This window comes from Plectropomus leopardus, chromosome 13, assembly GCF_008729295.1.
Source record: "Plectropomus leopardus isolate mb chromosome 13, YSFRI_Pleo_2.0, whole genome shotgun sequence".
Taxonomy (NCBI): domain Eukaryota; kingdom Metazoa; phylum Chordata; class Actinopteri; order Perciformes; family Serranidae; genus Plectropomus; species Plectropomus leopardus.
In genome coordinates, this window is record NC_056475.1 from 17,454,443 (window position 1) to 17,695,677 (window position 241,235).

General features: G+C 39.7%; 17 protein-coding genes and 4 long non-coding RNA genes across 26 annotated transcripts; 9 read left to right on the plus strand and 12 right to left on the minus strand.

Annotated features, from left to right (window-relative positions):
• The first annotated feature begins 3,233 nt into the window (after positions 1-3,233).
• On the plus strand, positions 3,234-7,923 carry LOC121952853 (beta-crystallin A1-like). The gene is made up of 6 exons (XM_042499704.1): positions 3,234-3,246; positions 6,176-6,237; positions 6,379-6,497; positions 6,613-6,754; positions 6,850-6,992; positions 7,776-7,923. The coding sequence occupies exons 2-6, from the start codon at positions 6,199-6,201 to the stop codon at positions 7,921-7,923; spliced, it is 591 nt and encodes a 196-aa protein (XP_042355638.1). The 5' UTR covers positions 3,234-3,246; positions 6,176-6,198.
• Positions 7,924-10,586: 2,663 nt separating this feature from the next.
• LOC121952264 (Golgi SNAP receptor complex member 1-like) lies at positions 10,587-33,361 on the plus strand. The gene is made up of 9 exons (XM_042498830.1): positions 10,587-10,629; positions 11,802-11,922; positions 12,616-12,691; positions 13,075-13,182; positions 13,332-13,423; positions 16,390-16,464; positions 31,454-31,483; positions 32,815-32,897; positions 33,146-33,361. Exons 1-9 carry the CDS (start codon positions 10,602-10,604, stop codon positions 33,268-33,270), a joined length of 738 nt encoding a protein of 245 aa, XP_042354764.1. The 5' UTR covers positions 10,587-10,601; the 3' UTR covers positions 33,271-33,361.
• On the minus strand, positions 19,055-22,771 carry LOC121952265 (uncharacterized transmembrane protein DDB_G0289901-like). Of its 4 annotated transcripts, none has more exons than XM_042498832.1 (9): positions 22,499-22,640; positions 22,257-22,361; positions 21,950-22,039; positions 20,650-20,742; positions 20,398-20,496; positions 20,161-20,259; positions 19,580-19,678; positions 19,362-19,463; positions 19,055-19,214 (listed from the first exon to the last, which is right to left on the minus strand). In XM_042498832.1, the coding sequence occupies exons 2-8, from the start codon at positions 22,342-22,344 to the stop codon at positions 19,363-19,365; spliced, it is 669 nt and encodes a 222-aa protein (XP_042354766.1). In that variant the 5' UTR covers positions 22,345-22,361; positions 22,499-22,640; the 3' UTR covers positions 19,055-19,214; position 19,362. The 4 variants fall into 4 exon arrangements, with proteins under 4 accessions (XP_042354766.1, XP_042354765.1, XP_042354769.1 ...); XM_042498831.1 differs by having other exon boundaries at positions 22,257-22,376; positions 22,499-22,638; XM_042498835.1 differs by lacking the exon at positions 20,161-20,259 and having other exon boundaries at positions 22,257-22,376; positions 22,499-22,771.
• LOC121952267 lies at positions 27,258-28,829 on the minus strand. Of its 2 annotated transcripts, XR_006106443.1 has the most exons (4): positions 28,543-28,829; positions 28,357-28,458; positions 28,128-28,229; positions 27,258-27,982 (listed from the first exon to the last, which is right to left on the minus strand). It is a non-coding gene; the product is annotated as an uncharacterized LOC121952267 (long non-coding RNA). The 2 variants fall into 2 exon arrangements; XR_006106442.1 differs by having other exon boundaries at positions 28,128-28,458.
• Positions 33,362-34,719: 1,358 nt separating the features above from the next.
• On the minus strand, positions 34,720-35,667 carry LOC121952266 (trafficking regulator of GLUT4 1-like). Its single transcript, XM_042498836.1, has one exon. The coding sequence runs from the start codon at positions 35,245-35,247 to the stop codon at positions 34,801-34,803; it is 447 nt and encodes a 148-aa protein (XP_042354770.1). The 5' UTR covers positions 35,248-35,667; the 3' UTR covers positions 34,720-34,800.
• A 4,921-nt stretch (positions 35,668-40,588) lies between these two features.
• LOC121952146 lies at positions 40,589-50,706 on the minus strand. Its single transcript, XR_006106431.1, has 2 exons — positions 50,457-50,706; positions 40,589-41,145 (listed from the first exon to the last, which is right to left on the minus strand). It is a non-coding gene; the product is annotated as an uncharacterized LOC121952146 (long non-coding RNA).
• An 8,032-nt stretch (positions 50,707-58,738) lies between these two features.
• Positions 58,739-61,860, plus strand: c13h17orf97 (chromosome 13 C17orf97 homolog). 2 transcript variants are annotated; one of them, XM_042499709.1, is made up of 3 exons: positions 58,739-59,156; positions 60,500-60,969; positions 61,130-61,860. In XM_042499709.1, the coding sequence occupies exons 1-2, from the start codon at positions 59,033-59,035 to the stop codon at positions 60,958-60,960; spliced, it is 585 nt and encodes a 194-aa protein (XP_042355643.1). In that variant the 5' UTR covers positions 58,739-59,032; the 3' UTR covers positions 60,961-60,969; positions 61,130-61,860. The 2 variants fall into 2 exon arrangements, with proteins under 2 accessions (XP_042355643.1, XP_042355642.1); XM_042499708.1 differs by having other exon boundaries at positions 60,500-61,860.
• Positions 61,861-64,931: 3,071 nt separating this feature from the next.
• On the minus strand, positions 64,932-79,145 carry LOC121952855 (apoptosis-inducing factor 3). Its single transcript, XM_042499706.1, is given in 21 exon segments — positions 64,932-65,010; positions 66,361-66,465; positions 66,601-66,676; positions 67,437-67,535; positions 67,648-67,765; positions 67,995-68,071; positions 68,497-68,560; positions 68,701-68,772; positions 68,864-68,979; positions 70,072-70,096; positions 70,098-70,203; positions 71,955-72,046; positions 72,133-72,174; positions 72,176-72,220; positions 72,317-72,429; positions 74,660-74,741; positions 75,388-75,432; positions 75,514-75,623; positions 75,815-75,924; positions 78,835-78,925; positions 79,127-79,145. Coding segments are annotated over 21 exon segments (1,686 nt in total).
• On the plus strand, positions 78,874-85,359 carry LOC121952856 (TLC domain-containing protein 2-like). Its single transcript, XM_042499707.1, has 6 exons — positions 78,874-78,947; positions 80,910-81,090; positions 81,173-81,255; positions 81,690-81,772; positions 83,862-84,067; positions 85,161-85,359. The coding sequence occupies exons 1-6, from the start codon at positions 78,887-78,889 to the stop codon at positions 85,357-85,359; spliced, it is 813 nt and encodes a 270-aa protein (XP_042355641.1). The 5' UTR covers positions 78,874-78,886.
• A 1,156-nt stretch (positions 85,360-86,515) lies between these two features.
• Positions 86,516-91,219, minus strand: LOC121952859 (F-box only protein 40-like). Its single transcript, XM_042499710.1, has 7 exons — positions 91,152-91,219; positions 90,976-91,027; positions 89,415-90,572; positions 88,641-88,927; positions 87,554-87,685; positions 87,046-87,382; positions 86,516-86,800 (listed from the first exon to the last, which is right to left on the minus strand). Exons 2-7 carry the CDS (start codon positions 90,976-90,978, stop codon positions 86,582-86,584), a joined length of 2,136 nt encoding a protein of 711 aa, XP_042355644.1. The 5' UTR covers positions 90,979-91,027; positions 91,152-91,219; the 3' UTR covers positions 86,516-86,581.
• A 432-nt stretch (positions 91,220-91,651) lies between these two features.
• On the plus strand, positions 91,652-98,285 carry LOC121952870 (F-box only protein 40-like). Its single transcript, XM_042499727.1, has 9 exons — positions 91,652-91,725; positions 92,955-92,991; positions 93,112-93,676; positions 93,767-94,230; positions 95,471-95,650; positions 96,091-96,332; positions 96,560-96,691; positions 97,543-97,876; positions 97,972-98,285. The coding sequence occupies exons 2-9, from the start codon at positions 92,989-92,991 to the stop codon at positions 98,197-98,199; spliced, it is 2,148 nt and encodes a 715-aa protein (XP_042355661.1). The 5' UTR covers positions 91,652-91,725; positions 92,955-92,988; the 3' UTR covers positions 98,200-98,285.
• A 664-nt stretch (positions 98,286-98,949) lies between these two features.
• LOC121952963 (coiled-coil domain-containing protein 92-like) lies at positions 98,950-104,336 on the plus strand. Its single transcript, XM_042499853.1, has 4 exons — positions 98,950-99,558; positions 99,952-100,100; positions 100,918-100,965; positions 103,147-104,336. Exons 1-4 carry the CDS (start codon positions 99,305-99,307, stop codon positions 103,854-103,856), a joined length of 1,161 nt encoding a protein of 386 aa, XP_042355787.1. The 5' UTR covers positions 98,950-99,304; the 3' UTR covers positions 103,857-104,336.
• A 5,866-nt stretch (positions 104,337-110,202) lies between these two features.
• Positions 110,203-126,250, plus strand: LOC121952565 (clustered mitochondria protein homolog). Its single transcript, XM_042499330.1, has 28 exons — positions 110,203-111,604; positions 112,498-112,652; positions 112,744-112,915; positions 114,022-114,162; positions 114,268-114,398; positions 114,859-115,013; positions 115,510-115,635; positions 115,807-115,954; positions 116,082-116,174; positions 116,495-116,713; positions 116,943-117,118; positions 118,032-118,340; positions 118,481-118,599; positions 119,714-119,815; positions 119,986-120,086; positions 120,218-120,370; positions 121,124-121,186; positions 121,279-121,526; positions 121,659-121,743; positions 122,085-122,238; positions 122,764-122,903; positions 123,096-123,176; positions 123,284-123,409; positions 124,356-124,477; positions 124,691-124,784; positions 125,104-125,238; positions 125,326-125,399; positions 125,525-126,250. The coding sequence occupies exons 1-28, from the start codon at positions 110,236-110,238 to the stop codon at positions 125,619-125,621; spliced, it is 5,088 nt and encodes a 1,695-aa protein (XP_042355264.1). The 5' UTR covers positions 110,203-110,235; the 3' UTR covers positions 125,622-126,250.
• A 910-nt stretch (positions 126,251-127,160) lies between these two features.
• LOC121952978 (lissencephaly-1 homolog B) lies at positions 127,161-145,510 on the plus strand. The gene is made up of 11 exons (XM_042499870.1): positions 127,161-127,299; positions 136,258-136,544; positions 137,867-137,951; positions 138,071-138,145; positions 138,442-138,648; positions 140,472-140,640; positions 141,062-141,164; positions 141,413-141,641; positions 143,673-143,774; positions 143,866-144,022; positions 144,173-145,510. The coding sequence occupies exons 2-11, from the start codon at positions 136,513-136,515 to the stop codon at positions 144,244-144,246; spliced, it is 1,233 nt and encodes a 410-aa protein (XP_042355804.1). The 5' UTR covers positions 127,161-127,299; positions 136,258-136,512; the 3' UTR covers positions 144,247-145,510.
• Positions 145,511-153,706: 8,196 nt separating this feature from the next.
• On the plus strand, positions 153,707-173,159 carry mntb (MAX network transcriptional repressor b). Its single transcript, XM_042499868.1, is given in 8 exon segments — positions 153,707-154,018; positions 158,521-158,860; positions 158,862-159,185; positions 159,297-159,338; positions 160,349-160,428; positions 160,431-160,459; positions 167,255-167,447; positions 169,097-173,159. Coding segments are annotated over 8 exon segments (1,884 nt in total). The 5' UTR covers positions 153,707-153,945; the 3' UTR covers positions 169,900-173,159.
• A 2,843-nt stretch (positions 173,160-176,002) lies between these two features.
• Positions 176,003-184,750, minus strand: LOC121952930 (septin-5-like). The gene is made up of 12 exons (XM_042499814.1): positions 184,684-184,750; positions 182,469-182,843; positions 181,654-181,750; positions 180,615-180,701; positions 180,252-180,375; positions 179,513-179,647; positions 179,262-179,379; positions 179,078-179,179; positions 178,226-178,322; positions 177,852-178,014; positions 176,622-176,724; positions 176,003-176,538 (listed from the first exon to the last, which is right to left on the minus strand). Exons 2-12 carry the CDS (start codon positions 182,790-182,792, stop codon positions 176,467-176,469), a joined length of 1,422 nt encoding a protein of 473 aa, XP_042355748.1. The 5' UTR covers positions 182,793-182,843; positions 184,684-184,750; the 3' UTR covers positions 176,003-176,466.
• Positions 184,751-187,013: 2,263 nt separating this feature from the next.
• On the minus strand, positions 187,014-200,285 carry LOC121952929 (LIM domain kinase 1-like). Its single transcript, XM_042499813.1, has 15 exons — positions 200,133-200,285; positions 195,232-195,370; positions 194,319-194,428; positions 193,978-194,151; positions 193,770-193,875; positions 192,845-193,113; positions 191,954-192,143; positions 191,725-191,811; positions 191,036-191,167; positions 190,888-190,947; positions 190,737-190,802; positions 189,945-190,131; positions 189,284-189,339; positions 188,942-189,099; positions 187,014-188,127 (listed from the first exon to the last, which is right to left on the minus strand). The coding sequence occupies exons 1-15, from the start codon at positions 200,174-200,176 to the stop codon at positions 187,545-187,547; spliced, it is 2,361 nt and encodes a 786-aa protein (XP_042355747.1). The 5' UTR covers positions 200,177-200,285; the 3' UTR covers positions 187,014-187,544.
• Positions 200,286-204,298: 4,013 nt separating this feature from the next.
• LOC121952754 (uncharacterized PE-PGRS family protein PE_PGRS54-like) lies at positions 204,299-214,305 on the minus strand. Its single transcript, XM_042499581.1, has 24 exons — positions 214,242-214,305; positions 213,919-213,972; positions 213,538-213,630; positions 212,466-212,486; positions 212,028-212,054; positions 211,926-211,940; positions 211,775-211,798; positions 211,577-211,636; positions 210,654-211,031; positions 210,508-210,546; positions 210,361-210,417; positions 209,939-210,253; positions 209,735-209,791; positions 209,408-209,650; positions 209,280-209,318; positions 207,976-208,413; positions 207,802-207,828; positions 207,351-207,680; positions 206,933-206,989; positions 206,463-206,546; positions 206,228-206,275; positions 205,949-205,972; positions 205,132-205,197; positions 204,299-204,582 (listed from the first exon to the last, which is right to left on the minus strand). The coding sequence occupies exons 1-24, from the start codon at positions 214,303-214,305 to the stop codon at positions 204,539-204,541; spliced, it is 2,604 nt and encodes an 867-aa protein (XP_042355515.1). The 3' UTR covers positions 204,299-204,538.
• A 206-nt stretch (positions 214,306-214,511) lies between these two features.
• LOC121952206 lies at positions 214,512-216,624 on the minus strand. The gene is made up of 6 exons (XR_006106436.1): positions 216,528-216,624; positions 216,394-216,423; positions 216,108-216,233; positions 215,860-215,913; positions 214,890-214,925; positions 214,512-214,583 (listed from the first exon to the last, which is right to left on the minus strand). It is a non-coding gene; the product is annotated as an uncharacterized LOC121952206 (long non-coding RNA).
• A 69-nt stretch (positions 216,625-216,693) lies between these two features.
• LOC121952756 (glycine-rich cell wall structural protein 1.8-like) lies at positions 216,694-222,318 on the minus strand (the record flags this gene model as incomplete). Its single annotated transcript, XM_042499582.1, has 15 exons — positions 222,309-222,318; positions 221,439-221,534; positions 220,817-220,906; positions 220,266-220,724; positions 219,825-219,905; positions 219,648-219,695; positions 219,473-219,535; positions 219,336-219,383; positions 219,104-219,166; positions 218,946-218,990; positions 218,404-218,799; positions 218,184-218,219; positions 217,761-218,063; positions 217,591-217,623; positions 216,694-217,040 (listed from the first exon to the last, which is right to left on the minus strand). Coding segments are annotated over exons 1-15 (2,118 nt in total), but the record flags the coding sequence as incomplete, so codon positions are not given.
• Positions 222,319-223,843: 1,525 nt separating this feature from the next.
• On the minus strand, positions 223,844-224,398 carry LOC121953013. The gene is made up of 3 exons (XR_006106474.1): positions 224,292-224,398; positions 224,164-224,184; positions 223,844-223,916 (listed from the first exon to the last, which is right to left on the minus strand). It is a non-coding gene; the product is annotated as an uncharacterized LOC121953013 (long non-coding RNA).
• Between the last annotated feature and the right edge of the window lie 16,837 nt (positions 224,399-241,235).

Here is a 241,235-nt window from a genome sequence, read left to right on the forward strand (position 1 = left end):
AGGTCTGCTTTTGCTTAAAGGATCAGTGTGTAACTATCAGGGGGATTTAGTGGCATCTAGCAATGAGGATTGTAGATTACAACCATCTAATACTTCTGGTGAGAATTCCTTTTGGTGTTAATTGTTTGGGAGGTTTTTACTGGGATCTGAATTAACCACAGACGTCTTTTCTTTTCCAAAACAAAGGGATCCAGTGATTAACACAGGAAAAGCACTGTATGAGCCAGTTTCATTTTAATCAGTGTTTCACTGATGCTGTTTGGCTTGTTGCAAACAGGCTGTGAGCTCTGCCAACATGTACTCACCACCATTCTCTGATGACTTAAGATCTAGATGTTAAGGGGCTAAATTATCACAATATTTTTCCTCCTCTCCCAAACAAACAGACTCAGCTATTTAAACCAGTAAAAACACTGAATAAAGCGGTTTCACATTAAAATTCACTTCAAAAATGTTTTTTCTGAAGTTGCTCATTATGGAGGGCTGCTCAGTACGGTGGCCAAGGTGAAAATGCAAATGGCTCTATATGGAGCCAGTGTTTTCTTCAGTCTTGAACTGTAGAAACATGGCGGTGCAACACGGCAAACCCTATGAATGAAGGCCTGCACCAGATGTAGATATAAATTAATCATTATAATTATAAATAACTATGTAACAAAACACAGATATTCTTAATTTCAGGTTGTTATATAATTAAAAAAAAATAGTTAGTATATTGTATTCCATGTCTGCAAATATATTCTAAATCCTACATACTTGATCTTTAAGTGAATCTTAGTATGTTACTTCTTTCACCCCTGACAGTGTTAAGGAATCTGCTTGCATTTCATGCAAGTATAATAATGATCCAGAAACACTAAAAAGAGCCATTCTGCATAATATGATATTTTAAATTCACTCAACTGAAGAAAATAATTTTATGCTGGAATTTTACTTGCAGCAAAGTGTTTTCATAGTTTGATATTGCAACTTTTGCTTAATAACTAAGTAAAGCAAGTAATTTAAAATATTTCATCCACAACTGCTTGTGTTGCAATTAGTCGTCTGAAATTCAAACAAAGTTGTGTTACGTCTAAGATCTGCATCCTCAAATAATTCTTCTCTAGCTGGCAGCTGTTGTTCCGCTGTTGTTACAGCTGTTGTCATAATTTTTTATTTTATTTATTTATTTAACCCATATTTAACAAGATAAGTCCTACTGACATCAACAATCTCCTTTTTAAGGGAGACCTGGCCAAGACAGCAGCATTAGAAAAAATTATAGGTAACAACCACAATAAAAACATAAAAGATACACAGTAAACGTGGACATATTAGGACAAGCATTTGGACAAGTACCAACCAATTCATTAACCCTTACACATGAGAGCTTTAAAATCAGGCAGAGACCAGTGCTCTTAGTTTCAAATCCTTCTGGAGGCTACTCCAAGTGCGAGGAGCAGAGCGCTTAAGAGATTTCCAACTGCTGCAATGTAGAAAAAATCATTTAGGCATGTTGGCCCCACAAACAGGCAACACCAGATCATTGTTACCTAGATGTTAAAGCCGAGGAAGGAGCCTGTGTGAGGTTTTAATCCTATTTCTGTCTCTCTTTCACTCTCTACTGATGCATGTAAAGTCTCTGCATGACTCACTGGAGATCTCAGTCACACATGAGTCTCCATCACAGCTCTGCAGCAGCTCTGTATGTGATGATAACTGTGCCAAACCAACTGTAAGTGCAGTTAAAAGCATCCACAACAACAAAGCCCCTAAAGGCACTAAAAATTCAGTGTTTCACGTCCATGAGCCGCTCTAGAATTACTACATAAATGATTCACATGTGGCCCTGCACCGCTTGACCTCAGCAAGCTTTAGAGGTCATTAGGAGTGAGATGATTTCCTAAATTAATTATTGTCACAGACCTGGAAACTCAAAGTTTATGTGTGGATGTTGCACCCTAGAGGCACTTTGCATTTACTGCAAAACCTGTATCCATGTCTGCGCAGCTGAGGAAAAAGTAAGAATGATTATTGTCACTATAATATCTATTTTGGTTGGTGATCCTGATCTAAAGTATGCAGGGTATTAAATTAAGAGAATATTTTGGTTGTTAAAGCACATGTGCTTCAATTATCAGCGTCGCAAAAGCCCTGCTTGGAAAAAGCTAATTTAAGGATTTTTCCAAACAGACATCAAGACAGATTTGTATGTTTTAGCTTGTTTCTTTGAAATTAGTATTAAATATGCAGACTATTTGTGTGGCTGCTGTGTGTGTAAGAGTGTGTGTGTGTGCTGCAGGGTTGTCTGTTGAACAAGTATAGAAGAAACTGAGGTTTTGTTATGTCGATGTGTATATGCACACCGAGAGTCGGCTATATGGTCACTGTGGGCTCTTCACATCGCCCTGCTGAGTTTGCTCGTCCCTTTGTCACGTCTGAGCTGCTGCTGCTATCATCAGCAGAAACACACACACGCTCACACGCACACAAACACACAAACACATATGCATATCCCGTCTTGTATTGTGACGAGATAAATGCACTTTGATCAGGAATGTGACCACAAAAACCTTGTTGTTGTGATTTTATTTGTAATGTATCCACATCTCTCTCTCTCTCTCTCTCTCTGTTTTAGACACAATCAGGGAATTTCACTAACACACACACACACACACACACACACACACACACACACACACACACACACACACACAAACACAGACAGAGAGTCTGGGCAATGTGCTGACCTCAGTAAGCCATTCCTAAATGTTTATTGTTCAGTGCAGCTAGAGGAGAGAGGTGGGTGGACCTACCAGCTGCTCTCTCTGTTTTGTCCAATTTGTGCTTTCGTACTTTAATGACATGATGAAGAACGCTGTAAAATACTGTACAGCAACTTTTATTTGGTTGATTTTTGGAATAAATTAAACAAGTAGTTAAATATGCTTTAAAATGGCTTCAATGCTTTAATGGTAAGAATATGACAGCATGGTACAGATCAATCAAAAACACAGAAAGTAATGCCCAGCTCAAGTTTGGTCCTCTCTTCTTTCATACAGCAACTGCAGTATTTTCACTCTATAATAATAATCTATTCACGCTGCTACTCGAAAGTGAAACTTTCATATACAGCTCATCAGTCGATGCCAACGTGCTGCCACTCCTGCCAATGAGGCCTTTTAGTTGGTGCCATTGCCCTCTGCTAACCTCTTGCTAACCTATTGTTTTATTCACTTGGACAGGTTTTCCCAAAAATAGCAACAGGTACTTTCATTCACAACTTCCATTTAAAAACCACAAACTTAGCACCGTGTTCTCCGCTGAATCAGTTTGGACTGGCTGGTTCTTTGATGCAAGATTTTATTTATAAATCAGACTCTCAAAAAACTTGTTCCTCTTCTGCCGCACCATGGATTTTTTTTTTTTTTAAATGATCAATAAATAAGACCACCATTTTCCTATTTCAAATCCAGTGTTAATGCCATTAATCCAGTTTTTCCAGCCGTCATGAAACTTGGTGTTCAAGTTTCAGGAAATTAGATTACATTGAACGTTGAAATGCATTTTCATATGAGACATCACAGGGTGGAGACAAACAATTGATCCGAGTCTTGATAGAGAAAAATTATGTCTGGTGCACGTGCTGCACACGTATTAATGAGCAGGAAGTTTGGGGATGCTGAGACAAACTCACTGCACACAATGACATCATACAAAAACAGATAAAAAATAAAATATCCCACCACACCTGAATACTAGACAATAAACACTGAGGAGAAGACTTATGATTTTTATCATTTCTGATAGCATCATGTATCCCTATTATTGAGTATCAAGCATGTGATTGGTTGAATACATACTTAACTAATAATTTATCTAACAAATTATTCATTAGCGTATCAAAGGTGGGACCAAGGCATTGTTATGAAAGTCACAAGTAAGTCTTTACACCCAAGTCCTGAGTCAAGTTCCAAAGTCCTAAACTTTGAGTTTCTAGTCTAAAACAAGTCATATGCGCTTCCATCAAACGTAATGCCATTACAACAACAGATTAATAAGATATTAAAAACTACAAAAATCTAGAATACTTTTTGTTCTGTTTACTTATTTGTTTAAACAAATTTGTTCGAAGTTTTAATTTTTGAACCCCAGATTTTGTGTAATGAAATTTGATTTTTGATGACCACCGCCTCCTTTTTTATGTGAACAAAATTATCTCTTATATATATTTTTCCAGCTGGTGCTCAGTGACCTAATGTTAGTTTTTTGCAGTTTTTGCATGCAACTTGACTGATTGCTGCTGGATTGGTTCACACAAAGTTGATCATCTGGGAAATTAAGCGTTGAATGATGTAGTTAAATTGGTAAATAAAAGGAAACTCACTGCTTCATGGCACATTTTTTAGAAACATACTTTTTAATCTTTGGGCTTGAGGGAAGTATTTCCAAGTTAAAAGCTTTAAGTCCAAGTGAAATCACAAGTCATTTGTGAGTCCAAGTTGAGTTTCAAGTCTTTTAAGTTTGTCAAGTCATGTGACTTGACTCCACACCCCTACTGTTCGCCTTAGTAGAGTAATCCAGGCATGACGCTTTTCTATAGGCTGATGCAGAAGTTAGCATTGCCCTGGTTTGTTGGTCAAAAAGTCTGAGGGATTTCTGCATAGGATTTTGGATCACTGCAGAAAATAAGCTCTGTGGAAAATAAAATATTAATGATGCTTACAAGTTTTGTTCAGCAGGATAATCTTTTCAAATGGACACCACTTTCAGGATTTTTAAGGCCTAAATGCAAATGCCATTAGTAAAAAGCTAATGTTAGGCTCCAAACTACACTATGGTCACATGATTTCACATCCTCATTACAACAAGACTGTAAAGCCATATTCAGCGCGTCTCGGCTTGATGATGTTCTGTAGTCTCATTTAGCTACTTGTTCGAAACTGCTGTTTTTAATACACAAAAAGTTTTAAAAGGCATGAGTGGGGTAATTACTGACATATTTCATGTCATAGAACAAAACGTGAAGTCAGTTAAGCTTGTGTTAACCACAGACCTTATTTCAGGCTTCTAAACAAAAATACATTAAAAAAAAAACCAATTGCCTTGTATACAAGGGAACCCGAGGTGCTGAAATGAAAATTCATTTCTGGGTTTTAGGACTCATTGCTGGGAAACTCTATTTGGAGTTTTGCAACAAATGTCACATAAATGTGTCCAAGGGTGAAAAGAAAAGCAGATTTTGAAGAATTTACATCTTTATATTCAGATTAATATGACGACAAAAGACTAGTGACTAGTTTACAAGTGTCTTTTTTTCATTTAATTAATTACACCATCACTTTAAAACATGCTGTGAGTGTAAATGTTAAAAAATAAAACATAAAACCTTGAGAGTGAATTATTTAAAGTCAAAATACATCAAAACAGCAACATAAAGTGTTTTAAAACTTAACTGCAATTCCACTATTTGATAACCAATTGACAAACAGGTGGAAAGGGTTTTCACCCCCAACATATAGATTTGACACAGAGGTAACGCAGTATAGACGTATGCCCTCTTTGTGTTTGCATGAATTACTCTGTGTGTGTGTGTGTGTGTGTGTGTGTGTGTGTGTGTGTGTGTGTGTGTGTGTTAACCCCTCTGTGGCTCACACAACAAAACAATGGAGTCCAAAGCAAAGTGCTGACATGAGTCCAGGCGTGCCTCCCCCCCGGCCCCTGTCACCCGTGTGTGTATATATACCCCCATACACACCGTCTCTGCAGACCGGTCAGTGGAACCCTGCGACACACAGTTCACCAGTTTGGGTAGGTCAAACCAGTTAACAATACAGTACAGTTTCCCAATCTATGGACATGGTTTAGTAAGGGTCTCTGATGCAGTATATCAACTAACAACAGGGAGTCTTAACTGGTACCAGTGAAGACAAAGCAGTGAGTTTATTGCCTTTGCAGGAAATAAGGGACTCATTTTAAAACAAATCAAGGAAAGGATATGAGAGGCTTTAGGCTTAAACTGTAAAGTCAAGGCAAAAACCTGGGAGTTAAATGCACAACACAGTGAACAGTGAAGAAAGAGTTTAAGAAAGCTAAAATGCCACCTAGAGTAGCCGACAGGATGGGTGAAATTGGTGCTTTTTAGAAATTATAAATGTTTGTTCACAGGCCTGACTAACTGTCTGTTTCCCCACAGGTAGTACAGAAAAACAAGACAAAATGGCTCTGACAACTCCAATGCCCATGGGCCCTTGGAAGGTAAGCGTCATGTACACGCTTAAGACTACATTACCCATCAGCACAGGGAGCAGCAAGAAGTTCCAATGCATGATTAGGCGCAATTATAAAGTATCCTTTTTGGGCTACCTTAATTTACTTTTGCATTTCTGTGTTTTACAGATCACCGTGTACGATCAAGAGTACTTCCAGGGCAGGCGTATGGAGTTCACCGCCAGCTGCCAGAACATCATGGAGTGTGGGATGGAGAACATCCGTTCCCTGAAGGTCGAGTGTGGCGCGTACGTACCCAGAGAGCTTCTCCTCGTTGACAATTTACAAACTAAAAATTGAGTACCTTTTTTTTAAGATTCTGTTATTGTGCTGATTTCATTTGCTTTTGCTCTCTGCTCACAGTTGGGTTGGCTATGAGCACTCCAGCTTCTGCGGCCAGCAGTTTGTCCTGGAGAAGGGTGACTACCCTCGCTTCGAGGCCTACAGCGGCAGCAACTCCTACCGCATTGAGAGGATGATCTCCTTCAGACCCATCTGCTGTGCTGTAGGTCTAATGCACAACGCTGTAAAAGCCAGGCCATTTTGAGCTTAGCTTCATCTTAAGTTGTGCAAAACCTCCTTTTCTCCTCCCTTGTGCAGAACCACAAGGAGTCCCGCATGACCATCTTCGAGATGGAGAACATGACCGGTCGTCAGTTTGAGCTGTCTGATGACTACCCCTCTCTGCAGGCCATGGGCTGGATGAACAACGAGGTTGGATCCATGCAGGTTCAGAGTGGAGCGTAAGTCCATCGTCGTGATGTTTGATGTGAAGCTTTAGTGGAGGCAAAAGTAGGACTGATTACCCAGGGCCCCAATTTGAGGGGGGATTTGAAAAGGCTGGATGAAAAGTTTGATTTTATTTGCGTTATTATGATGTAATTAATGCAAAAACTAAATTAAAATTGTTTGAATAAATGGGTTGAAAAACAGTAAAAACTCCTCTCACCCCTTAAAGTTGCAAAATGGTTTAGTCCACCCCTGCACTAGTCTCTAAATAAAGCTTGAGTAAAGTGACTATACGCTGCTGGAGCTCCAACATACACTGCCATGTCTTTCACCCAAATAAGGGAAATCAGGAATGCCCGGATGCTCGCCTGGTGGAGTGGGCGCCAACGGGGCTGTGTCCTTGCTGCAGCAGCAATGGATTTGATTTTGGCTTGTGGCCCTTTGCTGCGCGTCTTCCCCTTTCTCTCCCCCTTTCACGCTTAACACTGTCCTGTAGAATAATGGTGAAAACTTAAAATACAAAATAAACACATTTTTTTTAAAAAAAGGAAATCAGAGTTCCAAAAAAGAAATTAAAGAAAGAAAGGAAGGGGAACTGAACTGACTTTGTAAAAACAAAAAGTCATTCAAAAGGTGTGTGGGAGAGTCATTTATCAAGAGAAGAAGAGCATGGGGCCCCTGGATTTACACACCTTCAGCTAGTCCTGGGCAACAGCTGCAAACACACACTGGCTGGGAATATCGTGCAAGAATTAAGAATTTGCATTTGATAAGCATGTTCTTGTTTTCTCCTGCAGCTTTGTGTGCTACCAGTACCCTGGTTACCGTGGCCACCAGTACATCTTGGAGTGTGACTGTCACGGAGGAGAGTTCAAGTGTTACCGTGAGTTTGGCTCCCACTCCCAGACTCCCCAGATTCAGTCTATCAGGAGGATCCAGCACTGAGAGGGAGGCGCCTTCATTACACTCCCTTATCTCCTCCTCTCCCTCCTCCTGCACTTCCATCCCTCCCTCTCCTCCTCCTCTCCCCCAGCCTCCTTCTCCCCGGCTCTGTCGGCCCAGCTAGTCAAAGCAGGATCCCGAGCTGGACTTCAGGTGCTTACTGGTGTCAGTTGTTCACAGCACTTTTGCATTTTTTAAAGAAACATCACAAAAGAAAGGAAAGATGTAAGAAAGACAGAAAATAGGAATGACAGAATTGAGAGAAAAAGCTGAATCAGTGTGAAAGAGAGGCCTCGTCTGCTGAGGTTGGTTGCAGAACGGTGAAAACACCTCAAAGTTTTTGCTCTTTTTCATCTCCGCCAATGATGGCATCATCATCCTCATCATCGTCATTGTCTTCTACATCAACACGATCACCGGTCTTGCTGTTACTGTGATTTCCATGACTGCCTGTGTTCAAGACGATGAATAAAGAGAATGAGCAAAGAAACAGAGAGATTCACAATACGAGTGACGTACCTTAATCACATCTGTGTTTTGTCTTTCTACACTGACACTTTGACACCACTTGAGAGCAGCGAACAGCTAAAAATTATGATAATCAGCCTACAAAACATGGATTCATCAGGTGAATCTCAAAAAATCAAGGTTCAGATTCAAATTAACCCTTTTCAACTTCACTGACCTCTCATAAAGGTGTCCAAATCCACAAAACTTAAACTTAATTTGTCTTGGTCTGAAAAGTTCCAAAGATAGCAAATATGTTAAACTGAATTTGGGGGAAATTTATTTAAAGTGGTGTACAAAAACTGCAGTATTTCCATTTGCAGCCATAAAAAAGACATTGTGTCCTTCTGAATATTTCAGTAAAAATCAAAGAATTCAGTGAAGGGCTGGAATTAGATGATTCACAATATATGAGCTACCAAACAATTTGGAATTAGATGATTTTATCCACGTTAAAGCTGGTTAACAAGAAATCCAAGGCAAAACATGACACTGAGGGGTTGAATACACACACAAACTATCAAAATTGACTGAAAATTTAATTAAGCTCCATGACAAACAGGCTGTGTCAGAGTAATGTTACCCTTTTTGGGAAAATTTAAGTTTTTTTCAATTAGATTTCGATTGGTGAGAACCAGAGGTGCATAAGAGATATTTGACCAACTTAACAAGACAGCCAAAACAAAAAAATGACCATGATTTGTTTTAATTTGTTATATGATTTTTTACCTTAATATCAAAACTTAATAAACATGTGGATGACAATATTCTTAATGAACAATATTTTGACAGTTATTTGAGAAATAATAATTTAAGGTGCATCAGTACACTTATGCCCCATTTGGCCCCAAACAGTTCAGTGTGTTCAGGGTTAAGTCTTTTGGTTTTTGATCAATAACTCTGGACATCTACCCATTTTGGCAGTAGAAAGAGCTCTTCAGGAACTTTCAATTGATATTCATAACTAATTTTCAACCAAAACATCAGTTACACCCCACTAGGCCACTTCCCCCTGATATATTTACACACGCCAGATTTCCATTTGTGCCATCTGCATTTAAGATAAAATGCCTTTTAATTGTGCTGCTACTTTGGAAACTAATTCAGGTTGACTTAAGATGAAAAAAGATGGATGAAAGCTGTAATAACATTCCAATAATAGGCCTACCAGTAGTGGAAAGTAAGCAAGTACATGTACTCCAGCACATTTTTGAGGCATTTGTGCCCTACTTGAGTATTTCCACATCCTGCAACTGAATACTCCAGTGGGAAATTTTGTTCTTAACTTACTTTTATAGCTATGGTTTCTTCACAGACGAAGATTTCACATACAAATAAAGATGAATATATATAAGGCATTTTTATAGATTCAATTACAAGAGCATAATGTGGACTAATGTAGGCCAATTTAAGCATCTTAAACATTAAAACGATGCTTACACACTAATGCACCATAACCCAATAATACCCTATAATGATAGCTATAATATGGTCATCAGCCATTCTGCCAAATGAGTGCTTTTACTTTTGATACTTCAAGTACATTTTGCTGATACAACTTCTCTGTTTGTTCACATTTGAATGCAGAGCTTTCAGCCCTAATTGGGTATTTTGCTATGGTATTTTTACTGCTTAAGCAGAAGTAGAGGAACAGTCACTACAATGAAACTAAGTTTTAAGAAATTAAGAATTTTGTTGTCAATAAGCAATGAGCCTATTATGTTTCACATTTTGACCCTTGGGATAATAAGCATAAAGGCTTGTGGTAGTGTAGTTATAACTTTTTTTATATTTCCTCAAAATCTATTGACACATATAGGCCTGCATTCAATATTTTCAACATAGAGGTTGTATAACATTATTTCATAATAAAACAAAATTCAATTTTATAATAAAAAAATGTGGAGGAAATAAATAATCAAAACAACAATAAACCTTGAGGGTCTGCAATAAAGATATAATAAAACTGCAATATCTTAATAATCCAATCCTTTTTTGTCAGTTAAAATTTATATATTTACAATTTTAAATTGTTACCGAGTATATTTTGATAATAATTGGTTCAGTGAGTGGCGCGCTTGTGGCCGGAAACCACCAGAGGACGCTGTGGCTCATGTGAAAAATTGCGACAGTTGTTGCTCCTTGGCGGCTCATGATGACATGTAACAACAAACATGGCAACCGGCAGTAACTACTGGGAAGGTAAATAATGTTTCAGCATCTGATTTAAAACAACTCTCTACGTGTAAATCTTTTTGTTTCTTCGCCGTTTCAAGAAAACATGATTTGACATGCTCCGTAAGATGTTACGTTAATAAACGTTTTATTCTTTAGCTGGTTATGAGCTAACCTGTTAGCTTGTCTGACGTTAACGTCCATAAACGTCGAACTTGTGAAGTTATCGTTATTAGCGGATGTGAGTATTAAAAGCTAACGTGACGTCTTTCAGTGAGTCGACTGAAAGTGATTTTAAGTTTGTTTAAGAAAAAAATGTTTTTTTAAAGCTCTGCTACCTGTTGGCAGGAGCAATGGAAACAAGTAAATCAAAGCATTTACAGCTTTATACAAACGAAAGTCTCCACATTAAAAACTACGAGAATGTGAACCTCCCAATGCATTGTTTTGTTTTTACGTATTAATCCATAACCTATTATAGGCATTTGCACCTATTGTCATCAATTTCATGACTATATAACTCGATATAGTTATATATATCGATTAACTCACTAACTAAACAATGTTGAGCACACATAGCTTTCATGTTGCATTTTTTTGATGAGTTTTTAGAAGGAGTAGAAGGCAGATTTATTTGTCTTTTTTTAAACAAAGTTTAAAACCCGAAATTATATTTTTTTAAATGTTATTTGTTATACTGTATTTACAGTATATCTGTGTGTATATCTGTGTGTATTACAATTTCCTTATGTTCATTTTGTGTTCTTTGTAATATTGTGAAAGTTAAACTTAAAATATGCTCACTTTTTCTGCCTCTCCCTGCACTGTATTTTATTTTTGTCATTTGGTGCATTTCAATCTGTGCAAAAATAAATACATCAAAAGCACCTTCTAAACAAGGTACTTTGGTAATGGGTGCTGATCATCGACTTAACATTAAAAAGTGACAGTTTCCATTAGACAAAAACAATGTGGCCCTTATGGTTTAATGTCATGTCTTGTTGAAATACTCAAGCCAGGCTTAAAACCAAGCCATGTATGGCTTGTATGTCTTATGCCATTACAAACTAAATGCCAACCGTGACAACTTATTGGTCCACACATTTTTTGTGTGTGTGTGTGTGTGTTTTCTATATGATGTCTTCTGCCACTGCTTTTTTTGCCTGACTTTTTGAGTGTTTCTCTGTTTCTTCACTCAGATTTGCGTAAACAGGCCAGACAGCTGGAGAATGAGCTGGACCTCAAGCTCGTCTCCTTCAGTAAGCTCTGCACCAGCTACAGCAGCAGCAGCAGCCGGGACCAGCGGACAAGAGACAGCAGGTCAGCTGCAAACCACTCACTTTATTTGAACAATGTGGATTTACTCTGACTTTTGCTGACTTTGGATATAGAATTTGACACAGTCATCAATGCTGACTTCCAGAAACACGTGGTTTTAACAAAGCATTGTTTTTTCATTTCTACTGAATAACTAATGACACAATATTTCAATAATATGATATCTAGTGTAATTGGCAATTTCTTTTTTTGGTCAATAACTGGGCATTAGGGCTGGATAATATATTGATATTATATTGATAATGTGAAATAGGACCCAATATTGTCTCTGATTTTTGAATGTTGTAATATTGTAAATATTTTACTTGTATTAAAGGCTGAATTACAGTAAAGCGAAGTATTTTTCTAAACTTACCAGACGGTTCTATCGCTTTTGTTATTTGTCTTTACGCATTTAGTCATATCCACATTAGTGATGTTTTTTTTTGTATGTGTGCTTTTGTTAAAAAAACTCACATTGTGTCAATATTTTTGGAAGCACCAATTATCAAGCCTACAATATTAATGTAATATCAATATTTAGGTGTTGGGTCAAAAAAAAAAATTTAAATTAAATTTTTTCTTTTTAATTATCATGCTTTAGTCTGTCAAATGTAAATGTTTTTTGTTTTTTTTGTTCGAATGACAAAAATGACTGAACATTTTAGTATTCTCTCCAATTGATTCTTAAATCAGGTCGGATTCTGTCGGCTCGTCTCAAGACAATATGCTCGTGGCCATGACTACTGAACTGGAGCAGCTATTGGCCAGTGTAAGTCAAGTAGCACACTTATGTTCACTAACAGCCCAGCTGAAGGAGATTTAGTGTCCTCTTCAGAAGCAGCTGTTGAAGCCTTAGGCACAGGTGATGGAATAGATGTGATGCCAAAAATACCAAAGGGAATGTGATTTATCGTAGTTTATTTTATATATTGCGAAAAACCAATGTTTATTTTATGGGGGGGGCTAGGTTAGAATTGGTTTAAAGCTTATTACAGTTCATACATCCACTGAAAGTAATTTTTGTCATAGTCATAGTCTTGTTAAGTCATTCAGTTCTGTTAAGTTATTTTAAGATCACTTATCCCCCCCAAAGTCATTTTCTAACGACTTCTTATTTTCAATTTCATCTTCTTTTTTTTTTTTAATTTTCAGCTCACAGGAGTCAATGACAAGTTGGCAGAATACACAAACACACCGGGAATTTCGTCACATAATGCGGCATTGATGCACACCTTACAGAGACACAGAGACATCTTGCAGGTACATTATGTACAATAACTTTTCTGTGTTTCTTTCTCCTGCTGAAATGGATTTTATGTGTTTAAAGTGTTTTCCGTACTTTGCCGCAGAAACATCCATAGAATTAAAATTCAATTTGGTTTTATTTTGGCTTTTGTTTTATCCCACAGGATTACACTCATGAGTTTCACAAAACCAAAAACAACTTCTTCAGCCTGCGAGAGCGAGAGGACCTACTAGGCTCTGTCCACAGAGACATTGAGTGAGCACCTTCATACATCTTTTAATGATAAAAGAAATTGTATATTGTAAGCAAATGTGATCCTCTAATATTTCTCTTTATTCACCACGACTTTACTGTTGCCAGTGTTTGTTACAGATTTGAACTTTTGATTAAGAACGGACTCTGCAAGAAGTAGTTATCCAGATTTTGTTCTATTGAAATATGAAGTTTATTTTAAATTTGTTGTTATATTAAGAGTATTACCTGCAAGTTTGGGACTCACAGTGATTAAAATGGGACGCAACATCCGGCAAGAGAAGTTCAGCGATCACTGACATTCAGTTCTGTTCAGATTTATCTTCCTCTAATGCAGCTGTGTGGTTGTTAAGTTAGAATAAGATGCAATTATATCTGTAACTAGCAAATATTTTAATGATTAATATGTTGATTATTTTCTTGGTTAATTATTTACGCTATAAAATGCAAAAAAGTAGTGAGTGCCTGTTGCGTGTTCCCACAGTAATTAAAATAGCTAGTTTTATAAATCTTAAGATATATAACTCACAGTGGTGGAAGATGAAGAAAACTTGCAAATATTCCCATGAGACGTTGGAGACAGTGAATATTTGTGGTGTTTTTGCGTCCAACATGCCTTAAACTATTTATTGAATATCAGAATTATTGCAGATTAATTTTCTGTCAACTAAATCAACCAGCTGATCACTTCAGCTCTAAATGCTGCATTGTTGGTTAAAATGATATATTATAATGAATCCTGAGACAATACCTGGCAAATATGGTCCAGACTTTTCTGGAACATTAATGTGAACAGAAAAAAGATAAATAATAGAGACTGTCTTTTTTTAATCTTTAAATTGATACTCTAAGTCCCTGCATTGATTTTTGACCATTTTTTTTCTTTCTTCAAATCTGTCTCCCAACTTTATGCAAGTGCAAAAGGACTATCTTAAAAAAAACAATTGCTTTTTTTCCCCAATATAAACACAGAATACAGAACAGCTCAGACACAACATGACAAAATTACAACATGACAGTAAAAAGACAAAGAATAAGATAAAATAAAAAAAAACATGCTGCTATGTTGTCCTTAACCAGGAGGAGGCAGAAATGTCCAGTTTGTTGCTGAATTCCCCCACCCTTCATAGCCTCCATTGCTTCTATTATATTTCATCCTCCAGTAAGAGGCACCTCCTCTTATTAGCCGATCTCCCTCTCTCCCTCTCTCCCTCTCTCTCTCTCTCTCTCTGTTTCAGTCTCTGTGTCTCACTCCCTCTCTGTCTCTCTCTCTGTCTGTATCTATCTCTCTCTTTCTCTGGGGATATCTCTCCTAAGTGCCTTCTACAGTAAATCAAACCGCAAGGCTTTCATTCAGCCCAAGCTGAGGGAGAGTGGTTACATCTGGCCTGACTGATACAGAGAAATGTTTTATCGGTGGAGGAGAGACAGAGAAAGACAGTCAGACAGAGAGGAGGAGAGAGATACATTGTCCTAATCTGATATTGATGGATTACAGAAATGATGAGAGTGAATGTTAATTATTCTCATGGAGGTGAGAGAAATGGAGGGACAGTGAAAGGGAGGGGGGGGCAGAAGAGATAATGGACGATGAATTGATGATCAGATAGGGAGGGGATGGTGTAAATAAGAGATGGAGGACAGAATTGTGGGTTAAGCAGAGCTGATCACTTAAAAGCCTGAACGCAGGAAGTACATGATCAGCATCCAGGCATCAGTTAATAGGAGGGAGTGAAACACCTCTTTCAGGCTGAAGCATTATGGGGAAAACTTGTTTTTGGTGCCGACTTCTTTGGATAGTCAGTTGCTGAGCAGCTTAAAGGGTAATGTGTTTCTGTATGTTTTCATAACGCACCTCCAAACAGAGCCCGCCTGGGTCCAGACCTTTAAATCTGCCCACTCCGCTGAGGTGACTGAGTCGTCTGGCATCGTCACATTAAACATCAATTTCTTGGTTGAAAAGAAAAAATCGATCCAATGAGTGCTGCAGGGGGACTTATGATTAGCCAATGAGCACCATGAGTGGGAGTAACGCACTTTTAATCAGGCTGTGTGCAGAAACTAATGAGAAGTAAAAAAAAAAGAACAGAGACGGTTACAGACAAGATAGACGCTGTTATCTAGGCTGTTTTAAATCAACATGTTTTCTCGATATCCCCATCGAAATCATCATCGTTTGTTGTCACTTCGCTAAGCTACAACCTTTTTTGTGTTAAGTTATAACTTAGTTTCATTTTGCAGACAGTGTTAGTCATGGAAAGATTTCACATACATGCTGTAAATAGGGAGGCAAGATAAAATCGGCATGTCATCACTATCGGCAGATATTGGCTTAACATATCTGCACACATGTTCACTTTGTCAAAAGTTTAACTGACAAAGTGAAAATGTACAAAACATCAACCCTAAGTTCAAGTGTTTTTCTTATTTTGCACAATGAATGAATGTTACATACACTGAAAAGCATTGTGGGCCATCACGATACAAGTATGCATAATATGATGTTAATTACTCAACAGAGGAGACTTGATGATCACTATAATGAGGTTGGGAATCGATATCTATTATATTATCAAGTGAGTTGTTCAATATCGCGCATCCCTGACTATAAACAGACACACGCATATATGAACTAATATTCTGACATTATTTAAATCTGATATCATTTCTGGATTCTTCCATCTCCTGACAGGGAGGCCGTACTGATTATCAATACTTTGATGCTGGCTGCACTTCCTCTTTGTTAGTGTTCACTAAGTCACCCTGCTGCACTCTGCTACTAACCAAAAAAAGGGAAGTCGTTGTCATATAATCTTGTTTAATTCATCTTTTTACAAAAATTCTATTTTATGCTCTCAATGTCAATTTTCCTCTGTGATATCAAAAATGGAATCAAATATTGAATTTATTTTTCAATTTGTCAATCCAGTTCCCCATAATGTCTCTCTGTCTTCTGTTTTCTTACCCAGGTCCTATAAGAGCAGCACAGGAGTGAATAACAGAAGAACTGAACTTTTCCTGAAGGAACATGAACATCTCAGAAAGTAAGCGGTTTCTTTAAAAACAGTATTTATGTTTTCAAGAAGGCCAAGAGCTACACACAAAGTTCCTCCCTATTTACTTCATAATGCACCCTATTAACCCTCTGCCATTTTATTTTTTGAGTGTTACAGTGTGTGAAATGTGTGCTCATAGTGCACCCCAAAATTCTCACAAGGATATCAAAAAAGGAGTGCCTAGGACATATTTCCATGATAATACGATTAGCTCAGTAAAGCCAACTGAAAATTAAAGGCATGGCATGTATGACACAAATGTAGCCACCTCTAAACATCTCGTACTTTAAAATGCAGCGCTAAAGGTGATTTAGTTAAACTAAAGGCCTCTTGTATTTTGCATTTTTAATGTATTTATTCTTTTCTTTTATAAATTATCCGGTTAGTTAGCGGCAGTTAATGGGTGTCGGCTATCAACAGCAAAATGAACTGAAACGGACATCCCTAATTTTATTCTATCATTTATCTGTGTCCGTTATGACAAAGGCTCCATCGGGAGAACCAGCAGTGATTTATGCTTTTATTTATATAACATTTTACTTACAAGACCTAGAAAGCCTGTAATCTATGAAGCTCATGATGAAATGAGACAGCGTAGCCTTTGTTCTAAAACTAGCATCATGAAAGTTGTTGAGGAAGTTGTGGGGTTACCTGGGATGCACGTATGCATATCCGTGGTTTACCAAACACATTTTAAGTCACGTTATCTTGTGCCTGATGATGTATTTCTCAAGCAGTTTGTCATGAGTGCAGTCAAATAGAGGAAGATTAACACGAGGAAAAAAAAAGAACAGAAGTACAGCAGCAGATGTGGTGGGAAAAAGGTTTCAAAGCAGAAGCTGTTAAATGAATTACAGCTGAATTACAGCAACGAGTTCCCAATGTGTCAGCAATTTGGTCATGAAAGCAGGAAGAGGAAAAAAGAATAGAATAAAATTAGTATAGGGATGTCCTAATCAAACTTTTTCGGCCCTTATCTTAGTCCATTAATAATGTGTATCTGCCATTAATAATAATAATGATAATAATAATAATTAAAAAATAAACTTTATTGCTACTGCGTTTTTCTAAAGTGGAGTTACAAAGTGCTTCACAAATTAAAATATAGTACTCTACCATACATAAGTAAAACAAAAAAAATAAAATAAGCATCATACACATATAATAAAGGAGATATAAAACAACAAGTGTTAATCAAATGTGTATCTGACATGCTGAAATAACAGCCTACGTAATAAAAAATTCTTTATTGTTTTTTTTACAAGCTGTTTGATCAACATACTGGAGGTCCTTATTCATAAATATTAATGTTCTTGAATTACTGAAATGATAAAATTTAGTTTAATTGGAGAATATGACTTCAAAAGAGCGTGACACAGTCAGTCAGAGACGTATCACTCCTCTGGAGTTGTTGAAACAGTCGTACAGTGGTGTAACAAAGTGGAGCTTCTTCCCCTCAAACACGGTCTTTGGCTGAAAACAGACAACAGTCATGTGTAATTTGTCATCAAGTTACTGAACAATTTAATATTAATTAGGTATAATAGCATTTTTAAAACGTAATGATAGTGTCAGAGTTTAGTGAATCTGTTCTGCTGTGGACAGACACTTTTTTTCGCATTCAGACACAAATTTTTACTGATATGTGAAAACTGAAGAGCCAGACTGTTGTAAAGGATACCTGCTCTGCAACGCTGGCAGGCCGAGGTGGACAAAACACTCTGAAGTACAGTAAAGAAAGGATGACATTTTGATCAGCTTTATTTTAACCAGTGTTGACCCAGCAAAATACGCAGCGTTTGACCTGATACCGACCCTTAAGAGCAGCTCAGGAGGTCTCTAGTTATTAGGTTACTTAGTGCGGTTTTGGGCCACAACGAGTCTGCAGAACAACGTGTCAAACATTCTTCAGGTCTGTAAACACCACTGAAAAATGGACATATTTTGTTGTTTTTTTCCTTCCTTTGTATTTTGATGGTAGTTCAAATAAGATTATACAGATGTTTACATCCATATAGAGGATTAATCCTAATGGCTTTAGTGATCCCCAAACCTTTTCATCTACTGCAATCATTAGGTCAGAATTTTAATTTGCTCAATTTGTTGTGTTTATTATTCTTTTGTTTATTATTAAATACTGTAGATTCATCCTGTTTATCCACTGAGGTACTGAACAGCTTTAACCTTTTATAAACAAAATCAGAGGAAGCTCAGTTTGAGCAGCGTGGCAGTTAATTCACTGGACTTCACCGCTTCAAGGAAAACTGTCAGTGTAATCCAGGAAACTGATTTCTTCTGCATACATGCACACAGGTTACTGTTCACCTGAACTCAGTTTTTAAAGTAATGAAGTGTGATGTAAATACAGTGGCATTTTAAGCAATGCCCGAGATGTTCTTAATAAGTACAACTTCATATAGAAAACCTGCAGTGAATGTTTACAGCTGCATTCACTATATTTTTTTATTATAATGCTTGAAGACTTTTTCTATCCATTTTACCTACTAATTATTAAATACTTTATTTGTAGTTGTCAGAGGTTAAACTGTCCAAAATAGCTCAGTAAAGACAATAAAAGTATTATCTCCAACACAGTTTATTGTGAAACAAAAGAAAGCAAATAACAGAAAAATTTACAAAGAATGCTGCACAGACACGTCAGGATTTAGTTTTCAATTTCAGTGTTTTGTTTATTTGTTTGTTGGTTGGCTGTCCATGTTCATTTGGACTGGATTTTCCTAAGAGAGAGAGAGAGAGAGATGGAGAAACACAGTTTGAAAATAATGCATGCGCGATTTTAACAATACAATCACATCTACAAACATAAATCATGTTTATGAGCAGATGTAAACTGTGTCCATGTGACTACTAAAACTCCTACTTACATTAGTTAACGTTAATATTGTTCCCTACACCAAAACCTCCTGCATTGAACCCAATGTCTGCATTTATTGCGTTGCCAATACTTATTTCAATTCCTTTTCCTCCTGTTAATTTAAAGAGAAAAGTAAATAGAATGAAATCAAATTAACTGATAATCTCTCGTACTTCTGTGCGAAATAATCAAAGTGCCTTTTTCTACAAGCAGCTTCCCAAGACTCACCGTTCACGTTACAGTTGTTCCCTACACCAATGCCTCCTACGTGGTCTCCAACTGTCATGTTACCTATGTTGCCAATGCCTATTTTGACTCCTTCTCCTCCTGTTGAAAAACAAAGAATAATAAATAAGGAATATCAGATCATTTTCAGCAGACATGCAGGCTTCCTATGGTCATTGAAAAACTGGAGAAGTCCTGGAATTTCACAGTCTCACTTTATAGGCTTGGGAAAGTAGTAGAATTAGTAAAGTCCTTAAAAGTTTTGGGAAAGTCATGAAATTTTGTTGTGTGTAATGAAGCTAATGGTTACAGTAATTTTTCCAAGGATAACCTTCCACGTAATGTAACATAATGGCAAATTTATTATTTTTTAATTTTGTTTACCAACAGGAAAGTTTCTTTAAAACAATATCACAATATCTTTTAGGCTATATGGCGATGCACAAATATATATCATATATTCTGAAATTTCCTCTAATCTGCTGTAAACTACTAAAATACAAAATTATTAAATAAACTACAGTTAAAAATACATAAAATACCAATACACCATAAAATAAAGTTACATAAACTAAAAAACTCACCCATTACATTGCAGTTGTTTCCTGCACCAATGTCTCCTTTGTTTGATCCAGCTTCCATCTTACTTATGTTTCCAATATCGACTTCAACTCCTTTTCCTCCTGTTGAAATACAAAGAATAATAAATACAGCAGCATCCCTGCTAATTTTACTGAGATCTGTATAAGGTATAATCCTTTGTATTTAAAGAATCTGCCCATTTCTGCCAAACTTCCCATCAGTGTAAGACAAAAACTCACCCATTACATTGCAGTTGTTCCCTGCACCAATGTCTCCATCATTGGATCCAACATCTAGCTTACTTATGTTGCCAATATCCACTTTGACCTCTTTTCCTCCTGTTGGAATACAAAGAATGATACATTAAACAAAATCCCATAAACTCTTAATCTTACTCACAGTTTTAGCGTGCAGATTCAGATTTATTGCACGAATATTGAATCAAAAATCATGATGATTTTATTAACTTCCCAACAATAGGAGACACTCACCGCTCACATTGCAGGTGTTCTTTGCACCAATGTCCCCTGCGTTGTCTCCAGCTGTCATGTTACTTACGTTGCCAACATTGACTGCTTTTCTTCCTGTTAAACACAAAAATAATAGATGCAATCACTTTAGTCGCACAGTTTGTAGTCTCAGGCACTCAGCTTGTGGGGCTCAGAGCGCCAAAAATACATTTGAAAAACTCACCAGCAATGTCTCTTTTCAGAAATCATGACCTGGTTATATAAGATAATTCACATACCTTGTTGTGAGCGGTTTTACATAGGATCTATCTTCTTTTTACCGTACTACACCCACCAAACACATTAATGCACAGAAGGAAGTGTGCGTCTATGGATGAGGGACTGGTGCTTGTGACGGCACCGGACACAAGCATTAATGGCGTCCTTCTCGGCTGAGCTGTGACGGTAGCTGTCTCAGTAGTGCTAGGTTAGGTAGGTAGCAGCTGATGCACGATCGTATATATATTGAGAAGGCAGACTTTTGTTTTGTCGATATCTTCAATACTCAGAAACTCACAACAAAAATGGTGTCGATTTTTAAATAGCACTTTGGTTAAGAGGAAAGAAAGTCTATTTTTTGATTTTAGGCTGAACTGTGCCTTTAAAGAGAAAATACAAAAGTTTTACACATGAAAGTGTGTTTACAGGTTCTTGGGACTCCAAAGGGAGGTGCAAAGTTTGATAAGTTGCCTCAAATGATGTCACTTGAGTCAACATTGCTTAGGGCTGAAGACTACAAATCTGAAAGTTACCACCTCTGTAGTCCACTCCTTACTCTGCTTTAGGCTACGGACTCAAGGCTACATTAGCTGCTACTGGCATAACCCACAACAGTCTCTGACCACACTGTCAGCTGTCGAGGAGCATTGTGGGTAATGTAGGCACCAGGTTTTACTGAGTAAGAAGAACGTGCGGATAAAAAAAAAGATAATATCTGTGGTTGTGCTGCATCAGTTTCCATACTAAAAACTGATAACAGAACAGAAGTGCAAGGTTAAATTCAGTCAATCAATCAAACTTTATTTATATAGCACCTTTTAAACAAATTAAATACAATTCAAAATGCTTTACAGTTTGATTGAAGAAACAACAAACATGACAAAGAACAACATACAAAATAAGCAAAATGGATCTTAAATAAGATTAAGAAATTAAAAAAGAATAAGTATAAACCATAAAATAGTGATAAATTGGTGGAGTACTCCTTAACCAATATTTAGGACTGTTTATTTACTTTATTTAAATTCTGTAGAAATAGTCCCATATGAATCACAGAACTCACCACTGGTGTTCCCAGAGGCAGTGGATCCAGATCCAGTCCCACCTCCTGTCTTACATGAGTTCCCAGGATTTGACTGGGATCTTATTCCTCCTTTAGAATAACAAAGTAAAATAAATAAAACATAGATAGACAGACAGACAGATAGATGATCATACACTTCCTTCAGCAATATGAAATAACTGAACAGTGAACTGAACTGAACTACTCTCTGCTCAACTCATCGCTGATTCATACACTAACTACAGACTGTTATGAGAGACGTGAGAGAGATCATCAATCACAGCCAGTGTGCAGACGTTGAACTCACCACTAATGTTGATCACATTATCAGCGCCAATCTTCCCTTTGTTGGTCCCAACGACAATGTCTGTGCTGTTACTTATGTTGCGCGCCATTGTTCCTGCTGAAAATTCTTTGACATAAAAACCTTTGTAAAGACAACATCAGTGACAGGATCAGCTGAATACAAATATAAAGTAGAAAATAACAAATATAATTGTACTTTAAGAACAGAGCAATGGACGTTGACACATGCGGTTATTGTCTTACCTCTGGTTTCACACGTCGGTCCTGTGCTTATTGATTTGACGAGAGAGGATTCAGCTGTTCAGAGTGTCCGGCACAATTGTGTTGATGTCTTTGATGAGAACTTCCTTATAGTTAGAAGATGTTTTGTTTGTTCTGCAAAACTCAAATCATCCCACAGAGTCTAAAGGGGGGTTTTAACACTGCTTCATCAGCTGATGTTAATTATAGAGAAACCAGAACATTTATTATGGATTAATCTTAGAACTGCTTCAACTTCTATCATGACATTTTAAAAAATAAGCATTTATATCAGCCAATTTTTGCAGATGACTTCACTACCAAAGAGGCATTTGTAGCTTTTTTCACTTGAACTTAAAACGGTGTGATTTTATACAAATATGCATTTATGTAACAAGCTATAACTCAAATTTTAAGCTTGTTAGATGCTGAGATATAGTGTCTAATATTTAAAAGATACAAATATACTACAAACTTGTGATATTGATTTTAATCATATCATTCAGCCCTTGTTTGACATTAACATTTTCATATCTATCTATATATTTGTGTGTGTGCGTGTGTGTGTATGTATATACTGTATGTATGTATGTGTGTGTCTATACATACATACAACCAATTAGCTGTCCTGAGTTGTTTAAAGTTTTAATACATTTGATATCCTAACATTAATCTCTTTTTCATATCAAAATGTTGGATGTTATCTTGAGCACAGATATTAAGATTCAGCTGAAAAATCTCTTTTAGAAAGACAAGGTGTATTTTCCAGAGATAACCCTCTTTAATGTTTTTTTCTTTTATTCCAATTTTAATTTAACCATATTTAAAATCAACATTCACTCACACTTAGTGTACTGTATTCCTGTAAGTGTCCTCATAGGATGCCCAGTGATGTTTTTATTTTATTAATTTTCTCTGCATGAACCTAAAGTAAAAATCGATGTGTTTATTGATTCAAACATAGTAAGCTCTGAATTCTTCGTAGTCTCCTCTACCTCTGTAGTAATAGTATATGCAGCCTCTTTATGCAGCAACTAAATCATAACTGGTGCAGCCACCTTTTACAGAAGTTGCTTAATATATTGAAAGGAGGTTATTAGTGTGTAATCACATTATAGTAAATCATCATAGGTTAAAAGTAAATATATGTTCCACATTTTTTGATAACCCAACTATTGCTTTGTCATTTGCAATGAATTCATGACAAAGTTTGAATGTAAAAATGAAGAATATAAGAACATTACCAAGGTCCTGGGCAATGTCAGTAAAAAAAAAAGTAAATATTGAGACAAAGACAGCATCATACAGCAGGTACCTTATTCATTCTTATTCCTTTATTCTTTCTTTTCACTTGTATTTTTTTTTTTACATTCTTCTCATTAATTATTTTTTTCTGCCAATTTTAAATCATGACTTAAACATTTAACAAATGGTGCAGATTTTTTTGGAAGTGTTTTCAGTTGGTGGGCTGTTTCCTGGAAGGGAGAAAGACAAAGAAAGTGTCCATGAGAAAATGATTATTCAGTTATACAATTCACAGGAAAAATTAACATGTAAGCACTTCATATGCAGACATCTGAAACTAACGAGGCAAGTGAATCTGTCGTCTTACCTCAGCTGATGTTGACTCTGTTTCCAGCACCAATAGATCCTGAGTTACTACCGACTAAAACATTAGCAGTGTTGCCAACACTGTCGCCAGATTTCAGTCCTCCTGTTGGAATATGAGGATTGAGAGAAAGAATAAAAGATTAACCACAAAAACTCTGTTTGCCGTAAATAAACTGTTCATAAAGTTTTTGCAGTATGAGGGATAACCCACCTTCTATTTTATAGCTGTTTTCTGCTCCAATGCACGCTTTCTCCGTATTCTTCCCTACGACGGTGATGTCAGAGGTGTTTCCCAGAGCGGCATTTTGTTCAACACCTCCTGTAGAAGAGGTCAGGAGAGAAAAAGATTCAACTAAACTGTCAAGACAACCTGGCAGGAAAGTACAGTCACACTCAAATTTACCTGTAACGTCAATGGCATTGTCAGCGCCAACCTTCCCTGCGTTGTCGCCAATGAAAATTTTTTCAGTGTCAGCAACTTTCGCCATTGTTCCTGTTGAAATCTATACAGTCAGAGAGAGAAGTAAAACTGATTATAATTTAAACTAGTTCAGTCAAACCGTTGAGTGTGAAAGATGAAGAGACTCCATCATAGCCTCAATATACAATGCAAACTAAAAATTAAGATCGTAACTTTGAAAGACAGCACTTGTCTGAGAAACGGACAGTGTTCACCTTACCACTGGTTTGAGATGTTCGTCTTGTGCCGTGAGGCGAGCTTGTTGAAGTGAAGTGAGAAGACTCAGCATTTATAAGTGTCCTGCTCATGCACGCTCACGTCTTTGAGAATTTCCGAGGAGAAACTTCCTTTATGTGGTTAACAGGTGTTTTGTTTTTTCAGCAAAACTCCTCTGTTCCCACGGAGCCTAAAAGGGGATATGTGAGATTTGTCATGAGCTGAGGTTCAATTTCAAGAATTTTTTTCTTGTGTTAATTGTACTGTGAAGGGCCCCTGCAGTTACAAAGTCATTGTCTTGCAGATTAAATTACACTTTATATTGCCTTCGATCTTTTCTGTTGAAGGAACAGCACTTCATATATCCTCACTAAGATATTTGGTTATTCATCCAAATTTTTTTATTAGCCAAATTTGTGCTCAGTAAATTGGTCAATATTGTAATTTTATGAAATCAAACCAGTTTTAAATGTCTGTGAATACATTACAGCTTTGGTCACTGCTGTCCTCGTAGTGGGTTGTTTTTTTAACAATTACTGTAAAATCAACAGGATTCATGAGTGTCCTCTCAGTTTACTTCTTTTGACAAAAGCTGTTCAACTGTCTTTGTTCTAGCTAAAAAAAAAGAAAAAAAAGACCACAAATTGGACGTTATTATTGTATTCAGAATTCATGGATTATTTAAAACAATAAACTTACAATTCTAAATTACAGGCTCATTTAATTCACAAAACAAGCATTTTTATAATATCATAATTTATCCACATACTAATCGACCAGCATGAAATTTATGCATTATTTATTATTATATATTTATTTTTTTAATACATTATTTATAGAAAGGATTACATGAATTGATCACAGTTTTGAAGACAAATAGTGGCATCTCTGAACTTTTAACATGTACTTTCAGCCAGTGCTGTGACATGTGATATGTTGATTTGTTTTTTCTGTATCATTTATTGTGTAAGTTGACCCTCTATAGTATTTCATAGAAGACCCTGATATTCATTTGGCATGTAACATAACAAAGTCAGTGGGGTTCATCAATCAAATGTTTAATCAGAATCAGAATCTGGGTTTATTGCCAAGTACATTTACATAAACAAGGAATTTGAAATGGTATTTTAGTGCAAAACAATTAACATCAAGGAAGGATAAAAATATTGAATTTAAATAGTATAAGACACAAGATAAAAATATAGAAGCAATTGAATGAATTACTTCAAATTTCAGACTTTCTACTTTTAAAAAAAGTCCCATACTGAAATCACAAAACCACTACGACTCACGAGTTTTAGTTCTGACTTCAACCTGAACTTTGAGTTCTGGTTTAGCGACTGTATGACCCCAAGCTTCACTTTCATTTTGAGTTTGTTGCAGCGCTGGACTAAAACTTGTGAATCAGCAGTGTGGTTGCTGGGAACAGCAAAGACATTTAAAGGGAAACTTTGCCGATTGTCAACCAGTTGTGTGCGAATAATTCGTTTTTAACTGTTAAAAGAACTTTAAATAAACCAACCAACATGTTGGCTGATTCTAAATCATCCAGCATGTTGGTTGCTATTGTCAAAACGGCCCTAAGAGTAAATACATTGTAAGTGTGTGTTTTTTTCAGAAATACATTATGCAACAGAGGGAAGACATCAGGCAGAGCGGGTTATTTAAATGATCTCATTGAAACCATCAGTAGGGTTTTATTTATTTCTTACACCTTTCAAGCTTCTTTTTGAAAGTTAAAAATTTGTCCACTAAGTCAGAAGCATCAGTGGATCAATCACATATCTGTCCATATGTTTGCATATAGCCCCACCTTGCTGCCTTTGTGTCATAATACACTGGCCTGATAATAAGACCGATTTGCCATTTCCTCACATTTTATTATTAATTTCAGTCTATACAGATCAAACATTTTGAGACACTAAAAACTACAGATGTCACTCAGGCAGGAAAAGTCAGGAAAAGAAAATTCAGGGCTGTGAAAAGTCACATGTCCTTTTCATCCTCTGGGGACCATAAATGTTTGTACAAAATTTCATGGAAATTCATCACAGAGGACCAAAGTGTTGAACCGGCCAACACTGAACCCCTCAGCCGGCATGTCTAGTTATCGTTCAGCTGCTGCTAAGTTCAGTGATGTGTGTTTTTGAGACATTTCAGTCTGTCTGTTCTCAAAGACAAGGCACAGAGTTGTATCCATGTTCAAGCAGAAATTGTGGAAATCTCACTTTTGTTTTTGTTGGATTGTATTTCAGATCCTCGTTGATACACTAGATGGTGGGCTGGTCAGTCTGAGTCCTACTGTGGTTCCTTTATATCCTCACTAACTGAGGTTTTTCAGTTGTCAATCAGATGTCCAAAATTTTTTTAATCAGACTTATCTTTCCTATTTTAAGAATCATATTACATTAAGAAAACACCTCATGTGTTTCCTTTGACAAAAAACAATGAAAAGAAAGAATGCCAAGGCAGCATATTAAGTTTATTTTCATTTGTTTTGTTTTTTATATTAAAGCTTATGAATAGTGATAATCTCTGCTGAATTCAAAGCATGAATCTCTCCTTTGTTGTTTATAGGTTCTAAGGTATTTTCATTATAAAACATCATTTTTGGCAGAGTAGTTTATGATCTGTCTGGTGGCATGTCCAGACTGTTTTTTACTGGGGTGGGCCTTGTGGGGCACTGACATACGCAGGGGGGGCATAAAGTACGAGCACTGCTGCAGGCACATACACATCATAGCTTCAATTTACCATTCTTGTCTCCACTCCCCATACCTCCTTTAATCACTAACATTGCAGTGTCTTCAATTCCTGTTTATAGTTTAGTGTAAAAGATAAACAGATTCACAACACAACAGAGTGACACCACACAAATGTAAAATAAAGCTTCCGTACTTAATGTAAAGATTGTTCCTCCAAAAGTAAATCATGCAAAAGCAAATGTAAATCAATAAGCCTTTGTGAACAAACATTTTAACAGTTGTGTCAGTTTATTTGTATGTAAAATTAGTCAGGCGAGATACTACTCTGGCAAATTACTGCCTCTCAGGTTTCAGACTAAATTACACCTATAAACTAGAATTTAGTTTACTGGTCAAACAGTTCAAACTGACAGGACAGATGGCCAATCAGATTTCAGGGATGGTCCAAGCGTACTCCTGGATCTGTCTGAGAGCAATTCCTAAGAATCCAATTTCCTAAGAGAGAAAAAGTCATGGAGAAAGAAGTTAGACAAAAAAACAACACTGAAAACAACCAATTATTAACAAAACAGATAAGCGCGCAAACATGTTATATGCACACAAAAACTGTGTCTAGTAAATCTGTGCGCCCCTTTCTCACCTCAGCTAATGTGAATGCGGTTCCCAGAACCAATCGATCCTGAGTTGTTCCCAACTTTAACATTCCTGATGTTGCCAATATTAGACTTGGCTGGGATTCGTCCTGTTTAAACACGAGATTGGAAACAGTTAAAGGTGCTCAGATATGTGCTGTAAACATCTCTGAATATGAGTAATGAATCAAAAATAAACCACCGCCCACTTTGTCCACCCAGAGAAGGATAACCCACCTGCCACAGTCAAGTCGTTCATTCCCCCGATGCATCCTCGGTTTGCTCCAGAAACATGAATGTTGCTGATGTCACCCAGAGAGACTATTTCTTTAATATCACCTGAAAAGGAGACGATATCAGAGCCGACAGTGTTATGAAAGTTGCGTGTGAGACACTCAGATAAAGATGCTGAGCTGAACTTACTTCTAACATTATTCTCTGCACCTATCTTCCCTTCACTGCAGCCGATGGGCATGTTGTTGTTGCTGGTGTTGTAAGACGGCGGACGTGCTGAAATGTAGACAGACGAGCCTAAAAAGATGAAGAGATATGCTGAAATAGAAAAAGCTGTGCTGTTAAATCCCATGACTGTGACACACTTATCTCTGCTGTCTGACTGAAATGTTGTTGGCGCTCTGCATTAACACATCTGGGACGCAGCAGCAGCTTAATGTGTAACATGTGAGTGTAAATAAAAAGACTCCATGAAGATTGAGCAGTGGACCCAGACACGAAGCCGAGTTAGACGCTGACACATGTAGAGGTGTTTGAAGCAGTGCGTCAGTTATTCTGCACAGGTGTGATTCTGGTCTGTATCTTGTGACAGGTTTTAATGATTCAGCTTTTGCCCTCATTTCCACAGAATCTAAAGCGAGGAGAGTGTTTGCTTAACAGAGTTACACCAGGAGACTTTTGATAGCAAAACAAACTCCTTCATAGCTCTGCCAGAAGATGCATTTTTAGCATTTCTTGGAAAAATGGTGATTGTTTCCAACATTCTGAGATTCAGTTCTGTGTTTGTTTTTGTTTTTTGTCATATATATTACTTGATCTGCTTCGTACACACGACGTCTTTTGTACGTCTGTCCGTCCTGGAAAAGGGATCAGTCCTCAGTTACTGTTCTTGGGGTTTCTACCATTTTTCCCCTGTTTTAGGGCTTCTTATCCAAAGTGCTCTGAGGCGAACAGTGATTTTTTATTTTGGACTTTAATAGAGCAAGTGATTAAGCTACAATAAACTTTGACTTCAGTAATTTGTAAAGCACTTTGGGTTGCCTTTGGGCATGAAATGTGCTATATAAATAAATTTGCCTTGCCTTTAATGTTATGGATATTTGATATTTTTGTCAGTGGCTTTGTGGAAGAAATAGCCAATTATTGTAATCATGCTTTCTGCTGTCACTATTTCTGTTTCAAATGAAGGAATTCCTGAGTATGATTATTTGTGTGTCCTTCGTTTATTAATTACCTGTTCTGCTGTGTGGTATTTGCATAGTTGCAGACAGTCTCGGTGTGTTTCACAGTGAATCATAAGTCCTCTGACTCATTGTTAACAACCATAACTGCTGTTCAGCCTCGCAGACACAACAAACCAGAGGTGTTTTCCTGAAATGGATCCTTCTGAGACACGATGTCTTGCCTCCACTAAATGTAATTGTTGACTGAGCAAACAGGTTTAAAACTTTCAGTATCACTCTGCTTTTAACCATACACGTCACATAAAACTGGTAATTGTTTTTGACTCAATTACTGTATCTTAAAGGTTTTAAATTTCAGGTGTGCACAAAAAATCTAATTGTGTAATCAAGTGCCATTACTTTAAGTACAATGTGTAATGTTGCAGTTTTTGCTGTTAGGAGAGAATGAGCAGTGGATGTATGGTGTGATTTAGAGCCAGTCATTTTCTGTGGTTTGTTTTGGTTTTGCCGATTTATCATAAATTTTCATTTAGTACAATTTTACTTGTGAAGCTCTACAGTTAGCTTTGCAGATTTGAAGAAGAGAAAAAAAACTAAGCAACAAAGACAAACGTTTTAATGTCTCAATCCAGCCTCATGTCGCTCTCAGACAGGACATGACAGGTTTTTTTGTTTTTGATCGACTTTTGCAACTTTAAAATTCACATTAATGTCATGCTGATTAGGATAAATCAACCAAAAACACTTTTTTTTTGCCCATCCGGGATGCTCAGAGCAGATGATCTGCTGTCTGCCACACATCTGTCACTGCACTCTGGAAGACACAAGGAAGTGCAAATTCAGTGAAAATTGACTAATTAACTAAGACATGGCTGAAACTGACAAGGCAGTGCATATGAGGCTCTGTGTTTCTTATGCAAAAAGTTTTTCAAAACTCATAATAATGAGAATTAAGGCAGTGAAATCCCACAAGAATCACAAAATCACCCCAGCCCAAAAACCCACCTATAAACCCAGGTGTTTGCCCAGCTCTGTTGACGTTTTTTCCCTTCACTTTTTGTTATTTCAAAATTGGCCTTAAATTCCAAGTGGCATTATAAAAGTCTTATAAAAAGTCTGAAATCCAACTTGCCTTAAGCTGTTGGAACCCTGACCTATAAGTAAAGAAAATAAAAAAAGTAACATAAACCAAAGCAAGAAGCTGCCTCGCCTGTAAAGAACAGAGAGAAAAAGCAGAGCACAGCAGTAGATAGATAGTGGGAGAGGTAGACGAGTAGATGAGGAGGAAGTATAAAGCACAGTATTGATTTTTGGTCTCCAGTGGAGTCGGGCAGGATGCATGCCGCTGACCTTATATGCTCTGCTCAGCTCTGGACTGAACACTTCATTTTTTTGTCCGTCACTTATCCCAGCAGCTAATGGCGGCTGATGTAAATCTTCTGTGTGTGTGTTCAGTGTCGGTCGTCTGTGTGTCTGTCCTGCTTATATGCATCCAAAGCAAATAACACAGGGGTCATCCTGAAAACGTCAGTTATAGAGATTAATTGGCTATGATGGAGGTTTGATTTGACCAATCTGGCTCTGACTTTACTAAAAATTCTCCATTAACCAGCACTTTTCTCCTGTCTCGCAGGAATCACAGGAAGTGCTCCTTTTATGAGAATAGACCTAAAGAGCCGTTTGGTTTTATGGCACGGGCTTTCCCTGTGTCCTGTTGTATCATTTCATGACTCTTAAACCAGGATATGTATATATATATCATCTCATAAAAGTGGTGAAGCAGCAAAAAAAGGAATTTCAGTATATTTTAAATGTTTTTAAGCTGTGTTGAAATGTGTGTATAAGACTATAAATGAAGGTTTTTCAGCTGACTTGATCTGACGTTTTTGTTTTTTCTCTTTTTTTTGTGTTCACAGCTCAGATAGTCTCATTGACAATGCGATAAGGTAAGCTTTATTGCCCTGTTCACTCTCCTCCTCTCTCCTTTTACTCCCACTCACCCTACTCAGTCTCTCTCTCACACACACACACAAACACAAACACAAACACACACACACACACATCATAAGCAAACTGCACATTCAGGTCTATTAAAGCAGACCATCATGCCTTAATTACTGGCTCTTCAGCTGAAACATTAAACTTAAAGGGATAGTTCCATTCTTTTGAAGTGGGGCTGTATGACGTACGTATCCAGAGTGAGTGTCTTACATACAGAAGATGTAAGTCACCACAACCCCAGTTTGGAGAAGCAGGCTGGAGTTCGACACAGAAGCTGAACTATGTACCGTTACGTACTGCTGTGGACGTAGGCAGCAACAAAACATATTTAAGCCACCTAAAACTAATGTGCATCAAAATAGTGTGTCAATCCGTGTGCTTGCGATTTGTCAGACGGGTGTGTGTGGGCGATAACTCCGCCCACGTGGAGATTGCTATTGCACAGAATCTGGCTCAGAATGACGTCACTAGCGCAAGATGGCAGCAGCCGTATCTGGGATATTTAAGCCTCAATTTAGCATGGCGGGGATAAGTGGGGACGCATCGTCTGTCTTTACAAACAGTCTGTGGTTTGGGCTCATTACTCGGAATATGTACGGCTGCATGTAAATATTAGTGGAATATTGATTTTTATTATACATGTGAACAGCAACAATATGTTCTTTTTGGGAATAAGAAAATAAAAAACCACAATGTTTTGTGCACATAAACATTGTCACTGCCGACCAAAGGAGCTGCTGGTCTGTCACTGCCTCCATCACATATTATGTGTTTGTGTTATTGCACGACTTTTGCATTTTAAAAAGTTGGTTTACAATCACCAAAGTCACACATTAACACAAACAAACTGATAGGCAGCAGTAGACCAGCAGCTCTCATGCTCAGGAAGCCAAATTGACTGTTTTTGTCGATGGTGTCTGGTGGCTTTGACGAGAGGGATGGAGCGTGCTGTCTGACAGAAAGATAAAGTGGTGAAAATACTCTCAATATAGCATAAAATTAAATTGTTTCTGACTTTTATGTGGCTAAAATATGTTTTGTTTGCTGCCTCCGTCCTATTTTGCTTATCTTCTGTATCGACACCGCACTGCTTCTCCAAACTGGAGGGGTGCTGACTGACATCTGCTGTATCTAACACACTGTCTTATCCATGATAAGAACCTCATACAGCCCCACTTCAGAAAATCAGAACTGTCCCTTTAATGTGATGCTGTGAAGACAGATATGTGCCTCTTTTCCTACCAACTAATCCCTCGTGGTTTCTTCTTTCCTCCAGTATCGCCATGGCTACCAAAGAGAACATCACATTTCAGCGTGGGATGTTGAAGTCCATTCAAACCAGGGTCACAACTTTGGCTAGTATCCTTTAATCATTTGTTCTTCTTTGTCTTTATCTCCTTTACTGTGTCTCTCCTCTGAGGCTGATATAACAGACTACAGCAGATTTACACCATTAAGCTCCTCTTATTCTTCCTCCTGGATGTGTTTGGAGCCCCGCTGATGTATTTTCTCTGCTTTTTTCTGCTTTCTGTGTCTAACTGCAAGGGAAGGGAGGGCCAACTGGGATCTTAATTATTTTCCTTCACCACACTTCCTCCTCCCCTCAGATCGTTTCCCAGCCATCAACAGCCTCATCCAGAAAATCAATTTGCGCAAGAGGCGGGACTCTTTAATTCTAGGCGGGGTGATTGGCGTCTGCACCATACTCCTGTTGCTCTACACTTTCCACTGATTCAACTGACGGAACCTTAACTTTCTTATAAAAACAAAAAATTAATGTATCTCAAGACTTTTTTTTTAAAAAAAAGTTCTTATATCGTAATTTTCTCTCCTCAAAACATCAGAAAAGATTTTATATTAACAAGAAAAAAGTCTTGATTGAATTCGTTTCAATTGGAGAGTTAATTTATTTTCTGAATTATTGCAATTCCATCCTGGAATTTATATATTGCTGCTTATATCCTGTCATAATTTTAGCTCTTTATAAATGTATAAAGTCATATTTTGCTGGGATTGTTGATGTTATACTTCTTTATATAGTATTGGCGGTGCCTTGTAAAACAAAGGTGATGAGCTCACTCTCAGGTTTGTCATGCTCATTCAAGTTTATTTCCAACATGCAGAACTATGGCACAGTAAACCAGTCATACAGTATAAATGTATAAACATCAACATCGGAGTGCCAAGAGCAGTGCATACAGGGAGAACAGTCCCATTCATATCTTGCAGTATATTGTAAACGTAATGAGGTGTAGACATCCAGGCAGCTCAGTCCGGCCAGGAATCAGTTTATCATAGTAGCACGCAAAGCAAGATATCACACTATGACTGCAGCAGGGCGTTGCTGTGATAAACATGAGTTTTAAACTTGATGTAAACAGTGTATGAAATCAGTATATACATCTTCCCACAGTTAGTCATTACTTTGTTGCAAATGTTTAAACAAACAGGGCAGGCAGTGCAGCATTACAGGCTGGAGGTGCACTGAGTCCAATAGGATGTATGTATTTATTTTCAGCATCACATACAAATCGTACTATGTGTTCTTTAGTCTTTAGGACATCCTTGTATCTAATGATGGCATTTTTTAAATAAGCAGTGCCATCTAAATGTGTGTCAGGCAGGCGTGTACCTCAGTGCAACACTAGTTTGGACTATGAGTAGTTATACTTTCTGATGCTCCAACACTCCAGCTCTGCCTTCATTCTCCTTTCTTTTGTTCCTGAGTTTGTGGGGTTATTGGCCATGAGTGTTGCCAGAAAAAGAGAAACAACTTCTTAGAGTCCCATCAGCTTGTTTCCAACTCAGATTTTGTGCTTTTTCGTCTTCCAAACACTCCTCCTCTCCTCTGTGCAAATTTGAGATGAAGTTAAAGGAAACTCCATCCATCCCACAGTTCAATTCTGCATCTCTGAGAGGAAGAGAAAAGAGAAATGAACATACACAGCTTTACACTTTAGTGTGTGTGTTTGTTCTGTCTTTCTTCCATACCTAATGTCAACACTACAAAGACGATGACAGCCACACCCAGCAGCATCGCCAGAAAGCTGAGCAGCATAGACAGACGCCCATACTTCCTTGCTCCTTCTAGATCTCCTGTATGGAGAACAGACCTCGACTAATTGGAGAGGAAAGGGAGGGAGGAGATCAACAATTCATTATTTAGAACAAGCAGAAGCAAGACACTTGTTTGAAAAAAAACTTACAACTGTATTCAGAGTAACTCCAAGCATCTGAAGCACAGATATATAGTGATAAGTATCTATAATAAAAGAAATCGAAAGCTGTAAATATATTTAACACTCACCACATGCGCGTACCACAGGGCGCATATGTTGAGCGGCACGGCGGGGCAGAAACAGGACAGCACGGCGAGCCAGAGGTAACACGAGGGTGCGGACCCGGGCGGCACCGGGGAGGGCAGCGGGCCCAGACTGAGACGGGACAAGGATTTGGGTGGGGCTGCCAACTGCCCGATGGAGCCCGACTTTAGCGGCGATCTGTGTCCATTCTGGTCCGCGTCCAGGGACCGGACGCTCCCTCTGATGTTGAGGGAGAAGGAGTCGGACGGTTTGATGTTGCTCTGCCCGGTGGGCTCGGTGGTCGCGGTGTTCAGGAGCTTCTCCGTGTCCTGGAAGTCGGTGGGATTGGAAACTTCCCTCTCGCCGAGGGCGCCTTTCCCAAAGGTAGCATCAGTGTTGATAGCCATCACTGAACGATAAGAAATCTCCAAGTCGTATTAGGTGTGAGCGAGCCGCTTTCCAGTGGATGGAGATGCTGAAGAAAGACGTCCTTCAGATGTGCTCCATGGGGGGTCATTAGATTAAATATTATAAATTCAGAGAGCCCAATACCTCCAAGGCAACCTATTTAATTAAGCAGGCTACCTCCATCAAAATGCCTTATTGATGAGCGAGATGTTATTGACGTCTGAGTCCCTCTCGCGTTTAGTTGGCGGTGAGCGTCCGGACGCACGCCTTGCCTTTTACCCCCCCCCCCCCCCCTCTCTATTATGTAGTGAGGTATTACCGCATCCCTTACATCTCCACAGCACATCCCCAGTGTCTGAGGCCTACTTATGCACCAGGCGAGGCGTGTGACAATGCAAAAACAACAATTAAACCTCTCGAAGTGAGAGGGAGAGTGAGGTGCGTAAAAGCTTTCCATTTACGCGCGGGGAGCATCAGCAGGATCAGCATGTAGGACACCGCACAGGGTGTGTGTTAGGGAGAGAGAACTGGGAAAGGAGCAAGGTGGACACTATAAACCATAAGCCTCTTATAACACAAGCACGCCCTGCTGACTCAGGTCCATCTGTAAAGTTTCATTCTGCCATTTTTAAAAGAAGCCTCACTGTCAAGTATTTAAAGTTTACATTTGCGCAACAAAACTTTCTCGCCCCCTAACTCTTTCTTTAACAGCCTGTTTAAAATGGCCTCCATCTATGACCACATGGTTAACTGCAGTACAATTTATTTGTTGGCAACTTTAGGCATATAATCCTATTTTACTTAATACATACCTACTTTTTTTACTCCACTACATGCAATTGTCATCAAAGGTTTTCACTGTTTAAATTCACCATAAAAGTTAGCCCAATTTGTATGTAGGGCTGGGTGGTATGGAGAAAATCAAATATCAAAATACTTTTGACTACATACCTCAGTAACAATATTGCGACATTTTTTAGGGTTGACTTGTTACTTTCACCAAATATATAATTTTTTGATAAATAATCATCAGTAATGTGGATATAATGACTCTGTGGGTAAAAGGAAATAACAGAAAAAAAACAGAACACTGGCGTTAGTTAAAAAACAAACATAAATTTACTGTAGCACAGCCTTTAAAACTAGGAAAAGACAACACTTTCAATATTGCAGTGTCCAAAATTTAAGACGATATCTTGTCTTATATCATGATATTGAAACAATATTGATATAATGCTCAGCCCTGTGAGAGTAAGAGTCATAAAAGTGACCTTTCCAAGTAAAAGTTTTACTCCAAAATCTCCCAAAATAAACCAAAATCTTTTTAGATAGAGGTCCCTGAAGGATTTCTTTTTATCAAATGAGGGTCCATGACCTCATGTGTGTTAGTTTAGTGGTCCTTCACATGAAATAGGTTGAGAACCACTGTTTTTTATCTAAAACAGCACCTGATATCTTATAAACGTTTTATAATATCATTCTGTAAAACAATTCAAAACTAAACGTAGTGGATTGAAAATAATAATATTTCCTCAAATTTATTGAAATAGGAATATAAAAATAAAAACTACCTCAAATTTGTACTAAAATTATTGAGTAAATATAGTTACATTCCACCACTGGAAAATCAGATTCATCACTGATCAACTACTCAAAAGTAGCTCCAGTAAATGAAAGTGAGCAGTATGATCACTTAACAAATGGTGCTGCACTGGAACTACGTTAATTAAGATAACACTTTTTTTCTACTTTAATAACATAACATCCTGTATTCTGGATATAGTTTTAACATAGTTTTGTTCAGGAAAATTTTATTTATGATGAGTAAGTTCCAGTCGACTGAGAATTCACCATATTCGTCCACCTCAGGTGACAATAATCCAGTCTGACTTCATTCCCCTCCACTCTTCTGCGAGGCAGGACTATGTGGTGCCCTCAGCCATGTTTTAACCTTAAATTTTGCACAGATTATTACACCATCTAGTGGTGATTTCAGGAAACTGCATCAAGACCCTGCAGTTGAAGATTCAAAGTGCAGCAAATCAAGTTTCAGATTATTTTCCCGAATATATATTTATCTGCAGAAGCAAGAAAATCTGAATTTTAACAGCCGCTGAATATCTAGTATTGAAATTTAAATGCCACAGATTTCGCAGGATTTAAATATTTAACTTTAAAATCCATGTGTCTGAATTTAATTGTTCTGAAGTCACCTGCTTGAAATAAAAATATTACATTTCTTGATTGGTAATTTATAAAAGCTGAATTTGAATCTTTTAAAGGTTCGATTGCCTACCCTGACCAGGGTAGCCCAGATGTTCTTGTTTTGGACTTGAGTTTTCTGATCTAAATTTGACAAATAAAGTGAGAAAACTTATTGATTTATTTTAACTGTGAAACTTGGATCTGAATTTGTGAACATTAAAAAATATATATTTAATTAGTGTCTATTTTAATTCCATTCCTTAAAAGTGAAACAAAATGTTTCCTTTACAGCATTTCCCAAATCTCTCCTTGAGTACCACTTGTCCTGCATATTTTAGATCCCTCTTTGCTGCACCACAGCTGAATGAAATGATCAGCTCGTTACAAAGCAGCTTCAGGAGTCTAATGAGTTAATTTCAATCAGCTGTGTTGGAGCACGTGCAGAACAAGAAGGAAAGGTTTGGGAAACACCACTTTTTCAGCAATTCAGGTTTTTTTCTGATTGCTTCGGCACTATCTTTGAAATTACAGGCTAAGTTTGCAAAACATTGTGTTTTTATGTCAACACAGTACACAAAAACCATCATTTGAATATGAAGTTGAAGCACCAACTATTCACTGATAAGTAGAAATAATTAACACTTGTGGATTTTGCTTTTTCTGCACACAGGGCAAAGCAGTTCACTGTACAGTTTTGTCATACATGTAATATACACACAGGTATAGGTAAATGTGTATGGATGTGTATTCTGAACGTAATCTGCTCCTTGTGACTTAATTGTTATGCATGAGGAAGGAGAAGCAGGTAGTTTGTGTGTGTGTGTGCGTGTGTGCGTGTGTGCGTGTGTGTGTGTGTGTGTGTGGTTTTAGCTCTGCAAGGAGAAAAACTATGAATAAACCAAAGCATCAACAAATATTTTGCAATAATGAGGTAAAGCAAAGTATTAAAGGGTATGAACTAAGAGGTTGCACACATAGTGGCTGCTGTAGAAAAGAATAACAGAGGGAGGAAGGCCTCTCGTTAACTTAAATGATTGCACCTGAGGGACGTGGATCCTCTCCGGCAAGAGTGTTTGTTCATCTCTCCCTGCCTCAGGTGAGTTACGTAATCATCCCAGGGACTTTAAACAACACTATTAATACAATAAGGGGTGAAACTTTTACAGTTTTGCCCAATCCTTTCAACTAATTTTAAAATTCTCAACACAAAACTGAAAAGAGTTACCATTTTGTCAAAACTCCACAAATCTTTTGCAAAATGAAACACTAAAAACTGAGTAGTGTCTTGTTTCTTTCCACTAAAACAATTCACGCATCCATCATATGAATATCTAGGATGCTCAGAATATCTAGCATCAGTTACAGTTTTCTCCGTTGCATGCACATAAAAAAGGAAATTATGCACACCAAACTTGAAGCTTGAATATCAATAACAAAACTCCAGACTGGTAAATTCTAAGCACAATTTCAGTTTTCTCATTCAAGTAGTTATTCTTATTTATATATTTATTCATGTTTCAAAACTCTAAGCACAAATCGCATCTTTGTTCACCAGGAAAAACTTGCCTTTAACATGCCACACCCTAATTTATACACACTCTCACACACCTCTCACTTGTTCAAACTCAATCAAACAATGCTTTTGTTTTGTTTTTTGCATTGGCCTTCATCTCCGTTCTCCATGCTGCTCCATTTTACCTCATCACAGTAGATGTCACCTGAGGCCTGATTGGCGTGTTTTGCTGATTAGGTCTGAACAGGTGTGATGTGAATGAGACTAACTGATGATTAGGGTGTGGCTTTTTGTTTTCCAGGTGAACAAAGAGCCTGTTTAAACCTGGTATTAACATGCATTTCTGTGATCTGTGCACACGTGGATAGCCGAGACACATCATTGTTCACACCTGTGTCCATTACGCCTCTGCAGCTGACACTTTTGTCAGCTGCTCTTCAGCATGTTTCCTACTCACGTCAGCAGTTGTGTCAGTGCAGCTGGAGAGCTCGCTGTCAGCAGCGTTCAAAAGGGCTTCCACTGAGCAACTCTTCATCCAACTCACCATAAAATGGGTAAGTTATAGAGCATAAGCATATTATCACCAAAACAACCACCACATCCTGGTTTGAGTGATCGGATTGGAAATACATCTTGGTGGCCGTTATGATCAAATCACCCAAGATGCATGCAATTTTAAAACAGGATGAAAGTGTGCAAAATGATACAATTTGTGTTTAGAGTTTTTGCAGCAATGTGATTAAGGGGCTGTTTACACGCCAACGCTTCTTGCATGAAACATTAAACTTTAGTTGTGGTTTGGACTTTCGTTCACATGACGACAGTGTTTTGTAGGCCTGAAAACACAAACTTTTGAAACCGGGTTCCAGAGTGTAAAATTGAAAAATGCTGTCTAAACTGGCAATGTGCAGATCCTGTGAGAATGGTGACGTCACAGCTGCACTTAAAGAAGAAGAAAAACCCATTTTTTTTAGCACTTTCTTCAGGTCATTTGCTTGTTGTTGTTTTTTTCAGGAAATGTTCTTGTGACTTTTTAATAATTTCTTGCTACTTTAGTGGGGTCATTTCCAGTTAGATTGCTCATCACCCTCTTCCTGTGCTTTTTTAAGAAATCAAGCCAATTTTTTCAGGTATTAAAGGGTTAAAGCATTCAAAAAAAGTAAGATTTTAACATGCCTCTGACTCTAATTAAAATAACACACACTACCGTGAATATTGGACAGTTATAAAGATTATTTTAGTGAATTATCTCACTACCTCCCTCACTCTGTGACAGAGTGTAGTTTGTGCAGGAGCAGACACTGAGTGTGTTTTTTTTTTTTTTTCACCCTCTGGTTTCACATCTTAACGATCTAACTGGATCCACGCAGTCCTGACTAAATGTCATCTCGTTGACTCGTTAATGTGAGAACAGACAGCCCTTTCAGGAGTTATTGCACTTCTGAGGACAGTTTTCCATCTAAAGAGCATCTCCATTTTCTCTGATCTTTCCTGCTCCCCTTTAATGGGATCACCAGAGACTTAAAAGTTAAAAGGGATGAGTGTGACACTTTTTTTTTCTTTTTGCATACGTGTGTGTGTGTGTGTGTGTGTGTTGTTATTTTTGGACGAAAGAGCTTTCAGTGCTGGAATGCCTTTTATTGTCCACAGTGTGCAGTTTGGTCCACAACAATAAAGTCTGAGAAAATATTTTGTTCTTTATTGTGAGAAAAAAAAACACATCATAGACAAAATGTAAGCGGAAAAAGACCACAAATAAACACACTGTATTGGCTAAAGTGAAATAAACCTTACATGTGATTAACACAGGAACATAAACAATGGCCACTCAAATGTGGCCGACTATTAAAGTCCAGCCTGGCTGCTGAGCGTGTGAAACACCGCCTTCCTCAGTCCTCTTCCTAGCAACCCTCGTCCGCTTCCTCTTCTCAAGTCATCCGGGGCTGGGCTGACCAGAGCAGTTCTTCAGCTGGCAGCTTTAGCATGTCTACAGGAACATAAAGCTTGCCAGTGAAGAACTGCTGTGTGTCAGCCATTTGGGGCCAAGGGTGAGGGACTGCTGGGAGTCAGCCAGAGAGCGTGAGAGTACAAACCAGACAGCCTGGAGTGACGGACAGCGCGCTTTAAAGGCACAAATAGTGACGACTTCTTCTCTTTCCTTCATCTGGTGCACATGTACCTGCAGGAAGAGAATAAGACATCGTTTTAACTTCCTCTCTAAACTCGCTGCTCCAGTAGCGTGGGTATGAGGTGGCCTTCAGCCAGTCACACACGTACAGTAAGTGGGTGCAGTCGAGCCACAGAGTGTGCAATCAGCTGTGAGTAAGTGGGTGAAATGAGCTGATATGTACGAACGACTGGGGAGATGCACACGAGATCATGCGTCAGATTACCAGGAGGGATACACGCATCAGCTGCTCGGCTCTGCCTCTGCACGTTAGACGGTGCCAGCAAGAAATTCTTAGATATTCTCTTTACTCATGATGCTCAAATTCTCAGACCGGCCCGTTTTCTTTTTTTCTGTCAGTTACCGTGGTTACAAAGCATGAGCGAGAGGCGATGAAGAGGAGTAGACAGCTTCAACACGAAAGCAGAGATCTTGGAAACCTTTCAGAATTCAGAAGTGCAACCTGTTTTAGAAGTTCTAGTTAATCAGGTGGATGTTTGGGTGTTTCCCAGAGAGGAAACTTGCAGCTGCTCCTGATCTATGTTTTCTGCATGTTGAAGCTTGTAAGTGTTTCAAAACACACTTTGTGTAAGTCTCACTAGGTTGCAGGTTTACGTGTGTTAAAGCAGAGTAGCTACTGTTTGGGGTGTGTTCAGAAGGGTTTTTTTAGGCAGGCAGATTTCTCTTATGGCTCATTTACACTCCCTTAATGCACTAAAATTGATATGTCCATTTCAAACGTAAATGTCACTGTCCTCATACCTCCATGCGTCCTTTATGTCGGCATAGATGCAGCCAATAGATAGCACTAAAGGGCACAACTGCAGACGAAATGACAACAGACAGAAGGCTATGTCTGTGTCTGTATCTAACGTAAAGCATAAATGAGAACTGAAATTGAATTTCATGTTCACAGAAAAAAAATAAATGAAAATAAAAAATACATTTTATCTTAATTAAAGGTCCACATCATAGGCTTTAGTGGCATCGCGCGGTGAGATTGCAACATTGTAAGCAACTGAAACTTCTGCCGTGTGCCAAGCATGTAGGAGAACTACGTTGGCCAACGCAAAAAAACTATCTAGAGCCAGTGTTTTTTTATTTATCTTTGAAGCCAATTTTACATACTGGCCAGAAGTGGAATTACACCATCACATGACGCCGATAAAGACTTTTCCCATAGACTTACATTGTGAAAGAGACATCTGTAAATCTTAATTTTTTTTAGCTCCCACAATTCACTTGGTCCAATTTGGCTGCACTCGGCCTTCCTACGTCTCTGCGGGCCTTGTTACGACTGTTTGGCTGTTTTGTGCTGTTGTCCCGTTTCCCTCTGTAGATCGCCCAGGTGTGCTGCATTACTCAACGAGACGTATTGCACCTGGCTGAGGAAGGAGGAGGTGCTTTATAGCTCCTGTGAGGAGAGAGGCCTCTGCTGTTGGGACAGCTGATTTTAATGCCTCTCTGCCTGGAATTTTTATAGTCTTGTTTGCAAGTCTTTTGTTACAAATCCCATAGATCTGATTATTTTAAAGGTGTTTTGTGTGGTTATTTTGGGTCAGTGATGGAGTGTTGTTCTCTCCCATAGGATGAGGCGTAACATAACGCGGAAGATCGGGGTAATTTCATACTGCGGAAATAGAGAGTTTTTGGCTTCGTGTGCCACTGAGCAACTTTCATGGGAATGAACAACGCCCTGCCCCCAACACTGTATCCAGTTCTTTTTATAAATCCATGAAGAGGACCCGCTTCCTTTGTAGATAAACATAGTAGAAGCCCCAAAGTCCTACACATCGAACCTTTAAAGCCACTATATTTATAAGACCGTTGCTGAAAAACTGATAATAATCCCTGCTGTACTTTGTGCTGCACTAATGTTAACATGCTAACAAGTGACCATATTTTCTTACAGAATTTGAATGCAAAAGTAGGCTTCATATGCATATGTAGAATTAAAAGTGATTTACTTTTAAGTGTGGTTGCAACTACTGGCATCTATCAACAGAAATGGTAGAAATATTCATGTTTTCATAATCACCTGATGATAAAACTCATTGTGTTTTGTCAACCTTGAAATAAGCAGTTTATATCTGCACACAGAGCGGGTCCTCTCCCACGGAGTCTGCCATGTTGTCTCTACAGTAGCCCAGAACAAACAAACCAAACACTGATTCAGAAACCAAGATTCAGTTCTGCGACCCCAATGGCTAGATGCCACTAAATCCTACACAGTAGACCTTTAAAAGTACTAAACAATCCTGTGAGTTTCCACAACAGACATAAACGATTAGATTACAGACAATTTAGTAAATAAGAGATCATTTATGCAATTTCAAAATAGATTTGTAAGTAATAAAAAAAGGTTGAAATGTTGGAACACTTTGACAGTTATTGACAGTAAAATTTGGCTTATTTTATTTTTTTTTTACAGTGCATAGTCATTTAGCTCAGAGCTCTGTGCCTAAGAGCCTCACAGAGCGGCGAGCACGACTGTAGTTCCATTTCCTGTCTGACAACTGATTACTGTTTGCGAAAACACAAAACTCTTACATGATTTACACTTAAACACTTAGTTTACCAAACATTAAGGTGTGAATATTGTTCGTAGCTGATGTTGGTAAATAAAAAGACAGTCCCCTTATAGCTGCATGTAAAAATAGATAAAATGTGCACAGTGAGGTTACACATACTGAGAGTTTGAAGACTGACCACACGTAAAGCTAAAGCCGCTCTGTGCTTTTCTTGCCTTCAAAGAATGTAATCTTGTGGTGATCTCAAGATATTGAGGACATGCTCCACTTCTGTGGCTGACGATGACTAACACATGCTGTACATTCCTGCAGTAAGGAAAACCAGAATAATCTCAGGTATTTGAGTGTCCCGCGGCCTGTAGACTGTGCACAGCAGGGGAGAGGGGGTCAACGAGACTTATGAACATTTTACAGACACCGCTGCAGGGAGAAATAATTTTGTCTCACACTTAGATTAGATTTTACTTCAGGATCATCTGGAGAGGGCCAGAGAGTCATTTCTACTCAGACATATAACTGTGATCAATATGGAAAAAATAAAAAGGTTGTTTATGGAAAAACACCAATAAGATTTTCCTCCACCTCCTGGCAAATGTATCTACGTGACAAATGTCAGTATTGATGAGTCAGCAAGCAAACGCCTGTTCTGACTTGTGACTGATGTACACTGAAAAAAGAAGTCAGATCAAATACTCTTTTTAATCCACTAAAAGAAATTTGCCAAGGCTGTGTCAGATTTACACTCAATACCAAATCAAATCAAAGTCTCTCTACAACGTTGAATTTTTGTGTAACTGCTCATCTTACCCAGCCTGCTCTATCGTCAGCTCCACACAACACGCTTACGGTTGTGTAAATCATTTTTCTAATTAAGAGGCAACAAACATCGGCTCCTAAACTTGGCTGGCGTCATGCACTTTGAGACGATCACTGACAGTTGCTCACCTCGTGCCTACCACGGATGAATGAAGAAAAACAAACTTTTGGCCACTATGTAAAAATTGCTTCAAAGCCTGGTACACGTCCTGGGGGCTTGGTCCATACTGGAAAAAAAAGTTTTCTTCCTGATTTGCGTCTGCGTTTGAGTGTCTCGACCCAAGATGTCATGCTCATACAATGGCTTTCTTGAGTCTTAGAATTAGAATTTATTAGACTAATAAATGACTTTTTGGGGCCTGTCAAAGTGTCTGGTCATCAGATTAATAGATTTGTAACAGCAGTTTTAGAGGGTAACATGATTTTTTTAACAGTTGTAGTGCTGCTGTTGGCCACTGGGAAACATAACTAAAGCTGCACAGGACTAGTATTACCAAGGGACTGCGTGTGATTTGGACATTACATGTCTGTGCTACATGGTGCTCAGTGATATGGGATAAGTAAAGCGTTTTACTTGAAGTTACTGAAATTATCTCCCAGAAGCTCTGTGTAACAAAATGAATGTGATTTATTGATATGAAAGTGTGTTCGAGTGTTTCAGACAAGAAGAAATTCTTTGTAATATAAGTCAGCATGTCGCAGGAGTCACAGTTGAGTGATTAGCTGCAGGTATTCTCTGGCCGCAATTCAATGCTAAAATTTAAACTATCAGTAAGTTTTAGTTTGGCCACACTTCAAGGCAGACTTCACTGCTGCTTGGTGTGTTTTTGGCGTTAAGTCTTAAGCTCCACTGACACCTATGTTAGGCACAACTTAGGCACGGTGATGCTATGAGCTAACTGCTAAGATCAGCATGCTAACAGGCTCAAAATGACAATGCTAACATGCTGATATTTATGTTCACCATCTTAGTTCAGTGCGTTTGCACTCTAACATTTGCTGAGTGGTGCTAAATACAAAGTGCAGCTGAGGCTGATGGGAATCATATTAGTTTTGTGGTTATGAACCAGAGTGTTGGATCAGTTTTCACTTCATGTTCATTTGTTTTGCTCTTGTTAATGTCCAACAATCAGAATTAGATTAAAAACAACTTCAGTACAAATTACATGATCGAACAGGAGCAGGGAGATGAAAAAAAATCTTATTTTACCTGCCCCTTTCTCAAAACATTCACAAACCAGAGTAATAGACAGCATGTCAATTAGTTACTAAGTTCCCTAACAAAACTTAAAGTAAACTCAATTTTTTTAACTGATGATGGCGTTATATGAAAAGTTAAGAGATCATTAAAGTTATTACGGGGGTAGGGTACCAAATACAATGGTAATCCACCCTGCAGTAACTGAGATATTACAGACTGAACCAAAGAGGTGGAGCGATCATGACACTGCCGTCCCAACAGACATGCCACCACCATGATTAATAAAAAAAACGGCGAAAAAAATGATTTAACACAATTTTTTGTAGTGTACATTGAAAAAAAAAGTGGATCTTCAGCAAAAGATTCATCCCATCATAAAGTGAACCACCACCCTCGTCCCCCACACAGGCCGCGCTCTGCCAGTGTTGGTGCGAATGAAGTCAGGGGAGGAGGACGTACAGTACAAGTCCTCGGGCCACACAGGACGGCTGACGGTCATAACTGTCGACTACGACTGCCACAACCTCAAACTGACGCTGAATAAGTTATTTGTTCCATAGCGTGCCATTCCCTCCACAAACAGTGACTGTATGTTTATGTTCACAATGACGGGCAGTGTTGAGCCCCCGACTCCGTTGCTGTGCCACTCTTTCCCATAACGCTTCTTCGTTTTGAGCCTTTCCTGACTCGTCTGTCCTCTCCACCCTCTCTCTCTCGGTCAGATCAGACTGTCCTGCATTCCTCACATTCCAGCTGCGTATGTTAGAAATTCCATCCGGCTGCTGTGGGCTCGCACAGTCGCTTCCACTCCTCCTTTTCCATCCCTCTATCCTTCACCCTCTCTATCTACATCTGGTCTGCACCGGACGAGGCGGACGTGGCTTCGCCGTCAGGTTCACCCTCACCTTCTCTCTGCCACCCCCTCTCCTTTCCTTCTTTCTTTCTTTCTTCCTGTCTTTCTTTCTTTCTCTGGCTTTATCCGAGCGAGGGAGTCAGACAGAGCCGCATGACAGCCAGTGTGGAGGGCCTTGAGACAGGCTTTTATACATGGGGCAACAGTGTAAAAAGAGATAACGCACAGTCTAATACACAAAAGGCTGAGCTTATCTGGGACGTGCATTCTGTGCCACAACAGGGCGGATAAGAAAGAGGAAAGACACACTGGAGTGGAGCCGGCAGGATGTGCGTGTCAGAGAGAAATAGGTATGATGGTGTGCAAACAGGAGGGTGTGAAGGAACCATGTGCATGCAAGGAGGAGTTGAGTTATTGATATAACTGAGCTTTAGCTGCAAGAGCAAGAGCGGATATATTTATCTAGAGAGCTTGAATGTTACAGACAAATATCAATAATAAAAGACGGATAAGACCTGAACAAGTAGCAGCGCACTTTTGTTGAAGATGGAAAAAGGCGTTCTGATAGAGAGCGGAGACCTCGCTCCATACAAGCCCACTCATTTGACCCTGTTATGTTTCAGGTCATGATATTGTCTGGCAGGGTTCCCATAGATCCTTAAAATGCCTTAAAAGGCATTGAAATCCTTCATCTAAGTGTAAGGCCTTAATTGGTATTAAAATGTTTTAAATCAATCTTTCAAAAGTCTTAAAAATGCAGTTGTTTTTCCTCTGACATTGCATTTTAAAGTCTCAAAAAATTGATAAAACCCCTTTGTTAAAAATCATATCTAAGATGCCTCTTGGATTAATAAGACCACATCAGTGGAACCAACAACATTAATGTTTTGTTTCCAGTCAGGATGCTGAGGACACGAGGTCCAATGTCTGCTAGTTAACTGTCGACATTCCCTGGACAACATAAGGAAGTACAGATTCAAAGAAAATTGGGTTTTTAACCAAAATTTTGTGGTTAACAAAATAGTTAAGGCAATGCATAAAAGGAATGGAATCAAGAAAGTGTGAGAAACATTAAAAGTAGGGCTGGCAAACAATTAATGTTTTTAATTTTTTAGTCAATAGTTCATTGCATTTTCAATTCCATTATTTTGCATGTCGAAATAATTTTGAAGTCCATATTGACACGGTAAAGTATGTCTAACAGCAAAAAGCTGCATGGGACGAGCATAACGTGGGCACGTCTGTAAACATTTTCATTTTCATTCAAATATCTGGAGGTCAGAGGTCAAAAGACCCAGATGAAATGATCATGCCTTTTTTCCATCACCAACATGTAGCTTATCTGTGGAGCGTTATTTAGCACCCTTAGTGAGAGGCTAGCATAACGGTAACACTGGATTCCTTAAGTCTTCTAGTTTCATACGGTACCAGCTCCGAAACACAGATTAACTCAACCCGCTACGGCCTTTAGAAGACGGGAATGTCTGATTGATTTTTTTAAAAACCCAGTAAGTGCACACTTTAATCACATCATTAATAAAGTGTTACCACTTACAGTCCTAATAAAAAGGTCAACAAAATCACCAACAAACGGCAGGTATTTCCCAATTTGGTTCTCCTGTTGTCTCCGCCACAAGACAAAAAAATCCAGATTTTATGTTGCTCCAAACATTTGGGCCAAAATTGTTTCAAATCTTAAGTAACTGCTGACAGTTCATGAGGTTTTGCTTTGTTTTGGTCTTAAATCGAATTCTGAGCGGCACTGGAAAAAGTCTTAAAAAGTCTTAAATCTAACTTGCATCAGCTGTAGGAACCCTGGTCTGAGGATCCCACGCGAGGTGACGAGATGCAACACCTCAATTATCTTTCTGACCGTCAGCCAGCGTTGAAACTGCACAAGAACATATGTTAAGAACTGCGGCACGAAGTGACAGATCTGCATACAGCTGCTACAGCTCTGTGAACGTTAAGAAGCGATTATTAAATGTTTACTACATATATCACTCCAGGTGCATTCCTCTGCTGTGGGTGTGGCCCAGTTGGAGAGAGTTTACTGCCCCAGATTGCAGTCTGCAATATAGACCGATCATTTTCGACTGGGAATGGGGACAAAGACAGGGAAAGGGCGGTGGCTTTGGCAACACGCTGATCGTAGTGCAGAGAGCCTCTTCTTCTGCTCTGCTGCAAGCTGTTTGGACTTTAAAGGCTATCTGACTTTAACCCCGAGATCAGTACAAATAAAGGGTGTGTTTCACTTGGTAAGAGAAATATCTGAATGCCATTCTGATTTCATGACATGCAGGGAGATGGTAATGTGCGGTATGAGGCCTGTAAGCCTGTCCTCAGGCTGTCTGTGCCATTTTGTTTGAAAGAACTGGATTTTTTTTTTTCTCTAAATGAACCTACATAACACATCCCTTCTTGCCCCATCCTCCCTTGACAAGGCACGCAATAGGAATGAAGGGTGTAGCCCAAGTTGAGCAAGATGGCTTCACTTCTGCAAATGTAGGCAATAAAACAAGCGCTGCATATTTTGCCTGGATGCAGGGCGAACGACACATGAAGTCAAGATGAGTTGCTTTTTAACCGACGCCGTGTCATCGCCATGTGATCCTCATTGACAGGGCGGCTTATGTCACACTCCGGGTTGCAATGGCACAAATGCAGCTCGTGACACAGCCTATTGCGCATTCCTACCGGCACACTGAACTCTGGCTGTACAATTATGTAAGACGGGCTCCACCGATGAAACGTACACTACAGCAAGCTTTCCCCTCCTTAACCAGTACCCCAGAGAGACACTACTCACATACAATACTGCACTTTGCTTTTAGATTAGTGTACAAGACTAGATAGGACTGTAAATAAATGAGTTGAGGAGACACGGAGGCCTAAATACTTTGTTACGTCACCTGCTTTGAGAATTTTTTTTACCTCTCCTTACAAACATCCACAGTATTTAACTTGTGTTTATATCTTTTATTTGAAGAAAGAACTGTCAGATGACTGCCGGTGTCACTGCATTTCCAAGGAATGACTCAGTCCTAGTTATCTTCCTGATATTCACCTATCCCCTACTTGAGCACAGGCTTTTTCCTTGGCCTATTATGAACTCAGCAAATTTGAAGGGGATTTGAATACTGACACTTTTTGACATGTTTGGCTTACATAAAATGCAGAGCTCGCTGCTTGCTATAGCCTGTAAATCCAACATTTGACAGTAAAGAGCTTTTAAATGACTAAATTAATTCTCTGGAGGCTTTGAGTACAAGTTTTTTGATTTTTAAAAATGAATCCCTGACACATAAAATGGAAGAAAAAAAAAACACATTTGGAAATCTTTTAGCACTGATAACATGCTGTGTGTGCGCCTTTGTTGGCGTTTCTGATCCAGTCTGTGTTAATGTAGGCATAATTCTGACTTTATAGCACATTTAAAGCAGCGCTATAGCTGCTATCAGCCTTTAAATAACTGCATGTGCACTTTAAAAAAAAAAACGCCTCACCGTGTCAATCATCTTTTAATGTTGATTAAATGTTTGCAGGAGCTGAGAGGCTGTGGTCAAATTTCTAGTGTGCCTATAAATTATATCCGCTCCTGTGTGTCAGTGGGCCTTGGACGACATAGTATGATCTACATGACACACAGACAGGCCTTCAACCAGAACTCCTATAACATCAAATCTTTACCCTCGACCATCTGACGCCGTCAAATTGTGCAGAAAGCGGACACTTTCAGCTAGAAATCAGCTCCGGAGAGGTGATTTTTACCTACTTGTATAATGTTAAAGACTGGTTTCCCAGTTGCCGTTTCAACGCAAACTGGGTCATCAAGCCGCCACAGGCTAAATTAGGCTGACAGGAAGAAGCGTTTAGCCAGCAGAAACACACAGACAGCCTCAGAGCCTCAAATACGCCCCACCTTGACCACCGGCCGGGTCGCTCCTGCGAGGCCAACCCATCTGGACGGTCCAGCGGAGTTCAGGCTGCCTCGCCCACCGCTCCGGCGGAGTCCTGGACCTTCAGCAGGGCGTGTCGATGACTGTTTGCTTGTTTCGCATCCGCGATATAAAACGGTTTGGCAGCATTTGTATATCTAGCGGTGGTGAGCCTACTTTTCTTTGCAGCGCAGCAGCAGTGGAGGACGCAGCGCAGGACTTCAGCCCCTTTTACACAACTCCTGCCCCACTCCCATCCCTCTCTCTCTCCCTCTCTCTCTCTCTCTCTCTCTCTCTCTCTCACACACACACACACACACACACACACACACACACACACACACGAGTCAGACACACACCCGGCTTCCCACTCCGATCAGCTGGCAGCGTAATGACGTAGCAGCCACGAGAAGCGGACGTCAGAATCTGCACGGATCTGACGTGTGCACGCTGCGTGCAGCCCGTGAGGCAGCAGAGTGACCTGTTAATGATAACTCACACACACAAGGGCGTGAAGAGCAAATATTTAGCCAGCATTAAGGTCAGTGGAGTGTATTTAAAATGTATACACGAAATCAAATCGTTTTTTTTAAATACAGAAACGATCTTTCTGAATCCTGTATATGTTCTAACTGGCACAGAAGCAAATCTACATTTGTTTTTATAAATGCATATATGTAAAATGTTTGTGGATTGATTTTGAACATGTTTTTGAGAAGTTTTTTGGAACCAAGATAAATTCTCAGAAAAAAAGTTTTATTATTATTATGATGATTAGGGAAAAAAAAGATTTGATCAGTTTTCATGTTTTCATTTTGAACCTTCTCATCTTTATTGAAAGTTTTTCATCTATAATGAAATGAGAGATAACCCAATATCCACCACTTTAAGCATGATCCCAAACTGTACTTTGAAACACTAAAAGGACTGACAAATCCAAAAGCCACCAAGAGTATTGGTATTTAGAATACCATAAAAATCTCTTTTTAATTTGTGTGAACATTTTTCCCCCTTGTTACTCCTTTAAATGTATTTTTCTACTCGACCCCTTTTCAACATCTTATGATGAAGGAGAAGAAATTCATGAAAAAAACAGTGTAAAATAAGTTTTATTACAGGCTCAGTGCTCAGGATGGAAAACAAAGTCTATATTTTAAGATTTTTATTCATAAGTGTCTTGAAAAACAAGTTTCAGTAGCTCATATGAGAAGTTGGACCATATGATATGCTTTGAAATACAGTAAATGTGGTAGTTTGTTAATCTATATAACGAGGTTTTATTATAAATGTATGGGTTATTTATTTATTTACTTACAAAACCACAGAATTAAAGCCACTGTGCGTAAGATTTAGGGGGATTTAGACGCATCTAGCAGTGAGTATTTCATTTTGTAACCAACTGAAACTTCTCCTGATTAGAATTCCTTCAGTGTTCATTGTTCAGAAGGTTTTTACTGGGAGCCAAATTATCCATAAAGGTATCTTCCTCTCCAAAACAAACAAATCCAGTAATTTAAATCAGTAAAAACACTTAAAAAAAAACAGTTCCATTTCTAAATAAATAAATAGATAAAAATTATATATATGTATTATTTTTCAATTTTGGCCCTCTCATCAGAGGGGCTGCCATCACGAAAACATGAATGGCCATATCTTGAGCCAGTGTTTGTGTTAGAGCCATTTCTAATATATAATTTATATATTTTATAATTTCCTTATAATTGAATTTTGAATGCATCACCTGGCCTGGCGTCTCAGGATCCGCTCATTAAAGGCAGGTGTGCTAAATTAGTTGAGCAGGGAAGACACCAAGAGGATAAAGTCTTCAACCATAATGTTTTTGGTTAAATCTTAGTTTTGTTGTGTAATATATTCGCTTATCGCCCCTATTGATTTGAACTTTTTTTTTCGTAAAGGCCTGTTTATTTTGGTGCATGGCTGGTTTTCTGTTTGTTTTGGGGTTTTTTTTCGTTTTGATGTGACAGACCAATCACTTTAGCCTCACCCAGCAACTCTTCACACCTCCTGCAAATCAATCCACCCCCGAAGCACCCTGGATCATCAAACAAAACAGTGAGTACCACCACACACAGAGAGTTGGTCATATTTATCCATATGGTTATTGCTGCAATAGTTTGATTTGCCCCTTTTGGGCTACTGTAGAAATTTGACAGTGCAACATGACAGGCTCAGTGGACATGGCCCTGATCTCTATGTAGATATAAATGGCTCATTCTAAGGTGACAAAAACACAGTGATTCCTGTTTTCAGGTGAATATACACTAAAGAAAACATACTAATTATATTATATTCCATTTCTGCCAACATATCACCCTAAATCTTACACACTGAACCTTTCAGTTTGGCCAAAAACAGTCTCACTTCTACCTCACTCATTAAAAGGGGGACAGTGTTTCTACGATAATAATTATCTACAAAGTAACGCTGCAATGCAGCAAAATTTCAGAGTGTTAACTGAGCAGTGGTGCATTTTATTGATCGTGAGTTAACATTTCATTAAGAGAGAGACTGGGTTATTTCTTCCCATAAATTTTCATAGCCCCACTTTAAGGTACATCCTGTGTCAAAATCTAATTTTAAGGCTTTCATTATTTCAGTTTTGTGCTTACATGCTGCACATGTATAGATCAATCTCCTCAATTCATTTTAGTACTTTAATAGTTTATCTATTTATGTTGATTTCTTTTCGCTGCATAACTACGAAACTTGAGTTTAGGCAAGAAATTTGTTTAACACTGAGCTGTGAAAATGAACCCCTGGAAACCTGGATTGACATCCGTTTTGTTGTGTTGAGATGCCGAAGATGCATATTAAACCCTTGAACCCTGAGCAATGTGGTTTGATTTCTTTCAGAAACATGTGGAAGAAGGCAATGAGAAACTTGGCAAGAAATGTCCCGCCAATTGCAAGAAATTAGTAAAAGGCGACAAAGAAAGTTAGTTTTAAAAAAAAGAGGAAAATTTAAAAATTCTTAGGAAAAATGTTCAGAAAATTACAGATGAAGTATTTTAATGGTATATTTAAAATTATTATAAAAAATGTATACATACTTTTTTTTACATATAGTTACTTAATTTAAAAAAATACGCAGAAAAATACAAAAACAAGAACACACTGAAAAAAACTTAAACAGATAAACATGAAGTCATGGAATGTTCAAAGAGTCGAGGCAAAATTTCCCTAATTTCAGTTAGGTCATGTATATATTTCAATTATTTTTATGATTTTTTTGGGACATTTTAACTTTTGTTATTTGTTTATTTTGATTGTTTTCAGGAGAGTTTTTTGTTACATGTTACTTTTTTCTTTATTTTTTAACTAATTCCCTGATCATTTTTGGGGCATGTCTTGTAAAGCTGCTCATTGCTTTCTACCCATGTTATTGAAAGAGGTCAAACCAATTTGCTCAGGTTTTAAAGGGTTAAACCTAAAACAAAACATAAAGAAAAGTATGACCACTGCAACAGTACTTTTAGTGTTTTATAAGCCCATAAGGGTTGGCTACTTTGTGTGTATGACACAAAAAAACAACATTTTTCTATCCATAAATCAATCATTACGTGTTCCCCTGGGCCCCTAAGCAGAGTAACGGAGCCATGTTCATAAACTTGGATGATGCCATAATCCATGTCAGACATTATATATGAAACTCCTCTGCTTCTGTACTGAACGTCTTGTTATCATTATACATCAATACTTAAAAGATTCAGGATGTGTTTTCTGACCAAGCATCTGTTAGGGTTTGGTTTGAACCTGCAACTAATGGCACAACATTGCCTCCACGTATACATCAGCAGGTCAAGATGAATGTGTTAACCTCTCAGCACAGATGCACACGGACACTCCCACACAGCAAAGACTGTGAGGCGAGTCTTCTTTCCGCAGTCTCTCTCTCTCTCTCTCTGTGAACCTGAGCTTGTCACTCTGCAGCTTTAAGGTTGCTGCAGTTTGAGAAATCTGCTTCCTCACTGTCACCTGACACACACAGCAAATCCTCACGAGACCAAACTCGCTGTCTCATTCCTACGTCTTGTCCTCCCTCTGCCAGTTTTGTAACAACTTTAGAGATTATTTTTCCACAGAATATATAAGAATTTGAATATTATTGAGTAAAAGTGACACAGATCTGACAGATATGGATGCCGCTTCTGTGGAAATGTCAATCACTCCATTTTCACTCCATTGCTAGCTGGTAACCTTCATTGCCTTCTGATTCAGCCACTATGTCCTTTTTTGGAATTTGTGGAGGTGGAAGTCATTATGAATCAGTGATCATCATTATAATATTATGTTCGATCAGTATAGGAAATAAAGGACAGAGAATTCATCATATCACTCACTCACAGCATTGTGTTGTATGAGTAGCTTATTGACTCTAAAAATGTGCCCTTCACTTTTTTTCACAGCCTGCTGTGTGCATGTTTGAGTCTTTTGTTATGAGTTCATCTGTGAAATAGCTGGTGGTTCGCTGGTTCGAGTTTTGAGAGCCACAGTGTTTTGCAAAGAGTGGATCCAGTTTTCCTGCTAACAAGCACTGTATGTAAATTATAGATAAAATATGTAATCATGAGGATGAATACATTTTTAATGGCTTAAAGAATTCTTTGATTCATGTCGCTCGTAATTGGACTCTATGTTAACTTTGGAGGCTACAACACAACAAAATAGGAACTAACAACAATAAACACAACTAAAGTAGAATATAAAAGAAAACCTTTAACTATATAGCCTGTTTACTTAAATATGGTAGAAGCACAAATATTAAGGGAATATGACCAAATTAACTAAATCTACAAGTAACGCTCCCAGACGGATACACAGACTCACATATAAACACAAATGCATGATGCTCTCCAGGTGAAAAAAAACAACATTTAAGTTGGTACATCTAGTTCACCCCGAAGAACAAGCTGTACTCTGTATTTTTACTCAATATATTTAACACACAGTAACCCGCTCCACCATGTAAAATGATATAATTGCTCTCTGGAGACTTTGTACTGGCTGTCTGGAGGTATACCGGCGAGGTTAAACCCCCTCTCTGTAAAACATACGCCCTGACTGGATGGAGATTTCTAAGACTTTTATGTACGAGTCCCATCCAAACTGATTTTAATTTGATGCATTTTTCAAAAGCTGTCGTTAAAAACAGTTTTGCAAGCAGATGCCAATGCACTCACTGCAAGTCAAGATCGGTTGTATTTTGATGTCCGCACCAGACAAAAAGGCGAGCGAGTCACATCTTCCCCGACTCATCGTCTGTGACTCGTAAGAGGCATGGCTCACAACACATAAACACTGAGCTGTGGGTCAAAGGTTGTGTGAACAATTAAATACATGTAAATGTGTTTTTTGTTGGCCATTAGCTATTAATTTTGCCTGTAAAAATGCAAAATATAATGTTTTTGTGATATCCTCATAGCCATCGTATTTAAGAAGAGGACCTTTAAAAAACACCTTTATTATGTTGCATCTCGGTGAACTTGGTCACAATGCATAGATCGGTGTTATGTGTCCTCTCTGACTTAGCGTCATGATTTGTCTTCCTTCTTCCTGAAGTCTTTACTGGAAGAGCTCAGATATGTGGGGGGAAATGCAGAAGCAGGACAGACTTGTTTGAGCTCAGAGTTTGAGGCTATTCTTAGCACTGGTGGGTGTATGTTTTAATAGCTGACAGAACATAGCATCCAAGTTTAGTGGCCTAGTAATTATAAGAAAGGTTACGTTGTGTGCTCTACTCTAAAAGGGATTGTGCTTCAAAGGATCAGGTTTATTAACTTAAGAAATGCAGCGTGTGTGTGTGTGTGTGTGTGTGTGTGTGTGTGTGTGTGTGTGTGAGACTGAGGAACTGAAAAGTACTGAGGAACCAGTGGTGGACTGGATTCTATGGAACAGGAATAGGATGGAAACTCCCCGGGAAATACCAGGCCGCTTGCTGTGGATGTTGTCAGAGGCGACATATCGCATGCAGCGATTTAAAAGAACATGGTTTCATTAATAGCATCAAGTTCCTTGAAAATTAGCACACAGCTTTTTTCCCACTTAGACTAATCAGTTTGCAAATGTTTTTTGTTTGTTTGTTTTGATACAAAATTGAAAATTCTCAATACTACTGCTCCTAACACTACTACAACTACAACTACAATTATTTCTTCTACTACTATTACTGATATAACTACAACTATTGCTACTGCTATTACAACTACAGCTACAATTTTTTGTATGTAGTTTTTGGTTGCAACAGGCAGCTGTTTTCAGTGGAAAAAAGCTCTGAAAGCCTCTTTCCTTTTCAGGCTCAGCACTTAACCTTGAAAAGACAAAGTAAACAACTAGCTGTAGAAAACATTTAGCTAAAGAGCCAGATATTTTCTCAGGGGTAGGTGGAGCCCCAAATACCCAAACAGTGCAAAAAGGAATGTGAATGTTCATCAGGTGAAATACACAACTCACAACAAATTAATGTTACTGTTTTTCTGTGTATCTGCTGGGTGTGTAAATAGGCAATTGTTAAAAGTTTACAATATGTCAACGTTGCTTTCACAGCTTGTATTTGCTGGACCCACAGCAAGCCAAAGAATCAGTTATTGTAGGTTTTAATATGATTTACATTTCTTAAACTACTTCATCCATCATCTGTAAGCGCTGATCCTGTTGAGTGTCGCAGGGGTGGTGGAGCGTATCCCAGCTGACACTTGTTGACACCCGAGGTTGACAGACTATGACAGGACTGACACATTGAGACAGACAACAAGTCACACTCATATTTACTCTTACAGGAAATTTAGAGTCACCAATGAACCTAACCTGCATGTCTGAACTGTAAAAGGACACTGAAAAACCTGAAGAAAACCCATACTAATCCGATGAGAACGTGCAAACTCTATAGCCATGAGGCAACAGTGTTATTGTTGCACCACAACCTGTAACATCTTTATTAAAGGGAAAAACATAGTGTAACAGCTGCACAAGTAGAGAAGAGTCATAAAGTTAGTAAACTGACTCTGTAATGTCACAGTATCTATCTAAAGTAAACTTTAGCCACCATAGGTAATTAAACACCCAGTTAGGCTGCACGGGCAAACCCCCGAGTGTATCGAATTTAACTATGATTTTATTGCTTAAGAGTTTATTCCTTAATTTGTAAAGAAGACTGTATTATCTCTTCTTTAATAAGTCACAAGATCTCTCTTTAAACCTTTGCAAACCTGAAAAGATTCACCAAGAGATCAATTTTATGAGAATAATGAAATTAAATATTACACAAATAAAATGTATGGTCATTATAATAATATAATATAAATAAATAAAAAAAAATTTACATGTGCACTGACCATCTCTTACTTGTTCTTTATTATTCTGTCTTCAGCTAAAGGTCAGCTACCTCTGTCCAGCTCTAAATGGCCAAAGGACCACTGCCCAAATTTCTCCAAGGGCTTAAAATAGCTTAGACCACCAGGTCTCACACTGCTCTGGTTTCATATGATCATGTATCTTTGCTCGTATTGACATTTAATTTCCCAATGACGACAGGAAGCATTGCAGTTGAAAATTTCTGCTTGCGTTGATCAAATTTGTTTTGTGTCCACCAGAGGGTTTCAGTGTCTGTTAAATTGTAACAGGTGTAGTTGAACTAAATATCACTTTTTTTAGCCCCGATTACTGAGGACAGAGCATGATCATGCTAACTAACACGGACACTGAAAATAGACTAGAGGGGGAAAACATTATATTATAAAGGAAGGACAAAGCATAAGACTCTAAGGGACTGTACTTTATTTGACAGAGGAGGGGGTCGCCTTTGAGGTGACTTTTTTTTCTTTTAATCTTAACCCTCCACAAAGCAACAAATATTTTTCATTGAGCGTCATGATTGATTGGGGTAAACTGCATGACCCTCCCCAAACCACAAACCTAACTCAAAATTTAAGAGAAAGTTTTAAATTTTCATTTGCCCTCAAGTTTATTTACAAATAAGTATCTCTAAAAGTATAGAAGGAGGGTAGTTTTTTCAGCCAAATTTTATATATATAATATTGCTAAAATAATAAATAAATGATGTAAGCTACTTTTCATCAGAGGAGAAACTGGCATTTTTAAAAATGAAGAACCAAAAAAAGTGTCCTCTTTTTGGTTTAATGTAGGCCTGTTCTAAAAAGCGAGAGTTACCCGGATGTAAATCTTCACATTTCTCTGAGAAGGTGTGTCCTATTGCCATGGAAACGGGTTACACGGCAACGCGGCGTTGAAGCGTGATTGTGGACTCGCGTGTTCCGGAACAACAAAAAAGAAGAAGAAGAAGAAGAAATTAGCAATGTAGCAACCAACATTTCCCACTTTCTCCTGTCCTGTTGTGCAACATACAAACTTATTTTAAATCACCGAAAACAAAGTTTGTCTCGAGACTGAAGCCGTTATCCTCGCTGTTCAGCGCCGCTTGAGAGGAGTCGTCAGAAAAGCATGTTTTCCTGCGGCACAACCGCCCGCAGGCTCGGTTAACTAGTTTCACCTGCACAGACCTCCTTCATCAGCAGACTACATCATGCCAGAAGACAGAAACAAAAACTGTAAGGTGCTGCAGCCATCCAGGAGCTCTGACAATAAAAGGAAGAAGAAAAAGAAGAGACAGAAATCCACTCTTTCTGCCACTTCTTCGGAAAACACAGGTAAATACACTTTTGGTAAATACACTTTTTTAGTGGCGGGGAAATACAGATTATAGGCCCACGTAAAAAATCATATATTAGTTAAGATGATGCGTTCAATATTGTACAGAGGCATTATTAGTGACACAAAGGGTAGTCGGGGGATCATAGCCTATTTGATTAATGATAGATTACAGGCTACACTGTTGAATCTGACATTGTAATTTTACTTTTAACAATATCTAGAAAACCAATTGCCTTGAAAAATGTAAGTAAATATAACTATTAGTCTTACTTTATATTTGCTTTATATCCAATTCTTAAGTTTACTTAAAATGTAGTTATATGTACTTGATTATGTGAAGTTGTCAGAACTTAAAAATTATGAATTTAATTAAATCAATCTTTCTAGGTTTCAGCAACTTCAGTAAACCAAGTTAAGTGTGCTATAGGCCTATATCTGTATTATGCTGGTTGCAAACTAAGTCAATCATCGTAAACATGTTAACAAAACAGAACTCGCTGATCTCCTTACTTCATCATTGTCAAAATCCTCTTTGTCATGTTCAAGTTAAGTTAGACTTGGTTTACTGAGGTAACACATAGATGCAAAGCCAGGATAGCTATACGAATAGTTATATTAACCTGCTGTTTTCAAGGCAAATTCAAGGCAGATTTTTTTTTAGGATAAGATAACTTTACAGTTAAATATCAGCGCATCATGGATTATACACACACACGTGTGTATATATATATATACACACACACACACATATATATATATATGTGTGTGTGTGTGTGTGTGTGTGTATACGCAGAGAGATGGAAATTAACAACCTCATGCATTCCCCGGACAAATTAGGGATTGTTGAAGATTGATTGAAAAAATAGATGTGGGACCTGAGGCTCTGTTGAGGCTATGTAAAGGAAAAGCAGATTGTCTATGAGCAGACCATGAAATACATATTAATATGTATAATGAAAAGCCCAAAAATCGCTCCCACTGCTTGTATTTAAAATGAGTCATACTACAGAGTCAAGGAGCACAGACTGAACCACGAGTTGGAAAAACAATAATTTGAACATTGTTAAATTAATGTATCATCACTTTGGCAGTTCAAACCAAGGTTCCTGTATCTGTACACAATGTAAACGCAGAAGGATCATGTGGTGATGGTAGAGGATTTTCGACAGGGTTGAACAGGTCAACAGAGAATAGGCCCACCAGTGTCGCTTCCACTCACTGGTCTATTACGCCTCATTACTGTAAACCAAGCCATTAGCCCTTTAACTCCAGAGGGAGTCATTAGTAATCTAAACCCTGAGCATTGTTTGTCCTACATGTTTATGTTGCCTCCCTACAGAGAAACCTCAGGCTGTATCTTTGCCCCCTGAGACCTCACCCGTGTCCCTGCTGCCCCCACAGAGTCCGGGTCAGCCTCAAGCCCAGCTGCCCAAGCTCAGTGCCACCAGTAAGAAAGACGGAGAACGGCTCACTGGCAGCGGCCAGAGGAGCAAAAAACACCCAAAGGATTCACTGACCCTGCTGCCAGCGACAAACAAAACCAGCGGCAGTGGAGAGCCCAGCGCCCAGGCCAGGGAGAGCCTGAGGTGGGAGGGAGTGCTGGAGGACCCCCAGGCTGAGGAGCAGAGGCTGGAGGTGTACAGGGCCAACAGACGACAGCGTTACGTCCCACACAGAGACGCTCTGTTGAAAGAGACCCAGGGTGCATTGAGACAGACTTTTCCTAAAGGGGGTGAAGAGAAAAAGGCTTTGACTGAATCTGACCAACAGGAGTCATTACTGCGTTTGAGCACAAACTGAATTAAAGAAGTAAGTAAGCGCCTTATGCTGTGATGTTATTTTAGGCACTATGTTTAAAACAGATTTAGCCACTGGGTGAAGATTTTTGGGTGGTGTTAAGACGTTGGACTAAAGAGAAGCCGAGCATGTTGCCAATTCAAGCGTCTGACAGAAATGCCTTCTCTGTCAGGTACGAAACAAACACGTCTCCACAGTGTCGTGACGATCAGTGGACGAGGACAGGCCCTGCTCCTGGTCAATGGGTCTGTTAAAAACTTAATAGAGGATTTGCTCCATTTATCTTGAGCTTCTAAATTATGTAATCTTTCTGGACTGAAACCCAATCAGGATAATACCACTAAACCCCCCTGACATCTGCGTGTCCACAGGTCCGTGAGGTGGAGGAGGGTTAAATGAACAGGGGTCACGTGACATTTTTGTTTTACTTCTTCAGTTGAAGAACTTCAAAATACAGATTAGCAGTTTTCTTTTTTTTTCATTTCTTTTTTTGTGTGTGTTTCTTGTTTTTTGGTAGGGATGATAAAAATGTATCCATGATCGATTAAGTGGTCGTTAAGAATTAATCAAATGTGAAATTTAATCGCTTAATCGACAGGCCATGACATGCTGTCAAAATATATACAATATGTTGCTGTGAGCTTTAAACTCAGGATAAAATGCATTTGGTATTATTTGACATAAGCAACGTTTTATGTTTCATTTTTCAAATAATGATTCATCGATTAATCGATCATTAATTTTACTAAATAACAATGTCTTATATATGCAGCTACACTTTCTAATAAAATGCGTTCAAAAGCTCAAACTGTAAAACATATTGACCTGACCTGATTTACCGGTGATCTACAGAAGATGTCTGCGGATCCAACATTGATCCTTAAAAAGTCTTCAGATGTATAAAATTCAATTTTTATAAATGGTAGTCTTTAATTTGAATTTGTGACGTCTTATTTCCATAAACATTTTATCCAATTTCATTTATCCATCTTATAATTCATTTATGTCACAACAATTCAAGCTTTCGTGCGTAAAAGTTTACATTTTTATTGTTACAAGTCTCTAAACTTATCACTGAACCTAATACTGCTTTGTAACTTTATACTTGTACTTACCTGTTGGCCAAAATGTGGATTAACCAAACTCACTCCAATATACGGATTTGTACATAAAGCCTTCCTCTGCATAGGACCACATATGCACTACTTACATTTATACTTCGCTCCAATGCTTAAGTTTAAAAAATCCGTGCAAAAATCAGTGTTAAATTTAATTCAAAATATTGTAAAAAGTCTTTAAAAGCATTAAATTTAAGTGTCTGACACCTGTAGACATCCTGATAATGTTCAAAGTCCTGAATCCAGTAGCCCTCTCTCTCTTCCTGCTTGTTTCTTGCTGCTCTATACTGTTCACTACAAAAGGCCGGTTAAAAAAGCAAATTTTAAAAGATACATTTTTAAAGAGATCTGAGAGGCACTTCCACTGCTGGACGATAGATGGCAGAAAAGTCATGTTTCCGCAGCAGATCAGATGTTCCAAAAGTGAAAAGTCAATAAATTCAAGAAGAGACAGAAAAGTTGTGCCTGAGAGTTTTTATGCATGAACAAAGTGAAACACATGACAAAAAAAGTTTAAATGACAAGTACATCCCAGACATGTCTCCCTGGGCTTTAGGGTTCACTTTGCGTTGATGACAAAGCTGTTACTCACATGAGGACTGATTTTCAGCATCGTAACTAAGAGGCAGAGAACACCTAAGGAGAACAAAGCTAGCATTTTGTCTTACCTCAAAAATACATAATAAAGCTAAATTACTTACTGTAACAATAAATCTGATGCTGTAGGTAAATTAACATTTTAAGCTGTTACTTAACAGTAGTATAATGCCGTTAATGTGATTCTCCAAGAGATGTGAGGTTGCAGGAATATCAGGACAGTCAGTGTTGCCTTCTGCCGCTGAGATAAGCAGAAAGATGGATGATGTTTAACAGTTAGCTTCAAGAGTGGAAGTTTTTAATTTTCTGCATAAATTTGTTGACAAACGTTGACATATTGCTGCTACCCAGTTGGCAGAATAAATGTTGCCATTGTACATTAATGCAAACCATGGATATGTTTGATTAGTGGTGTGTTATTACCAGATATGTTGAAAATTTCCCTTTCTTTTCATTTTAACAACACTGTGATTATCATGTGGTTATGGTTAGGGAAAGATATCAGTCTCTCGGCATGAATCACAGCAATGTCTCACTGAAAAAAAGAAAGAAAAAGCGCTTTTTGTGGCACTTTCCTAGCAGAAAATGCACTAGTGTCTCCTTAAAAAATGACCAATTTTGCGGCACTGTACCTGCTGGAAACACACCCACGTTTGGTGACTAAAACACTGCTGAAAATGCAGTAATAACTCAAAAAAAGAGCGATACTTGTTGTTTGTTGGTTTCCAGCAGAGGTCTGCAGCTGGCAGTAGGGTTTCAACACTATGAAATTTTCACGGTACAATAATGTCTCAGAAAATATCACGGTATCACAGTATTACAGAATTATTATATAATCGGTCAGAAAAACCCTTAAAGGGATGAAAATAGTTTTGTTTGAATAAATGTTTTCTCACTATAATGAAGACTCGAGGCCATTTTTTAAATTAACATGCGTTTACACAGTCTCCCTTTTGAAAAGAACTAAAATGAACATGAGATTTTACATCTAATTGTATTTTTTTTTTCAATATTGTGAATAAACAAATGTACACAGTATGGTAATTGCCAACTTTCATACCACATAAACCTTAAAAATACCCTATATCACTGCAACCCTACTTGGCAGGCATCCGGCGCTGGTTTCACACCCCCAACTATCCCTTACACCTTACAGTAATCAAGTCAGCTCACCAATAAGTCCCTTCAGAAACACTGATATAGTACGTATGAAACATACAAATGTTATGTATTTATGGTTTGCAGAACTGTACAACGCCAACATTTTCTTCTGGCAACTGAGCTGGGCTCTTTTCGCCCAAAAAAAAAAAAAAAAAAATTTTCTTCAATAAATCATTTCTTAATTCAATATTCCAAAAATGTATTATATCACAAGGTATCAATATTCTGATCATAATCTAAATTTTAAAAAATGAATTCTTGCCATCCTTACCAAAAAAAAGCCTTAAAATATTATAGCCGATACTGGCCTTAAAATAAATTCTGCACCAGTTGAACCCTGGATACAGTCAACTGAGGCATCATGCTGTTGACAGGAAGTGAAGCTAAAAGTAAATGAGGAGGTGTGAGGAAAAGACAGTGATAAACCAGCAGAGAGACAGACGGGGAAAGAGAGAAAAACCCAGCATTTCTTTTGTGCAGGTTTTGTCACACTGCATTTGCGTGCTGTTTGTCGGAGGCCTATTGTTCCCTGTTGGTGTGTTTTGTTACCGTTGCCTATTTCAGCATCTCTGCCTCAAAGAGCTGAGCACTCCCTCTCTGTTCTCATAATCCCCCCTCCGACTCACTGACCGGACCACGCACACGGCCGCAGTGGGCATTAAGGCTAAAAGTAAATGACTTGTGTTTTTCCAGTAGCTGCATCCAAGTAAAAGGTATCATACATCACCTTTTAAAGATCAACAGCAGAGAACATAGTGAGGCATCATGAGTGTGACGTCTCTGGACTGTCACTGAAATACCTCTGGAGACATGAAACCATGAAAAACTCTAAAGAAATCATAAAAAATATTAAGATTATAAAAGAAGTCCCAAAAGCTGCATCCATCTGAGGTATCTGTTGTTTGCATGGTGGAGTCCCCCTCACCTGCACACTGAGTGTATGATGTACATAATCCAGTACTTCACACTGTGAATATTAAGTTCACTGTGGATTATGTCTCTTCTAAGTCAAACACATTAATCCAGGTCTCTAAACTCGCCGTCCTTGGTGAGAGCCATGGTGACGCAGAGACAGATGAATGACATTCTGGCTGCGTGTCAACACTGTACAGACGACGTGTTGACAGTGGAGGAAAGTGTAGATCGGGACAACTGGAGCCAGCTCAGGTCCTCTGATCTGTCAGGGAGAGGTAAGAAGAGATGCTTTTATGTGGCTTTACATCATTTGATGCACAGATCGCTGCAGGTTGTTCCTCGTGTTTTGCCAATATTTTCAAGTCACAGACCTAAATATCAGATTTTCTGAAACAGAATTATCAGACAATGTTTTAAAACCCCAAAGGTCACTTAAAGGAATACCTCACCCCTAATTTCCTAATTTCAGTTACTCACTCAGTGTTATGTTAAATTCATTAAGGAAAACTTTGTTTTTCTGTTCTCCATGGTTAATGAAAAATCCAAAAAAGTCTTGATGAAGTTTTTGGGGACCGTGTTTTAAAACAGCAAAACTATATCAAAACATCCGTTTAAAATCTGTCACACAACTCGTGCAGTATGATCCAAGCCTCATTTTTACAGTCGTATGCTCAGTACTTCCCAAACAGACGTACAGATAAGATAAAAACGTGGGTGCAGGTTAATAATATACAGGATATTATAACAGAGAGGTCAAATGTAGATGTGTATAGAGAAGATGTAAATAATTATTGTAGGGAAGCAGCTGTGTGGAGAAGGTTTGGCCAAAAAAGCATTTGAGTCATTAATAGTGTTTGCCGTAATATTAATACCAATTAACAAAAGGACCATTAATGAAAAGAAAAAATAAATAAATTCAAACAAACAAAAAAAGGTTTTTGAAAAAGAAAAAAATACAAAAAGGAGTTGTGGCATAAGTTCACTGGCAATTTAAGAAATTTAAGAGGTTTTAAATACTTTTCACTGAAAAAAAACAAAAACGACAGCCCCTTCCAACTTGGAGCTGGAGTGAAAGTGAAACGTATCTAACTTCAAAGCCAAAACTGGTCATTTTACCTCACCGAACATGGGAGCTGCTGGTCTTCCACTGCCTCGATGAACATTTTGTTTCTGTTATTATGTGACTTTGCTGAATCCAAATAAACCCTCTAACACACCAAAGTCACACAATGACACTTTGAAAAGAACAGAAAACATTCTCTTTCTTTGATCGAAAGGACTTTCTGTCTGCAAAGTACTGAGCATAAGACTGGATAAATGAGACTTGGATTATATTGCACGCATTCAGTGAGAGTTTGAAAACGGATGTTTTAATATAGTTCTGTGGTTGTCAAACAGGGCCCCCCTATTATTTCAAGTTATCATGAATTTTTCAGTTTTTGGATTCTTCATTCACCATGGAGACATGCGCGAAAAATAAAGTTTTCTTCACAAATTTATCATAACACGGGGTAATATGTGCAAATAATCATTCCGGAGTTGAAGTGCTGCTTTAAACCCATAATAACTGGAAAGAAAGAATGTGGCATAAAATCAGAAATGTTTTACACACTCAGCCTCTTTCTTCGTGATGGTTTTTCCTGTAGCAAATCTCTCAGCTACTGCAGACACTGCTGGGTCGTAGTTTAGGCTCGCTGCTGCTATGACCTCATCGTTCCTAAAGTTTAAAAAAAACATTTAATGTGGAAGTAAATTCATTATGTTTATATACAAGGACCCTTTTTTTTCTAATTACAGATGTTTGGGTTTTTTTTGTCAATATCAGTGGCTTTTTTTTTTTTTTTCAACTTACTTGATGTACAATGCCAGGAACTTCCTGTCCTCAAATTTTCCTTTCATTACTATTTCAGTGTATCCCTCCCCATATCCTGCACATAACAGGAATGAAAACATGAGTTACATTCAGTGATCCATCATGGTGTGATTAAGTGTATATAGTTTGTGCATATAGTGCTCTTTTATTAATCCTTTGAAACCTGGATCAACATCCGTTTTCTTGTGCTGCATTCAGATGTCCTTTCACAACCTATTGAACAAAACTATTTAAACATGACGAAAAAGGCAATGACCAGTTTGGCAAGAAATGTCCCACAAATTGCAAGAAAATAGAAAAGGTGACAATAAAATTGCTTGAAAAATATTTTTAAAAAGGGGGAAGTTTTTAGAAAATTATCAAAATTATAATAATAATTATTGTGATTTTATATTTAAAATTTAAAAATGTATATATATATATATACTGTATATAGATTTTTTCAGGTAATTTTTCTTCCGTTTGTTTTGCTTTTCTTTTTTGCTTACTGTCAGGTAATTTTCTTGGTCACTTATTTTTTTAAACTAATTTCTCCCTAATTTTTGGGAAATGTCTTATTGGGTTGCTCACTGCCTTCTAGCCAAGTTTTTAAAGGAAATCAAACCAGTTTACTCAGGTTTCAAAGGGTTAAATGGTTCTTAAATGTCAAAATTCAAACAAATACATGACTTTAGAATTATTTAAAAACATTAAAAAGTATAACCTCCTAGGGAAGGTGTCTTAGTGTGGCTGCACTGTGTGTGTGTGTGTGTGTGTGTGTGTGTGTGTGTGTGTGTGTGTGTGTGTGTGTTCATGTTTGTGTGTGTTTTGCCCACCTGCATATCGGATGGTTTTACCCAGTAGGACGGTCCAGTAGAAAGGAACTGAGCTGAGCTCAGTCTTTTTATCCAGCATGTTCAGAGCTGCTATCCTCCCTAAAACAACAATATGTATATTTTAATTTAACTGAAAATAAAAGAAAATATTATCCATCTGAAGTCTGTCCTTTAGGACTTTTTGAATATATTTACATTCTTACTATATTACCATGTGCTTGTGCCATCTGCCAGTGTCCGATGTTGACCAGCTGGTTTCTGGCCATCGCCAGGGGGAAGGTGGCCAGGTCGCCCCCACAGAACACACTGGGGACGTTGGTGCGCATGTACTGCAGGAGGGAGATACAGGCAGGATGATTAATGGTGTACATTATACTAATTGATATGAGGAACCACATATTTAAAAACACTACTGTGTTGTTTGAAGTCCTGGAAAACTTGTGAGAGTCTGCAAGACCCCAAACAGTGAGGACATAAATCTTAATAACAATTGAAGCTTAAAAAGAGGTGATTGTTATGTGTTGAATGGGATCTAGATAATCAGGTGAAAAAGCTGACCTTGTCAACTGTTACAAAGTTTTTAGAGTCCATCTGTATTTTGCTGCCCCGCAGAAACTCTGAGTTTGGTTTGATGCCTGTGGAAGAAAAAAAGAGGACAAAAGAGTGAGAAGGATTTACAGAAATAGTGATAGTGTTGTTGCACTGTTCAATGCTCTGAAACATCGTGTCAAAAGTTTGACATTTTGGAAAATGCACTCATTCTCTTTCTATTGTACAGAAAATGTAAATATGACAATACAGCCAGCAGCTGGTTAGCTTAGCTCAGCACAAAGACTGGAAACAGAGGGAAACAGCTACCCTGGCTCAGTCTGCCTACCAGCACCTCAAATATAGTTACTCAGTTAACAAATACTGGCACTATAATTCACTGTAAGCATTCTTCAGGATTATCCAAATATGTTTCATTGTTTTTATATGAATTGTGCACTACGGGATTAATGCAAGTTGTATAGAGTTGTGTGTAAATGTGAAATCACAGAAATGTCTGCAGTGCACTCACCAATACCAACAATCAAAACATCCGCTGGGATAACTTTTCCACTTTTAAGCACAACCTCCTTCACCTTGAGGAGGAAATGACAGACAGAGGACATGAAGTACTGGGAGTGTTTCCATTTACATATTTCACTCTATGTTTACTGATTTTCGAGGCTGAATTTGAAGTGATAAAAAAATTGGCACAATGTGTATTTCCCCACGTCACCTTGCCGTCCACACCTCTGACCTCCGTCACATTGTCATTCATGTAGAATCTCACGTTTTTCTCTGACAGCATCTGCAGGAACAAAGAGTTTCAAGTACGAGTTGCTGAACTGAAACTACATTTTTGCGCAGATGGAATACAGAACTCATTCTCATTTTCTTACCGTCATGGTAACTTTGCCAATTTCTTTGCCCAGTGTGTTTTGGTATGGCAGCTCACTGCTGCCGATCACTGTGATACTGGAGGCTTTGTCTATCAAATAAGATGCAACTTCCATACCTGAAAAAAATAAAGTGTTAATGAGCATGAAGTAGAGAATATCAGGAAGTAAAGGATATTTAACTGAAAAAACTATAAGGCTATGAAGCCCCAAAACTTTATTTTGTTTTGTTTTGGTTTGTTTTTATGGTAGTTTTCCTTATATTTTCTATTGTAGTTTTTCATTTATGTATTTTTTAATTATTATAATTATTATTTTGTGTCATTATATATATATTTCATATTCATTCAGTCACTCGTTGCCCTTGAAATACATAGAAACCCCCATTGTAGCATGGGAGACTAGAGAATTAACTAAGTGCCAAGCCAAAAAAAAGAAAAAGAAAAACAAACCATTAATGATGGAGAAGTAGAGGTGTAAAATATAAATAATTATTAAAATAAGGTAATTGATTGGTGGTAAAGGGGATAAAGCTATTCTCTGTTTCACCAACTGATTGGAGGTTAAAGGAAAAATCTAAAGCTTTATATTTCTATTTACACTCCATTAAATATTTAACTTATAACATTATTTATCATAATCAGTTTCTTTCTTTCACAGAGTTGACTCATCTAATAACCTTTTACAGCTGTTTGTAGGTTTTGGGCCTTCATAAAAAAATTTTTTTTAAAAACACAGCTCTTTATGTTTTATCTAAATTTTACAAAATGTTTTGGCTGTATATGTTTCTTGTCCATTTTTTCTCTCCTGCAGCTCTGCACAGGTGTGCTGCATTACCTAATGAGGTGCACCTGGCCTGGGAAGGAGCGGCTTCAGAGCTCCTGTGACAGCAGCAGATCACAAAGGCCTCTTTTGAGGGGACTGTTACTCATGCAGCCTCTCATCCTGGATTTTTTGTGTTTTTTTGCATGTCTTATATAATCAACTGAACTAGATTGTTTTAAAAGTGTCTTCTGGGGTTATTTTGTGTCAGTGGTGAAGTGCTGTTCCCCCATAGGGCTGCCCAAGGGTGGGGAGAAAAAATTATAATAAACCACGGCAGCAGATTGGATGTAATCTTTTTTTCTACAGTCTATTTTCATTTCCTGCACATCGCCAGTGCAGAAAAATGGAAAAATATGTGCATATTTTGCAAACTACAGACACAGTACCAACAAAAGAGGTTCCCACAAGGACAAACATTGCAGCCCAGACAGGCTGTGTGGATTTGTCGGGCGTCCTCTGGTGTCTCCAACATCCTGACGTTGTCCAACTTCATGCCGGGCACATCCAGACCCTTTGCTCTAAAGGACAGGCCAAAATCTGTTTATAAGCAATGCAGTTCAGTGTGGCGTTACTGCAACAACAACCACTCTTCAGATATAAAGTTAAGGTAAGATAGAATTGTTATTATTACGATTTAAAATCTGCTGTTGGTCATTGTTGACTGAGTAAAATATTTTTGACCACAATTGTTGCAGTCAAAAGAAATGTGTCCGGGCGTGATTTCCTGATAATGAGAGTTTACTTTGAAAAGTAAACTTTACTTAATTTATTGTCTGTAAGCTGTGCTATATATTTTTAAGAATGCATACATAATAATTCATAAGTGTTGTAAAGAAAACAAAGAAATGTTTTCCACTTGGAGTTGTTTAATTTTGAAGATTAAGCTTAATGTGCAGTAAACGGTCTACAGGTTTATAGAAGCTGCGTAGGACCACAAGGAGGCCCCCAAATGAATTGTAGATGTGAACTCTGTGTGCATGTCAGCACCTCCAGTCCCCTCGTCACGGGGTTTTTTAAATGTGTTTTCGGTTTAAAAGCCTTAATTAAGGTCTGTGGTTAACACACCCCACTGTTAATTTTTGAAGCTTTTATGTGTCTTAACAAAGACGGTTGCTAACGAATGGCTAAATGAGAATACAGAACGTCATCACGCCAAACCGTGCTGAACATGACTTTACAGCCTCATAGCGGTGGTGAGCCGATGGTAGTCTAACTTGTATTAGCCTAGCAATTGCTTTTTACTTCTGATGATTACATTTAGGCTTCAAAAATCCTGAAAGTGTTGTTCATTGATGAATATTATCTTGCTGGACAAAACATGTAAGTATCGTAAACATATCTTCACCACAGAGCTTATTTTTCTGAAAGATACACTCCCTGACTTTGTTTGAGTGCACCCAAATTAAAAATAATTTTTTTTGGAGACTCTTTACAAAACATCTGAGATTTGAAGGCACTATAAAAAAATGGAGTATTTGTCTTAAAATCATAATAAACTACCTTTTATGTTCTTCTTAATTTACTTTCAGTACCACATGCTTTCTATCTAAAGGTCCAGGGTGTAGGATTTAGGCTTTAGGCTTTAGGCTTTAGGATTAAGCCTAGGAGTCAGAAAAATACTTTGTTTTTTAAAATTTGAAACTGCTTTACTTAGTGTGTTCATCGGTTTATTTTCCTGGGTGCATTTTTATTGAAGAGGAACAGACCTCTGCAGATAATTCGGCTCCCGGTAAAATCCTCTTGAATGATGAACCCTAACAGAGTTCTGTTTAGGAGAGCCGGTTGCAATCTGTAGTCTTTGCAAGCCACTAAATCTGCCTAGTCTTGAGGACTGCTTTTTAATTATTTGTGTGCACATTTAGGGCAAAGGTTCCCAAATGGTGAGTCGCAGTCCAAAAGCAGGTCATGGGTCCATTCTGAGTGGACTGCAAGTGCCTCTGAAATTGTAAAAAGCACACTTTATTTTAAAATACAGGGAATTTCTGGGAGCTTTTATTTTGAAGGGTCATTTCTGTTTACTCTTGCAATATGTTTTATTTTTTGTGTTCTAAGTAAAAGTGTTAAAGCAGAATTGAATATGTGATTATTTATCAAATGTTTGAACCTTGAACTATTGACTTGGGAGAAACATGGACCCCATGGCAAGCACTGATTTTAGGGATGAAGAGTGGCTGTGAAGAGCCCCAAAAGGCTTGGCCTGGCCCTGGTTTCAAATGAAATGGTTGTACACATACAAACAGTTTGTCTTTGTGTCTGTATTTGTCTGTACCTGCAGCCTGTTGAGATAAGGAGCTGGTCATAGCTTTGGACTGAACCATCATCAAATGTGACTGTCTTCTTGTCTGTGTCCACTGACACCGCCTGTTCAAAATAACACAAATATCAAGTGAAGGAATGTAGCCACAAGAAAGCTGAGGAAATATATCGTAAAACTGAAGTGAACTCACCTCCTTCCTGAGCCACACCTCGATGTCGTGCTGATGAAAAAAACTCCATCCTCCTCAGCAGAATACTGTCGCTCTCAACATTCATTACCTGTGAAGTGGGTGGAGAGTTTAAGTAATAATTCAAACATACACACATATTTAGCACTAATCAATGTTGGTCTTTGTATCATGCCATTAACTCCACCTTGCTGAGTCGTGTTTTGTCGTAAGGTAAAAGGTCGTCTCTGGTGATCATGATGATTCTGCCGCCAAAGTTTTCTTGCCGCAGAGTCTCAGCACAGATCAGGGACGCAGCTCCTGAGGTTTAACAACACACAATCACGCAAACAGAAAACATATTACTGACATATGATTTATTCATTATATTAAATATATAGTTCATTCACTGATGTTTACTTGCACTTACACATTTTAACCATAACTATGATTTTTTTTTAATTGTAATTTGTAATAATAATGATAATAATAACAATAATAAGCAGATCAAGTTGCTTTACAGCAAGGGCATTATAATAGAGTGCTTCAAATGAAAACAGACAGAATGAACATTAAACAGGCAAGCAGGTCGATTCAGCATAAAAGGATATTTAATAACAGTTCAAAACAAATATTAAGTGCTTAAAATCATTTGATAAAACCATTGTTTCATATATTTAGAGTTAGAGTATGGTCCTAATTTACAGTTTTAGTCCAGTTTGTTGAAGGGCTGGATGATATGGAGACTATCAAACAGCCTAGATATAGATAGGCTGATAGATATAGATAGAGATATAGATATTGCGACAATATTAAAGTTTTGTGTGCTTTCTAGGGGTGTGAATCTTTCAGTATCTCACAATTTGATTTCGATTCTTGGGATTCGATTCAGAATTGATTCTCGATTCAAAATGATTTCCGATTTAAAATCGACTCCCAATTCAAAATGTAGGAGGTGTAATTTCAGGATCTACTCCAGTCTGTTTTGTCAGAGACATATTATGAAAGCAAAGTGTGTATGAAATTATGGAGGTTTTATTATGTACAAGTTATTTTGTTGTTATTTTTTCACTCTCTGATTCCCAACACTTGTTCTTCGAAGTGCTGGGAATCAGAAAGTGAAAAAATAAATAATGTTATGATTATTATTATTATTTATTATTATTATTATTATTATTATTATTATTATTATTATTATTATTATTATTATTATTATTGTTATTATTATTATTATTATTATTATTATTATTATTATTATAGGTGCTAGCAGAGTTTATTCTAATGCATGTGGCGCTACCAATAACACAGAGCGATAGATACAGCGGATTAGACCAATCACAGTCCAGTTTGCTCCAGATGACGTAAGCGGATACAAAGCGTCGGATCGTCCTCCGATTGGTGGACAAGCGCAAAAAAAACCTCTGACCTCTCCAAAGGAACCATGGGAAACCAATATGGCGTTTAGCATCGATGCTAATGTACTTTTATCATCGAAATATGTATAAAATATGGACGGAAGACACCTAATGTCGGATCTGTCATTATGTATTTATTGAACAACGTCCCTTAAAAAACACCTGAATTCCCAGGCTGGATACTGAGGCCTCTAAAAGAGCTACGATGCATCGGAGTCATCCCTCTGAGCGGCACAGCCGGCAGCTCTCACCGGCGAAAACAGTAAGACACCCGACATTTCGAAATGATAGAAATTTTAGAGGGTTAAGAATAGACTGTATTTAGTGAATGCGGTCTCTAATCGATGTAAATTTTTGTAATTGTAATATTTTTTTTTCGGATTTTTGAGTCGATCTGAATCGTTAAAAACGAGAATCGAGATTCTTATATGAATCGATTTTTCCCCCACCCCTTGTGCTTTCACAAAATATTTACACAATTTTTGATAAATAATCATCAGAAACGTGGATATAATGACTAAGTGGGTAAGGACAAATACTTGAACAGTCTGGTAAGTTCAGAAAATGACGTCACTTCACTAAAAAAACAGTAAAACATAACACTTTGGCTATGTCTAAAGATAATATATAGTCTCACAGGCTATTGATAAACCAATATAATGCCATGCCCTAATTTGTTGTTAAGATTTTAGTTATTTATTCTTAACTGTTAATAAAGTGGTATAACAAAATTACAAACACTGCGTAGGGCAGAGGTGGTAAACATTTTAAAGTAATATAGTAATTCTGCAAAGTAAATGCAGTTATGGCCCATGGCTACAACAAACTGATTAATCAATTAATCAATTACTATAAAATGTCAGAAAACACTAAACATGTCTATAGAGCTCAAGGTAAAGTCTTGAAATATCTTGTTTCATCTCACCAACAGTCCAAAATCCAGATATTCAATGTACAACAAAATAAAAACAGCAAATCCTCACATCTGAGAAGCTGGAACCAGAGAATATTTGCTCCAAAAGTGAATAATTACTAACAAAGTAGTTGCTGATTAATTTTCTTTCAGTCAGCCTATTGATTAATAAATTGTTTCAGTTTTAAATTACAGCAACACACATAGCATGGTCCATACTCACCTCCTCCCAGCAGCAGAATAGTGTGAGTAACTCCTGGTACTGCGCCTCCCATACCTTTGACTCTTTTCTCCTGCCAGAGAGTCTGAACCATGAAGGAAACGCGCCATCATAGAAACTCGTCAATACGAAGAACAAGCAGTTATTTGAAAACAAAATTTGGCAAAAATATGAAGAACATGTTGTTAGTCACCAAAATAATAAATAGTTGTAGCCTATTCATATTTGTATGTAAGTGGAGTTTCGATTTATTTAAATTCCATTTTGCAGCTGTTTAAACAACTTTCTCCCATTCTGTGTTTGTACCATTTTCATTTTTTTTCTATTCTAGTAAATCTGCAATTGAACTGTTAATTGATTCATTTTCAAATGGACTTTGTAGGCACTTGTAGGCATAGAACAGAGATACTGTTCATATTATTCATAGAAAAACATATATATATATATATATATATATATATATATATATATATATATATATATATATTATATATATGTATTCTTCATACTTTTTATCATTTCTTTATTCTTTAAGGGCTAGTTTTAATGGCAGGTGATGTTTTATAGCTGATTTAAGTTCAAAAATACAAGTTGAAATGATTGAATACCAACAAAAAAGCCATCACTAAAGTAAATTAATCAAAAAGCAGGTGCTTGTTTCCACAAACAATTATGTATCAAGACAGGAAGCACCATGGCAATAATTGAAAAATGAAAGTTATCCCTCTTACCTTTTTGTTTATAGACACATACACTTTGCTGTTTTGAATTTTAACCTACAAAAGAAAAAAAGGCAAATTAAAAATGACAGCAAATGTTTTTTTTATAAGATACATATCTGTCTGTCTGCTTCATACCTTGTGGCAGGGTAAACAGTCCATGCCGGGGTATTCCTCCAGGTCCCCTGTTTGCAAGTTGAAACAGGCGCCATGCCACGGGCAGCGCACTGTGTGGCCTGAAATGACCCCTAAACACACACACACACACACACACACACACACACACACACACACACAGACAGAGAGAGGGGGGGCAGTAAACTGAGACAAACTAGTACAGCATCAATAGATGAAATCATGCTTTCTTTTGGCCAAATGTTGAATGAAGATGTGACGTTTGTCTTCCTCAGCCTCAAACTCACACCTCCAGCCTCTTTACCTCTGCTGAGTGGAGCTCCATAGTGTGTGCACTGGTTACCGATGGCACTGTATTTGCCCTCGCTGCGTGTCAACAGCACGCTGTGATGTCCCACTTCAACCTCCATCATCCTGAGGTATTACGCACACACACAAACACACACAGACACTGCAATCAGTTTTACACCCAAATTAGATCTCAAGTCATTTAAAAATATGAGCTTTCATTAAAAATAGAGGTTTTGCACCTGCAATTTTTATTTTGTTAACTAGTACATGTGATTGACACAGTCTGTGATAGCCTGTAAATGTCCACTTTGATATAGTCTTTGTGTATATCCCATTTTAGTATAACATTTATGTTGTAGTAATAGACGCTAATAGCTTTTCTCTGTCAACATCGATGTTAAAATTAGCTTAAATGCTAACTAGGCCTGCGAGCTTTGTGATAAAGGCTACTCATCTTTTTTAATGCAGTGGCTATGTGATAAACTTGAGTTTTGTATTCATGTATATGAGCAGTTTATAATGACACATTTATACGTTTCTATAACTAAAAGCTCTACACTCTACTCCAGTTTTCTGAGTCTTAATTTTAAGGATCTAATGTTAAAGATATATTATTGGCTCCTGCCACTAGGGTCATAACGTAACCGTTAATTGACATTTTCAGTAGTGATTAACCCTTTGAAACCTGAGCAAATTGCTTTGATTTCTTTAAAAAGCATAGGAAGAGGGCAATGAACAACTTGAGAGAAAAAAGGCCCAAAAATGTGCAAATTAGTAAAAAAGTTACAAGGAAGTTAGAAAAATAAAAAACAAAAAGAAACAAGAACAGGACCTGAAGAAAGTGCTGAAAAAAAATTCTATATTTTTTTCTGTAACATAATTTAAAACATGTTTTTTTAAAAATTATAAATATAGTTTTCTGGACATTTCAGGCTTTTTTGATGATATCTAATAATCTCCCCACAGCTAGCTTTTCAGTAACTTTCTTTTCACATTTTACACCTTTTTTACCAATTTGCTCATTTCCCTTTTCCCTTGTTTTTAAAAGAAATCAGACCAACTTTCCCAGGTTCCAGAGGTTTAAATGCTTCTGTTCTAAAATGTTAAATGTTCTAAAGGGTTAATTTGCTGATTATTTTCATGATTTGTCTATTAGTAAATCAGTATCAGTATTTCCCAGACCTGACTTTTCATTTTTGACCAAGAGTAAAACCTAAAGACTCTTTATTTACCGTTATAATTGACAAAGAAAATAGGCAAATTCTCACACCGAAGAAGTTGGACTCAGCAAATGTTTAACATTTTGCTTGAAAGATGACTGAAACCATTAACTGATCATCAAAATAGTTACAATTTTGGACCTCTTTGGTCCAGACTGAAATATTTCACTGTTATGAAATTTTGCACATTTATTGACCCCTGAGGATGAATCCCACAGACGCTGGTGATGCCCTGACTTTTTCCTCTAACGCCACCGCAGAGTTTATTTTTATGGTCTTTACTGAAATATCTCCAGAACTGTTGGTGTTTAAAGCTTATTAGCAAACATTAGTATGCGTACACGCTAAACGAAGATGCTAAACATGGTAAACATGATGCCTGCTGAGCAGCAAGTCTTTTAGGGGCTTTTTTGTTTGTTCGTTTGTTTGTTTTTCAGAAAGACAGGCTTGGTTAGGTCTAAAGATGGTTCGTCAATCCTTCCAACCCCTTCCCCAGAAAAGATGTTGCCATTTTACGTTTCTGCAAACAACTGACATGATGCATTTGTACATTATTTTGTAACGGATGTTTTGAAACTTGCCTTGTAGCGGTGTTGTTAGGTTTAGGCATAGAAATCCCTTTGTTAAGGTTAGGAAAAGGTCATGTTTTGGCTCAAAACACCCAAGTGTGGTGGCTCAAATGCTGCTTGGAAATGCTATGATGTGGTGGTGAAAATACCATGGTTCACTGACTTAAATACCACTTAGAAATTCAGCAATGTGCCGCTAAAAACAGCCAGGCTCAGTTCCGCAAACACCAGTGGAAGCACCTTGAAGGGTTGCCGAAAAAATGAACAGTATTATTTTCTGTTGTCTTGGCCGAGATTGCGATCTACCGTCCCATCAACCTCCCAGTGACAAAAGTCAGCTTTATATTATGTCAACATTTGATACAATACGTATGAAAGGTTTAAATGTAAAATATTCATGCTTTTCAAAGATAAAATGCCCCAGGGATGTTTTTCTGTGGGTCAGCCCGGGAGCTAACTGTTCCCTCATGGAAAAGCCGATGGGATTTTTTTATTGGATTTTGGATCATTGCAGAAAATAAGCTCTGTGGTAAAAAACATCTATGATACTTACATGTTTTGTGCAGCAGGATAATATTTCTAAATAAGCACCATTTTCAGGATTTTTGAAGCTAAAATGTAATCGCCAGAATTAAAAAGCTAATGTAAGGCTATAAACGAACCACCCAGCGGTCCCGTCATCACCACTAAGAGGCTGTAAAGTCATGCTCAGCGTGGCACGGTGTGATGCCGCTCCGTTGTTTCATTTTGCCGCTTGTAGCAATTGTCACATCAAAGCTTCAGAGCTCACAGTCGGGTATTTTCTGATGTATTTTATGTCGTCGCACAAAATGTAAAAGTCTCTTAAGCTTGTGTTAACCACAGACCTTATTTCAGACATCTGACCAAAAACTCATTCAAATGACCGATTGACTACAAGATGACGGAAGTGCAGGTACTGAAATACGAATTTTATTTCCAGATTTTAGGACTCATTACTTGGGTTCTCTATGCTTAATACCAACATTTTCATCTGGCGTCCAGGCTGATCATTCGATAAATCAGTAATATACTGATCCATCATTAAAATAAGGTTTGCCAGGTTGTTTGTTTGTCAGATTAACAGGCCTGGTTACATATGTGTGTGTGGCTGTTATCATTTGTTGATGAATGGTGCATAAATCATTTTATATCAGTGATAAAGCACTGATGTATAAAATCAGATTTTAGGTTGCCAGGTTGTGAGCACCCCCCCTCTTCCTTACTGTCCATCCTGCAGGTCTGACTCCAGACACACCACCTCTGTCAGCTCCTCCGATGTTTCGTCCAAATCAGAGTCTGGATGCTCCTGATGGGCTGAACACATGCACGCACACAAGTAAGCGCACACGCATGTACACAAATGTCAAATGAATTTAAAGGAGTTAAACAGTTAAGCAGATTGTTGCGTTTACTTCAGAAAACACCCAGTGATTCAACTGCTGTGAAAATTCAGTGAAAGATTGAAAACATATCTGACTGTAAATGAATCAATAAATATTTAGACAGGTTACTCACGTTGTTTGGTCCCAGACATGTCTCTGATTCAGTTATAACTCCACAAAGATATACACAACTCCTCCAGAAACATTCAAAGTTTGTCAAATGCTCCGCTGAAAGAAGTTTTTCTTAAACAACAGTCCAGTGTTCCCAGTTTGTTTTTTGCGCATCAGCTCAATGATAGGATAGGAGTCCGTTTCCACGGCAATCGATCCATTCCCAACCCTCATCCCTCGATCCTGGCAGACTGTGAAAAGGTGGATGTTTTTGAGATGTTTGATAAGACGAGCAAAAATCAACCAAAAAGTGAGTTTTGGGACTCCGGGGGCTGAACAGTTTAGGTGATGTCAGTGGTCATGTTCAGCTCCGTTATTGTTCCAGAGAAAGGCGATGACGGTCTTTTGTGTTTCACAACGGCAGCATAGAGAAAGGCTGACGAAGCAGCAGCAGCTGACTCTGAATGGACAGGCGACAAAAGCTCAACCTACAAAACCGGTGGAGATCACACACCGTTTCAAGTTTCAAGATCCATCATTGCAAAGCTGCAAGGATTTAAAATCATTCACTTTTTAAATGCTATAAACATGAGAGTGTTGATGGGCAGTGGTGGAAGAAGTATTTACATATTTTACTTTAGTAAAAGAAGCAATACCACTGTGTAGAAATACTCTGTTCCAAGTAAAAGTCCTGCATTCAGAGATATTTGCACCAATATTTACTGAAGTCCCAAAAATGAAAGAAGTCATTACAGAATGGCCGTTTACAGAATAATGCACATTGTTGGATTATAATTAGGGACTTTAATGGTGCAGCTGCTAAAGATGGGGCTATTTAAAACTTAATATAGTCGCCACATCAATCCCTCTCATCCAAACCTACAAATATACATCATACATTTTTTTATTATATTTTGTATAATTAATCTAAATCTCCAAAGTATTTGTAGCTACCGACCAGGAAGAGACAAGAAATACTATTAAAGGGACAGAAAATAACTACAGACACAGGCAAAACAGACACAAAATGACCAAAATTGCCTATTGATTAGAAAGTTGCCTTGAAGAGACACAAAACAACTACAAACAGACACAAAAAGACCTTAAAGAGACACAAAATAACCACAACAGAGACGCAGCAAGTCTACAAAGAGATACAAAACGAACAAAAAAATGCAAAGTTACCTCAAAGAGATACAAAATAAATACAAAAAGGGTCAAATAAACCAGAAAGCCTCAAAATGACTACAGAAAAAAAGCAAAATCACCACAAAATCTGCGTGTGCGTGTTTCCAGTCCTGTGTAGGAGAGGTGATGGGGCCCATCGTCAGGTGTAAAGTGTAAATACATAGAATGGTGTGCGCTACATGAACTGGATGATAGTATTTGGTACTAAAAATAGGAAAAAATACAGACTATATTGAGTTAGCACACCTTTAATTAATTACATGAATTCAAGAACACAATAAAACAGTTTCCAATAATCCTTTTTACTACCAGACACCTTTTTTTTCGTTTGTCGTTTCGAGATATGTGTAAAACATAATGCTTGTTTCATGCTGGGTGATGCAAGAGTGCAACTGATTTATCTTTGGAGTTTATTTGCCAAGAAATTTTGTATGTTGTGTCATCATGTCAACATGACCCTTACCCTGTTATCAGTGACCTTTTTTGTCACTTTGAGTGAGGGGAGGAATGAGTGTTGAAGAGACCTCAGCAGCTCCTTCCTCAAAGAGTATTTGAGCTGAAATGTGAACACAGGAGCACATGAGATCTGAAGTGAAGCTTCTGTGATGAAAATCTAGAGATGGATTTAAAGTCAACACTTCTGGTCGTTGGAGGATCCGCGTGCTCTTTCAAATTGCTCAACGCAATCATCAAATTCCTGCCAACACCAGAGCCGGCACGCAAGAAAGCCTGGAGGTGGAGGAATATCAGCACATCTTTAGCTCACAGCTCGCTGGCAGGAACATGGGCTGTTTTATGGTATGTAAAGATGTAATCATCAGGTTTGGTGCTTTAATTTATTTTAATTTTGTAATCTCTCTCTCACTCTCTCAACATGTAGTTTCTACCTTCAACCTCAGATGGCGGAGGACCTGATCTCCTCTCACTCCTTGCTTTCCCACAGCCTTGTAGCTGTGTCTATAGGTGACAAACTGGAACGCACACACACGCACATTCACAGGTTTACACACGAGTTGCATCATTAGACAGGGCTTAGGCTTAATATCAACTCGTGTCACTTTATTGACATGAATCCCAATTGTCCTCTGCAACAGCAGCAGATCACTTATTTACAGTTTGGATTAATGAGGCTTTTTCGAATCAGACTTCCAGGTCACGCAGTAATAATTAAATCAATTAATGTTAATCTACTGATATTAAAAATGGTAGAGTCTGGAAGTGATAACAACGTCACCCCCCCTCCTTTCTGAAAGATTTAATATTTAAAGAAATTCAAACTAAAACAGTGAACTAGTTTGACACTTTGTGATGTTTTGTGTATGAATGCATCACAGACTGTATCATTAACGGACGTAGCCGCTGTGACGTTACCCACTGGTTTGCACTTTCTCCTTCAGGTTATTTTATCCACGACTCTTTGGATGTGGCGTTGAACCAGTCATGTAAACAGTCCTGGGAGGTGCTCCTCCACCACTCTGTGGTAATAACCTCTACACCGACTGTGCGTGTGTGCGCGTGTGCGTGTGTGTGTGGTACGGTGGCCTAGAGAGCTTAAGACACTGCAGATAAAAGAAAATTGAGAAGCACATCACAGATTTCACAATGTAGCATAAAGAAATGTGCTACAAATACAGGAAACTCAAGCAAATATAATGTTTCAAACACAGACGACAACAGATGAACACAGTTAATTTGTTTTTACCCTTTTGCCTCATGATATATAGCACTAACACTTAGCATTAGCCTTTTATTACATTACTAGTTTTAAGTTTTACTGGAAACGTCTGTTTTTTGTGTCTGACTTGCAGAGATAATGCTTCTTTATTTTTAAAACTTTGAATTTTATGTCCATTTTTAGCTTTAAATGTATATAATGCAGGATTGTCAGTTATTGATTGTAAGCTCACCAGCTAAAGGGAAGTCAAAGTCAACCCCAGATTCACACTCTTTTTTATGTTTCGCCTTGCTATATTTGTTTTTTTTGTTTGTTTGGTGCTTGGATCCAAATAGTACATTTTTAGATAGTATTTTATCATTTTGGTATTACTACTTTTACTTCGGTATTCGTATTTGTAATTATGGTTGTGAGGTGTTCCTCTAAATTTGTCCAACCCTCACATATCTGTGTGTTGCGACATGGTCAGTGAATGAAATCGCACAGTCATCCTTCACTGCTCTTCGTCCCCTCATTCAGCCTTGATCTGTGTGACAGTTTAATCCCTGAGGTCGTGACCTGATTCACCCCCGGCAGGGCAACAGTTCAGTGTTTGTGACTTTAGTCTCACAACATTGTAAAATATAATAAGACACGTCTTTAGTGTTTAAAAGCTGCTTAAAGCTGAGCTGATTAGTCTCTCTGCACGGCTCTTTTGAGTTGCTGATTTAACAGGAAAGGCAGTAAAACACTTAAATCTACACCCTGAGCACCGTTATTTCCTCATAGTTCAAAGTCTGTTTGTTTTGAGGGGGAGATTTATCAGTTTTAGCATAGCCTTCTAATCAGACTTAATGGTTGCCAGTTTGCATAAAAAACAGCCTTCAGTATGTCAAGGTACAAGATACAAGATAGATTTATTGTCATTTTTCTTAAACATGGTTTAAGAAGGAATGAAATTATCCCCCTCTAACGTATTTATTTATTTTTTTTAAATCTATAGTTCTGTCAAAAAAATCTTAGGTCACTTTAAACCTATTTTAGCAAGGTTATAATGATCATTTATTTCTCAGTAGTCTATTTACTAAAATACAACCCGAACATACAGTTAATAAGTAAAAAGTACTGAAAATGCAAACGTTTTAGAATGAATCAACTTCAACAGGCTAAAGTTAAGTTTTTAGTAGTATTTTTTCCCGTCTAGGACTCTTTTTTTTGCAGAAAATATTAGATTTACAACATTAATCTACGGATGTATTTACACCATGTTGCTACATTTTGTTATGGTTGCATGATTCCATGTTTCAAACTAAACATTGACTTTAGTCTAAAGAAAACATTTTGTTCTGACTTTTTTGGTGTTTTAATGCTTTGTACATGTACTCTGTATTATTTGTATCTAAATAAAGAGACTGGGAAATAATTTACAACTTTGCTAAAAGAACAAATATATGGTGACCTAAGACTTTTGCGCAGTACTGTAATACATCAAGACTCAAATGGAGAGCTGGATCACTAACTTTCTGGGCAACAAAACATCTGGACAAAAATCTACTTAAAACAGCGTATCAACTTTTCCAACTGCAGAGGTTTTCCTGATGAAATAACAAGATAAAATATAGGCAAACTTTATTTCATTGGCTGACTTTTTGTGACTTGAAACTTGTCCTTCTGAATGCCTATTATGATTTATAATGATGAATAAGTTGGTTACTGACGTTAACATATTGGCTATTTCATACTCTAAATCCTTAGAAAGTGATACGACAGAACTCTTTCAATTGATTATTGATCCTCTCCTGTGCAGAAGAAACATAAAGCAGCTTTAGAATCTGCTTTTTTGTGAATGAATCTTTGCTGTATGTTTGTCTGTGTGTGTTAACCTTTGATTCTTCTGTTCAAACTCTTTCCTCAGGTGCTCTCCTGCTTCAGTTTAGCTGTAACGTCCCGCCTCTACGTGGGCTACGCTGTGGTGTCTTTGCTGGTCGAGATCAACTCCGTGTTCCTTCACGTCAGACAGCTCCTCCTCCTGTCAGGACGGAGGAGCAGACCAGGCAGTGACATCACAGCCCCTCGCCCCTCTGTGGCCTACAGCGTGACCAGCTGGCTCAACCTGGGAACGTAGGTGATTTTCCCGCAGAGGTTTCACAAAAGTCATATGTGAAAAATAACAATCAAACTGCCTTTTGGACAATATGGTGTTTATGGTGTTTATGTGTCATTTTAACGTTACTAGATTTACATGTGAACATATCTGTGCATTTTCACATGAGATAATAAGTAGGTTAGATCGGGGGTCTGTAATGTTTTTCAGGCCAAAGAAACCTGAGAGAGAGATGAAGCAGGGACCCTCTACTACATACTGTATGTTGATAGTTCTGTGAATCCTTATATTTGAGACAGGTGTCTATATGGGACGGGCTCTCGCACAAAACTTGCTCGGCAAAGTGTTAGGGTGTGAATGTAAAACTCTGTTATTCAGGATGTGAGCCAGCAGTTCTGAAAATACAAATGATTTATTTAATCCTCTGAAACCCGAGCAAATTGGCTTTTTTTAAATTAAAAAACATGGGAAGAAGTTAATGAGCAATAAAAGAAGAAATGACCAAGAGGTTAGCATGAAATTTGTGGAAAGTACAAGAAAATTACTTGAAAATTTTCTAAAAAAAAAAAAAAAACTGAACAAAAGAAAGAAAGAAAGGAAAAAATGACAACAAAGCAACAAAGGACCTGAAAAAAATAAAAAAAGAAGAATTCAGTAAAAACTTAAAATAAATAATAGATAATTATGAATATAGTTCACTGGATATTTTGGATATGGACCGCTTGTTGAAGCCCCAGGGGATTGGATTGTGGATTGTGTCGCTGTCATATGCTAATAACAATATGATCATGTATATATTTCAGCCTGCCTTAATAAGCTTCTAGCTCACTCCAAAGACGTTTATTATAATGTTATTCACGGATGACTCTTAAGGAATATTCCTCCAAAGAAATAATTTATAACATTTTGGGAAATAAGTTTATCCTCATTTTTGCTGAGTCAGATGAGAAGATTGATAGCTAGCCTGGCTCTGTCCAACAATAACAAAATCTGCCCACCAGCACCTCTGAAGATCACTAATTAAACTAATTATGCTGTTAATTGAAAAGCAGTTTGGTCATGAAGGTTTTCACACAGTGTCTCACAGATTTTCTGTCTCACCTGCTGCAGGTTGTTGGTGTTTCGGGTCTGCACGCTGGGTTGGATGACCCGCTGGCTGGCAGCTCACAGTGAATTTGTCCCTCTTTACGTCCTGATGACGGGAACAGTAAGCCTGAGCGTCATCTCCATCATGAACATAGTGCTGTTTTACAGACTGCTCAGAGCAGACCTCCTTTCCAGTACACACAACACCAGTAAGGACCACTAGAGGGAGCAAGCGCTGCGTTTCTCCAGGTCAAACATGACTCCTTTTCTATCTCACTATGTGTTTACAGGACCTGAAGGCCGATGTAACTTATAGTGTTTGCTTATAACTCTAAATGTTTGCTATTATAATAGAAAGCAAACATCAAGCACAGGTTAGAGGATGTTTTTTTTGGGTGTTAGATTTAAAAAATAATAATTACACAGGATAGCTTTTAGATCTGTGTATCATGCATTCATTCAGTTAACCAGTATACATCCTGAGCTGTGTTCATCTAGAGCATGATTTACACATACGTACATTTTTAAAATCATTTTCTGTATATCATCAAAAGTGGCACCTTTGTATCAAACAAGTATTTGTTCACGATGTGTCATTTCAAAAGATGTACTATATCCCAGCTTGCACCGGATGTCAATGTGACTTCAGAAAGACGTTGGACAAGTGTGACATATTGGTTGAAATCAAAATCGGGTTGACAGTATTTTAAATGTCTAGTGACATAGCAAATTTAATGTTGTGTTGACTTTAGCAGTATAACACTTTACAGATACTGAGTGTTATTCTCCATACCTCATGACTAAGTTATTCCAAGCCAAGGTGACATTGATTTTGGTCACTGAACAACAACACAAAATGAACAAAATGTATTCTGTGTCAGATTGTCAGATCATCCTGACATTGAATTTTGGCCACCTGACGTCACAACCTAAATTCAATCAATACCAAAGTCTGCCAGCATCACTGGGCTTTGTTCTTTATGCTGTACCTTACAGCTAAATATCTTGATGGGCGTGAGACGTTGGGAAGACAGTGGATTGTGGTTAATAAACTTAAAACCAACAAAATATCAGCATCATGTCGTCAATATTCTACATCAAATTGATTTTGGTATTCGTTGTCCTGACAAATTGTGGTCACCTGATGTCACAACCTAAATTCAACTAAATGTCAACATGTAATGGTGTTGCTAGCTAGCTGGGCAGTGTCTGCACTGACTATTAGAGACTGCTTTTCAATGTAAAGATGCTCCGGATATGTTTTTAATTCTGTAAACCATGCTAATGAGATCACTCAGGTTTCACTCATTTTTTCTTATTTTTATTGGAATTTTCTGCTTCATTTTTAAATGACAGTGAACAGCAGTGGCAGCACATATAAGAGAAGAGGAAAAAATCAGACAACACGTAACCTGTTTCATAATAACAGATTAAACCAGCATTTACTACATCATGATCCTCTTCTGCTGGAACAAGGTAACCAGAGTGGGACCTTTGCAGCTCGCCTTAGTTTGGACTTCTTCTCTGATTCGCGGCAGGCGAATCTTCTCTGTCTTGGACTCTCTCTCATAGCAGGGACACACCTTCAGGTGCTCGGACATGGACGGGATGTCTTGGAGGCACCAAGCGTCCACAGGAGAGAACAAGGTGCTAAACTGCCATACCTGAAGTCACAGAGAGAGAGGCAAGGGAGATAACTGAATATTTCCAAGAAAGGAGAAAAAATACTTTTCACTAGTTTTTGCTTTTTTGTAAAATATTGGTCATAAATTCAGAAGTCCGGCTTTTGCTCTTACTTGATTTCATCTTGACTTTGCTCTGTTCTCCCCTCAGTTTTGACCCCCAAGAAAAGATTAAAAATCACTTTTGCTACTCCTACATTTTCCTGGTTCACTGGTTCTTCACTCACCATCTGTGTCACCCTCCACTTGGCTCGTCCATTTTTGTCGATCTTCCTCTCCCAGCGGAGGGTGACCATCCCTCTGTCCTGCAGCAGAGTGGAGCACACCTGTCTCATCAGCTGGGACACCAGAGCCAGCTGGGACAGGGACAGACTGTCCAGGAAGCTGGCCATGTGGCACAGCACCTCGTAGGGCAGTGAGCTCAGACAGTCCTCCCCTCCTCCTGCCCGACCTCCTCTCTTCCTCTGAGCAGTGGAGGAGTCCACTGAGCTCCTGGACGACTGGGAGGCTTCACCCAGAGAGACAGGGTTGGTGGGACGCAGGCTGTAGCAGCCCAAATCCTCGCTGGAAGTGGAAACTGTGGTCTTTAAAGGTGCGTTAGACTTTCACTGCTCTGCATGACTTTACATTTTACTTTCATGTTGCTTTAAGATAAAACAGATCTAATTAAAGAAGTGAGAAAAAAGGAGCATCAGTACCACATACGGTAATAACTAAGATGAACTGTAATCTCACTTGTAGGAGACGGTGGCTTCATGTGTGGAGGGCTTCAGCCTCCTCTGGCTGTAGGTGCACCCCAGGTACGCCAGCGGGCATCTCTGCTCGAACCATCCATTCACACTCATCTGGATGTCATTGTGGATGTTCCTGCATGTGAGAGCACATCGAGTTATAGAAAATGAGATGTAATTGTTTGTGTTGGTTTGGTCCAAAAGCGTTATTTAACCTTTAAACTAAAACATTATTGACCTAAAAAATGATGGGCATTTTTCATCTTAAAACTATGAGGATAGCAAACATTTCTGACCTATTATGGAATTAATTTCCTGCATACATGCAAGAATTTAAAGGGACAGTTCACCCTAAAATCAAAAATACATATTTTTCCAGTGCTATTTATCAGTATTGATTGTTTTGGTCTGATTTGCCCAGTGTCTGAGATATCGGCCGCAGAGTTGTCTGCCTTCCCTCAAATGTAATGGAACCAGATGGCACTCGGTGGAGCTCATTTCATGTAGGAACTATTTTCTTTCTACTGAACTACACCTGGCAACAGCATCATGTCACAGAAGGAGGCATACATGTACTCATGGACGAGAGGTTGTGCTTATCACAGTGCGAGATGTAAAAATTAATGGCGTCCTCGCCTGAGCTGTAATGTTTGCTAGCTCAGTGTTGCTGGGTGAGCGGGCAGTAGATGCGCTCTTCCTTCTGTGTGGTGATATGGTTGACTGATGTGGCTCAGTAGAAAGAAAGAAGTTCCTACATAACACTGCACACCACAAGATGTGTGGATTATCTTGTGTAATTGGGTCATGCTTTCTGGAAAGAACCATTGCTGTTGAGTTTTTCGAGTGTATTTTTCGGCACTTTGACCGCCTCAAGTCAAGCACCATCTAGTTCCATTATATTGGAGAGAAGGCAGACACTTCTACGGCTGATATCTCCAGCACTCTGCAACTCACACCAAAACAATCAAGAGTGATAAATAGCACTACAGGTGAGAGGAAAGGTATAATATTTTTATTTTGGGATGAACTGTGCCTTTAAGAAATATGGATTCTAAATCGTATTTGAAAAAAAAACACAAATTAAATCCCACCTATAATGTTTGCCATATTCTCTGCGCTGGAAGGCGTGTCCACAGAGGAACGTGAAGGCAGAGCTGGCCTTGTGGTGCCGGCTGGTGACGCTCTCCACCTGCAGCTGAAGGTGCAGCTCCAGTGGTTTTGCAGCGGTCAAGTCGGCCAGCGACGTGTGTCTCCGGAAAGGAGCGGACAGAAAGCTGTAGGTCTGTGTGCCCTCATCTTGCAACAGGCCATCTGTGCATACGCTCTCTGCAATCAGGTGACCCCTTTGCTCTTTCTCCAGGGAGCACAGCAGAGAGGCCTGAGGAGCAAATATACAAAACAGAGTTTGGAGGTTCACGGCCAGAAAAAATTGAGCATCAAATACTAAATTTTCTGCATTTGGGTGAATTTTTTATGCACCAATTTGTGCATCAGTTTATATTTCTCTTGAATTTTGTCCAAAAAAAATCCTCTGCTACTAAGTTTTCATTTCTTTTTTTTGGTCTTATGACTTATGACGATGTGTTTTCAGTTTTAATAGGCAGCTGTTTTTAGTGAAAAAGCTCCAAACTGTGCTCTACCGGCAAACAAATGACCAACAAAGTAAGCAACATGATGGTGAACACAGTGGAGCATTTAGCAGATAAAGAAACAGACATTTCCTTCAAGTTGGTGGAGACCAGAAACATAGGGAGTGAATACTGGACTCACATTCTCTAAAATCACTGCTATGTTTGCTTTGTAACTGCTGGATATGCAAATTTGGTGACAAGTTTGCAATTTTAACTTTATTTTTTAACTCTCACCTGAACTTCCTCCCACACTGGCATCTCCTCTGGTGCCAGCCCCAGGTCGCTGGTATCCACAGCTCGACTCTCCCTCTTGTAGAAACCAGGGTTGCGAATGCGGCCCTGCTTGGCAGAGAAGCTGGTCGGGGCTTTAAAGGTACGCACAGTGATGATCTTCATCGGCTCCACGTGTCCGTACACAAATTTCTTCTTCAGTTTTTCAGTGAGACAAGAGGAGGATGTGGAGGGGGCGATGCATGCACTGCTCCCCTGTTTGCAGGTGTTTGATGCCGTGGCACCCACACAAGTATCTGTTGTGTCCTCCTCGGTCAGAGTGCCCAGCTCTTTTCCTCTCCCTTTAGACGACCCCCGGCCTCTGCCTGCCACTCCAGCCTCCCTGCAACCACCCATCTCCATAGTGAACATTCGCTCCCAGGCGTTGTAGTTTTCTAACAGATCAGCATTCACTCCCGTGTCCCTGGCAAGAGCCTCTCTCTCCTCCTGGGTTAGCTCCTGCACATATTCAACCTCATCTTCATCCTCCTCTTCTTTTTCATCAGGGTCATGCTTGTCAAACATGTTAATAGACTCCCATGTAAGACCACTGGCCTCCTTTGCAGCTGCCCTCTCTGCTGCCTCCTTCTTCTGCTTCCGCTTCTCCTTCCTCCTCTCCTCCTCCCTCTTCTCTTCTTCTTTCTCCTCCTCCTCCACACTCTGGATCAACTCTGGGAACAATTTCTTCATCTTCATGGAGTGAAACAAGACGTCCTGGTCTTTCAGGGCCATGGCGAAGTCCAAACTCTGCTCTCTTTCTTTGAGCAGGTTTTCATGCAGCTCTGTGTTTGGATAAGAATGGGCGTCGTTGGCAGGCCAGCGGTTCCACTCCATGGAGCAGGACACCACGCTGGCAGGACACACCTGGAGGTGAGCTGCCCGCGAGGAGCGGGGCAGGTGGAGCGGGCAGCCGTACTCAGAGTTGAGGCAGGGCACCCTCACATTAGGGCAGAGCAGCAGGTGATCCTCTTCTTTGCACAGGTGGAAGACAGCTCCACAGAGCAGGCGGCAGGGGATGACCGCACAGCACACAGAGGCTTCCACCCGAGCCCTGCAGCGCCGGCTGTAGCAGGAGTCACAGTGGACATGTCCTCGCACCCTCGAGGCTCGAGAACGCTGACTCTGAATGAGTTTAAGGAGGAAGAGAGGAAGGAGAAGGAACAGACTGTCAGAGTCAAGAAAACTAAATCAGTCCTTGTATCATTTAAAAAACATAAATAGGCTTTAACCTCTATTTACTCCACTGACCCCCACATGTGAGGTGGAGGTCGAACTTCACACCTAGTTTCAGGCTAAATTTGTGCATAAAAAAATGCAAAAACATTGAAATTTTAGGGAGCAGTTCAGCCATAACTAAACAAGGAGTCCTTGGATTTATTATTTCACTCTGTGCATACATTATATAGCTTCAAAGAAAAGTCAAAAGAGAATAAACTGTATATGATACTGCCAAACACAGGAAAATAAGATGATTTTTACAACCTTATGGGGAGATAAAAATGAAAAACTGAATCTGAGACCATACCATGCTTCAGATCCTCTGGCACCAGTTTTGTATCTGAAGCTGTAGGTCAGTCCTGCAAACAAAGACGAAACTATAAATGTCAAAGTCTGGCATGTGAACACACAATAGCAGGATTGCAACAGGGTCCTGCAGCACTAGAGTCAACGGGAACAGTGAGGTTATAGACTTTATCCTACCGCTATAAGAGACTGGAAAGGAGAGAAACGTACTCCTTGTACTCCGTCTTGCGCTTTAAAGTGTCCCCGTGAGTGTGTGTGTCAATGTTATGTGTGTGTGTTATAAATAGAGCTGAGCACTGACTGAGAAATGTTACACAGGTGGTCAGATACATGGTGTGGGTTACCAGCCCCCTCAGAGTCTAAAAAAACAGGAGGTCTCACTCACCTTCTTCTGATTCACATTATGTTGCTGCGTTCAATTGATTTCTACCTGCAGACAGCAAAATGAGGCAGAGTCTGATTTAATATCCAAACAGTGTCCTCTAGTGGAGACTGAATCAAAGCATTGTCACTGCAGTCCGTCCAACAAATGAACTACTTGGTCTGTACAGGAAAAAGGTGCACATGCTTTTGGCCTCAGAGTGAAGACTGAAAGTCTTCAGTTTCAGTTTTGTGTCTGCAGTTTGAATCCACTGCAGAGACTGAGGGGGGAGTTATTTCCTGCTGAACCTGCTTGTTGCTGCTTGTCTAATTTTATCCTGCCAGTTCAAAAGGCACAGGGACGGAAAGCAACGTCTGCGGTGGCACCTTGGTAAGACCTTAGACTAGAAAAGCTTTGATCCCAATGTGAATGTGTTGAAATACTCTGATAATGTCTGGTTTTGTTAGCTGAATAATATTACTCCATAGTTGACATTTTACTGAAATTGCAGTTTTTTTTTAATTTAACAGAAACAGCATGAAAATGGAATAAGTAAATGTCAAGGCATTTTTGGTAAGAGTGCTTTGGAGCCAAATTGCAAGATTGACAAAAGCTGCTGCACTGGGGAAAATGTTTCTGACAAACTGTTTTTTTATGCTGTTGATTTGTTGTGTGGTCTAGAGTACGTCACTGGTTCCCAATCTGAAGGTTTATGTTGTGAATATGAGAAGTCATGAGATAATCAGAGAGAAAAACAACACCAACAGCATTAATGCTAGCAAAAACTCTTGAGAATAATTGGATAACTGGACCACATCAGCATCTAAAAATTATTCAAATAAAACAGAGAGGAAAAAAGTCAATCTTTGGTTTACCTGGTCATAAAAAATTAAATATGTGACTGCTGATGATGGATTACAACTAGATATTGCCTTGTTTTCAGGAGTTACAAGACATAATGGTTTAGGATCATGTGATTCACTGTTTACCAGTATTTGAATTCTCAGGATTGCTCCAAAGACCAGGGGCAAGTATTAAGAAAATGGGGCCCTGGGTACAGATTTGCAAAGGGCCCCACCACCCCTCCTAAATTCAACTACATATGGGGGTTCTTTCTCTTTTGTGTCTCTTTTATGTCATTTTTGTGTCTCTTGGTGGTTGTTTTTTTGTCTCTTTGAAGTCATTTTGTGTCTTTTTGGTTGTTTGCTGTCTCTTTGATGCCGTTTGGGGGTCTTCTTGTGGTTGCTTTGTTTCTCTTTGTTGTTGTTTTGTGTATTTTTTTGTCGTTTTGTGTCTTCTTGTGGTAGTTTTATGTCTGAGGTCATTTTGTGTCTTCTTGAGGTTGTTTTGTATCTCTTTATGGTCATTTTGTGTCTCTTTAAGGTAATTTTGAGTCTTTTTTTGTAGTTGTATTGTGTCTTTTTGAAGTCATTTTTTTCCCTTTTTGGTAATTTTGTGCCTCCTTGTGGTTGTTTTGTGGGGGTTTTTTTGTGGTCATACTGGTCTGTTCTTTGTCATGACTTAGTCTCGGTTTGGGTATTCTTGACCACAACACAGCTACATGTGGCAGATTATACTGATTAAATAATAAATCTTAATTTTCTGAATTTTTCTTGCAGGAGCACAAAACTTCTGATTCAAGGTCCCGTAGACATGGTGAGTAACAGACTTTAAAGAGTTTTGCTGCACCATGTTTAATATGCTGTTTTTCTATGTTGTTAATCTTCATCTCTTATCCCAGTTGGCTCCTCTTTATGTCTTTCTCATCCAATTCAGAGTCACCGTTCTCGAACTTCTAGGGTGCAACAGCATGTCCACTGTGACTCCTGCTACACCCGGCGCTGCAGGGCTCGGGTGGAGGCCTCTGTGTGCTGTGCAGTCATCCCCTGCCGCCTGCTCTGTGGAGCTCTCTTCCACCACTGCAAAGAAGAGGATCACCTGCTGCTCTGCCCTAACGTGAGGGTGCCCTGCCTCAACTCTGAGTACGGCTGCCCGCTCCACATGCCCCGCTCCTCACAGGCAGCTCACCTTCAGGTGTGTCCTGCCAGCGTGGTGTGTTGCTCCATGGATTGGCTCCGCTGGCCTGTTAATGAGACAGACCCACACAGCGCCATAGTCCTGCAAGAGAACGTGTTGAAGAAAAATGAGGGGCAGAAGGAACCTCTGGATCTCGCCATGGCCCTGGTAGATCAGTCAGAACTTTACGACCGCCTGACAGTTAAGCCAATCTTTCCAGAACTGATGGAGGAAGAGGAAGAGGAGGTAATAAAAGAAGAAAAGAAAGAGGCGACGGCAGTGGGCGGATTTGTTAATGGTGCCACAAACAAGGATGACAATGAAGGTTAATCAATGACACAACAAACAAGTCAATACAATACGTTGATGTAATGTCTGATCTTCCCCATCTCTTGTCTTTACATCCCTCCTGCAGGTCTCCACACTCCTGTTCCTGCAGAAAACAGCTCGTGTGAGAAGAATGTTGTTGAAGAGCCTGTACAGATCAATGTGGGACAAAACACGGGCATTAACATCGAGAAATACAACCTGTTTGAGATGATGTTCAGCATGGAGAGAGGCGGCTGTGCTGTCGCTCAGGAAAACCTAAACAAACCCACAGAAACCCCAAAGCCAGACGAGAAGATGACAGACAAAGACACAGAGAAAAAAGAGACCGTGGCTGTAGACACAAGTAAGACAGGTCATGCCCCGTGGCAGGAGGGGGTGCTGGAGCGTCTGGGGCAGGATCTCACCCCACAGGAGTACAACATGTATATGGTGCATCATGGGCGCATGTTGCTCACCTTCGGACAAATCAAGGCCTGTACACCACGCGAGGAAGATTTTGTCTATGGTAGCCTGGAGCCTATCCCAGTCCAGACCCTGCGCTCTTTCAAGGTGAGTAGAAACTCCATTTTTAAAACAGTTTTATCAGCTTTATAAGCTGTCAGTATGCATCAACTGGAGTGATAAACTTGTTATTCCACGAATCTCCCCGTGGGCTGTGAAAGTAACATAGTCCCAAATTTTTAGACCCATTTCTGCCCAAAATTTGATGTCAGGTACTGGTCCTCCAGCAGGAAGTTCGAAATCAACTACAGCAGTTAGCAAGGGTCCTTCATGAAACACATTCAATTACAAAGTGGCCAAATGCGGCTTTTACGACAGTTCAACCCAAAATCAATTGTACTCTTATCTGTAGTGCCATTTATCAATCTAGAATATCTAATTGTGAGCAGTTTTCATACAGGGACAATTTTTTTTCTACCGAACAACACCCACCAACCATATCACCATGCAGAAGAAAGTGTGCATCTACTGCTAGCTCATCTGGCACCACTGAGCTAATGAACTTTACAGATCAGCTCAGGAGGACACCATTAATGTGTGGGAAGAGGTTTTGGTGTTTGTTTGTTGTTTTTTTTTGGTGCTTTGAGCACCACAAACTGAGTGCCATCTAATACCATAATATTAGAGAGAAGGCAGACATCTCTACAGCCTATATCCTACACTCGGCAACTCACACCAAAACAATTTAGATTGATAAATAGCACAACAGGTAAGACGAAAAATAGTTGTTTTTGATTTTCGTATGAACTCTCTGAGGATAATTTTGCTGTTCATGATAGTCTTTTCATTGTCTCTGAGAAATAAATCAGCTTCTTCCTGGGAGATTACCAAATTCTAGTCAGTTTCCACAATGTAAATAAGAAGCTAAAGGAGCTAAAGAATAAACCAGCAGGAGTTATTTTGCTGTGCTCTTAGGCTTCTCAGAGGTTTCTCAACTCTGAGAACAGATAAAATACAGAGTTGAGACTTGTTTGAGTTTTCTTTTGTAGCTCACTGTAATCCCAAGAGTGGATTATTTCAGACAAAGATTACTGAAGTGAGAGAAGAAAAAGAGCTTTTTAAGATCTTGAATTAGGATCGGGCTGAGACAAGAGGGAGACGTTTATCAGGAACTGAATTTAAGAAATACAGTCAAAATATTCTGTTCATGTTATATTGAACTCAGTTTTGTCTCGGGGACAAAAAAGAGATCTTATTGTGATTTTTGCTTTCCTCTTTTAAAGATGTGTTTATTGGAAGATCTTGGTGTCTAATGTAATGCAATATATTATTTATTTATTGCTAAAAGGTCCCTGACAGTTATCACTACAGCTCGCGGCGGATTCATCAGTACGACTCGACTAAGCCTCCTAGCGAGCCTCGTGGTGTGGACACATCTGACCTCGAAGTCAACGAAGAGGACTGGTATAGCGATGAAATACAGGCTACCCTGCTGGGCTACGCTGAGAGGGAGGTCAGGGGTCACAAGGTCAGTCAGATATTTATGACTCTATACATAAAAATATATAAACTGCATACATGACCAGATGAGGGAGATGAAAGTGGAATTTTGTAAAGCTGCTTGAGAATTTTTGAATTGAACACGATAGATAAAAAGCTAAATAAAATATTTATAGTACCAGCTACAACATTTGGTCTGTAATAAATATGCATATTATATTTTTAAATTATGCATGTTTTGGCTTAAACCAGTTTAAGTTACTCCAAGTTTATTTTTATATTGTTTGGCTAAGTAAGAATTGAGCCCCTGCATGCTGTTAAGACTTATGGTGAATTTATTGATAGCTTCATTTTGATACAACAATCTTGTGATGGAAATGAGTGGAAAACACTTACTTAATGCAAAAAAGTGGTTTGGTCCTTTTACTAGAATGAGTCACGTGTTGTGATTGAATGGTTTCCATGCAGATCAGCGAGCCAAAGGCAGACGATGGGATGTTTTGCAACGTGGGAACGCAGACGCACTGGTTCCGCTCAGCACCGTTTAAAGCAAAGACGACCCTGACAGAGCTGAATGTGGACAAGCCGCTGAAGCTTCGTCTGCAGCTGGAGTCTGAGAGACTGAGCGGCAGACACAACAGAGGCAACTGCATCTTCACCTTCATCTGCGGTCACTCCTTCCTCCGCAGACAGTTTGCCACACATTTCAGGTGTCTGTTAATACTGCTGACGTGGGTGTGTTTGACTGGATTGACTGCACTGACCTTACTTCTGTCACGTCATTTTCTAAGGACTAACATTAAAGTAACAAATGCTGATTTGTCATGTCGATTATCAAAAGGGTGTAACCAATTAGAAATGTCAGCTGGTAGGAAAAATAATGTTCATCTGAAACAGGCGTGTTTAATAAGTGTATAAATTCTCTTCTCCTCTCTAGGAACGTCCACAGTGACATCCAGACGAGTCTGAGTGGATGGTTCGAGCAGAGATGCCCTCTATCATACCTGGGATGCACTTACAGCCAGACGAGATTTCAGCCCTCCACACATAAAGCCACCGTCTCCTACAAGTGAGCACATTTCACATCCATATTCAATATTTGGGTCTACCATTTGTCTTTAAATAGGGGCCATAAGTTATTTTTTTAAACAATGTGAAAGGGGTCACTTATAGTGATGATTTTACATAGAATTATCACCTGAATGTGCAGCATCTCCCAGCTTTAAGGGGGTTTATAGTGAGTTTCAGCTCACTGTTCAGGCTGTTTTCATGTACTGTTTGAACATATACTTCGGAGAAATAGTGCCGCTAAATTTATGCATAACCCACACAATTGTGAAGGCTGCGATCATGTGACCAATGCACTGTTTGTTAGAGTAGAGATGGAAGTAGTATAAAGACCAAAAATCCACATAAGAAGGCAGGTTAGGGTGATGGCTTGGTCAAACAAGACAGGACTTTCCCTCAGGAAAGTGGTGTTTGTGCCCAGTATGAAACCATGGAAAGTTGGAGTCGTTTTGAATTCAACTAAAACACAACAAGCCACAGCACTAATGTTGTCTCTTTGAAGGGTCTTACAGACAGTCCATTTTATCAGTTTCTTTTCAAATTCTGATTGTTGTATTCTCAATTTGTGCAGAAGTCTTTTCACGTCAAATATCAACAATTTCCAGACAGTTTTTCCAGAGCAAGCGAGCCTGCCTGGCTCAATATCCTGGTTATTGTCTTAGATGCTGATATTAGAATTTTAACAAGATATCAGTCTTCATGATCATTAAGATTTTGACCTGCTCACACTTCCCAACTCAGTAAAGTAACAAAAACTTTGACACAAACAGATCAAGTTTAATTTATATTTCTCTCTGGCTTTTATTTGCTTCAATGAATGAAATCCTCAGTAGTATTTTCTCTTCCCTGCAGTAAGCAGCTGAGGACTTTTAACTTGCGTCCGACTCTTGAAGCCCCTGTGGGTGACTCCTCCCGGCCATGCAGGAGCTCAGTGGGCTCCTCCGCCTCGCAGAGGAAGAGAGGAGGTCGGGCAGGAGGAGGGGAGGACCCTCTGAGCTCGCTGCCCTATGAGGTGCTGTGCCACATGGCCAGCTTCCTGGATTGTCTGTCCCTGTCCCAGCTGGCTCTAGTGTCCCAGCTGATGAGACAAGTGTGCTCCACTCAGCTGCAGGAGAGAGGGATGGTCACCCTCCGCTGGGAGAAGAAGACCTACTCACGTGGACGAGCCAAGTGGAAGGCCAAACCTGTAAGATATACATGCTAAATCATCACCATCCCATACTGACTGCGATCCATGTTTTACTTTTCTCTCCTCCTAACTGTCCTCTTGTGTCTCTCCAGGTCTGGGAGTTCAGTAACCTCTTTTCCTTAGTGGATTCATGGCATATGGCTGACGTCCCTCCTATATCTGCTCATCTAAAAGTCTGTCCATACTACGAGACCTCCCTACACAGTGAGCGTGTTCCCCTCCTCAGCATGACTGAGAAAAAGGAGGGCAGCCAGGAGAGGATTAGCCTCGTCAACCATTTCACAAAAAAACAGATGGCAACAAAGAAAAACACATTTTAATTCTACCTGCTGTGTTATTTGTGCATTATTATGCACAGTATGTCATGAAGCACAACACAGAGCAAATAAAATCAATTTTAACTTAATTTGTTGTTCTTTATGAGCTAGATAATATTGAATATTATGGAATTAATGGTTCATGTGTACAGCTTAGTTTTTTTAACTGCAGCATTTTATCATATAAAAAAAAGTTTATTATAATATACGATTTGGATTGTGATTTTTTTTAAAATGTATTACAAAATTAGAGCTGGAATTATTAATTGATAGTTGATAGAAAATCAATGAATTATTTTGATAATCAAATAATGCCTTTAGTAATTTTTTAATTCAAATGTAGGATTTTTGTAGAGATGTAGATATTTTTCAATATTTTCTGATGCGTCATAAACTGTCAGTTTACTCCATAATGAAAACAATAATTAATAGCAGAACAGGAATACGCCCTTGTTTTAGAGGGGGAATTTGCTGCCAACCCTATACAGGCGGTCTCACTTTCTATCCTACTGTAGTGTAGTTGCTTGCAGCGTTAAAACTGCTGCCACCCGGTGTGTTTCATACTGCCACGAAGGGTGCTTCTGTGACTGACGTGAGTGTCTTTCTTTACACTTTTTAAAATTAATTTATTCATCAAAGTAAGACGCTGATACAGATAAGTAAAATGCCAAATATCTGCCCCGATAATCTGCTGACCCCTATTCAAGAACATTTTTACACTGCATAATGAGTATTTTCACTGTTGATACTTAGATAAGTATATTTAGATATTAAAACTAAGATGAATTGAGTTTTTTTATACATATTTTTTTATTATATTTACTTAAGTATCAGGATTCAGCTTCTGCCCCTGAAAATAAACAAATGGCCTTATTGGTCTTTCCAAAAGATTGATTAAAAAATATTAATATTACATAACATTGTAGCCCAAATGTTAGTTGAGACTTTTTTAAATGTATAATTTCTTGTTGACAACAGCTGGTAGTATCTCCTCCATTGAGCTCCTCCTCCTGCTGCGCGGTGGCACTGATCACCCCTCATACCGGGCTGCTTTGTTGTGAGTACAGCAGCAGCAGCAGCACCGCACTGCACGTACAACCAGAAGGTTATGAGGAGGTTATTTCGGCTCAGACTGCAGCAGGATTCATTCACACTGGAGGCACACCGCCGGCCTGCTGCTACGGTGAATCCGCTCACCCGAGAGCACGGAGAGAAAGTGCCGTTTTGCACGCGGTGCTTCTTTTTTTTTTTTTTGCACGGCTCTTTTGTTTTCTCCGTCTGTGCTGCAGCAACGACAGAGATAGCAGGCGATACGAGGATCCATGAGAGACGCTTTGCACAGGATACCGCCTCAGTATCAAGGTAGGCCACGGTTACAGTGATGCATGCACAGTTACAGGTAGACACGGAGCACCAGTGAGCAACGATGCAGATATCAGAAAGCTTTTATGGGTGAGAAATTAAACTAAATGAGATTAAAGAAGAGAGTGCATGCATTTTGCAAATTAGATATAAGAGCTTTGGTAATAAAGCGCTTAAATGTTGCAGAAAACCTCAATAAGATATAATATGTAGCGGATGCACAGATGGTTTTATCACTGTAGCTTAATAAATAAGTGATTTTACATGATTATAATGTAATTGACACATAATATTCAGGCTCTGCTCTGTGTCAGAGCTCGAAATGGGACACTAAACAGCTGCACTGGGAAATCCCTTTTCCTAAGACATCCAGCTTCATGCATCTGTGTGCAGGTTGTGTGGGGGTGCAGCCATGGATGCCGGGAAGCTGGAGCAGCAGGTGGCCAGTGTGGAGAGAGGCATCGCCTTCCTAAAGCAGGAGCACCTGGCCATGCTGACCGGCCTGCAGCTGGAGATCACACACCTGAAGAGGCGCTGTCATGGTCAGTGTCACCTGCTGCTCTCCATATGTGCCACTTGACCTCTTGACCACCTGTCTGTCTGCAGGATGATGGAGTATCTTGAATGAACGAATCCGTATGAATTACTGAATCTTTATTTCAAACAGGTGAAAAACAACACAAATAAAAGCAAACAAGCCTTACAGCAAGTGCAATGAACCAAAAAAAAAAAAAAACACAAAATAAAAACGGCCTATACATCAATCTCAATAACAAATGCTCCAGCCACTTACACTTAAATATGACATGTTCAAAAAGGAGTAGGAAGAAGTACACCTATTTATTTCTACTCCAATACATACATTCACATTCTACATAAATGACTTTCCAGCCCAGTACAACATGAACTATCCCAGTTTTTTATACAGTCCATAACAACATAAAATGTATCAATATTTTGTAATCTATATCTAACAATATCTTAAGTAAAAGAGACTTGCTTACTTAAGTAAAAGTCTTTAAGAATCTGATGTTTGTTGTACTTAAGTATCAAAGGTAATTTTGATACAAAAGTACAAGTAAATCGTGAAACTTATTTCCTCTAAGGTAGGACCATTTCTAAAGTAAAAGTTCAAATAAATGATGTTAATGAAAAAGCAAGTGGTCAGAATATTGAGAATTACTAAGTTTATTTCCTCGTAACATAAACCACAATAAAAATGGGGCGTACATTACTCCTGATGGAAAACAAGGTCTTTTTTTTACAACTTAAAGGTTTCAAAGAACAAAATCCACTGTCTGTCTGTCCTAACCTTTTCTGTCTGTCTGCATGTTGTGTTTCTCCTCCTCTGGGCCGCAGAGCTGAGCTGTGAGCTGGACTCCAGGTTTCCTGACAGAAGCACAGAAGGTAAGACATTGCAACTCCTCGCTGAAAAGTGGGAAGATGAAATGTGGGAGTTATAGAGCGGAAAGAACAAAAGCTGTGTAGAGGCGGACTGGGACTCCACTGGGACGTCATGATAGGAATGGGTACAATGTTATACAACAATATACATTAAAATACAACAAAAACATAATAGAAACAAACAGTTGGTCACCGATTAACTCAAACATTATAGTGACTGAAATATATGTCAGTTCATACGGTTAAGGATCATAAATCATTTAAAGTACACAAACACAATCCATCAGCCTGTAGATTCAGTGAAAAATTAATTTTCTCCATATTTTGATATTTCGTCACAATAGCTATCCAACCAGACTGTGTTGGAGGTTTGATCTGTTTGTTATTGCAGCTTTCTTGCTTGCTGCTGATAATATTTGTGATACATATTGGTCTTGTACTAATAAACAAGCTGCAATCCCCGATAGGACATAGAGAAAAAAATGTCAATTCTGTCACCAAAAATGTTCTTTATTGCCAGCGTTACTCCTTTTGATATATTTGCATTACTAAATGTATCATTGGTTAGTTTATTTGTTAGAAATTGCAATGCTCTGATACAATATGCTGGATCAGTATCGGCACAGATACTGACTTTATAAAGCCAATCAAGTATCAACCATAAAACAATCTATTTACGTTTAATAGTTTCTGTTGTATATAGTTTGTTTCCGCTACGAGTTACAATCATTCAGTCACAGCAGACTTACTTAAAAATTGCCAAAAATGAGAACTAGGTAGTGACATGACAGAGTTCAGCCTGGGCAGCTCTGCTGTTGTTACTTTCAAATGTATGTAGTTTTAAATTTTTCAGTTACATCTGCATACATTGCAGAATTGAACATATTATGTTCACAACAGTAGAACTGCATATGCATTTCTCTTTCATCATTATTTAAATATTTTATGGTCGGTAATTTTTCTGATTATTTTGTTTACTTAAACATTTAATACTCCAATTATTACTGTTAGAATGATCATCAGTCACTTGAACGCGCTGTCATCCATCCTTATGACCAGTGTCAGCTGTCAAGCTGTCATTTGTTTGCGGCTCGGTCGATGAGATGTATCTGCTGCTGTGCAGAGGATTTTGGATTAGAGGAGCCAGAAAAGCATGCTGGTTTGCACACTGCAAAATCAAACTGCATGGAGTACAACAACCTGGTATTTTTGGCACACTGCCCATGACTTACTATGTATTGGGCCCATAGACTGTAGAGATGGACGACATGCCCCCACGTACCCCTGCTATGCTAAAGTGAGGTTAAAATTTTGGAGTTACGGGCGTTGGCATCTTATGATGGTGATGTCATTGAGAGCCGCATTCTGCGCAGTAGCAAGAGTCACGGTGGGTGAGTTTGCACCGAAACACCCGTCCGACCAGTCACAAGCAGCGCCATTAAATGCAAGTACACAGACTGGCTGTCACAGCTGTCAGTCATGGCGGGTGATTGAATAACTCATTAATACAGAACATATCTAAAAACAAACACTTGAACAAACATCAGATAACTACATTCAGTGACAGAAACCATCCTTTGGAAAAATTTATTTGGCATGTACTTAGAGTTTTTAGTTTGGCCTATGTCCAGTCACTAACATAGAGGGGCGGGCTTTATGACTTATACAGCAGTCAGACACCAGGGGGCGATCCAGATTGAAAAGTTACACTTTAGGGGAGCTGTCATGTCGTCCATCTTTATATACAGTCTATAATTTGGATATACTAAATCTTTTCTGGCACACTAAATATTATGGTTTATGGGTATTGGTATGCACAGTCAGTCTGTCACATGCAAGAAAATGGAATGTTTCAGAAACTTTGTGTAGATAGATAGATAGATAGATAGATAAGAATTGAAAAAACTGTTTCCTCAAAAATGTTTGTGCTTATTTTTATTCTGAATGCTGTGTATATCATTTCATCCATGTCTGTCAAGTGCTTCAGTCCAATAAGTCCTTGGTAAAAGCAAACATTGTGTATTATTTATTTATCCACGTAGCACTGAAGCCAGTAAAAAAGCACCGACATGGACCATAGAAAAATCGAATGACATCCTAACGGATGCAGTAATCTGAATATCTACACTGCTTTCTGTATCTGTATATACTTCAGTTCATACTGTGAGTGTTTATGTCTCTCAGAGGAGGAAGCAGAGCTGGCAGCACGCTGTGAGGCTGCAGAGCGCCTCCTGGAGGACCAGCACTGCGTGATGGTCGCTGCACGTGGGGAGCTGCGGGCTGGCCGTGCACGGGCATCAGCTCTGGGAAGGAGCCTCAGGGATGAAGAACGGCATTTCCTGGAGGAACTGAAACGCCGCAGCCACAAGATCACGCTGCTGAGCCGTGAGCTGCAACGCCAAAACGTCACCACGACGACCCTCTGCCACGAGCTCCACACCGCACGCTTAAAACTGTTTCAGCAGCGGCCGAACACAGAGTGTGGTGCAGAGGGACAGGAGGCACCCAGAGGAAAGGAGGAAGAAGAGGAGGATGATGAAGAGGGGGAGGAGGATGAAGATTATGAAGAGGAGGGCTCAGACTGGCTTCTGTTTCCACCTCCTCCAGCCTCTCCCAGCCAACCGGAGGCGAGACACAGGAGGCGTGTCAGCGTGAGGGAGGAGAGGGTCAGAGCTTGCATCCCGCAGGAGAGAGTGACATCACCACAGAGGCCACACCCCATGCCTGACCCAGCCCTCTTCTTGGTGCCGCTTCGATACCGCCTCCTTCGCTTGAACCGACCCATCAGAACGCAGGAGGACGAGGGGATGGAGGATGAGTGGGAGGACATAGAGGACAGCAGGGTACACAGGAGGGTGGACATGGGAGCAGGAGAGGGAGAAACAGCCCTGTGATGAAGATGAAAAAGACAAAGTTGTCTTCCAGCAGGTTTCGGCCAAAATCAACTGATGCAGTTATTCTAGAGAAAGCTTAAGATGAGAGAGATGTAACCCCGTGATTGTCTGTAGATTTCAGGAAGTGAGTTAGATATTTAGAGCGATCAAACCTACACTACAACGTATTAACTGAATTCGTCACATTGATGGTGCAGCATGTACTTTGAAAATGTGAAGAAATGAGTGGGTCAAAAATAAGACTGAATAGTGATTCTGTTTTATGGGGATGCCTTTTGATTTTAACACTGTTGATCACGGCTTTTGCCTGTAATTAGTAGCCATGCCTCTGGGTCTGTGAACACCTACACCGTGCTGTTCAAAGTGGTGGCAACCTGCTTTTTCACTGCACTAGCTGCAATCCAGGTGAGGACGGTCACTCTAGAAGGTTTAGGGACATTTTGTATGATTTGCACTTTATTAAATTCATGCAATGTGCCTGATAATGGCAGATCTGTATCTCTGGTGTCTTTTCTGTTTTTAGTGTTTGAAAAAGTCTTTAGTGGGTCTGTCACAGCCATAGACTATATAAAGATGGACAACTTGACAGCTCCCCTAAAGTGTAACTTTTCAGTCTGGATCGCCCCCTGGTCTGCAGTAAAGGTCCTAAGACCCGCCCCTCTATGTTGGTGAGTGGACATAGGTCAAACGAAAAACTCAAAGTACATGCCAAATACATTTTTCCCAAAGATGGTTTCTGTCACTGAAGGTAGTTCTCATCACCCTGATGTTTGTTCAAGTGTTTGTTTTTGTGATCAGTTTGGTTTTAGTCAGTCATTAATTATACAAAAATGGGATTTTCTGCCATCATTGACAGCTGTTACAACCAATCCGTGCACTCGCATCCAATGGGAACTCCACCGCAGATATTGCAACCGCACAGATTATCCAACTCAAGATGGCAACCCCCTTATCTGGGATATTTTAACCTCACTTTAGCACTGCGGGGGTAAGTTGGGGCATGTCAACCATCTTCACACACAATCTATGGTCACATCAGATACTTGTCATGCATAATACCAGGATCCTAAAACTGAAGCAGCTAAATGGAATTCACCCATCATTATGGCATTCAGAGCATTAATATAGCTGCAAACAACTATTTGCTATTTAAAATTACAGTGGTGAAATGTCATCTCAAGCAGAGAAGTAAGTCCCACCTCCTCTGTATGTCATAATCTGAGCTTCTCTGTTCTTTGTTGTGGTAGAGGGGGACGTGTTAGTGCATGTGAGTCCCTGTGTGTGTCCCACTGGTTGGCTGATTGCTACCACTCTGCACTGTGCTCATACAGCAGTTACTGTTCATAAAGTTGTTCAACCCATGTCTGCCTCCACCCTTGCCCCCCCCCCCCCCCCCCCCCCCCCCAATCAATGTTAGCCATCACTCTAACACTGTTGCCATCATTAACACGGTCCATGCCTCTAGTACCGATAGCTGCTAGCCACAAGATCAGTCACCTCCATATTTACAGCTGTGTGTGCCTGCAATCCCGTCTTAGACTCTGAAAGTCATACATCTCCTTTAATTTTATTATTTACATCTGTGGTGAAATATCTGCTTCTGATGTCTATTTTTTGTATCAATACTACAAGAGCTGAAAAATTTGTCGATTAAGTGAGGAGTCAATCAACAGGAAAATGATCAGTGGTCAAATAACCAATTATTTAAGTCATTGTTTAAGCACAAAAAAATTGCTTTCAGCTTCTCCAATGTGAGGATTTGCCTTCTTTTTTCATCATTCTAGACTGAATATTTTGGGGATTTGGACTGCTAGTAAAAAAATACACATTTCTTAAGGATAAAAAAAAAATCTCTTAAAGACCAAACAATTTATTGATTAATCAAAAGAATAATGTGCCTTAAACTGTACATAATATAAATTTTCACCAGAATTAAAAAATGTCAGCATAATTCTTCTGGATCTGGAACATTTTGCTGCTCAGAAGCGTTCATGTAAAGTCCTACACTGGGTGGCAGTACAACCAAACCTTGACTGAGTTTAAAATATAGCCAGATCTGTGAGCATTGCTGACGGTGCCAAAGAAGTAAAAAAGGAAAACACCTACACACAGAGTACAAAAATACATGTATCACCGGAAATTTCTTGGGCTTTTACAGTCAAACGAATCTGATGTTAAAAGAGAGAGGGGGTGGAGAGTTCAGAGGACTCTGAGGAGGTGCGCAGGAAGATTGTGATGACTCACAATCTGACTGTCCATCATCTGCAACCTGCATCTTTTCGACTTTTTAGATCTATTAGCAACATAGCATGTAAAAGCACACAAAAGGCGAAATAAATCTGTAATTACTGTTGTTCTTGTTATTAACATGGACCAGCAGTTTTCCTGTGATCAAATGTGGTGAACAAGTTAAATTAATTCAATTCTTACTGTGAGTTGATAAATGATCAGGAAACTGCAGAGTAAAGTTGGGGGAGATTAACATAGAACAAAGTAAATTTACCCTACTGTTAAACTGAAAAATAGAGAAGATTTTAGCATGTGCAGGATGATGATGCACAAAAACCAACACACTGCTTGGAGACAAATTGGTAGAGTAGCTCATTTTGTTGTTATGGCACCAAAATAAAAGTCTTGCAAGGAGACAGGAAGCCCATAAGATCAAAATGAGCTATCTAACCAAATAAAGAATTATTGGATTACCTAGAAGCCTTTTAGCCTTTACTTTAGTAAAACAAAAACTTTAGTTACTGTTTTTTAGTTTCAGGATGTCTTCTTCCAGCAAACTTGCTGACTTGCTTTATTTTTTTTGCACAGAGTAATATAAGAACTTTTGGGGGATCATTTCAAAATTGGATATCAGAAAAGGGCACTCAAGGTCCTAATCTGTAACATAGAGCTATTAAATTTGGTGTTCTATTGGCACACAGCAAAAGGGCATATGAGGTACAATTGTTTGATTATTTCGGCTAAGCAATTTATCCATAGATGGAGATTTTTTTTTTACAGCCAAGTCACTATTTCTTGTATTTATGAATGAGGTTTTACATTTTAAAGAGACCTCTGACTTAAAAAACATTTTATCTATGTATTTGTTTGTTTGTTTATGTATGCTCAGTCAATAATTTGTATTGTTCACGATAACTTGATGAAATGGCCAGTTTTCTTACCTCAAAGTTTTACTCTACATTTTTATTTTAATGAAAGTTTTTTTTTTTTTTAAAAAGAAAAAAAAAGTCATTTAAAGTACAAAAATGTAATGTGGAAATTTGGATGAAATATTACAATTCATTATAACGTAGCTATTCACGTATTTAATTTTTATGTAATTTTTATAAAAAGTAGATTTAGTGTCAGATATTTGTTTTGAGAGGAATTAAGGGTCTGGAAACGTCTTGTCCTACTGATGAATTGGTGAGAAAAAAAAGGAAATATGATGTTTAACAATCATTATTGTCATTGTACAACACAAGGTCAAAACTACGACCACACACTGCTGTCATACTAACATGCAGTGGTAACATGGTAACATGGTAACATGGTACACATCTAACTTGTCTCCCCGCAAACGTCCCATTCTAGAATGTTCCCACAGTTGTCTTGGAGACCGTGCTCTGAATGTTAATGTCTCGCTGCAGCGCTGCCATGGCAACCAGAGAGCTGCGCTCAGAAAGCTCGTGCCTTAAAGTGTATGTGTGAAGACGACCGGAGACATAAGCCTTAGGTTTGTTTACAAGACTTTGCATTTGGGAAGAGGTTTGCTGTGTCATGCCCTGCGTATCATAATATTAGAAAGGCGCCAGACCTTCTGCTATTTATACCCCTCCCGCATGTGCTCACATTCAAGGTTGATAGAGAGAGCATGGACCGGTCTGGATACAGGAAGTTACATCATGAACGGCAGACAGGTTGCCCTCTTCTGGACTCGCATGGGTACTAGATGTGTGGGTGTGCATGTGTGTGAATAGAGGGCCTACATGCTTCTCTCTCAGCTCCTCTCCAGCCATGAAGGGCAGACACACACATGCACTGACACAGTTTGTGTAACAGCGAGGACAGGGCAGCCTCCTGATGTAGTGGGAAGACTGGGAAACTCAGCTGTGTGATTTCAGCAGGATGCACACTGGACAGCAGGGGAGTCTGGAGAAGATGACACAGACTGGCAGTCTCAACCTCTGCCTCTACACTTGCTGTAGGGCCCATAGATTAATGCTATTTTATTCTTCTGTTGTTTGAGATACATGCACATGTTTTCTGCTGCACCTTTGTGTTCCCGTGCTTTAATAAGATGTGTTGCTTGTATAAAAACTCCAATAATGATTCAAAATATTGGTCTATTTAGTCTATTTTCATGTTGGCACTTTATAAGGCAAAAAAAATCTAATTTTTAAGTTTTATATTCCCTCTCTTCTGTGTTCCAGGATTTCCATACATCCAACGTCATTCCAGAGTTCATCTGATGAGATTTAGGCTTCAAGGTTTTCCAGTCCTTTCTTCTCTGTAAGTTGACACCACTACAGGAGTACTTAATAATCTTTCTGTTATCAGCTGTTGTCTAAGATGCTTAGCAGCTTGTGTTGTGCAACACAAACAGACACACATGTGATAGTGACAAAGCCTTTTGTAGTTTATATTTAGCAGTTTAATTCAAACTAATCATGCATTTAAAGGAATACTTCAAAAAATGACCAGTTGTACATCGATTACTCATCCATTGTTACCTAGAATTCATGAAGAAAACTTTCTTTCTCTCGTATGCCTCCACGGAGAAACGAGAATCCAAAAATCTAGAAAATCTTGGTGTATTGAAGTCCGAGAGGACCCTGTTTAACAACAGCAAAACTGTACACTTTACAAACTCTCACATAAATTGTGCAGGATAATCCAAGTCTTGTTTGTCCAGTTGAATACTCAGTCAGCCTACTTCCCATACACATGAATTTCTGCTGCGACCTTACTATTTAAAGTGTTTAGAATAGATTTTTTTGTGATTTTTGTTATTATTATCACAGCCTAGGATATGACAGTGATTTGCAGCAACATTGATTGTGACAGTTCACCTAGTGGAAATAGCATGTATTTTCTCCATATGCCAAACATGGTAAAAATGACACCATCAGGTGGGAAATAGTAAAAATTACAAATTCTTAGGCAAAAGCCCAGAATAACACCTAGAAATAATACAGTGCATGTTTTATGCTTTGATGGCTGTGGGATCAAACATTTCAGTTTGAATGGGTTTCAGTAGCGCTTTTTTTTTGTGTGCACTTAACAGTAGGAATGTAACAATTTTGTTTACACAGTGTATTTTAGACTTATTGTAGGAGCAAACAAAAATACACAACACAGCCAAAATGATCAAAACTGAACAATGAAAACCGTGTAAAATGCACCAAATGATTTTAAAATCTTGTTGCTTGTCTATAAATCACTCTGCAGCTCAGCTGCCAAATATATCTCTGACATGCTTGTGAAACACGAACCTTCGAGGGCACTCAGGACATCTGGGGCTGGCCTACTAACCGTCCCAAATGTTAGTCAAGTCAAGTAAATTTTATTTATAAAGCCCATTATCACAAAACAGGGTTTGCCTCAGAGGGCTTTACAGCATGAGACATCCCTCTGCCCTTAGACACTCACATCGCCTAAGGAAAAACTCCCAAAAAAGAACCTCTGAAATGGGGGAAAAATGTAAGAAACCTCAGGAAAAGCGGCAGAGGATGATGATGTTAGAACTAAACACGGAGAAGCAGCTTTTTGTTATCATGCAGCACAAACCTGGAGCAACCTCCCAGATAATGTTAGGCAAGCCCCGACGCTGACCACTGTTAAGTTAAAGCAAAAAACATTCCTTTTTCACATTGCCTTCTCCACCCATTAATGACTGCAAACTTGTTTTAAACTTGATTTTAAACCATTTTAAATCACCTTTGCACCTCTTGTCCGCACTTTTGCTAATTTTAATGTTTTTTTAATTTATTAATATATTTATTTTTAGTAATAAATTATACCTTTTTATATTTTATCTCTTTACTCTTTTATTGGAAATTGGTTTCCTTTATTATGTTTTTATATTTTATTGTTCTTTAAAGCACAACAAGCACTTGTTGTATGAAATGTGCTACAAATATAAAGCTGCCTTGCCTTCCAAACAGTCCCTAAGGGTTATAAGTTTCACAAGTAAATGAACATCAGGTTGAAAGGCAGAATTTCATTGTAAGTCATCATCTGAAGCTGCAAAAATAAAACCCCATTTGTTATCAATCTCTAATTCTTTCTTTCCAGTCTATTGTCACTGAAGCAGCATAAACACTGTGCCTCTCTCTTGTCTCTCAGGCCACCTGCACAGTTGTACTGCTGTTTGGTACACAAAGGCATCATGGGAAATATAGTGCAGTGCTGCCACAGTCTGTCAAACTACTTCAAGTGTCAGGATGCACCAGTCCAGGGTGAGGCAGAAAGATCCCCTCTGCTCTCCAGCGAAGAGAGCGAATGTGAATCACCCAGCCTGACGGACGACTTGGAGGACGACCTGTTAACCGTCTCCACCGGCGTGACAAACCCAGCCCTCGAACCAGAGCACTTCCTGTTTCCTGACATCATCTTAAGCAGCAACCTGGGAGGGGACGTGACTCTGGTGGAGCCGATGGTGTGTCTGCTGGTGTCTGAGGAGGAGGAGGAGGTAGTGAGGGTGGATGAGCCCGGAGATGATGGACAAGAGAGGAGCAGCAGGAGGAGGAGCAGAGGGTTTTCTGAGGTTGAGACACAAACAGAGGTAGTGGAGACACAGATGGGTAAGGGGGTGCAGACTCAGACAGAGTCGCAGGCAGAAGTTCAGGCGCAAACAGCAATGTGCAATGAAGAGACTGTGGGGAGAGAAGTAAACATGCTAATAAATACTGACACGAACGAGATGCATGTGGAAGAACATGAAATACTGAGACAGCTGGATGTGCTCTTGGAGGCGCAGACATCACCAGAGAGACACTCAGATGCATCAGAGGGACAAAAACAAAGGAGAGACTCTGGGACTTGGGCTGACATGGAAGTTTTTGTGGAGAAAAACAAATTGTTCTTTGGAGACAAAGACAGGGAATGTGAACAGGAAGAAGTGAAAGGGAATTACATCCACGAAGAACTGGCTTCAATAAAGCATCCATTTCAAACAGAACTAAATACTGAGCTTTTAAATGAGTTAAACACACATGAAGAGAATGTTTTTATGTTGCAGCAGGGTGTTGTTGCTGCTCAGGTAAATGCAGACTTTGCCCGCACAGAGCCGACACAGGAGGATGTTAAGGACAAATTTCAAATCATGAAATCAGATTGCACCTCAGTGATGGTGACTGGAAACAAAAATGTGGAGAACACTCAGTCACAGAAGGACGTCCAGCCGAAACAATGCAGCATCAACAACCCTGAAACTGTGGTAAACTTTGACCCCACTGAGTGTCGAGCAGACCCGACGCAACAAAATAATCAGGATAATGACCACGCGGGAGAGACACCTGTGGCGTCCGATCAGAATGGAAATAAAAGGGAAACAAAAGCAACAAATATGTACGAAGACCACATAGATGAGACAGCAGAGAAATCCATTTTAGGTACGGATCACGATCAGTGTCAGGACCCGGCAAAGTGTGAAGAGGATGACAACAGGACGGCTCCGCCACAGGTGGAGGAGGAAGAGAAACAAGCAACCTTGTTTTTAGTTGATGGGCTTTTTCTGGCAGCACCACATGTAAAAGGTTTGTGATTTAATTCAACTTTGTTTTACTTTGCTTGTATTTTCTCTGTTATTTTTTTTTGTGTGTCCTGTGATATTGAAAACTCTATACTTGTAGCTTTTTCAGTGGGTGATCAGGCTATGGAGGATAATTTTGTTATTTGTTATTTTAATTTTATTAAAATTAGATAAGGAAATACATAAACTCGTTTAAATTAGTATTGTTTTTAGTGCTCAGGACATCCAGGTCATACGTTTATGTTAAAAATAAAAAGGAAACTAGAAAATGAAATTGCATTTTGAAATGAAAAATTGATATTGTGAACTGGCAATTTGAAAAAGAAAAGCAATAAGCCAAATGAGAAAGGTCAACACAAAAAGGATGGGATGTGTAAAAATTAGAAGGTAATTGCTTATTTTAATTGATTTTAATCTGTATTCCTTTTTTTTTTTTTTAGTGTTTTGTGTTGAAGTGACTAATGTGAACCGCCGTGTTCGATATCAGTCCATTATTGTGCGAGACAGGCTACAGTGTGATGGCTGCAGCCTACTCGCTTAATACTGGACCAGTTTCAAAAATTGTTGCTCAAATTCTTTATTTCAACATAGATCTTGGTAACATAGGATCCAGGCTGAAAAATCAGATGTTTCTTTTGAAGGAATAGCAATCTCCCTTTTCTTTTCAAGATGTTATTTAATGATATCTGTTTATCATTTCATTATAAAATGTAGTTTTCCAGTTTGCTCTTTCTTTTCAACATTGAATTATCACCTGGTTATCCTGCAGTTGAATATGATAAAAGTCTATTTTTTTTGTTTTCTCTTTTAATTGCAATACTGAGGAAAATTATCCTCCATATCACGCAGACAGCTTTCATCCTCACACCTTTATTTTGTCTCTTCTGTTGTCAGCAGTGCTTCTGAGTCAAACTGAAGAAAGCCCTGAGGATGATCACCAGTCTGATGCTGATAAAAGGAAACAGCTCAGCATTCGTGACATAGTTGATCTCCAAGAGACAAACTTTACTGTCAGAATTCAGCCTCCGGGAACAGAGAGTTTTGAGCTTCAGGTTCTGCTGTGCTCCCATCGTAGTTTTTTTTAAAGACACTTCGCTGTATCTTCACATCTCTCTGAATCACTGACCTCTCCTCCACGCTCAGGTGTCAGGCCAGATGTTGGTGGCGGAGCTGCACCAGGTGCTGATGGAGCACGAGATCACCTGCCACCGCACTTGCTTCTCCCTCCAGCTGGGAGGCACAACGCTCGACGGGCTCACGGAGCTGAGCTCCATCCGGGGCCTCCAGGACGGAGCGCTGATCAAGGTGGTGGAGGGTAACTGCCTCGTTCTTTTCTGTCTCCTTTTGAGGTTGTCTTTTTGTGATTAATAAGTGGGAACTTCTCTTCAGAGAGCAACAATGTCAACATCTGACTTCAGTCCAGTTTTGTTAGATGTCACATCTGGAGCTTGACATGTTACGGAACGGCCCTTTTTAGAAAAATGCTGACCTCTCATCTAAACTGTTATCATGTTTCAGACCACCCGGTGGCCTGGCAAAACTGCCTTCTTGAATGCCTCTATAGTTGATAAATCTAAATAAAGCGCCCTCTAGGGTGGCCTAAAATTCAGAAAACCTGATGCAGTGTCATGTAGGCCAAATCTCGGTGACGTTGAGCTAACAACAACAATCACTTACGGGTAGACAGCTGTGATATCGATTGTCTAGATATGTGTAATTGGCAAACTTGTTTATTTCTGGTGTCATTTTTAGCTGTTACTGTGAGATATATAGTTAAACACTGTGGTCTGACCTATTTGACGATTCTGGTGTGCTTATTTTATGTGGGCTACTTTGTTGTTTTGCTAGCAACTTTCATGAACCAAAATCTACCATCAAGGAAACTGCAATGTACTGTATCTGTTTAAGTTTACATTATATTCAGAATATTTTCTCCCCAACTACCTTACACACTAACCAGTCAATGCTACGATAAATCAGCACCTCCCCTCTTTAGTATAATTACTGTTTTAGTGTAAAAGATTGAGGATTATAGTTTAGAGTATACTGTTTTTTTTTTATTAATTCATTTATTTTCTTTATTTGGTATTGCTGTTCTTCTGTGTCGATCTTTGGTTAATATAGGACAAAAATAAGCCTTGGGCTTCAGCCTTTTCCTTTTTTTTATGTTGAGAAAATGTGTGTGAAATAATCTTTGTTTCTCATGATGCATGTAACAGAAATAAAATTCTTAATTAATTCATTAATAACTCATTATATGATCTTATTTTTCTCCAGTACAGTCACTTCATGCTGCACTGCTTCATTTACATTGACTATATTTATGTATTATCTTTTTGGTGAAGTGCAACACTTCAACCAGAGAACACTTTTCCTTTCATACTGAACCCTTTATAAGCAGGTTTTCTGATGTTGTTGCAGATTCGTACACTGTGCGTGACGCTCGTCTTCATCTCAGACACGTACGTGATCTCCTGAGGAGCCTTGACCCCGCAGATGCATTCAACGGAGTGAACTGCAGCTCACTATCGTACCTCACATTTTTCACCAGAGGAGACAATGGTAATATTGTTCTCTTACTGCCTCCTCACATTTAGTTTTGTTTGAACATTTCTTAATTCATCATTTCATAATTCGATACTTTCACCTCCATATTCCTCCCTTCAGACAGCGACAGCGCGGGGAACAGGAGAGCTTCTGAAAAGGAGTCTGTTGACTGCAGCCCTCCAGAATATATCCTCCCTGGATGTAAGGAGCGACCGCTTACTCCACTGCAGCCACTCAGAGAAGACTGGAAGGTGAGAAATCAGATTCTGAATTAGCAAATACGATAGATTAATATTTAATTACACTAGGGGCTGACCAATATTGGTTTTTCAGAACCAATACTGATTATTAGTAGTTAATGAGACCGATAACAAATATTTGGAACCAATATGCATTTACAATAAAAATGAAAATCTTTCTGTCAATATTTAGGATCTGGAATATAAAAAACTCCAACACAAATCTTTGTGTAAATGCCTTTAGCAAATGTTTAATCCAAACTGAAACTTTCAACATCATATACAGCAAGTTCCTTGCAAGTTTTTTATGACACTTTCTTTGCACTTTTTAATCAATTAATGTTATCTGTGATCATTAAAATAAAATGCTCATATAGGTAATCGGCAAAATGCCAAATATCGGCCAGGCCGATAATCTTTCAAATATCTATTCAGTTAAAGTGAAGCGACACTTAAAAAAGTATCATCTCAGCCGTTACAGTGCCTGCGGGTTCTGACGATGAGCAGCTGGAATCCTCCTCCAGGAAACAGGAAGATGCACGGGGACTTAATGTACCTCAACGTCCTGACTGTGGAGGACAGAGAACTCAACATCACATCCTCTACACGTGGTTTCTACCTCAACCAGTGAGTGCTAAACTGTTTGCAGTTAAACTGTCCAGCCACTGAAATGTTTGCTTAGCCATTAAAAGTGAAGATTTTTTAGATGTGCCAGCAGTGTGACTCCAGGGATGACGGTGTCAGTATGTCCGTCCACTACTGTTGTCCAAATTTGTTAAATAGATTGGCAACCAAATTTTATTTTTTTCATTTTCCAGATGATGTATACAATCTTGACAACTTTGACATTTGAACCAGACATTCATGTCCCCCAAAGGATTAAAAGTAATCATTTTGGTGATCCCTTTAGGTAATAATCTCATTTAAATGTTGTCTGTTAAATTTCTATCTATTGCAGATTAAGGTAACACAATTGATTGAGCCCACTAATAAGAGCTCCTGCATTTGCAATTCTACGAATTGCCTGTTGCGACATTCCCTGGAAAAATCACATTCACGGAAGACGCCGCCAAAAGGAACAAAACTGTGAAACTATGCCTTTGCGTGGATTTATCTGTTTCAGATCAACTGCCTTCAACTTCAACCCCAAACCTGCAGCTCCCAAAATCCTTTGCCATTCTCTGGTCGAGCTGCTAAGTCAAGTCAGCCCTGCTTTCAGGAAAACCTTCAGTGCCCTGCAGAGGAAGAGGTGAGCAAACTGTAATCAAGCTGGAAACTTCGTGTTAATACAGTACCAGGGACATGAAGCAGAGCTGTTCATATCAATGCAATATGTCGATGGAAATACAGTAATGGCAGTCATTTTAAGTTCTACATGAGGCTCTGTGAAATATGTTTTCTGTCACTTTCTGTTAACCAGAGTTCAGCAGCACCCTTATGAGCGGATCGCTGCGCCTTTCCAGGTGTTCACCTGGATCGCCCGTCATGGAGATCACACCCTCGACTGCGTCCGAGCAGAGGAGACACACACCAGTCGCATGGGACAGGACGAGCACACAGCTGGGCAGGTTGCGGACATGAAATTGGAGAAAGAGGCTACATTTGGAAAAAAATATAAATATGTTTCCTGGTGCATCTGGGGCTGACTGATGTTGATTGTGATGCTGATGTGTAGGTTGTGTGTTGTGACTACAGAGTCGGGACTGGAACGAGGAGCTGCAGGGATGCAGGGAACTCCCCAGAAACTCCCTTCAGGAGCGGCTGCACAGAGAGAGGAGCATATTCAAAGTGAGACCACAGATTTTTAAACATATTTCCAGTTCTCTTTCTGATAAATGCTTTGAAATTTGGATCAAGATCACTTTTCTTGTACTGTTTTCAGACACCTTTCACAAGTATTTAAACCTTTGAACCCTGAGCAAATTGATGCGGTTTCTTTCAAAACCAGGGGGAAAAGGCAATGAGCAGCAAAAAAAAGAAAAGTTTCACAAATTTAATAATCAGAGACAATTATTCCTTCCTACTCCTGCTCTGATTAGATTGTGTTGCTCTTTAATAAAATGAAAAAGGTAAACTGTGTTAACCAAGATTTTAATCCCTCCATCCAGACCAACAGTGACTTTGTTGCAGCTGCATCACGAGGTGCTGTAGCTGTTATCGATGGTAACGTTATGCCGTTAAACCCGGGGGAGACGCCTCACATGCAAATGTTTATCTGGAACAACCTGTTCTTCAGCCTGGGGTTCGACATATCTGAGCACTATCACCCACTAGGGGGCAACGCTGCTGCTCATGCTGCAGCCATCTGTGACCTGAGGGGAGCTCAGGTAAGTGCATGAGGAGCGAATATTAAATGTGTCCTGTTTAAAAGTGTTGCTAGTATTACATTGCAAGGGTATGACTGCAGATTTTAAAGGGAAAAACAATGTTAAACAGCCATAAACCAAAAAAAAATACAAAAGACAATTTTTTTCTCATATTTTCACTCTGAAATGTTTTTGAATCCCTTCATGTTCTTGCCATCAAAACAAAAATGCCTGTGTTGCTCTGCTACAGGCGTACACATCTGTGGACATAGAGGGGCTTCACACCCTTGGAACAGCAGTTGTTGATTATCGTGGCATCCGTGTTATCGCTCAGACCATTGTTCCTGGGATACTGGAGAAAAATCAGGAGCAGAGTGTTGTCTACGGCTCTAACGACTATGGAAAAACTGTGTTTACTCACCCCAGGTAAAACACACACTCACAAAAATGCAACAAAGTCATAATTTAGGTATATACAGCATGATTAATGGAGGTGTGTGTTGGATTTAGTGGCATCCAGCAGTGGGGATTGCAGACTTCAACCAGCTGAAACTTCTCCTGTTTGCCAAGGCTGAGCTCCCGGTTAGGATTCCTATATTGTTTGGGAGGTTTTTATTGGGAGACAAATTATCCACAGACATTTCTTCCTCTGGAAAACAAACAGACCAGCAGAAAAAAAACACTGAATAAAGCACTTCTATGTTACTAATCAGTGTTTCTACGATGCTGTTCAGCTTTTTGCACACCAGCCTCTAGCCCAGCACCTGCCAATGTGTGCTCACCTTTTTACTCAATGTTCAGGAGGTTTTTATCAGGAGCCGAATTATCTGCAGAGGTCTCCTCCTCTCCAAAACAAATGGATTCAGTGATTCAAACCTGTAAAAACACTGAAAGAGGAGTTTCATGGTAAAATCAGTGTTTTCCCAAAGCTGTTTGGCTCGCTGTGGAGGGGCTGCTGTGTACGCTGGCCGACACAAAAATGCTAAATGAGAATGGCTTCATCTAGAGTCAGTGTTTGGTTTGCCTGTTCAAAGCTAACATGACAGTGTAACATGGTGGACTCTGGGGACCAGGACCTGCTCCTTATGTAGCTATTAAGGGCTCAGCTGATTTCTCTCTGTGATTTTAGTCATTTGTGAAGGATCGAGAAAATAGCACCTATTGTCAGTGTGATTGCTATTCAAATTGTCACTGAAATTGTTTTAGACAATTGTACTTGTTCATGTATTCAACTGGTTTTGTGTTTTATTTTAACTGAATGTGTCTGCATTTGTCTACTTGTGTTTCTGAATCCTAAATCCTATACACTATACCTTTAAATTTCTCCAAATTATTCCAGGTTTCTTGAGCTTCTGGATAAAACCAGTAAACCGCTAAAAATCCAACGTCACCAGGTCCTCAACCACAGCAACAACCCAGTGGAGCTTTGCTCTGGCATCGAGACCAAAGGCATCCTGGGTAATGACGGAAGACCCTACATCTTGGACCTTCTCAGGACCTTCCCCCCCGACCTTAACTTCCAGTTCTCTGAGACAGAGGAGAGGATAGATGTGCCGAAGGAGTGTCAGAGCTTTGGTTACCCACGGCAACACCCTCACGGCTTAGCCAGCCTGAGACCAGAGCTGATAGACGCCTTCGTCCAGCACAGGTGAGGAAGAGGAAATTTCGAACCGTTTGTTGAATGTTTGGACACAAATGCAGCAACCGTGTAACTGTTCAACCAGCAGGATGAACTGAGCTTTGGAAATAAAGTATCTTATCCATTTTATTATGTGTTTTCGGCTGCAGGTTTGAACTTTATTCCAAGATGTCCCAGGGGCTCATCCAACCGGACGAACAAGATAAAGCCACAGAGCAGAGTGAAGAGCGGAGAACTGAAGATACAGCTGCAGCTGGTGCTGAAATGGGTGAATGAGAGCTGTTAAATGAAATTAAATGATAAGCAGCCGGTGCTGAAATGGGTGAATGAGAGCTGTTAAATGAAATGAAATGATAAAACCTTTTGATGAAGCAGGAGAATTTGTGCAACTGCAGGGAGAAATCAGGCTGAGAAACAGTCAAACGATAGATGTACAGTAATATGACATGTAAGTAGGTTTTAATTATATTATAATATATTATATTTTCTATTATAATTTTTGACCTTGGAAACTAGGAGTCGACCAATATTGCTTTTTCAGGGCCGATACCGATTATTAGTACTTAATGAGATAACTGATATCTGGAACTGATATGCATTTACAATAACGATGACATTTCTGTCAAAATTTAGAATTTGGAATATAACAAACTCCAACACAAAACTTTGTTTAAATACCTTTGGGAAATGTTTAATCAAAACTGAAACTTTCAATCATCTACAGCAATTTCCCAGCAACTTTTTTAATATACTTCACTGAAAATTTTAATAAAAATCTTACATACATACATGAAATACAGTATATGTTTAAAAAATCTTCCTCAGCAGGTGGAATTTGCTCAGTTGTCTTTAAATGAGAAATGTTCAGTTATTCAGGTTTTAAAAGCACTTTAACGACTACTTGTTCATGTTGGCTTAAAAAGGAGGAGGAGTATGTGTAATAAATATGTAAGATTCATTTAAACAATAAGTCCACAACATATGGGCAAACTCCACTCGCTGATGAAGACCATGTAATATGATAGAAAGCAATAGAACAGCAAATAAATGGACCTAATGTTGGATATCTAAATAATATCTAAAGTTTTTACTATATAGGATGGTAATTTTCTTATTGGTATGCAACTTTTTGTTAAATGATATTGACTTTAATATGTAGTCAAATTTTTATTCAGATTAAATGTCTTTTATTTGATTGTTATTATTAAAATTAAGGGAGATGTTCTCTTTTTTTTGTGGTTTTCAATTATCCAGTCATACGCTTACATCACAGTTAATAGACCCTGAAACTGCAAAAATGTGCAAATGTTAACTAATAATCGATTAGAAGTAAAATGGTAAGGATTGTTTTATTAATAATGTATTCATATTTCATTTTGCAGAATTTCAGAGAAGGAATGTGATTACGAAAGCTTGTGAGGCTGTTGGATCAGCGAGTGATTCCTGCTTTGACATCCGCTTCAATCCTAACGTTTGCTCTCCAGGTATCGAACACACTTTAGCCCATGCACACACACACACACACACACACACACACACACACACACACACACACACACACACAAACACACATGCACACGCACACTCACACACAGGTATATAAAGCATATTTTTTCTTTTGACAGGTTGAACTGTGTGTTTGTCTTTGCTGCAGGTGTTCGTTTCCCCTCTGAGTGTGTCGAGGAGGTTCAGCATCAGAGAAAGTTGTTGTGGGACGCAGCTGCTTTTCTACTGTCCAGTCAGATTCCAGCAGTGGTGAGTCTCGTGGAGAAATAATGTTAAGATCTATCATGTGCATGACGTTTAACGTGATATCTACAGCTCTGCTTGTGTGTGTGTGTGTGTGTGTGTGTGTGTGTGTGTGTGTGTGTGTGTGTGTGTGGTAGGTGAAGGACTGTCTCGACCACATAGCACTGCCGATGGATGGAGCGACCCTGACGTCAGTGCTACACCAACGGGGTGTGAACGTACGATACCTGGGCACCTTACTGAGGGAGCTGGACAGGGTGGAGGACAGAGGGAGACTCGGCCACATACAGGTACTTGCTCTTATAGCCATATAACTCATATATATAGTCATCATAGCTGCATATCTCTTACTCTTGAGTTTACTTTTACATTGAAAAAATTTCCAACTATTGAATAATTTCCAGGCACTTGTGAAAAAACAAGGAGGAATTACATTAAAAAGCCTATATTATACTGGCTACATCATTAAAAAAGCCAACATGTTTTGGCCACTATGATGTCCTCATGATGTTTTTTAGTTCTTGTGAATTTCTGGAAAAATAAAATATATGTTTAGCAATCAAAAGTAAGCATCTGCTTAGCTTGGAACATTTTGAAACATAAGTGTTTTGAACATTCACAATTTTTAAAATTGATTTTTTTTCAATGGAACGATTGTTTTTTTTTTTATATTTCCTATATTCTAAGGATGAGAAAAGTATAGTTATACGCACATCGTGTAGGTGCAAGGCTATCGAAAAACAAGTGTGCAGGTGTTACCTTTTTTACTATAATCTAGGATTCAAAAAAATTTTTTATAGTTTATATACTCCCCAAGAATTTGGAACAAAAACACATCTGGAGCTTGACTAACTTCATCGTTCCATCTCAGTTTTAGACTTACTTGCGATCAAAATTTCCTTTTAGGTTCTTGGTCTAAAGTTATCTAATAGTATGATAGAACAAAATGCAACTTCATGTTATGTAGAACTTGGAAAAAACACAGAAAATAAAGGATTTCAACTGCTGAAATCTTCTTGATCTGATCAACTGTTCCCTCACAGAGAATTTCTCTCAGTGAAGTCATCGTCAGGAGTGCAAAACACATCTTCAGGACCTATCTACAGGTGAGGAGCTCAATAACAAGTCAAATATTATGAGAATATTTAGCAATCCAACATACATTTTTCTAATATCAACATATCATCTTGTCTCCCAGGATGTGGAACCTGCAGCTTTCTCTGCTGCTGTCAGTCACTTCCTAAACTGCCTCTTGAGCTTCTCCTCCTGTGTCACCGACTCCTGCTCAGATGAGCTGCTCTCTCGCCGCAGAAATCGACGGCGGCGGAGCCACGGGAGTCGAGGCACCTCGTTGACAGACAGTGTGTGGGCTAGACTGACTCACAGTGAGCTGTGGGGCCGGATCAGGACTGAGGCTGGAGATTATTTCCACTACACAATAGATGGGTGTGTGTGTGTGTGTGTGTGTGTGTGTGTGTGTGTGTGTGTGTGTGTGTGTCTGTCTGTGTGTCTGTGTGTCTGTGTGTGTTTTTGGATATGTGCAACAGGATTTTACACTGTCATCCTCTCTGTGTTCAGTCAAAGTATGGATGAAGTCATAGAAAAGCACAGCCTTCAGAGGATCTCCCTACTGAGAGAAATTGCCATCAAGACGGGCATCCAGGTCAGACATCTGTCTTCTCTTCATCAGTCATTTACCTATGACATTTTGTTTCAGTGGAAACCCCACCTGCTGTATCATCAAAAACATATCTGGAGCTGCAATAGATCAAAGTTGAGCATAAGGGACGAGAGGGAGAAATGTTGTAAAAAAAAATTTGCTCATATTTGATGCTTAATAAGTCATAGGTCTGGTTACATGATGCTACAAGAGTTTTGGTTGCTGCTCAAGTCCAACGAACCTTACAGATATAAATCATCTGCAGCATTGACTTGTGACTGCCAAAGTGCAACATGCAGCTTTAAAATGCAGCTGCTTCCCTTTTTCTATTTTTCTGTATTTAGGTGCAGCTGAGGGAGTATTTGTTTGAGTCCCGGCACAGGCCCGTGTTTAGTGAGGACGATGTCGTCAACATGTTCCCTGTGGTCAAACATCTCAAGCCTACAGCAACGGATGCCACGTGGCTCGTGCGACAGGCAGAGGTGGCAGTGCAGCAGGGTGAGACGTAAATACAAACACATACATGAAATACAGTATATGTTTAAATTTTTACCAGGAGGGCCCATATGGAGTAACATTATGCTGATGTGCAATTTGGTGCAACATTATTTCCCTACCAGCAACACTAAAGCAGAACTGGTTAAGCATAAATAAAATAAATATATATATATAAATAATAAATAAAACCACTGTTTGAAGTGCCCGATTTTGTCCACATGATGTTTTATAAGTACAATTTATTATTATTATTATTCTGAGAAATTACTTGCACCAAGAAATGTTTACTAAAAAACAATAATGTTTTTTAAAGGGTTTATTTGCACAATAAAAAAACATGCAATGCATTGTGAATATATATAAGCAACAAATGTGCATTGTCCAAAACAAAGTAACATAAGCTTTAAAAAATCCCTTTTAGCCCAGTGATCCTACGGTGGATTTAGTGTGTATCATGTGACGGGCATATGTCTATAATTTTTGTACGTTCAAGGCCCATCAGCAGAGTTTTATGTTTGCTTTTAGGTCTTCTCAAAGAGGGCTTTGAGCTGATCAGCCAGGCCCTGACTCTGTTCAGCAGTGTATGTGGGGTCCTGCATGAAGACGTGTGCATGTGCCTGCGTCTTTTGGGACGGATCTGCTACATCCTGGGAGAATATGCAGACGTAAATACACATTACAGTTCATTTAGACCTTTTACCTAGCCTCATGTTTCAGGTTTCAAGTTTAGGTTTATTTCTCACATACACAATAATATAAGTAAAATGTGCAGTGAAATGCCTTTTTCAGACTTCTGAATCGTCACCCACTACAATTTGTGAGCTTTGTTGTTTCCATCATTTTTCCATGTCTGTCAGGCCCTCAGCCACCAGGAGAAGGCTGTTATGAGTAGTGAAAGAATACAAGGTATAGACCATCCACAGACCATACAAGACTACGTGAGTTCCTTTACCTTCTCACCAATCCACAAACAGATGGTTGCATCATGTTAATCCCAATGTAAAATATCAGTTAATATGGAAGTATTCTTTTATTTGTGATTCAGACTTATCTGGCGTTGTACTGCTTTGCTGGAGGCCGGCAGTCGACCTCCCTACAGCTGCTGTATCGCGCTCGGTACCTCGCCCTCCTGGTGAGCGGAGAAGATCATCCACAAGTCGCACTGCTGGATGTAAGTGAGACCTCACACCTGCAAAGTGTTGCTTTCTGTCTCTCTTCTTTATTCACAACAAAAATCTTTTTTAGTTATTATTTGTTCATTTTAGACATTAGAGTGGGCCCGGGTGTTATGGAGAAAATCAAATATCTACCTCAATATACCTCGATGTTGATATTGCAATAATACTGCAGGGTTGACTGCTGGTACTTCAACAAATATTTACACAATCAGAATTTTGATAAATAATCATGTAGTAATTTAAATGTTCTGACAAAGTAGGTAAAGGCAAATACTAGAACAAATTCAGAAAATTATATCACTTTACTGTAATGCAGCCTTTGAAAACCAGATAAGGACAACACTTACAATGTTTCGATATCTTAAATCTAAACCTAGTTCCATATTATGATATCAATATTATTTCAATATTTTGCCCAGCCCTACATTAAACTGTCTATTCACATTCTATAGTCAGTACTGCATGGTAATTTTAGGATTTTGTTATTTAAGAAAGTCATACTAATCCAAGATAAAGTTTCAACAACAGCCACACAAACAAAACAAATGGGGATTCTTTTAGCATCAAATCAAGTAAAATGTTTTTTTACTTTACAAACTGAGATTAACAGTGTCTTTGGTTAAGTTTAAGTTTTTTCAACCAAATAGGCCTCCTAATGCATACTGCAAACTTCCCCTCTCTCTCTCTGCAGGTACACGCCATCAGTTGTTACTGAAATATACAAAAAAACATGAGTTACCCATTTTAATATTTATAGTATAATTACTGGTTAAAGGGAAGAAACTTGAGGAAAGATTTTTCTTCTTTTTTTTATAAACAAAATGTTGTAAATAAGATAAGTGAGAAGTGTAAATGCAAACAGGCAATGGCAACTTAAAGCCTTATTTATACGAGAATATGTCAGTGCTGTTATGTCACTGTTGTGCTCCATTACTTTAGAGTATGCTCGGCTTAGTACTTCATGGACTGATGGAGTACGAGCTTTCCCTGAAGTTTCTACAGAATGCCTTAATTTTAACCTCAAAATACCACGCTGCCGCATCCCTGAAGCATGCACACAGGTGAGACTATTTGTTGTCATGTTTCTCTGTTTATTTCTACTCTTAAACATAAAAAAACAGATTGCAACACATTACAGTCACAGACAATCTGCGAAAATGACACAAATGCTTTGAAATACCGGTCTCTGTGACCTGTGCAGCTCCCTTCCTTCATATCCTGTGTATGAGAGTTTTCATTATTGCTCTGCCTTTTCGTGTATGTCTTCTGTGCAGTCATCACCTGCTCGCCACTGTGTATGAGAGTAAAGGGGAGTTTCGATCAGCTCTGCAACACGAGAAAGAGGCTTATTCAATATATAAGAGCCAGGTGAGCTTTAAAATAGTAATAATAATGATAAAAATAAACTTTATTTGTGGAGCACTTCTCAAGCAAAAGCAGAAAGTGCTGTCTAAAAACCAAAGCAATACTAGTGAAACATATACATACACCTACACATACACATAAAGACATATATGTATGTACGTATGTACTTACATATAAACATATCTGTCAATGCATACACACACACAAAATAACTCAATTAGAAGAAATAATAATAAGTAAATGAAACAGAACAGTAAAATAATGTAAGTCTATCACCTATTAGGAAAATCTTTGTTATATTTTTTTACTTTCACACATGTAGGTTGGGGAGAACCATGGCAGGACGAAGGAAAGCTCAGAGTACCTGCAGAGCCTCACTCAGCAGGCTGTGATCCTCCAGAAAGCCATCAACCAAATCTACAGTAACACACCTAGTGCCTGTATTCCACCTCCTAAGGTTTGTACGGATGATGCAAGCATGTGCCACTGCCCACATGCATTACAAGTTGTGCGATACTTATTATTCTCTCGTGTTTCTCTCCAGTTTAACACACCGAGCCTTCCCACAATCCTTCAGCAGCTTAACCTGACATGTGGAATCATTCTCATCCCCCTCAGGTGAACACCGAAGTAGGACAAAAAAAAAAAACGCTGATGTTTTGGTTGTGATGTTCATCTCACCTGATGATTATTCTAATGATGAATGTACACAGACTCTGTGTGTTGTGTTTTTTTCTCTCTAGTTTAAAAGAACTTGCAGACCTGAGGACTTCTTTGAATGGAAAGGAAAAGGTTCAAGTGGATGAACTGGAAAAAAAGAACTGCGGACAACAACCCTGAACTATGGACCAAAGGGACAGAAACAGTAGAATATCTGTGTAGTCAGTCTGACTGATGGAAATGATTGCGGACAGCAAGTAACAATGGTAAATGAGCGCCTGGCAAATAGCCTTTGGACAACAACTATTTCCAGTTAATAGACAAGTGCAGCCATCTCTTTTTGGAGAATGAGTTTGCTCTGCTGTCTGTGGAGGACTGGACTTTGAAGAGAACCTTATCTAACGATATAGCTCTTGTTGAAATATTTGGGATCCATTAATTAACACTGCAGGCTGTTGCTGGCAAGTATGTTTAACCCCCTTCCTTTTTGTCAGATAAATGCAGGAACCCTACATACTAAATACATGAAGCTGCTAGATGAATGGACAAGCACAGTACTGAGAAAACAAAAAATTAGCAACAGTGTAGGCCTACTAAAAGTCAAAATTTCATATTTCTAAATGTCGCACTGTCATCGCAGTCCCTTCTGTCTCCACTGGGTTTCACACTTGTGCCATGAACACATCTCAGAACATGATATTCCTAAATATTAAAAAATAAAATCTTTATGATTGTTTTGAATGTGTATTAGCTCCCATTTAACCCATGTTGTTGTCATTAATATCCAGACTGTAAGGAAATAATAAACATCTGAGCATCTCATGTCTTCATTTTATAAGAACAAGTCCCATTCAGAGTTGGTGAGTTACTAGTTACATCAAACTGATTGCTGTAATTAAAATACAAAATAAATGTAATTGTAGTTACAGTTAACAAAATGTAATGACATTACATCTACTAATCAAAATGTTGGTGATTACACGGGGGTTACATAAAAAGTTTATATGATGAATAAAACATTCATTCTGTTGCTTTACATCTTTTTGCACGTGCAGGAATGCCTTCTTTTGGCATATTTTTAGTCAGCAAAGCTGTTGAGACAAATTTGAGCGCAACATCTATGATATTATGTTTTTAGATATTTATGTTCTGTTTAAACTTTTAAAAAAAATATGTGAAGAGGGCAATGAGCAATGAAAGAAATTACCCAAACATTAGCAATAAATAAATAATTTAAAAATAACTGATGACATCTTTTATTATGATTATTATGGTGATGATTCTTATTATAAGTATTATTATTATCATTATTGTTATTAATTATAGCTACTGCTAGTTTCCAACTTTTAGAAAAGAAAAGGAGGAAAAAAGATATCAAAGTTACATACAATAGTGTGCATACAATAACAGTTATGCTAAAAACATTTACACCAAGATTACATAGAAATACAACATACAGTAAAATAAAAAAAAGACAAAGAAATATAAATATCAACATTACATTCAGTTACAACACTCAACTTCAATGAATAATAAAATAGTTGAGATGCTCACATCATATCGCTCAAATTAAAATTTGGCTGTAAAATAAATAAAAACACAATGTAGCTGATTTATGTGTTTCAAGAGTGAACGCGGTGCACGCTGCGCGCCTCCGCTCACCTCAACGTGCGCGCAGCCGATGTCCAACCGCGACCGTTAGCCTGGGCCGGGCGAATGCGGCGGCACCAGGGAGGAGAAAAAATCTGACTGACCGTGCCGGGTGATGTGAAAAGTCACAGTACCACACCAAAACCAGGGCTTCCCATCGCAGTTTTAGACCACTCGAGGAGATATGAGAATGGCCATTTGTCAGAGGGTAAGTTGTTAGTTTTTACACGCGGCCACATTTTTGTTTTGGCACTTGAAAGACTTGTTATTTTTGACGACGAATTGCCTGCAGTGTCTGCGCTTTCCAGTTCCGATCTCAAAATGGCGGAGAGGCCGAAAGCTAAGCTAGGCTAAGTGGCAAAGTTGGCATTCACAGGAGCATCGATTTCGAGACTGCGTGTCTGGATGATCTATCTGTGATATTATTCAACGAGGGTGAATGTGACTGTCATCTCAAGAGCAGTTCGGCGCCTCTCGGTCAGTACGTGGTTTGTATGGAGACACTTGTTGTGAAGCCTAGCTGAGCATTTGGCTAACGTTAGCAGCGTCTATTTATGGAAGTTCTTTGGGGATGAGCTAACGTGGTACGCTAGCCGGCTAAGCTAACTAAGGTGCTGTCAGCCTGCTGCCGTATTTTTCACAGCAAATATTATAATGTTGGTAGAAAATGCGTAAATCAAATGCTGACCGTTGACTCTATTTGTTTGTGGAAAATTCTCAGTGAATAACGTTAACAGCTAAACTAGTGTTGTCTAACGTTGCTGTGTTAGCCCTGTAATCAAACTTGGGTTACACATCCAATTCCCCTTAAATTGCAACGGTTACATCTTATTTTATTTTCAGCAATAATCGGTGCTGTTTAGCCACTTGTCCGTGTGGACCAACGCCCTTTTGTGTGTTTTGGTGTGGTGGCTTTGTGGTAGTGTAAATCCAGTTTGCTCAAAGTGACAGCTCCGGTTAACGTCTACGTTATCATGCTAAGCTAACGTTAGCTGGAAAGGGCGTTGCTGAGCCATTGCTGCAACTTTGCCCTTGTGGCCATCGAAGCTTGGAAAGACGTCACTCGAGACAGATTTTGAACTCAGTGCTGTTTTATTAAATATTTAAGCAGCATTACACGGATTGGGGTGGTTTTGATGCAAACTGCAAGCTCCTCTAAGGTAATCTACCAACGTTTGATGAATCACAATCAGGGTGGAGACTTCACCAGGATCAGTGCGAAATACTGATTATCAACAAGGCTGAACAGATTTCACGTGAGATGTACAAAACTGTCTCATGAGCTGTATTTTACTGTCTGATTGAATTCCCAGTAGCCTAAATGTGCAGTAGCTGCTACTGTATAGCATTAAATATTAGGGCCTATGTCTGTATAATAGGTTGTAAACCTTTCAGGGTGTATTTCAGGATGTTCTATATTAACTAATTTTTTTTTCAAAGCACTCCTGTATCTCGAGGTTTTATCTATTAGATGTTTTAACTCAGAAAGTTGATTGGAGTGCAGTGAATATTTTATTTCTGCCACATTTCATCCTCCATCCCCACTTTAAATCCTTCTAAGAATGAAAAGAACTACGCTTGTTTAAGTAAAATATTTATTATTCAATTGGGGAATCAAACATGTTTTGATGTCAGAGCTATTTCAACATTATGTCACTGCCCTGTCACATTATATCTTGACATCTTGTGTTGATAACAAGCCAATATGGGTTGTTTTAATGCATACCGCATACTCCTTATCCACCAAGGTTTGATGAACCACAATCAGGGTGGAGACTTGACAAGTATCAGTACGAAATACTGTTCATCAACAAAAGCTATACAGATTTCACATGAGATGAACAAATCTGTCTCGTGAGCTCAATTTAACTGCCTAAGTGAGTGCCTACTTGTTCAGTAGCAGCTATTATACAGCATTAAATCTTAGGGCCCTTGTCTGTAGAACAGTAGGTAAAATATTCTATGTGAGCTTAATTTTTTTAAAGCACTTCTGTATCTTTGGGTTTGATCATTTAGATGTTTTGAATTCAATTAGGTGTCTGCAGTGCAGTGAATGTTTTTTTGTTTCTGCTGAATTTCAGTCTGCTGCCCCGCTCTCTATTTTTTTGTCCAAGTATCAGCAGAGCTCTGCTTATTTAAGTACAATATTTATTATTTTATTGGAAAACCAAACATATTTTTTTTAGAACTTTGTTTTTTTTAGTTTCCATCAACACCAATACATAGTATGCATTTCCTTTTTCAGCAGTATACAACATTTGTACATATTATATTTAAACACTTCATAAACATAACAAGAAAGCAACATAGACATCCATGCCAAAGTACTATATAGTCAAACCCATGCTTAAAGAAAGAACCAAATTAAAAAAAAAAAAAAAAAAAAAAAAAGAATAGTTATAGCAAATGCCTACCCTGCATCATAATCACACAGATGAAGTACAGGTGCATGGAAAATCAAACATTGTTGGTATTATGTTTTGATATTTTGTCTAAGCTGTTTCAAAATTTTGTCACTGGCTTGTCACATCAAATCATGACTGGTTGCATTGATGACATGCAGCAGTATGTTTAAGATGAAGGTTGAGAAACTTTGAAAGTGAGTGTTTTTATTGTTGGGCAGTCACATTAAACCCTGCTATGAGGACACATCACTAATTAAAACAAATGTCATGAAGTAGTATAGGCTGACAGTTACAGGATTTGTAATCAACCATTGTCATCGTGGTTCAGTTTGTGCCAGCAGGGACTTGTTTGGCCTGAAGGTCACCCATAAGGAGGAGCACTGAACAACAGCTTGACACAAACATGACGACTAAAAGCTTGATATGCAGCCACAAATGATGCCTGCGATCGATTGGTCTCATAGCTGTTTTTTTGACTTGAGAATTAATTCATAAGAAAAGAGTCAGGACATGTAAACCGTGTGGCTCTACTTGTAATCATGATGTAAAAGTGATATCCCTCCACAAAGGCTGAAACTATAATTTAAACAGTTTATATGGATTTATTTATTTAGTTAGTTATGAAAGCATTTCAAAGACAAAGATAAATGCCCATAAAAGAATTATTTGAATAACAGGAAATAAATCAGAAATTATTTTTATTAATTGATGATTTAAGTCAAATATCATGCAGGAATGATCATTTCTGATTTCAGCTACTCCAGTGTGAGGATGTACTGCTTTTTTTCTGTTGTATCATTGTAAATTTAAAAAAAGGAATATTGGACTGTTACTGGGACAAAACAAGACATTTTGAAGATATCACCTCAGGCTTTAGAAAGCTTTGTTGGATATTTTTTAAATCTTTTTTTCTGGATTTTTATTGACAATAATTGAAAAAAAAAAATACTGATAGATTAAGTAAAAATGTTGGTAATCATTCAGCTAAGTTTATGTTGCAGAGCAACGTTGTACCACCTGCTTGGTTTGTTTTTGTTTGCTTTTTTAAACTAACAGTCAGACAACCCAAAGGTATACATTTTACAATGATATGTAACTCAGTAATCTTGAGGAGAGCCCTGCACATGGAGTCAGATGGTCTCCTTGGAGGATCAAACATCTTAGAATCAATTTCTGAATGTTGCAGTTTTAACGCCAGAATTGAAACTGCTCTTAATTGGGAGACAAGCGTTTAAGTGTGTGTCACATCACAGCTGAACATGCTACTGGTTTAGCTGATCATGGCTAAAATCTTCAGAGAGAATCTGAAGATGTCTTTACTCAGAACACTGATATTTTATTGTAACCTAATGGGAGCTTAATCAGGTCATCTGTTCACCGTATTACATTTCACAGTTGAAGCCAGGAAGATACAGTGTGGTTACATTTGGTAGTTATTGAGAGAGTAGGAGAGGCATGTTGGTTTTTTTGTCTGTGTTGTGATTTTAAGTGGATACAGAGAGATGGGAGGCCGCTAGATCTCCCAGTGACATCTCAGTTTCTTGAGTGGCAGATAAATGAACTGTGGTCGTCATGCTGTGTATCCTCCACATGGACACGTGTCGTCAGTAAATTTATAAATGTTTTCCTTTACGATGCCCTGATCAACTCTTTTTTTTAACCATTAGCCAGATCAGAGTCATTAACTACTGAGTATCTGCTGATGCTGTGTCCGATCTGGTTCTTTTATTTATCTGTTTATTAAATTTGTATTAGACGGCAGAAATATGTTGAATGGTAACAAAATACAATCCTATCACAGTATTAACAGAAGATTGATCAACAATCATATTTAGTATTTGCCCAGCACTATTTGCAGGTCGCTGTCCCAAAATTGGTGAGCGTATTTTGGAGTGTCAATGGTTTTCATCTGTTGTACATGATAAGAACTGCAGGTCTTCACTGGCCTTCTCATAAAATTAATTCCTTTTAATTCCATTTGGTTATAAAGACAACCCCTAGCTTGAAACTCTGGCCAGCGCGATGTCGTGTTGAATTTTTAAAAATAAATTATGTATTTATGTCCTAAGGGGGAAAACTGTCATTTCCCCTCTATTTTGCTCACACTTTCAATCTGGTCATGCTCCCCAGGTGTAGGCTGGGGTCAGTTCTTGCTCAGAGATATGTCACTTTATTGCATGACCACACTAGAGTTCAAACTGAGGTCCTTCTCGTCAGGGTATGCTATTCCTGCCACTAGGGGTGTAAATCACCAGTTCCATCATGATATTTACATTGATACTTCGGGCAACAATTTGACAGATTTTAATTCTTTTCAATTCATTTCAGAGGTCTGCATTTGATATGAAACTATATCATATGCCACATTTACACAATCTGTTACAGAAAAGCTGCCGCCCCTTTCTTATTTGCTTTTGGTCATAAAAGATGAAAGCAGCATATAAATGCTGTTAATGATTGGGTAACCAGTTAAGTGCAGGAAAGTTTACTTTAAATTGACACCACTAACGCACAAACAGCACATGGGATCAGTTAACTTTCAGGGCTTTCTGTCAGAAAGACCTTTCTGGAGGAAATGTTTCCAGTTGAACCCAAGTTATGATCTTTTTCCTAAAACGTCAGGGCTCTGTTAAAGCTCTGAAGGTAACCTTCTCCCAACAGCCATAAAACAGATTAACAACAAGATCATTCAACAAAAGTATAAAATCCGGCTCAGTGATAACTGCCCGCTTTCAAGGGGAAAAAAAAAAGTTATTTTGCTAATCGCCCAGTATTAGCTTAAGCACTGTTACATTGCATAAATTTGCCAAATGGTTAGTGACATGTATTGACATGTGTTATTTATACTTTTACTTACTCACTGCTGGTTTTAGTTACTGCATTTCCTGACAGAACAGCACAGTTGAATTTCAACCTGCATGCACGTTTTCTCAGCATGATACTGTTGAAACAGAGCTGCTAATGTTAATGTTGCTGTGGTGCTGCATCAAGTTAGCGGAGTGAGATGCCCAGCCCGGCAGATACAGTACGTCTCCATTAATCCAGTAACCTCATTGTTTGCATATGACATGCTCTGTCTGTTGACCCTTATTTTCTCAGAAATCTGCTGCTGATTTATTCCCTAGTAAATAGCGTTATCCTCATCGTCTTCCTCCTGGCTCCTTGCCATCATCTGCATGCCGCTGTTTGACGGTGATGCAGAATTTCAAAATAAAGGCGTATACTTCAGATGATGGTATGAATCCATGTTTACACTTTGCATTGATCAAATTGCTTAATTGAATTGATATATCAATCCAGATCGATGGATGGTTATACCTGCCACCAGGTCATCGTTTTACAGGTGGTCTTTTTTGTAAATTCTTGCTGAAAAACCAAAAACTCATGATCTGTATCAGGGAAAAAAACAGATCCTTTCTTGACTGTACACCTATATTTTGTCCATATCAGTTTACCATTATCCATTTGCAAAAGAAAATGAGGCTAGAGGGTTTTAATGTGAAGAATGATTTGATGACATTTGAAAATATAATTTTTCTCTGTACATCCATGATATTACTATACAGACAGTCTGACGCAAACAAAGCTTTTATCTCTTCTGTCTTATTTGCTAAGATCAATGTACAAAACATTCAGGAAACAACTTTCTATTTTAGCTGGTAGTGATCGTTGCTTTCACTTGTCAAAGTGACAAACAATGCCGGTTGGCAGGTCAAATCAACTGTTGCTAGAGTAATAAATTGTAATTTCATGAGTAAGTTGATGTTAGGCTTGTCTGGTGTCGGGTTTGAGTTCTCTCTGCAGAGTTGTGAGGTAAAAGGAGCGCCACTTTGTCTGTAACACCACAGTACAGCTGTGTGGCTCTGTAGTTCCCAACTCCAACAGAGTGATACTAACGTCCTCTCTCCCTCTGATCGCTTTACATTAATTCTGAAGTCATGTTCTCACAGTTGAATTTCCATTCATATGATGTCCTATCTATAATTTAAGATTATTAACGTTATAGATTTGAATCAGCACCTTCAACGTTGTATATTCAACTATTTTTCTGTCAACTGACTGTTTCAGCACTAATTAAAAATTAAACCACTGTCTTTCAAAGCTGAACCCCAGACCACCTAATCTGTATAATGTTGTCAAAAGGCACCGTCTTGTGTGACAGAGATGTGAAATTTGACATATACTGAAATAATAAAGTGTATCTGGAGGTCGAAGTCCCAAGCAAAAATTTGTGCTTATCACTTGGAACTGACCACAGGTGCTGTCCATACATGAGCAGATGCATATTTTATGAGAACATTGTAAACGCTTAGGCTTTCCTCTTCTTTTGGTATAATCTTTGGGCAAATTAATCAAAAGCAATTGTTGCATTTTAGGAGAAAAGGAGTGTTTGAAGGATTGCACAGATTATAAACAAATCCTCTCTCCATTACTTCTTTTTGATAAGCCCGATAAATAGTCAGGACCTTGAACCCTTTTTATGACTTTGACCATGTTCTCACTGTTTAGCTGTAAACCCAGATAACTGTACATTTGCCTTTTGTAGTGATAACTGGAGGACTCGTGCAATACTCTTTTATTGACTGTTTATTGATTGTTCATTCATTTCTTTGTTCTTTCTAAAAATATATATTTCAAACACGGATTGGTGAATTTCAGCAGTCTCGCGCAGGTGCAGAGGCCACAGAGATTGTCTCGGTTATGTAATGGTTTGGAGGTTGGTCTGTTTGGTCAAATGGCTATTTTTGAACCATGCTGAGAGTGCTGTTCAGCTAAAATCATTAGCTCTGTCCTGTCAGCTCAGAGCGCTCATCATGTTTGCAGGCAGGAGAGAAGAGAGTTCTTTCTAGGACACTTCAGATATGTCCCTGGGTAAATGTTTTGTTGTCTGCTCGGCTGCCAGGCTCTCACCAACAGGAACGGCTCAAGTGCTCATGTGCATAGTAGTAGAATATATGCAGGAAAAAAATGGAAATGCTGTGACCAGTTTCCAATTGGGCATCATTCTTTTATTTATTTTCTTGGAGGAGTCTTTTGTGTTTAGAAGAAGCAACTGGCAAGGGACGGTTTAACAGACCAGAACGATGCACCAGACAATAATATAGACAAGGACGGCTTGCTGTCAAGATCCTCTCTCCGTGTCGGGGGTTAATCCTGTTAGCCACCGTCCCGTCCCTTCTTTACATTGCACTGTCAGCTCTGTGGAGGACTTGTGGTCTCTATCACTTAGAGACACACACACACAATCACACTCACACACACTCTGTAGGTTGTCTGGTCTGGCCGCTAAGCAGCTTAGTGCTATTGTGGCCCCAGGTGCCAGCAGTGTGGAAGCTCAGGATATGAGTAGTCGTATTAGCTTTACAATCACCGAATGTTGTGTTTTGATTTGTCAGCGTGTGCTGTTGATGAGCTGTGCTCTTCTATTGGGATGGTCACAAAATTTAGATCAACAAGAGAAGGTGTTTTAAACATCCACAGGCAAAGTCAGCATTTACCACTTGCACATTTGATGAAGCCAAAAGATTACATCTGAGATACATTAATGAGTTCAAAGTCAGCTTCTATAAGGTATCACTGTTTAAGCAACATCCAGAGGTTCAGATCAGGTGTGCAGAAGGAAGAAAGTTGCTTTTTTAGTTTTCATTTTTACATTAATTTGTTTTTCTCAGTTTACTTGGGAATTTATGTAATCTAGTAAATTTTGTTGCAGCAGTAAAGGATTTGATTTGTGCAAAAATGAACAGGAGGATGACAAAAAGCCCCTACGATGGCTTTTACCCTACTTCCCAGCATTGTTTACTGAAAAGTTGATGTATTTCCCTCCTTTTCTGCCTCTGTGATCTAATATTCTTTTGTTAACATTTAAACTGTACTTCAGAAGATATTTTCTAAATAACTTGTCTTGTAACCTACTCATATAGAAAGTTGTCAACCAAATGTAATCATTAATTTCTCTTTCAGTCCTAGAATTTATATTTTCAGCTGCCATCAGTTGAGTCTCTCTTATGCTGCGTTCACACCACGAGTGAAAAAGCAACAGGCTACAATACATTTTCAGTGGAAGCTGGTGACATGCAGCATCAGACTGACGTCTAAACCCATCAGTCGCTGCTGATGGGTTTGCCACGCTACAAATGAAAGTAGAGCTAGCTTCAACTTTTCTCAGCACTCCAATGATGCGATAAAGCGTCAGCCAGTCATATGGTTTGATTTTAGCTGCATTTTTCAGCTTAGTTAGCTGACACCATGTTTGTTGTCTGTCCCTCTTTGCGCATGCAGGGATGATAGGGGATGACGAAATGTGATGTCAAAATAGGGCTCAGACACTGATCATAAGCATAGAGATTTTCATGGCGTAATACAAACTTTAGCTGACGCTCAGTCGAGGTTCTTTGTGGAAAACAGCATGCTCGCACAAGTCAGCGACGACGTAACTACAGTAATGAGTAGGGGTCAACCAATATTGTGAATTGAGTGTAGTATACACACTTGATCAATAAATAATTTTATCTGCGAACATTAAAATAAAACGCTGATACAGGTAATCAGCAAAATGCCAAATATCAGCCCTGATAATCGGTCAGGCAGATGAGCTGTCGACCTCTAGTAACGAGCGTACCAACAACACTTCCGCAGCGACTGCTATAATGTAGCTGGTCAAGCTGTTGTTATGTTGCTCATAATGTGAACGCAGCATTACTATTTTTGTATGTTTGATTTGTTTTTACTCACATCTCTCTCCTTTCTCTCTTCATCAGGTTATGGGCAGGTCTCATCAGTGAGAAAGACTTTGGCCAGTAAATAGTCGTGGAGCTTCATCCCAACAGTTGATTGACAGCTTCATCTCCAGTTCACCTCCCTCTGCGTGGCACACTTTTCGCCACCCCTGAGTCTCTGAAGGAAGAAACATCACTGAGGGATCGGACACCTCCTCACCACAAACTTCCCAGGCAGACCTCCCAGCACATCACCTCACCCTCACCTCCCCCAAGAGGGAGAGAACAGCAGCCGCCATGGTGCTGTCACAGAGACAAAGAGATGAACTGTGAGTGCCTGGATGTAAATGTGTGTGTCTGTGTCTGTGTGTCTGTCTCTCTGTCTCTGTGTGTGTGTGTGTGTGTGCGCGCGCGCGCGTGCGTGCTCATTACTCATGCAAACAAGAACAGACTTGTAGATAAAAACACACTTGAGTTTAAGTTAACATACATGTAGACTTTTTAGCAATGCCTCGAAGTTTGACCTCATGCACGAATGCACATCACATGTTTTCCTCTCTTGATCGAAAACGGGAATTTATTTTGCTGTTTGGGCAAAGTCTTCCAATAGAGCGTAATGCTGATGTTGTGAGAAAGTGCACAGCTTTACAAGAATGTGGGATCATTGAGGAAATGTGGAGAGAAGTGAGCTTCAAGGTGCTTCATTTGATAGCTACTTAGTGAATATTTCATAACCCACATGACATGGGCAAAGAAGTGAGGGGGATGGGGAGGAGGAGGATGTGTGAGGCTCTGTGCCTGGATGATCTCACGGTATGCACCCCAGTTCAAAACACCCCAGTGCAGACGGCATATAAGAGCACACATATTATCTTCTCATCATGGTGTTTCCCTTATTGTTCAAGAAAATCTGGATTTTTTTAATGTTCTGATGAGTTAAAAAAAGAACTTAAATGGGAAAATGAAAATTTAGGGAAATCCTGCTGCCAGTACCACCCTATATTCAAAGTCTATAACAGAAAGGGTTACAATTATCAGACATTCAAAGTGGCCCTGAAGCTGCAGCCTAAATTTAGCACAGTTACTCATGAAATATTCACCCTTCATCTCATACAAGAGCTGTCCCAGTCATTTATTTAGCGGTGTGTGTATGTGTGGTTGTGCGTGCGTGCGTCTGTGTGTGTGTGCGTGTCTGTGTGTATGTGTGCGAGTCTATACGTATATTTATGGTTGTGTTTTTAAGCGCTTATGGTTGCGCTGTCCTTGCGTCGTTCACACACAGTGTTCTCTATTTGTGGCAAGTCTATGGTTTCCATAGCAGCACAGAACAGTTTCCCAGTGATTCGGTTGTTACGTTTTGTATTCTTCTCTGAGGGATTATTTCTTATGGCCCTCACTCAGATTTGCTGACATTTAAGCTGGAACTGTGAAATTTGAATCTTGTTGCTCCCATCTGTTATACAGGGTGTGGTCCCCTCTCTTTTAAGGAGGAACCAGCATTTCTGTTAAGGTGGAGCTACTTTTTAAATTAATGTAATTCATTTGTCACAATTTTGCACCTAATCAAAGGAAACACCGACTACTTGCATTGGCGGAGGGTAACACCCAAAACCTTTTTAAAATTCGATTTAATTCCTCTTCTTTTTCACAGAAACCGGGCTATAGCAGACTACCTCCGTTCCAATGGATACGAGGAGGCCTATTCCACCTTCAAGAAAGAGGCAGAGATAGATATGGTAAGGACAGGCAGGTGCACAAAAATGACAACATAAATGACAAAAAATACTGCACAGTAATTTTTATGAAGAACAATGTTGATCCCTTTCTCAGTGTCTTTTCTTTTCTTCATTCATAGAATGAAGAGGTAGATAAAAAGTATGCAGGGCTTTTGGAAAAGAAATGGACTTCAGTCATCAGATTACAGAAGAAGGTAAGGAATATTGTGTGCAAGCTCATAGTGTATTTTAAATTTGCCAGAGCTGTTTGATAAATACTGTACATTTCACGTGTGTACACTCATCTCATGGCCATGTGTCATAACAAATACTGTACATCATGTAATGTAATGCCCATTCTGTGTGACATCACCATCCTAGAAAAAAGTAAATACAAAAACACCTTTATTTCATCTTATTACAAATCTAAGCCTCCAGATGGACAGTGTGATAATGACATTGCTACCTCTTTTCTGACTCCTCCTCTCCTTGACTCGCCACCCTGCCTCAGGTGATGGAGCTGGAGTCAAAGTTGAATGAAGCGAAGGAGGAGATGACACATGGAGGACCAGTGGGCCAGAAGAGAGACCCCAAGGAGTGGATTCCCCGTCCCCCAGAGAGATACGCCTTGAGCGGGCACCGTGCTCCGGTCACACGTGTCATATTCCACCCTGTCTTCTCTGTCATGGTCACAGCCTCAGAGGATGCTACCATCAAGGTGTGTGTGTTTGTTTATAAACAGGGTTTACACATGAAGCTCCAAGTTTATGCAGCTAAGCTACATCTGATGCAATCCAGTACAACATCCCTGCCTTAATACTTCACTGAATGAATACAGGGTTCATACCTTAAAATATCTTGAAAATCAGACATTTTTGAACTTGGTCCTTGAAAAAGCACTTAAATATAACTAAGAGGAGAGCAGAATGATAAAACATTTTATGAAATGTATTAGAAAACGTTTTAAATGGAAGCCAAGAATGGCACTGCTTGAAATTACTTTCTAGTGCCCTATGGGTGGTATGATGGTGGTATTGGGGCTGTCAAATAGATTTTTTGAGTTTGTTGGTTGCAGGGAGGACTTTTACTGCTTCTTTGTCCTTTGCCAACCACATCGATGAATAATGATAACCAGGGAATTAAGGATAAGTTCATTTTAGGTCCTGGAAGCATGTTTGCTCCTTTACAAATTTGCATAATTCTCTTGGAACAAACGGTTATGGAGAAAACAGTTTGAAAAAGTCTTTGAATTTGACTTTTCCCTGTTTGTAGGAACCCCATGAATGGTATCATTAATTTTTGTCTTTCTGTTTCAATACACTTCACATCACTGCAGCCTCCAGAATGGTCGATACTTTTTTGGCAGTTTGAGCAGACGCTGGGGTTTACTGTGGGGCTTTTATATCTGGCAACTGGCAACTCTCTACCAATGTGTGACAGTACACAGGGAGAATTGATATCGATACATTGCATAATTGTGTGATAATACAATATGATCATTTTGAAAAAAAAGAGAAAAAGTTCAAAGTTTAAGAAAACCAAGACGGCACAATCTTGACATTCTGTAATAGTGCCTCAAAAACACTGCCATATATCTGTCAATTTCAAGAAACAACGGCATTATAACACTGATATATTATGCATCAATCTGTCCATTGAGAGGTCCTGTGTATACTCAAGAACTGTTAAGGCTCCTTTTGCTACCTTCAAATAATATAAAATCTTGGACAAATTGTTTCTAAGGACAACGCTGCTTTGAAAATGTGTCTGTAGCAGGAATATTAAATCGATGGCTGCGTGCAGCAGCATTTAGAGACAAAATCAGTGAGCGTTTCAGCACACCACAACACAGCCTCTGCAGCTCTGACCCCTCAGATCAAAGCAGTACTGCAGATCTGAGGCTGTTGTCCCTTTTTATCCTCAGCGCTTCTGCTTCAACACGCTTTTCACCCCCCTGCCTCCTCCCTTTATCCTCCTCCTCCCTCCCTCGTTCTCTCCCTCCCCCCCCCCCCCCTTCCTCAGTTTCTTTTTTCTGCTTTGTCACTGCTCATCTATGTGGAGATAGGCTGATGTTTGTGTTGTCAGAGGCAACACTCCCAGAGCACAGCACCTTGGGAAACATGCAAATCTGTTTCTCTTTCAACTCATCTTTCTTTCCTTCATGGCCTTTTATGGATGAAATAATGTCAGCAGAATGTTTAATGTATATAACACAATTTTTTCTGAAAGGATATTCTGAACCATTTAAACTGTGTTTAACAGTTGAAACTACGTCTTAAGTGTCAAAAGACATTATGTAACCCGCACCCCATCCTGCCTGTTGAATGTGGTGTGAAAAAAAATAGTCATCTGATTTTACAGCCATGAAACGACCGAGGACTTGACACTTAATTATGTCAGTATAGCAATATTTGTGGTTAGGCCACTAGACTTAATTAAAATGTTATTGTCACATTTGATTTTAAGTCAGGTATTTTTCTGTTTGATAATTAGGTCAGACTGAAATGCCTCCCTGACTGACTGTCACTGTCTGTGTTTTAGGTGTGGGACTATGAGGCAGGAGACTTTGAGCGAACCCTAAAGGGCCACACAGACTCTGTGCAGGACATCTCCTTTGACCAGACGGGAAAGCTCCTGGCTTCATGTTCAGCTGACATGAGCATCAAGCTTTGGGACTTTCAGGGGTTTGAGTGCATCCGAACGATGCATGGTAAGAGAGATTTATAAACTACTAAATTGAAGTATTTGATATGGTGGAATTATGCATTATTTTGCTTTCAAATGGACCCAGCAAATGGATTTACATATATTGTAGTCACTGTAGACTTTATTTTAAGCACACAGTTTTATCACAGACTCATGATACTCAAGAAGACTTGCACTAAAATTTGGAAAATGTCCATGTAGCTACAGTTCACTAGAAATAAGTATAAATTATTTTTCTGATTCTGGGATTTAGTTTTTTTTTTAGAAACTGAACACCAAGTTGTTTCTAATGAAGGGCTAGTTTTATTTTAGAAATCTCAGAGGCTTTTGTACACTGTGACTTTGGGCTCATCTGGTTTAGTGGTTTAAATATTGAGTTGAACTCGGACAATTTACACAACTAAACTCTTGATTGTGTCGTCCAGGCCACGATCACAATGTGTCGTCTGTAGCCATCATGCCAAATGGTGACCACATAGTGTCTGCCTCCAGAGACAAGACCATCAAGATGTGGGAGGTGGCCACTGGGTAAGTGAGGGGGTGCCTCGTTTCAACTCTCCCCCCTAAAGCTCTTGCAGAGATTAGGATTCATGTAATTTTACATTTTGAGCATATTTTTTTCTTTTCTTTTTTTCCTATATCCAATTTCCATATTTTCTATCTTCCTTCCTATGGTTTTAATTTTGTCCTTGATAATATTGCATGAGATTGTGATTAATTTATGCTAAAAGCTGCTCTTTCATAATTGAATTTATTTTCAATATTTCCATCTACAGGTACTGTGTGAAGACATTTACAGGCCACAGGGAGTGGGTGAGGATGGTGCGTCCCAACCAGGACGGCTCGTTGATCGCCAGCTGCTCCAACGACCAGACAGTGCGTGTTTGGGTGGTCACCTCGAAGGAGTGCAAAGCGGAGTTGCGGGAGCATGAACATGTTGTAGAGTGTATCGCCTGGGCCCCTGACAGTGCTCACCCCACCATCCTGGAGGCCACAGGCTCAGAGGTATGTACAGCTGCTGCAGGATCTACATTTACCTACAGAGGATGTTTGTGTATGTTTGGGTTCAGCTGGAGGGTTTCCCACGATTGTGTAGAGCAAAGGCGACCGATGCGCACTGAAGCAGTGATTGCCTCATAAGATATCACTAAACTTTTATTAAATAAAACTGTAACATGAAGCAGAAGAAGCACTGTTTCAGTGAAGCCAGTGAGGCTTTTTTGATGATGGTCATCTTTGAACATTTGGAGGAGTTGTAAAGAAGAATTAGTGAAAACTTCTGTGAATCTTATCTTGTGAGACTTTTAAAAACATTGCATTTACATATCTGAATCTATGTTTATAGCCCAGTCTACAGACATGGCAGCGGCTCTGTGAGGCTGCACTTAGGCACAACGAAGCTATGAGCTGAATGCTAACATCATTATGCTTACATGTTCACTATGGCAGTGCTAACATGCTTTTCAGCAGGTATGATGTTTACCATAATCTTTACAATCTTTGTTCAGGCCCTGTGTCCACCAAAGCGTTTTTTTTCCTGCCTAAAAACGCCAGGTACTCCTCAGGAAACGCTCAGCTGGGAGCATTTGATAGCATTTTTTAAAATAAGATAAGATTAGCCTCTATTGTCTCCCTAAGGAGTAATTTGTCTTGGACATATGAGAGACACTGGCAACACAGCAACATACATATACAGTCAGACTACAATTAACACAGTATCTTCCCTGAATCCATACACCAGGTCGAGAGAAACATAAAAGACATGGCCACACACGTATCTAAACAAACTACAATTAATACACAGTATCCCCCCCAATCAATACACCACAGACGCCCTACATAAAATAATTTCACTGAGGTGCTATACCCCACACATAACAATTGCAAACATACCCTGCACAGGTCAGTTCATAGTAACTACCCTACATCAGATGTTGCACAATGCTCTATACAAAACCTTGCATATATTTTTTTCAACGGAGATGCTTTGGTTGCGTCTGGTTGCAATCATATGGAACATCTGCGGAAGTAAAAATGTTGGTGTACTTGCTCTGAATGAAGGAATGGCTGCAGCAAACATACGTTTGTTCATTTTTACCCTACGTTCACGCTCTCCTTTCATATCGGCCAGCTAGCTAAAATTACAATTATATGCAAGTAGGGCAAAAAAAAAAAGTTCCGAAATTTTTTCTGTGAAAATGTGTAGTTAAATTAACACATTTCTCCTCCGTTAATGTTGTCCAGCACTTGTACACGGAAGTTGTGACGGTTGATCTTTGCGTTATTTGTCCCTCCTCCACTATGATGGAACGGTTGGGTAAAAAGTGACAGTGATGAACGCAGTTAAACATTTTTTGACATACGGAGACCAGAAGGAACGCCAAACAGGCAGCATTCAGCACAGAATAAATGCTCAGAGCCTCATCACGCTGCTGGCGTTTGTTGCATAGTGTAAATACCCAGTGCTCCCATTGCAAAGAACTTAAAAAATATTAAGTTGGCCTCAGGAAAAAAATGTTTTAGTGAACACAGCCCCCTAGTGTGTTAGCACGCTAACATTTGCTAATTAGCCGTAAGCACAAAGTACAACTGAGGCTGATTGGAATGTCATTTGTTTTGTTTGTATTTAGTCATAACGCAAATGTCATGGACAAATTAAGGGGGCGATCACATTGAGAGACATCTCCAAAAACGCCTTGTAAGCGCTCTTGAAAAACAGCTGGGAGCGCCTGTGGAGTGGGGCTGTGTGCACGTGGCCAAAAGTGGAATAGGGAAACAATGGTTTTGCTAGCGACGCTTCTCTAGGGATGTGTCTCGGTGTGATCGGCCCCTAAGATTTGAACCCTATGATGGTGCTACATGAAAAGTCAGGAAGTTCATCTGGACTGACGGACATTGCCATCCTTAAAGCCATGCCTCTGGAGCATGAAAATCTCTTCATATCTTAGAAACATTTTCTCAGTGACAGACTGCTGTATTGTTTTTTATGTAGTAAGTCTCTGTTTCTTACATCCTGCCTGTGTCTCTGTTTTTCAGAGCAAGAAGAGCGGAAAACCTGGCCCCTTCCTTCTCTCTGGATCCAGAGATAAAACAATTAAGATGTGGGATGTCAGCATTGGCATCTGCCTTATGACTCTGGTGAGTCGTCAAAACGATAATTTCTATGACTGTCTCGGCGTTGCTGCCAGTGAATGAGGGCAGTGGTGTGTAATCAGTCTCGTCTTTTCAGGTGGGACACGACAACTGGGTACGTGGGGTTTTGTTTCATCCTGGAGGCAGATTCATAGTGAGCTGTGCTGATGACAAAACCATTAGGATCTGGGACTACAAGAACAAACGCTGCATGAAGACCCTGTGTGCCCATGAACACTTTGTTACCTCTCTGGGTAAGACGCAGTGATAAAAGCGTCTCACATCTAACAAAACTGAATTGGTCACTTTGTACATCGCATTAGACTTATTTCAGCCTCATGGTTTAAATTATTGAGTTCATATTTAATGCAGCATACCTGAACAAATGTTAACCTCTCTTGCAGATTTCCACAAGACTGCTCCCTACGTGGTGACAGGCAGCGTCGATCAGACAGTCAAAGTCTGGGAGTGCCGCTGAGACCGTCTCCATCTCTTCCCCTCTCCTGCCCCCAACCCCAACTCCACAAGCAGCCCCAGACCCCCCCCCCCCTCCGTCCCACCCCTCTCCTGCACCCCAGCCCTCTTCCTCCTGTCCTGACACCCCGCCCAGCCCCTCACCTCTCGCACTCCAAACCATAGTTGACCATGGCGCTTTACCTCCTCCCCGTCCGCTCCCCTCTCCCTCCCTCCTCCCCTACATCAGTCCAGCCCTATTAAGATGACTATTGTCCTTTTATGTAAATTATTCTGGATGTAGGGTACGCTTAATAAATGTCACGCAATCTCTGACACATAAACACACTCAAAAAGATAAGAAGTATTCCTTGCATGGTGAATCAAACAAAAAAAAAAATTGTATACTGTTAAATTTGCCGAATTTGCATACTGTTGTCATGACTTCCTGTCAGGTCAAAGGGTAAATATCCTTGTGTGCTGGCGCAGGTGGATTCCAGTTAACTGACAGTGCACGAAAAACCAATGGCACCCCTTGTTGAGGGGGTTTAGGTTTTGTTTAGTTTTGTTTTACTCCATGCCTCTATTGTTGTGGTCTGTCACTGCGTGGATGGTGATAGAGAAGGTGTGAGGGAAGTAAGCATAAAAGAGAATGAGTGGAAGCTGTCCAAGAGAAAATGATAACAAGTCGGAGAAAAATTAAGCCGGATGCAGCTCCCTAGTTGAATCACACGAGGTTCTGTGGGTGAGTGCACGTGTACATGTGTGTATACATTGTGTGAGTGTGTGCGTGTTTGTATATTATGACAGGAGAATCGCTCCACCGTCTCTGCTCTGATGGTCAGAGGAGAGAGAGGAGGCAAAGCTTCTCACCCACTGTGTTCATTCATACTACTTCATCTCTTTTAACAAACTTGCTTTCTAGTAGACACTCACAGGACCTTAATGATCCCTAAGCTGCTGAGAGCACAGGCACACGGCCCATAGCAAAAGTGTGTTTTACAGAGGAAAAAGTCTGCTCACCTTTTATGAGGTTGGTGTGTGTGTGTGTATGTTGCCCCAGAGAATCGCCCAGTGCCCTCTTGCTCGCTATCTCTGCCTTGTTAACCCATTGAGGGCTCCCTCACACGGGATTTTCATTCTGCTTTCTGTGGTCTCACTGCTCTCTTTACACACACATACACATACACTCACAAATGCACATACACGCACAGTAAAAGTTGTGTATCAATATATCTGGATGTCATTGTTTGCAACATAATGAAATAAAATTCTGTAAATATAAGTAATTTATTTGTCTGGTTTTTTTTTTGAGGAAAAGGAGGTGAAATAAGGTGAAGGAAAGCTTCGAGGAGTCTGACAGAATTTACCAGCGCACAGTTTCATAGTGAGGTCAGACACTGCAGCACATCTCTCACTTCATCTCACATTAAATACGTTAAATGTACCTGTGATTACAGGAGCTGTGTGACCACACTGGCACAGCGAGGGTGTCTGCTGGTCTTTAAAAAGTTTTGAAATGTCTTAAATTCAATTATAAAAGTCATTAAATTGTCTTAAATTCAGATTTATGAGGTTTCAACAAGAATATTGTGTAAACATTTTACCATTCATCTATCTTTTGATTTACTTTTGAAACAATTTCAGCTCTTCAGCATGAAAGTCATGGCAGTATAATGCCACTATACTAAATATTTGCACTAAATATTTGCACTAACCTGTTGGCAACATGTATATCAACATAACTAACTCTTAATAACCACAGTCCTACATGAAACCTACCTCTGCAGTGAACCACATGTATACTACCTACCACAATACTTACCTGTAATACATAAACAAGAAAAAGATGATTTGTAAAAAATCAGTCTTTAAAGTTGTTAAAAAATATTTTTAAAGTGTCATTAAAATTATGTCTCTGATACCTGTAGACACTTTGGACTTTGCATTCAAGTCAGTCTTTGATATCTGAATAACTGCAATTTAAAGGTAGCTGTTAAACTAGAAGTTTGCATGTTAGAGTAAGGGAACTTCTTAACTCTTTCACATTTTGAAATACATATTTAATCTTATTAAGCAGCATTTAAATGCTACCCTGATATGGTTCGCTTAGCACACAGGCACTTGCCATTAACTTTTGTTGAAACTGATCAACAACACAAGACTATGGCAGTTTTCTCTGTTTTTCTTTTAGTTGTAAGATTATTCTCAAGCAATGATGTCTCTCCTTTAGGTTGTGGTGCCACGACAGTTGATAATACTAAAATGTAGAATTTGGTTCAATTGGGCAAATAGTTTAGAACATGAAGACCAATGTAAACTAAATGCAAAAAAATTAAGTGTAAGTTTTAACTTGAAAAATTGGGTCTGATCACTTTACTACTTTACTTAACCCCCACAATGAGAATAAGAAGTAGAAGTTGCTTGAGAGTTTGAAAATGGATGTTTTGATATAGTTTGCTGTTGTCAAAGGTGGTCCTCAGTCCTTAAATAAATCAATATGTTGCTGTTTTCCAACATATTGGACATAACACGGGAAGACTAACAGATATTCAAATGTAATATTGTGTGAGTGCTATTCATTTAAATCATCTGAGAAAAGTGTTGAGAAAGAAATAGGTCACTAGACAAAAACTGGAAAACTGCTCCTCTAGACAGCGATTATTTATGTATAACTGGCTGTTGGTGCACAGATCTTGGTCTGCTGCTTCACTGTGGCCTCTTAGTGTCTTTAGGTAACTTTAATCTGAGCAGACTGACTGCCATTGCTGTCATTGATTCAAATTAAGGAAAAACAGATCAGTCCTGACCTAGTAGTAGAGTTTTTAAATGAAAGATGAGCTTGGAGAAGATGAGAATGTGGTTGAAGATGTCAAGTGTGTTGTGGAGAGAGCAGTGTAATAAGTTTTGACATTTATTCCTCAGGTGAAGACCAGTTACACACTGCAAGCTCAGACTGGAGAGGCAAAGACATCAGGAGGCAACAGGGACAGTTCAGGCCCCCTTATCAATTATGTACGGTACCCCAGCCTACGTCTGTGCTCGCACACACACCTGCTCACTCACCCACACAGCAATTACTCTCTCTCTGCTCTGTGGTATCCTGGCAACAGTTGCCAGGATGGCAAGTGTGCAGGCACCACACCTTGCTGCGTCCTGCAGGTCTGTGAGGGTGGGGAGATAGAGAGCGGCGGAGTAAAGCGTAAATGATGGCGAAAAGGAAAATTATTAGAGCACAAATTTCATGTAGTAAAAGGACATTACCAATGGGAAGACAGTATGAGGGAGTGAAACAGGGGAGCTAAATGTGTGTGCAGAGATGTGGCTTCATGGGACTTAGCCCTTCGAAACCTGAGTAAATTGGTTTGACTTCCTTCAGAAACATGGGGAGAAGGCAATGAGCAACTTAACAAGACATGGCCCAGAAATGAGCAAAAAAAAACCCCATTACAATAATATTACCTTAAAATAAGCAAAAAATAATGTATTAAATATAATATTTTGAAAAAAGAAAATGTCCTGAAAAATTGCTGAAAATAAAAATATTTTATATATTTTATTTTTTTCTGAGACACAATTTAAAATATAAATTACTATAATTGGACATTTTCCCCTATTTTCTTTTTAGATACTTTTCTAATAATCCTACCCTCTTTTTTAATTTTAATTATTTATTTGTTTTTATATAAATTTCTCGTAACCTCTCTAATTTTTTGTAATTTGTGGGACATTTCTTGCAAAGTTGGTCACCTTTCTCTCCCATGTTTTAGAATGAAATCAAACCAATCTCAGATTTCAAAGGGTTAATGAAAGGATAATAAACCTGTCTCAGTCTGAAACTCCTGTTTCTCAACAGAGGCACTGGAGTAGAAACATTGGCCTACATCCGCCCGCCACTACTCTCTCATGCCTTGCACACACTTTTCCCCTCATGCAAGCTAAAGGCATCAAAACAGGGAAGAAGAAGAAGCAGCTCACTTTCTCATTTATATTTCTTCTAGGTCACCCATTTCTCTCCATCTGACAAACTATTACTAATACAGATTTATAGCAAAGAGAGAAAGTGAAAGGCGCAGCAGAGCGTTATGAGCCAGCATTGATTCCCGATAAGCTGGCATGATATGGAAGTGTCCAGAGGCTTCAAGGTCAGTGTGAACAACAGACCTGCCTCACTGAGATGCAGCACTATTGATTCTATCAGAGGCTTGAACTATTTCACACAGCGGGCTAGATTTTCTTTATTTAACATATACTACAAACAGGAGTAGTTCCAAGTGCAGAGCGAGGCTAAGACGGCTGCAGGGCCTGCGTTAATATATAGGTTTGTGTGTCATCCCAAGTATAGCTTACGTGAGTCCCACTATAGTTTACGTGACCAGCGTCCTAATCCCTGCAAAGCCTGAGGAGGACGATGGGATGAGGTTTGGAGCAGCTTTGCACGAGTTTTGATGCAGGATGCGGCGCTCTCTAGTGGTAGCATGTGCTGAGAGGTCCATGTCCCTATAAGGGAAAAAAACCTGCTGCTTCCTTTCACAAGTGAGCAGTGGTCACATGGATGTCATGGAAAAGATAATATATCTGACAATCGTGAGTCTGAGAGGAGAAACACATATTATGTCTCCACAATGACAGATGAAACCTTTCAAAATGATGACAGTTTTAACTCAGCCATGTTTTCCAAGTCGAGGACTTTTGTATTTGTAATTTACATTGTGGTTCGATTAAGTATTTTGCAGGGGTGGAAGAAGTACTCAGATGTATTAAAATTAGCAATACGACTTACTCTATTAAAGGTAGATGTCCTGCATTCAACATTTTATTTAAAGGGATATTTTAGAATTTTTTGAAGTGGGGTTGTATGGAGTACCTATCTGTAGTCAGTGTATTACATACAGTAGATGTCAGTCGGCACACCCACAGTTTGGAGAAGCAGGCTGGAGTCCAACATTGGAGCCAACCTGAATAGATTAATAACATACATGTACGCTATATTGAGAGTATTTTCACCACTTTACCTCTCTGTCAGAAAGTGCGTTTCAACTGGGAAGCCAGTTATTGTCAAAGCCACCAGACACCATAAAACAATAATTTTAGCTTGCTGAACATGTAAGCTGATGGTTTACTGCTGCTTCAATCAGTCCGTTACAATGTTAAATCACTGTTTTTCTCAATGGACTTTTCTAAACTGTCCCTTTAAGTGAAAGTGCAAAAATATCACCATCAATCATTTAATGAGTATATACTGTAATAATAATCCAAATCTGCAATTAACTTAAGCTGTCCAGTAAAAGTACAATATTTACGTCTGAAACATAGTGTTGAAGAAAGGAGTATAAAATGAAAATACAAAGTGAGTGATGAGTGCCTCAAAATGGTATTAAATACAGTACTTGAGTAAAATGTACTGAGTTACATTTGAGATCTGAATCTAATCAATTGTAATTATCCAAGAAGTTTAGAGAACTTTTCACCCATGGAAACTGACCAAAGAAACACGTCAGGGGTGACATTGTATACCACCTTTATTGAAATTTAGGGTTATGGAAGTCAGTTTTTTATTGTAAATATGTCTTAATTCTTCCCCATTTGTGCATGAGCAATGTTAGAACCACCTGCTACTGAGAAGCACCACAACCACCCCTGAAGTTTTTGGTTTAATCAAAGCCAAACGAACGATCGTGTCTGTGACCCCACACACTCTTTGCCATCTGATCTCCTTTCTTTCTCACTTTCTCTGTTTAAAGTCTCCTGTATTGCTCGGCTTTTTCTTTGTCTCTGCTCTCGAGATTCACCAGTGATGCAGCACTTCTAACTGGGTCAGCCCCGTCCCAGCCTCACATCCCTCCCACCGTCCGTGCCTCTCCAAGCCACCCCCTTCTCCTCCTTTTCCTCCCTTTTTTTCCTCTGTGTATGCATAATATCCTTACAGCTTTTTTTTTTTCATGCAGCTCATGTGCTTACCATGTGCAGCAGCTCTCCCCTCCCTATTCTCTCCCTCCTCCCCCTTTTCCTGCCTGATTCATCTTCTGTCATCCATCCTGCCATACAGCCTGTTGCAAAATGACTCATACCCCCCTCACACCCACACATGTTTGTTTCCCATTTTTAGAAGGTACTTCTTTCTTTTTTTTCCAGGATATCTGGACAAGCTAATCCGTGGCGTTACGGTAGAGATAGTAATGGTGTTAGTAGGTCTGTATGTGCAGGCAGGACGCGTGGCGTGGAGGAGGCAGCTCTAATGTACCTCTGAGCTGCTGCTTTGATTGGCCGAGACAGTCAGACCCTGTGATGTGGTAAAGGATGTATATGACTGAGCAGTGTCCAATCAAAGACTGTTACCATGCAGCAACGCATACACACATGCCTGCATCTGTATACAGTGTATAGACAAACACACCACTGTAATATTAAACATAAAATATTGAATTTTCCTCTGGGTGGCAGGAGATATATTGCATAAAACACCACTGCTGTTACATCGCATGCTACATATAATCAAATAATAGATAACACATCTAGCATTAGTCCCGGCATAGAAGGCACAACATGCTGCAGAAGCAGAGCAGTATTTACACGCACCATACCACATGGAAACCATGAGTAGTTGCAGAGAAAGAGAAAATCCTTGTGATGCAACACTTTTCAGTGTGTGAGATAGAAACAGTGGGTGAGAGAATAAAAACGAAAATCTGGATAAGAAATGCAGTTAACTGGCAAGAGGGGAAGTGAAAAGATACATTCTTAAAAAGAGAAGTATTGTGGTAAAAATAATAACTAAAAACATAAGTGTTTACAAATGTCCTAATAATGAATGCTTTTAAACAGTTAATAAACAGATTAGACATATTCTTAAGGTCATTTGGCTGCCACTCAACTCCATATTATATTTTATTTCTTTTGGGTTTTTTTCTTTTTCCCTCATAAAGTGACAACATTTTAACTGGTAAATTTTAGCTTGTCAATTACAGTAGCCTCTATTGCACAATCACATAATAGCTGTTGATCTATATGTTAACCTCAATATATGCTTCCAAAACATTATGAAGGATTTTTATACAAAATTTTTTGGTTATTTTTTAAATTGATTAATTGATGTCTTTACTCTGTAAACATAAACTACAACAGAAAAAAAACATTAAAAATCAAGTGAATAGAAAAATGAAAAAAAAAACCCAACAAAGCAATAAATGCCATCAATAATTTCCGTGTGCGAAAAAGAGTTGGAAGAAGTATGACCTTGTTTAATCCTACCCCTTAAACATATAATTAAATTATTATCAAAAAATCCCCTATAGAAATCCAATATATATCGGCATACGCATATACACTCTACATCTAAATATTATATATATACATACATACACACATATATATATACACACACACATACATACAGACTTTATTAATCAATTAACTGCAGATATTCAAATCCTGACCAACTGTTTTATTTTCATTCAGTACATCTGATATACAATAAACTATTTATATAGAAAATAAAAATATATTCACATACCCATGTACAAACAAATCCACATCCCTATCTACATATAAATCCATGTAAACACCTGGTGATTCTCAAAGCCCTCCCTTACGCCCCTACCTTGTGAAAATATCTTTATTTCTAATTTTAAATTGGATGATGTTTGGATATTGCTGCACATTCAGACTGTTCCACAGTTTCACTCCACAAACTGAAATGCATATTTTTTAATAGTAGTGGAAATCTCTAAACTTTCCTCTCAAATTTGAATGTTGAACGTAGCCTGCTGAATAATCATCACGTTAGTACATTTCGGCCAGCTGCTTCTCCTCACCATCACCCTCAGACAGAGTATAGTAAAGCCCGCCCCTCGCCGTTTGATTGACAGCTCTGATCTCGAGACAGCAGGGTGGCCAGTCACGCTCTCGCCATGCAAATGAGCCGCGCTCGGGCCGGGCGGGTGCCCATGTGGACCAGCACCATGCCTTGTTGTTCTGAGCGCTGATTGGCTCGCTGGCGCCTGATTGTTCTTCATGCGCTGCGGGCCAGCGGCTGCGGCGAAAACATGGAGGACCGCCGACGACGACGGGACTTCATTTTCACGACTCCCACGAAGAAAGGCGAGCACACCACGAGTCCTCTTTCCCCCAGGAGCTTCTAAACTGATTTTATGATGGGTGTAATGTCATTGTTTTGAGTTGGGAGGCCTAACCGTGGTTGTATTATGGAGACCCATCAGGGCTCACGGTTAACGGCTTACGACCGCGCGGAAACGACGGTGAAGTACGCTTATGATTCGATGCGTCCGATTCTGTAGTTATGGGAAAGTAATTTTCATTGCGTAGCGACTGAATCTCAGCTTTTTGCACCTATGACTGTTGTGACAGCATATTAAACATTTGAGGCAAAACTGCCTGAAATCCACTGCCAAATTTAAAAAACTTTATTTTATCTGTAAATATGGAATATGGCAAATGTCAGTGTTTTTCTCACATGTTGACCACTGTTGATCAAGTCTCTGTCAAAACAGCCAGGCCTACACTTAAACCAAATCTGGTTATCCCAGGGAGGCTAAAGATTATTTAAAATAGAGTTTCAGATCTGTCAAACCTTTATTCTATTGTTATTGTTATTGTCATGCTCTGTCTATTATATCTATCTATAAACTTTTAATATTTCAAGAATAACGTCGTAGTTTTATGAGGAAAGTTGTAATTTTATGTGAATAAACTCATAATATGAGAATAAAGTTGTAATTTTAACAGAAAAAATATCTTAGTTTCACGATTAAAAAAACTTAATTTCATGAGAGTAAAGTAATATTAAGAGAACAAAGTCATACTTTTCACGAGAAAAAGTTGTAATTTTACAAGCATAAAGTCGTAATTTTCCTAGAAAGGGTATGGTATATTACGGAAATAAACACTGCCGGCAAACTATAAAACTTTATTCTCATACTTTATTCTTGTAATGTCAGTTTATTATCGCAATATTACTATACTACTTTTTTTTCTCAAAACATTACAACTTTTTTTTTCTCATAGTACTATTACTTTATTCCTGTAATATTGTGGCTTTATTGTTGAAATCTAATATTTTTTATTTAACATGACCCAAATCCTCCATCCTAATTCTAATTGTGAAAATAGTGGAATAAAAAAGAATTTCACTGTGTTTCTCACATGTAACCTAGATGTAGACATGATGTGGTAAACGTTACAAAAGCAATGAAATCAACCTTTTTGCATTTCCTCTCTATATAATATAGATTTTACAAATGTGAAAACAACATGCTCTCACCTAAGTAAGATGCAAAAAGCCGAGGATCGGCCGCTAAGCAGTTACTTTCTTTTAACTGCTGAATCAGAAGCTGACTTCACGTCGTGCGGAGCCGGAGGTCGTGATGCGGTCTCCGGGTTTTGTCGGAGGCCGTAGTAACAGGGCGGGGCAGGAATCCGGGAGGGGCGGGCCTTAACGAGAACACGACTCGCCTTGTTGTGTGTATTCCCGTGCTCGCATCGCCATCTTGTTGCAATCCTATTTTTTTTCGTATGCGAGGATCTACTTTGGCGGATTAAAAAATACCCGTCTGCTTTCGGGAGAAACACAGGGGACGAGAAGCTGCGCCTGCGGGTGTGAACCGTGCACACGGCGCTACCTTCCGGGACACTACCTAACCCCCTCGGTCTTTTTCCTCCTTTCGTCCCGGGCCACCGGGTCGCCTGCCGTGAGGGTTTACGCGCAATGAGCATCGATACACTTTTGGAGGCGGCCAGATATCTGGAATGGCAAGCCCAGCAACAACAGATCACACGTGGTGAGTTGAGACTGGCGCATTGTGTATATGACACCAAATACTAGTGAGTGCTGCATCTTCAACTGCTTTTATGAGGAAACCGTGTCTAGTTACTACCAACGTCTGAGCTTGTATTTCAACCGACCCGCCTATGACGAACGGAAGCGTTTGTAGTTTTTGTTCATCGGCCTGGTTCGATGCCAAAAAGGAGTCGCTGCAAAGTGTCGGTGATTCCCGAGTTGTTGCATACATTTGTCTTCCTTTAATGCGGAAACAGCCAAAGTTGTTTTCCGAACTACTTTGCGCGCTCTCGGTGTGTGTGTGTGAGGGAGAGAGACACACTCACACACACACACACACAGTGTGAGACAGTTTCAACACTTGTGAGTCACTGTACATGTGTGCGCGCGTATGTGTGTGAGAGGTACAGCAGAGGATTTCCTGTCAATAAACCGTGGTGCATTCATGCATTGTATTTTTGTTAGAAAGTAACAATCTGTAGAATGCGCACGTTGTTGCTCTTGCACTTTTTTAATATATATATATATATATTTTAAAATTCTGATAAAATAGCCGATTCATATTTTTAAAAAAGAGAGAACACTGTTTCAAATATCTGTTCCACTAAAAAGAGCTTTTAGGATCGATTTGCCCCAGTTTTTTTTTGTCCGTCGAGCACCGGCAGGGCGGTGGCGAGCAGAGGCTGCTCTTTACATAATACCCTGACATTGCTCAGCTATCTTATGACACACACTGGGGCGGGCCCTCACGCGCTCACCCCTTCCCTTTTGTGTGTCCGCGCGCGAGCACATGCAACATATTACTTTTATTAGTTTTCTAATATTTATTTCAAACCGACGAGTTGTCATTGATGACAAAGATCTGTGAGGTGGTTTAAGGAGACGGGGGACTGCTTTTTTTTGTGTTTCACCCCTCTGATGACGTGTCAGACAAATCAACCCCCCCTCCCCCCCGCATACTTGCCCTACCGCGTGCTAGGATCCGCCCACAAAGACCACGTGCGCACTTCCCCCCTCCTCTCCTGGATACACACCTACACGCACACACACACGCGCGCACTCCTCGTCCCCGCCCTTCCCATTCAGGCTACTGACAGTGGCGGGTCAGAGGGAGAGAAAGGGGGGTAAGTAGGGCAACCTCCCTCCTCACCCCCCAGCCCAGCCTCCCTCAATGCAGAAGTTATGTAATTTACGTTTGAGTGCAATCGGCAGTCTGGAGCATGGTGTGCGTGAAATATAGCTACGAAAGCCAGAAGAACAATTCAGAGTACATGAATATGTCAGCATGGTCGCAGCTCATAGCAACTTATGTCCTATTATTGAGCAGCATGTCTGTTTTATTTCTGTAACTGTGGCCCCTCACTTCTGCTGCATTGTTTAGCTCCTAAATAACATACTGGAAGTGCATCCTTAACATTACGGATGAGTATATGAAATTTTTAATTGCAGAGTGTAGAGTGTATATTTATTATATTTTAAGTAAAATGTATGCAAATTCTTAAAAAAACAAAACTAAAACAGTTTTTTTCTGTTATACATTATGGAGACCAACATTTTCATATTTGTCAATAACAAACTTTAATAACTATTTCAGATGATGTCTCAGAAACCGGATAAAATTTATGCTTACAATGATACAATTAGGGTTATAATGGTGTGTTATTTTTACAGTGCAATAATAGCTTCACAATATCGAGGTATCACAGAATAATTACTATCAGTCAGACTAACTCTTAAGCCTTTGAAACCCTAGCAAATTGGCTTGATTTCTTTGAAAAACACGAGTAAGAAATCAATAAATATAAAAAGAAAAGGAAAATAAAGACATGGCTAAAAGTGCTTAAAAATTATATTGTTCTGTAACATAATTTTAAATATGTAACTTATTATTAATAATATAGTTTTTACCTATTTCCCTAGACATTTTTCCTTATATTTTAAGTATATATATTTTGCTAAATCTACTAATTTCTCTCACTTCACAAAACATTATTGGCTGAGACTTTAAGGGAATGAAAACGAAAGGGTTACTTACTTATTACAAATGTGTTATTCCTACAACTGGAACTTCAAAACCTTTACTTAAAATGAAAGTATGAGCATAAAGTCTTCCTTTTGGAAATAATCAAATTAAAAGGTGAGTTTAGTTGCGTTTCTTTTTTACAGTATAGATAAGAAAACACACACTATGATAACCATCAATTTTCATTTTAAGGTAAACCTTAAAACTGCTGTACTGCTGCAGATCTAGGGCTGCAAAATGATTATTATCACCATTTATTGATGATCTGTTTTGCCTGTAAAATGCCAGAAAATAGTGAAACGAGTTTACTAATCACCAGAGCCTAAAGTCAGTCTTTAAATGGCTTGTCATGATTGAACGGTAGCCAAAAATATTCCGTCAGCTTTCATATATGACACGCTGGTGAATCTGAAACCACAAAATGATAAATTCATCAATGATCGAATAGTTGCAGAATATTTTTTCGTCCGGTTTCATTACATCATGCTGTAAGATCTCATGCCGTCCTACTGAGCGTAATGCTCAAAGAAAGAGGGAGTTGTACTGCTCATCTGTCCTCTGCTGCTCAGCAGGAGTTAAAAGAGATGTGAGCCCATGAATAATTGAGGCATAACACTGTTACTCCGAGGCAGCACTATTATTAGACAACTGGATTTTTGTTAAATCCCACAGATTTAACGACAACATCCAGAGCGGAGAAATAGTTTTGTTGCATTATTGTATTTAACCTCTCTGAGGTGAGCTGTTGCTCACGGGGAGAAAGGATTGCGTCATCATCAGGAGTTTGCAGTTTCATGTGGAGAAGAAATGAAAGTGTTATTTAACAGGCAGCCGGGCACGTTGGCATGTGGTGTTTCTATTTCCTTTCATAATGGTGGTGATGGCTGAGCTGTGTGTTGGCGTCGTGCAGGTTTGAGAATCCCTGGGATCTTCTGTTTCTAATGTTGCTGTTTCCATGGTAACGGAGGGCTTTCCACTTTGCTTTGAGTCTGCCTGCTACGGTGTGCGATAACTACTCACTCATACCATTAGGTGTGTGTGTGTGTATGTGTGTGTGTGCCTGCGTCTGCATACTCAACATGAGCTCAGCGTGGGAACATTCCCATCCCACTGTGTGATTTTTAAATTTTCGTTTTCGGGTTTTTCGTTTCATGCCTCGTTTACATGTTGTCATGGTGCCAACTCCAGTTGACCCAGCACAGTGGCTCCCTGACAACAGTCTGCTGCTGTTGGTCAGACGATCGAGACGTAACCCTGCATGCTCGGTGCTGGAGCGGTCCACTCACAGCGCAGACAGAGGGGGGTTCTCTGCAGCCAGGACACAGGCGCGGACATGATTTCTGTGATTATTTCCCCCTACCAACAGTCTCAGATGACATCATTTTTCGTGTGTGTGTTTGTGTGCATTTAGTGTTCAGATCTTCACTATATGACAAAGTGATCTGTAGCACAACTATGAAACGGCACAGATTAACTGAATTACATCATTGGTTTGGATTTGGACACGAATTTTTAGTCAGGATGCGTGAGTAGAGTAGTCTCGTGTTTTACACAGAGACTGCACTATAGGGTCACTATGAAGTCCCCTCTTTACGCCGCCTCCTTTGCATTTTATACACAAACAAACACAGACATCATTCGGCTGTGTGCGATTATAGACGGCATTCTGGCGTCCCACAATCAAAAGATGTTTGACGGTCATGACATGTAACACGACAGTGTCTACCTCTAGTGTGACATATAACATGAGTCGGCAGCGCTTTATTAACAATAACAAAGGCATAACGTGGCAATAACAGTTGTTTACTGCCCCTGTTATATGGCAGCTGATCTCTTCCTCTGCTCGGACGGTAAGGAGCTCCCGAATCTCATTGTTTTCCCAATTTGCGGACATTACAGACACTTTTCTGCTTCTGTGAGTTAGCTGCTAACTGATAACAGCTCTCTTTTGAATCTCTCGCTGTGGGTTGCACGCATAACATGTCAACAAAACGTCACACCTGTGCTGCTTTGGTCCCGTCCTGCTGGCTGTCCTGTTTATTCAGACACCGTTTTGACGTTGGTACTACTCCCCATGGTGGCTTAAAGGCGACACAATTCTGTCCCCCCTCGTACGTTATTTACAGAACAGCGAGGCGGCATAATTACGCAAAATTCAATTCAAAATCAATGACATGGCATATAATATCCTGCAAGTTTAAAGAAATTAATAAAGGGTGACAAAAATTACTGAAAAGGAAAAATGTCCAAAAAATTCTATTTTAAATTCTTATAATTTATTTAATAAAATGAAGTTAGAGAAAATTTAATAGGCCAATAATGTATGTTTATTGTTATCATTATCATTGATATTATAGTAGCTCTTTTTTTCAGGTCTTTTTTTAAAACTTTTATTTTTGTCCTGTATAACTTCTTTGGTGTTTGTCAATAGTTTCCATCGCGCACTCACGTGTGCATCTTTTTTTCCCGCCTCTTTACAGAAGAGGAGCAGCGCAATGACAAGGAGCTCATCAAAAGGGAGGCGGAGTCGAGACGTGTGGAACTTGTGACCTCGTCGTCTCAGCCAATCAGAACCAACCACATCAATTGGGGCGATGAAACCCACCGTCAACAGCCGCATCACCTTCCTGTCCCTCCACCCCCCTCTCTCCCACCTCCTCAAGTCCCCATTGCTGTCATCCCGATGGTCCCAGTTGTCACTGCGACGCCCTCGGTCCCACGCCTTCCCCTTACAACACAAATTGCTGCAGCGGCGACGTCCTTCAACGGCTCGCCGCCAGCCAAGAACGCTTCCTCCCCTCCACAGCAGCAGCAGCCGGCCCCCTCACCTTTTGTGCAGCCCCCAGTTTAAGGTCGAGACTGCCCAAATTAAGTTAGACAATTCTCAGATTAAGATGGAGACTTCCCCAGTTAAGATAGAAACTACCCCAATTAAGGTAGAGACTGGTCCACAGCTGATTGATGCAAAGCCCAGCCAATCACAGCCTCAGGTTCAGATTCAGTACTCAGCCTCCATCAGCACTAACGGCCCCAGCTCTCAACATGCACTGGTTCCCCATCAAGCTCCCCCTTCATCTCAGCCGCGGCCTAATGGGGTGACGATGGAGGACCTGAGAGGGATGGAAGGGAAGAGGAGACCAGGAGGGTCAGTTTGTGTGTGTGTGTGTGTGTGTGTGTGTGTGTGTGTGTGTGTTAAGTAATGTAAGAATGAAGATGGATTTGTGATTGTGTTTGATCATTTGTTTTGTGTTTTCAGAGCGGGGACCAGAGAGGTGCATAATAAGCTGGAGAAGAACAGGTGAGTCGTAAGAAATTTCTCATTGAGTGTGTTTACATGCACAAAATAGTCAGTTTTTTGCCCTAATTACAAAAAAGACAGTATTCCTAAGCTGTTTACATATATAATGAAAATTAATATTGCTCTTACACTCCAGTTTATACACAGCTCTGCAAATCCGATTAACATGCCCTAACATGCCGTTTATCACTTTAAAATATGGAAAAGTAGAACAGCTGGAGCCACAGCTTGTCATTTTGCTTCCTTGCATCAAAATACCATTTTTTTTAAAACTTTTTTTTTTCTTCCAGTAGTGGACTTGTTTGACTCTTTTTCCGTCCTTCTTGAAAAAGTATGTGCTGCAATATTTGCATGTATCAGAAATATTTCAATAAGTTAAAAAGCAAGTGTGTTTCTCCTTCTGACCAGAAATGTGGGATTTTCTTTTGCATGCATCTCTACCTCACAGCTTTGCAATATGTTGGCAATTTGATTTGTGTATAACGTATCCATGACAACGCACAGAACCGACTGTGAACAGGCAAGAGGCTTTGTATCCCAAACTGCAGCTGAGACTAATATTATGAATTTGCTGTACACACGCCCAAATAATGCTCCTAAAACCCGAATGATGCTGGTTTATACCACACATCTTAATCGGAAAATGCTAAACTCAAAAAACGTCCTGATTCTGAATATTTAAACAGATTATGCTGTTTATATGACCCCCAAAATTAAAAAATAAAAAGCGAACATTGGTGTGCATGTAACCATAGCCAGTGTAAAGGAAAGCAGCTCCGTTTGTTTTAGCTTGACCACAACATGCACATTAAGGTTTGTGTTTGTTTCTCGAAATTCCTCAACCTATGCAAAATTAGAGCTATAAGCTATTTAAATGACCTCAACTTGTTTAACCTTTCAAACAAATATTTGACTGACTAACAAATGGCAAATATTCTCGCAGACAGTGAGCTAATGAGACCCGTGTTTAAAAGTTCGACCCTCTCTCTGCTCTGACTGTGACTCTTCAGGCGAGCGCACCTCAAAGAGTGTTTCGAGACGCTGAAGAAGAACGTTCCAAATGTGGATGAGAAGAAAACCTCCAACCTCAGTGTCTGCGGAGTGCTTTGCGTTACATACAGGTAGAGTTTTCTTACATTTTCTTACATTAGAGGAATACTCTGTCAGTTCTCCACCAGTCGGTGTCATAACTGTGTGGGTGGTATCTGTAAATTAACTGTGGTAAACTCACCTCCATCATACCAGCGCCCAGATATGCTGGCTGCACATACTCGAACTACAGTTTTAGCACCTGCTTAATGACTAAAGAGGTTAGAAGTGGATGAAGAGGGAGACGCGCCCCTCTCTCCCACTCTCTTTCAAACTTAGCTATTTCCTTAGCGCATTGATTGGCTGTAGTATAAGAATTTGTGAACAGTTGGTGGGTGCCATACTGTTTCCCGTATTGTAAAAACAGAGGCTGTAGAAGGAAACCATTTATTTTACTGTTACTAACTGTTACACAAGATCCTTTGCCGCCAGCCACCCACTATATTGTTTTCAGACAGGCAAATGATATTATTTCACCACCAGCGGGAGCATTATTTGTCCTGGTTTAGCACCAATTTCAAAAGTATTTGCATACTGCACAGACAGCCCAGTTTTATGAGAAGACCATCTTCCCGGCAGTGAAATACTTCTTTAACATACTAGTGCGGCCCCACGCATTATTTTGGGTCCTACTCGCTTCTTTTCTTCTTTTTTTTTTTCAGTTTATTGTTTTCATCTTTCTCTGGTTGTGAATTGATTGGTTCAGCTGGGAACAACACTGGCTTTGGTCCATTATAATTGATATACAATGCCTGTTTTGTTTAGCCTCTAAGCTGTTTTGTGTTGGTAAGTCTCTTGTGACTATGATATGGTTTCTGCCAAATGATGGTGAACCAGCTCACAACAAAGCTATTATATTATAGTATTATAGTATATATTATGTTAGTATATATTATAACTATTATATTATATAACTATTATGTTGTTGCTGTTTTTATAACATGCTGGAAGTTTACTTAAACTTTCCAGCATTTTAGTGAGAATCTAATCTGAGGTTGTGTTATATATCACTCCATCCTGAAGCGATTTGTGTGATGAAGTATGAAACAGAAAAAGGACTGGCTGTCCTGAGTGTGAAGGAGTAAACATTTTGACCGTAGCATACTGTAGTTGTGTGGAGTGGTAACATTGCGTTGCTGAGGGTGGTGCGGGGGAGGGAAGTGTGTAGCCTGAAGACGCGAGTTTTCATTCTACAAAAGTAGACGAGGGAGGATTTCTGCACTTTGGCAGAAAATGAATTTCAGCCCGGAGCTAGATGAAGTGGTTCCTGTTTTGTGGAGTGGAAGCTTAGTGATTTTGAGTTCAGTGGAATATGCAACGGGGAGTCGGTGGAAAGGAGCTAAATTAGGCGCGAGATGAAGAACTTACTCAAAAACAAGACTGGCCTTCAGGGAGCACAACATACAGGGATCTGAGACAGTTTTTGACATGAGATGATAATGGCGTTGAGGCAAAGCCAAGCTGCTGGTGAGGAAATCCGTCCCGCACAGCTTACAAAAAGTTTACTTTCTTTTAAAGAAAGTAACAGAGAGCTGCTCACTATTCATCAGCCACAAAAAACAAATGCCACCAGTATATATAATAATAAAAGCTACTGATGAATCAATTTGACCGTTGACAGAAAGTAAATTAACAATGAATGTGATAACTGATCAATAATTATCAAGTATTAGTGTCAAATATTCATTTCAGCCACTCAAATGTGAGAGTTTTTCTGTTTCATATGATGTGAACTGAATGTTTTTGGTTTTCATACCCAGCAAGCTATTTGGAGATGCACCTTTGGGCTCTGGAAATTTATCGGTGACATTTTTTTTTCTGTTTTTATAGAGTCAACCATTTATAGATCAATCAAAAATGTAATCCGCAAAATAACTGATAGTACAAATGATCATTCATCAGTCCCAGCAACCAGTAGGTACTCTCAGTCCACCCTGATGCACAGACTGGTTAACGGACCGATGCACATAGTATTTAAAAAAACACTTTTTTCTTTTCTTTTTTTTTAGAACTTAATTTTTACGCAGCGTATACATTTCTTTGTTCTCTTTCAGCTGTATAACATTTCTACACATTATATTCAAAAATGACATGAATATAAAAAGTCAACTCCAAAGTAGCATTTAGCCAAACCCTGTTAATCAGAAAAAAATAAATGAATGCATAAAAAAAGAAAAAAATAGTAAATATAATAGTAATATAATATACATATAGTAATATACTTCAGCCGCTGCTCTGTGTATTTCTCCACCTACGATCTACAGCATCAGTCAGTTTTATTGGAGGCAGGTGACTCGCCCCCTCTTTTTCCCCGTCTTTTCTCTCAGTACCTCTCCTTGTGTAAACCTGCAAATCTCTGTGTCTCTCTCCCTCTCACTGAGCCATGTGAGATGTGAGCACATGGCTAGCGCGAGCCCGGTGACGTCACCATCGCTCACCCACTCCGATCTGCTCTGCACCTCTAGACTGCAGAGCGACGTTCGGTATGGCAGTGTTTCCATGGTTATAACAGAGGAAGAGATACAGATCTGCAACAGCTGTATCAGATGTTCTTTGTCTTTTCACCGTTTTGTCTCAGCCTTCATTGCTGTCGGTGTCATGTCCCTTGGTAACCATAGCAACAGGCGGCAGGTGGCCAGGGCGCTGTAGTCTGTTTCTCCATGTCTGCATGGAAGAGTGTGTATGAGTGTGTGATGTAAAGACTAAACCAATCAAATCCTGGTTTTTTTTTTTGGTCTTTTTGTCAGTGGTTATGGATGATGGTGCAACGATTGTTCAGGACTTAAAGCGCTTCCGTCCGCTCCTGTTTGACACTTTTTGTCTGCCTCGTCCTCATATCAACCTTTTGAGGATCACATGTGTCCACACAGATGCATGTTCGATGAAGGCAGCCATACCTGTCAGGCCAAATCTCATCACGCTCGAGTCAATTTCACCTTTTCTCTTGGCGAGGACGTCTTGAAAGAAAAAGGATAAAGGAGGCATAGATGAAGAAGAGGAGGAGGGGAAAAGGGGGGGGGGGTGTCAAGGGAGCGATAGATGGGAGAGGAAGAAGGAGAGGGGGTGTGGGATGGAAGCGAGGGGGGAGCGGGAGGAGGGGTTTGGGAGTGATCCGAGGCGCTCGACTGGCAACTGTCCAGTTACATCACTCCTTACATGTAATTACCTCCGTGCTTCACCCAATTAGATCGCTCCTTATGCTTTTTTATAAACTGCGGATGAGGTTGCCAAGGAAACTGCTCTTGGTGACAGCTGTTTCCTTGGTGATTTGCTGCAGGCCTAATGGTGTCTGGGTCTGAAGACCTTGAAGTGGTGTTCATGGATGCACATGCGCACAAACACAGGCTGGAGCTGGAAAATGTCCGTGTTTCGAAGGATTTCTGTCGTCTGTGTGACTGTATGTGTGTCAGTAGTGTCATGCTTTGTCTTGTAGAGGGAGTACATTCAGTGAGGGTGCTTATGCCGCAGACATACTATAAACAAGGTTCACGCAGTCAGGGAAAACCTGGAAAAGTTGTGGAATTTCACAATAACATTAGCAGGCTTGGAAAAGACATTGAAAGTTTTGAAAAGATTATGGAAATGTGTTGTGTGTAATAAATTAAATGAAATTAATGTAACATACAGTGAGATTATTTTCTGTAGCTGACGGCAGTCTCTCCCTTCATGTCAGCCCACGAGGCATATCAAATCATTTTTAAGTACAACGTAACTTTATTGTCAAATTACAAAAAATTTAAAGGTGATCCTCAATCCTGCTCCATCTTTTGGCGTTGAAGGAGGAGTTGAGGAGTCTCACAGCCCCGGGGAAGAAGCTGCTCTGTAGTCTGGTGGTTCGGCAGCGGTTACTTCTGTATCTTTTCCCAGAATGCAGCAGGGTGAACGACTGTGGCTGCTGTCTTTCAGTATGCTTTGGGCTCTGTGCAGACACCTCACTTCACCGAGGTCACTGATGCTCTGTAGATGGGAACCAGTGATGTTCTGGGCCGTTTTAATCACCAGCCATGCCAGTTTGGGATGTTTCCAGTTAGTCTGCTTTCTATTGCTCCTCTGTGAAAGTTAAGCAGGATCTTGTTCTGGAATGTAGGCTTCTTAAGTTTCTGTAGAAAGTAGAGCCTTTTCTGTGCTTTTAAGCACTTTTGGCTGAGGGGAAGGACATACAACTTGAAATGACAGTTGTAAGCACTGCAAGGAGTAATCTATTAGCTGTCAACTATTAAATTAATTGCCAGGTAATTTAATCCTCAGTCAGTTTGAGTAATTTCTAAAGTAAAAATTCTCTGATTTCAGCTCTTAAATGTGAATAGTTTGTGGTTTCTGTACTTTCCCAGTAAACTGAGTATCCTTGGGTTGTCATTTTGGCCTTTGAAAAACACATTTTTTCATCCTTTTTCCTGCCGTTTTATAGACAAAACAACTAATAGATTACATGAGAAAATAATCAATAGATGAATTCAGAATAAAATCATGAATTAGTTGCGGCTGAAGTTGGATTAAAGATGTGCTGTTGAAAGATGGCAAAGTTCACCAGTTTGGACTGGTAGTAAAGAGGGCTGTGAATTTGGATGTGAGTCATGAGGAAAGTTTGCTGCCTGCGTGTGAGGCTGTCACATGCCAGCAGTGAGTAAACAGCTTTTTTTCCCCCTCTAGTTGGATCATGTGTTTCCTTCCTTGCTTATTTTATGTCCTCTTTCTTATATTTCCATCCTTATTTCATCTTTTTGATTGCGCAGGTTGGACATTAAACAGTTTCATGTCATGGCTTTATTTCAGAACTCACGTCAACAAATAAACAAGTCTGTTGGATATTTCGTTTTCAGTCATGTGATGACATAATGAACGGCTTTGGAGCAGCCTGCCTGAGGAGATAAAGCTCGCAGAATCAGTGACTTCTCTTAAATCACTTTTTAAAACCCATTTTTATAGATTTGCTTTTGTGGGATGTAGTCTGTTTTTTTTTTTATTGATTTTTAATTTATTCTTTCTTTTTGGTTTTTGTTATTACTATTATTTGCATGTTTACAGCTTATATTCTTTTTATTATATGTAATCTTATTGGTATCAGTTGTTATTGTTATTTTTGTTTTTTTAATTGTTTTATTTCTTTACTTCTCATTATCTTCTCTCTCTAATATGTTTTTGCCTTACCTTGATCTCTTGTTTAATTTTACTATACATTTTGTCTGCCCTTAAGCATTATTGTTTGTTTCTTACATATATATTGCCTTTGCATTTAAAAAAAAATACTTTCTTTCTTCTTCTTCTTTCTTCTTCTTCTTCTTCTTCTTCTTCTTCTTCTTCTTCTTTCTTCTTCTTCTTCTTCTTCTTCTTCTTCTTCTTCTTCTTCTTCTTCTTATATATTTATTATTATTATTAATTATTATTGTTATTATTATTATTATTATTATTATTATTATTACCAGCTACACAGAGCAAAAATGCACCAGAGTTTCACTGATTTGTGTTTCTGGTCACCAATATAATCTTTCTTTCCCACCCCTCCAGTCCCCTCTTTACCCACCGATTTTCCTCTTGTACCTCCCTCCTCCCCCACTCTCCCTCATTCCTCCCCTAGTAATCTGTTAATGTCCTTAGTCTGTCATACTGTGTGGTGTTCATGCGTCAGCTGACCTACACAGAAAGCGGGTCACGCAGACAATATGGTGGGGCTGGAAACACTCTTTCTCATTAGTTTTCTGTCTTTCTGTCTTTCTTTTGTGTCTCCTGCTGAGTTTTTCTGTACAAACACATGCAGCTCAGCGCATGACAGTGACTGTGCTCAGGATTAATACGTTCATTCAGTCTTATATGACTGTAACGTTCAGGCCGCAGTAATCAGTGACGTCAGAGTTGTTTGGATCATGATGAACTTGAGTGATTGGTGGAAATAAAACACGGCAGAGCGTTTACCCTCACTCTGACCTCAAAAAACAAGCAGGATATCCAGGAAATAGGAGGAGCTTCAGTAAATCACAATAACAAATGCAGCGTGAGCATGCTTGAATCTGCGTGCCTTCCTGTGTGTGTATGAAACTGAGAGAGCGTGGGGAACGCTGAGAACGCTGTGATTCAGGATTGTGCAAGATGAGACTGCACAGAGAAAGAAAGAAAGTCTTAATTCCCTTTTCTGTTGCAGTGCTAGTCCTTTGCATTATTTAAACTAATTCTAGCCTGTAGTAACAATGGTCTGAGACAGAACAATCCCCCATCATGGTGTGCTGTGTAACAGAATGACCAAAAAAAAAACACCAAAGCAAGACAAGATTGATCAGAACTGAGGACAGTAAAAGAGAAACTCAGTGTAGTTTAGTGTAGTTTAGTTTAGTTTATCTTAGAAGGGACAGTGCAAACTAATAAATAAAGAAGCTATAAAAATGCCAGAATAAGCCAGGAGGCTATTTTTCATCTGTGTTCTCTCAGCCAAGGTGTTACACAAGGCTTCCTAAAATACAACAAAGCAAAAGAAAGTTTAAAAGACTTCTTGGACTGGATACTGAATAAACAATTTTTAAAAAGCACAGAGGGACCAAGATTTACTGTAGAATGACTGTAACTGTGCTAATAAAAACAATCCTATGTCAATCAATTTTATACAACATTTGCATGATACAGATGTTACAGATATTCTTTACACATTTGTTTTCTGGCCTTTGTTTGTTTTTTGCAGCCTCAGTTGTGAGTAAATGCTTTTATTTGAGCATTGATGAGCCAACCACATACTACTGACACTGTCTACATCATACCGTGATTGTCTGTTCGAAGTGTTTTACAGTGTTAGATGTTTTAGCAGTCCTCGTTTACTCTGCTGTCTGTGTCTCCCCCGAAAGACTCTGAAGCGTAAGGAGAAGGAGTTTGAGCACGAGATGGAGCGTTTGGCCAGAGAGAAGATCGCTACGCAGCAGCGGCTTGCCGAGCTGAAGAACGAGCTCAGCCAGTGCATGGACGTCATCGAGATCGACAAAGTGCTCCGACAGACCATCCAGCCGGAGGACGACCAGGCCTCCACATCCACCGCCTCAGGTAACAGCTTACAGACATACACGCCAACCTGATGCTCCTCTACACGACAAATTACAAGAAGAGGAGCAGCAGATGAGGCTTTCTTTTAACAGAAGGGAGGGCATGGGAGAGTTCGTGCCAGTTACGCCGGGCAAACATTTTACAAATGTTGCCAACTCCCACTGTACGAGGGAACCATGGCGATTTATGTGCCACGCTGTGCGATCTGAACGGCAAGCCACAAACTGTGCTCACACTGACCGTGTAAAATAGCCAATAAAACGGTCTGTCGGCCATGCAGACCGTTCCGGCTCTTGTCATTAAAGATTAGTTTGAAAGCTCTGTGGCTGCAGGTCGAGGAAGAACGGTTCATACATGTAAAGACATTCGGACCAAAAAGGGTTAAAAGTCAGTTTCTGCAAAATCAGGTCAGTCCAAGTTTTTATTTCCTCCCCCTTGCGCTCTCCCTCTCTTTCTCTTTTACACACACACAAACACACACAAGCTAACAGGTTAGCAGCTCTGACACACTGGCTAATAATAATAAAAAAAAAAATAATGATAATACAAATAATTAATCAGGCCATGATTGGTCCTCACAAGCTAACAACACCCAAATCAAAATTTGGTCAGATTGTAAAACTTTACTCTGAGTAGGGATGTTCCTATCACGTTTTTTTGTTTTTTTTGCACCTGATCGGATCTGAGTCATTTAGTATTGCGCATCTGCAGATAAAGATTACCAATCCAATACTTTTGTTTTCCGAGATATTACCTCTGCACAGTGCACGCTTTAAGAGGACTTCTTTAAAGTTATGAAAAATACCTGCATCCAAGCTGCCCCTTCATGCTTCTGTTTGTTTGTTTGTTTGTTTGTTTGTTTGTTTTACTTAGCCTATTATTACGTATTTAATTATTCTATAAAATAAAGTATAAAATGACAAACCCTTTAATCCTCCTCACTGTCTCGGGGGAATGTCTCCGTCCCTTTAAGAGTTCAGTGTTTGTTGCTGCGGTGCAGTCTGTGTTTCAGTAACCTGGATGATCGTCATTCTGTTGAGTTTTAATTTTCGTGTCTGCACATCTTCTGGGCAGATTACGCTTCATTGAAAAAATAAGCCATGTTGGCTTTTTTTGCTCGCAGTGACGACTGAGATTGTAGTGAACTCAGCATCGTCTCTCCTCAGAGACAGACCGGAGAAACAGCGCAAAAGGCAAAACACGAGACTCTCTCACAAGCTGAACTGAAACAACTGCTCATAACTTCAGTATGTAACGTAAATAAACAGTCTCGTACTGCGTTTTCGTTTATGATGTGTGGTGTTTTGTGGCGGGTGGAGCTCAGCCGCTGCTCGTAAGGTCAGAGAAGAGGAGAGACAGCTGCGTGGAGCAGAGGTGATGAAGGCTGCGCTCCGCATTTCTCTGCATACACCTGCGTGACAGCTGACACAAAACAAAGGATCAGATGCTCTATAAGCTGCCTTGATCGGCCTCCGATCCAGTATTTGAGATTAGATCGGGACATCCCCAACTCTGAGTGTTGCAGCTCAAAAACCGAAACAGGTTCAGATCACACCGTCTCATCTCAGCATCGATGTACACACACACACACACACACACACACACACACACACAATGGATCGTCACACAGTTTCCTCTCTCGTCTACAGAAGGAGAAGACAACTTTGAGCAGGACATTGACGAGGACGTCCCTGCCCCTGCAGCTCCCGCGTCCCTCCCCAAACCAACACCTCCCATCTTACAAGCCCAGCAGCTCCTCACCCCTCACCTGTCAATCCAGCACGCCACCCTGCCTCTTTCTGGAGTCCTGACCACGCCCTCCCCCTCTGCTCCCCCTCATGCCATCGCGCCTGCTCCAGCCCCAGCTCCGCCCCCTCCGCAGCCCGCCCATCCTATTCAGTCGCCAGCAATGCAGGTCCAGCCCACCGTCATCGCTCACGCCGCCGTCTCCCACCCTTCAGTCATCCAGGCTGTCAATCACGGCCTGCCAGCCAATCACCTCAAGCACCTAACGCACATCGCCCCGTCGCCTGGCCCCGCCGCTTCCATCCCTCAGCCAATCGCGGCAGCACCAGCTGCCGCCACTCACCAGCCGATAGCCGCCCAGCCCATCGGACACATCACCGTCCACCCGGTGGCTCACCTGGGAGGTCCCCTGCCATCCCACCTCCCGACTCTGTACCCCCAGGGCGTGTCTGTCTCCCAGCCCACCATGGTGGGCCACATCACCCACACCTTCACCCACCACACTCTGCCGCACGTCCAGGCGAATCCTCAAGCCAACACTAACGGCCCCCAGGTGAACGGCGCGGCCGTGATCAGCCAGGGGAGCCCATCACTAGGGAAACCCACAGCAGTGCTGGCCCCTCACCCCCAGCTGGTCGGACAGGCTGCTGTCCTCAACCCTGTCACCATGGTTACAGTCCCAACCTTCCCCGTCAAACTGGCCTGAAAGAATAAAACAAAAAGTGATGATGGAACTCAGTCGAAGGAGAGAAAGATTCAGAACTTCTGGATGATTTTTCACACTCCTATCAATAATCAATAGCAGAGAATCTCTGACAGACACCTGAAAATTTACACACACAAAAAAAAAACATCAACTGTTTTGTCGGACAACTTGTGATGAATATCTCCAGAGATATTTCGGTCGCAGCTCTGTTAGTTTGTGAACAATAACATATAAGCAGAGTCGGTGGGTCAGGCCATTGTTTGTGAAAAAAGACTGTGACATTTGTCTGCGCTGCAAAGACAGGAACTCTGTTTTACCTTCCTTCTTGCCTTCTTCCCTCCTTCCTTTCCTTCCTTCCTCCTATCCTTCCTTTACAACCAGAAGCACTAACATAATAAGCTCAGTTCACACTCAGGCATCAAGGACTTACCTTAACTGTTCATTCACTCATCAAGGGAGAACGCACGAGAGAGAGAGAAAGCTGTGTGTGTCAGGCTGTTGTCATGGCGATGCAGTATGTGCCCGGTTTTGTGTTCACATAATCATGATGTCACATGGGACCTTCAGGTGGGATAATGTCACTGAGATGTTTGAGAGCAGGAGGAGGGAGCTCCGCGTGGCGTCGACCGTTCACGAGGGCTGACAGCTGAAAGTAGTAGATTCAAATCGTCAGTTTGAAGTCACATAAGACCGCTTTAAGCTGAACGCTGTTGCAGTGGCAGAGAGGAGGAGAGACTCTGAGTTAACATTATTTTCTCTCATCTGCTTTGATCTTATGAATTTACAGCTCACTGCAACTTAATGCGACACAGTCTCAGGTTTTGTTTGATATTTAGTGTCAGTAAAAATGGTTTTGTCCATTTCCAATCCCCTGCTAGGGCCAGGGGTGGACGATATGGCTCTAAAAGACAACCATGAAATGTTTGCCATAACAATATTCTTGATGATATGACAAATCACCGAAAAATATTTTATCATTAATTTCAAGAAAATACAGTTGCTACAAATAAGAGTTATAGTTATAAAAAAACAGAATAAAGGTTTTTCAGTGCGGAGCCGGGCGAAATCTCGCTTTCAGCCCTGCCTGGTGTTATTGCCGTGCGTGTAACGGTATGACATCATTATGTCACCAAGTCAGAATATCGCCATCATCATGCTATGAATTCTTGCATCATCATATTTAAAACTATACAGGTATCATCTTGAATGATGTCATACGGCACACCCCTAGTTAGGGCATTTGGCTTTTTTACTAGATTATGTGTCACACTGATCGACCGGTTAAACTCGTCCAAACTTCAGAGAAATGAATCATCGGATATTTGTGTTGAACAGCCAAGTCTGATTCAACTGAGTCAAATACAGTGCTGATGTATACATAAGTTTATAATCACCTGAAACAAAGATTTGTTGTTTTTTGTTAGAATAAAGCGCGTACGTCTGCATACGGAGCAGGTCTTCTCCCACAGAGTCCACCATGTTGCTCTATAGTAGCCAAAATTGAACAAACCACACACTGGCTCTAGATATGCATGCATTTCTTTCATATTTGCGTCGACCATCGTAGTTCTACACAATTGGCGCACTGGAGAAGTTTTCATTCTGCAACCCCACTGCTGCATGCCACTTAATCAAACAAACTGGACCTTTAATCCCTTTCCATCTTCTTCAAAATGAAGGTTTCTCACCCCTGCACTTGATACCAAACACCTAACGAATAGTTGAAGAAAAAAAATGAGCAGTGCAGTGATAAGACCAGCTCCAATCTGAAGCTGTTAATAATAATAATGCTAATAATAATGAATACCTCGTTAATCCAACAATGGTAAATATAAATAAAACCAAAGAAGGAAAAAGAAACAACCTCAGCATCTCAAAATGTGAATTCTGTTTCTGATAATGTGTGCAAGTGTCCCACTCAGCTGTGGATTTATTTTATCCACTTCCCGTTGTAGCTTTCATTTTAGAGGGCGATTCCAAAACAGTGGAATGTCCCTTTTTTGAAATAGGAACAACTCCAGAAGTGAGGGCGAGGGTTAAAGGTCAGTGGTTGTTTGGATTGCTCAACATACAGAAACATCTGTTTTTACTGGCCTCGTGGAGAAGTCTCGAGGCGACCTGACCTTTGCCTGCTGGTTATTGGGTTTCCTTGTAGGAAGTCGACCAAACTACAGTTAAAGGTGGAGCGACGCGTTTGAGATGAGCAGTCGGAAAGCCCTTAAAAAGACTTGAGAGTTAAATTTGGAAAACTATTATCATATAAAGATGTCGCACTCCAGTTTCGGCATGATTAGCTGCCCCACAGTTAAAAGCTTGATCAGAAGTAAAAGTTATGTTTTGGAACCAATCACGGCCTGTTATAGATCGTTTGGACGCAACTCTGAACAAGAGTCCACTTCTTAAGTTGTTAGCTTATCTTATCACAAACTCCTGAAATTTTGGAGGTGAATTTGGTTCAAAGACGGAAACGATCCCCTTCAACTGCTCTCGAAACATTCAGTGACAGCTTCTCCTCTGTGCAGAGCTTCATCCTCCTCACTCTGATGCAACAGCTCCCTCTGCTGCCTCGTACCATCCACCCCTCGCTCTGACGTTACTCACACACACACACACACAACACACAACACAAACTTCCTGCACAGGCTTTTAAAACCGGCAAAAAAACAGTGGAAACAAAAGAACTTAACTCAGAAACGTATGTTTATATGACATACTACATAATGAAAATCTCCAACTGCTGTGAGAATAAGAAAAGCTACTAACGGGACTTTGAGTTTAAGGTCCAGTGTGTCAGATTTGGGGGATATATTGGCAGAAATGGAAAATGATATAATATGTTTGCTTCCTTTAGTGTATATTTTCCTGAAAATATGAAGCGTTAGGATTTGTTACCTTTTAGAATGAGCTGTTTAAGTCCTTTTGTATGGAGATGTTGTACCGCAACAAATCAAATGCTGTCTCTTGACTGGGCCGTGTGTGTTTTCACATCAGCTACCGCAGTCAGCAGCCCCTCAGCGACAAGTAGCATGAAAAAACAGATTTATAAGTGAAACTGCTTTATTCAGTGTTTTTACCGACATAAATCGGTTATTTCAGAGAGGAAGAGACCTCTGCCAATAATTTGGCTCCTGAACACCGAAGGAATCCAAACCAGGGAATTTCATCTGAAATTTTTACCCTCAGACGCCAATAAATCCCCCTAAATCTCACACACCGCCTCTTAAAGATTTTTTTGTGTGCCAAACAAGGAGAAATAGGTTTTTTTGCATTTAAAACTTTTGAAAAGTTTGGAAATAGCACAATAATATTTAAAAGACTGGGAAAAGTATTTTTTAGGCTGAATATCAGTTTCATTTTATTGGCAGCAAATGTGACCTTTTTTTCAACAGCAAATGATATTGAACACCACGCCAAACCCTCTGCTGCAGTTCAGAGAGCCAGTTTCAGAATATTTGAATTTTTAAACGTGTTGTGTCACCCACTTTTCGTTGTGTGTGTCTTTTGTGTGTGTTTGTCTATGTGTGTTTATGTTCGCATACTCAAAACGGCTCCACAGCCTTCTTGCCAGCCTATACGTGTCGCACCATGAAGTGTATCATCTGTGTGTGTCGTCAACGTCGCGTCGATCCGCTCCTCGCCTCCTCTGCTGTTTGTGTATTTTATGTCTATATGTGACTGTACTCAGTATGTTTTATATTCTGTACTATAGTTAATCCTACTGTACCTGTAGCATGGCTCTGTTTTTTGGTTCTACAGTTTGCTCTGTGCATGACGGAGTGTGTGAGCGCGCGCGTGTGTGTGTGTGCGTGCGTGTGTGTAGCAAGCAAGCTATTTTTTTACAAAGAGGTGATTTATGGTAATGAGTCTGTTCGGGTGCTATCGTGTGTGCCTATACTCAGTTTTCCTGAACACTGTGACAACTCTGGCAAAACACGAACACATTGAGCGAATGAAAGAGACAAAGATTTACTGTCTGATTGTTTTTTTTCGTTTGTTTGTTTTTTTTTGTTATGTTTTTAAGTTTTCCATTTTTGTGAATTGGACTGAGACATGGAGTGGAAAAAGTAAAAAAAAAAAAAAAAAGAAAGAAAAAAAGGTGATGCTCTTTTCTTGATAACATAATAATGTCTAATATTCAATTTGAGTTTTGTAATATTTGTATGTACGTATGAAAGTTTTGTAAATTTGTGATTGTATGCACGTTTTGGCATATGAGTGTATGTATCTTAAAATTTATAATGCTTGTTTCTCTTTGGTTTTGTTTTGCATGTAGATTGCCGTTTAGTTTCTTTTGTTCAAACGTTTTGTTTTTCCTGTTTTGTGTTTTTTTTTGGGACCATGTACAATACTGTATAACGTGGGCAGGATCTTGGACCTCATGCTACATTGATATTATATATGAATATAAAAACATGTTTTCCCTATGGAGAAAGTTTTAAGTTATATATCGCCTGTAAACTTTGGGCTGCCTTTTAGATCTAACTGTCCACTCTTTAAGATAACAGTGATGATAATGGATAAAACATATTAATGATGAAGAATTATGCTGATGAAATAATAAAGATTCTTAATAAATCTTATTACATTTACAACACATATTGCTCCTGTGTTTATTGGTCTTGTGTTAAAAAAAAATGCATACATCTTTTTTATTGACATTTTTTTATTCCACGTCCTTACGAAACAGCAGGTTAAAGATAAAAAATACAAAAAAAATAAAAATACAGTTGACTCACAAGTAACAAAGTAATAAAACCCAAATTAAACATCACTACAATGTCCCCTAGATGGCAGTGTTACGTCCTTGTTACTAATCAAGAGGCTGTCCTGAAAGACATTAATAAAAAACAAACTGAACTACAGCTCTTGTTAATAACCTTTATAAAAATAACTTGTCTTATTTGCTCAAACTGTCGTTATATCCTGACAGTTGTAATGACACAGATAGTTTGTGAAAAAAAACTTTCCTCTGCCTTCTCGTAATGCCTCTGATGACTTTGGCAAGAATCCTGTAAGCTTTGTGTTGGGCTACACGCCCGACATGCAATAAGCAATAAGATGTGACATCAACAGGAAGATGTGGGGAACCTGGGATCCAGACGTGCTGCATGACAACATGCAGCAAACATTTTGCTAATTTGGCCAGACAAACTGTAGAGTTTAAAGCAGACTGAACTATGTGATGCCTGGTTTTGATCTTTGTTGGCTTAAATGATGGTGACTGGATTAAACAGTTGGAAATATCAAAGTATGTCACTTGGGTCCATTCATGGTTACAGTTTCTGCAAGATAAGCAGGTAAGGAGAAGAAACCTGACGATAAACCGACAATATTCACTTTGTCAATGTAACTTTTCCTCTCTGGGAGACATAAGGTGATAAAATACTGCGTTGTCATGCAGATATTTCATATTTCAGCAAACTATGGGCACTTTGTCAGTGCTTCTGCACTCAGTTGTGTCAATGTTTGCTCCGAGTCAGCGTGTGAACTGCAGTCAAACTGTCAAACCAGGCAGCACTGATCAAATATACAACTTTCTCACTTCAAATCTTTTCAGAAACGTGTACTGTGTCTCATAACACTTGTTCTTTTTTCAGCTGTCCTGCATGGCTGTCAGGCTCAGTGGGTTGGGCTTACAGAGGTGGAGCCTGTGTGAGTCTGGAGGGATGCGGTGGAAAGTGATTAAGAGAGTTGATTTAGACCAGGTGTGGCACTCCCGTGGAGCAGAGGGTTTTGGGAAAAAGAATGTTTCCTCCATTCCCCATGAAGTTTCCTGTTATTGTAGGCCTGTTTTAATGTTAACATTTAAACCATGAACAGAGTGCTGAATTGAAGCAGTGTGGGATTATGCTGACTGAGTAAATGCTGTCGACTCAGGGACACAGAGGCAACAGGTAGGCCGTCATCCCTCACCTTTAGCCTGGCAGCCGAACACTAACTCTCCAGTTATATATACAGGCAGCCGAGCCCCACAAGACCTAGAAGAGTGTTTTTCGAGAGAAATAGTATAAAATGCGCGGGGTGTTCACCTGTAAAATGAGAACATTTTGCTCTTATCTGTGTTTTGTTTAGGCTTGACTGTTTTTAACATGCTGGTCAGGTTACTGCTAAACAGTGCACTAAAATATGTGACAGAGATGATTGACAGCTGCTTTAAAGACTTCTCGGCTCTGGTCGGTTGTTTTCATTTAGCCGCAGTCAATTCTAGCAAATGCCATTAGAAGCACTACCACAAAGGGAACAAATATTATTTTTTCAGACTACCTTGGTGTATCTCAAAATCAAGAAGAATCTTAAATGACCGAATTTCAAGGATGCTGTGTTGTGTATTGAATCGCACCGAAAGACTGCGCTAATGTCATCCTTGTATCCTCGAAGAACCGTGATTCCAGCTTTGATCACTGTAGGTTGTCGTTGGGAACAGTGATCAGACAAGGACCTCAATGTTGCTACTTTCCTTTTAATACAAGTTCAATCTGCTTTGCTTGTTGTGCATCATAAACGGCGCCTCCTCTATGTTCCCGGGCGCTCCTTGTTTGTCTCCTTTTTCGGGGAATATTTGGAGAATCAGAAGCCACCTCTTTGGCCGTGTTGCATGTGCTCCTGGACCCTGTCCAGCACCTCCTGCATCCTCCTCAGCTACAGAGGGGAACAAATGGAGTGAGCGGGTATCGCCTCTGTAACCGAGTGAGTGAACAAGAGAGTCTGTGAGAGAAACGTACCTCTTCGTCTTTCTCAAAGATGAGTTGTTCTGTTTCGGTGTCAGAGGCAGCCAGTGGAAGAGGAAAATCAGCCTCGCTCCGCTCTTGATGCTTCTCACGCAAACTAAAACACACACACACACACACACACACACACACACACACACACACACACACACAGAGAAAAACCCAACCTGTGTGAACTTCTATCTCAATCATCGTAAAATGCCAGTGTGCACTTGTTGCAAGGATTTATTGTTCTATATTATATTTAAACTTGTGATATGTATTCAAATAATGGGGGTTCACAAATAAACAGAGACTCCACTTTTAATGTCTCGTGGAGGGATTTCCATCAACCAATTAATCAAACTCATTCACTATAGTTAAATAGAGGATGTAGCCACTATGAAATCACCCACTGATTTGCTGACTACCGCTTTGAAGCCTCAAGTTTGGCATTTTGGCCATCACTATCTTGGTATTTCGGAACCAGAAGTGACCACATACAGACATGAGGATGGACCTGTGGAGGATACGTGTTGCTATGTTTCTGTCCTGATTGACAGGTCGCCATGAAACTCTATTTTAACTCTAAATGGGACGATAATTAACAAAATTAACATCATGCATTTTAAAGACTTTAAATTAGCAATTGAGACCATGCTTTTACTGAGGTAATTAAGCCTTTGATACCTGAGCAAAGTGGTTTCATGTCTAGAAAAAACATGGTGAGAAGGTAATGAGCAACCAAACACAACCAGACATGGCACCAAAACTGGCAAGAAATGAATACAAAGTTAGGAAATAATTAACTGAGGGAAAAAAACAAAAACAAAACCCCACAAACAAACAAACCATTAAGTTACTCCAAAAAGTGCTGAAAATTGAAAAAAAGAGCATCTTTTACTAATTTCTTGCAATTTGAGGGACGTTTCTTGCCAGTTGCTCACTGCCTTTTCCCCCATGTTTAAAAAAAAAAATCAAACAAATTTGCTCAGGTATGAAAGGGTTGAACAGCTTTCAAAAGGAGTTTGAATTCAGCACAAAAAAACTTTCTGATGCAGGTTTCAAAGGGTTGAGTCAGAAGTTATTCTTAGATAGATTTGTTTACAATCAGACTGATTTTTCTAGTGCAGTTGCCCCCCCTGCTGGTCATTAGAAAGACTGCAGATTTAAGGCACTTCCACAGAGGAAACGTCCTCTTCTTTCATATAGTGTATGATCAAACCGTGTCCTGACTCCACCCACCTGCGCTTCCTCTCCTGCACCACCATGCGGGTCATGTTCTGTATGCACTGGGCTCTGAAGTTTTCGTAGTGAATCTCTGCCGTCACGTCCTTCAGGTCCTGCATGTGCGTCCTCACCAGCATGTTCCTCAGCAGCAGGAAGTCAGAGTGAGCAGGGTTCTCCACTGCCCATACAACAACAACATGCCACTAGATCAGACAGTTTTTTCCTTGTTATCAGATAGAACCAAAGTAATGTATAACACTGATACAAAATCAGTTTCACCAAAGTAAAAATGTCCAAAGACACAGTGTAAGCTTACTGAAAATGAGTAAAATTACAAACAAAACTGAAAAAAAAAAAAAAACTACTGAGTGTGTGTTTATCTGCAGTACCTTCTACCAAACCCCAGGGATAGACACGACCCCTGAACTTGCGACCTTCACTCTCCACCTGAATGTTACTCCCAATTACTGCAAACGGGATGCTGTCCTGCAGAGAGAAGCAGAAACAATAAACTGTCAGTAGGCGGGTTTCCATTACAGATTAGCGCAAAATTTAACCGATATTTTTGAAAGGCCTATAAAACACAATTACGAGATGACTGTGTTTCCATTAAGTGATGTTACGCAACTTCTCCTCTCACAATAAGATTCCGAGAAGCACGGCGATATATGTTCAAAACATTAGCAGGTTTATTTATAATGCAGCCACCGCACTAGCCGTCATTATTTCCAATCAAAGGCAACGTAGGCTTGTTATGCGAGGGTTAATGGAGAAGCAAGTCCCTTATACGTGCGAGTGGCCATGTATGAGGTATTTCGGGGAACTGATAGTCCACAATTTCACAGAGGAATTGTAAATTCAAAACTTCCAGCTGATCCGCTCAACTTTTGAAGAGATATGCAATGCAATAACAGCTCTTGTAGTACCTGCTGCATCACGAGGGAGCCAGTTTCTACTGACAAGCACATAGCCATAGCATCATGTGACCTATAAAAGACAAAAAGTGTTTCCATCGCAGTTTTACAAAAAATGGCTTTTTCGAATCTCCTGAAATACCACGTCACGTGAGCGTAAAAACTTTTTTGCAATAAATGGGAGATTTTTCAAAATGGCCTTGTTTCCATAATGTGTATTTTATATTTGCAGTTTCAATTTGCGTAATTTGAGGGTTAGTGGAAACCCGCCTAGTCTCAACATGGCTGAGATGATACATTTCAACCTGGACAAATTAACTGAAGCACCTTGAGTATCTGGTCGTGGTTTTTAAAGTCTTCGTCCTCATCTGAATCACACTCGGGAAACTGGTAGATGTTGATCCCAAACTGCTTGATTTCCTCTCTGATCTAGAGTGAACACATTGAAACGAGAATAATTGTGACAAATAGAGAAAAATAAAGAAGACAACATTCGTTTATGGTCTCATACCTTAATCTTCTTCTTGTAGACCTCTGCTTGCGTCAGGCTGTCAGCTTTGGCCACAACAGGAACTATGTTGACCTTTTCATGCAAGGTCTTCATACACGCCACATCCACAGGCCGAAGACTGATGCATGAGTGTGTGAGCGCACACAGGCAGGAACATGCCCAAAAGACATCAAACAACTTTTAGCTGAGGCTGCTGCAGTTCTGTTTTACTAGTTTAGCACTATGTGCGTAAGTGAAACACGTCAGCGTACCCGTGGCCAAACGGAGAGATGAAGTAGAGGCAGCAGTGGACTCTGTTGTCCTGGATGTTCCTTCTGTTCAACCCGCTCTCGTCTCTGAAGTACTGTTCAAACTGCTGGTCGATGTAGTCTTCTATTGGCTTCCAGCTGATACAAACATACAATCACTGTCTGGTACAGTTGTCTCTCTGTTCAGCTTAAAGCTGGATTTTCTAGACTGTATCTGCTCCGAGATTGTGGCTGAAGCGCTTGAGTCAAGTTTTCAAACTGCCTGTACTAAAAGAATGTCAACTCTGGCTGATAATATTACGCAAAACTGATTTCTTTCAGTGAGTCATTGCTGTGTTTCAAGTGGCTTTTTTAAAGCACCAAACAGGGGTGTTTTGTAGCTACCTGTCGCTATGGTTACAGCAGCTTCTTAGGCACAAAAAGCCTTTGTTTCCTTACTGGCACATTGCTGCTTTCCCTGCTGGAATTGTAACCCCAAGACCACATATTTTAATCCAAAACATCATCTTTTCCCAACCATAACCAAGTGGTTTTGTGCCTAAACCTAACCACAAGTTACCACAGTGTGGTAAAATTTCAACTTTTCCGCTACATAATGCAAATTTAACGTATCCTTGGTTTGGAGAAATGTACAATGCCAACATGTTTTCTGGTCCAATAGAGCAACTGTGTGACCAAAATAGCAGTGGGTCAAACACTGCTTGAAAAACACTTAAGGGTAGGCACATTTTGATGACCTCACCTTTCTGTGTTGTTGACGGCGTCTCCGAACCCTGGTGTGTCAATGATGGTGAGCCTCAATTTGACTCCTTTCTCTTCAATGCTAATTGTGTGTTTGACGATGTCCACTGTTTGATCGATCCTTTCTGCAGCCACATACATGTGCAAAGTGATTAAATCTTCGCAGGCAACAAGTTAACAGTGTGTACAAACATACACAACAACACACACACCTCAGGGTCAGAGAGTAGCTGCAGCATCACATTTTGAAAAAGAAAAATTACAGCTAATAATGTCTTTTTTTGGAGAGACCATTAAAATGCACTTTGTTTTCCCACTTCATTTACACGGGTAACATGTAGATAAATAACAGAACTTATCTCACCTTGTGCGTTAGGAACCTTCCTGTCTTTGTAGATGTCCGTGAGGAACAAACTGTTGATTAATGTAGATTTACCGAGGCCAGACTCCCCTATACAGAGAAACACACAGCCCCGACTCTTAATGTAGCATGACTGAAACATCACCTTGAGCTGTGCAATTTCTGTATTCCTTTGAATAATTTACTTCAACTTGTAAAGTCCCAAAAAATAAAGTACTTCTCCACACATAAAACGAGATGACGGAACACCTGTCTCCCAGTTTATTTTGAATCATGGCTGACAAATGTAGAATTCAGAGCAGGTATGTCTGTAATGTACACTGATGAAGGCGTTTCTTAACAATGGGCCTCATGCAAGAATCTATATACGGCCAAATTTTCTCTTATTTTTGCTCGTATCCAGAATTTAATTTTGTTAGTACCAAATGATTTTGGGGATTCACCAATGTTGTCTTATTTTTGCTTTTCTCTTAGGTAAGAGGTAAGAGGCTTTTCACTGAGGTAAGATCTCATATATACTCTATGTTAAATTTATTTAAACCTTTTTACATGTGTACTTTTACTGTTAATACTTAAAAGCATCTTCCTAAAATCACATTTACTTGGTTTAAATTTATTTAACAGTAGGCCTACCCCAGTTTCACTACTGTATTAGTCCTTCTTCTTCTTACAGCCTTTTTTGGTGTTATGTCTCCAGTCTTGGTCATGTCTTTGCACATGGCACAAAACCTGCCCTTATATAGTATTTTTTTTGGGGGGGGCGTTATATATTAATTTATATTTATATATTTTCTCTTACCAGAAAATCAAGAGAAATTTAAGAGAATTTTGCTGCATCAGGCCCATTGAGTATGTTAAGTGACGTCCACTCAGATGTTATCATCTGAATCTTTCTAGATGTTTGTATGTGGAGATGTGATTTGTTGTGTTTTTCTTTTTAATACTGCTTGTCTGTAATAAAATTCCCATTATGGGAGAGATGTCACATTCGGTACATTACATTACAGCTGCCTGTAAAAGTAGCCGACACATGAGGACTCACCTGCCACCATGAGCGTGAATGTGAAACCTTTCTTCACCGTCTTTCTGTGAACCTGGTTGGGCAATGTGGCAAAGCCCACATACTCCTTGTCCTGATCCTGCAGAAAGAAAACACAAACATAACATTTATGTTCGTGCATATAGAGAGGTACAGTGATGAAGTTAGCATCACCCTGGTCCCAGTGGGATTTTTCTACTGGATTTTAGATCACTGCAGAAAATAAGCATACATACTTAAATGCTTTGTTCAGCAACATAATCTTCACAAATGAATGCCACTTTTTTTTTAACCATAAATGCAATCACCACAGTCACATGATTTAATGCCGCCACCGCAACGAGGCTGTAAAACTGTGTGCGCCGTGTTAACGTGTTGTAGTCTCATTTAGCTACTTATCAGCAACCGCCTTTTTTAAGACACGTAAAAACTTCAAACTTTACAAGTGGGGTATTTGATTACGTATTTTTTATCGAAGAACAAATCTTAAAAATCTCTTAACCTCGTGTTAACTACGGACCTGATTTAAAACATCAAACCAAAAACCCACTGACTTAGGGATGAGGGAACTGGAGGTGAAAAATGCTGATTCATTTCCAAGTTTTAGGACTCCTGCACCCCTCTATTGTTTATAAAAATGATTACTCATTCATAGTGTTCTGTACTTTTGCTATGCTTCTCTAAGGGGGTTTGAAAGCAGTGTCCAAGGACACTTTTTAATTTGTTTACTTTGTTATTTGTTGGAAAAACTTGAATGCTAAAACAAATGTAACTTAGGGGCCTCTGACACAGGCTCTGGCAAACACACAGACACACACCTCTGGAGAGACATAGGGGTCAAAGCGTCCCCAAGGGCTGTGTGGACGCGAGGCTGGGCTGAGTGGACAATCCACAGACACCTGAGAGGCGAGCTGCCGCCTCAGTGGATGGGACTGAAACTCTGTGTCTGCTCCCACACGACTTGGTCTATGAGGGACTGTCGGAGAGCCAGCAGCGTGGCAGGGGATGGGATGGGGCAGAGGGGGAGTCCCAGAGAGGCTGGGGAGTCTCCCGTTGGTTGTCATCCCAGTTTCCTCTGCCTCATGGTGGACTGGTGCATGGTGCTGTTCACCAGGCTGAGAGATGGGAGGCAGATCCCTCATGGCGAACGGAAACTGAGTGTCCTCCTGGTCCTCAATGGAAAGACTGGCCAACTGTGAAAGGAGGCAGCAGAGTTACACTTGGTTTTGTATGGAAGATCAAAAGTTTCAAAAATAAAATAATAAAACTCTCTATGAAAAATATATTTTATTAGGATGCCAGTTTTATAAGGTCTCAATAAGGTAATGAGCTGTTTGAAACCTGAATTTCCCTTTGGGATTAATAAGGTTTCTCTCTGTCCCTCTTTATTTTGCATCTATATAACATAAACTGTATGGTATATAGCCAATGTTTATGTGAATATGTGTGGTGAAGCATGTGTAAAGAGCATTTGTGTTTGGGTGTTTATATGCATATATACCTGTTTGTTTGTATGCATGTATTCACATTTATGTATAGGCTATATGTTTGTTTTTAGCACCTTGTTTTGCGGCGTTTTACAATTATACTGTGAACCCTTTGAAACCTGGATCAACATCAGCTTTCTAGTTAAACCATTCTATTGAAAACATGGTTAAAAAAGCAATGAGCAACTTGATAAGAGATGTCCCACAAATTTTCAGGTCATTTTCTTGAAGTTTTTACTACTTTCTTTGTAATTTTTGGGCCTTTTCTTCTGTTGTTGCTCATTGCCTTCTTCCCTTGTTTTTGAAAAAAAAAATAAGCCAATCTATTTAGGTTTTAAAAGGCGAATCTGTTTTATGTATAAGGTAACTTATATCATAAATAGATAATTGATATATGAACATAAATTTACAGGTGCAAAGACCAACACTAACTGACTGCTGATGACCGCAGTCAGGGTCACGCTCTCTGAGTACAATGCATGACGAGTCTTCTGTGTCTTCGGTTGTAGTGGCTACCCTTTCTTCACTAATTAGCCCTGACTTGTGATCCCATTATACCATTACAGCGGCCTGACTTCATCCATCTGTCCAGGCAGGGAGGGGAGACAAACAACACTCAACAGTTGGAGGTGAGTAAACACTGAGTCAAACTGGATGTACAAACTAGAAAGAATAGTTTTAAAGATAATTTTAACTTGTATCTTTCAGTGTGGAACTTATGCACACAAAGCTAGTGGATATCCACACCTGCTTTGGATACCTTACAGGTAATCTCCTCACAGAGGGACTCTATTTGCTACCATGAGCAGTTAGGACAGTCAAACCCCCACTTCTGATTTACACGAGATGAACATTTCTCCAGTCATCGTCCTGTTGAGCTGCTCTGAAGACAGCAGTGGCCCACGGTGCCGCTGGCCTGATCAGGGTTCATCCAGTGTCCCTCTACCTGTCAGTCCTCATTACCCACAAAGCTTTGCAGCAGGCTTAACCCAGCTTCTTATGCTCTGACCGGGTGGGGGTTTGGAGATTAACTCTTAACACACACTCACACAAGCTATAAACACTGTAATTCAAGACTATTCTACAAACGTGTCCTACCTTGTTTTCTGGGAAATTTGTAGCTTTTTTTGAGCAAAGGATGGCAGAATGGGAGAAAATATAATGTGTGTAAGGAAAAAAACAAAACAATAAAAAATGCATATAGGCTGACTGAACAAAACTGAATGATTGGAACAAAAGATGATTGCTATTGTAATAAATAAATAAAAAGGTAAGTAGCTGTACTATACCATTTTGATATCAATAAATAAGGTCCATTCTACAGACTTAGATGATAATATACAGTAAATAAGATGCAAAAAGGTCACCATGAATACAAGAATACAAGTGTCATACACAAATATACATCTCCACACGGATATTAAAAACGCTATAATGATGTTTCAGTTGGTTGAGCAATTTATATAGCAGAAACTACAAGTTATTTCTATAAATCAGCGATGCAGGTTGTGCATAAATAAAGGACTTCAGTCAGTTATAGACGTACCTCTCTTAGTGCTGCGGAACCTGACCGGAGACGACATGTGCTCCATGATGCATACAAACTGTCCCCAGATCAGAGGAAGAAAAACGATCAATTACAAGGTGAGTAATGCCCAAAGACCAAACTGTTCAAGACCTAGTAACATGTGGTGCACTGTGCATGTGTGAGTCCATGCATTGACTGAGCTCCGACCGGGTGCAGTCCGCTCCGTCTGGCCGCTCTGACGTGGTTTTAAGTAGACTGACAGCAGAGAGGAACCAGGCAGGGTGATATTACACTAACAGCCCTGTGTTATCACTCCAGAGCAAGATGACAACAACAATAACAACAGCCTATGTCAGGTTGCCAGCGTTACTATTACCACTAAATAACACTACTAGTAGACCTACCACCACTAATAATAATAATGATAATAATAATAACGATATAGGCCTATATTTTTTTTAAAACTGTTGCTAATGTATTTTTGATTATTATGATGAAAATGATACTATTCAAAATTAAGCTAGTTTCCCTCGTTTAACCCCTTGAAACCTGGGCAACTGGCTCGATTTCTTTCAAAAACACGGAAAGAAGACAACGAGCAGCGGAAGACGAAATCACCCAAAAACTATTAAGAAATTTGTAAATAAAAAAAAATTGTAAAAAAGTACAAGAAAGTCGCCTAAAAATTAGTACAACACAAAACAAAACAAACAAACAAAAACACAAAAAGGAAGGTCATATGTAATTATAATAATTTTAAATATAGTTACCCTCTGGCTTTTGTCTTTTTTTTCCCCCTAAAAAATTTCCCCTAGCTTTTTAAAAACAATTTTCTCAATTTGAAGAACTTTTTTTGCTTAGTAACGGAACGTTACTTAGCAACGCTGGGGACAGTAACGGAAGCTCCCGTGAGACAAAGTTACAGGAAACGGCTGTACGCTTTCCCGGAGGTAGGACGATAAACCAGACACGCATCGTCGAAATCCTTTCTCTCGAAAAGCCGAAATGCGACGTAAAAACATCTTCAATAAATGGTATTAATGATAAATTTCACCTTAGTGTAGCTTCTCGAAGTTTCGGACAGGGCTAAGCACGGTGTAACGTTAACGTTTGTGAGACACTAAAGCAGCTAACGTTGGCTAACCAGACGCTTTTCTGAAAAAAAGATGAGTTTATGCTAGCTTCAGTCCTCAGAGCCAGCCGTCAGTCCTTCAGCAGGTGAGTGTTTGATACTTGGTTTATTCATATGTTTTCTGTTAAAGTTCCTTTCCTGACATTAATTTAAAAATTTTTTAAAAAATCTCTGCTCATCAAATAAACATATTTATACGCTGTTTCCGTTAAAGAAAATCTCTCGTGCCTTTAAATGCCTTAGATGTAACTTTACACCTTTGCCTCATTCAGTATGCAGACTATGAATATGCAAATTACTATTTCCACTCATCTCTCAGCTGCTCTAGCTAGCATGCATCCCTGTTCACCTTCCACTTACTGCTTATTGAACACACAAACCTCTGCTTGTAAACAATAATAGAGAACATATATTTTGGATTGACAGTGTTAACTAAAAACGAATAATGTGTTGCTAATGTTAGGAAAGATTGCCAGCTCTGAAAAGTTGCAGTAAAAGGGAAGCTTGAGGCTAATTTATAGTATCTGAAAGTGTGTGTGGGTCCGCTTTTGGTCTGTGTGACTTTAATGTTGTCATCCACCTATGTTCAAACTGACCCAAGGATGTCCAAAAGAAGGTGGGACAAGCCTCATGAGAACTGTGGGGTATGACACATGCACCGTGTACCTGTGTACCTCAGGTACTAAGCCTTTCAGCAACTTCAGACCAGGTTTCACTGCACATATATTGTACCCCGATGATGTGATGTCATTTGAGACCATGGCTTCTCCACTTTTAAACCTCTTTGAGCTATGTGGACATCTGCATGTCGCCCATTTTTTCTGACTGCTTGGACTGTAGGCATAGCAAGGATTCTGACTGTGCATGCTCCAGTCTCTTGTTCCACACTTAAGTCCAGTCCAAAACACTTCTGTCAAGCCAGTCACACCTGCCCCACCACAGTTAAGTTAGTTTCAAGTTGGATAATTGACAGACATTCACTCCAGAACCCAGCAGCATTGTTTAGTTTCACTTTCACCCAATGTCGCCAGTAGGAGAACCTCCTAGCCCTCCTGTTTACTGCCGAAGGCAGACATGGACCGTTTATTGTACTATGATTAGAACCACGTGCACGTGACCGCAGTTGTCCATGAACGTGGAAAGTTCTACTTTAAATTATAAAGAACCGCCTTAGAAAAAGACTGCATTTTACTACATTTTTACTGAGATGATTTGACGCCAAACAACAGTGATTTAAACTCATCACATTAAATTTGTTTCCTCTATTAATTTAATTTATTAATTTGTACTTTTATATGTTCACAGCTCAGTATGTTAGACATGATCTGAAACTTTTAAACAGAATATACATAAGGCATTATGATAAATAAATGACTCATGCAGTTTAGCTTTAAGTTTAAAGTGCCATGTGATTCACAGCTTCAAGACTAAGTTGACACCAGAGCACAACTGATAAATTGTCTGTCCAAATTTAGCTTATCACTGCTTATATAATAATGGTTGTTGGTTGATATGTATGTGCTTGGCAGCTGTCAAGCAGCATATAAGTCATGTAAATATCCCATATAAATTTGAGTTTTATATCTCTGCAGGTTTTCCATGTATTTGTCCTCTACATACAGTTTTATGACCCTTCCATGTCTCTCCCAGCTGTTTGAAAAGGCACAAATGTCCTTATAAATTGTTTTCATCTGTGAAAACTGTGCTTTATAGATGGTGCTTGGTCACGGCCATTAAATAAACGCAATCAGAGAAAAGAACTGTCCTCTGTAGATCTGTCCCAAAGTGCTCTGCATGTCCTTCTGGGCCTGTTGGACCGGCCTAGCAGTGAGTTGTTGACCTGCAGCCGTTGTGAGGGCTCATCCTGGGTGTCCTGTCCTATGGGGTTATTGTGTTCATAGGTTTCAGACCCATTCTCACCCAAGGCTGTTTTCACAGACCTGCAACACGTCTGGCTCTTGTTTTGTGCGTGGTCCTTATAGTCGCTGCTGGAACAGGAGCGGCCATGCTCAGTCCTCATGTCATGGTTGTCATGTGTGTGCTGCTCTCTGTCCGAATGGCTTTCAGGTGTGCTGTTTTGGTCTTGGCTCTGAGTGAGGTGATTAGACTCTTTTTGGTTCTTTGGGTTGTCCAAGTGTCGCTCGTGGTCGGGGCTCTGTCTCACTGGCTGCGAGCGGTGGGTTTGTTCATGAGATTCAAGGGTTTTGTTCTGGTTGTGATTCTGCCAGAAAGCTCTGCGGAGCTGCTCTAACTCAGAGAGCAGAGGCAGACCGATGTCCAGGTGCATCAGCAGGTTTTCCAGCCATTCCTCCAGCTTCGAAAAGGAAGGACTGAAAGACAAAAGGTCGTAGTGTTACATGATCCACTGCAGTAGTGCATTGATTAGATAGCTAGTAGGCTATTTTGTACTGTATGAGTTTAGTTTGTTTGTGTAATATAATTACTGTATGTGGGCTCACACATCTGTTATGATACAGTCACTTTGTACACCGTTCACATCAGCAGACCAGAAAATTACAAGACTCTTATATTTTGCTAGAAATTTCTTCAACATCTTTACACAGGATTCAGTGTTTATGTCTTTTTTTCACTAGCCTGGTTGGGCAAGTAGGTCAGAAATATACTTGCTTTATCAATTTTTACTTGACCCCAGATAATTTTTAAAAATGATTTATTAGTGGCTATCAAATAACAACAAAGACTAATGCTGCATTTAGATTATAAGTGGCACAGCAACAGGCTATAATTCATTTTCAATGCATTGTCATCATCATCATGATCACTTCAACAGTGACTCTGCAATAATGTAACTGCTTATGTGTTGTTGCTAGTTGTGTGAACACAGAATTAAGTTATTTATCATGCAGTCTTAATTTAAATAAATGACTCAAAAATGACCCATTTTATCTGCCTTGCTTTCAGACTTGTGGCAAACAGCACAATACATAGTTGGATTTTTGCCCACACCCTCTAATGCCACTCATGTAAACTCTGTTTCCAGGATAACTGAAATGCATGCTTGGGCTTTTATAGCTCATAAACTTTGTCTTTACCCGATGCCATGTTTTAACGAGCGCCCGGTCAGTTCTGCACCAGTGCAACTCTCAACAGAGATGAGAGTGAAACCAAAAGTTTATTTCATACCGTTTATCAGCATCCATGTCACAGCAGAGGACACCCAGCGGCAGGAAGGCCGAGGGGCACTGTGGAGGGTGGAACTGCTGCAGGAAACTGGCTACATTCAACCCAAAGTCATTCGTTCGAGGAAGGTAGTCAGGATCAGCACTCACTCTGCCTATTATCTTAAAAGAGGTAGAGATAAATAATTACCCACTCAGCTTTAAAATTAATGAAATGCTTGATTAATGAAAAATGGGAATAATATAGGATTGATTCTTCAATATTTACACATTTTAACTCAGGTTCCTTAGATCTGTCATCACCTCATTTTTTAGTTCTTAAATTAAGTGCTTAATATTTTCTTACCTCGCATATCATAATACCAAAGGAAAAGACGTCCACCTGTTCGTCATAGCTTTTCCCTGAGAGGTGCAGAGGAAGTATTGGAAAATTTGAACCACAAATTTACAGTCTCATATTAACACACGCTAAATATGGAAAACCTGGCTTCAGTGTGCTGAAATCAGAACTGCTATTGGACCTTAGAGTAATATCAGGTCTCGTGCACAGTTTCCCCCTTTTTTTGGATATTTTATGATAGTACGGCACATATGGTATCAAGAGGGTAGTTGAGGTTCGTTAACACTGTTCGGAAACTATATATGTAGGAAAACATTCTCAGCAAAATGTCATTTACTAGATTTTTAAAAATAAAAAGTAGATGAAAAAGAAAGCTTTTTCGTTTTTCTTTTTTTTTCCTTTTTTTTTTACAAATACAAGTATAAATCCAATGTGAGTCTTTATGCCTCTGCCATTAGGTTTCATATGACTCCAAAGTTTTTTAGTCATGATCCAAAATACTGTGCCAGTTCCATTTGTGTATCTCTTTAAAGACAAGATTGGAAACAAACAAACCTCACCAATGGACTCCAAAATTGGCTTTAGGTGCCCTGGAGGTCCTCTGTTCATTCAAAGATCGGTGATACCCTGCTATAGTATATTTGAACCCGAAACCTTGTGTACTCACCATTGATCATCTCAGGAGCCATCCAGTAGGGGTTTCCAACTACAGTGTAGCGCTTTCTTCGGTCTGGCTTGCGGAGCTCTGAAAGTGTCCCCTTCGCAGGCCTTTCCAGAGAGGATGTCGTGCTCTGATTTATCTCCTCCCTCACCAGCCTGGCCAGTCCAAAATCTGCCACCACCACTGACTGGTTCTAAACATGGAGAGAGAGAACGAGATAAAATAAATGATAGAGGGTAAATTTGCTATTTTCCAATCTAGATCCTATTTCCCATATCTTTGTGCCTAAAAGACTAACAGGAATAACAGTTTTTGAAAATGGTTAGAGTATTGAGCAAGAACACTGCAGCCGGCAGCGGCGAAAGAGGCTGCAATGTAACCACTCATGGCATACGCACTGTTAGTTTATTTCCACTAAATTGAAGTTGTATAATTTTATAATGTTATGAAACACAGAAGCTGGCTATAGCTGAGAGATTATCTTGTTTATGAGGACCTACAAAATTTTAATCATTTTGAAATGTTTTAAACAATTTTAACAGACAAAAATGACATAGATTTAAGAAATGCACATCAACACTATCAGGTTTTTCCAGGTTACATTATTGCTTCTTTTCTGGATGATACACTGTCCTGTACATTTGGCAGACTTGGAGTCAGCTACTAGAAGCCATCCCTTGTCTATTTTTACAGTAATTCCACAAATTTCTTGCCTTACAGTGTGGAAATTGCCATTAGATGTGTTTGTATATCCTACAATTAAGATATCTAACATGTATGATGAAAACACTTGTTTACCTCTCTGACCAGGCAATTGTGTGAGTTTAGATCTCGGTGGATAACATTCATGGAGTGCAGATAGGCCTTAGAAAGAGAGATGTTAGATATGTCAGGGGAAGTTGGTACCAGATTAAGGAATGATTTTGCATATTGACTTTAAAAGACTCACCATTCCAGCTGCAATGTCTTTGGCATAACTTACTCGTATACCCCAGGGAAAATCCTTGCCCTATAAAAAGCAAGTTTATTAGTGACATACTGTGTCTGTGTACTCTGAAATCACTCACAGTGAAACGTGAAAACATTTTTTAACTCACCATTTTTGTGATGGTTTCTCTGAGAGTTCCTCCTTGGATGTATTCAGAAACAAAGTTTATCCGTTTGTCTTTATAAAATAGACCAATAAACTTCAGAACATTGGGGTGGTCCAGACAGCGCATCACCTTCACCTGTAGAAAGTGAGAAGGAAATGTGGTAAAACAAATGCCTCGTCATTGTAGCAATATGGAAATAGCTCATTGATAAGATAGTCACCAACCCTCTTGATGGTGTAAAATTGTTTTTAAAATGAGTTGCAACCTAAGATGGGCTTTAACTGTGACACCCATCTTCCTGTAATTCAAAAATAATTCATGCTATCAGATGTCTATGTAAGCAAGTTCGAATAAATCATAAGAGAAAAATCGCATAAGATAAGGAGATTGATAACATTTGAGATTGTGTGGCAGAATGGGTTCTGTTGGTTTAACCAACGTTTTAAAAAACGGTAAACATTGCAAATCACTGCCAGTGGTGCTTTGTAGTATTTCTGTGTTCTGTAATGTCAGTGGAGGTCCCCTGGTAGCATTAGTCTTGTGTGAATAATGCTTCATACCCTTTAGATTTAATCTTTTGTATCCCTTTAGCAGTCACCTAAATAATGTGGGTACACTTGTAGGTACATTGGGTATTTCCTGCTTCTTACATATTTCATCGTGTTACCTCTCCTGCTCATTTTACCACTTACCTCCTTTAAGAAAGTCTTCTGTGTCTCTTCGTCAAACCTAATCAATTCCTTCATCACCATCACCTCCCCTGTCTCCTGATGCGTTACCTTGACAGCAGCAGGTTTAGCATAATGGTGATTAAAATCAATATTACAAAGAAATGACAACTAGGGTTAGTAATTTATGTATTTTGAGAAAGTCACCCTTAATAAAAAAGGACAATGTGATGGAGAAATGTAGTGGAGGTACCTTGACAGCCTGTCCAAAGAAGCCCTTGCCAAGCACTTCTCCATGGATGAGGTCTGAAGGTCTGAAGATGCGATGGGTCCGATCTCCAGGGTCCACACGAAGAGACTCTGAGCGCACCATGTCTCTCCTTTGAGATAAAAGTGACAGGGCTCGAGGGGACAGAGGACACTTGTCTATACTGCAGCTGCGCCTGAGAGAAAAGAAAGACTCAGACATGAGGCGGGTTTTCATTTACCCTCAAATTGTGCGAATTGAAATATATAAATTCCGCCTAATAGAAACATGTCAATCTCAAAAATACTCCCATTGATTACAAAAAAGTTTTGACGCTCACATGAGGTGATATTACAGGCCATTCAAAAAGCCGTATTTCGCAAAACTGCAATGGAAACATTTTTTGACTTCTATAGGTCACATGATGCTGTGGCTATGTGCTTATAGGAACTGGCTCCATCACATTCAAAAGTTGAATGTGATGCAGTAACACTATCACCAAATCATGGTGATAGTCCATGATTTCCTCTGTGAAATCATGGACTATCACCTCCCATAAATCCCTCATACGTTGCCACTTCCACTTGTAAGGGGCCTGCTTTTCCATTATCGCTCACATTACACGCCTGTGTCACCTTCATTTGGAAATAATGATGGCTAGTACGGTGGCTGCAATGGAAATAATCCTGTTCATTTTTTTAACATCCATCGCCATGCTTCTTGGAATGATATCGTGGGGGCAGAAGTGCATAACATCACTCAATGGAAACACAGTCATCTTGCAACTGTGTTTTATCAACATTTTAAAAATATCGCTTAATTTTTGCACAAATCTGTTGTGGGAGCCTGGCTAAAGAGAGACGGGAGTAATGAATCCAGCTGAGAGTCAGCACTTACAGAATGTGTCTGGATCGCATTCTTGTGTTTCCCTGGTGCTGAGGAGGTGAGAGGCTCATTCCCGGTTCATCTGTCTCCTCCCCTGGACTTGGCTCTTCCTCCACACTAGGGAGTTTGTGGGTTGAAGACAGTTTGTCACGGACGCAGGGTTCAGAACAGCTGATGTCGTCCTGGTGATTGTTTGAGCGAAGGATGTCATCAGAAGACTGCGGGTTGTGTTCAATGGTCAGCTGCAGTGGTCTGTTTGTGTCCTGGATCACACAGTTTATCTGCAGGAAATATGTGGTGTTTGGCAAGATATTAGTTTTTCTGTCTTACCAGTTTCTTTGTTTTTTTTTTTTTTGTTTGTGTGTTTATTTTGCGGATGCCAGGAAGTAGTGTTGTAGTACTTAAGATTGGTCTTGGTCTTTAGACCAGTCTGGAGTCCACTTTTAGTGGGTCTGGTCTCATCTCAGAATCAAACTCATTTTGACTCAGTTTTGTCTCTGTCTCGGACATAGTGGACTTCAAATTTTTTATTGAGACCTCAGCTGATTTATTTGTTAACATAATTACTGTCATTGGATGTAAAACTTCCCTCTTCAAATCAAGCCAATCATGTAAATCATTTGTAGTTTGCTTTTTTTGTCACCAATAACGGCTGCCACCCTTCCCCTCCACCTTTCACTCATGTGGGTGCAGACCCATGAAGACAACACGAAGAGAAGCAGTGTGGTTGTTTGGGAGCAGAGATGCCGATGGCTGGGACAACATCAAACTTCTATTGGTTGTCTTGGTGGTTCTACTGGTGTCCCAGCACACTCTGGTCTTGGTCAAGTCTTGGTCTCAGTTATTATGGTCTAGACTACAACACTACGGGGAAGCGTAACCGCTTCTCATTTAGTTATGACATTGCTGCTGAGTCGGTGGGTGGTTTGCGGCCTACCTCTTCTGGGGAAATGTTGTGGACAGGGATGCCATTAACCTCTAGTATTCGGTCACCAGTTTGGACAGAGGACAGCAGGTCAGAGCTGAGGGCAGCTGAATCTAACCTGAAGCAGAGAGACACCGGGTGAAGGAAAGGTGGGACAAATGAGACAGAACGAGCGGGGTTGTTGGATCAGAGTTTAGCTCTACCTATGTGGAATACTAACCCTGTCACAGTGACAACAGGGCTTTTTTCTTGGCTAAGGTCGGTGGCTACAGTCAGCCCTCGTTTGCTGCCTGCATGGGGAGGGAGAGAAACCAGTGCCACCATGTGGGGACTCTTGGTGAGTGGAGAAGCTGACCTCGCAGATGAGTCGACACCCTGACAGAAACAGTGGCCACTGCAGAATAGACAAATCAAGAAACTGAATAAAGGTCACTCATCAGAAGCATTAATGAACAATGCAATTTAATTTCACTTAATTTGTGGCTGACTAAGTTGTTTGTCCAAATGCAGAAAATTAAACAAAAAACATTATCTTTTTTCTTCTTTTAGTTTCAAACTTACCAGTAGAGTTTTGTGCGTTCGACTAATGTATAGGTGTCTCCATCTCCAATGAACATTTCACAGCTCATACAAGTGAAGCATTCGGGGTGGTACTTCTGCTCTCCAGCAACCTGTTTATACAGGGAGGCAGTGTGAGACACAACGCAGAGGACAACGGCATGATATTGGTTTTTACAAGACGATGTCTGGTGGGGTCAGACTTAAGGGACAAAATACAGCTCTTAATTTGCAACAGTTCTGTCTGTGCATCCCTGCATCAAGGCATTGTAGTGTCAGGATGTTATTAGAGGATATCCGCTGGTATGTGTGTCAAAAAGTAAAAAAGCATTTACTTTCATACCAGGAGACAGGAAGAGACAGGAAAGCTTTGAGTGTATGAATACTTGTCGTAGCATGCTGGGATTCTGTTATTCTTGTTATGATATTCGATCCTGTAGAGATAACTGCCGCACTTCAGTCTGTGAATATTGCATAATGTACATATTTGGTAGTTGTATGGCCCACCTCTCAGTTTGAACAAATGATGGCTTTGAATGATCAAAAAAAACAGCTATATTTAAAGTAGCTCACCAACTAGCAATCAATTTGTTACTGGCTGAGTTTTGAATGTTTTTTTTTTTTTTTTTTTTTTTACTTCTGGAAATTACATTTAAGCTTCAAAAATCATGAAGGTGGTAAAGATCATCTTGCTGAATTTTTTTTTTTAAATATTAACTACAAAGCTTGTTTTCTGCAGTAATCCAGAATTCAATTAAAAAATTGGACTTGAGTATAGATTGGTGTACCATGCATGGGTACGGTACACAGTGTTCACACTAATCAAATGCACTGGACATTGGGGTCAAGTGTCCTTGAATCCAGGCCTGGGTCTCTGACGTGAAAGCCCCCTCATTTTCAGTGATTATCATGTTACCATAATGAGTCCTGTTGCGATGGTCTCTTTGCAGCCGTGGCAGTGCTCTCCATAACGGGCCCAGTAGTGCTTCTTACAGTAGAGCTGTCCCTCTCTTTCATAGTACCAGTGAGACAGGATGCAGCCACATTCAGAACACCTAGAGAAAAGTGGGAGGCAACAAAGAGAGAGAGTAGGGTAAGGAAACAAGAGAACATGGAGACTTAGAGCGCATTTTGGGCAATGGATACTTCAGAGGCGTGTTTGAGAAAGTAACGTGAGCCTCATCAGTGATGGAACATTTGAGACTTGCAAGGAAAGTCAACCTTTGAGTTCGTCACACACAGCAACAGTTACAACACTTCCAGGTCAGTTGGATCCGGGGCTGGATATCGTGGTAGCGATACCGATACTAGTAGAGTACTTCATTTGATACCCATATTGTGAATGGAGTGGCCTGTATACTATAAAACTAAAAAGTAATTACGGCACCCAGTGTGCTGACACAGCACAGCACCCTTCTTTATCCTCTTCAAACAACCCAGCTGGCAGCCAACGTTGTTAGACATTGATATTTTGTTGAAATTTGGGTTTTGACGCCTGGTGACCAGAGAAATTGAAGCTGCAGTTGCTGTTGAGTGTGGGGAAGGTTATGAGAGTCAATCTAGCTGCAGACACACAGAGACAGGGCTAACCAGAACACCAGAAATACACTGCATGCATAAGCAGCACATGACGGCAAGCTCACAGAACAGCAGCATGTTTTACGCTTATGGTGTTCACGCTGGCAGCATTGCTGCTGTGACGCTGTTGCAGGGCTGCCTGCTGCTATGAGTACTGTATTTCCAAATTTCTAAGCACAAATTCCACTTATTTATGAAGTCATGCAAGCTCCTGCATTGTCAACAACAAGTTCCTGCAAAAGTTTCACAATGAAATGCCTTGTGTCAGCAACTGATGTGATTCTGTTGACAGAGATATTGTCAGAGGACTTGTATTTTGAAATGGAAGCAGGAACGTTTGAGTAAAACATATATGTTTGCATTTCCTCATCTCTGCGAATGATAAAGACATTTAAAAGTGTATAGAAAGGTGGCATAGAGTCAATGACATTATCAAAACGCCATTTTCACTGTCTATCTCTGCTGGCAACCATACGCAGCATGCAGAAAAAATTGACAAGCTCCCATTTCTCTAGGTGTGTTGTGGCTGAAAGGCAACTGAGATGCATGTGAGCAGAGCTGCTCATGCAGGCAGTGGGATTGCTCTGACTTGTTAACAAGGACGTCGAAAAAAAAAACCCAACAGGTTCAGCGAGGCTCATGCACTGTGTTCCCGAAGTAAGCGTCATAGATACATAGATAGATAGATAGATAACCTTTTTTGTCTTACCCAAACGGTGACAGACCTTCAAACAGTTTGCATAAAACTCAATTAAAACACCTAAAAACAAACTTAAAAAACACACAGAAACCCCACACATGCAAGCCGTGTCAGTAGTTACTCTCTTCACGGAACAGCGCCCCCCCATAAAGCTTATAATCAAGGAGTTTAACATGGAGCTGCTTTGGTGTCAATGTGTTTGTTGGGACAGGCATTGTGTTCGATATTAGCTGCAGCAGGAGCTGTGTAGCTTGTGCCTAGCGGGCAGGCACTGAACTGAGTGTTAGCCAGGAAGATAGCAGCTCTGTAAATGGCTAACAGAGTCAGCTGGTTTAGCAGAGAGAGGGGACGGTTTGGGATCAGACCACCGGTGCAAAAAGAATCGAAAGCAGGTATCATTTGACTGCAGAAGTGTCAATACCACTTGGTACTAAGCTGTTTCGGTGGATACCTTTAAGGTAGCGAGTACGGATACCAGCACTAGTTATACCATAAATGATTGTCTTTAGTGTAGATGGTTTTTTTTTTAAACACACTTGTATTCTGTGTCACTGGTACCCTCCCTTCCTCTCATGAAATCTTGGACCCCACCTTTGTTAAATGTCAGTTTCATGATTTTGTTAGTCACTAAGTTCAGCATGAGACATCAAGCTGCTGGCTGTTTTTGTCAAGGAAGGGAGGAAAAAGTTTTCTTCACAGCAGGCATCATGGTGAAATGATGCATTACAGATCATGAAATGCTGATGTCACCATGACAGAAAGCGCATTCAGTCAGATTATAATCTAATACTGCAGCTTATAAAAGGACTACTCATATAGGGTCAGTCACAAGGCAGCTTCCCATGGGTACACCCACTCAAAGATTACAAAAGAGAATGAAACAAAGTGAAAACATTACAACAGTTTCAAAAACATTCGTTTCTTAAATTCAGCGCAGCTTTTTCACTTTCAGTCCTTTAAAAACTGCAAAGTGAAACTTTCAGTGGCATCCTGGCTTAAACTGAATGAAGAATAATACACATGTGCAACAAAAAACCTGCTTCCTTATCTCTTCAACATTACAGCCGGAGTGGGAGGTGACTTCCTGGACAGAACACAGCTCCGTGTTTCCTCTCTCCCAACCTTACTGTAAATGCCATGCTTTTCTTACAATAGAGAATAAAAAGGTTGCTTTTCTATTGAAATGGAGCAATTTCTTCTCAGGAAAAAGACACTCAGTTATAGCATCTCACAGTGATAAATCACATCATTTTGTTAAAATTTTAGAATGAAAGCTTGATTATAGTTGTAAAACAGTGAATTGTGTCATCAGTGCAGTTTTAAATCCTGTAAGAACTTTGAGTGGCAATAAGCATGTTCCTTAATACAGAAACTAACAATTATTTCCATTTTATTTTCTCAATTATTCACTTAGTTGTGTGGTCAATAAAATATTAGAAAATGAAAAAAATGTCGATTTCCCCAAGATGATGTGAGCAACCTAAAAATACTCAGTCCATAGTCATAGAGCGATGAAGAAACCAGAATAAAAGAAGAATTTAAGAAGCTGGAATCAGAGAATTACTCAAACTGATTATTATTTTTTTTTATAATTTTCATTTTCCGAAAGAACACTGAAATAGAGTTAAACTATGCAACTACTACTCAAATTGATTAATCGAATATCAGTTTAGTTGGTGATGACTTAGTTTGACAAAGTATCAATAATTGTTGCATCACTGACGCTCCATGTTACATGGTTTTATAATGTGAAATCAGTCAGTCAGCCTGTCATTTTATTATATTTTACTTTCTTACTGCTTACTTATATTGCTCTGTTGTAACTGCTTACTTACTATACTGTTGTGTGTTGTTTTTTTTTACCGATACATAGTAATTATATTACCTTGTGTGTTTTTTCACTAACACTTCCTGTTTGCACTGTCCCTTTGCGGCTGTACTGTTGCGGATTTCCCAGAAGTGGGACGAATATAGACTATTTTATCTTATCTTGTCAACAGAGTAGCAACATGGTCATCTATGATTATTACTTCAGTGGATACTGTGGCTTTGCTAATTAACTTAAGGTTCATTGCAGCTCATTATCAGTACTGCTTGAGTAAAGTAAATACTCACAGGAGTCTGGAGTCCTAACACAAACTATTTATGCTCAAGATACAGTGCACTATGGAAAGCACTGCCTCTCTTTCATTGCTGAGGAAATAATTTAGTAATAAAACCATCAGACAGCTGCAGGTTTATTTTTGACCTTCTGTCTTTGTTACTGTGCTGCTAGCAACGGATGTGTGGTCACATCTGTGATTCCATCTAAACATCTGGTCGTGAGAGAACTCAGGCCTAATTCCTCTGTTTTCTACTGCCACCAATCTCTTCATATTTTTCTGTTTCTCAAGTATTCCCCTCATCTGTCTCATGCTGCATCTTGCGCTTATCTCTAGCCACTGTCCTAAGATCTGTTTCTGTATCACAAAAATTTAAGCTGCAGACGTACCAGCACCTGGTGTACATAAAACAAACATGGTGTCAGGACATGAACGCAGGTCAAATGTCAAGAATCAGATGACGTATTCTCCTGTTGTGGTTTCCGCCCTGCTCTGTCTGTGTCGCCCTGCTGGATTTCCTTTAAATAACAGTAGTTTTTGATCTAACTGTATTGTGTTGGATGCAGGGTTCCTGCAGATCCTTCAAAAGTCTGAAAAGGCATTGAATTCATTCATCTAAAAATAAGGCTATATTGGTATTATGTAGACTAACTCGTCCTGATGGGAATCCAAGCAGTGGAATCTCACATCCATATTTAGAAACACAAAATTGCCCAGAAAAGTGCCCAGAAATGCCAGATATTTCCCACTTCTGTTGGTAAACCCAACACACACTTTTATGATATATGTTCATTGTCTTCTGTGTGTTCTAATCTAAAAAGGGATGTTTTTTTCAACATTTACCATATAAAATCTAACTTTTTCACTGGACAATTAAAGTTACGTTTTATGTTGCATGAAACATTTGGACAAAATAAAATTCTCCTTCTTCAGTTTTTGTTATGAGAAAATTGGTGTTAAAATTAATTCCGAGTGGCATTTAAAAAGTCTTAAAAAGTCTTAAATTAACCTTAAGCTGCAGGAACCCTGGTTTGGTGTTGCAGGGATTTGGTGTTATGATATGTATGCTGTATCATACATGTTTTAATAATATAGACCTGGGAAGGACTAGTTGTTGATGGGGTAAACAAATGGATACCAAAAAAACAAACAAAAAAAGTTTACTTATGAATTGTACTGAAGCCTTGGATACCAGGCAAGGCAGTAACTTTGTGATTGTTTTGGTTTGATAACTACTCATACACATACTAATAGTTAATGTGAAAGTAGACAGAATATCCAAGCACAGTTACTCATGTTTGTCTCAGCAGTTGTGTTTGAGGAAGTACTACAGATGTTGATGTATATTTTGCTCAGACTCTCTCACTTCCACTCACTCTTTCATACTTTTTCTTTCTTTTCTCTCACGTCACACAAATTAATGAAAATTGCCCTTACCGTCCTTTCATTCCTCTCCGAAACCTCTGGTCCCGTCGTGACATTGTGACCTGTCAATTCACCAATAGACAGTCAGAAAAAATCCACTCAGTTAAGAAAGGAGCTTTTTTCTTCATGTGTTCATGAGCAGATTCTTCATGTGTTCTGCTGTTATCGGTAGCAGGCGTTGTCTGTTTTTTCTTCTTTACTCTCTCTCGCTCTTCATGTGCTCAGAGGCTTCCTGTACTGTCAGTTCCCCCTCTAATGTGCTGTGTAGCTGTGTGAGAAAAAACTCTGACCTACTGGCACCAGCTGGCCAGTCTCCCTCTGCTGGCTGCTCAGAAACAGACATATCCCAGTATAGAAGTTCTGCTCCACCGTCCCTCTCCTGTTACTTCCAGTATGTAGACCTCTGCAAGATACAGTTACACTCCTCAACAGAGAGTGTGGAGCTCAACATGAGTCAAGAAAAGTCAGCGTTTTTCTCAGAAGTGGTGTAAGGGAGTCTGTTTTTTGAAATGAGCTCTGTTCCCATTAGTGCAGCCATAATCTCTTTATGAACGCCCCAATTACTGCACTGTCCAGATCATACAGTAGAGCGCTTTATTCGTGTCACACACACAACAAACAAAGACAGAGAATTTAGATAAAGCACAAGAACAGCTCAGAAGTGGGAAAATAAAAACATTCAGTATGAACCTTAGATGCCCTCAGAATTAATTTCAAGATTACTGCAAGTTAGTCGACAGCACTTTAGATTTCTATATGCAAACATTGTTCCAAAGTATATTTTCTAAAATTAGTGCAGCCAAGTTTATATCTTCAGGCTGTAATTCATACTAATGGTGTGCCATGTCTGCAGAAACATTTTTTTCATTGCACAGTGCAGGTCTTCAAACTGAGAGACAGAAATAGGTGTGTGTGGATGGGTGCTTCTATCACTGAGCTGACACAGTAAAACCATTAGTAAACCATTAGTTAGTCTGCTTTAAAAACTGCAGTATACAGTATGTGGATTTCTGCTACAGTGAAGATCAGTTCTGGTCTTTGTGATATGTCCTCTGTGATTAAGTCTCCATGTTTGTTTTTTTCAGCCCAGTCGTCAGAATAAAATGTTGGCATGTTTCTACAAACCATGGACATGTTCAGGGCTCCCGTGGTCATGGAAAACAAGGAAAACGTCATGGGATTTTACATCACATTTTCCAGGCCTGGAAAACTCCTGAAGTTAGAAAAATCATTTAAAGGTTTAGAAAAATCATGGAATTTTGTTTTGTGTAATGAAATTGTTACAGTAATTTTCCGTGGATAACCTTGCATGTATTGTAAAATAATGGCAAATTCATTTTCTTAAGCTGTCGGTATAACGTTACTCTAATATGCATCAATGTGTGACAACTCTTTGTTTATCATCACAAGTATTTCTTCATTTTCTCCCCCCAAAGTCTTAAACTCCACTTGCGTTAGGCTGTAGGAACCCTTTTGAAAAGTCACGCTAAAGTTAGGAAACTTTATATATGAAAATGTGTGTGGACTCAGTATGATTTTTATGTTTGACGTAGTTTAAGTTACACAAGCATAGTTTGACATCAGGAGGAGCAGGTGGTGGTGGACGGTGTGACGCACATATGAGCAGACCAGTGTTCACGACCAATAAAAGCAGATATATTTTAACGAGAGTTCAGGACATGTCCAGCTGTGTTTGTAGTGACTAGACTGAGTATTTTAAGCTGAGACATGATATTTTTCTAACCCCTAACCCTTACCCTTTTGTGCCTAAACCTAACCACTTGTTAAACAGAATGTAAAAACAAATGTAAAGGAGGTGGCCTTTGGCTAATTGGTAGTGTGCGCACCATTTAGACTAACTCCTTTGAAGTGGCACAGGTTGCGACTCAGATCTGCAGCCCTTTGCTGCATGTTAACCCTCTCCCTCCAACCTTTCTTGTCTATCTACAGCTGCCTTATCAATAATGGCAAAAATCGCCAAAACAATCCTAAAAAAGAAGGAAACATAGTGTTTCAAGATATCTGTTACATGTGAAACATACAGATGCAGACTGGGTTATATTGTTTATGCACACTGCTTTTAGGACTTACTCGTCCGGTCATTGATTGTACCTCTGCTTTAGACTTCTTGTTGTGTGTTGTTCTTAACTTTAAGGTGAAAAATGCTGCAGTGTGTATGCTTTACTGAGTTTCGATATGTGTCACCATGAAGATACTGCTTGACTGTTGCTCTAACTTTTTTTAGTCGTTTGTTGTTTCCCCTTTTCTCAGCCTAACTTGTGGTTATCACACTGCCACAGCATATCAACATATTTAAACCAACATCTGCCTTTGGGTGTGCAGCTTCCTCCTTTTACGTTGTGCCAAAAACTCTCCTGAGTGTTTCACATTTTATGCATGTGCAACTTTGTCAAATATTCAAGCTGCTTTAAAATAACAATAACCTGAAACAGTTGTCATTAATCATTTCTTTATTTCAGAGAGCATTGTCTGAAAGTGTACAAAAGTGCATCATTTTCTTCATAGGCCACATAAAGAAGAACACAGATGTTAAAAATACATGTTGAGCTACATGATAGAGACAAAGGTGAGCTCAAATGTAAGATGAGATTCAGTTACACTTTTCTTATCCAAATGACATCAAAGACTACATCGTGATTCAGCACAATGTAGAAAACAAAGCACTTATATTAATTGTAGTAGTACACAAGTTTAAACACACATACACACAATAACTCAGATATGTAATACTGTATTAATGCACTTGAGTTTGTAAAATGAGACTAACTAGATAAAGCACTCAGCTTTTTCTGCTTTTTGCCAGTATAATTTAAAAAGACTAGAAAATATGAACGATTTCCCAACAGTGTTATTGGAGGTACATTAAAAAAATAAAATAAAAACACAGTAATCAATGCTCCTCAGATACCACTTAAATGCATGTATTCACCTCATATTACCTCACATTTAGCTTCAATGCTTTCCTTAGCCACATAGTATAATAAAAATACATTTTTCTAATTATGAAAAAATAAGTATATTTACCAAAAGTTAACACTAACAATAATTAGTGTTATGTAGCTATAAAGTGGTGCCTTTAATGTTGTGCATGGAGTGGAAGAATCTCATGAGTGTTAACAGCAGAGAAGTCTCCATATTTGTATGTGCTGATGAGGCCTGAGCTCATTAAAATAAACACAGACTGTTTTTCAGGGATCAGATAATGACCAGTCAAAACACCAGCTACAAATAATCCACTTAGTGTCACTTTTGTTCACAGTTCCTCCAAAAACCAGCCGTCTGTTACTTTGTCTGTACAGATTATCCAAGTGTTTGCACTTTGATGTAAAAGCTAAAAACAGTGAATTAATAAAACAAACATTACAATCTGCAGACCCAAGGACAATCCAGTGTAACTGGATAAAAGTGTGGCCTTGGAGCATAAAAAAACGAACAAAACAAAAACAAACACTGTGTCAGCATGCAGACAGGTCTGAAGGAGCTGCCCTGAGGGTGTCCTTGGTATCAGTCTTCACCCAGAGAATTCATGGTGATACTTGAACATGTTGATGTTCAACAACAATAAACAAAAACTGTGTTATATAGTACAGCTTGGCCCCACAATTTTATTTCATTGGTTCTCAGCCCGATAGTCGGGATCCCCAGGGGTAAAATGTCATCATAACAAATGTATCCCCTGTAGGGGTGTAACGATACATAGATCTGGATTGATATATTGATTCAGTGATCAATGATCCAATATTATTGGTGCAAAGTGAAAACATTTATACATAACATCTTTAAGATGCGCCTTTGTTTTTAAAATCCCATGGCAGGCAACCATTTGCGTCCAAGCACATCTGCTTTGTAAACATTCAGAGGCAGTGGCTTAGTGCTAGTCAGACGATGACAGGCTGCCAAGAAAGAGACAATGATCATATTTGCTAATGTGGTCTCAGATTGATCCAAGCCCTCTGAATTGAATCATATTGTGGCACACTTTGGGATATCAGCACATAATCGTTATTACTGTATCCTTATGAAACTTGTGATTTACACCCCTAATTCCCAAACTTTTTTGTTGCATTTTCTTGTGGAATGGTGGACAGTTTAAAATTAGGAATTATTGGGAACCCCCCCCCCCCCAAAAAAAACCAAAAAAACACGTAGGGGACAAATTTGCCCACAACCCTGCAACAGAGGCATTACCTTGTTTCAAAGAATCATGACCCTACCAGGCTGAGAACCACTGCTCTTTTTGAAAGAGACCCTTGTATAAAATCTAAGCAAATGAAAAGTGTAACATGTGGAATGTGTTGAAGCTTTAGCTCCCATGGCAGGTAAGACATTTACAATCTGTGATCAATGCAATAGCACCACTGTTGTTTTAATGAGGTCACTTCCTGTCTGTTGGTCTCTCACTTCCTCCTTCGGCCACAGTATTTACCCTGACAGCCAGTGCCTAAATACCAGAGCAGAGAAAATGAGTTTTCACTTGACATACAGCATGCTAATTCTGCAGGTAAACACTGCACTGTAAAGCATGTTAAGCTAATTCAACAAATAACAAATAGTGTTAACCAAAGAATTTGTTATACAAAACAAAAAAGGCAGTAAGTCATCAAAAGTTCTTTCAGCTTTACACTAACTTGACACTGCCTCACTTAAAAAGGGTCAGTTCGTCATCTACCACACAGCCACATAGTTCCTGTATTTGTGGCTTTGAGACAATGTTGCAATTCTTAAGCATGCAAGTTCTCTGGAAACCATTTTTGTGCCAGACTTCATTCAGAGAAAGCAGTGCGAAAATACACTAGAAGCTGCTCTTGATGGCTTTTTAGAATTTCAAGTGTACAGGGATCACGACTGAAGTAGATGGTGTCAGAGGAACATTAATACAATTCAAGTTACAGCATGTAAAGGTAGAAGAACTTGTTGTATACATTTTTTTTACAGTGTATACATGCACACTATAAAGCAATAATAACATAACAATGTGTATGATGTTTACCTCTGTAGCCTCCGGCTCCTAGTAGGGCCTGCATGGCTGCATATTTGGCTGCCTTCTGTGCCTTGGCTAATGGACACAAAAGTAAAAGAGAAAATTATTCTGCAGGTATAGACTTCATTTTTCCAAAACAAATGTCATGTTATTTATTTAGTTAATAATACAAGTACAAAATATCAGATATTCAGATATTCAGATATTCAGATATTAATTTTTCTCCCCCTTGGTGCTTAAGATTAAAAAAGCCTTTAACCCTTTGAAATCGAGAGCAACATAATTCTGGTGCGGCTGCTTTTAGACGCCTTTCACAAGTGTTTATACCTTCAAGCAAATTTGTGTGATTTCTTTCAAAAACATGATTTTTAAAAAGTTAGGGGAAGATGTCTAGGGGAAAAAGAAAAAAAGTTAAGGAAAAATGTCTAGAGAGAATAAAAAGCTAAGAAAAAAACTGTATAATTGTCATAATAACAATTATTTTTCCTGGCCATTTCCTTTTTTGTATACTAAAAAAAACAAACAAAAAACTAATTTTCAGGTTATTTTCCTGAACTTTTACTAATTTCTTGCAAAATTTGGGGTCATTCTTTCATTGCTTATTGCTTTGTTAAAACAAGCCAAGTTTCAAAGGGTTAAACTAATATTAAACAGTCACCGTAAGAAAGAAGAAAATAATCAGTGATTGTCTTTATCAGCATTATGTGCTATTGTGTACCATGTGTAGGAATGGGATATCCATGTGTTAATGTTGGACATATGTGTGTTAAGATACTGAAGCTAATTAGAGCATGCATATCCCTGAGGACATTGTGAGTTTTCTTACATTTTTGCCCGGCCCCTGTATATCCTAGAGAACAATAACAGGAAGGACAGAGTCATAATGAACAATTGATAATCTTCACAGTGGTCTCATTTATTATCTCAGCAATGACATGAATGAAAATATGCACACAAAAAAAAGAGTTCACCATGCAAGGCCAGATAAAAGCATTGTTCGCTACATCTTCAAGTTAAAAAAATGCTCATCTTTTCAAATTTTACAAATAATATGTTAGGTGTCAAAATAAGAGTTTGAAAGTGTGTTTAAGTTATCTCATCTTACCTGGATAGCTTCCACCAGCCAACCCACCAAAGCCAGGGCCAACACCCCCTGTTGGAACAATTGACACATTACAGCCTGCATCACAATGCACTTTTCTGAATAGAGAAATAATTTATTGTACAGTGGACTGGATTTTGTAAATGCATTTGTTTTCAAAATTCAAAATGTAAAAATGCAAATGTTCCTGCTCTCAAGGTATTGTTCTGTGTTTTAACAGTGCTCAACTTAAACTGACCTGGTAAGCCACCTGCACCTCCTCCTACTCCCTGACCTGTTCCTACAGGACCTCCTGCCCCTCCTGCTCCTCCTGCTGCAGAACCTGGACAGGCAAGTGAGTATAAACATGTAGAAATCAGTCAAGCTCTTAAAACCTCCAGAAGATAACCATGACACAAAATGTAATGTAAGCAGAGAGAAGGCTTTACGATTTAAGATTTTTCGTGTTCAACAGATATCATAATTTGAAACATTTTAAAAACACAATACAAGGCACATTTTAGTCGTACATGAAGTTTTGCTTGTACAGTTCGTGCTCTGCAACACCTATGGTTACTTATTTTTAGTCACAAAACATAATGACTTTGGCCAAAGCTTCACTGTGCTTCATTTGCTCTACTGTGCCACCAAGTGGACAATAAATGTAAAACAGGCAGAGTGATTGTAATGACGGTAGTGATTCCAGTTCATTATGAATAAAAAACGCACCTGAGCCTCCAATGATGCCTCCTGTTCCTGTGCCTGGAAGCCCCCCTGCTCCACCACCTGATAACATAGACAGGACTGAATTAAATTAGATGGACTACAAATGGTTGTCGGGTAACATAATGGATAGGTATCTCACCAAGTTTATTATCTTAACACATGAGGAAGCAAAATACAAATCAACAAATAAATATGGAACAAAGATGGACACACAAGATTTTAGGTCTAAACATAATTTACCATGTGGACAAGATTTAAGCTTATTTTATTTTGTAACCCAAACTTTTCACCACACAAGATATTATGGAAGTGGCATAGTTGTTTAATTTATTCTGTATGGTAAATATCCTGTGACCATAACAACTTGCATCAGTAATTTTTTTAAAATCAAATGTTTACATGCATCATTAGAGAATTTTACCTGGTCCATAGCCAGTTCCTCCCAATGACGATCCAAAACCTGATTTAGGAGGCTTCCTTTGCCCAAGTGCTTGACCACTAGGTCCAAATCCACCCACACCACCAGGTCTAAAACCTCCTGGCCCTGTTCCAGCACTTCCTGGGCCATAGCCACCAGTTCCAGCACCTCCTGGGCCATAGCCACCAGTTCCAGCACCTCCTGGACCATAGCCACCAGTTCCAGCACCTCCTGGGCCATAGCCACCAGTTCCGGCACCTCCTGGGCCATAGCCACCTGGCCTAACTCCAACTCCACCAGGACCACCTCCTGTACCTCCTCCTAATCCTCCTGCTGGGAAACAGATGTAAATATATGACCATGACTATATACTACATAAATGTAGAAACAAATTCAAGAAAAAACATACATGTAGAAAGATATTTACCATCCCTAATTCTAACCTAAACCTTACCTGATCCATACCCAGCTCCACCATAACCTAGAAAAAATAGATGGGAATGGTCAAACAGAGTTCTGCTAATTACTTCTCTTATGAAACAAAAAAATCAAATAGGTGTCTCCATCAGTGCAATGAATATGTGTATATCACCTACATTACAGGTTTACTTGTATGATCATTACTTACCGGATTTAGGTTTTCTTTTTCCCAATCCTTGCCCCCCTGGTCCGAATCCTCCTGTGCCTGTGCCAGCACCACCTGGTCCGAAGCCTCCTGTTCCTGTGCCAGCACCACCTGGTCCAAAGCCTCCTGCTCCCGTACCAGCACCACCTGGTCCGAAGCCTCCTGTGCTTATACCAGCACCACCTGGTCCAAAGCCTCCTGTTCCTGTGCCAGCACCACCTGGTCCAAAGCCTCCTGCTCCCGTACCAGCACCACCTGGTCCGAAGCCTCCTGCGCCTGTGCTAGCGCCACCTGGTCCGAAGCCTCCTGTTCCTGTACCAGCACCACCTGGTCCAAAGCCTCCTGTTCCTGTACCAGCACCACCTGGTCCAAGGCCTGCAGGCCCAAAACCACCTGGTCCATATCTGCCAGGTCCAGTACCTGTTCCACCAGGCCCAATCCCTGAACCGAGACAGCAGGTATGGATTTTTATTAGGTGTGATGCTGGCATGCACAGCTGTCTACCTTGAACTTTTGTCCTCTGAAGTTCCCTTTTTTCACTCTTCTATGAATCTTTTGGAGCAGAGGCTTTTTATGTGGCAAGCCATTTAATTGCTTTACTTTAAAGCATGTAGAAGAGGTACAGCTCAAATCAGCAAAGTCAATGTTCAATCAAAACTAGTCTAAAAAATAGATTTACATATATAGATATATACATGCACAGTTAACCATGACATAAAACAACAAAAGTGTCCAAGAAACACTACTACCTCTGTTTTACTTTCCTCTTCACTACTTGATCTTTATTATGCTTCTGCACAGACGATAGCCGAGGCCGGAGGCATTACGTTTTTTGGGTTGTTTGTACATCCATACAGTGATATCGTGTTGACAAAATCGATGTATGTCCATACATCCACATCTCTATATGTCCATCTCGAGGATGAACTGATTGGAATCTGCTAGTCGAAGGTAAAAGGTGTGTTTTTGGCCGTAACTCAAGAACTGTGGGTGCCCACCTTGAAACTGTGCAGATTGTATAGATCTGTGAAAGATATTTCTTACATCTGGCGAGATGTGTGTTAAGCATCCATGTTTTCACAGACATGGATGTAAAATGTAAGTGCATCTTGACTGGTGCACAGAGGCATACAACCTTATGGCAGTACTTCTATTTGCATATCAAACAATGATGTTCTCCAAAGTGCCCAAATGAAAGACGTTTGTATTTGTAATGATCAGATAGTTACATTTTGTTTTCATGCACAAAGAGAAAAACACAATCTGTACATTTTAAGGTGTAAAAGCATTACAGTGACATATCTTACCTTGCCCATAGCCAGCTCCACCCAATGAGGATCCATAGCCTGTTAGACAGAGAAAACAGCCAGAATGTGTCGTCAAACAAAATAAATTATTAAATGTTGTTACTGGCAAAACACACAACCAGTGGTACCTGATTTGGGTGGCTTTCTTGTCCCTAGTCCTTGACCTCCAGCAGTGTAAATGCCAGGAATTGGTCTTGTGCCACCAGGTCCATAGCTTCCAACACCAGCACTGCCAGGACCAAAGCCACCTGGTCCAGAACCAACTCCACCTGGTCCAGAACCAACTCCACCTGGTCCAGAACCAACTCCACCTGGTCCAACCCCGTAGCCACCAGGCCCAACCCCAGCACCACCAGCTCCTGCTCCATAACCTAAAAAGAAATATTGGGTCAGTTTTAGTTCTGTGTATAAATGCTTCTGTGTGTACTCTAAATATTTGTCAGTTCTTATCCTACTTTTTGGTGGTTTGCCAGCGCCAGTACCCAGTCCTGGACCTGTGCTGTATCTTGACCCTGGATAACAGAGCAGATAAGACGGGATAAGTAAACCAATATTTCAATTACATGCTATTTAAATGGGACATGTTCTTTTTCCATTAGAATTAAAACAAATTAATAGTTCACAGTCACAGTACAACATAGTCATAGAGGTCAACTTACCACCTGGACCAAGTCCACCACCATATCCCCCAAGTCCACCTCCGACACCACCAGGGCCAGCTCCTATGCCTCCCCCCAAACCTCCAGCACCAGTTCCAACCCCTCCCACACCGAGAGCTCCAGCACCACCAGGACCACCACCAATGCCTCTGCCTCCATAGCCTCCAGGTCCAGTTCCATATCCACCAGGCCCAGCTCCATAGCCACCTGGGCCAGCTCCGTAACCCCCGGGTCCTGCACCATAACCTCCTGGACCAGCTCCATAACCACCAGGCCCAAGCCCACCTTGGCCTCCTGCTCCGAGGGTTCCATACACTGATAAAAAGATGAAACACTGAATATATCATGTATATTCTTTGATTGTGAAAGCCAAAATATGTCTTTATTTAAGAGAGGAGAATCCAGTTGACAGTTTATCGAACCTTTGCCTGATTTTCCAGCCCCCTGTCCTACTCCAGCTCCAGTCGGGTAACGAATGCCTGAAAGTGATAAAAATACAGATTTTAAGGTATGCTTCAGTCATCTGTTTGCTATAACAAGGATGGCAAGGGAAGTGTTAATGAGCATACCTCCACCTGGTAAAACTCCAAATCCACCAGCTCCATAACCTATGTTGGATGAAGTATAAAATGTACAGGAACCATTTTAATACAGGCATGAATGTTTGGAGTGAATACACAAACATCTCAGAGACTATAGTATGGTAACAGCTCACTTTTTCCTGGTTTAGTGGCTCCTGTTCCTATTCCACCAGGCCCACCAGCCCCTGGTGCCAAGCCTGCTCCTCTAGGACCTCCTCCAACTCCTCCCATTCCAGGGCCTACTCCTGCCATTCCATTCACTACTACAGGTGGTTTTGGTGTTCCTCCTACTGCACCAACTGCACCTTCTGGCCCAACTCTAGTTCCAGTAGCAGGACTGTCTCCTCTTCCTGTGCCTGTTACGCCACCTGAAACACCTCCTGCTGTTCCTGCACTGGTGGGACTCGCTCCTACTCCTCCAGGTCCTCCACCAGTGCCTCCTATACTGCCTCTCTCTCCATCAGGACCTTCCTCTCCGTCTCCTTCACCTGGCGTGTCCCCTCGGGGGACACCTGCAGATAGAACACAGAAAGACACCAGACTTCTATTTCAGTGTAGAATTAAAAGTGGATCAAAAACAAAGTCACTAAATCCCCAAACTACAATATTACATCCAAACCGACATTACAAAGAAGAGTCCTGGTGAGTATTCTTCATTCTTAATTTAGCCACCACAAAGTCTTCACTAGTCTTCCTGGGGTTGACAACAATAACAGCAATGTCACCTTTTCTCCTACATCATAAAATAACTTTTTTCAACTAAGACCCTATTTTCTTCGTTTTTTTGTGTCACTTGTGACACAAAACTGAAGACAGCCTTTAATGTGTCGTTTCTTCCGAAACATAATGAGTTGCGTTAGGCTGATGTAAGTTTTGACAAATGGGTCCTTAAAGGGAGAAAAGGCAGGACTGCTGTTTTTAATATAATAGTTGGCTCCTTGGCTTATGATAAGTCATTTGAGATCATACAGTATTTTACTTTTTAATTTTCCCATTAGGAATTTGCTATTTGGTGATAGGTGAGCACTATGAGAAAGTTATCCTTTATTTCATTCACCTGGGGGTTTGAGAGGTTTGGCTCCAGGCATTGCCCCACTTGAAAGATCACCACCAGAACCTGCAAAATTATACACTGAAAGTTAAGAAACAACAGACAATATATAACTTTGCCGAGAAGCAACAGCAGGAATCATAGCTGTAATGGGTTAGGCAAGGAAGTGCTCAATACTGATGTGTGACTTGTTGGAAATCTCACCTCCAGAGGGAAGTCCTGTACCACCTTAAAGAGAGAGAAAATCAAGAGAGATACCAGAGTGACAATCTAAGTCTGTTAATACTACAGGAAGTGCAGGCATCACTAACATCTCATATATATTTTAGTGTGTGAGCCACACCAGACTACTTACCAACACCTGTCCCAACTGAAACATGAGTAGAAATACTGGTAAGAGAAAGCCTTAAAAAACTGTATGTATACTAAACTGAAGAGGTGACGGAGGTTTACATACCGCTTGGTTGCACAACTCCACCACCAACTGTAATGACAGAAATACAGGTTTTCTTGGGCATCGCTCAATCAGAAACAATTTTGCAATAATTTTTTTAAAGGCAAATATGTTAGTTGCAAGCTTCAGTCATTAGCTGGCATTTGTCTACCATGCAGTATTCAGTGGTGCCAGTTTTGTGATAGAAAGTGTGAAAAAAACACTCACTCTCTGGTACAGGTAAACCAGTGATAGCTGTGAAAGCAGTGAAGTGGAGAAATATTGTGATCTGCATCAGGATTAAAGAACATATTCTGCGATAGTGTGATGTGCCACTGTCAAAGCAGGCAGATTTTAAATTGTGCTGATGCTGTTTTAAAGTCCAAAGTCTTTTACTGTGCAATAATTCTGTCTGTCTCACAAGTAACATCTCAGTGTTCAGTATACTTTATGTTGACTCACCAGGGGCAGCTCCTGTGGAACCTGCAGGATGTGAAAACAAAGTGGTGAGTATTCTGAATTCATTAATACATAGGAAACAAGTGAATTTGTTGATCCCCGATAGATATTACATGCAGTACTTGAGCTAAAAAGAAACATGGTGTAGAATCCCTTCAAATAGTGTGGAAGTTATTGCCTTTCACTTTAGTTTTGCAAATAGACAAACGAACATTTAATGTTTGTAAGAACACTGCGATTAATACTTTATTTGGATAGCTCACCCCACAGATAGTTTATAAAGTATTTGTTACTTCTCATAATAATCATCATAAAAATTATAATAATTTAGTTTAACTTGAATCATTCACCCAACTTATCCAGCATATGTTAAGTGAAATAGTTCAGTTGAATTATTCTAAGAATATGTTGATATATGAATTGTTATTTACTCTATTGATAATCTGTTGAACATCTACAAAACTGAGCAAACAGTTGAATCTCAACAAATAAGCTGTTGAAATGTTGCAAATACACTATAAACTATCTGTGGGCACAAGTTACAAATAATGTTTTACCTTTTCAGGGTTTGTAATCATACAGTCCAAATGCTGTAACACCAGTAGAGTACAAAAATGTGTATAGGACCCCTTTTATATCAATGCTAGAAAAAAAAGTATTAATAACGTGTAAATGGCCACATGATGGCACTGTTTGTAAATCTTTTCTTTCCAGCAGATTTCATTGAAAGCTGCATCATGTTTTTTGATTATGTGTGATTGTGTGTAAATTCAGACAGAAATGGACGAACATGCAGTGCTTGCACATAAACATGCAGATCTGGCTATGAAATAAACGCTGACCTGGCACTTCCGTCCCATTTATGCCTGTTTAATAAAAATGATTAAAAACATAAGAGTGGGAAGACAACATGGATGCGACTGAATACAGAGAAAAATTAAGACAGCAAAACGTTTTTCCACCTTACACATTTTTATTTATGCTACTACCAAAGCACTCCTGAATTAATTCCAAAATAATGCCTTCAATTACACGAATATGTCATTCAATTTTGTAGTTTCAATGACCAAAATACCTGGTTTTGCTCCAATGATTGGGATTCCTGTTCCAGTCAAGCCATCTCCATCACGTCCTGCACCCACCGGTCTGCCAGCTACACCAGTACCTCCTATTTTAATACACACACAGGTGTGGACACTTTTTTAAAACAGGATGTACAGCTAAGTGATGGAAAAAAATGTGTCAAGAACAATGATATTTATATTTAGTATAGAGTTGTGTTCCTTAATCTTCACAGGTGTTTGCCACTGAGTGTGTGGGCCTTTGTGTATAGCCGTCAGATTATTACATCCCTGGACCCTGACTTTGATTGTTTGTGGTAAGTGTTGCCATCTCTGCACAAAATCTGTGCATGATTTCAAGGTAAGAAAAGACAGATTCTCAAGTTTAAACACACCTTCTCCTCCAGAGCTTCCAGACCCCTCTATCAAACTGCCAGCACCACCATCGCCTGAAATAAGGTCAAAATATGAAAAGGACTCAGATTTAAAATTAGTGCCATATTTATAAAACAATGGCAAAATCATGTACAGGTAAGCCAGTTTTCTCTTGCTTATTGCTCTAATTTGGAAGCTCACCTCCATCACTGTCTTTTCCATCCTTGTTATTTTATAGTAAAACTAATGTACTGCAAAAACTAAGATAAAATGTATTGTGATAATATCTGACTTGAAATGTGTTTTTGGCCCCGACTGCTTTATGCTGACACTGAACAGATACCTTCTGATCCTGGAGCTGGTGTGCCTCCTGTGGCTCCAAGTCCTCCTCCTGACCCAGCAGACATAGTTTATCAAATATTTTTAGACAACTGATTATATGCTTAATTATTAATAAGGTGTGTTCTTAATCATCATAATAGAAGCTTACCACTGGGTCCAGCTGTTGTCCCCGCACTGCTGCCAGTGCCAATGCTGGTGCCATTCACTGAAACACCAGTGCCGGTCCCTGTATCAGGTCCTGCAGAGCTAGTCCCTGTAGCAGATCCTGTGGTGCCAGTCCCTATGCCAGGTCCTGCAGTGCCAGTTCCTACTCCTGCCCCAGGTAGAAGTCCACCAGGTTGCCCTACAGTTTTATAAAGGAGATCATCAAATTCAAAAGAGGTGCTTATAACAGTTCTATGCTTCAGTTCAAACAATTATATGATTAGTATACATGATGTTCTACTTAACAGAGTCTTGTCAATTTTGGTTTGATTTTTATTTGGAATTGTACAGCATGGAAACTCTCACAAGAATAATGACAAAAAAAAGCCCACGGGATAGCACCTCAAAGCATTACTAAAAAACTTATTCTCAAAGTGGTCATCAGTGGAAACAGCAAACAATACATAAAACTTCCATAGTGATCCATTGTCAAAATACATCTTACCATACTTAGCAGCTTTAGATCCAGCTGTGCCATAGCCTGAGGATCACAACAAATAGGATGTCTTAAGTGTTGAGTACTGATTGAAAAAGAGAGATTTGTACAGATGAGATAAGCAATTTAAGAATTAACTAAACCCCCAAACCGCTTTTTTCAGCTGAAAATCATGATATATGGGTATGTAGTAGTATTGTTGATTTATTCAGGTCCAACTCTTGACATTTGAGTGCAAAATATTAAAATTTTACATATTGTGTTAGAAATATGCATTGTGACTGCCATTCTAAAGGTTGAAACCTGGCTGTTGCAATTGAATTGTACTATTGGGTGACCATAGAAGCAGGAGCCTGCTTTCATCACCAAGCGAGCCCCCCCATCACTTCTCACCATCCAACTACTTCATGTGTCTGCAGGGGGCAGGCAGGTTCTGTGGATTGAGAGGTGGAATGATTGGGTTTTCTAGGTATGTTTTAGGCCCCTCACAGCCCTGTCCATTTTTGAGACTTTTTCCACATTCCAGGGAGGAGGTACTCTTTAAAGGTGGCCATTAACAGAGCATTATTGTTATTACAATTAGTTAATATATCACTATTTGACTCTACTCTTATATTGCATTGCTGTTACTCTGGCCGAGTGCAGTGCAAGGCAAGGTTGCTGCAATTCCTTCCAGCCACCAATAGAGATCAATAAAGGGATACTGAAATGTGATCTAAGCTGAAAACATGATTCAGGTCTGAACACTGACAAAACTACACATATTGCTACTACACAGACACTTTACTGAAAACCAACCTGGACCTCCAGTGTCAGTTCCAAAGCCTCCTGGTCCAGGACCACCAATAAAATTACACAATAAAACCCAAACCCATCAAGAGAGTTTGGAGAAATTATCATTGAAAAAATAGCAAACAGAAAAAAATCTGTCTTGTTCTCAGTTTGCAATGCTCAATGTCATCATACACAAACAGCTTACCGCCTCGTCCTACTCCACCTCCGAGTACCCCACCAGCACCTGTTCCACCTTGACCTACACCAGGATCATGTAAAAAATTAGCTTTTACTGGGATTTGGAGAAAATATCCATCATGCTTTTAAAGAACAGAAAATGGACCTTTTGATACCAGAAAAAAAACAGATACTATTTAGGAAAGTAAGGATTTATCTTAATGTGAGTGTGGCTAGATTTATGTTGGACTAAATTAATTAAAACTGACGCCTAACCTGTTCCGTATCCAGCCCCTGGTCCTGTACCATAGCCTCCACCTGGTCCGTAACCCGTCCCAGCTCCAGGCCCATATCCACCAGGTCCATATCCTGTTCTTCCTAGTGTTCCACCACCAGGAAGCCCTACAGAGGAGCAAATGTGTGACAATTTCAGTTACAGTAAAGGTTTTCTTATATAATAAGACTTAAAATGATTGAAAAAAACATTCACTTTAACTTATTTCTTGCGTGAAAGCAGAACTACAAGATTTAGCCTTTTTTATCTGAAAAAGTTGTTTCTTACCATATTTGCGGGCTTTTGCATCAGCATAACCTACAAAAAGCAGGGACAACAATTACTTTAGGAGCATTATGTTAACCAGTGGATTCATTTGAATTCAGACATGCCTCCTTATGTTACTACATCTTTCATCCTACCTCCTGGTCCATAGCCTGTACCAGCACCACCAGGTCCGATTCCACCTGGTCCATAGCCAGTACCAGCACCACCAGGTCCGATTCCACCTGGTCCATAGCCAGTACCAGCACCACCAGGCCCAAATCCTCCTGGTCCATAGCCAGTACCAGCACCACCAGGTCCAATTCCACCTGGTCCATAGCCAGTGCCAGCACCACCAGGCCCAACTCCTCCTGGTCCATAGCCTGTACCAACGCCACCAGGTCCGACTCCTCCACCTGGTCCATAGCCAGTACCAATGCCACCAGGCCCAACTCCTCCTGGTCCATAGCCAGTACCAGCGCCACCAGGCCCAACTCCTCCTGGTCCATAGCCAGTACCAGCACCACCAGGCCCAAGTCCTCCTGGTCCATAGCCTGTACCAGCACCACCAGGTCCGACTCCTCTGCCTGGTCCATAGCCTGTCCCAGCACCACCAAGTCCTACTCCTCCAGTACTTGTTCCCGAACCTCCAAGGGCTCCACTTAACATGCCTGTGAGCAAAACAGTCACAATTTATTTGTTTGTAGATTCTTTGAAGAGTTACTGAACCCCAAATCACCTCAGTTGAAAAGCAATATGTATGTGTGTTTAGACGTGTTGTTGATTGATTCAGGTCCAACTCTCGACATGTGTGAGTGAAGTATTAACATTCTACATGTTGTGTTAAAAATATGCATAGTGACTGCCCTCTAAAGGTTGAAACCTGGCTAGTGCAATTGAATTTTGCTATTGACTGATCCTGGTAGCAGGACCCTGCTTTCATCACCAACTGAGCCCCCCCTGTTGCCGCCCTCTCACCAACCGACCACTTTGTGTGTGTTGTGTAGGGGAGGTGCTGTGGATCGAGAGGTGGCATGATTAGATGACTGGGCTTGTGTTAGCTTCCTCACAGCCCTGCCCCTTTTTGAGACTTTTTTTCTCATTCCAGGGAGAAGGCACTGAAGTCAAAAGTTGGACCTTGGTTTAGTTACTCTTTAAATGCAATTATACGACAATGATAAACATATGTACAATTAGATTCAAATATATGACTATTCTTACCATATTTTCGAGCTTTGGCGCTTGCATCATACCCTAAAACACAAATAAAATAACTCTTCATTTGTCTTCGCTAATGCATTACAGTCTGTTGAATTACTGAATATTGTACCATTACCATTACATAATTATTTGCTAATTGTTTTTTCCAAAATCTGTTGATTCATAATTACCCCCAGGTCCAGTTCCTGCTCCTCCTAATCCAGTTCCAGTTCCACCTGGACCATACCCAGTTCTTCCTGGCCCATAACCCGTTCCTCCAGGGCCATAACCAAGACCAGCTGACCCAGTGCCAGTACTACCTGGACCAAAACCAACCCCAGAGCCAGGTCCCCCTCCCATGCCAAGTCCAACTCCTCCTCCTGGTCCTCCAAGGCCTCCAGTTGCACCAGTGCCAGGACCAACTCCAGCTCCTCCACCTAATCCTCCCCTTCCAAGCCCTCCAACAGCACCAGTGCCTGTACCACCCAGCTGACCTGGAGAGATAAAAAACATTTTGAGTGTTAGCTACAAACTTAAAGAGGTTGTTAATGTACACAAAACATATTCATGACATTATTTTGATATTTTACAAAAAATGTGCATATACGCCCCACCATATTTGCGTGCTTTGGCTGAGCTGGGACCATAACCTATGGGACAAAAAATGTCTAAGTAAAAGGGTATTAAATGTAAAAGTATATTCATTGTTTACAGTTTTATTGAAAATATTTCAGGAATGATAAACCACATCAAATGAAAAACTCTGTGATGGGTGCATTCTGCACCTTGGTTGCCCTAGAAAGACCTGAAAAAGGTGCACTACGCCAGATTTACCTAAGCCAGGTATGTTGCCAGCAACTCCAGGCCCGCTGCCTGTTCCAACTCCACCTCCAAATCCAGGCACAGCTCCTGGTCCACCTCCTGTTCCAACTCCACCTCCAAATCCAGGCACAGCTCCTGGTCCACCTCCTGTTCCAGCGCCACCTCCAAATCCAGGCACAGCTCCTGGTCTGCCTCCTGTTCCAGCTCCCCCTCCAAATCCAGGTACAGCTCCTGGTCCACCTCCTGTTCCAGCTCCCCCTCCAAATCCAGGTACAGCTCCTGGTCCGCCTCCTGTTCCAACTCCACCTCCTAACCCGGTTGTGACTCCTGTTCCTCCTGGTAGTCTTCCAGCCCCAATACCCAAAGTGCCTCCTTGACCCAGTGCACCCCCTCCAGCTCCAGCTCCACCTGGTCAAGCAAACAAACAGGTGAGCTTACATAAATTGCTTACACAGAGTATAAAATAACTGCATAATGTTCATTTTTGCAGCACATTAACTCATGGAGCATCATATGATGACCACAAGGTCGGCACCTCAGCAGATTTTTTTTACCGTATTTAGCTGCAGCTTTGGCTGGATTCTTCGATTTTCCCGCCCCTGGAATGGAAAATTTTTATTATTTTCTATGTTGCTGGCTTTACATCTGTCATTGATGACATGTTGCTGTACACACAGTTGCAGACTTTACTACATTGCAGGTTCCTATGTACCTGATTTTGGTGTTATGAGAGGGTAACCACGAAAAATCCCAGGCAACTGCTGTCCACGACCATCTAAGGTGAGATATACACCACAGAGATGCTCATCCTGTGAAATACTCAATTGCAGCCTGGGATAACATCTATAGTTGTTAATTAATCCTTTAATTTTAAAGTTGTAAAGATTTATATGAAATGTGCTTTTAATATAAAACAGTAGTTTTTAGGATTTCATGCCACTCACTGCTTGCTCCTCCTGGTCCAACACCCCCCTGGCCAAGTACCCCAGCTCCTGTGGGCAATAAAGTAGTTTTTGTTTTTAGGCCTGCGTGCCAAGATGCGAAGTTCCACAATTCATTAATGTAGAGTACATTAACACACCAGTCTGAGGCCCAAGTCCAGATCCTGTGGCCACTCCAGGGAGAACACCACGGCCTCCAAAACCTAGCCAGGAAAGATAAGAAGAAAATCAACACTGATAGATATTATTGATATGATATGTTATATTTACATTGTTAGGTGCATGTTTTTATATGTTTCTTGTTTTACAACATACCTTGGCCTGGTACATATCCACCTTGATAGAGTCCAGGCACCCCAACTCCTGTGTGTCAGCAAATTTAGACCCCCCCCCCCCAAAAAAAATCAGTGTTTCTGGTTTACCATAAGTTATGCAGTGAACTGATGTTGCACATCATTTAGGAACAAAGGGATTTTATCCTTTTTTTCTTACCTGGAAGTTGTTTTGATGCTTTACCTGCAGTCTTTCCTCCAGGTCCTCCCCCAGTAGTACCAGTCTGTGGCAGCACTGGAGCTGAAGCAGGGATTAATCAGTTGGCAAAATATAACTTATACACAGAACTGAAACAGAAAAACATGTATCATTTACTTGTAATCCATAGAATTTAATCTTAAGAATTATTTAAGAATTATCTTTTTGAAACATAATGTAACTTGAAAAGTTCACAGCAAGCAATATATATATATATATATATATATATATATATATATGTGTATATATATATATATATTTATTTGAAATGCAAATTTCCTGGGAAATACAGTAAATTACAGTAAAACTTTCTTTTTTTTTTTTTTTAAGAAACTTGCGTATATTATATATATTATAAGTATATTTTTTGTTTTACAATATAATCTAAATCATGTTATTTACCTCCTCCTGGCACAGTGGCTCCACCAGGACCAACTCCTCCTCCAGGTCCAACTCCGGCACCACCAGGCCCAAATCCAGTTCCACCAGGCCCAACTCCTGCACCACCAGGCCCAAATCCAGTTCCACCAGGCCCAAATCCAGTTCCACCAGGCCCAACTCCTGCACCACCAGGACCAAATCCAGTCCCACCAGGCCCAACTCCTGCACCACCAGGACCAAATCCAGTCCCACCAGGCCCAACTCCTGCACCACCAGGCCCAATTCCTGCACCACCAGGCCCAATTCCTGCACCACCAGGACCAAATCCAGTTCCACTCGGCCCAAATCCTGCACCACCAGGCCCAAATCCTGTTCCACCAGGCCCAATTCCTGCACCGCCAGGTCCAACCCCTGCACCACCAGGCCCAACCCCTGCACCACCAGGCCCAACTCCTGCACCACCAGGCCCATAACCTGCTCCTAAGGTAAAGAAAAAACAACAAAAACATACACAATTCAGTCATACTTCAATGATTAAAACTGTGTAATGTTATTCAGTGAACAGCAAATACCTGTTTTAGGAGGTTTGGGACCAGTTCCACCAACTCCTGGGTATTGTCCAGCACCTGGTCCAAAACCACCTCCATATCCTCCATAGCCACCTGGGTCAGGACGACGGTTGGTTTAGAACACATTTATTAATTTGCAATGCTTTATATCAGCACAAGTGACACAAGCATGAGCCAGCTCTGTTTATTCATGTTGTTGTGTGATTGCTATAGTAGCATCTTAGTGCAAAAACACCTCGCAATAGAACTATTTCATTAATACAGTGTGTTTACATGGGCAAGAACAATCTGTTTATGATTGTGTTTGGCAGTATCCTGTTTATATGTTTAAGCATGTAAATACCATATTCTGTTTATGGGAAACCTGACTATGCTAAGTGGAGAGAATGGGATGTATGTGTGGATTGTGAATAAACTGATTTCTCTGTGCTCATGTAAACACCATATCCCGAATATGATCATAACTGGGATAAGCTTCATAAAGGGGTTATTCGTGCACATGTAACCGCACTCATTTATTCATTCACGCACTTACTCATAAGAAGAAATAGAAACAGACTGGTGCATTTAAACAAGTTACTGGTTGTCATAAAGATATAGATATAGACAAATTAAAACCACTGACCTCCAGGTACGTAGCCTGTTCCAGCTCCCTGACCTCTGCCAGCCCCGAGGCCGCCTGCTCCAAGCACTCCTCCACCCAAACCTCCTGCCCCAAGGCCTAATAAGAAGATAAAAGAGAGTCAGTACTTCCTGTACTTGTTCTAGTGACTACAATACACTACATCATACATTAATGAATTCAGCATGTCCCTGTGCGACCCCACCCTTTTGTAATCTTATACATGTATGATGGCTGCCCGAGAGAAACCTCACAAGGATTAACTTGTTCTCCGGAAAGGTTTTGAACATTTTTTTGAAGTGTACATGTTTGACTTCAGAGCTAAACGTTGTAAAGGGTTCGGCTGTGGATGGGTCAATAACAATCACATGGCTGCAGAAGTTGATCTGAAGCCTGTGCAGCGAGATTACTCTATCTTATTAATAAAAACAGTTGCTACATCAAGCTCTAAATTTTGATTCTCTTCCTCCCTGTTTAAAGACAGCTGGTGCACATTATGCTTCATATTGAAATGCAATATTTTAAACTAGGTCAGTCCTACTTCTGGCATTTGATTAAATAAATCCATTTGTTTCTTTTTCCCCTGAAGTGTTGTGTTAATGATAAGCAGCTCTCAGTCACTGTCATGTAACAGTTTGCGCAGTTTTGGCTTTAATTGGTTTTTAATGTTTGCTTGAAATATCATTACAGTGTTTATAAGTGCATGCCTCCCATTGCTTGTTCAGGTGAACCAGGATGGTTGCGTCTTATTCTGCAGGGTGGAACACTTTGTGGGCTTTATTGTGGAGTGTAGATGAAAACATTGTTCAGCTGAGGCGGCCAGACTTTTGGTAAACTGGAAAGTGTGACTATGAGTCTGTTTCCTGTGCTTACGTTGACCCATATTCTACCCACCAAGTGGAATTCAAAAGGTTCCACAAAACCGAGACTTAACCTTTAAGGATCGCTTGGATATTATCACCAACATTCCTCATCCTGCATGTTTGGGGGATGAAAAACAGAGAGGCCTTAAATTCCAAAGCAAATCAGTCTTTCTGACTGACGTGATGGCTTCCGTCCTTTATCAGGGACCTGCCATGCCTAATGCATTAGCCTTTATCACTGTATGTGTGTGTGTGCATGAGGTTGGTTGGCCCCTCAACAATAGCTTATAACCTTGAGGTAATGAGGAAATGAAATAATGGTACATGTATGCAATGCTTTTCCTGCTGCATTGAATTGAACAGAGGAACAATATTTACAGTAAAGGGGCTGACCACTGGTCCATGTGTGGAGAGCAGAGAATTTCCTCTTATTGTAAATGTCACACGATGCAACTGAGTTTTAATAATACAGCAGGATCTTCAAAGGTTGCTGAGTACATCATTCTTCCGACCAGCATTTTTTGTGGTGATATTTGCCACGGCGGTCATGAAAGATCAGGCTGTGCACACTGTGTCTGGTACATGTGTGTCGCAATACAAGCAGTTATCAATTATCCCACTCTAACTGAAACTTTGACATTTTTACGCAGCTATCTCATTGTCACATGAAATTGTGTTTAAAGCTACAGTTAGTGACTAATACATATTGTCTAATTTTCCGAAACTGTCACTACATCTACACTGTAGGACATGACAGTGATAATGTTTGATAAAGGTCAGATTCCTTCTCCTCGCAGTGCTTCTAATGGCATTTGCTATGAGACTGCGGCTAAAGGAAAAAAACAACTAGAGTCGACTAATCTCTAACGCAGCTGTCAATCATATTCATCATGAACTGCAGTCAAACTATAAATCAGTTTCACATAGTGATCAAATATTAATCAAGATTCTGTCACTGCAGTGGCTATTCCTCACCTCAGATGTTCTCAGTAGCATACCTCAGTGCAGGCCAAGTGTTGAATCCTGATTCATATTTGATCAGCATTGCTTAGTTTAACAATTTGAACGAACCTCACAAGCAGTGACTGACATCATTGATCATTGCATCAGAGACCCGTCGGCCCTGATTGCTTGTTTTTGTTCATGTGTGGCGGATTCTTGTAAATGCCATTAGAAGCACTATGAGAGGGAGATTATCCATCTCGTGTACTACTGTGTGGGTGTAGTGACAGTTTCAGCAAATATGATACAAAGTTATTTTTTATAAAAGTTACCAACTGTAGCTTTAATGAGGGTGATGGTTTTTTCTTGGTATTTTATTTGTCTTTTCCACCAGTTCCTGTGCACAACAGTAACAAAATCTTACTACTTATTTATCATTAAATATAATTAGGAGGCAAAAACAAAAAAAACTCCATGCCTGTGCCTTGGCCACCGGGTCCAAAACCACCAGGACCAACTCCTCCAGGCCCAGTTCCATATCCTCCAGTACCGACAACACCTGGTCCAAAACCACCTGTCCCGACTCCGCCGGGCCCCAGTCCTCCTCCTATACCTCCAGCTCCCTGTCCTGCTCCAAATCCTCCAGGCACTCCTTCACGGCCACCATAGCCACCACCTAGATACAAATAAGATAGCAAGAAAAAGTCAGATGTACTTTTGTAAAGTTAGACTCGTCATAGTCTGTAATTTTGTTCTTGCACACTACATATAAACAATTTTCTATACATATCAATAATGAAAAATTTGCTTTACTATCTTTGAAAAGCCTGTTTTTATCCTAATTTAGGATTTGAATTTTCTTCTGTGAGATTCAGTCTTAAATTAGTGCTCATGCAAACAGCAGGCAGGCCATACAGGCTTACCTGGTTTTGGAGGCTTTCCACCTGTAAGAAGAAAGAAGTCATAATTATGTCAACAGAAGCACAATGGAAATCTATCTAGATTTTACTCTTCAGATAATCAAGACGTCAACCAGCTTTGTTTTTCTTACCAGTCCCAACACCTCCAGGTACGACTCCCAGTCCACTGCCCGGGCCAAAGGAGCTAGGCCTGAAGCCTCCCGGTCCGACTCCTCCTGGTCCAACTCCTCCAGGTACAACTCCTCCTGGTCCAACTCCTCCTGGTCCAACTCCTCCAGGTCCAACTCCTCCCGGTCCAACTCCTCCTGGCCCGACTCCTCCAGGTCCAACTCCACCAGTTCCAACTCCTCCTGTTCCTTGACCACCGTATCCTCCTGAGGAATACAGTCATCAGGACATTGTGAGTTGAAAACACATATAACATAGAATGCTCCAGGGATGATGTTTTCCCAGCCCAGAAGCTAACATTGACCTGGATCCTTCATCAAAAAGCCTGTGGGATTTTTTGCATTAAATTTTGGATCATTGCAGAAAATAAGCTCTGTGATAAACAAACGTTTATGATACTTACACGTTTTGCTCAACAAGATAATCTTCACAAATGAACATCACTTTTAGGATTTTTGAAGCCTTAATGTAATCACCAGAAGTAAAAAGGTATCGCTAGGCCTAACAAACTACACTACAGTCACATCACCACTGCTATGAGACTGTTAAGCAGTGTAAGGCTAAAGGATTTCCAAGTTTTAGGACTCCTTCCTGGGAGTTTCTATATGTAGATCAAAACAAACCAGATATACTTTTTCATGACCACAACTGCATCTGAAACCTGCATGTTACTTGTAGTGATAAAAGTCAGTGTGCTCAGTTAAACATGTCAGTCCTCACATTTCTAACGTCACTCTGAAGTCAAAACCAATGGTTTAAAAAAATCAACAGAAAACAAATGGCCTCCACTTCCACCTGCTCCTGGTCCAAAGCCTCCAAGACTAGCACCAGCACCTCCACCAGGCTGAAATCCAGTCGCAGCTCCTCCAGGGCCAAATCCTGTTCCAGTCCCACCTGGTCCGAATCCAGTTCCAGGTCCTACACCGGCTCCAGCGCCTCCTGCTGCTCCACCAGCAGGTATATATACACCTGATACACACACAAGTGCAGAGTCACAGCAAATGACAATATAATTTTACAATAGTTTCAAGTTCTAAGCAGGTTTTCTGTTCAAGAAGAAAGACCACGTGGATCAGCTGTACACTCAGTGTTTTGGTTTAGACTCCAAACAGATGACAGAATTTGTGGAATTTATGAGTCATCATTCAGGTCTAATGAGACGTAATTCACTCTACTTTTCCAGCACTTAATAAAAACCATTTAATTTGTCTATTTAACAAGGATTACATTTAACAAATAGGATCAGACGCCACACAAGCAGGGAAAGAAAGTGTGTTTATGTCCTTACATTAATTGTGTGTGTACGTGTGCTTGTGTTAGTGATTACAAGCGCTGTGCGCTGAATTTCTCTATAGCTGATAACAAACACCCCTTCATCCAAAAGGCATGCATCTTTGGTCATAATTCTCACACTTTTCGGCACCTATGTTTTGTTCCATAAATCACGATTGCCCAAAATAGAAACACAGAGAGCGAACAACTATAAAAGGAAAGGTTTTTTAAGATCCCACAGCCCAGATGTGAAAAGAAGAGGTCTGCAGGGAATCCTAAAGAATGTGAGTAACTGAGCTCACAGTAATGCCATGTACAGCACATTAACAACACGCAGTAAATATCTTAAGTGTTCAGTCATTCTGCAGGACAGAAACCTCCTCCCCTTAAAGCTTTTGTTGTTTTGGGAGGAATCTTTACGGAAATGAAACACTGGACAACTACGTACATGCTGAGATCCACCAAATATATATCATGAAATAAAACAGCAGTTGAGCTTGGCAGTGAGTTCAAATAATATATAATTCAAATAATAGATACCATCTTAACATTCATTCTGAAACTTGAGAAAAAAGAGATGATATTTTTCACTGACATGTAGGGATTGTCCAGGGTTCACAGTTTGAAAAAGACTCTATGGTGACATTAATATCTTATTATTGAATTAGTAATGTTTGTATCATTTTATAACTCTGTCCATGATATCATACTGTAGCTATTATTGTTTTTAGCCGTTCTGGCGCTGTGGCTCCAGGGATGACAATGTCAGTCCGCCCAACACTTAGGTGCATACTGAAATACCTCAACTCTATTGGAAGGTTTGCCATGAAATTTTGTTAAGTTATAAGTGATCACCAGAAAACTCTAGCTGACTTTAGTGAGCCCTTGATTTTCCTTCTAGTGCCAGGTTGAAACTTTTATCTATCAAGCAAAGTGCCAACCTCCAGGGCTGAAAAATTAAGCCAACACGAACATGGCGAAAACTCGTTTCTCTAATGGCTAAGGGCACTTACTGCAGACAGCTTGTCAATCACAACGGCTGTTAAAATGCACTACTTTACAGGAGGGGTAAACACGTTTACAGCCTGGTACAAAAAACTGTTTTGCTCTCCATAACTAATTTCTGTATTGGGTGTACATTTTTATATAAGTCACTGCTGTATATTTTATTAAGGCTTTAAGTTACGCATAATTAAGGGTATTGCAGCTTCGGGTAGCAGGCTGTTGCCGAAAGTGTTCTCAGCTTCTCAATCAGATCCTCCCCTCTCATCTCCACAGTACCAGCCTCTTGCCTAAATACGGTCACTTCTGGCTCCAAAAAACTAAGATGGCAATGTCTGAGATGCTGAACTTGAGGAGACAATTACAGCTGCAGATACGTTCCATTAATAGCATACACAACACACCGTTACAAACTTCTCCGAAAGTTCTTCTATTATACACAAAGACGTGATTCACCTTTTTAAGTAGCGAGATGTAACCTTTGCCATTACCCCTACCTTAACCTTAACCTTCCCTCTTTTAAGTCCTTAAACACTTAGGGCCAAGGGGTACTTGTGGACTGACGTGTAGGTATGATGGGTGGGTCACGTAGCTTCTCCAGCCGCCTAGTCGAACTCGAGGCTTCAAAATGGGAGTCCTTAAATCAGTTGGTGATGTCACGGTAGCTACATCCATTATTTTTACCGTCTATATTGGCACTAAGTTTGATACAGATGTTCATGGTTCCCAGGGGATGAGACTGAATTACAGCTGAAAATTTGGTGCAGACATTCACAGTTTTTGTGAAGTCAAGTGTTTCGCTGACTTTTCATCAAGCGCAACCATGAGGTCAAAATCTTAATTTGTCCAGTTTGTTCGGTTTATCATTTGGTTTTCTTTTCGATGAGCATCACAACCTCTTAATCTTATTGAAGGTAATTTGTTACAGATATTAATGCTGATTTCATAGTACTTTTAAAAATAATGTGTGTATATGTTATGAACAGACTCAGAATAAGTCTATAATCACAACGTTCCCTGTTTGAGTCCAGCAGAAGACCTGAGTTAATGTCATCCTGCTCCCTCGCCTCTCATTTCTTTTTGGCTTTGTACTTTGTACTCTCATAAAGGCACTTAACATCCAAAACTTGATCACCCTCATCACACAGTTTGTTGTTTTCAACAGCTTGACCATTGCTTATACCATGTTCTGTGCAAGATTTTCAGTTTATTTATGATTCAAGCTGACTTTTCAGAGGTGTAGAGACGTAAGTGAAGGCACTTGTTCAGTTCGCTTCAGTAAAACCAACACACAGAAACTAAACGGCCAATGACATGTCTCTGTACTCTCCTAAGCGTGCAGTGGTTCAGCCTGACCTTGTATAAAATCAAATTACACAAAAGCCTGGTACAGCTTTAAAACAAGTGCTTTCCTCTAGCAAAAGTGATTCTGGCAAATTGTTAACTGACAAGACAATGAGGGAGGATCTGGAGAGATGAGGTCTGGAGCACACACTTATCGTTAAAGCTTTTAATGAGATCCATTAAAAGTCAGGTGCAGCACCTCAATAAAAGATGTGACTAAATGCCTAAAAAGGAGGAGGAGCTGAGATGATAAATACACAGAGATCAAGCAGTGTTGTTATATTGTATTTTTTTAAAGGATTGTCACTCCTATTTGAATATGTTTAAAAATGCTCTCAAAGTTCATCCAGAAAAGGACTTTGGTTCAGAGGTTATAAAATCCATTCACACGAGACAAGATGAAAACTGACTTGACGATAATGATAATGTCTCCGATTACCATTTATAATACTGCAAAACATGCTGTCACTCCTCTTCAAACCGAACTTTAATAGCTTGAAGTCTAGGCAAACGTGCAAATCTTTTGCAGTGTGCATTCTAGAAAAAAAGTCCACAGAAAGCAATCTTTATGATCATCATCATCAATAATCTGCAGCAACCAATTTCTACTAGAATCCCAGACAACCTCATTATCATCACCATCATCAGTATCAGTTGCTGCAGCTCACAGAATCACAAATCTCATAGAAAATGAGAAAATACCATTGAAGAAAACAGGACCTGAGTTCATGCATCCCTCCTCTGCAAACACTGCTATACAAACTTAATGTGACACCTGATCCACAGGTGCTGCATTGCTGAGTGCCGCACACACGCCTGAAAGGGAACCCACCTCCTTGCAGCGAGGGTTTCCACAGAGCCAGGAGAAGGACTCCATGAAGGTACGTGGCCACCGTCCCTCTCGCCATCTCGCTCCCAAATGTCCCTCTCCTCTCCCAAGGTCCAGGTTTTATCAGAGCTCAACAAGGCCTTAAGAAAGAAGGAGGGAAAATGAGTGAGAGCAGGAAAAAAAGGGGGGACAGGATGCAAGACAGGACACTGTGTAATTGGCTAAGAGACACACGGAGAAAGATAGACAGAGAGAGAAGGGGAGTGGGAGAGAAAACACTGGATCACCTCATTAAACCAAATGGGTTGTTCTAACCCCCCAATGACTGTTGGGCTGCATTTATTTGGTTCTCCACTGCCAAAAAGAGGGAGTATATGGGGTGGGTGGGGGTCTGAGAGAAAGTGAGACACATACACACACACACACACACACACACACACACAAATACACACACACACACAAATACACACATACACACATACACTCACAGAACATGTATGAGAGGTAAAAAAAAAAAAAAAAGAAAAGGTCTGTGAATTGTAAAATTTGGGGGTTTTCGTTCTCTCCAGACACCTCTGAAAGAAAAAGGAGCTGTGCCAGAAGTTCCTTATGGGTTTCAAAACAGTGTCATGTTTGTCAAGTTGAGGAGAAACACTGATTGTAGTGACTCATTAAGACATAGATCATGAATATTTGGTTACCATTTATGAGCAGGGCTCGTGCAGATCCTAAAAAGTCTTAAAAGGCATTGAATTCTTTAAGCTAAATATGAGGCCTTAATTGGTATTAAGATGTCTCATCAATCATTCAAGAGTCTTAAAAATGGTCTTAAAAATATGCTGAGACACGGGAATAAGGGCCTTAGTAGAAATAAAACCTAAAATGTAAATCTGCTCCTCATAGACTGCTTAAATAAATTAAAACTAAAACTAGTGAATCCCTGCAACCTTGAAGTCAGATAATAGCATCTTCTGAGAGGAGAGAAAATGCTGAAGAAGCACAGAAAAGTATTTGAGATACAAGAAAAGGAATGAGGAAAAAAGGGGAGCAGACAAAGAGCAGACAGGCAAAAAATTAAAAACCAAAATAATGTAGTCTACCTTCCTCTCAGCATTGCAGTGCCACGCTCTTACTAATCACACAAAGGGTTGTTATGTTGTCAAGAGGTCTGAAGTCTTCAGCAGGTGTTGTTGATAAAATATAGAAGGTAGAGGAGGTGGTCTGCATAGTCTGGCATAAAGCATGATGCAGTTATTGTTCAAATATGGTTTATAATAGATGAGGCACACAAAAAAACTATATTTTGAGCCATGTTTAAACTGATGTAGTTGAGATTATGTTTTAGCCACGTGCCACACAAGCACATTTTCAGAAATGGGAAGGTGTCACCTTTCAAATGGAGCACCATACATGCATTTTGGCCTTACGATTTATTTGTTATAAGTTTTTTCATTTTGCTATGCCAAATAGGTGAAAATGACAAGAAAAGGTGGATCTTAAGAAGTTCATAAAGTAAATATCTGATAAAGACGCAGTGTACATTGAAACGTTGTTTGCACCTTATTTAACATTAAAGTGAACGTGTACTCCAGTATTTTCTTTGGGTGCAGTCCTCATGAAATTGAGGACTGCACCCAAAGATTGAATTGTTTGCTGTAATTCATCTATTCGGTGAGAACCAACCTCCGCCTAGGAAGAGGCTGAAGCGCAAGAGATTCCTTAAATGTAAGAAAGAGTTGCGTCATCTTAAAAGATGTCATCAGAGATGTCACCTGCCTGATGAGTAACCTCTGGACTTTTATCCGCACAACTTTGTGCTTTCTGCTCACCACCTTTTGTCCAGCAGAGTCCTAGCTGCCGTACAGTCCCACCAGTCAGCATACCTGGAAACAATCAGCGTTTTTATTTCAACCAGCGGTATCGCTGGGGTTTTTCTCCATGTTTGGGCTGGCTGGTTCTGTCCCAGCTCCTGGGGGTCGATGTCTGATTCTGGCAAGATTCTGAAACATGTTGTTCCTCTGGAGATAATGGGCCTGTGAACAGAGGAAGTAAATGAGGTAATGTCACCTAAATGCTGTTAGTCTGAGGTTGGGACTTGAATCCTGGTATTTGGTCATCCCTTGGCAGAAGAATGGAGCTCCACAGGTGATGAGTTGGCATTTTACTGACCTCTGGGGAAGATATGAGCATCAATTCTCTATGTAAATCCTGCTCACCTGTAGCTCTGTGACCACATGACTCATGGCCACCAAACCATGGCTTCTGGGCCAGAGGTGATCTCATTATCAAGTCCACATGAAATCAGTTTGCTTGTCAGGTGACTGCTGCTTCAGCCATGAGATTCTTGCACGAACAGATAGTTTGACTGACTGAACCAGCAGCAGAGACTGATCTGAGTTACACCAGCCTGCAAATGTTTCTACGATGTGCTCATGTGGAAACCTTTGACTCTGTCCAAAATTGCTCAATTAGAAAAGGAGTGCATTGTATATTTGTATTTCTGCATGAGTGTGTGCTTGCACTGTCTAGCTGTGTATGTACATTTGCATGCGTGTTTGTGTTAGAGAGAAAGAGGGAGAGAGGCAGTGCTACCTGAGCACCCATAATTGGTCTTAAAGTGTAGTTTTATTGCTGTGTTTTCTGACCTGGTATGTTTTGTGTTCAGCTTTGATGGAACCACATAGTTATGTAGTGAAATAACACTGTGGTAAGAAGATCGAAGAATGAAGGTAAAAAAAGAAAACTATATGCTTAGAAGTTAGAACCATATACATTTTCGAGTCTTGCAGTCATAAATATCAATGTGAAGTCAAGGCTCCTTGCAGGGAAGTGAATTCTCAATTCCGATAGCTGGGACTATTGTAAAAGTTTGAAAGAGCCTTTAACAGAGGAAGTGGTCAGAGAAAGCAGTATGATGCAGTTAGTTAGTACAATGAAAAAAATACAACATTTATTCTCTCTGGGGGCAACTTTCTCTACAGTTATATCTTTTATGCTGACATAATCCCACTCACACGTGCACAGGGAGGAACATCAACATTCACAAAAAGGTGCACTTTATCTCAACGTCAGTGTGCCTGAAATTTAGAGGCATCCAAGTCAGGTGAAATGGTGGCTGTAGCGTAGAGGGTAGAGTGGGTCATCCACTGATTGGAAGGTCAGCGTTTGGATCTCCAGTCCACATGTCAAAGTATGCTTGGGCAAGATGTTGAACCCTAAATTGTGAGTGTCTGTGAATCGTTAACGGAGTAGCAGGTGGTCTTGACAGACACCGTGCCTACATCTTGCGTCCCACCGTCAGGTTGGGTCACAGCTTCACCTGTGCTGTCAGGGAGCAACACGTTCTTATCTCGACAGTTTTCTCGACAGTCCACTTGGACTCTGATAATCTGATTAGATTTAGGTGCTCAAAGGTCAGTGTGACCCCACAAAAAATCTTGTTGGCCATACGCAAGAATTCATGCACTAATTTTGACGAATTCCCCATCGATTTCTGATAGGATAAAATGAAGTGATGACAGTTTATATCCAAGAGGTCAAAAGTCATCTTCACTGTGATATCATAATATTCTGATAAAAACACTTTTTTGCCATAACTCAGAAACAGAATGGCAGATATTTGGCCAGAATTGGTGACAGTAATCTTTGGTCTCCATCTTGAAACTGATTGTATAGATCTTCTGTGCTGTCAGGTTGAAGATGTGTGTGAAGCATCTGTGTTTTCCAATTTGTAGCTTCTTTGAAGCAACTTTCATATTTTAGGCATTGTCAACTGTCATGGCTACATATGAGTTTGGACACACATGGATGTAAACTGCAACTTGACAGGTTTGTGGAGGCAAACACAAGGTGATAACTGTTTTTCGGAGAAAATGAACATTAGGCATAAACACTTTTTGCATAGACTTAAAGAGTAAGAGTAAGACAGCAAAAGTGATGAAACTGAAGAAAAGTGAGAATACACACATTTGTCCCAAAAAGAAGAATTGATTTCTCCTTCTACAAAGGATTTCTGCCTCCTCTGGTTTTACTTTCATACAAAGTCTAGAAAGACTGTTTCAACAAATTATTATTGTCATTATTCTTTCTAGCAAATTCTGTTGTACTTTAGTTACAGTGGAAACATGTAGACATGACATCATGTTGTCTGCATTCAGCCAGCTGTCCACAAGAATAAGAAAAAAATACCATTCAACAAAAAAGTGGGCACAGAAAGGCAGGTCCTGTTGCCAACATTTCTTTAAACAAAGTTAAAGTGTTATTCTGAATATAGCCATCGGTGTGGTAATGTGTGTAAACAGTGTGATTCATACACTTTCACAGTCATCACCATACACACACACACACACACACACACACACACGAGCGCACACACACGAGCGCACACACACACACACACACACACACACACACACACACACACACACACACACACACACACACACGGTCTCTCTCATCCACCTGCTGTCGCTCATCCACACAACCTGCAGTGCCATGTGCCCTCATCTTTGCCAGCTCAGAGAAGCGTATCGGTGTTACAAATAAAGTAGCCGACTGAGTAGTGCCTGTTTTGAGTTTACCTAACGTCTACCTAGCGTTTACCTAACGTCTGCTGCCTATATATGGGCGTGTGTGTACTGGAGGACTGCTCGCCCCCCTGCCAGACTGGTAATTTACCCCTCTGGGTGACAGAGTGAGGGAAAGCAAGTGATAGAGGAAAAGGAGGTTAAGCCAGAGAGAGGGAAACAGAGAAGGCGTGATCCAGACAGACAGAAAAACAGACAGACGTGCAAACTCAGACATGCACTCGTTTGACTTGATAAAATGGTCGGAGTGCTGCTGAATATCAGGCAAAAGGTCTGGGTAGGATCGACTATCACTGCTTATCCGTGCCAAAGAATTATATCTGCAAATCTTATGACAAGTCCACAGGCCTCGTGCCCACCCATGTATACAACCCTTAAAATAAGTTACCATGGAAATAATTCATCCTGCACTGCACAGTGGGATGTAGTCAGGTGCACAATAGCTCCAACTGGGAATTAATGTTTCATTGTGAACGCACAACATCAGGAACTGTTAGTCAGCATGAGGCTAATTGGCCAAAGTGTTGCATTACCATGGAGACTGACTGACTGACTAACTTGTTTGGCAACACAGGCCAGTTTAGACATTTGTAGAATGTAAGATCAATAACATCAATAAACATGGTCGTTTTGACGTGAGGTTAGCAATTCTCAGAAAAACCTCCTGTAAAATGAGACGTTTTGTCTTTTATTTTTTGGCAGCAGTGAAATGTTTTGCTGTTGATTTTGAACCAGCGTGATGCTCATCATACGTTAAAGGGGACCTATTATGCTTTTCCTTATTTTATGTCATACAGTATATATAATATTAAAGTGTCGGACATTCATAGTAAAATGTGGCCGTAGTTTCAAATAATGAGGTAAACATTTGTTGAAGTAATCCCTGTGAGCGAAAACCTCAGGCTTCAGACTGTTGGTTATACTGGTTATGTTAAAAAGCTTTTATTGGTGATTTTTGCAGTAGAAAGTGCCAGTATACTTCTTTTAATGACTTCAGTCATTAAAATGTAAAATTAATATGTGAAAAATTGACGCTATATGTGACATATTTTAACAGTTGCATGGCAGCATGCATCCGAATGAACAGTGTCTAGCAAGCAAGGAATGACTCGCCCACAAGAAAGTTTTCATTTCTGGCAGCATGGGAAGAAAGAAGTTTGTCCTTTTAATCGTTTTCAGGATGCTTGTTTAGCACTACAGGGCATGTCATTGATAATATTCATCTCTGCATGTGTTATGCTCTTATACGCTTGAGGCTGTAGACTACCATGTGTATCTGGAGAGGCACGTCACAGCCTACATCCTGCCCAGGACAACAGATGGGTCAGCAATAACAGGGACTGATATAGATGTACTGGCAATGACTGAATTTAGGAGAAAACAAGGGAAAACTCACCCGCAGAAATTGGAGACATGGCTCAGTTAGTAGTGATCCCATATGGGGCTGATCATTTAAACTGAGGACAGTAAGCATTTGCTTAAGTGGCTTAATTAAGTCATTGAGGTAGAATTACATCATGTTAGCATGGGAACACTTAGAACCCCCAAAGGTGTTTTCTCCTCTTGTTTTCACACAGATACACCCAGACAGAGGACAATACACCGGTAATTTATATGCACAAAGGAACATACTCAAGCATTTTATATCACAAATTACAGCTGAGGAGTGTGATATCAGATGAGTTATGCAGTACGATGTCGCCGGTTACTAGCAGGCCCCTTCCCATGACTCATATCGGCCCCCCAGTATTGGAGGGGGGAGGCTTCACTTCCCTGGAGGTTTGAAACAACACCAGAAGAGCGGCACAGCGCCTTACATAAACACTGCAGTACTGTAGTATACAGCGGGGACCATCCATCAGTGCGCAGCAAGGAAAAATTGGGGCCGAAGGACGTAAGGGATGCAGGAAAAAGCTGTGTTAGGAGGTCATACAGTGCAGTGAGAGGCCTAACAGGTCAGAGCACTTTGTGAGTGAAGGATCAGCAGCAGTGTCTTGTGTCACCTGTGAATACTTGAACTCACCAAAGTAAGATTCAAAAAGTGATTGTACAAGAATGTTAAAGTCACACGTGCTCTCCAGCGAGGCTGTGAAATCAGCATAAATCTGAGGGTCATTTCACTGTGATGTCAGAGATAGGATTTCAGATACCAGAACATGAAAACAAGACAATCTTACTTCCTGACTTCCTGCCAAGTTTCTTCACATAAGTGAATGATGGAGTGTGTGTGTGTGTGTGTGTGTGTGTGTGTGTGTGTGTGTGTTGTTGTGTGTGTGTGTGTGTGTGTGTGATGTGGGAATGTGGGTGTGTGTCCCTCCCACTGTCACATGTTTCGTGTTGCCACTTTTTTTCAGGCAGATTGATGTGTAAGTGGAATGATGAGGTCAAATGCTTCACCTTCATGCCAGGCGTCTTTTGACATGAACACACACACACAAACACACACACACACACACACACACGGCACACTAATGTAAACCGTCACAATATTCATAGAAGACATTTACATATGTACGAACTAATGATGACATGATAAATACTTTAAATAAGATACAGTTTGTAATGCCTTTTTGTATTTAACATTTCAGGACCTTCTTCACATAATACAGTTAAGCTAAACTGACAAAAAAGCTAGACTTTCATTTGATTCATCAGACAAAGCTGTAGTTGGTAACTATTATTAAAAAAACAAGCAAAACAAAGTATAAACAACCAATCAGAACAGGGTCTCTAACGCAGCTGTCAATCATGGCCGGGATGATCAAATGTGACGAATCAAGATTCTGTTACTGCATTGCTTATTTCTCACCTCAAATGTTTTTCCGAAAATATTTTAGTGGTACTGTTTAGTTGGTCTGACCAGTGAGCGGTGCTTGGTACTTTGGTTGACTATTTCCCGCATGGGCAGATGGGCCAAAAAAATCATTTTACAGCTTCAACAGTAACTGAATTTGAGTCACCCAGAATCTGATTCATATTTCATCAGTGCTGCCTAGTTTGACCACAGTTTCACGAGCAGTGAGCTACGGTAGATCATGTGCTTTCATGTGCTTCTTTTAGAATATAACAATAGTTTTAGCAAAATATGATAAAAGTTATTTTCATAAAAGTTACAAACAACTGTAGCTTTAAATTTTACATTTAAAAAAATCAATGTTTCCCTCCTTGAAAACACTTAGTAGTAATTAATAGTTAATAGTTAAATATTGATACAGCTTCATCACATGTAATCAAAAACACCCACTAATCAATCTTAACGCTGCGTTAACACTGGAAGCAGAACAGCTGTGAAGCACGCCAATTTTTCCACGGAGCACCATCTGTTTTTTGCTTTCACATCCGTGCTGGAGCAGGCAGCATGTTTCACGCTGGAGACAGGTGTGGCCCCCACCCCTACGTTCTGCGGCAGGGTCATGATCTGCAGCGACAGTCTTGGCTTCTGGTCTATTCTTTCTGCAAGTCACGTATTTTCTGGCAGGAAAAGACACTAAATGATCTTTTTATGAAAACAATATAAAGGATATATTAGATAATGTGTAGATGAACTGTCATGATAAAATGATTAAATACGCATCCAGTGCTTCAACAATGCTAGTCAGTTTAGTCTGTTAAACAAACATGCAAACTATGAGGGGCAAGCAGACACACACACGTCACACACCACGCACACACAACACACCACACACACACACACACACATACACACACACACACACACAACACACACACACACACACACCACACACACACACACAGCCAGAAATTGACACACAAGCAAGCACTGACAGGAGAGACAGAGACAGAGCTCTTAATGTGATTAGAAAGGAGCAAAGAAGGAGAATCACTGCTGAACGACTCGATATGAACGTTTCCTCGACTGAACGTCTGAATGTCTAGGCAATTGCTGAAGGGTTTTTCTCCACAACAATTGACATATTGAGGCGCTTCCACGTTAGTAATGAACCCAGCGTGAATCATCTCTGGAGTATCTCCCATGAAATATGCTCAACACAAACATCTGTCAAATATTGTTTTACTTTTCTCCCTTCTTCCTTAAGCTTTCTTTTTTAACCTCCAGCCCTTCTTCTGTTTCACCACATTCCGTGGCAGCCATTTATATAGCTCGAGATACAGCCAGTGCCAGACTGTAATCCATCCAGAGTCATTACATGGGTCAGGCCTATAGCAGGCACGAAGCTCCTATATGACTAAAGTGTTACAACCCAGATACAGGAACCCCAATCATGCAGTCCTGAGGCTCATTCAGATCCCCAGTTTAGCGAGGATCACCCCGCCGAGGATCTCGATGATGAGTCCATCTTGTCATCACTACAACAACAGGGTCAGCGGCCGAGACAACCAGATGGAGGCAATTTTGGACACTGAAATCATCTCATTCTCCTGCTGACATCATCAGAGGGGGCAAATTAGACAGCAGCTCATCTATCTTCTTGCCTGGTCTAACAGTGTTGCGCAGGCTGAAAAAGCTCAACATAACCTCCTGCTCCTGTTAGTTCACATCCGATCAGTTGTCTTATGAAGTTTTCTGCAGTTGCTGTGTGATGGTCACAGTCTGAGAGATGATGCTGAGTTTGTTTCGGTTGATGTGACAATGAGGACCAGTGCAATCCCATAGCTTTGTTTAGGTCTGTAATGATCAGGCATTCAGTCAGCGAGTGTGTGTGTATCGTGTGTGTGTTGTGTGGGCATAGAGTGTTGTGTCTAAGACTGTGTTCACACAGCATGTTTAAAATTATATTGGTTTCTCCCCTTGTTTCTTCTTCATTTGGTCAGGTGCTAAACATGCCAATCAATCTGTACCCACACCACCTGAAAAACATAGCTCTTGGTCTTTTTCCAAGTGAACTGTTGTGCAAGCTTCAAGAGCAGTGGAGAAGCATAATTGTACCGGCTACAGGAATTTGCTCTCACAAACGCACCGTTTTACAGCATAAGGAGCAGACTGACATCTGATAGCCAGTTATTTACTCATGCTGGAAAGTCTAGTGTAAAAATGATTCATGATGCTCATATTAATCTTTTTTTTTGCTTCATGTTGTTGCAGGGTATGAACACCAAGGAGGGTAAAATGTCATCATAAAGAGGTCAGAGAGGTCCATCGTGCTGCAAGATGACAGGTAACAAACACACACTACAGAAAATGAACATGTAATTCCAGTTTTGTTTGCAATAACTAATTGGGCAGTGAGCACTGTTTACAAAAATGCAGAGTTTCCGTGCAGGTTGCTAGCAAAGAAAACAAACTTTAGGTGTGGGTACACTTTATGTTGGAGGAAAGGTGAGAAGAATGGATTTCTGAGCTCCCAGTAGGAGCAGATTGATATTGTTTCATTAGCAGAGGAACACAAATGGACGCTGGTCAATATAAGTTCTCAACACTTCTATAGTGAATAATGACCTGCCGCTTGACTTATGTCAACAGCAGAGTGACGAAGCATTGACAGCCTACGAGAACAGTGAGAGAAATAATAAACATTGACAAACACACCCAAATTAATGGTTGAAATGGTTTTTTTTTTTGGTTTTTTTTACAAATAACAGTTACAGTATATGTTGTTTCCTTTTTCTTTTATTTATTTTTTTAAAACCAATTTTCAGGTAAGAAATCAAGCTAATTTGCCCAGGTTTTGAAGGTTAATCTGACAAAATCGGTATTGTTGCTTAATGGCTAATTTTTTTTTTTTTTTAAAAAAAGATATAAAGAAATATTAAATCTGCCACGATCACCCTGTCCAAAGGTCCACTGTGCTACAGATTGTTCAGTCTTCTCTGACTGTAACTGCTGACTCTGTGGACCCGTACATTAACCAAGTGGCCTGCAAGTGTCAGCTTCTTATCGCCATGATTAATGTCCTCTAAATGCCACCGCTGCAGTGGACAAGTGTCAGGGCCCGTGGGTCCGTCACTGGTGATGTTACACAGTCGCACAGTCTCTTACCATATCATACTGAGTGAGCAGAGATTAAACATATTACTCACACACAGCGCATGCATCATTTATGCACAACAGCTGACACATTTTAGTTGGCCTTGAAACCTGTTTCGATTTCTGTTTTATTGTTGGCTTAACTACTGTGAGAAAGATACAGTAAGACATAACTCCTGATAGGAACATATAAAAGAAAGAGGCTTGAGTAAACAAGTCAGTTATGACTGAAATGAGAAACTGTTGATAACAAATGAATGTTGCGTCGCTAATATGGACCAGGACTGCTGCTTCGGTTCTACCTGCCATGTTGGCAGACAGGAGGCAGCTGAAAAGGAATGTATGTGTCACACATTTTACTGAAAAATGTGCTGTGGGAATATTTGTGCCTCTGTGCACAAGTTCTTCGACAAGTTAAGTTTGATTTAGTATCAGCAACGAAAAAGGATAACATCATAAAACATATTTTGGGTAACATTTTACTTGTATATCTTTGCCGTGATCCTTTATTCTGTCAAGAGTGGTTAATTTACTTCTGCATGAATATTATAGCAATGTGCAGATAAGAATAAAACACTTCACAAAGAGCCTCCTTCAGCTGCTCATCACATCTGCAGTAAGTGTACTAGATACCTGTTTTAAAATACATGTGATCTGACAGAATGTCCTGCAACATGACTGAGGTCAAAGGTCAAGGTCACAGTGAGCTCAAAGAACATTTATTTGGCCATAACTCAAGATCCTTGGGTTTTCCCCTTGAAGCTGCGCTGATTGTATAGATCCTGTGCTGATGTGTGTGAAGTGAGTGTCTGTTTTCACACGTGGATTTAAACTGTAAGTGCATCTTGACTGGTGCTCGGAGGCATACAACCACATGGTGGTATATCTAGTTTAACGCAGCTCTCCCATGGTTGACATGTGTTATCATGTCTCTTAAAACTTCCCCTGGCCAGATACAATACGTTTTTGCAGGATTTTTACATTCGCATGCACCATCCAGGCTACAGTATAGTTAGATTTGGTTAATCGAGTGAAGTAGATAAGTATAGCTTTACATGAATGGCCTAATAGACTAACCGAATTACAGTAAAAGTGACTTAAATGGAAATGTTTTTATAAGTCTCAGACCCAAACCCTGACTTTTTTTTCTGGGATGCCCCTCTCATAACATTAGCATCTGTGTGTTTGAGGCAGACAGCGTTACAGTGAAAGGATGTCACTGTGTTTGTGTGTGTGTGAGAGAACAGCACCACTGACCTGTGCAATGACTACACCACTGCAAACATTGTAATTACAGTTGTTACTGTGACTGCACATGCAGAGCAGAGAGAGATGTGCTGTGTTTTCTGAAGCATCTGCCAACAACGTGAAAGGATCCATTGAAAAAGAGAATTTGGCTTCAAAAATATGAGGGAAAGAATCAAGTGATGAAGTGATCATGACATGATTATTATGCTGTTATTTGTCGAGACATGAGAAAGTTTGTCTTTTACCCAGAGGGCCAATGAACAAAGGCAGTCATGTAAGTAATGATGTCATTAAAACTGGGTTAAATTCGGGCTCACCAGACTAGATACATAGCTTGTCAGATGACTTAATGCAGCAATTACAATTATCTCTTTCCAGTCTGATAGTCTGAGCCTTGGACTGCATGAGATGGAGAGCATAAACATGAAAACTCACTTGTCTTCTGCACATGGATGTCGGTGCTGTGTGTGTTCAGTGTGTGCGTTGCAAGCGCATGCCACAGCTATGACTGTAAAGTGTCTGATCTTTGAATCACGTCCAAAATGCAACAGGAGAGTTTAATCACTTTGCAGAGAGAGAGGGGGAAAGCGAGAGAAAGACATGACACAATTGCACTGAGCTGCCACTCAAGATTTTGGCAGCAGAATTTTTGAGCTCTGCTTGTGGCGCATACCTGCAA

Coding starts and splice junctions, on each gene's coding strand:
- LOC121952856 (XM_042499707.1), top strand. CDS start 78,887: ATGTTTCGTCCAAATCAGAGTCTGGATGCTCCTGATGGGCTGAACACA. Junction 81,256..81,689: donor CCTTGTAGCTGTGTCTATAG/GTGACAAACTGG, acceptor TTTCTCCTTCAG/GTTATTTTATCCACGACTCT. Junction 81,773..83,861: donor TGCTCCTCCACCACTCTGTG/GTAATAACCTCT, acceptor CTCTTTCCTCAG/GTGCTCTCCTGCTTCAGTTT.
- LOC121952859 (XM_042499710.1), bottom strand. Junction 88,928..89,414: donor CAGTGTGGGAGGAAGTTCAG/GTGAGAGTTAAA, acceptor TTTGCTCCTCAG/GCCTCTCTGCTGTGCTCCCT. Junction 86,801..87,045: donor AGTGGAGGGTGACACAGATG/GTGAGTGAAGAA, acceptor CTGTGACTTCAG/GTATGGCAGTTTAGCACCTT.
- LOC121952930 (XM_042499814.1), bottom strand. CDS start 182,792: ATGAGGGATCTGCCTCCCATCTCTCAGCCTGGTGAACAGCACCATGCA. Junction 179,380..179,512: donor ATCTCTCCGTTTGGCCACGG/GTACGCTGACGT, acceptor CTCATGCATCAG/TCTTCGGCCTGTGGATGTGG. Junction 179,180..179,261: donor TCTACAAGAAGAAGATTAAG/GTATGAGACCAT, acceptor TGTTCACTCTAG/ATCAGAGAGGAAATCAAGCA.
- LOC121952853 (XM_042499704.1), top strand. CDS start 6,199: ATGGCTCTGACAACTCCAATGCCCATGGGCCCTTGGAAG. Junction 6,238..6,378: donor TGCCCATGGGCCCTTGGAAG/GTAAGCGTCATG, acceptor TGTGTTTTACAG/ATCACCGTGTACGATCAAGA. Junction 6,993..7,775: donor ATGCAGGTTCAGAGTGGAGC/GTAAGTCCATCG, acceptor TTTCTCCTGCAG/CTTTGTGTGCTACCAGTACC.
- LOC121952963 (XM_042499853.1), top strand. CDS start 99,305: ATGAGGAGGTTATTTCGGCTCAGACTGCAGCAGGATTCATTCACACTG. Junction 100,101..100,917: donor CCTGAAGAGGCGCTGTCATG/GTCAGTGTCACC, acceptor TCTGGGCCGCAG/AGCTGAGCTGTGAGCTGGAC. Junction 100,966..103,146: donor TCCTGACAGAAGCACAGAAG/GTAAGACATTGC, acceptor TATGTCTCTCAG/AGGAGGAAGCAGAGCTGGCA.
- c13h17orf97 (XM_042499708.1), top strand. CDS start 59,033: ATGCCAGAAGACAGAAACAAAAACTGTAAGGTGCTGCAGCCATCCAGG. Junction 59,157..60,499: donor CACTTCTTCGGAAAACACAG/GTAAATACACTT, acceptor GCCTCCCTACAG/AGAAACCTCAGGCTGTATCT.
- LOC121952978 (XM_042499870.1), top strand. CDS start 136,513: ATGGTGCTGTCACAGAGACAAAGAGATGAACT. Junction 140,641..141,061: donor GTGCATCCGAACGATGCATG/GTAAGAGAGATT, acceptor TGTGTCGTCCAG/GCCACGATCACAATGTGTCG. Junction 141,165..141,412: donor ATGTGGGAGGTGGCCACTGG/GTAAGTGAGGGG, acceptor TTCCATCTACAG/GTACTGTGTGAAGACATTTA.
- LOC121952266 (XM_042498836.1), bottom strand. CDS start 35,247: ATGGCTATCAACACTGATGCTACCTTTGGGAAAGGCGCCCTCGGCGAG.
- LOC121952264 (XM_042498830.1), top strand. CDS start 10,602: ATGGCAACCGGCAGTAACTACTGGGAAG. Junction 12,692..13,074: donor TGGAGCAGCTATTGGCCAGT/GTAAGTCAAGTA, acceptor TTTAATTTTCAG/CTCACAGGAGTCAATGACAA. Junction 16,465..31,453: donor GAACATGAACATCTCAGAAA/GTAAGCGGTTTC, acceptor TTGTGTTCACAG/CTCAGATAGTCTCATTGACA.
- LOC121952929 (XM_042499813.1), bottom strand. CDS start 200,176: ATGTCACGACGGGACCAGAGGTTTCGGAGAGGAATGAAAGGACG. Junction 193,114..193,769: donor ACAACATTTCCCCAGAAGAG/GTAGGCCGCAAA, acceptor TATTTCCTGCAG/ATAAACTGTGTGATCCAGGA. Junction 189,340..189,944: donor GGCTCCTGAGATGATCAATG/GTGAGTACACAA, acceptor TGCACCTCTCAG/GGAAAAGCTATGACGAACAG.
- LOC121952754 (XM_042499581.1), bottom strand. CDS start 214,305: ATGTCTGCTGGGTCAGGAGGAGGACTTGGAGCCACAGGAGGCACACCA. Junction 211,032..211,576: donor CAAACCTCTCAAACCCCCAG/GTGAATGAAATA, acceptor TTCTATCTGCAG/GTGTCCCCCGAGGGGACACG. Junction 207,829..207,975: donor AAAAAGAAAACCTAAATCCG/GTAAGTAATGAT, acceptor TATTTTTTCTAG/GTTATGGTGGAGCTGGGTAT.
- LOC121952870 (XM_042499727.1), top strand. Junction 93,677..93,766: donor AAACAAGGATGACAATGAAG/GTTAATCAATGA, acceptor TCCCTCCTGCAG/GTCTCCACACTCCTGTTCCT. Junction 96,692..97,542: donor AAAGCCACCGTCTCCTACAA/GTGAGCACATTT, acceptor TCTTCCCTGCAG/TAAGCAGCTGAGGACTTTTA.
- LOC121952565 (XM_042499330.1), top strand. CDS start 110,236: ATGGGAAATATAGTGCAGTGCTGCCACAGTCTGTCAAACTACTTCAAG. Junction 123,410..124,355: donor CACAAGTCGCACTGCTGGAT/GTAAGTGAGACC, acceptor CCATTACTTTAG/AGTATGCTCGGCTTAGTACT. Junction 124,785..125,103: donor ATTCAATATATAAGAGCCAG/GTGAGCTTTAAA, acceptor TCACACATGTAG/GTTGGGGAGAACCATGGCAG.
- LOC121952265 (XM_042498832.1), bottom strand. CDS start 22,344: ATGGCGCGCAACATAAGTAACAGCACAGACATTGTCGTTGGGACCAAC. Junction 20,497..20,649: donor GAACACCTGCAATGTGAGCG/GTGAGTGTCTCC, acceptor GTATTCCAACAG/GAGGAAAAGAGGTCAAAGTG. Junction 19,679..20,160: donor AAACAACTGCAATGTAATGG/GTGAGTTTTTTA, acceptor GTTTTTCAACAG/GAGGAGAAGGAGTCAAAATA.